Source organism: Bombina bombina, chromosome 3 (genome assembly GCF_027579735.1).
Source record: "Bombina bombina isolate aBomBom1 chromosome 3, aBomBom1.pri, whole genome shotgun sequence".
Classification (NCBI taxonomy): Eukaryota; Metazoa; Chordata; class Amphibia; order Anura; family Bombinatoridae; genus Bombina; species Bombina bombina.
This window is the reverse complement of record NC_069501.1, coordinates 622,784,878-623,061,290: the sequence shown is the minus strand read 5'-3', so window position 1 is coordinate 623,061,290 and position 276,413 is coordinate 622,784,878. Positions and strand designations below refer to the sequence as shown.

Here is a 276,413-nt window from a genome sequence, read left to right as displayed (position 1 = left end):
TCCTACCTTCTATGGTCTTTCCAGTGGGAGGAGGTTATCCCATACCTAGGTGTAAAGTTAAAGTGACACTCAAGTCAAAATTAAACTTTCATGATTCAGATAGAGCAGGCAATTTTAAACAACTTTCCAACTTGCTTCCATTAACAAAATGTGCATAGTCTTTTTATATTTACACTTTTTGATTCACCAGCTCCTATGAGTGTTGTACAAAGGTTCACAGAATATGCATTTGTGATTGGCTGATGACTGTCACATGGTACAGGGGGAGTGGAAATAGACATAATTTGAAATTTGTTAGAAAAAAATCTACTACTCATTTGAAGTTCGGACAAAGTGCTTTTGCATTGTCTTTTTGTTGTGTATTTGTTGGTTATTTAAATCTACTTTATTTACTGCTCCTTTATAATCTGGCTTTTCTGATCACTTTGGAGGACGTCTTCCTCACGCAGTAATATACACTGTCCTTTGGCACATTTTTAGCATTTACGGTTTACTGGCCACAGCAACATGTATATTCATAAAGGTCTTTGTCACCCTTATATTTATATATTTCTTTCTCTCTCTGTCTGTCTCTCTCACACACACATGATTTAGAAAGAGTGCAATTTTAAACAACTTTCCAATTTACTTTTATCATCTAATTTGCTTCAATCTCTTGATATCCTTTGTTGAAACGCATATCTTTCTAGGCTCAGTAGCTGCTGATTGATGGTTGCACATAGATGCCTTGTGTGATTGGCTCACCCATGTGCAATGCTATTTCTTCAATAAAGATATCTAAAGAATGAAGCAAAATAGATAATAGAAATACATTGGAATGATGTTTAAAATTATATTCACTATCTGAATCATGAAAGAACAATGTTAGGTTTCATGTCCCTTTAAAGAAACAATAAACACCGGGACATTTTACAATACAATGTTTAATTATGCATAGCAAAACAACTCTGCTATATACTTTAATGATTTATTTTGCCCCTTTATATGTAATTTCGTTTTGATAATTGTGGCTTTTATCATTCTAAAACCTGGAAATGCACCCAGCTAACTTCCCAAGGCTAACTCTGCAACATATATTTTCCTAACTATCTTTAGCAGATAACAACTGTTGCCAACATTTTTTGAAGAAAATAAGAGATTAAGGAATCAACAAATTTCACATTAGTTACTGAAAAAAAACTCTTTATTTTACAATTTGATACAGTTTGGTACAAAGACTTAATACATTTAACAACTTTCTGCAAATTTGTGAATTCTATGTCTCATTTAAAGGGACAATAAACACCATGAAATTTGTATATACAGGGCCACATTATGAGTGGAGTGCAAAATATCGCTTACGCGAGCGCGATATTTGCTCTCCACTAAGTAATACCAGCGAACACAAATATGCGCTGTTATTACAAGTTGAGCACAATGTGAAGCATATACATATATATGTATAGAGAACACACAGTTCCCCATAGACTGCAATGTAAAGGCACTTTTCAGTGCTGGTTTTTTTCTAACACCCCAGACTCGCTCACATTAACCACTAAAAACTGCTTTGTGCAGGGTTTTTTTGTTTTTTTTAAAAAAACAAAAGATGCTCATATTTTTTAGTTTGAAAAAGGCACACTACAATGTATTTTGGGGCAATTGGGGGACATTTTAAAAAATAACCAAAGGTCTGACCTCTTGTTAATTTTTTGAGCACTAATTGCTACCGCAAGCTTGCAGTAGCAAAAACCAGCCACTTGTAATGGCTGGTTATTTATCGTGCGCCCAGGTGAATTTGTCCATTTGCGGGCACGCAATAAATTAGCGCTCCACTTGTAATCTAGCCCATAATGGGGTTTTTAATGTATAATATACCTAGTAAAAGATGAAGTTTCCAAACGTCTCCACACAAAAAGTTGAGTAAAAATCCACGTTTATTCAAACATAATTAAAAAGTCAATACAGATGAGGGAATTAGCAATCCAGCCAAAAACACGTCTATAATATACCTACTTTACAATATATTTGCATTATTTTTTTTTTCCTTTTTGTGTAATTGAGCAATTTCTAATTCTCAGAACCAAAACGGTACTCTGCTGACTTTTAAAGAAGACTAACCCTGCTAGATATATGTCTCTAACTGCCTTTAACTGAAAGCAACTGCAAAATAAATGCATTTATACAAACTTTATGATCATGACTAGTCTGGTAGTCTGCTGACTAAAGCCCTGATTGGCAAATCAAAATGAAACAAATGGTAAGTGTAGTTTGGCTATTGAAAAATAATTGCAGTAAAAAGGATGTTCATTTTTTTAAACTCATTAAGATGTCCGATATGTTATTATATAGTAGCACAACAGAAATGACTTGTAATTACAAGGTGTTTACCATCCATTTAAGGCACAGATATGTCAGGAAAGACATCACAATTCTTAACTAAATAAGAGTACGATAGCACAATATTAAATGTCTAAAGTAAAGATGTTGTAAAAGATAAGGGAGAAAAATGTTCTAAGGACTGATGACTAAGGGTTTGTACAAATAAGGGAGATCCCCTAGTGAAAAGCCTTGTTGTCTGCAGACTATATCACATATTGGCCCATCCAACACTTTAAAACTGGATTGTAATTAGAAGGTGTTTACTATCCCTTTCATTTTCACCCAGTTGTCTAGAATATCCTTTCATGGGCCATATGCACATGTGCACTAGCTGTAAAACCGATATGAGTATGCTTAGGCACAGGCATGACAGCCCCTATACTTTCCTTCACATGGTGCTTTACTCAGGCCTATTTTGTGAAAAATGTATTGAAGCACTGCATTGGTATACACAACACATTAAATATAAAAGTATAACCTTGCTATTATTGTGTTTTATGTCCATTTAATAGTAAAAACAAAAAGTATCACAACTTCAAGATTTAAAAGTAATTGCTAAATAGAGCTAAACATTTCATAACATAAACAATATATAAAGCCATAAAGGTAACAATTTACATATAGTGTGAGTTTTTCAGTCATTTTATGCTGTTTGTCAGTGTTACACAGAAATTAACAGTCAGATTATTTGATCTTTTAGGTATCAGAGGTCACAGCAGTCACTGGAGTTCGTAGAGCTATACACTGATTGAAAAAAGTGTTAGCATAGAGAGAAGCGTCGGGAGTTGATGTTCATGCGCGTGACCCCAATGTGCTTAAGAGGGGTGGATAGGGAGAAAGCAGCACGAGGGGGTATGTTGCAGAGCAGATCTGAGTCCTCATCACAGCCTTCCAGGTCATAGGTAGCATCATCCAGCATTTCCTTGTGTCGATCACAGGCCTGTTCCACCTTTAACTGTGAGATCTGAGCCCTCAGCCGCATGAGCTGTCTGGCAAGTGCATGGTCAGAGGCTTGCATTTCACTCTGGGGAGAGAACAATAGACAATATGTTCTAGTCACTTTAAGGTAAGTAGTGCATGAGGCTATATTACAAGGATACGTGTGCGCCCCCTAGACGTTACAATGTGCTGCACTCCATTAATTCATGCATATTTACTACTTATTTGTGGTGTTAAGAAGAGCAAGGCAGTAGCATAGCTTGTGCAGACTTAGACACTGGTAAATCTTCTGCAGAACCGTCAACTCCCAGCAAATTTATATTTATATTTGTTTCATATATTTCTTACAACCAGAAGCCAGGGAAATATGCAGGGGTCATGCACCCTGACTAGACAAACAGTGATCTCTGATCTGTAATACATTTAATACATAAATCATTTGAAGAGCATAGGAGTGGTAAAGTATCATGTGAAAGCAGTTCCTCTTAAAAGCTGCTGCCCCTCCCCCCCAAATACTGCTGCCCTAGGCACCGGGCTAGTTGACCTAAGCCAAAATTACATGATACTATAACATACTGAGTGGGGAGTAGAGGATTACATGACACTATAACATACTGAGTGGGGAATAGAGGATTACATGATACTATAACTAAGTGAGTGGGGAATAGAGGATTACATGATACTATAACTAAGTGAGTGGGGAGTAGAGGATTGCATTGTACTATAACTTACTGAGTGGGGAGTAGAGGATGACATGATACTATAACATACTGAGTGGGGAGTAGAGGATTACATGATACTATAACATACTGAGTGGGGAGTAGAGGATTATATGATACTATAACATACTGAGTGGGGAGTAGAGGATTACATGATACTATAACTTACTGTGTGGGGAGTAGAGGATTACATGATACTATAAAATATTGAGTGGGGAGTTGAGGATTACATGATACTATAACATACTGAGTGGGGAGTAGAGGATTACATAATACTATAACATACTGAGTGGGGAGTAGAGGATAACATGATACTATAACATACTGAGTGGGGAGTAGAGGATTGCATGACACTATAACATATTGAGTGGGGAGTAGAGGATTACATGATACTATAACATACTGAGTGGGGAGTAGAGGATTACATGATACTATAACATACTGAGTGGGGAGTAGAAGATTACATGATACTATAACATACTGAGTGGGGAGTAGAAGATTACATGATACTTTAACATACTGAGTGGGGAGTAGAAGATTACATGATACTATAACATACTGAGTGGGGAGTAGAGGATTATATGACACTATAACATACTGAGTGGGGAATAGAGGATTACATGATACTATAACTAAGTGAGTGGGGAGTAGAGGATTACATGATACTATAACATACTGAGTGGGGAGTAGAGGATTACATTGTACTATAACATACTTAGTGGGGAATAGAGGATTACATGATACTATAACATACTAAGTGGGGAGTAGAGGATTACATGATACTATAACATACTGAGTGGGGAGTAGAGGATTACATGATACTATAACATACTGACTGGGGAGTAGAGGATTACATGACACTATAACATACTGAGTGGGGAATAGAGGATTACATGATACTATAACTAAGTGAGTGGGGAATAGAGGATTACATGATACTATAACTAAGTGAGTGGGGAGTAGAGGATTACATTGTACTATAACATACTGAGTGGGGAGTAGAGGATTACATGATACTATAACTAAGTGAGTGGGGAGTAGAGGATTACATGATACTATAACATACTGAGTGGGGAGTAGAGGATTACATGATACTATAACATACTGAGTGGGGAGTAGAGGATTACATGATACTATAACATACTGAGTGGAGAGTAGAGGATTACATGATACTATAACATACTGACTGGGGAGTAGAGGATTATATGATACTATAACTAAGTGAGTGGGGAGTAGAGGATTACATGATACTATAACATACTGAGTGGGAAGTAGAGGATTACATGATACTATAACATACTGAGTGGGGAGTAGAGGATTACATGATAATATAACATACTGAGTGGGGAGTAGAGGAATACATGATACTATAACTAAGTGAGTGGGAAATAGAGGATTACATGATACTATAACATACTGAGTGGGGAGTAGAGGATTACATGATACTATAACATACTGAGTGGGGGGTAGAGGATTATATGATACTATATAACATACTGAGTGGGGAGTAGAGGATTACATGATACTATAACTTACTGAGTGGGGAGTAGAGGATTACATGATACTATAACATACTGAGTGGGGAATAGAGGATTACATGATACTATAACTAAGTGAGTGGGGAGTAGAGGATTACATGATACTATAAAATACTGAGTGGGGAGTAGAGGATTACATGATACTATAACATACTGAGTGGGGAGTAGAGGATTACATGATACTATAACATACTGAGTGGGGAGTAGAGGATTACATGATACTATGACATACTGAGTGGGGAGTAGAGGATTACATGATACTATAACATACTGAGTGTGGAGTAGAGGATTACATGATACTATAACATACTGAGTGGGGAGTAGAGGATTACATGATACTATAACATACTGAGTGGGGAGTAGAGGATTACATGATACTATAACTTACTGAGTGGGGAGTAGAGGATTACATGATACTATAACTTACTGAGTGGGGAGTAGAGGATTACATGATACTATAACATACTGAGTGGGGAGTAGAGGATTACATGATACTATAACTTACTGAGTGGGGAGTAGAGGATTACATGACACTATAACATACTGAGTGGGGTGTAGACAATTTAGTGACACAGTAAAGGGAGCAGGAGACACAGTAACTCATTGAATGGAGCGTGGAAGATAGCATTATACAAGAAGTGCAGAAGATAAAATGGCACGAAACATGAGGAGTAGAGTGTGCAGGACTGTGACACATTGCAAGTTGAACAAATAATGTAGTTACACAGGGCATGGCTGGTGTAGGATACAGTGATGCTGTAAGAGGAGCAAATTACACACAGAGGTCACATGGTACAGCCGCATATAATATAAATAACAACACACTAAGTCTAAATAAACACTGCACGCAGAGCATAGGAAGAAGGGAGAAAAATAGACATAGTTTTAGGGCACACTTAAAAAACAATTGGAACTAAACCCAGAGTATATGAAAAATAACAAGTCATTGAAGGCAAGACATAAGGTACATGGGCATCTGCACATTAGTAAACACAGTCATACTGCAAGGAAAAAGGAGGACAGATGAGCATAATGTTAGGCTATTACATACCACTGACATATTATAATTGTAGCTCTGATAGAAAAGGGCACAGGAATGTATTACAGTAATTGCAGGTAACAAAGACAAATAATGCAAATCAGGCAGATAACACAAGAGAATGCTAAAAAATAGGACGCAGGGACAAACTGCTACCAGAGAAAGAGCAGAGCTATCATGAGCACAATGTACTGAGAGCCGGGGACAAAGAATCCTACTCTAAATCGAGAATCTGGCAAAAAAAATCACAGTAATGTGAACCACTGACAAGCGACTTTGTAGTATTAGGGATATATTCTTTATAATAGAGGTTATTACACAGGGGTGGAAAAATACCAGTCAAGTTCAGGTAGAGGGAAAATGTTACTAGTAAGGAGAAAATAAAATAGTCTACTCAATGTTGATATTGTAAAAAGGCCAATTTCTTACCTGTCTTCTGTAGATTCTTACTGATCCAATATATTACACTAGAGGAAATTGTCATCACTGTCAATATACAATTCATGGGGGTTTAAGCTTGTGTTTCTTGCTTGCATAATTGGCTTTATGCAAAACAATATATTTTATACTAAATTATGACAGTAACTAGCCTTGTTGTCTGCAGGCTAAAGCTAAAGGCAAAAGGTAGGTTGAGTTTGGATATTGAAAATCCATTGCAGTACAAAAGATGTTTATTTTAAAAAGGATGTTAATTTGTTTTTAAAAATGTTTAGACTTAGCTTGACAGGTTATTCTATAGCAAGGCAACAGAAATGTATTCTAATTACAAGATGCTCACTGTCCCTTTATAACTTTGCCTTTGGTTTTCCGTCTATAGCTGTCTTTGCCCTAGCAATACCCAAATTATAAAACAAGGCTCAATTTGTATGTTCCAAATAGCTGACAAGGCCTTCTCTAATCAAGACACAGGGAAACATAAATGTTGCATAATAATTTGAAGAATATGAAGACAAAAACAGGTATATCTGTGTAAACTGACCAGTGAGAGCAGTAACACTCCTTTTGAGTTGCCCAAACACTCTGTATAAAAAGAGGGGACATTTACTGCTAGCATGAAACCCAATGAGGATGACAATCTCACTCAACTGAGTGACATAAGTTTTAGAAGAACACAACTGACTTCTTAGAACTCACCAGTTCCTTCCTCAGCCATTTCAGTGCATCATCCATGGACCTGAATCCACATACACCATTTATGGGAAAGTCTTGCTCCTGTTTTGGGGGGGCACTTCCATTGGTGGCTGGTTCTTGATTTTTCATCCATGGCCGCCCTTCCACTCTCAATGCCCATTCTTGGTAAGAGGGTCGGCGCGTTTGTAGGTTTAATCGGGCTGTTAGTGCCTTTACCGACTCCATGTTAGGGCTTTCCTCACCATCTTCTTCCTCCTCACCCAACTCACGGAATCTTACAGAGGTTAATGACATAGAATAGAGAGAGGATAAAATAATGACAGAAGTTCAGTGCTATAAAGTGCAGACTTTAGGAGGGGAGCTGTGAATGTGTATAAATTCCTTAGATAGCTGAAAGCATAACTATCTGAGCAAATGATTTACAGTTACGTGAGTGTGAGCAGAAGTGATAAATGTTTTAGGTGTAAGGAGAGGAGAGTTGTATCAAGGATGATGCTCTGTGTGTTCTCAAGATCCACATAGAATGTTGTGCTATGTCTCATGTTCCATAATTATAATTCAAGGAACCTCCCAGTTGTAGAGGAAGTTGTGTACTGCAAATAACACAATCTGTTGTACTTACAACCTTTAAGAGAATAACAGCTCCCCTTCTGTGCATGCCCTTGAGGGGAAAGGTTAATAACAAGCATTAACTTTCTATCTATTTAAAGCTCACTCTGTGCTACAAGAAGTAGAGAGCAGGAAATTGAAGGGTGTGGGCAGGATAAGGAGGAAGAGAGGTCTGGAAAAGAACAATCAGTTTGGGTCACAGTGAGCTTCATAGTTTGAACCTGATTCACCTACATATTTATGCATGCAAGTATTTTGAGAGCATTGCTTTTTCCTGTATATAAATATAACACTTTATACCAATGTTCTGTTTTCCTATATAAATACTGCTAAAAGAAGTTTTAAGCTAGATCTATGTTGTTATAATTCATATCACAGTATGTATGTGAGGTCATAGGGCAATGAGCAATATAAATTAGATTGCTAATTATAATAAAATCATATTCTTATGAACCACTGGAGCTACAAGTGGGGGTCTGTGTGGCCAGCTCCTAAGGCATTATGTACAGTTGTGCTCATAAGTTTACATACCCTGGCAGAATTTATGATTTATTGGCCATTTTTCAGAGAATATGAATGATAACACAAAAAAACTTTTCTTTCACTCATGGTTAGTGTTTGGCTGAAGCCATTTATTATCAATCAACTGTGTTTACTCTTTTTAAATCATAATGACATCAGAAACTACCCAAATGACCCTGATAAAAAGTTTACATACCCTGGTGATTTTGGCCTGATAACATGCACACAAGTTGACACAAATGGCTATTAAAGGTAACCATCCTCACCTGTGATATGTTTGCTTGTAATTAGTGTGTGTGTGTATAAAAGGTCAATGAGTTTCTGGACTCCTGACAGACCCTTGCATCTTTCATCCAGTGCTGCTCTGACGATTCTGGATTCTGAGTCATGGGGAAAGCAAAATAATTGTCAAAGGATCTGCGGGAAAAGGTAGTTGAACGGTATGAAACAGGAAAGGGATATAAAAAGATATCAATTGATAATGTAAATCATCAGTGTTCAAACTCTAATCAAGAAGTGGAAAATGAGGGGTTCTGTTGAAACCAAACCACGGTCAGGTAGACCAACTAAAATTGCCAGAAAAATTGTTCGGGATGCAAAGTCAAACCCACAAAGAACTTCAGATGAAATACAGGACTCACTGAAAACATGTGGTGTGGCTGTTTCAAGATGCACAATAAGGAGGCACTTGAAGAAAGATGGGCTGCATGGTCGAGACGCCAGAAGAAAGCCATTACTATGCAAATGCCACAAAGTATCCCGCTTACAATACCCCAAACATCACAGAGACAAGCCTCAAACCTTCTGGCACAAAGTCATTTGGAGTGATGAGACCAAAATTGAGCTTTTTGGCTACAACCATAAATGCTACATTTGGAGAGGAGTCAACAAGGCCTATGATAAAAGGTACACCATTCCTACTGTGAAACACGGATTTGGATCGCTGATGTTTTGGGGATGTGTGAGCTACAAAGGCATAGGAAATTTGGTCAGAATTGATGGCAAGATGAATGCAGTATGTAATCAAACAGAATGCCTCATTTTCCCCTTTTTGGTTATAGTTTGAACACTGATGATTTGCATTCTCAATTCCTTGAATATCTTTTTATATCCCTTTCCTGTTTTATACAGTTCAACTACCTTTTCCTGCAGATCCTTTGACAATTCTTTTGCTTTCCCCATGACTCAGAATCCAGAATCGTCAGTGCAGCACTCGATGAAAGATGCAAGGGTCTGTCAGGAGTCCAGAAACTCATTGACCTTTTATACACACACACTAATTACAAGCAAACATATCACAGGTGAGGATGGTTACCTTTAATAGCCATTCAAACTCCTTTGTGTCAACTTGTGTGCATGTTATCAGGCCAAAATCACCAGGGTATGTAAACTTTTGATCAGGGTCATTTGGGTAATTTCTGTTGTCATTATGATTTAAAAAGAGTAAACACAGTTGATTGATAATAAATGGCTTCAGCCAAACACTAACCATGAGTGAAAGAAAAGTTTTTGTGTTATCATTCATATTCTCTGAAAAATGGCCAAGAAATCATAAATTCTGCCAGGGTATGTAAACTTATGAGCACAACTGTATAAGCATACAGCTGTATACAGGTTAGTTGGCTATTATGCACATGCTCCTGAAAAACATCTTGATTTAAAAAAATATATATATTTGAAATAATATATTGAATTTTTACATGTAAATTGCAGAACAAATGTAAGCCTTAACATTTGTATTGCCATGCAAATCTTTCTATAGAACAAATTGTAATATTAGAATATAAAATTTGCATTTAAATATTTTAATCTAGCAATTGCACATCAGTTTTAAAGATTAAAGCCTATAAAAATCAGTTGCCAAATACTACAATTTGAATATTCTAAAGTATCATTTAATAGCATCCATTCTAAGCCATTATGTGCTAGATTACACTGGGAAGTTATTTACCTCATTTGAGTACTTTATGTAGGGAATATATATTATTTGACTCAGAAACAGGGATAGGCAAGGTGTCCGTATACGGACACTGGTGTCCGTGACTAGCCCTTGCAGTGTCCGCCACAACCTAAGTATATCTTTTCTTTCTGATTAAATAATAGGAATAAAAAAAAAATATGTAGTGTGAATAAAGTTAGTGGCTTGTCAAGAGACTGCTAGTGATTTTGGGGTGATAAGTTATGGAATAAATAAAGCCTGAGTGAAATACTGGATGTGTATCTGCATCTGTATAATAACACCCATCTATACATAGACACAGTAGTGACACTGGCACATGCATATAGCCAGACAAGGGCTGGTTATAGAATCAGTGGTATCTGCATCAGAATAATAACACCTAGCACTATATAATGACACAGAACAGTAGTGACACTGGCTCATGGGTATAGCCAGACAAGGGCTGGTAATAGAATCAGTGGCATCTGCATCAGTATAATAACACCCAGCACTATATAATGACACAGTAGTGACACTGGCACATGGGTATAGCCAGACAAGGGCTGGTTATAGGGTCAGTGATATCTGCATCAGAATAATAACACCCAGCACTATATAATGACACAGTAGTGACACTGGCACATGGGTATAGCCAGAGGATGGCTGGTTATAGGATCAGTGGTATCTGTATCAGTATAATAACACCCAGCACTATATAATGACACAGTAGTGACACTGGCACATGGGTATAGCCAGAGGAGAGCTGGTTATAGGATCAGTGGTATCTGCATCAGTATAATAACACCCAGCGCTATATAATGACACAGTAGTGACACTGGCTCATGGGTATAGCCAGAGGAGGGCTGGTTATAGGATCAGTGGTATCTGGATCAGTATAACACAAAGCACTATATAATGACACAGTAGTGACACTGGCACATGGGTATAGCCAGAGGAGGGCTGGTTATAGGATCAGTGGTATCTGTATCAGTATAATAACACCAAGCACTATATAATGACACAGTAGTGACGCTGGCTCATGGGTATAGCCAGAGGAGGGCTGGTTATAGGATCAGTGGTATCTGAATCAGTATAATAACACCCAGCACTATATAATGACACAGTAGTGACACTGGCTCATGGGTATAGCCAGAGGAGGGCTGGTTATAGGATCAGTGGTATCTGCATCAGTATAATAACACCCAGCAGTATATAATGACATAGTAGTGACACTGGCTCATGGGTATAGCCAGAGGAGGGCTGGTTATAGGATCAGTGGTATCTGCATCAGTATAATAACACCCAGCACTATATAATGACACAGTAGTGACACTGGCACATGGGTATAGCCAGAGGAGGGCTGGTTATAGGATCAGTGGTATCTGCATCAGTATAATAACACCCAGCACTATATAATGACACAGTAGTGACACTGGCACATGGGTATAGCCAGAGGAGGGCTGGTTATAGGGTCAGTGGTATCTGCATCAGTATAATAACACCCAGCAGTATATAATGACACAGTAGTGACACTGGGGCATGGGTATAGCCAGAGGAGGGCTGGTTATAGGATCAGTGGTATCTGCATCAGTATAATAACACCCAGCACTATATAATGATACAGTAGTGACACTGGCACATGGGTATAGCAAGAGGAGGGCTGGTTATAGGATCAGTGGTATCTGCATCAGTATAATAACATCCAGCGCTATATAATGACACAGTAGTGACACTGGCTCATGGGTATAGCCAGAGGAGGGCTGGTTATAGGATCAGTGGTATCTACATCAGTATAATAACACCCAGCACTATATAATGACACAGTAGTGACATTGGCTCATGAGTATAGCCAGAGGAGGGCTGGTTACAGGATCAGTGGTATCTGCATCAGTATAATAACACCAAGCAATATACAAAGACACAGTAGTGACACTGGCTCATGGGTATAGCCAGAGGAGGTCTGGTTATAGGATCAGTGGTATCTGCATCAGTATAATAACACCAAGCACTATATAATGACACAGTAGTGACACTGGCACATGGGTATAGCCAGAGGAGGGCTGGTTATAGGATCAGTGGTATCTGCATCAGTATAATAACACCAAGCAATATACAAAGACACAGTAGTGACACTGGCTCATGGATATAGCCAGAGGAGGGCTGGTTATAGGATCAGTAGTATCTGCAACAGTATAATAACACCCAGCACTATATAATGACACAGTAGTGACACTGGCTCATGGGTATAGCCAGAGGAGGGCTGGTTATAGGATCAGTGGTATCTGCATCAGTATAACACCCAGCACTATATAATGACACAGTAGTGACACTGGCACATGGGTATAGCCAGAGGAGGGCTGGTTATAGGATCAGTGGTATCTGCATCAGTATAATAACACCCAGCACTATATAATGACACAGTAGTGACACTGGCACATGGGTATAGCCAGAGGAGGGCTGGTTATAGAATCAGTGGTATCTGCATCAGTATAATAACACCAAGCACTATAAAATAATGTTTATAATATCAAATGTACCTTAGTGTCCTTCACTAAGGTCTGTACTTTGGAAAATGTCCGCCACAGCCTTTGTCTGTGCCTATCCCTGCTCAGAAATATAAAGAAGTATTGGGATGTCCATCACAAGAAGTATTGATTTGAGACAGAATACTATTATATATTTAAGCTGAATAGTTAGTAAATAGTCATTAATAAATATAGAATTTATTTAGCTTTGATTTATGTCTTCTATTTGATGGCAAGCTCCTGTATATATAATCAGAATTATTAGGAATTAATGTAATACTCATATTTAATTTATGTACATGAGAAATGCTCTTTTGAATTAAAGGGATAAGATAACCTGTTACGTATTATTATTATTAATGGAATGTTATGTATAGCAAGTTCCTGTTTATATAATAAGAATTATTAGGAACAAAAGTAATACTCATATTTAATTTATGCACATGAGAAATGCTCTTTTGAATTGATAGGATACAAATACTTGTTACTTATTATTAATGGAATGTTATGTGTATAGTCTGGATACGTCTATGTAATATTTTATCATAAACACAATGTATTTTTGCATCTACATGTACCCGTTAGCATTGTTTGTATCAAGCTAACTGTTTTATTGTGATAAGATAGCAAGTTGATCTATGTGAAACAGAACAATATTCAAGTGTTTACCTTTAATCTTACAAGTTGTGATAGCATTGGCATACTCACCTACGTATTAAGCATAGCGATGTGTTATTTGGTGGTTCAGTTTTGCTACCTGGTATAAAATAGGGAGTAGCCTATGTATGACTACCTATGATTACGGGAAACCCAAAATGAGTCAGTGATGTCATACGGCCCCATGGTCATAGAAATTGTTTGTTGTATTGGATAGCGGTGAGCACTAGTTTGCAAGTATTGATTTGAGACAGAATACTATTATATATTTAAGCTGAATAGTTAGTAAATAGTTATTAATAAATATAGAATTTATTTAGCTTAGATTTATGTCTTCTATTTGATGGCAACCTCCTGTATATATAATCAGAATTATTAGGAATGAATGTAATACTCATATTAAATTTATGTACATGAGAAATGCTCTTTTGAATTAAAGGGATAAGATAACCTGTTACGTATTATTATTATTAATGGAATGTTATGTATAGCAAGTTCCTGTTTATATAATAAGAATTATTAGGAACAAAAGTAATACTCATATTTAATTTATGCACATGAGAAATGCTCTTTTGAATTGATAGGATACAAATACTTGTTACTTATTATTAATGGAATGTTATGTGTATAGTCTGGATACGTCTATGTAATATTTTATCATAAACACAATGTATTTTTGCATCTACATGTACCCGTTAGCATTGTTTGTATCAAGCTAACTGTTTTATTGTGATAAGATAGCAAGTTGATCTATGTGAAACAGAACAATATTCAAGTGTTTACCTTTAATCTTACAAGTTGTGATAGCATTGGCATACTCACCTACATATTAAGCATAGCGATGTGTTATTTGGTGGTTCAGTTTTGCTACCTGGTATAAAATAGGGAGTAGCCTATGTATGACTACCTATGATTACGGGAAACCCAAAATGAGTCAGTGATGTCATACGGCCCCATGGTCATAGCAATTGTTTGTTGTATTGGATAGCGGTGAGCACTAGTTTGCAAGTATTGATTTGAGACAGAATACTATTATATATTTAAGCTGAATAGTTAGTAAATAGTTATTAATAAATATAGAATTTATTTAGCTTAGATTTATGTCTTCTATTTGATGGCAACCTCCTGTATATATAATCAGAATTATTAGGAATGAATGTAATACTCATATTAAATTTATGTACATGAGAAATGCTCTTTTGAATTAAAGGGATAAGATAACCTGTTACGTATTATTATTATTAATGGAATGTTATGTATAGCAAGTTCCTGTTTATATAATAAGAATTATTAGGAACAAATGTAATACTCATATTTAATTTATGCACATGAGAAATGCTCTTTTGAATTGATAGGATACAAATACTTGTTACTTATTATTAATGGAATGTTATGTGTATAGTCTGGATACGTCTATGTAATATTTTATCATAAACACATTGTATTTTTGCATCTACATGTACCCGTTAGCATTGTTTGTATCAAGCTAACTGTTTTATTGTGATAAGATAGCAAGTTGATCTATGTGAAACAGAACAATATTCAAGTGTTTACCTTTAATCTTACAAGTTGTGATAGCATTGGCATACTCACCTACGTATTAAGCATAGCGATGTGTTATTTGGTGGTTCAGTTTTGCTACCTGGTATAAAATAGGGAGTAGCCTATGTATGACTACCTATGATTACGGGAAACCCAAATTGAGTCAGTGATGTCATACGGCCCCATGGTCATAGCAATTGTTTGTTGTATTGGATAGCGGTGAGCACTAGTTTGCAAGTCTTCACGCTATGGTGTGTTTTTTGGATGTATTTTTAATCGACTTAATAAAGTTTCCCTCTCTCTCTCTCTCTCTCTCTCTCTCTCTCTCTCTCTCTCTCTCTCTCTCCATAAATACACGTATAAATACATATGTACACATATAAACACATATGTACACATATAAACACATATGTACACATATAAATACATATGTACACATATATACACATAAATAGATATGTACACATAAATACATATGTACACATATATACACATAAATGCATATGTACACATATATAGTGCATTGGAGCCCTTCGCAGTCAAGCAGATGAAAACATAAAAATTTATATTTATGCAATATTCATGTTTAATAAAGTGTTTAACTATATTTGTACTGTAAATATTTCACATTCCAATGTTCTTAACATAGGGGAATATGTTCTTTGTATTTTTAAAAAGATATTCCTATATAAATATCTATATATAACTATACCTACCTACATATAATCATCTATATATAGGTATAGATATATAGAGGCCTACTTATCAAGCCGTCAACTTACTTGCATTCAACGGCACCAATACGCTCGCCTGACATCGCCTAACATCGCTTTCCATAGTTACCAAAAAAGCTGTCAAAAAGCCGCGCACCAAGTACAGGGCGATGAGCAGCGGACTGTTGTTAACTAACAGTCATCAATCTCGCTGCTCTTTGGCTTTTTCACAGCTTTATTTGTATACTGTCACTAAGCACTGCCACTATACTAAACTGTTTAACTCCTATTCCACTGCTCCCGGAGCCCACCGCAATTCTAATAAAGCTATTAACCCCTATTACTCCGCTCCCGGAGCCCACCGCCACCTACATTATACTTATTAACCCCTAATCTACCACCCCCTATACCGCCGCCACCTACATAAAGATATTAACCTCTATCCTGCCACTCCCGGAGCCCACCGCAACTAAATAAATGTATTAACCCCTAAATCGCCAGCCCCCCACATCGCCATAAACTAAATTAAACTATTAACCCCTAAACCTAACAACGCTAACTTTACATTAAATATTAACTCATCCCTATCTTATAATAAATTTAAACTTACCTTTAGATTTAAATTAGACTATATTAAACTATTAATTAACTTACCCTAACTATTATACTAAAATTACATTAAACTATATTAAATTAATAATTAAGTTGCGGTGGGCTCCGGGAGCGGCAGGATAGGGGTTAATGACTTTATGTAGGTGTTGGCGGTATTGGGAGCGGCAGATTAGGGGTTAATAAGTATAATGTAGGTGGCAGCAGTGTCAGGGCAGCAGATTAGGGGTGTTTAGACTCGGGGCTTATGTTAGGGTGTTAACTTTTATTCTCCCATAGGAATCAATGGGATATCGGGCAGCAGCGAACATAAGCTTTCCCTGCTTTCAGACTCCCATTGATTCCTATGGCATCTGCCGCCTCCAGGGTGGCGGATTGAAAACCAGGTACGCTGGGCCGGAATAGTGCCGAGCGTACCTGGTAGGAATTTGTTAACTAGCAAAAGTAGTCAGATAGTGCCGAATTTGCATTCGGAACTTCTGTAGTGTCTTAAGCATCGATCTGTGTCGGACTGAGACCGGCAGATCGAATGTTACGTCACAAATTTCTACTTTTGCCGGTCTGTAGGGTTTAATAAATGAGGCAAATCAAGCTCTCCACAATTATGCTGCGGAATTCCAGCGTATTTGCAGTTGACAGTTTGATAAATAGGCCTCATAGTGTACCAAAAAAACATCATATATAGGTAGAAATATGAATTTATGTATAAATAGAGCATATTCTTCTATGAGAAAACCATTTGAATGTGAAATATTAATATTTCATGTCAGGTTAGCGCTTGCGATTGGATTTACGCGTGAGTAAGGGAGTTGGGTTCCCCCCCACCACCACTTTTCGTCCTTCACGGTCGCAGTATTCTAACTTTGGCTTTTTGCGTGAATCAGGTTAGTCCTTGTGCAAAAATGTTTTACTTTTTTTTTTTTTTTTTTTTTTTTTTAAATAGTTTTTTATTGAGGTAAGATGGCAAACAAATACAAAATTTCAGAAAGAAGCATCATGGCAACATGCCCATTAGTCATACATCAGGATTTACATAATAAATCAAACAAGCATGTCTTCACAGCTGTAGGATCGAAGCATATCTTAACCCAAAGGTACATTTTCCAGCCATGGGTATTACCTCATTTTACAAAAGTACATGAACAAAAGGACATATAACACAAAACAAACACCTAGCTTACTATAAGCCTAAATGCAATAACGAATTTGTAACCTATGCAGGCTTGTACGTGTCCTTGATATCTTCAGCAGAACACATATTACATACAATTTCAGTACTAAAACATTTCAACATGAATATTAACACTATAGGTGTTCATTGGTAGGGGGGGCGGAAACTAATATAATATGTGGCCTGCTCCGTCTATATAGTGATATTCTCTGTGCATACTATAATAAATATCAAACTTTATACATAGAAACAAGTATAGATAAATAACCAGGTATAAGTCAAAAATAGGGTGCAAAAAGTCTGAATTTCAGAGTTAGACACATACCCAAGTAACACAAGTAGAGGGAAATACACTCACACCTCCCTACAGGCCTCACTAACCTCACTATTAATAACAGACATAAGCATACAGGGGCTCAAGCATTGCTCACATTTAATGTCAAATATAACTTTATATTCTTGAAACCCCTACACCCTGGTTAGAACAAACATAGGAGGCAGTGCCCAAATTTTTAAATTACAAGCTACTTATAGTTATAGCACATGCCATCTGCAATATATTATCAAAAGGGTAAGACTAGGCAGCCTCTATGGCTCCATCATCCCGGCCGCAGATGACAGAGAGGCAATTGGATATACAAGATATTGTAAGAAAATAGCTGCTGCTTAATACCTAAGCCCTATGAAATACTTAAGTTAGACCCAGTGTTAAATAAATAGCAGAGAATATGTATCTAACAGGGTATACCCCATATTTTATGAAAGGCTGATCCTGAAAATATATCTGCCTAAAACTAACCCTGATGCTGCAAAACAATTGGTCAGGCAAATGGCAAGTGTCAAAAAAATAAAAAATAAATAGATAATGTGAGTATACACAATGCATTTCTTAAGGGAAAAGCAGGCCACTTTCATAAATCACAAAACAAATATATCAGGCTTGGAGGCCGTCATTAAACTAATACATTTTGTGTTCTCAGTGAAAAGTCACATCGATGGGGGGATCTTTACCCTATGCCAGATCTATAGGTGCAGTTCCACTGTAGGTTGAGTAAACTCTGCCAAAAGGGTGCAGAGAGAGGGGGAATCATCCCCAACCGCACAGAAGTAATGAGGGGGAGGGGAAGGGGAAGGAGGAGGGGAGGAGGAGGGAAGGAGAAAAAAGGGGGGGGGGGAGAAGGAGGGGAGGAGGGGGGGAGAGGAGGAGGTGAGAGGGAAGAGGAGGAGGTGGGGGAAGGAAGGGGGAGGAGGGGGGAGGAGGAGGAGGGGGAAGGGGGGGGAGGAGGAGGAGGGGGAAGGAGGAGGGGGGAGGAGGAGGAGGGGGAAGGGAGGAGGAGGGAAGGGGGAAAGGAGGGAAGGGGGGGGAAGGAGGAGGGAAGGGGGGGAGAAGGGGGGAGAAGGGGGGAGAAAAAGGGGGAGGGGGGAGGAGGGGGGGAGGAGGGGGGGAGGAGGGGGGGAGGAGGGGGGGAGGAGGGGGGGAGGAGGGGGAGGGGGGGGAGGAGGGGGAGGAGGGGGAGGGGGGGAGGAGGGGGAGGGGGGAGGGAGGCTAGGGAGAGGGGGGGAGGAGGGAGGGGAGGAAAAGGGAGGAGAGGAAGGGGGGGCGGGCGGAGGAAAGCCAAAAATGACAGATCTTACTATTGTTAACTTACACTCATAACATAGGGCCCAGAGATATTGATAGAGGAACTTAACATTATGTCTGTCTGAATAAGGACAACTAAGCATGTGGACAGCCTTGACTAGAATGTACATTTCAGAAAAAGCTCTAAGTTGATCATACATGGCAATATAATGATAGAGTATGTAGGCTATCTTCCTGTCTATCCAAAAAACATTGATACTAAGCATTAATAAGTAATGATGTAATATAAAATAAAACATTGCATGGCAGTCAGTATCATAGCTCAAGCAGTTTATAAGATTTAAGTCCCCAGGCTTCAACAATAGGATAACTTTTATGTCCTGCGAGTATAAATCCACTTCTAATGTTCTCTTTTGGTGAACAATAAAACAGCATTGACACATATCAGCATATAAATGGAAGGTAAATAATTCCCAATAAGTTTTCTGTCATCCGGTAAATTAGGTGCATCAAGTTACATTTTAGGATCAAGACACATAGTTAGCAGAGAAACTTGTATTGCCAGACCTAAACATCCAGCATAATATTAACATTGAGTCCAGTTCTACTTGCTTGCAGATTTAGGAATTGCGGCCTTTCAACCCTGCAGCGACCGAACAGGCAGGGACATCCCCCTCCCAAGTCCCACCAAATATACATGCCTTTAACCTATGCCAGTTCTCCAGCGTATTATGTCTACCCACTTCAGCCCCAGACAACTCTCCACCGTGTCACAATAGTAGGAGCTCCCGCTCTCTCCAAGAGGCATATGGGCTGAGAGAGCTCTCGTGCATAGGGCCGCAGGCGATCCGCAATCCTCCCATTTGCACAATGAAGTGTGTGTAGGTAAGTTAAGGAGAGACGCCAGTGGTGCCTGTTCCCCCATCGCCATTCCTTCTGATCTAGTCCCCGACTGGGATCTTGGTGGTATTAGGGTAGGAGTACAGGCTACAGACAAGCGTTGATTGTTATGGGCAATTACATTTTCTTGTTCAGGTGCCGTGTCTAGGCCATGTGATGGACTTCCTCCCTGCCATGTAAGTGCGAGAAACTTATCCATCCTCTCGCAGAAATGCCTGTCAAAATCTGCCAATAGGGTCCTAATTAAACTGCAGAGCTCCGTCATGGCCAAAATACAACCCGGAGCCTCTTAGGTCTCCTCCAACACAAGATTATATTTAGGGCATACGATTGTACTGATTTCTATCGGCATCTGCATTCAAAGATGGCCGTTCCACTGCCGTGTTCTGTGGTGAGTGCCGCAAAGTGAAATGTCCCCGATCAGTCGATCCCAGACCTTCTCACACTTCTGAACTCCCTGGCTCAATTGTCTGGTACGTTAGCCACCTTTAAATTGTAATCAGGGCAATATTGAGCGGTCTATTTATTAGGTAAAGTTAAACTATAGCCGGAGCCATCTAAACATGCGACCGCTCAAATGCCCGGCTCGCTCCGCCCCCCATGTTTTACTTTTAACATGTAATGCGTGTTACCTTACATGTGTAGAAATCTTACTTCTAGCGGATTTAACGTGCGATCGGGCACAAAAAATAACGCTCCACTCGTAATCTAGCCCTATAGTTGATAATTAGAAATAATTGTATGGCAGCTTGGATCATTTTTGGTTTCATTTGTGTGCATTAGTTGTATTTTCACAGGTTTTTCATTGATCTTTATCTTTTTTTTTTTTCTTCAGGTTTTTGCCGCACTTCATGGGAGAAAGGTCTACCCAAACAATGGCAAATAAAATCATCATATAATTGACACATTTTGAAAGTTCATCTTAAAAGTCAGATTGAACTAATACTAAAATTCATCTGAGAGGCACAAATAAGCTCATGGAAACATTTGAGGCTCTGATTATATAAGGCTAGATTACAAGTGAAGCACTAATTTATTGCTTGCCCACAAACGTGCAGATTTTCCCCTTTGCGGGCACCTGATAAATAACCAGCCATTACAAAACTGAGACAACTGCCTGAAGAACCTTTCTACCAAAGTATGCAAAGAAGACCAAGTTGCTACTTAGCAAATTTGATCAACTGAGGCCTCATTCTTAAAAGCCCAAAAACTGGCAACTGATCTAGTAGAATGAGCTGTAATTCTCTGAGGCGGAGACTGCCCCGCCTCCAAATAAGCTTTGTGCTCAAAAGTTTCAACCAAGATGCCAAATAAATGGCAGAGGCTTTCTGACCGTTCCAGGAACCAGAAAAAATAACAAATAGACTAGAAGTCTTTCTGAAATCTTTAGTAGCCTCAACATAATATTTCAAAGCTCTTACCACATCCAAAGAATGTAGAGACCTTTCAAGAGTATTCTTATGATTAGGACACAAAGAAGAAACAATAATTTCCCTAATGATGTTTTTAGAATTCACAACCTTAGGTAAAAATTGAAATTAAGTCCGCAGAACAGCTTTATCTTGATGGAAAATCAGATAAGGAGACTCACAAGAGAGAGCAGACAATTCCAAAACTCTTCTAGCAGAAGAGATAGCCAAAAGAAATAACACTTACCAAGAAAGTAGTTTAATATCCAAAGAATGCAAAGGCTCAAAAGGAGGAGCCTGCAAAATCCTTAAAGCCAAATTGAGACTCCAAGGAGGAGAAATAGATTTAACAACAGGTTTGATACGAATCAAAGCCTGAACAAAACAGTGAGTGTCAGGAAGTTTAGCAATCTTTCTATGACAAACAGAAAGAGCAGAAATGTGTCTTTTCAAAGTATTTGCAGACAAACCCTTATCCAAACCATCCTGAAGAAACTGTAAAATCCTAAGAATTCCTAAAGAATGCCAGGAATAATTATGAGTGGAACACCATGAAATATAGGTTTTCCAAACCCAATAATAAATTTTCCTTGAAACAGACTTACGAGCCTGTATCATAGTGCTAATCACTGAGTCGGAGAAACCTCTATGACTAAGCACTAAGCATTCAATTTCCATGCCTTCAAATTTAGAGATTTGAGATCCTGATGGAAAAACGGCCCTTGAGACAGTAGGTCTGACCTTAAAGGAAGTGGCCAAGGTTGGCAACTGGACATCCGGACAAGATCTGCATAACAAAACCTGTGAGGCTATGCTAGTGCTATTAGAAAAACATGAGATTGTTTCATTATGATCTTCGAGATCACCCTTGAAAGAAGAACCAGATGCGGAAAAATATAAGCAGGTTGGTAAAACCAAGGAACTGCTAAGGCATCCACCATCTCTGCCTGAGAATCCCTGGACCTGGAAAGGTATCTGGGAAGATTCTTGTTTAGACGAGAGGCCATCAGATCCATTTCTGGAAGACCCCACATCTGTACAAGATGAAAAAAACACATCTGGATGGAGAGACCACTCCCCCGGATGTAAAGTCTGAGGGCTGAGATAATCTGCTTCCCAATTGTCTACACCTGGGATATGAACTGCAGATATTTGACAAGAGTTGGATTCTGCCCAAGAAAGTATCAGAGATACTTCTTACATTGCGCTCAAAAAATACTTGCTGAACACACAATGGGGTATATGTATCAAGCTCCGAAACACCAGTTATGACGCAGCGGTCACAAAGACCGCTGCTCCATAACCTGTCCGCCTGCTCTGAGCAGGCAGACAGTCATCGCCGGAAATCAACTCTATCGAGTACGATCGGGTTGATTGACACCCCCTGCTGGCGGCCTATTGGCTGCGAGTCTGCAGAGGGCAGTGTTGCACCAGCAGCTCTTGTGAGCTGCTGGTGCAATGCTGAATACGGCAAGCGTATTGCTCGCCGTATTCAGCAATGTCTGTCGGGCCTGATCCGCACTGTCGGATCAGGTCCGACAGACATTGATAACTAGGGCCCTAGGTTTTGAGTACGATCGGGTTGATTGACACCCCCACTGCTGCTGGCCTATTGGCCGTGAGTCTGCAGGGGGCGGCGTTGCACCAGCAGCTCTTGTGAGCTGCTGGTGCAATGCTGAATACGGCGAGTGTATTGCTCGCCGTATTCAGCGATGTCTGTTGGACCTGATCCGCACTGTCAGATCAAGTCCAACAGACATTCATAACTAGGGGTCTAGGTGTCAACTCTAGGGGGTGCAGTGAAAATAACCATGGATATATTAAATAATATATAATATAATATAATATAATATATAGTGATTAGTAAAAAATATGGGTTTCTTATAATTGATCCTACTAACCAATAACCAAACACTATACACTGTTGGCTATAAAATACAGATAATATTGCTCATATAGCATGTATTATAAAACAATATTGTGGTATATATCAGCACAGATGATACTGTTGTCTCTTATCTGTTCACAATGTCAGTCTTTGGATAGTTCCAAGGGTATATATGTCCTCTTGATATTGATATTCCTCCTGTGTTGTTCAAATAGTAGATCTTGTGTTAATCACACCCAATCTGGAGTCAGCTCTTTGCCAGGCAAACGGTCAGGATACAAATTTGAACAAAATCACAAAACAAGAAGAAGCCTGATGAAACAGACAGCTGTCTGAGAAACGCGTAGTATTCTGTACTTTTATATGTCAGAGTCATATGGTTAACATCTGATTTTTATATACCATTAAATTGTGGATATTTTATTTTTTTACTGAGAGTCTGTGCCTTGTTTTTAATCCACTGAGGACACTGAGGATACCGGTACAAGTGCTGCTACAGTGAGCTGGGACACTGCGAGTTCCCAGTCTGCCCCATTTAGCACAATTGGGTGCTGCTCCATTTGTGAGTATTTATTTGGCATATATACCATCCATTTATCACCTACTGTATCACACTAGGAGGCGCCTTTGTTTTGTGATTTTGTTCCCAGAAAATTTCTTTCATTGCTGAAGGACTGCGAGTCCCTCCTTGATAATTGACATATGTAACTGTTGTGATATTGTCTGTTTGAAAATGAATGTAAAATTCTCTCTTCAATAGAGGCCATGCCTGAAGAGCTCTGAAAATAGCACAGAGTTCTAAAATATTGATTGGTAATCTTGCCTCTTGAGGTTTCCAAATCCCTTGTGAGACCCCCAACCTGTAAGACTTGCATTTGTTGTGATCACAGTCCAGGTAGGATGAAAAAATGAGGCCCCTTGAATAATAAGGTGATGGTCCAACCACCAAGTCAGAAAGAGTTGAGTGCTGGGATTTAAGTATATCAGATGTGATACCTGAGTATATTTCCTGCACCATTGGTGCAACATGCAAAGCTGTAGAGAGGTCTCATATGAAAACAAGCAAAGGAGATTGCATCCAATGCTGCAGTCATGAGATGTAAAACTTCCATGCATGTACGGGGTACTTGTAAAGCACAGCTAATCACCTGTAAGGGTCTCAAGGCGCTGCTCATTTTATCAACCTCAGAAGGATGAAAATCTGAGTGGACCTTGCTGGGGATTGAACCTGCAACCCTTGGGTTGCTACAGAGCTCAACCACAGTACCTTAGCTATCGGAGCTATCTGTTCATGCACATAACTACTGAAGGGAATGATAGACACTGAAGGTTTAGACAAGCTAAAATTAACTTAATTTGTCTCTTGTCTGTCAGAGAAAGGGTCATGGACACTGAATCTACAGAGCTCATGGACACTGCTACAGAGCTCAGCCACAGTGCCTTAGCTATCTGAGCTATCTGTTCATGCACATAACCACTGAAGTGAATGATAGAGACTGAAGGTTTAGACAAGCTAAAATTAACTTAATTTGTCTCTTGTCTGTCAGAGAAAGAGTCATGGACACTGAATCTATCTGGAAACCTAAACAGGTGACCCTTGTCTCAGGAATCAAGAAACTCTTTTGTAAATTGATCCTCCAACCATGTCTTTGAATAAACCACACTAGTTGTTTCATGTGAGATTCTGCTAAATGAAAAGATTGAGCTAGTACCAAGATATCGTCTAAATAAGGAAACACTGCAATACCCTGCTCTCTGATTACAGATAGAAGGGCACCAAGAACTTTTGAAAAGATTCTCTGAGCTGTCGCTTGGACAAACGGAAGAGCGACAAATTGGTAATGCTTGTCTAGAGAAGAGAATCTCAGAAAACGATAGTGGTCTGGATGAATCAGAATATGAGGATAAGCGTCCTGTAAATCTATTGTGGACATGAAATGACCTTGCTGAACAAAAGGCAGAATAGTCCTTATAGTCACCATCTTGGAAGTTGGGACTCTTACAAAATGATTTAGAAATTTCGGATCCAGAATTGGTCTGAACGAACCTTCTTTCTTTGGGACAATGAATAGATTTGAATAAAAACCCAAACCTCGTTCCTACAGAGGAACTGAAACAATCACCCCTGAAAGCTCCAGGTCTGAAACGCATTTGCGAAAAGTTTGAGCCTTCACAGGGTTTGTTGGAACATGAGAAAGAAAGAATCTTCATATGGGAGTTCTTATTCTGAAGCCTATTCGAAACCACTGAGAAACAATATTCTGAATCCACTTGTTTTGAACAGAGACTGTCCAAATGTGTTGAAATAATTTCAATCTGTCCCCCACCAGTTGAACTGGAATGAGGGCTGCACCTTCATGCAGTCTTAAGGGCTGGATTAGGTTTTTTGAAAGGCTTGGATTTATTTCAATTCGGAGGTTGGTCTCCAATTAGAGCCAGAGGCCTTAGGGGAAGGAGAGTTTTTTTGTTCTCTCTTCTGAGGAAAGGAACGAAAACGATTGGGAGCTTTAAATTTACCCTTAGATTTCTTATCTTGGGGCAGAATAACTGCCTTTCCCCCGGTGATAGTGGAGATAAAAGAATCCAATTGAGAACCAAATAAATTATTACCCTGGAACGATAAAGATAGTAATCTAGATTTAGACACAATATCAACATTCCAAGATTTACGCCATAAAGCTCTTCTAGTAAGAATTGCTAAAGACATATGCCTCTAGTTATCGCCTAAGATCGCCTAACATCGTTGCCGCGGACCTGAATACGTTCTCCAAAATTATCAAGAAAGCTGTCAAAAAGCAGCGCACCAAGTACAGTGCGATGAGCAGCGGACTGTTGTTAACTAACAGTCATCGATCTCGCTGCTCTTCGGCTTATTCGCAGATTTCTTGCTACCCTGTCACTAAACACCCACACTATACTATACTGTTTAACCCCCTATACCGCCACTCCCGGACCCCGCTGCACCTAAATAAAGTTATTAAACCCTAAACCGCCGCTCCCGGAGCCCACCGCAACTCTATTAAAGTGTTTAACCCTTAAGTCGCCGCTCCCGGACCCCGCCGCAACTCTAATAAATGTATTAACCCCTAAACCGCCACTCACACAGCCCACCGCCACCTACATTATACCTATTAACCCCTAATCTGCCACCCCCTATACCGCCGCCACCTACATAAAGTTATTAACCCCTATCCTGCCGATCCCGGACCCCGCCACAACTAAATAAATTGTATAACCCCTAAACTGCTGCTCCCGGAGCCCACCGCCACTTACATTATATTTATTAACCCCTAATCTGCCCCCCCATACACCGCCGCCACTATAATAAACATATTAACTCCTAAACCTAAGTCTAACCCTAAGCCTAACACCCACTAACTTAAATATAATTTAAATAAATTGAAATAAATTATTCCTATAATTAACTAAATTATTCCTATTTTAAACTAAATACTTACCCGTAAAATAAACCATAAGATAGCTACAATATAACTAATAGTTACATTGTAGCTAGCTTAGGGTTTATTTTTATTTTACAGGCAACTTTGTATTTATTTTAACTAGGTACAATAATTATTGAATAGATATTAACTATTTAATAGCTACCTAGTTAAAATAAATACAAATTTACCTGTAAAATAAATCTGAACCTAAGTTACAATTACACCTAACACTACACTATAATTAAATTAATTAAATAAATTAACTACAATTAAATTAACTAAAGTACAAAAAAACACTAAATTACAGAAAATAAAAAAATAATTACAAGATTTTTAAACTAATTACACCTAATCTAATCCCCCTAATAAAATAAAAAAGCCCCCCAAAATAATAAAAATCCCTACCCTATACTAAATTACAGCAACAAAGTCAAAGATATGTATCCAGCACAAGATTCCCCAAGGTGTGCACACAGCTGTGTGGTGTAAACTGCAAAACACCAAAGTTAATATCCAATATACAAAATCACAGCAGCACCACTGTAGTATTTCCAATCTTGTTCTTTATTCCATGTCACAAGGATAGCAAACAGCAATCGAACAGAACGACATTTCGGGTTATATACCCTTATTCATGTTCATACAAAATGAATCATTATACACAAACTTAAATACCTACAAACAGGTGTGACCACACCTCTTAAGTTAACACCTTCAAGTATACCTTACAATTCTTTATTCCTAAACACTGACACCCAGTGGTCAACACCTGTAAATATTACAAATAAAAAAATATTTTATAATTTAAAACATAATTTTAATACAGAAGTGGAGAAGGCAGTTCTAATATATAGATTACATCAAAGACAATGCTTAACTTATCACTTCAAATTCTCCTTAAAACTGCCCTTTATTAAAATACACTCAAATCCATTTCCCTATTCATCCCTTTGGGAATTAGTGATTCTAATTTATTAATCCAAAGTGCTTCTCTCCATTTAAGGAGAAGTTCCCTATTACCTCCTCTCCTTGGGATAGGTATATAATCAATAATCTGGAATCTTAATTGTGAGACTGTATGACCCTTCTCTACAAAGTGATATGCTACAGGGGCATTAAGGTCACCATTTATGATATTCGATTTGTGTTGAAGGATTCTGTCCCTGACCCTTTGGGTCGTCTCGCCAATATAAATTATACCACATGGGCATTTAATTAAATAAATCACATAAGTGGCATTACAATTATAATACCCTTTGATTCCAAATTTCGGACCCGTTAGGGGGTGGGTAAAAAAAAATCTCCTTTTATCAAATTATTACAATTGGAACAATTAAGGCAGGGATAACAACCATTATTATTAGAAGTAATAAAGCTCTGTTTACTCTTCTTTGCACTACCTATATCTGCCCTGATTAACTTATCTCTTAGGCTAGGAAGCCTAGTATAGGCAGGCATAGGGGGTTGTCTAAATGCTTTCACCTCAGGATTACACTCAGTCAGAATATGCCAATGTTTACGAATAATCCTTTGTATTTAAGGACTACAGGCATTATATTCTGTAATGAACACCATTCTATCAGGGTCTTTTTTCTGTCTATTATTCTCTATATTAACTCTTCCTTTCGGTGTTAGCAGTACTCTTTTAGTAACCTCATCTATCATTTTCTGTGGATATCCACACTCTACAAATCTATCCCCCATTTCCTTAAGCCTCACCTGGGCCAGAGTGTCATCACCCACAATTCTTTTCACTCTAAGCATGTGACTGAATGGTAGTGACTTAATTAATGCAGGGGCATGAGAACTAGTATAATGTAAGAGACTGTTTTTGTCTGTTTGTTTCCTGTATAGGTCAGTTTTTAATGTCATACCATCCTTATGTACTTTAGTATCCAAAAAATGTATAAATTGCTCACTCCAGGATAGTGTGAACTTTATATTCCTTGTTGCAGAGTTTAACTCTGAAACAAACCTTTGTAGGGATCCAACGTCGCCTCACTAAATGCCGAAAATATCATCTATGTATCGCCACCAGGTGGCGCCACATAGCTGAAACAATGTATTCTCATATACAAACTTCTCTTCAAAAATACTCATGAAGATATTTGCATAGGTAGGGGCGACGTTGGACCCCATAGCTGTTCCGTATTTTTGTACATTAGCATATTCTGACTGAGTGTAATCCTGAGGTGAAAGCATTTAGACAACCCCCTATGCCTGCCTATACTAGGCTTCCTAGCCAATAGAATGCCAATAGAATGCGAGCTCAATTGAATCAGCCAATAGGATTTTTCCTACCTTAATTCCGATTGGCTGATAGAATTCTATCAGCCAATCGGAATTCAAGGGACGCCATCTTGGATGACATCATTTAAAGGAACCATCATTCGTCGGATAGTCGTCGGTCTGGATGGATGCTCCGCGTCGGATGTTTTCAAGATGGAGCCGCTCCTCGTCGGATGGATGAAGATAGAAGATGCAGCCTGGATAAAGACTTCTGCCCGACAGGAGGACCTATTCTGCCCGGTTGGATGAAGACTTTGCCCGGCTTTGTTGAGGACTTAGGCCCGGTTTGGTGAAGACTTCTCACGGTAGGGTGATCTTCAAGGGGTTAGTGTTAGGTTTTATTAAGGGGGGATTGGGTGGGTTGTAGAGTAGGGTTGGGTGTGTGGGGGGGTATTGTAATTTTTTTTACAGTTAAAAGAGCTGATTACTTTGGGGCAATGTCCCACAAAAAGCCCTTTTAAGGGCTATTTGTAATTTAGTATAGGGTAGGGATTTTTATTATTTTGGGGGGCTTTTTTATTTTATTAGGGAGATTAGATTAGGTGTAATTAGTTTAAAAATCTTGTAATTATTTTTTTATTTTCTGTAATTTAGTGGGGGGGTTTTGTACTTTAGTTAATTTTAGTTAATTTTAATTAATTGCATTTCATTGTAGTTAATTTATTTAATTAATTTAATTGTAGTGTAGAGTTAGGTGTAATTGTAACTTAGATTAGGATTTATTTTACCGGTAAATTTGTATTTATTTTAGCTAGGTAGTTAGTAAATAGTTAATAACTATTTACTAACTAGTCTACCTAGTTAAAATAAATACAAACTTGTTTGTAAAATAAAAATAAACCCTAAGTTAGATACAATCTAACTATTAGTTATATTGTAGCTATCTTAGGGTTTATTTTATAGGTAAGTATTTAGTTTTAAATAGGAATTATTTAGTTAATTATAGGAATTTTATTTAGATTTATTTAAATTATATTTAAGTTAGGGGGTGTTAGGGTTAGACTTAGATTTAGATTTAGGGGTTAATAAGTATAATGTAGGTGGTGGCGGTGTAGGGGGGCAGATTAGGGGTTAATAAATATAATGTACGTGGCGGTGGGCTCTGGGAGCGGCGGTTTAGGGGTTAAACAATTTATTTAGTTGTGGCAGGGTCCGGGAGCGGTGGTTTAGGGGTTAAACATTTTATTTAGTTGCGGCAGGCTCCGGGAGCGGCGGTTTAGGGATTAATAAGTATAATATAGGTGGCGGCGGTGTAGGGGGGGCAGATTAGGGGTGTTTAGACTCGGGGTACATGTTAGGGTGATAGGTGTAGACATTTCCCATAGGAATCAATGGGATATCGGGCAGCAGCGAACATGAACTTTCGCTGCTGTCAGACTCCCATTGATTCCTATGGCATCCGCCGCCTCCAGGGCCGGAATAGTGCCGAGCATACCTGTTAGTTTTTTGATAACTAACAAAAGTAGTCAGATTATGCTGAACTTGCGTTCAGAACATCTGTAGTGACGTAACCATCGATCTGTGTCGGACTGAGTCCGGCGGATCGTATGTTACGTCACTATATTCTACTTTTGCCGGTTTGTAGGGTTTGATAACTACGGCGAATCAGGCTCGCCACAAATACGCTGCGGAATTCCAGCGTATTTGCGATTGACAGCTTGATAAATAGAGGCCATAGATTTAATATCAATCTTAATGACATCAAATATAGCATCATAAATAAAATGATTAGCATGTTGAAGTAAAACAACAATGCTAGACAATTCAGGATCTATTAACTGTTGAGCTAAACTGTCCAACCAAAAAGTTGAAGCAGCAGCAACATCAGCTATAGAAATGTCATGTCTAAGACTATAGCCAGTATGTAAATATGCTTTTCTAATATAAGATTCAATATTTCTATCTAAAGGATCCTTAAAAGAAGTACTATCTTCCATAGGAATAGTAGTACATTTGGTCAAAGTAGAAATATAGCCCCATCAACCTTAGGGACTTTTTCACAAAACTCTGACGCCTAGATTTAGAGTTCTGCAGCCAAAGGGGTGCGTTAGCTACGCGTGCTTTTTTTCCCCCGCACCTTTTAAACAACGCTGGTATTGAGAGTTCGCAGAAGGGCTGCGTTAGGCTCCAAAAAGGGAGCGTACAGGCATATTTACCGCCACTGCAACTCTCAATACCAGCGGTGCTTACGGACGCGGCCAGCTTAAAAAACGTGCTTGTGCACGATTCCCCCATAGGAAACAATGGGGCAGTTTGAGCTGAAAAAACCTAACACCTGCAAAAAAGCAGCGTTCAGCTCCTAATGCAGCCCAATTGTTTCCTATGGGGAAACACTTCCTAAATCTGCATCTAACACCCTAACATGTACCCCGAGTCTAAACACCCCTAACCTTACACTTATTAACCCCTAATCTGCCGCCCCCCGCTATCGCTGACCCCTGCATATTATTTTTAACCCCTAATCTGCCGCTCCGTACACCGCCGCAACCTACGTTATCCCTATGTACCCCTAATCTGCTGCCCCTAACACCGCCGACCCCTATATTATATTTATTAACCCCTAATCTGCCACCCCCAACGTCGCCGCCACCTACCTACAATTATTAACCCCTAATCTGCCGACCAGACTTCACCGCTACTCTAATAAATGTATTAACCCCTAAAGCTAAGTCTAACCCTAACACTAACACCCCCCTAACTTAAATATAATTTAAATCTAACGAAATAAAATAAATCTTATTAAATAAATTATTCCTATTTAAATCTAAATACTTACCTGTAAAATAAACCCTAAAATAAACCCTAATATAGCTACAATATAAATAATAATTATATTGTAGCTATTTTAGGATTAATATTTATTTTACAGGCAACTTTGTATTTATTTTAACCAGGTACAATAGCTATTAAATAGTTAAGAACTATTTAATAGCTACCTCGTTAAAATAATTACAAAATTACCTGTAAAATAAATCCTAACCTAAGTTACAATTAAACCTAACACTACACTATCAATAAATTAATTAAATAAACTATCTACAATTATCTACAATTAAATCAAATAAACTAAATTACAAAAATAAAAAACAAACAAACACTAAATTACAAAAAATAAAAAAGATTACATGAATTTTAAACTAATTACACCTATTCTAAGCCCCCTAAAAAAATAACAAAGCCCCCCAAAATAAAAAATGCCCTACCCTATTCTAAAATAAAAAGTTTACAGCTCTTTTACCTTACCAGACCTTAAAAGGGCCTTTTGCAGGGCATGCCCCAAAGAAAACAGCTCTTTTGCATTTAAATAAACATACAAACCCCCCCAACATTACAACCCACCACCCACATACCACTAATCTAACCTAAACCCCCCTTAAAAAACCTAACACTAAGCCCCTGATCGGAACAGCCAATAGAATGCGAGCTCAATCTGATTGGCTGATTGGATCAGCCAATCCGATTGAACTTGAATCTGATTGGCTGATTCAATCGGCCAATCAGATTTTTCCTACCTTAATTCTGATTGGCTGATAGAATCCTATCAGCCAATCGGAAATTGAGGGACGACATCTTGGATGACGTCATTTAAAGGAACCTTCATTCGGACTTAGGACGTCGTTAGAAGAGGATGGATCCGCGTCGGCTGCTTCAAGATGGTCCCACTCCACGCCGGATGGAAGAAGATAGAAGATGTCGCTTGAATGAAGATGTTTGCCGGTCCGGGTCTCCTCTTCTTGCCGGATAGGATGAAGACTTCGGACCCTCTTCTGGACCTCTTCTTCCCGGATAGGAGGAAGACTTTGGACCCTCTTCTGGACGGATTGGTGATACCCGGCGTGGTGAAGACAAGGTAGGAAGATCTTCAGGGGCTTAGTGTTAGGTTTTTTAAGGGGGGTTTGGGTTAGATTAGGGGTATGTGGGTGGTGGGTTGTAATGTTGGGGGGGGTATTGTATGTTTATTTAAATGCAAAAGAGCTGTTTTCTTTGGGGCATGCCCCGCAAAAGGCCCTTTTAAGGGCTGGTAAGGTAAAAGAGCTGTAAACTTTTTATTTTAGAATAGGGTAGGGCATTTTTTTATTTTGGGGGGCTTTGTTATTTTTTAGAGGGCTTAGAGTAGGTGTAATTAGTTTAAAATTCATGTAATCTTTTTTATTTTTTGTAATTTAGTGTTTGTTTGTTTTTTAATTTAGTGTTTGTTTGTTTTTGTAATTTAGTTTAGTTGATTTAATTATAGATAATTGTAGATAGTTTATTTAATTAATTTATTGATAGTGTAGTGTTAGGTTTAATTGTAACTTAGGTTAGGATTTATTTTACAGGTAATTTTGTAATTATTTTAACTAGGTAGCTATTAAATAGTTCTTAACTATTTAATAGCTATTGTACCTGGTTAAAATAAATACAAAGTTGCCTGTAAAATAAATATTAATCCTAAAATAGCTACAATGTAATTATTATTTATATTGTAGCTATATTAGGGTTTATTTTACAGGTAAGTATTTAGTTTTAAATAGGATTAATTTATTTAATAAGATTTATTTTATTTTGTTAGATTTAAATTATATTTAATTTAGGGGGGTGTTAGGGTTAGGGTTAGACTTAGCTTTAGGGGTTAATACATTTATTAGAGTAGCGGCGAGGTCCAGTCGGCAGATTAGAGGTTAATACTTGAAGTTAGGTGTCGGCGATGTTAGGGAGGGCAGATTAGGGGTCAATACTATTTATTATAGGGTTTTTGAGGCGGCAGTGAGGTGGTTTAGGAGTTAATACATTTATTATAGTAGCAGTGAGGTCCGGTCGGCAGATTAGGGGTTAATAAGTAGAATACAGATTTTAGGTATGTGTAAAACACACACCAAAGCAGCGCAATGATCTGGAAATAACAGATAGAATACTCTATATTAAAAATAAATAGCAATATCTGACAATTATATATATATATAGTTGTGCAAGATTATAAAGCAACAACACAAAGTCCAAAGAATTGTTTTAGGTATAAGGACAGTCCTCGATATTTATTCCAAAAATATATTGATAAATGAAATGAAGCAAAGGATCCAGCAGCTCCTCTGGAACAGGTGATTCCACAGACCTTGGTTGCAAACACGTTTTTCTCTAAAAATAGAGAAGAGAAGAGCGCAGACTCAAATGCAGAGTAACATCAATTTAATAATACACACGACAAATGGCCACTTACAAAATAAAAATATAAAATCAGCATATATATGAAATAAAACCATAGACTTATCGTCTCATGCCAGCATTCATCTGTGTTGATGAGATGTCAGAGTAAGCTTGTCCCTTTGTATCCTCTTTAGTATTGCCGGATTCAGGTATGTCAGAGTGGGTCCTTGAGGAGTTACCTCCAAACAAAGTTCATAAAGCCACAATCATAAAGCCAATTGTGGACCAAAGTTCTGAATCGATATTACAAGAGGTGACAAGTGAAATGGCAAGCTAAGTGTGCGTTATAGCTAAAAATACAAACCGTTCCTCGGCTCTTTTAACCTCCAAGCTCGTAGCTGCAGACTTAGAGCTGGGGCGGCTTCACAGGAACGATTAGCTCAAAGGGTGGGCGGGCAGTGGGCGGTTCTCTACGCGTTTCGTCACGTCTCGGCGTGACTTTCTCAAGAGTGCTGTGTGAGGGGGGCGGGGAGGCTCTTATGAAGAGGAGTGTGACTGCACACACCCTCTTTTTTGACCAATCATATACGGTAAAACACGAAAATATTTGATAATAGAAAACTGCATAGTGTTATAACGAACAAGAATTGATTGATATACAATATCATAATAATACATTCATAATACATTATCATATCGACTATTATATAAAACAAATATATACATGGTACCAAACGATAAAAACATGACAAATTTTAAGTTCATACTAAAGTACTAAAAATAACTGAACAATCAGGTACTAAAAAGCTATATAAATATATATATAAAACAAAATAACTTACGCATCCACACATAATAAATGCATCTAATATATATATATGTATATCAAAGATAAAAACACACAATTGATATTAAAAAATAGTGTATGAATTTATAAAAAAGCCTGCAAGTCAATTTCTATATTAAGTCCATTAGGCTCCAAACAATTGAGACTTTTAATCCAATATGTTTCCTGTTGTCTGAGTTTTAAAAGCCTATTGGTATCCCATGCATTAGGTTTTATCCACTCTATAATTTTAACTGAGAGATCTTGGGGATTTTGATTATGGTGGGTTTTGAAATGGCGAGACACACTATGATTATCAAAGCCAGATATGATATTGTTTACATGTTCTCTAATTCTATATTTTATTTTCCTTTTCGTGCGCCCTACATAGATATGGCCACATTTGCAGACTAATTGATAAACCACATATGTGGTGTGACATGTGTATCTGTCTTTGCAAGCATAATGTTTACTGTTGTTGTAGTTGGAAAAATTGGTGCTGTCTTGGTCTATTAAGGGGCATAAGACACAATCCATCTTTTTGCATGGATATAGACCATTTTTCCCCCCACACCATTTGTTAAGAGAAATCGAATGTTTTTTATTATTTCTTAATTTAGTGGGAGCAATATAGTTTTTGATGTCTTTACTTTTCTTAAAAATAACCTGTGGTTTATCTTCCAAAATGTGATTAAGAACGGGGTCTAGTTTTAATACATTCCAATGTTTTCTCAAAATATTCTTTATTTTGAAATGCTGATTATTGTATTGTGTTACAAATTTAGGTTGATTACTTTTAATTGTATTTTTGTATTTGGGTACACTGGTCTTATTCAAAAGAGAATTCCTATCCATCATATCTACTTTCGCTTTACTTTCCTTAAGAAGGTCCATACTGTAACCCTTTTCTCTGAATTTATCTATTAGGATGTCTGATTCTTTATGATAATCTTCTGAAGTAGTGCAATTGCGTCTTATTCTTTGGAATTGACCCAAAGGAATATTGTTTTTTCCACTGTCTCAAATGGCTACTTTTAATGTTTAGTAGACTATTTCTCTCAGTAGGTTTCCGGTAGTTTCTAACGGCTACTTTTTTAGTGGATGCATCGTGATAGAGAATAAGATCCAGAAAAGAAAGAGAGACAGGTGATTGTTCCAATGTGAAATTGAGATTATATGTGTTGGTATTTATATAATTTAAAAAATCATCTATCCTATTTTGAGGACCTTGCCAGATGATGATAATATCATCTATGTACCGATGATATTTGGCAATGTCATCTTTAAATGGATTATTATTCCAAATAAGATGATCCTCAAAATGAGATACATATAAATTGGCATAGGATGGGGCGAAGGTATGTTTCAAATATAAGAGACAATTTAACAAAGGCAGAAAGAGCGGCCTTAAATAATCTTAGTAAATGCACAGACGTCGTCTTTAGGGCGGCGGACAAAGGGGGAGGCATTGTCGTACAAAATAGGTGCGACTACCTAAAAGAGGCTAACACCCTACTCTCTGATTCTAAAACTTATCAGAAGTTAACCTTTAACCCAACGGAAAAATACAAAAAAGAATTGTTTGAATTCTTATCCTTGGCTAAATTAGAGGGAATTTTAAACACCAATGAATATAATTATTTATATGAAGTTGCACCTAAAATTGCATGCTTTTACCATCTGCCAAAAATCCATAAGGATTCACTGAATCCCCCTGGTAGACCTATAGTCTCTGGGATAGGCTCTCTGTGTGATAATCTATCCAAATTTATTGATAACTATTTACAACCCATAGTCAAATCCACCAGAGCCTATCTCAGAGACACCATTGACGTGATAAATAAATATGAAGACACCCTTTGGGCCGATAATTACATATGGATCACGTGTGATATATCCTCCCTTTATACAAGCATACCCCATACTAAAGGATTGGCAGCGATCAAAGATGTGTTGGGAAAGAATAAATTTGCAGAAAAACAGATAGAATTTTTATTGGAAGGAATATCATTTATTTTAAATCATAATTATTTTTTATTTGAGGGCATCTACTATCGTCAACATCAAGGCACAGCGATGGGGACAACCTTCGCCCCATCCTATGCCAATTTATATGTATCTCATTTTGAGGATCATCTTATTTGGAATAATAATCCATTTAAAGATGACATTGCCAAATATCATCGGTACATAGATGATATTATCATCATCTGGCAAGGTCCTCAAAATAGGATAGATGATTTTTTAAATTATATAAATACCAACACATATAATCTCAATTTCACATTGGAACAATCACCTGTCTCTCTTTCTTTTCTGGATCTTATTCTCTATCACGATGCATCCACTAAAAAAGTAGCCGTTAGAAACTACCGGAAACCTACTGAGAGAAATAGTCTACTAAACATTAAAAGTAGCCATTTGAGACAGTGGAAAAACAATATTCCTTTGGGTCAATTCCAAAGAATAAGACGCAATTGCACTACTTCAGAAGATTATCATAAAGAATCAGACATCCTAATAGATAAATTCAGAGAAAAGGGTTACAGTATGGACCTTCTTAAGGAAAGTAAAGCGAAAGTAGATATGATGGATAGGAATTCTCTTTTGAATAAGACCAGTGTACCCAAATACAAAAATACAATTAAAAGTAATCAACCTAAATTTGTAACACAATACAATAATCAGCATTTCAAAATAAAGAATATTTTGAGAAAACATTGGAATGTATTAAAACTAGACCCCGTTCTTAATCACATTTTGGAAGATAAACCACAGGTTATTTTTAAGAAAAGTAAAGACATCAAAAACTATATTGCTCCCACTAAATTAAGAAATAATAAAAAACATTCGATTTCTCTTAACAAATGGTGTGGGGGGAAAAATGGTCTATATCCATGCAAAAAGATGGATTGTGTCTTATGCCCCTTAATAGACCAAGACAGCACCAATTTTTCCAACTACAACAACAGTAAACATTATGCTTGCAAAGACAGATACACATGTCACACCACATATGTGGTTTATCAATTAGTCTGCAAATGTGGCCATATCTATGTAGGGCGCACGAAAAGGAAAATAAAATATAGAATTAGAGAACATGTAAACAATATCATATCTGGCTTTGATAATCATAGTGTGTCTCGCCATTTCAAAACCCACCATAATCAAAATCCCCAAGATCTCTCAGTTAAAATTATAGAGTGGATAAAACCTAATGCATGGGATACCAATAGGCTTTTAAAACTCAGACAACAGGAAACATATTGGATTAAAAGTCTCAATTGTTTGGAGCCTAATGGACTTAATATAGAAATTGACTTGCAGGCTTTTTTATAAATTCATACACTATTTTTTAATATCAATTGTGTGTTTTTATCTTTGATATACATATATATATATTAGATGCATTTATTATGTGTGGATGCGTAAGTTATTTTGTTTTATATATATATTTATATAGCTTTTTAGTACCTGATTGTTCAGTTATTTTTAGTACTTTAGTATGAACTTAAAATTTGTCATGTTTTTATCGTTTGGTACCATGTATATATTTGTTTTATATAATAGTCGATATGATAATGTATTATGAATGTATTATTATGATATTGTATATCAATCAATTCTTGTTCGTTATAACACTATGCAGTTTTCTATTATCAAATATTTTCGTGTTTTACCGTATATGATTGGTCAAAAAAGAGGGTGTGTGCAGTCACACTCCTCTTCATAAGAGCCTCCCCGCCCCCCTCACACAGCACTCTTGAGAAAGTCACGCCGAGACGTGACGAAACGCGTAGAGAACCGCCCACTGCCCGCCCACCCTTTGAGCTAATCGTTCCTGTGAAGCCGCCCCAGCTCTAAGTCTGCAGCTACGAGCTTGGAGGTTAAAAGAGCCGAGGAACGGTTTGTATTTTTAGCTATAACGCACACTTAGCTTGCCATTTCACTTGTCACCTCTTGTAATATCGATTCAGAACTTTGGTCCACAATTGGCTTTATGATTGTGGCTTTATGAACTTTGTTTGGAGGTAACTCCTCAAGGACCCACTCTGACATACCTGAATCCGGCAATACTAAAGAGGATACAAAGGGACAAGCTTACTCTGACATCTCATCAACACAGATGAATGCTGGCATGAGACGATAAGTCTATGGTTTTATTTCATATATATGCTGATTTTATATTTTTATTTTGTAAGTGGCCATTTGTCGTGTGTATTATTAAATTGATGTTACTCTGCATTTGAGTCTGCGCTCTTCTCTTCTCTATTTTTAGAGAAAAACGTGTTTGCAACCAAGGTCTGTGGAATCACCTGTTCCAGAGGAGCTGCTGGATCCTTTGCTTCATTTCATTTATCAATATATTTTTGGAATAAATATCGAGGACTGTCCTTATACCTAAAACAATTCTTTGGACTTTGTGTTGTTGCTTTATAATCTTGCACAACTATATATATATATAATTGTCAGATATTGCTATTTATTTTTAATATAGAGTATTCTATCTGTTATTTCCAGATCATTGCGCTGCTTTGGTGTGTGTTTTACACATACCTAAAATCTGTATTCTATTTTTATCTCATCCTAATCAAGTAGCTGCATTATCTGTAAACTTACATTATATTTAATTGCTAGATATAGCAGTCACTGTTTATTATTGTGCTGCATAATGGAAACGACTGCCCCTTCATTCACTACCTTTGGCATCAGTGAAAATAGATCCAAACGCCAACGTGCACATAATTTACTTACTAGTTCTGATACAATTGTAACTACTGAAGACCCTATACATATCTTCAGAGAATTAGAAAAAGTTTTATTAAAAGATGCCAAGGAGTGGCAAGACTTAGTCTTGTTAGACAATTACATCCTACACAATGTAATACCCAGAGGCCTCAGAATTTTCAAGTTCCCGGCATTTAATTTAGACGAAGTTGAGTACCAGACGGAGTGGGAACAGATTTTACACAACTGTTCTATAGCACTTATCAAACTCCTTATTAAATATAGGGAATCTAAGCTTGAAAAACTAAAAATTGATATAGACAATTTAGTAATTAAAATTAAACCGTATGAACACATACAGAAATGGCAAGACATGAACACCAATATCCAAAATAGAGTTGACACTTTTTCAAAGGAATTAGAGACATCTAAGGCCAAAAAATTACAAAGGGATCTAGAAGACTTCAGGACTGATAAGGTGTATTCATACAAAAAGAATATAGGAACTTATCAGGGCCCAAACAAAAGACAAGCCCTAGGGGATGAGCCTACCCCCAATTCTGATCTTACAGGTATCAAACCTCCAGTACATTATACTAATAAGAATAAAAACATAGGTCCAGTTTATAATAAAACAGTGAATGGAACTAATAACAGTGATAGAAACCACATACAAGGTCACAATTATAACAGTTACCCACAAGAGAGAAATACTTATAAAGAAAAACAACACATGAGGACTGGCTCAACAAACAATTCCTACCAAAACTTTCAGTCAGAAAACAGGTACATTGCATTAGATACACAGCCACAATCCCCTCATTGGCATAAACAAGGGGCCAAACCTAGATGGAATAGTCCCCACTATAAAAGTAATCCTTCCCCTAGAAACACTTTCCATAATCGTCCACATTATAGTAATAACCACAATAAAGTTCAACAGAACTTTAATCATCCCCCATCTACAAATAATCCATCTTTTTTAGGGGTTCCTCCCTGGAGACAACAGGAGGGAGGGGGAGAGATAGTACCATTATTATCTATCCCTCCACCCCTAAATCAGAGAAACCCAAAGAGACCATACGAAGAGGAAAATATAGAGGGAGCAGAGGGGGACACAAACAGAGAAAAAAGAAACAAAGAAGTATGGAACTAGAACAAGGGGCTAAAATGATATTCAATTTATCTGATAAAAAGTTCGATGAGTCTGAATTGAATCTGCTAGCTAAAGGCATGAATTTTGCACCCTCAAATAGTCCTAACCAGTTTGATTTATATATAGATGTTCAGAGATTCATTAGGAATCTCACATTAAAAAGGTATTTTTACAAACAAATAGATACTGATGCATATTCATCTGGATCTACATTAGACCAGAATGATTTACAGATATTGGATACCATAATGAGCTTAGATAATAATATTAATATCCAAAGTAATGATATTTCAAGTGATAACTCAGACTGGGCAGACTTCTCTATGTATGAAGATGATGAAGATTTTCCCATAAAACACTGTGATTTGAAAAGAAAATCGATTTTTTATCCCCAACACACACAATCTGAGTATATCAAAATATTCAATAAACTAGTTTGTAAAGATTTAGAATCGCTTTCACACAAATCAGTACCATATGTTTCAAATATAAGAGACAATTTAACAAAGGCAGAAAGAGCGGCCTTAAATAATCTTAGTAAATGCACAGACGTCGTCTTTAGGGCGGCGGACAAAGGGGGAGGCATTGTCGTACAAAATAGGTGCGACTACCTAAAAGAGGCTAACACCCTACTCTCTGATTCTAAAACTTATCAGAAGTTAACCTTTAACCCAACGGAAAAATACAAAAAAGAATTGTTTGAATTCTTATCCTTGGCTAAATTAGAGGGAATTTTAAACACCAATGAATATAATTATTTATATGAAGTTGCACCTAAAATTGCATGCTTTTACCATCTGCCAAAAATCCATAAGGATTCACTGAATCCCCCTGGTAGACCTATAGTCTCTGGGATAGGCTCTCTGTGTGATAATCTATCCAAATTTATTGATAACTATTTACAACCCATAGTCAAATCCACCAGAGCCTATCTCAGAGACACCATTGACGTGATAAATAAATATGAAGACACCCTTTGGGCCGATAATTACATATGGATCACGTGTGATATATCCTCCCTTTATACAAGCATACCCCATACTAAAGGATTGGCAGCGATCAAAGATGTGTTGGGAAAGAATAAATTTGCAGAAAAACAGATAGAATTTTTATTGGAAGGAATATCATTTATTTTAAATCATAATTATTTTTTATTTGAGGGCATCTACTATCGTCAACATCAAGGCACAGCGATGGGGACAACCTTCGCCCCATCCTATGCCAATTTATATGTATCTCATTTTGAGGATCATCTTATTTGGAATAATAATCCATTTAAAGATGACATTGCCAAATATCATCGGTACATAGATGATATTATCATCATCTGGCAAGGTCCTCAAAATAGGATAGATGATTTTTTAGATTATATAAATACCAACACATATAATCTCAATTTCACATTGGAACAATCACCTGTCTCTCTTTCTTTTCTGGATCTTATTCTCTATCACGATGCATCCACTAAAAAAGTAGCCGTTAGAAACTACCGGAAACCTACTGAGAGAAATAGTCTACTAAACATTAAAAGTAGCCATTTGAGACAGTGGAAAAACAATATTCCTTTGGGTCAATTCCAAAGAATAAGACGCAATTGCACTACTTCAGAAGATTATCATAAAGAATCAGACATCCTAATAGATAAATTCAGAGAAAAGGGTTACAGTATGGACCTTCTTAAGGAAAGTAAAGCGAAAGTAGATATGATGGATAGGAATTCTCTTTTGAATAAGACCAGTGTACCCAAATACAAAAATACAATTAAAAGTAATCAACCTAAATTTGTAACACAATACAATAATCAGCATTTCAAAATAAAGAATATTTTGAGAAAACATTGGAATGTATTAAAACTAGACCCCGTTCTTAATCACATTTTGGAAGATAAACCACAGGTTATTTTTAAGAAAAGTAAAGACATCAAAAACTATATTGCTCCCACTAAATTAAGAAATAATAAAAAACATTCGATTTCTCTTAACAAATGGTGTGGGGGGAAAAATGGTCTATATCCATGCAAAAAGATGGATTGTGTCTTATGCCCCTTAATAGACCAAGACAGCACCAATTTTTCCAACTACAACAACAGTAAACATTATGCTTGCAAAGACAGATACACATGTCACACCACATATGTGGTTTATCAATTAGTCTGCAAATGTGGCCATATCTATGTAGGGCGCACGAAAAGGAAAATAAAATATAGAATTAGAGAACATGTAAACAATATCATATCTGGCTTTGATAATCATAGTGTGTCTCGCCATTTCAAAACCCACCATAATCAAAATCCCCAAGATCTCTCAGTTAAAATTATAGAGTGGATAAAACCTAATGCATGGGATACCAATAGGCTTTTAAAACTCAGACAACAGGAAACATATTGGATTAAAAGTCTCAATTGTTTGGAGCCTAATGGACTTAATATAGAAATTGACTTGCAGGCTTTTTTATAAATTCATACACTATTTTTTAATATCAATTGTGTGTTTTTATCTTTGATATACATATATATATATTAGATGCATTTATTATGTGTGGATGCGTAAGTTATTTTGTTTTATATATATATTTATATAGCTTTTTAGTACCTGATTGTTCAGTTATTTTTAGTACTTTAGTATGAACTTAAAATTTGTCATGTTTTTATCGTTTGGTACCATGTATATATTTGTTTTATATAATAGTCGATATGATAATGTATTATGAATGTATTATTATGATATTGTATATCAATCAATTCTTGTTCGTTATAACACTATGCAGTTTTCTATTATCAAATATTTTCGTGTTTTACCGTATATGATTGGTCAAAAAAGAGGGTGTGTGCAGTCACACTCCTCTTCATAAGAGCCTCCCCGCCCCCCTCACACAGCACTCTTGAGAAAGTCACGCCGAGACGTGACGAAACGCGTAGAGAACCGCCCACTGCCCGCCCACCCGTTGAGCTAATCGTTCCTGTGAAGCCGCCCCAGCTCTAAGTCTGCAGCTACGAGCTTGGAGGTTAAAAGAGCCGAGGAACGGTTTGTATTTTTAGCTATAACGCACACTTAGCTTGCCATTTCACTTGTCACCTCTTGTAATATCGATTCAGAACTTTGGTCCACAATTGGCTTTATGATTGTGGCTTTATGAACTTTGTTTGGAGGTAACTCCTCAAGGACCCACTCTGACATACCTGAATCCGGCAATACTAAAGAGGATACAAAGGGACAAGCTTACTCTGACATCTCATCAACACAGATGAATGCTGGCATGAGACGATAAGTCTATGGTTTTATTTCATATATATGCTGATTTTATATTTTTATTTTGTAAGTGGCCATTTGTCGTGTGTATTATTAAATTGATGTTACTCTGCATTTGAGTCTGCGCTCTTCTCTTCTCTATTTTTAGAGAAAAAGGGGTTAATAAGTGTAGGTAAGGTAGCGGCAACATTGGGGGGGGCAGATTAGGGGTTAATAAATATTATGTAGGTGTCGGCGATGTTAGGGGCAGCAGATTAGGGGTACATAGGGATAATGTAGGTGGCGACGGTGTCCAGTCGGCAGATTAGGGGTTAAAAAATTTTAATAGAGTGGCGGCGATGTGGAGGGGCCTCGGTTTAGGGGTACATAGGTAGTTTATGGGTGTTAGTGTACTTTAGAGCATAGTAGTTAAGAGCTTTATGAACCGGCGTTAGCCCAGAAAGCTCTTAACTCCTGGCTTTTTGCTGCGGCTGGAGTCCTGTCGTTAGATTTCTAACACTCACTTCAGCCAAGACTCTAAATACCGGTGTTAGAAAGATCCCATTGAAAAGATAGGATACGCAATTGACGTAAGGGTATCTGCGGTATGGAAAAGTTGCGGCTGTAAAGTGAGCGTTAGACCCTTTCCTGAATGACTCTAAATACCAGCGGGCGGCCAAAACCAGCGTTAGGACCCCCTAACGCTGGTTTTGACGGCTTACGCAGAACTCTAGGCGTGAATTAGCCACAGGTAAAGGATATAACTTTTTAAACCTAGAAGAAGCACCAAGTCTAGACCATTCCTTAGTAATCATATAAGAGATAGCATCTGAAATAGGAAAACCTTCAGGAGCAACCTCAGAAGTTTTAAAAACAGAATTCAAACGTTTGCTATTCTTGTTATCAAGAGGACTAAATTCCTCAGTACCCAAAGTAAACAAAACTTCCTTTAATAAAGAACGAATATATTCAATCTTAAAAAGAAAGGTTGATTTACCAATCTCAGACTCTGAAGTAGGATCCTCTGAGTCAGAGAAATCCTCATCAGCAGAAGATACTTCAGTATGCTGATGATCACTACAGGCTTCATCAGATTTATAAGAAGGAGAGACCTTTTACGTTTATTTAAAGGCAGAATAGCAGTCATAGCCTTCTCTATGGCTGCAGCAATATAATCTTTAATATCTAATGGAATATCATGTACATTAGACTGTGAAGGTTTAGCAGTAAATGCATTTGTACTTATAGAAACATTATCAGCATGTAATAGTCTTTCATAACAAGTGCCACATATTTGAGCTGATCAGCTAATTTACAACATAGACACTTAGCTTTGGTAGAATTGTGTTCAGGCAGCTTAAATCCTACAGTAACATAAGAAGCAGGATCAATCTGTGACATCTTGCAAAATGTAACAAAAAAGAAAAAATGACATTTAAACAAAATATCAATTTCCTTAAATAGCAGTTTCCGGAATGGGAAAAAATGCTTATGATAATTTTTTTTTATACAAAAGTACAATCAAAAGCAAGCAACCTAGCTCTTTAAGATCAAATGGGAGCAGAGAGCAAAAAGAGGGAGAGACTTATATAACAAATTTAAGGCACCAAAAATGGCGCAAATGCAGAGCAGAAAACTTTTGGCGACAAAGATAAATGATTCGACTTGCCTCATGAAAAAGCCCCAAGTGAGGGGAGAAACGCGTTGATTGTGTCTCAAGTGAATTCGGATATCTGTCTATAGATATCATTTGCAACCATTTGGCTTCTACACAGCCTTATGAAGTAACACTTCTACATATCGGCCAGTCCCACCTAACAACTATCATCGAAATATCAGAACTGACAGCTTAACTAAACTACTCCGGAAAGAAGGATAGTACAGATATCAGCTGTGCATATCGGATATCATCAAAAGCTCCTAACGCAGGTGGATGCCACCACATTAGTAAGAGCTCAGAGCAACAAGAAAAACTGTGGGAATACAGATCCATAATATCGGAACTACCGGAACTCCTGATGACAAAGATCAGTTGGACTGACGTACGTCTGACATCACGGAAGCTGCAGATGCAGGTAGATGGTAACCCGAAAACACACGCTCACAGTACCTACACAGCCATCGGATAGAAAGGACATCAATAGAAGAACTACTTGAAAGATATACTTCTATTATTGGATATCTTCTGATTTTACACGGACATAAGGTACCGCTCTTGTATGATATTATAGTTTGATCCTATACTATTAAAGCACGATAATCTACATACGAGAGTTTTCTGCTAGTGCACTTCAAGACTCTGCTATTTATATTTTACCACTAGAGTTTTTTACAGCTAACTTTAGCAATATTTAATTTAATCTTATTTGTATATTATATTTCTTGTTTAAACCAGTAGTGCCATTGGACATCCACATTCCCGTTTTATATTGTGTATACACCCACAGTGCAGTGATTTTGGTTTATGTAATTTACATTTAACTCTTTTGTAATCTGCTTTTATTCAAGCTAAACCTAAGAGCTTAAGGCCTAGATTTAGAGTTCGGCGGTAGCCATCAAAACCAGCGTTAGAGGCTCCTAACGCTGGTTTTGGGCGCCCGCTGGTATTTGGAGTCAGTGATTAAAGGGTCTAACGCTCACTTTTCAGCCGCGACTTTTCCATACCGCAGATCCCCCTACGCCATTTGCGTAGCCTATCTTTTCAATGGGATCTTTCTAACGCTGGTATTTAGAGTCGTTTCTGCAGTGAGCGTTAGAGCTCTAACGACAAGATTCCAGCCGCCTGAAAATAGCAGGAGTTAAGAGCTTTCTGGCTAACGCCGGTTTATAAAGCTCTTAACTACTGTACCCTAAAGTACACTAACACCCATAAACTACCTATGTACCCCTAAACCGAGGTCCCCCCACACCGCCGCCACTCGATTAAAATTTTTAACCCCTAATCTGCCGACCGCCACCTACGTTATATTTATGTACCCCTAATCTGCTGCCCCTAACCCCGCCGACCCCTGTATTATATTTATTAACCCCTAACCTGCCCCCCACAACGTCGCCGCCAGCTACTTACAATAATTAACCCCTAATCTTCCGACCGCAAATCGCCGCCACCTACGTTATCCCTATGTACCCCTAATCTGCTGCCCCTAACATCGCCGACCCCTATATTATATTTATTAACCCCTAATCTGCCCCCCTCAACGTCGCCGACACCTGCCTACACTTATTAACCCCTAATCTGCCGAGCGGACCTGAGCGCTACTATAATAAAGTTATTAACCCCTAATCCGCCTCACTAACCCTATCATAAATAGTATTAACCCCTAATCTGCCCTCCCTAACATCGCCGACACCTACCTTCAATTATTAACCCCTAATCTGCCGACCGGAGCTCACCGCTATTCTAATAAATGTATTAACCCCTAAAGCTAAGTCTAACCCTAACACTAACACCCCCCTAAGTTAAATATAATTTTTATCTAACGAAATAAATTAACTCTTATTAAATAACTTATTCCTATTTAAAGCTAAATACTTACCTGTAAAATAAACCCTAATATAGCTACAATATAAATTATAATTATATTATAGCTATTTTAGGATTAATATTTATTTTACAGGCAACTTTGTAATTATTTTAACCAGGTACAATAGCTATTAAATAGTTAAGAACTATTTAATAGTTACCTAGTTAAAATAATAACAAATTTACCTGTAAAATAAATCCTAACCTAAGTTATAATTAAACCTAACACTACCCTATCAATAAAATAATTAAATAAACTACCTACAATTACCTACAATTAACCTAACACTACACTATCAATAAATTAATTAAACACAATTGCTACAAATAAATACAATTAAATAAACTAGCTAAAGTACAAAAAATAAAAAAGAACTAAGTTACAGAAAATAAAAAAATATTTACAAACATAAGAAAAATATTACAACAATTTTAAACTAATTACACCTACTCTAAGCCCCCTAATAAAATAACAAAGACCCCCAAAATAAAAAATTCCCTACCCTATTCTAAATTAAAAAAGTTACAAGCTCTTTTACCTTACCAGCCCTGAACAGGGCCCTTTGCGGGGCATGCCCCAAGAATTTCAGCTCTTTTGCCTGTAAAAAAAAACATACAATACCCCCCCCCCCAACATTACAACCCACCACCCACATACCCCTAATCTAACCCAAACCCCCCTTAAATAAACCTAACACTAAGCCCCTGAAGATCTTCCTACCTTGTCTTCACCATCCAGGTATCACCGATCCGTCCTGGCTCCAAGATCTTCATCCAACCCAAGCGGGGGTTGGCGATCCATAATCCGGTCCAGAAGAGGCTCCAAAGTCTTCCTCCTATCCGGCAAGAAGAGGACATCCGGACCGGCAAACATCTTCTCCAAGCGGCATCTTCGATCTTCTTCCATCCGGTGCGGAGCGGGTCCATCTTGAAGCAGGCGACGCGGATCCATCCTCTTCTTCCGATGTCTCCCGACTAATGACGGTTCCTTTAAGGGACGTCATCCAAGATGGCGTCCCTCGAATTCCGATTGGCTGATAGGATTCTATCAGCCAATCGGAATTAAGGTAGGAATTTTCTGATTGGCTGATGGAATCAGCCAATCAGAATCAAGTTCAATCCGATTGGCTGATCCAATCAGCCAATCAGATTGAGCTCGCATTCTATTGGCTGATCGGAACAGCCAATAGAATGCGAGCTCAATCTGATTGGCTGATTGGATCAGCCAATCGGATTGAACTTGATTCTGATTGGCTGATTCCATCAGCCAATCAGAAAATTCCTACCTTAATTCCGATTGGCTGATAGAATCCTATCAGCCAATCGGAATTCGAGGGACGCCATCTTGGATGACGTCCCTTAAAGGAACCGTCATTAGTCGGGAGACATCGGAAGAAGAGGATGGATCCGCGTCGCCTGCTTCAAGATGGACCCGCTCCGCACCGGATGGAAGAAGATCGAAGATGCCGCTTGGAGAAGATGTTTGCCGGTCCGGATGTCCTCTTCTTGCCGGATAGGAGGAAGACTTTGGAGCCTCTTCTGGACCGGATTATGGATCGCCAACCCCCGCTTGGGTTGGATGAAGATCTTGGAGCCAGGACAGATCGGTGAACCTGGTATGGTGAAGACAAGGTAGGAAGATCTTCAGGGGCTTAGTGTTAGGTTTATTTAAGGGGGGTTTGGGTTAGATTAGGGGTATGTGGGTGGTGGGTTGTAATGTTGGGGGGGGTATTGTATGTTTTTTTTTACAGGCAAAAGAGCTGAAATCCTTGGGGCATGCCCCGCAAAGGGCCCTGTTCAGGGCTGGTAAGGTAAAAGAGCTTGTAACTTTTTTAATTTAGAATAGGGTAGGGAATTTTTTATTTTGGGGGTCTTTGTTATTTTATTAGGGGGCTTAGAGTAGGTGTAATTAGTTTAAAATTGTTGTAATATTTTTCTTATGTTTGTAAATATTTTTTTATTTTCTGTAACTTAGTTCTTTTTTATTTTTTGTACTTTAGCTAGTTTATTTAATTGTATTTATTTGTAGCAATTGTGTTTAATTAATTTATTGATAGTGTAGTGTTAGGTTAATTGTAGGTAATTGTAGGTAGTTTATTTAATTATTTTATTGATAGGGTAGTGTTAGGTTTAATTATAACTTAGGTTAGGATTTATTTTACAGGTAATTTTGTTATTATTTTAACTAGGTAACTATTAAATAGTTCTTAACTATTTAATAGCTATTGTACCTGGTTAAAATAAATACAAAGTTACCTGTAAAATAAATATTAATCCTAAAATAGCTATAATATAATTATAATTTATATTGTAGCTATATTAGGATTTATTTTACAGGTAAGTATTTAGCTTTAAATAGGAATAAGTTATTTAATAAGAGTTAATTAATTTCGTTAGATAAAAATTATATTTAACTTAGGGGGGTGTTAGTGTTAGGGTTAGACTTAGCTTTAGGGGTTAATACATTTATTAGAATAGCGGTGAGCTCCGGTCGGCAGATTAGGGGTTAATAATTGAAGGTAGGTGTCGGCGATGTTAGGGAGGGCAGATTAGGGGTTAATACTATTTATGATAGGGTTAGTGAGGCGGATTAGGGGTTAATAACTTTATTATAGTAGCGCTCAGGTCCGCTCGGCAGATTAGGGGTTAATAAGTGTAGGCAGGTGTCGGCGACGTTGTGGGGGGCAGATTAGGGGTTAATAAATATAACATAGGGGTCGGCGATGTTAGGGCAGCAGATTAGGGGTACATAGGGATAACGTAGGTTGCGGCGGTTTACGGAGCGGCAGATTAGGGGTTTAAAAAAATATGCAGGGGTCAGCGATAGCGTGGGTGGCAGATTAGGGGTTAATAAGTGTAAGGGTAGGGGTGTTTAGACTCGGGGTACATGTTAGAGTGTTAGGTGCAGACGTAGGAAGTGTTTCCCCATAGGAAACAATGGGGCTGCGTTAGGAGCTGAACGCTGCTTTTTTGCAGGTGTTAGGTTTTTTTTCAGCTCAAACAGCCCCATTGTTTCCTATGGGAGAATCGTGCACGAGCACGTTTTTGATGCCGGCCGCGTCCGTAAGCAGCTCTGGTATCGAGAGTTGCATTTGCGGTAAAAATGCTCTACGCTCCTTTTTTGGACCCTAACGCAGCATTTGTTTGAACTCTCGATACCAGAGTTAAATTTATGGTGCGGCCAGAAAAAAACCCGCGGAGCATTAACAGCCCTTTTACCGCCGAACTCCAAATCTAGGCCTAAGTAATTACAATAACTTTGTATTTTATTACCACTATTTTTTACCATCAGATTGGTACCATTTTTTTCGTGTTTTTTCCTGTATATTCTTTATTAAACTCTGATCCTACTTAGCTATTTGTTGTATTAATCAGCTAATGATTTTTTAGCCTGTATTATCTATTTTTTCTTTTTTATGGCGGACTGAGTGATATTTCCTCACACCCTTATATTTTGGTTTTAACCCTAGCTTTAGCACCAGTAGTACTCCTATATTCTTATAAAAAACTTGCAACAAGAAAGTTGCAAAAAATAACGTGACTCGCGTCATGGCAAATGCGACTTTGCGCCAAAAATCTTCTCAGTAAAAATGTTGCAATAAAAAGTAACATTCTGCGTCATCGTGAGCCTAAGCCCGCGACATTAATTAACTGGAACCCCAGGTAAGCCTAAAACTCCCATGAACATAATTCCCAAACTAAAACTCTCTAGACTGCAAAGGGAAATACACAGATCTGGCTCATGGCAAATATATACAATATACATATTATAAGATAAAGTGCCAAAAATAGCTGAGAGTGTCTTAAAAAATGATATATACTTACCTGAAGACACCCATCCACATATAGCAGACAGCCAAACCAGTACTGAAACATATCAGCAGAGGTAATGGTAGAGGAGTATAATGTCAATCTGCAAAGGGAGGCAACAGATGAATCTCTGCGACCAATTACAAAGAGCCTTAGAATAGATTTCCCATAGGTGAAAAGATGGCATCATTAGGCAACACTCCCTTCACATACCTCAGACAAACACTGTACTTTGAGAGGAACTGGGCTTCAATATGCTTAGAAGCGCCTATCACAGAAGAAAATCAAGCACAACTTAATGAGAGGCAAAGTTTGTAAAAATAAGGTATGAGTGAGGTGAGGGGTGTATTTATAGGCATTTTGAGGTTTGGGAAACTTTGCCTCCTCCTGGTAGGAATGTATAGCCCATACATCACTAGCTTACATGAAAGAAATAGAGGGTATTATAGAGTATAGAGAGAGATGGATAGAGACAGAGAGATGGATAGAGAGAGGGAGAGAGAGAAACACACAAGGAGGGGGAGAGGGACCACTGAAAGGGGGGAGGCACCACTGAATTTTTAAGTAATATTTTAAGTGACTATCAAATGCTAATAGTCTACAATCTATTTTAAATATCTGAAACAGAATAGCACATATGATTGGAAGCATTAATAAATTATTGTTTGTTGTCCAACATACACCTAAGGAATCACTGTTTTAAATGAAATACTATAGCTATATGAGACAGAGGGGAGAGAGAGAGAGACCCAGAGGGAGAGAGACAGAGGGGGGAGAGAGAGAGACAGAGGGGAGAGAGAGACAGAGGGGAGAGAGAGAGACAGAGGGGAGAGAGAGAGAGACAGAGGGGAGAGAGAGAGACAGAGAGAGAGAGACAGAAGGGAGAGAGAGAGAGAGACAGAGGGAGAGAGACAGAGGGGGGAGAGAGAGAGACAGAGGGGAGAGAGAGAGAGACAGAGGGGAGAGAGAGAGACAGGGGAAAGAGAGAGACAGAGGGGAGAGAGAGAGAGAGACAGGGGAGAGAGAGATTTAGAGGGGAGAGAGATAGACAGAGGGGAGAGAGAGACAGGTGAGAGAGACAGAGGGGAGAGAGACAGAGAGAGAGAGAAACACACAAGGGGGGAGAGGGACCACTGAAAGGGGGGAGACACCACTGAATTTTTAAGTAATATTTTAACTGACTATCAAATGCTAATAGTCTACAATCTATTTTAAATATCTGAAACAGAGCAGCACATATGAATGGAAGCATTAATAAATTATTATTTTTTTGTCCAACATACACCTAAGGAATCACTGTTTTAAATTAAATACTATAGCTATATGAGACAGAGGGGAGAGAGAGAGACCCAGAGGGAGAGAGACAGAGGGGGGAGAGAGAGACAGAGGGGAGAGATAGAGAGACAGAGGTGAGAGAGAGAGACAGAGGGGAGAGAGAGAGACAGAGGGGAGAGAGAGAGAGACAGAGGGGAGAGAGAGAGACAGAGAGAGAGACAGAAGGGAGAGAGAGAGACAGAGAGAGAGACAGAAGGGAAAGAGAGAGACAGAGGGGAGAGAGAGAGAAAGAGAGACAGAGGGGAGAGAGAGAGAGAGAGAGAGACAGAAGGGAGAGAGAGAGAGACAGAAGGGAGAGAGAGAGCTAGAGAGAGAGAGAGAGAGGAGAGAGAGACAGAGGGGAGAGATAGAGAGACAGGGGAGAGAGAAAGACAGGGGAGAGAGAGACAGAGGGGAGAGAGAGACATGGGGGAGAGAAGGACAGGGGAGAGAGAGAGACAGGGGGGAGAGAGAGAGAGACAGAGAGAGAGAGAGACCCAGAGGGGACAGAGAGAGAGAGAGAGAGAGAGAGAGAGAGGAGAGAGAGATACAGAGGGGAGAGAGAGAGAAAGAGGGGCAGAGGGGAGAGAGAGAGAGGCAGAGGGGAGAGAGAGACAGGGGAGAGAGAGAAAGACAGAGGGGAGAGAGACAGACAGAGAGAGAAACAGAGGGGGGAGATACACTGAGAGAGAGAGACAGAGGAGAGAGAGACAGAGGAGAGAGAGAGAGAGAGAGAGAGAGAGAAGGGAGAGAGAGACAGAGGGGAGAGAGAGAGAGACAGAGGGGAGAGAGAGAGACAGACAGAGGGGGGAGAGAGAGAGAGAGAGACAGAGGGGGGAGAGAGAGGGAGAGACAGAGGGGGAGAGAGAGACAGATGGGGTAGAGAGAGAGACAGAGGGGAGAGAGAGAGACAGAGGGAAGAGAGAGAGAGAGAGAGACAGACAGACAGAGGGGAGAGAGAGAGACAGACAGAGGGGAGAGAGAGAGACAGATGGGAGAGAGAGACAGACAGAGGGGAGAGAGAGAGAGACAGAGAGGGGACAGAGAGACACAGAGGGGAGAGAGAGAGACAGACAGAGGGGGAGAGAGAGAGAGAGACAGACAGAGGGGAGAGAGAGAGAGACAGACAAAGGGGAGAGAGAGACAGAGGGGAGAGAGAGACAGAGGGGAGAGAGAGACAGAGGAGAGAGAGGGAGACATAGGGGGGAGAGAGAGAGAAACAGAGAGGAGAGAGAGATACACAGAGGGGAGAGAGAGAGAGAGAGAGAGAGAGAGAGAGAGAGAGAGAGACAGACAGAGGGGGGAGAGGGGAGAGAGAGAGACAGACAGAGGGGAGAGAGAGAGAGACAGAGGGGAGAGAGAGAGACAGAGGGGAGAGAGAGAGAGTAAAGGGGAGAGAGAGACACACACAGAGGGGAGAGCGAGAGAGACACAGAGGGGAAAGAGAAAGAGAGGAGAGAGAGAGGAGAGAGAGAGAGACAGAGAGGAGAGAGAGAGACACACACACAGAGGGGGAGAGAGAGAGACACAGAGGGGAGAGAGAGAGACACAGAGGGGAGAGAGAGAGACAAAGAGGGGAGAGAGAGAGACAGAGGGGACAGAGAGAGACAGAGGGGAGAGAGAGACAGACAATGGGGAGAGAGAGACAGAGAGGAGAGAGAGAGAGACAGAGGGGAGAGAGAGAGACATAGGGGAGAGAGAGACACACACAGAGGGGAGAGCGAGAGAGACACAGAGGGGAGAGAGAAAGAGAGGAGAGAGAGAGGAGAGAGAGAGAGACAGACAGAGGGGAGAGAGAGAGAGACAGAGGGGAGAGAGAGAGACAGAGGGGAGAGAGAGAGAGTAAAGGGGAGAGAGAGACACACACAGAGGGGAGAGCGAGAGAGACACAGAGGGGAAAGAGAAAGAGAGGAGAGAGAGAGGATAGAGAGAGAGACAGAGAGGAGAGAGAGAGACACACACACAGAGGGGGAGAGAGAGAGACACAGAGGGGAGAGAGAGAGACACAGAGGGGAGATAGAGAGACAAAGAGGGGAGAGAGAGAGAGACAGAGGGGACAGAGAGAGACAGAGGGGAGAGAGAGACAGACAATGGGGAGAGAGAGACAGAGAGGAGAGAGAGAGAGACAGAGGGGAGAGAGAGAGACATAGGGGAGAGAGAGACACAGAGGGGAGAGAGATACACAGAGGGGAGAGAGAGAGAGAGACAGACAGACAGAGGGGGGAGAGGGGGAGAAAGAGAGAGACAGACAGAGGGGAGAGAGAGAGACAGAGGATAGAGAGAGAGAGAGACAGAGGGAAGAGAGAGAGTATAGGGGACAGAGAGACACAGAGGGGAGAGAGAGACACACAGAGGGGAGAGAGAGAGGGGGGAGAGAGAGAGACAGAGGGGAGAGAGAGAGACAGAGGGGAGAGAGAGAGCAACAGAGGGGAGAGAGACAGAAGGGGGAGAGAGACACATAAGTGGGGAGAGAGGGAACACTGAAATATGGGAGGCACCACTGAATGTTTAAAGGGACAGTCTAGGCCAAAATAAACTTTCATGATTCAGATAGAGCATGTAATTTTAAACAATTTTCCAATTTACTTTTATCACCAATTTTGCTTTGTTCTCTTGGTATTCTTAGTTGAAAGCTTAACCTAGGAGGTTCATATGCTAATTTCTTAGACCTTGAAGCCCTCCTCTTTCAGATTGCATTTTAACAGTTTTTCACCACTAGAGGGTGTTAGTTCACATATTTCATATAGATAACAATGTGCTCGTGCACGTGAAGTAATCTGGGAGCAGGCACTGATTGGCTAGACTGCAAGTCTGTCAAAAGAACTGAAAAAAGGGGCAGTTTGCAGAGGCTTAGATACAAGATATTCACAGAGGTTAAAAGTATATTATTATAACTGTGCTGGTTATGCAAAACTGGGAAATGGGTAATAAAGGGATTATCTATCTTTTAAAACAATAAAAATTCTAGTGTAGACTGTCCCTTTAAGTAATATTTTAAGTTACTATCAAATGCTAATCTTCTACAATGTATTTTAAATATCTAAAACAGAACAGCACATATGAATAGGAGCATTAATAAAGTATTATTTGTTGTCTACATTAGGGTTGTCCAACATACACCTAAGGAATCACTGGTTTAAATGTAATACTATAGCTACAGGAGCCATGGAGAATATTTGCTATAACTCATTCTAAACTGATTGGTTTCATTTTACATTACCATGCTTTTGGTCTAGCTTACTCTTGTCAAATAGCAACTCATCCATACAAACAACATAATAGTAAGATATTGTTGTGAGAAAACACAGTTGCAGAGCTACAGAGAGTTCAGAAGTTCAGAAAGAGAGTGAAACTATAAACTAGTGTGCAGTACAGAGGCAAGCTGCTAAAGTAACATTAATAAGTCAGTAAGAGAGTGAAACTATAAACTAGTGTGCCGTACAGAGGCAAGCTGCTAAGGTAACATTAATAAGTCAGTAAGAGAGTGAGACTATATATCAGTGTGCAGTACAGAGGCAAGCTGCTAAGTTAACATTAATAAGTCAGTAAGAGAGTGAGACTATATACTAGTGTGCAGTACAGAGGCAAGCTGCTAAGGTAACATTAATAAGTCAGTAAGAGAGTGAGACTATATAGTAGTGTGCAGTACAGAGGCAAGCTGTTAAGGTAATATTAATAAGTCAGTTAAAGAGTGAGACTATATACTAGTGTGCAGTACAGAGGCAAGCTGCTAAGGTAACATTAATAAGTCAGTAAGAGAGTGAGACTATATATTAGTGTGCAGCACTGAGGCAAGCTGCTACGGTAACATTAATAAGTCAGTAAAAGAGTGAGACTATATACTAGTGTGCAGTACAGAGGTCATATACTAGTGTGCAGTACAGTGGCAAGCTGCTAAGGTAGTGGGTGTAAAGTTTGAGTTCACAAAATACAAAAATTTTCCTTAAACTGCTGTAAAAGAGTAAAAAAACAAAAAACACTAAACCACATTCATTAAATTATAATTTTCACTAACAGAATCCCGTTCAGCAAAATCTAAGGTTGCAGCACTTTAATAAAATGTGGCTAAAACACTGCTCACTGCATCTCTTCCTGCTCTGTAAAGCAGTGACAGCAGAACATTCCACTGCACTTGGAAGGGAAGTACAGAACTCTCTTTTTCACTGAAGCAAAGCTGGCAGCTGCACAGGGCAGCAACAAAATAAATGAAAGTTGTTTTTTTCCGTTTTTGTTTTATTTTATATGATTTAACATCCAGCCCCAACCCCCCAGTTCCCCTGACTGATGCCTCTCACTGGATTGGCTCAGCTCCAAAGAGGCCTGCCTCAAATAAGCACTTATGGGCCATGCAATGATCTTAACCACTTTCAACCAGTAGGTGGCGCAGCATGTTGTGTAATGGAGGTCAGCAGACCTGCTTGTGCCTCTCTATTGCACAACATGTAGATGTGGGGAAAAAAAATTGCAATATTTTTTTTTTTTTTTTTTTAAAAGCCAATAAAAAAATATATATTTTTGCCCATATGAGAGGTGAAGCCCTGCCTCACCTGCCTCTATTGACTGCATGTCCCGAGTGGATATAAAAAGACTACACACCCCTGTTAAAATGTCAGGTTTCTGTGATGTACGTAAATAAATGAGACAAAGATAAATCCTTTTAGAAACTTTTCCACTTTTAATGTGACCTATAAACTGTACAACTCAATTGAAAAACAAACAAAAATATTCTATGAGGAGGTAAGTAAACAAAAAAACTAAAATTATGTGGTTGCATAAGTGTGCATAACTGAATATGTAGCTGTGTTCAGAATTAAGCAATCACATTCAAAATCATGTTAAAGGGACAGTCTACCATAGAATTGTTATTGTTTTAAAAGATAGATAATCCCTTTATTACCCGTTCTCCAGTTTTGCATAACCAACACAGATATATTAATATACCTTTTACCTCTGTGATTACCTTGTATCTAGGAACCTTCTTCCAGCCCCCTGATCACATGACTGTGACTGTTTATTATATATTGTCTTAAATTTAGCATTGTTTTGTGCTAAATCTTAAATAACCCCCTGTGCCTGAACACAGTGTTATCTATATGGCCCACATGTACTTTCTGTCTCTTTGTGTTGAAAAGAGATTTAAAAAGCCTGTGATAAGAGGCAGCCCTCAAAGGCTTAAAAATTAGCATATGAGCCTACCTATGTTTAGTTTAAACTAAGAATGCCAAGATAAAAAAGCAAATTTGATGATAAAAGTAAATTGGAAAGTTGATTAAAATTAAAAGTCCTATCTGAATAATGAAAGTTTAATTTATACTAGACTGTCCATTTAAATAGGAGTCAGTACACACCTGCCATCATTTAAAGTGCCTCTGATTAAGCCCAAATAAAGTTCAGCTGTTTTAGTAGGTCTTTCCTGACATTTTCTTAGTTGAATACTACAGCAAAAGCCATGGTCCGCAGAGATCTCCCAAAGCATCAGAGGGATCTCATTGTTAAAAGGTATCAGTCAGGAGAAGGGTACAAAAGAATTTCCAAGGCATTAGATATACCATGGAACACAGTGAAGACAGTCATCATCAAGTGGAGAAAATATGGCGCAACAGTGACATTACCAAGAACTGGATGTCCCTCCAAAATTGATGAAAAGATGTGAAGAAAACTGGTCTGGGAGGATGCCAATAGGTCTACAGCAATATTAAAGGAGCTGCAGGAATATCTGGCAAGTACTGGTTGTGTGGTACATGTGACAACAATCTCCCGTATTCTTCATATGTCTGAGCTATGGGGTAGAGTGGCAAGACCAAAGCCTTTTCTTACCAAGAAAAACATCTGAGCCTGGCTAAATTTTGCAAAAACACATCTAAAGTCTCCCAAAAGCATGTGTGAAAAGGTGTTATGATCCGATGAAACCAAGGTTGAACTTTTTGGCCATATTTCCAAAAGATATGTTTGGCGCAAAAACAACACTGCACATCACCAAAAGAACACCATACCCACAGTGAAGCATGGTGGTGGCAGCATCATGCTTTGGGGCTGTTTTTCGTCAGCTGGAACTGGATCCTTAGTCAAGGTAGAGGGAACAGTTCCAAATACCAGTCAATATTGGCACAAAACCTTCAGGCTTCTGCTAGAAAGCTGAACATGAAGAGGAACTTCATCTTTCATTATGACAATGACCCAAAGCATACATCCAAATCAACAAAGGAATGGCTTAAACAGAAGAAGATTAAAGTTTTGAAATGGCCCAGCCGAAGCCCAGACCTGAATCCGATTGAAACTCTGTGGGGTGATCTGAAGAAGGCTGTGCACAGGAGATGCCCTCGCAATCTGACAGATTTGGAGTGTTTTTGCAAAGAAGAGTGGGCAAATTTTGCCAAGTCAAGATGTGCCATGCTGATAGACTCATAGTTGTACAGTTTATAGGTCACATTAAAGGTGAAAAAAGTTCTGAAATTATTTATCTTTGTCTCATTTTGTTACATCACAGAAACCTGAAATTTTAACAGGGGTATGTAGACTTTTTATATCCACTGCATATGTGTGTGTGTGTGTATATATATATATATATATATATATATATATATATATATATATATATATATATATGTGTGTGTGTGTGTGTGTGTGTGTGTGTGTGTTATGTCAAAAATATTTTGCAAACATATTTACATGTCCCTAAGTTCCTTTTTTTTTGTTCTTAACAATGTTGTCTGTCATATCTCTGTGTTTATTTATACCACTATATGTATATATTGTAAATTTATTATTAGTCTGAGCAGGAATAATTACAAATATAACATGTAATCAGCGTATCATATGTATTTATTTGCAATCAATGTATATTTTAAAGTTTTCTCTCTGTACCTGTCTAACCCCTCCTGATTTCAATCTATGTTTTAAAAAAACACCCATTCACAGGTGTTAAAAAATTGGGTGACATATAAGATGACATTTCTTACTGAAAAATAAATTCAAGAGAAGGAAGAAATACACTGAAAATAGCATGACAGTAAAGAGGTAAAATATTACACTGTGTGTCCTAATGTCAGCATCAATGTTTATCTTTAATACTAATTATACATATACATACTTATAAAGTATAATACACAATGTAACAAATGGCACTTACAAGTTCTGATGAGTGATCAGTGACACAAGTATCAAGCAATTTGATTCCTTAGTGATAGTTTATAATGTATATTTGAATCAGATTGGCTGATGTTATAAATCATGTGATTATGCATATTCCAATCAAAAGTGGTGGAAAAATTCACTAGTGTGTGGGTTATTTAGGAGTTTGCGTCATAATTGGTGAGAAAAGTGTTGAGTCAAATATGGTGCGAAGTGGAGAGTGTGAGTTGTATTACATGGCTTAAACATGGTGCACATAGATTTTTCCCAAAAAATAAAAAGGAAGTTAGCTATATTATGTTGTGTATTTATTTCATTTTTCTCTCTATATATATGATTGCAACAAGTTTGGGGCAAAACTTTGCACCAAATATGTAGAAATAATATTGTCCCCTTGCTTTGTAATGAGAGACAAAGTTGTAACACGGTTTTCAACTCGCATCGGTCTGCGTTGGATTGAGATTGCGGGATCGTATTTTACGTCACAAATTTCAACATTTGCCAATCTTGATGCTTTGATAACTACGGCGGATCAATCTCTCGTCAATTACGACGCGGAATTCCAGCATATTTTAAGTTGACGCTTTGATAAATAGACCCTTTTGAGTTAACTTTTTCTTTCTTTGGTTCTCTTAGCAGTCTGCATTGGCAAGCGAATCATATCCTGGTTATTTTGTCTGTTCTTCTTCAGCCATTTTCAACATTTTATCCATTTAACATAAACTTATTATAACGTCAATTAAAATGAATTAAATAATAAAATATAAACTACTAATAAAGGCCTCTCGCAAATTCCCTCTGGAACCATATACTCGTCCATAACATTTTTTCAATAGGAGCTGGAGAAAGGAGACAATAAATCAATTTGCAAGAAAGTATTCCCGAATTCAATTGTAAAAAATGTATATTTTTCCTGTCAAGTGGAGAGTCATTTACTGTAAGTCTTTCTACTTATAAGTCCATTGTCCTGTAAGCTGTTTTTCCAAAATGTAGATTGTGTTTCTAAGTGGGTAAATGATCTGTTTCTGTATCTAGTGACAAGATGAAAGGTTCTCACTTGTTTATGAATTTCTTAGTTCTTTTATTTGGATCTCCCACAGTGTCACATTTCTCTCTTGTTAATTGGCATAGTACGGTATCCTTCAATTCACTAAGACCTAGATTTGGAGTTTGGCGTTAGCCGTGAAAACCAGCGTTAGAGGCTCCTAACGCTGGTTTTTGGCTACCGCCGGTATTTGGAGTCACTCAAAATAGGGTCTAACGCTCACTTTTCAGCCGCGACTTTTCCATACCGCAGATCCCCTTACGTCAATTGTGTATCCTATCTTTTCAATGGGATTTTTCTAACTCCGGTATTTAGAGTCGTTTCTGAAGTGAGCGTTAGACATCTAACGACAAAACTCCAGCCGCAGGAAAAAAGTCAGTAGTTAAGAGCTTACTGGGCTAACGCCGGTTTCTAAAGCTCTTAACTACTGTACTCTAACGTACACTAAAACTCATAAACTACCTATGTACCCCTAAACCGAGGTCCCCCCACATCGCCGACACTCGAATAAATTTTTTTAACCCCTAATCTGCCGACCGCCACCTACGTTATCCTTATGTACCCCTAATCTGCTCCCCCTAACACCGCCGACCCCTGTATTATATTTATTAACCCCTAATCTGCCCCCCTCAACATCGCCTCCATCTGCCTACACTTATTAACCCCTAATCTGCCGACCGCAAAGCGCCGCCACCTACGTTATCCTTATGTACCCCTAATCTTCTGCCCCTAACACCGCCGACCCCTATATTATATTTATTAACCCCTAATCTGCCCCCCTCAACGTCGCCTCCACCTGCCTACACTTATTAACCCCTAATCTGCCGAGCGGACCTGAGCGCTACTATAATAAAGTTATTAACCCCTAATCCGCATCACTAACCCTATAATAAATAGTATTAACCCCTAATCTGCCCTCCCTAACATCGCCGACACCTAACTTCAATTATTAACCCCTAATCTGCCGACTGGAGCTCACCGCTACTCTAATAAATGTATTAACCCCTAAAGCTAAGTCTAACCCTAACACTAACACCCCCCTAAGTTAAATATAATTTACATCTAACGAAATTAATTAACTCTTATTAAATAAATTATTCCTATTTAAAGATAAATACTTACCTGTAAAATAATTCCTAATATAGCTACAATATAAATTATAATTATATTATAGCTATTTTAGGATTTATATTTATTTTACAGGTAACTTTGTATTTATTTTAACCAGGTACAATAGCTATTAAATAGTTAAGAACTATTTAATAGCTAAAATAGTTAAAATAATTACAAAATTACCTGTAAAATAAATACTAACCTAAGTTACAATTAAACCTAACACTACACTATCAATAAATTAATTAAATAAACTACCTACAATTACCTACAATTAACCTAACACTACACTATCAATAAATTAATTAAATACAATTCCTACAAATAAATACAATTAAATAAACTAGCTAAAGTACAAAAAATAAAAAAGAACTAAGTTACAAAAAATAAAAAAATATTTACAAACATAAGAAAAATATTACAACAATTTTAAACTAATTATACCTACTCTAAGCCCCCTAATAAAATAACAAAGACCCCCAAAATAAAAAATGCCCTACCCTATTCTAAATTACTAAAGTTCAAAGCTCTTTTACCTTACCAGCCCTGAACAGGGCCCTTTGCGGGGCATGCCCCAAGAAGTTCAGCTCTTTTGCCTGTAAAAAAAAACATACAATACCCCCCCCCCAACATTACAACCCACCACCCACATACCCCTAATCTAACCCAAACCCCCCTTAAATAAACCTAACACTAAGCCCCTGAAGATCATCCTACCTTGTCTTCACCTCACCGGGTATCACCGATCCGTCCTGGCTCCGTTATCTTCATCCAACCCAAGCGGGGGCTAGACATCCACTGAAGAAGTCCAGAAGAGGGTCCAAAGTCTTCATCCTATCCGGGAAGAAGAGGCGATCCGGACCGGCAACCATCTTGATCCAAGCGGCATCTTCTATCTTCATCCGATGACGACCGGCTCCATCCTGAAGACCTCCACCGCGGACCCATCTTCTTCATCCTATCCGGGAAGAAGAGGCGATCCGGACCGGCAACCATCTTGATCCAAGCGGCATCTTCTATCTTCATCCGATGACGACCGGCTCCATCCTGAAGACCTCCACCGCGGACCCATCTTCTTCCGGCGACGTCCAACTGAAGAATGACGGTTCCTTTAAGGGACGTCATCCAAGATGGCGTCCCTCGAATTCCGATTGGCTGATAGGATTCTATCAGCCAATGGGAATTAAGGTAGGAATATTCTGATTGGCTGATGGAATCAGCCAATCAGAATCAAGTTCAATCCGATTGGCTGATCCAATCAGCCAATCAGATTGAGCTCGCATTCTATTGGCTGATCGGAACAGCCAATAGAATGCAAGCTCAATCTGATTGGCTGATTGGATCAGCCAATCGGATTGAACTTGATTCTGATTGGCTGATTCCATCAGCCAATCAGAATATTCCTACCTTAATTCCGATTGGCTGATAGAATCCTATCAGCCAATCGGAATTCGAGGGACGCCATCTTGGATGACGTCCCTTAAAGGAACCGTCATTCTTCAGTTGGACGTCGCCGGAAGAAGATGGGTCCGCGGTGGAGGTCTTCAGGATGGAGCCGGTCGTCATTGGATGAAGATAGAAGATGCCGCTTGGATCAAGACGGTTGCCGGTCCGGATCGCCTCTTCTTCCCGGATAGGATGAAGACTTTGGACCCTCTTCTGGACTTCTTCAGTGGATGTCTAGCCCCCGCTTGGGTTGGATGAAGATATCGGAGCCAGGACGGATCGGTGATACCCGGTGAGGTGAAGACAAGGTAGGATGATCTTCAGGGGCTTAGTGTTAGGTTTATTTAAGGGGGGTTTGGGTTAGATTAGGGGTATGTGGGTGGTGGGTTGTAATGTTGGGGGGGGGTATTGTATGTTTTTTTTTATAGGCAAAAGAGCTGAACTTCTTGGGGCATGCCCCGCAAAGGGCCCTGTTCAGGGCTGGTAAGGTAAAAGAGCTTTGAACTTTAGTAATTTAGAATAGGGTAGGGCATTTTTTATTTTGGGGGTCTTTGTTATTTTATTAGGGGGCTTAGAGTAGGTGTAATTAGTTTAAAATTGTTGTAATATTTTTCTTATGTTTGTAAATATTTTTTTATTTTTTGTAACTTAGTTCTTTTTTATTTTTTGTACTTTAGTTATTTTATTTCATTGTAGTTATTTGTAGGAATTGTATTTAATTAATTTATTGATAGTGTAGTGTTAGGTTTAATTGTAGGTAACTGTAGGTATTTTATTTAATTAATTTAATGATAGTATAGTGTTAGGTTTAATTGTAACTTAGGTTAGGATTTATTTTACAGGTAATTTTGTAATTATTTTAACTAGGTAACTATTAAATAGTTCTTAACTATTTAATAGCTATTGTACCTGGTTAAAATAATTTCAAAGTTGCCTGTAAAATAAATATTAATCCTAAAATAGCTACAATGTAATTATTATTTATATTGTAGCTATATTAGGGTTTATTTTACAGGTAAGTATTTAGCTTTAAATAGGAATAATTTATTTAATAAGAGTTAATTAATTTCGTTAGATTAAAATTATATTTAATTTAGGGGGGTGTTAGTGTTAGGGTTAGACTTAGCTTTAGGGGTTAATCCATTTATTAGAATAGCGGTGAGCTCCGGTCGGCAGATTAGGGGTTAATAATTGAAGTTAGGTGTCGGCGATGTTAGGGAGGGCAGATTAGGGGTTAATACTATTTATTATAGGGTTAGTGAGGCGGATTAGGGGTTAATAACTTTATTATAATAGCGGTGCGGTCCGCTCGGCAGATTAGGGGTTAATAAGTGTAGACAGGTGGAGGCGACGTTGAGGGGGGCAGATTAGGGTTAATAAATATAATATAGGGGTCGGCGGTGTTAGGGGCAGCAGATTAGGGGTACATAGGGATAATGTAAGTAGCGGAGGTTTACGGAGCGGCAGATTAGGGGTTAAAAATAAAATGCAGGTGTCAGCGATAGCGGGGGCGGCAGATTTGGGGTTAATAAGTGTAAGGTTAGGGGTGTTTAGACTCAGGGTACATGTTAGAGTGTTAGGTGCAGACGTAGGAAGTGTTTCCCCATAGCAAACAATGGGGCTGCGTTAAGAGCTGAACGCAGCTTTTTTGCAGGTGTTAGTTTTTTTTTCAGCTCAAACAGCCCCATTGTTTCCTATGGGGGAATCGTGCACGAGCACGTTTTTGAGGCTGGCCGCTTGCGTAAGCAACTCTGGTATTGAGAGTTGAAGCTGCGTTAAAAATGCTCTACGCTCCTTTTTTGGAGCCTAACGCAGCCTTTATGTGGACTCTCAATACCAGAGTTATTTTTATGGTGCGGCCAGAAAAAAGCCGGCGTTAGTTTTTCGGGTCGTTACCGACAAAACTCCAAATCTAGCCGTAAGCTTTTGTATTTTACGGGTGGGCCAATATTTAAAAATAAAATTCCTTGCCAGGAGTATCACATGGATTATAAATGTTTTAAACTGTCTTGGTGTATTAGGTAGATTAAGAAAAAAGATTTCTCCTTCATTTAGGGGCGTATAGTGTTGGGCTATTGTTTTAAGCCAGTATGCAATCCGTGCCCAATACTTTTTAATTTGTGGACAATTTCTATCTAACACTAAGATTACAAGTTTTGTGTTATGGTGCGGTACGGCTATACCGCTGACAAATTAGCCATTGTGCGTGGAATGGCAGGTAATGCATATTACAAGTTGCTGCAGTATAGCTATACTGCAAGCATTTTAGCCTTTACGCAACCCTCCATTCCGCACTCAAAAAATGGCGTGCAGGATTTTCAAATCAGCCGATAGGATGAGAGCTACTGAAATCCTATTGGCTGTTCAAACTGTTCAAATCAGTCAATAGGATTTCAGTAGCTCTCATCCTATTGGCTGATTTTAAAATGTCAGCCAATAGGAATGCAAGGTGCCCTTTATTTAAACGGGTACCTTGCATTCAAGCTTTAGTATAGGGCAGTGACCGTATGAAGAGGATCCTCCACTCCTCCACGCTGGATGTCCGCGCTGCCGGCAAAAATGCTCCACGCCTCCTCAGGTTCAACACTGGTATGAAGAAAGAAGATGCTCCCGCAATAGATCAAGATGTCACCAGCTGGGTGAAGACTTCTCTCCGCCTGGATGAAGATAGATGTCTGGACTTCAGTAACCGTGAGTAGATTTTCTGGGGTTAGTATTAGGTTTTTTATTAATTTTTTGGGGGTGTTTTTTTAGATTAAGGTTTTGAAGGGCAGTAAAAGCTAAAAGGCCTTTTAAGGGCAGTAAAAGAGCTGAATGCCCTTTTAAGGGCAATGCAAATACAAATGCCCCTTTAGGGGCAATGGGTAGCTTAGGTTTTATTTAGACTTAGTTTTTTTTATTTTGGGGGTTGGTTTGGTGGGGGTTTTTACTGTTGGGGGGACTTTGTAATTTATTGGAGGTAAAAGAGCTGTTTAACTTAGGGCAATGCCCTACAAAATGCCCTTTTAAGGGCTATTGGTAGTTTATTGTTAGGTTAGGGGGTGTTTTGATTTTGGGGGGCTTTTTTATTTTTATAGGGCTATTAGATTAGCAGTACATTTTATAATTTTGGATAATATCGTTTATTATTTTTTGTAATCAAGTTTTTTATTTTTCTTAGTTTTAGTGTTTATTATTTTTTGTAATGTTAGTTTTTTTTTATTTTATTGGTAGTGTTAGGATTATTTAAAGGATCATAAAACCCAAAATTTTTCTTTTATGATTTAGAAAGAGCATATAATTTTAAACAACTTTCTAATTTACTTCTATTATCTAATATGCTTTATTCTCTTGATATCCTATGGTGAAAAGCCTATCTAGATAGGCTCAGTAGCTGCTAATTGGTGGCTGCACACAGATGCCTCGTGTGATTGGCTAACCCATGTGCATTGCTATTTCTTCAACAAAGGATACCTAAAGAATTAAGCAAATTAGATAATAGAAGTAAATTGGAATATTGCTTAAAATTGTATTCTCTACCTGAATCATGAAAGAAAATGTCTGGGTTTAGTGTCCCTTTAATATTGTAATGTTAGGGGGGGTTTTATTCGTAGTGTTAGGATTATTTAATACTGTGATGTTAGTTTTTTTTTATTTTTCGTTTATTTTATTTATTTAAAATAGTAATGTTAGTTTATAGATAGTTTTTTTATTTTACAGGTAAGTTTTTATTTATTTAAAGATAGTTATATTGTAAGTTTAATTTAAAGTTAGGGGGTGTTAGGTTTAGGGGTTAATATTTTAATTTAATGTGTTTATGTGGTTAATATGTTTAGTTTAGTCTTTGCGATGTGGGGGGCCGGCGGTTTAGGGGTTAATAGATTTAGTTTATTAGTACCGATGTAGCAATTAACCCCAAAACAAGCCTCGGTGCAAGGCCCACAGGGAAAATTACAAAACAAAATTATCAACATAACACATATAAAGTCTTGCACTGTCTTGCGTGCACACAGCTAGATTACAAGCAAAATGGAAGAGTTAGTTACTGCATTTGGCCAAATGGTGATGGGCCCAGGACCACATCAAGGTCTCTTCCTCCCTGGGTCCTTATCTACAGCCACACAACCAAACACACAGATATAAAGAAGGGTGACACAGGCCCATTGTAATTTCCCTAGACACATACAAAACACGGAAATAGACTGTTCTCTTAACCCCTTAATGACCACAGCACTTTTCCATGTTCTGTCCGTTTGGGACCAAGGCTATTTTTACATTTTTGCGGTGTTTGTGTTTAGCTGTAATTTTCCTCTTACTCATTTACTGTACCCACACATATTATATACCGTTTTTCTCGCCATTAAATGGACTTTCAAAATATACCATTATTTTCATCATATCTTATAATTTACTATAAAAAATATTATAAAATATGAGGAAAAAATGGAAAAAAACACACTTTTTCTAACTTTGACCCCCAAAATCTGTTACACATCTACAACCACCAAAAAACACCCATGCTAAATAGTTTCTAAATTTTGTCCTGAGTTTAGAAATACCCAATGTTTACATGTTCTTTACTTTTTTTGCAAGTTATAGGGCTATAAGTACAAGTAGCACTTTGCCATTTCCAAACCACTTTTTTTCAAAATTAGCGCTAGTTACATTGGGATACTAATATCTTTCAGGAATCTCTGAATATCCATTGACATGTATATATTTTTTTTTAGAAGACATCCCAAAGTATTGATCTAGGCCCATTTTGGTATATTTCATGGCACCATTTCACCGCCGAATGCGATCAAATAAAAAAATTATTTTACTTTTTCACAAATTTTTTCACAAACTTTAGGTTTCTCACTGAAATTATTTACAAACAACTCATGAAATTATGGAATAAATGGTTGTAAATGCTTCTCTGGGATCCCCTTTGTTCATAAATAGCAGACATATATGGCTTTGGCTTTGCTTTTTGGTAATTAGAAGGCTGCTAAATGCCACTGCGCACCAACCGTGTATTATGCCCAGCAGTGAATGGGTTAATTAGGGAGCATGTAGGGAGCTTCTAGGGTTAATTTTAGCTCTAGTGTAGTGTAGTAGACAACCCCAAGTATTGATCTAGGCCCATTTTGGTATATTTCATGCCACCATTTCACCGCCAAAAGCAATCAAATAAAAAAAAATTGTTCACTTTTTCAAACTTTAGGTTTTTCACTAAAATTATTTACAAACAGCTTGTGCAATTATGGCACAAATGGTTTTAAATGCTTCTCTGGGATCCCCTTTGTTCATAAATAGCAGACATATATGGCTTTGGCGTTGCTTTTTGGTAATTATAAGGCCGCTAAATGCTGCTGCGCATCACATGTGTATTATGGCCAGCAGTGAAGGGGTTAATTAGGTAGTTTGTAGGGAGCTTGCAGGGTTAATTTTAGCTTTAGTGTAGAGATCAGACTCCCACCTGACACATCCCACCCCCTGATCCCTCCCAAACAGCACTCTTCCCTCCCCCACCCCACAATTGTCCCCGCCATCTTAAGTACTGGCAGAAAGTCTGCCAGTACTAAAATAAAAGGTATAAAAAAAAATAAAAAAATTTTAAGCATATTTACATATGCTGCTATGTAGGGTCCCCCCTTAGCCCCCAACCTCCCTGATCCCCCCAAAATAGCTCCCTAACCCTCCCCCTCTGCCTTATTGGGGCCATCTTGGGTACTGGCAGCTGTCTGCCAGTACCCAGTTTGCAAATAAAAATGTTTTTTTTTTAATGTTTAACTATTAGTTTCTGTAGTGTAGCTTCCCCCCCACAGTCCAATACCCCACCAGCCAAACCGATCACCAAAATAACCATATTAACCCCTTTGATCCCCACTTCTAACAAAAACATTTTCTGTAGCGTAGTGGTTCCCACCCGCTCCCTCCCCGTGCACGCGCCCGCCCGGGCCTCCCCGTGCACGCGCGCGTGTCCGTGCGCGTCCCCCCGGTCGTCCCCGCCCCCGATCCCGCCCCCCTCCGCATCACAAAGGCCATCGATGGCCGCCACCCACCTCCCACACCGGCTCCCACCCACCAACGAACGTAGCCGTTAATGTCCGGTGCAGAGAGGGCCACAGAGTGGCTCTCTCTGCACCGGATGGCTACAAATGGTTATTGCAGGATGCCTCAATATCGAGGCATCACTGCAATAACCGGAAAGCAGCTGGAAGCGAGCAGGATCGCTTCCAACTGCTTTCCAAACCGAGGACGTGCAGGGTACGTTCTCAGGCATTAACTGCCTTTTTTTTGAGGACGTACCCTGCACGTCCTCGGTCATTAAGGGGTTAAACAGGACTGGGTACACATTGCATGGCCGTGCACAATTCATAGCCCTGGGTGCTCACCAGCACTCACAGCTACCAGCACAACTTTCAGTGACTCAGGCAAAGCCCATAGGGAAATTTACAAAACAAAATTATCAACACAACACATAAAAAGTGTGGCCCTCTCTTGCAAGCACACAGCTAGATTACAAGCTAAAATGGAAGAGTTAGTTACAGCATTAGGCCAAATATATATATTTATTATAAGGGTCTCTATTTAGAGCGCTATTTTACATTTCTTCATTATTATTTGTCTCTTATTAAGAATACCACATTATGGTCTAAGGGGATTCTTGTAGATAAACCATTAGATATGTTTTCTAAAAGACTGTACTCATCGATCCCACATGCCAAAGGCATAGAAGCAATACGTTTTTTTTCTAGAGCACTTTACACAGTATACCACAGTATACCACTGAATACCACATTGTCAGGGTTACATATTTTCTTCTGACGCATTACTTTTTCAGGTTTAAGGATGATTTCTATCTCCAGAGATGTGGAATGGCTATGTGGCCAAGTTTGCCCCTTCCTATGCCAACTTATATATTGGATGGTGGGAGCTAATGCACATTTTTGGAGATAGAAACCCTTATAGACCATCTCTTGCTTGTACGGTTGGGGCCAGCTGAACAAATAAAATCCTTTGTGCACTATGTCAATACAAATGATTTGGGTCTTGGGTTTACTTTTAAAATCAATATGACACAAATTAACTTTTTTGACCTCACCCTTATGGGTGGCATAGATGGCAAGGTTGTGTCTAAAATATATTGAGAACCCATTTCAGGAATCACGTTGCTTTATGCCTCTAGTTGTCTTCCTAAACATGTAGCCTTTTCTGTGGCCAAGGGTCAGTTCACTAGGAATAGATGAAATTGTAGTGATCAAAAAGATTTCCTGGTTGAGGCTGATGATCTGGAACAGAAACTTTGGGCCAGATGTTATCCCCATAGAGATATACAACGGGCTAGAAGTAGTGTGCAGCCACATCGGAGAGAGGTTCTTTTGGAAGACAGATTAATCCACAAAAAAAGATACTTATTTTGATGGGGTACATTTTGTAACAGGCTATAGTGCCCAATATCAGGAAATTTGTGGTATTATTAAAAAAACATTTTTCTATTCTAGCTGCATTTTTCTATTCTAGCTATGGCCTAACAGCTGTAGTGAGAAAGGGCATTAGATGCTCATAGGAAGTGTCGAACTCTGGGGTCTGTCTTATCTCTTGCACAACTCAAACCTGTGGCTGAACCTTCCAGATCATGGCTCAGGTACCTGAGTATGTTCAGATGTGGACATACCAGGTGTAAACCCTGTGATTACGTGAGCGTAACAAAATTTTACATCTGCTGTTAATGGGGCAACTTTTGATATTTAATCATGCATGAATTGTACCTCTACAGGAGTAATATATCTCATTAATTGCATTCAATGTAATATTCAGTATATTGGTCTCACTAGTAGGGATATAAAATCCAGAATAAGGGAACAATTCTCTACCATTACCATTGGCAAGTCATCTACACCACTAGTGCAGCATTTTTGCAACTAAACACAATAGCAAGCTCAATACTTTTAGGGGGTTTGCAATAGAAAAGGTTAGAGATATGGAACTACTTTTAGCCAAACAGGAGATGTTTTGGATATTTAAGCTGGGTACTAGGGTCCCTGATGGACTAAACTCCAGGAATGATCTGATCAACTTTTGGGAGTAATAGGAGATATCATTGTCCCCTTAATGTTGATGTTATTACTATTATGTATTCCATTTTCACTTTGATGACATAATGTATAATATCTTGTACATATGTGTTTTATTATCCTAATCTACGCTTCAGATACCCTTTATTCCTATTTATCTTGTATATGCCACAATTTGGGATTAAGCAGGCATACTTTATGTGTACTTTATATTTTCTGCAATTTTATATCAATCCTTTTTTGATATTGGCATTTCAGGTTTACCATTATACAGTATTCAAGTACAATATGACAGTCTGCCCCTGTAATATAATTCTGTTTTGCACTTTCTAATATCATCAAGGTCCTTATGTATGTAAAGCAGCGTCACTTCTGACCTTTTTAAATCAATATAATATGAATATCAAATGAGATTGTTTTTCTAAATGTCATATTTTGTGATGTTATTATCAGTTGTTGGGACTTTTATATGCACTTTATTAATGCTCCATCACTTGACATGATCTATAGTTTGCACTGTTAGTATGCATTTAATTATAGCTATGTGTGTATGTGTACAAACTTGTTATATGTATTAGCATTTATTACTTTAGATCAACATATTGTTTAATAATAATCAGTATAAAAGATCTGTTATATGATGTATTTGTCATTTTTCAGCTACACTGTATCGAGCTATTGATATGGAACAAGGTTGGTGTATAGATTTTTGGATAGTTTGTATCCTTCAATCAATACTGTTGTATCAGACTAATGACATACGCATGCTCTGTTCTATTGTTCACTGTGCCGTTCTCTGGCTAAGAGCTTGTTGGGCGTTTCTTATTTTATCCTATAGGGTTGTACTACCCTCTTTTTAAATGGTGTGTTCAGCATAGCACCTCAGTCTATGAATACGGCATCCAGCCGAAACGCGTAAGCCATTGGTGCTACGCTCACTTGCTCTCAATGTGTTCCTCCATGGACATTTTTAACCTTTTGGAATAAAGTATAAAAACTTTTATCAAGCATATCCTCCTCTCCTTTTGTACATTTTGACTCACCAGTTGGATTGCTTGCATTACACAGACCTACACTGTAAGCCTGTACCTGCTCCACTCCTCCTCTCTCTTCACGGACCGTTACGTCATTGACTACAGGATTTCCACTCTGCCAGCTGATCAGAACGCATGCCGAGAGGGTTATAGACGCCGAAAGTATTAACCATTGATTCAAATGAATGTTAATATAAGTATCTACATCCTGGTTTGGCGGGCCTGGTATATATATGTGTACTATATAAATCAGTTGGTCCTACACAGCGGCATTGCTTTATAGAGAAGTTGTTGGAGGCGATGTGTTCGCAATAGGAGCTAATATATGTGGTTTGGGGGGCTCTTTGATACAGTGTCCTTTTGGAACTACGTTTACTGTTTGGGAATTTTAGACACACTTCTATCCCCTCTCTCTTTTCTGACTATATGGTAAATACATATATACACATATAAATACTGTATATTTCTACATACATATACATCTTTAGAAATGTATATGTATGTATCTCTATGTTAAGCCCCTTTCAGACTTTTTTTTCTTCTAACACCTGAGACTTAATATCTTTGAGCCCTAGTAATGTTTTGTGCAATATTTTTTATTAGAAGGTGTTATTATGAGTGTAAATTTACTTTGTGTTTTGTGATACTTTTTTGTTTCACAAAACAGTCAACCAGAACTCTGAGGACGCAGTAATCATTCAAGCATAAATCGCAAATATGTGCAAGCGATCGCGTTTACTTTCAACTTGTAATACAAGGGAAAAACCCAATGCACGCAATCCCCCATGATAATACCCATTAACGCTCACACGTAACTGTGAGTTACGCCACTCTTAATCTGGCCCTTAGTGTGTAACAATAGTGAGTGCAAAGCTTTCAGATAATTTCTATGAGAGTTTAGAAATAGCATATAATGTATAATATGGGTGTGTGCAATGCTCTTAAGTTCAACACAGATGTGCTATTAGGTGGTGACTAAGGAAGCTGAAAATGGGCACTTAAAGTGATTGTAAAGTTTAAAGAATTAGCGCTGGTATCTAAAAATACTCTTAATAACAGCGGGCACATTAATTCATTAAACTTTACAAACACGCTTCATTTTTAAAATACTTACCATTTTGTTATGGTAAACAGACCACGACAAGGCCGGATTGGCCTAAAAGGATACCAAGATAGTTCCCGGTGGGCTGCAGCACCTGGGGCTGGAAAACTACAATTTAAAGGGGTGATTAATGGATGCAATTGGGTTGTAGGGTGCCTACTGTATATAACAACTTTATGGTACTTATTTTTACTACAAACTAATACAAAATAGTTCTGTAAAAACAATATTGGGGGAAGGAGTATCCCAGTAATCATGTTTTAAAAAAAATGGGGCATGTGCATTCTACTGACTCAATGGAAAATAGGGCTGGTTTCAAAATTTTCCAGGGCTGCTTTTTATTCCTATTCCAGCCCTGACCCACGATCCTCCGCCCACATCTCCGCATGTATAGAGCAGATCGATGATGAATCTGGCTTCCTCCAATCGTTGCATGCCCCCTTTGGCATCCAGCTTGTGGGGCATACAACGATTGAAGAACCCGGATTCATCATCGATCTGCTAAATACAGTAGGAGATGCGGGTGGAGGATCGACGGTCTGTTTACCATAACAAAAAGGTAAGTATTTTATAAAAGAAGCGTGTTTGTAAAGTTTAATCAATTAAAGTGCCCCTGTTTTTAAGAGTATTTTTAGCTGCCGGGCACTAATTCCTTAGACTTTACAATCACTTTAAACATCTGTAGACCAGAGAGCTGACAATCTTTTTTAAAATATATTCATTCCCTTCTTCACTTCTCCTCTCGGAATTGCAATTGTTCAGCATTTATTTAAGCATTCGTGTCTGCTGCCTGCGATAGGTCATCCCCGATAACCTGAAGGTGACAACATCCCATTTTGACAAAAGGAAAGATCTGCAACAAAAACTGCATGTTTTTAATGCCCCTGGTGAGTTATCTCATATATCTATCATTTCAACCCTTATTTACTTCTATCAGTCAGAAAGTATCTTTTTATGGAATTAGTTCTGTTGCAATCACCAGTGATAAGAATAAGCTGTTGCGCCGTCTTTGCAAAATGTGTAATAGTGTCCTTGCATAATGTTTGATTAATCCTTTCTAGGAGAGTGAATGTGCTTCATGTACCTAACTGTAACTGTGATATTATCATCATACATATAATTCAAAGAAAAAAATATTTCATCAAAAGGGACATTCCAGCCAAAATTTAAAGAGACATGAAACCTAATTATTTTCTTTCATGATTCAGAAATGCAATTTTAAACAACTTTCCAATTTACCTCTATGATCTAATTTGCTTCATTCCTTTGATATCCTTTGTTGAAAAGCATATCTAAATAGCTCCAGGAGCTGCTGATTGGTAGCTGTACATAAGATGCCTCCTTGGCTCACCCATAGCATTGCTATTTCCTCAACAAAGCAAATGAAGCAAATTAGACAATAGAAGTAAATAGGAATGTTGTTTAAAAATTGTATTCTCTATCTAAACCTTGAAAGAAAAATATGTCCCTTTAAATGCACAGAAAGCTTGCAGTGACTTCTATCACATGAACTGAGTTGTTGTTAACACAATACAAGGCAACACCGACTCTCTAATCAGACACAATCAGCTACCCACATACTATCCCTCCCTTTTCCTGCCTGTCTATTCTTTCCTTTCACCTTAACACCTCAACCTTTAAAAAAATAATTTTTTTAAAAAAAAACGATTAAATGCAGACACAAGGGAATTTTTCAACTGTATTGTTAAAAAGCTGTGTTGTAAAGAAGCATGGGCTTTTTAAATAAAGATTTTAAATTATGTGTGTGTGAGGGGTATGTACGGGTGTGGTTATATACAGTCTGTATGGCTGATTTTTTATATGAGACAACTTGCCAGATGAATTACTTAGTATACGGGTTCATGTCTATATACCTGTTTGTTTTTTAAACTCCATATTACTACATTCTGCAACTTACTGTCTAAAAATCTGATCTTTTTGGGCTGTTAAAGTCTGTATACTTGTTCTCTGCTAAATTACAGATCCCTTTATGTGGCATGAAAAGTTATATAGAATGAGACAATAGATTGTGAAATATTCTGGGAAGGAATAGGTTAATATGGCATTAGATTGAAAGCAAAAGCTTGGTAGAGAGGGTTACTTTTTCCGGACTTCATAACATTATTTTGACAGAAACCACAGCTTCCTCCCTGATACAGTTAGACATGTGGCCTTCCCCCGTTACTCAGTCACTCCCTTTTCAAATCCCTCCACCTCCACTCTCAGTTGTAGGGGGTAGCAGGTCCAAACTCTGCGCTAAGGTGGCTGTCACTGGGCCCAGGTGATAACTCAGGAGAGGTACTCATGAAAATCAGAGGTTATGATGTGAGTCTGTAAAGCTGTTTCTATGTGTAATGTCGGTCCTCCCCTGTATAGCGCAATCTGTACATCTGCCTCAGTATCTCTCTGTATGGGTTTTGTCTAATTTACTGTTGTTCTCTTTATGCCTGTGCGCCTTATTGTCTTCCTTTCTGACTAATTATCTGCACGTCTTTGCTTGCATTTCTCTTGACATAAAGGAAAAGGTACAAAAATAAAATGTTCTAATAATGTGTTAGAGAATTGTGTTATTTCAATAGAGCATGTAATTGTAAGGGACTTGTATTATCATATCATATGTGCTTTGTTTTCTTGTTGAAAAGCATATTTATATAGGCTCAGGAGGAACAATGCACTTTTAGGTGCTAGCTGGTGATTGGTGGCTGCAAACCTTTATCCTCTTGTCATTTGTTCACCATATGTGTTCATCTAGCTCCCAGTAGTGCATTGCTGCGCTGGAGCTGACTTTTCAACAAAGTATACAAAGAGAAATGATAGAAGTAAATAGGTGCATTTTTTAAAATATATGCTCTATCTTAATCATGAAGTATTAATTTTAACTTGTCCCTTTAACTATGTATTGAATGGAGTTAAATGCATAGTTAAAGTCAGCTCCATAGCACCAATGTACTAATGGGACCTAGCTGAACACATCTGTTAAGGCAATGAGAAGATGCATATCCACCAATCACCAACTAGCTCCGTCTCCCAGTAAAGCTTTGCTGCTCCTGAGAATATTGTTTTTCAACAAAGGATACCAAAAAGAACTAAGTGAACTTGATACTAGAAGCAAATAAAAAAAAATAGCATGTTCTGTCTGAATCATGAAAGCTTAAGTTTGATTTTCGTTCATCTTTAAGTGAAAATGTTAAGATGCAAGTTCATTACAGGAGCAAACAGATTCAACTCTGAGGGGTCGATTTATCAAGCAGCAGCAGCAGACAGGGGCGCAAATACGCGCCCCTGTCCGCCGCAGCTCACCTCTGGCAGGCTGAATTCCGCTGCCAGAATTCAGCATTGCTCACGAGCGCTATTTTGTGTTTGCGTGCAATCCCGTCCCCTGCCCGCGCACAGCCAATCACGCACGGGCAGGAGCTGTCATTCTTCCTGGTTGGACGAAACTGGGGAGACTAAAATTCGCCACCTAAGAGGTGGCAAAAGGTTAGGGAAGCAGCGGTCTGATGACCGCTGCTTGTTAAATATGGACTGGATATAAAGATAGTGTACAGCCCAGCTTCATTCTAAGCAGCAGATGCTATAATGCAGTGAATAAAATATTGTTTTAGATGTGTGTTTTTTAACGCCATTAAGGATGGGGCAAATGGACAAAATCTGAAAAAAGTTCAGATGAAAACAAACTGGAGAAACAGGAAGTCACATGAACTTCGCTGCGATCACGTGACTCCAACGCCCCCGATTGGATCTGGGGGATTGCCTACGATGCTAGGCACGTCCCCCAGCCGGACATTCCTGTTTCTTCCACACGAAAGGGAGCAGGACACTTCAAATGTTTAGACGTTCAATGCCATGCTAATGGCGTTAAAGGCCAGTGCTGTTAGGACAGCATGAAACGTCCTAACAACGTCAACAGGTTAAGTTATAGGCCTCTATTTATCAAGCTGTCTACTTACCGGCATTCGACGGCCCCAATACGCTCGCCTAAGATCGCCGAACATCGCCACCGCGGACCTGAATGAGTTCACCAAATTTATCAAGAAAGCTGTCAAAAAGCTGCGCACCAAGTACGGGGCGATGAGCAGCAGACTGTTGTTAACTAACAGTCATCAATCTTGCTGCTCTTCGGCTTATTCACAGCTTTCTTGCTACCCTGTCACTAAGCACCCACACTATACTATACAGTTTTACCCCCTAAACCGCCGCTCCCGGAGCCCCCCGCAACTAAATAAAGTTATTAACCCCGAAACCGCCGCTCCCGGACCCCGCCGCTAATAAATGTATTAACCCCCTAAACCGCCGCTCCCGGTACCCACCGCCACCTACATTATACTTATTAACCCCTAATCTGCCGCCCCCTATACCGCCGCCACCTACATAAAGTTATTAACCCTTATCCTGCCGCTCCCGGACCCGTCGCAACTAAATAAAATGTTTAACCCCTAAACCGCCACTCCCGGAGCCCACCGCCACCTACATTACATTTATTAACCCCTAATCTGCCCCCCTACACCGCCGCCACTATAATAAACATATTAACCCCTAAACCTAAGTCTAACCCTAACCCTTACACCCCCCTAACTTAAATATTATTTTAATAAATCTAAATAAATTTACTATTATTACTAAATTATTCCTATTTAAAACTAAATACTTACCTATAAAATAAACCCTAAGCTAGCTACAATATAACTAATAGTTACATTGTAGCTAGCTTAGGGTTTATTTTATTTTACAGGCAACTTTGTATTTATTTTAACTAGGTAGAATAGTTATTAAATAGTTATTAACTATTTACTAACTACCTAGCTCCGGTGTTTGGAGGATTGTCCTGGTGAGTTTGCCTGTAGCTACGCCTCCTCCCCTTCATGTGGATTAACTATTTAATAACTACCTAGCTAAAATAAATACAAATTTACCTGTAAAATAAATCCTAACCTAAGTTACATTTACACCTAACACTACACTATCATTAAATGAATTCCCTAAACTAACTACAATTATTTAAAATTAAATTGAATAAACTAAAGTACAAAAAACAACAAACACTAAATTACAGAAAATTAAAAAAAAAATTACAAGAAGTTTAAACTAATTACACCTAATCTAAGCCCCCTAATAAAATAAAAAAGCCCCCCAAAATAATAAAAATCCCTACCCTACACTAAATTACAAATAGCCCTTAAAAGGGCCTTTTGCTGGGCATTGCCCCAAAGTAATCAGCTCTTTTACCTGTAAAAAAAGAAATACAACCCCCCCAACATTAAAACCCACCACCCACACACCCAACCCTACTCTAAAACCCACCCAAAACCCCCTTAAAAAAATCTAACATTAACCCCCTGAAGATCACCCTACCTTGAGCCGTCTTCACCCAGCCGGACACAAGTGGTCCTCCAGAGGGTCCGAAGTCTTCATCCTATCCGGGCAGAAGAGGACCTCCAGACCGGCAGAAGTCTTCATCCAGGCGGCATCTTCTATCTTCATCCTTCCGGAGCGGAGCGGGTCCATCTTCAAGACATTCGACGCGGAGCATCCTCTTCATCCGACAGCTGACGACTGAATGACTGGTCCTTTAAATTACGTCACCCAAGATGGGGTCCCTTGAATTCCGATTGGCTGATAGAATTCTATCAGCCAATCGGAATTAAGGTAGGAAAAATCCTATTGGCTGATGCAATCAGCCAATACGATTGACCTCACATTCTATTGGCTGTTCCAATCAGCCAATAGAATGCAAGCTCAATTCTATTGGCTGATTGCATCAGCCAATAGGATTTTTCCTACCTTAATTCCGATTGGCTGGTAGGATTCTATCAGCCAATCGGAATTGAAGGGACGCCATCTTGGATGACGTCATTTAAAGGACCAGTCATTCAGTCGTCGGCCGTCGGATGAAGAGGATGCTCCGCATCGGATGTCTTTAAGATGGACCCGCTCCAGAAGGATGAAGATAGAAGATGCCGCCTGGATGAAGACTTCTGACGGTCTGGAGGTCCTTTTCTGCCCGGATAGGATGAAGACTTCGGACCCTCTGGAGGACCACTTGTGCCCGGCTGGGCGAAGACGGCACAAGGTAGGGTGATCTTCAGGGGGTTAGTGTTAGTTTTTTTTAAGGGGGTTTGGGTGGGTTTTAGAGTAGGGTTGGGTGTGTGGGTGGTGGGTTTTAATGTTGGGGGGGTTGTATTTTTTTTTTTACAGGTAAAAGAGCTAATTACTTTGGGGCAATACCCCGCAAAAGGCCCTTTTAAGGGCTATTTGTAATTTAGTGTAGGGTAGAAATTTTTATTATTTTGGGGGCTTTTTTATTTTATTAGGGGGCTTAGATTAGGTGTAATTAGTTTAAACTTCTTGTAATTTTTTTTTAATTTTCTGTAATTTAGTGTTTGTTGTTTTTTGTACTTTAGTTTATTCAATTTAATTGTAAATAATTGTAGTTAGTTTAGGGAATTCATTTAATGATAGTGTAGTGTTATGTGTAAATGTAACTTAGGTTAGGATTTATTTTACAGGTAAATTTGTATTTATTTTAGCTAGGTAGTTATTAAATAGTTAATCCACATGAAGGGGAGGAGGCGTAGCTACAGGCAAACTCACCAGGACAATCCTCCAAACACCGGGCGGAAGGCACCGGACCTGCAAACTCTCAGAATAGTAGCGATGGAACACATATAGAGACTGGAGCGAACGGAAAGGTGCAGGCACAGGAGTTGGGGCCAAGCAACCCCAGAAATAGCAACTGGAAGAAAAGGCAGCACTCTCTGTATTGCAAAAAAATGGATGTTTAATCCGTCAGAGCTTATATCAATACAGAAACACACACAGGTAGTGGAGGTGAGAAAGGGGCGTGTCCTTACGCGTTTCGTGCCGTACGGCACTTAGTCATAGGATACCAGATTGTTAAACATTACTAGAATATATACCACTATGCACCAATCACGTAATCGACAAGATTGGAAACAATAGGGAACATATATGAATTGTTAAAAACTTTTCTCAAAAGGATTTCACCTCTTCCTAACGAAGAAAAATAGATACAAAAATAGATACAAACAATGACAATGGAATGCTGAGAAATAGACACCATTACATTTTTTGTTGATACATTTGCGGCATTAGTGGAAGTAGTAGCGATTGCTGTGGGGACTTATGGAATATAATTGTACTTCATGTGACAGGACACTAATATAGATTACAGTCTTGCAAATTTGTTGACTATGGTACATGCAAAGCAAAAAACACAAAGTAAAACGTGCGTGTAAACACATAAGTACATTTATAAAGTTTAACCCAAACCTTAGACATCGATCAACGCATCAAGGATACATCTACTTGCCAATACCGTAATAAACCCGTACAAATGTACATATCAATTTTGATGTCATAGACAATATGAAAAATATTTAATGTTAATGTACAAATAAATGAATACCCGATACAATTGATGCAAAAACCAAGGTATAATTAATAAAAAAATAATTCTTTAGTAAAGTCAATTCGTTCATAATTAATTACCTAAAAGTTAATTATTAAATTTTCAAAGAATTATCTGAAATAATTAAGCAAAAACTAAATTTCACACCTAAAATTCATGTTTTCAAATAATAGAAGGAAAAAACAAAAACTAAAACTGAATATTACACCCAAAATTCATAATTTCAAATGATAAGTGAAAAAAGCAGAGGGTCATATGACTATACTATGCAAATCTTTTTTAGAAGGACATAAATATCCATATAATAAGTCACATACATTTAATCTATAAAGAAGCTTATATCCCACTCTTTATTTAAACAAAAAGGTTCTCTTGTGCTAATGTAAAGATCCAAAATAATTCCTTTTTTGTTAGGATCTTAAATTTGTTACCACCCCTGGGTGGCAACCGTACACAGTCAATTACCTTGATACTAAAATTAGGGACATTTATAAAATGAAGCAAATTAAAATGATTGGCTACACTTGATGTCTTTACATAATTTTTAATATCTCTCCTATGTTCTCCTACTCTTGTTCTAAGAGTGCGGGAGGTTTGACCAACATATTGGGCCCCACAAAAGTTGCACTCCAACATGTAGACTACAAAAGTAGAAGAACAATTTGCATAGTGGTTTATCTTGTAATTCAATCCTGTTGAAGTATTCTTAAATGACTCCCCTTTGGAAATAACTTCACAAGACCCACAATTGTATGACAAACATGGAAAAGTTCTTTTTCGATTCAAACAATTGGACTTCTTCTTATTTGTGCAATTTACAACTAAACTTGGGGCTAACTTATTCCCTAAGGTTGGTGCCTTTTTTTAGACAAATTTAATTCTTTCTATGAAGGGAGATAGAACCTCATCACCCCTCAGAAAGAGCAAATTTCGTTTTAGAATATTACAAACTTTGTTGTATTGTAATGAATATTCAGTTGAAAACACAATTGATTGAGAGAAACCATCTATTTCTTTCCTAGATTTTTTCTTTACATTAGCTGAATGTTCTTCCCTGACTTCTTTTAGGCTCCTCTCTAATGATGTTATGTCATAACCCCTAACCTGAAGTCTTTCTTTTAGGTGTTCAGCTTGTTGTTCAAAAAGTGAATCATTTGACGCATTCCTGTGTAAATGCAGGAATTTACTCTTCGGAATGGCCTTTATGAGATGTTTGGGGTGACACGAATTTGCATGCAGAATTGTGTTGCCCGCAGTTGGCTTCCTATATGTGTCAGTGATAACAGAACCACTATGGACACAACCAGTTAATTTCAAATTTAAATATTGGGCATCAATCAAATGCATGCCTCCCGTGAACTCCAAAGCAAGTTCATTCTCATTAATGTAATGTAAAAAATCATCAAAGACGAAATCTCCCTTAACTATGAAAATGAGATCATCTATGTATCTCATATATAATTGTATGTTGTCTTTAAAAGGATTGTCTGGACTATACAGTGTGCCAAGTTCCCACCATCCCATAAACAGATTCGCAAATGAGGGGGCAAATTTAGCAAATCTGTAAAAAATACTCATCATTGAACATGAAAATATTATGGGACAGCAGGAACTCGACACACTCACAAATATATGCGCTGAATACATCAGAGTAGTTCGTTCTCTGCTTAAGGAAAAATTCAATAGCCTTAATCCCTAATGCATGTGGGATATTAGAATAAAGTGATACCACATCTATCACCACCCACCCAAAGCCCTCACACCACTCCACATTTTCAAGAAGTGAGATAAGGTGGCCTGAGTCTCTAAGATAGCTACTCAGGCCTTTGACTAAAGGTTGTAGGATAGAATCCACCCATTCCGATAATGGCTCAAAAAGTAAACCAATTCCCGAAATGATCAGACGTCCAGGTGGATTAGCTAAATCCTTGTGGGTTTTTTCTTTGAAATTTTATTTTCAACTGGCAGTGACAATGTAAGCAGAGATTTAAAGAGTCTATTTAATGAATTAGAGCGGCTGTTGTTAACAGACCTGTGTCTAATGTGGGATACAGTGGCATTTGAGCACTACATTGGTGCTAATAGGATTCCTAGGGGATTACGAATAAAAAAGTTTCCCTCCTATGATCTGGAGGATGAATCCCTTATTAAGGAATGGAAGGATGCAAAAGGTTGTAGGATAGAATCCACCCATTCCAATAATGGCTCAAAAAGTGAGCCAATTCCCGAAATGATCGGACGTCCGGGTGGATTAGCTAAATCCTTGTGGGTTTTGGGTAGGTGGTGAAAGATGGGCACCACTGGATAAGCAGGGATCAAAGAGGTCCTATCATCTGCTCCAAATATTCCAATTTGTATACCCTCATCTATTAGCCTTTCAAGTTTCTTCTTGAAGACTGCTGTGGGGTTTGAGGATAAGGGCCTGTATGTGACCCCATCAGTCAATTGTCTAGTTGCCTCCTTCATATAGTCACATTTATTCATAACCACGACATTGCCACCCTTATTCCTGGTTTCCCTTTTAGTGTTGTCTAATGTTAAACTATTACTATATTCAATAATCTCCTGTTCAACTTTCTTTTGAAATAAATTCAAGTGTGTTCCCCTGGATTGTATAGGGTAAAAATCTGTAGCAACTTAATGGTATAGTCATTAAGATCCCTATCTCCAGAATCTAGGTCCTTCAAAATCTCTATAGCCATTCTATCACTAAAGTCCAAGTTAGTAGTACATATTGCAGACCTATTAACCTGATCATTATAGGGTTCAGATACATCCACATGAGAGACATCACTAGGGACATCAGTTTCTAGCTCACAAAAATATATTTTTAATGCTAGTTTGCGTACAAACCTATTGATGTCAATTAAAGTGGAAAAAACAGAAAAATCATGTGAAGGTGCAAACCCCAAACCCTTGGTTAATACACTTATATGATCTGCATTAAGATCAAAATTTGATAAATTGAGAACAGTCAATTTTAATTCTTCTTCTTTTCCCTTTTGGAACTTCTCCTTTCTTCTCCTATGGCCTGCTCGTCTGGTTTTTTTCCTTTCTTGCCTAAAGGGACCTCATTACTTCTAACTTTTGGACGCATCACTGGCTGTTCTTTCTCAATATCTTTATCCTTTGGTATCTGAAAAGACAAAGAGGGTTGGGGAGAGAGAGAGGAGGAAGAAGAGGAGTCCACATCACTGCTGTCAGTACTAGAAGAATTGGGTTCTGATGTCTCTGGTTCAGTAGATGAAAAATTCCCTCTAGGGTCTGTCTGGCCTTTCTTCAATATTGATTTAGGCTCTAATATTGGTGAGGAGGTCTTCATCCAATGTCCCTTCTTTTTATCTTTATCTTTTTTTGAAGATTGTGCCTTAGCGCTGTCATTATCTCTATCCACTTGTTTATCCTCCTTTGGGGAATCTTGCGCTCAGATTTTCTTGTTGTTAAATCTTTTATGTCCACCAGGAGTAACGCGCTTCTGCCTCATAGCAAACCTAGACCAATCATAAACTTTATTATTATTGTAGTCATCTTGATCTCGAATGAACTTGCGTCCTTTCACTGTTGCTAAGTCATCATCTGATATTTTAATCTTTGTTTTCATCAAAAGCTTCAATTCGGGATATCTCTCATCAGATTTGTGTGTTTTTAATTCATTCTTCAGTGTTAAGATACGTCCCTTTAAAGCTGTTCTCTTCATATTCTTGCTTTTAACCAATATGTTAAGCAATGTAATCGAGCATAATGTCAATGCATCCTTCCATTCCTTAATAAGGGATTCATCCTCCAGATCATAGGAGGGAAACTTTTTTATTCTTAATCCCCTAGGAATCCTATTAGCACCAATGTAGTGCTCAAATGCCACTGTATCCCACATTAGACGCAGGTCTGTTAACAACAGCCATTCTAATTGATTAAATAGACTCTTTAAATCTCTGCTTACATTGTCACTGCCAGTTGAAAAAAAAAAATTCAAAGAAAAAACCCAGAGGATTTAGCTAATCCACCCGGACGTCCGATCATTTCGGGAATTGGCTCACTTTTTGAGCCATTATCGGAATGGGTGGATTCTATCCTACAACCTTTAGTCAAAGGCCTGAGTAGCTATCTTAGAGACTCAGGCCACCTTATCTCACTTCTTGAAAATGTGGAGTGGTGTGAGGGCTTTGGGTGGGTGGTGATAGATGTGGTATCACTTTATTCTAATATCCCACATGCATTAGGGATTAAGGCTATTGAATTTTTCCTTAAGCAGAGAACGAACTACTCTGATGTATTCAGCACATATATTTGTGAGTGTATCGAGTTCCTGCTGTCCCATAATTTTTTCATGTTCAATGATGAATATTTTTTACAGATTTGTGGAACAGCGATGGGGGCTACATTTGCCCCCTCATTTGCGAATCTGTTTATGGGATGGAGGGAACTCGGCACACTGTATAGTCCAGACAATCCTTTTAAAGACAACATACAATTATATATGAGATACATAGATGATCTAATTTTTATAGTTAAGGGAGATTTCGTCTTTGATGATTTTTTACATTACATTAATGAGAATGAACTTGCTTTGGGGTTCACGGGAGGCATGCATTTGATTGATGCCCAATATTTGGATTTGAAATTAACTGGTTGTGTCCATAGTGGTTCTGTTATCACTGACACATATAGGAAGCCAACTGCGGGCAACACAATTCTGCATGCAAATTCGTGTCACCCCAAACATCTCATAAGAGCCATTCCGAAGAGTAAATTCCTGCATTTACACAGGAATGCGTCAAATGATTCACTTTTGGAACAACAAGCTGAACACCTAAAAGAAAGACTTCAGGTTAGGGGTTATGACCTAACATCATTAGAGAGGAGCCTAAAAGAAGTCAGGGAAGAACATTCAGCTAATGTAAAGAAAAAATCTAGGAAAGAAATAGATGGTTTCTCTCAATCAATTGTGTTTTCAACTGAATATTCATTACAATACAACGAAGTTTGTAATATTCTAAAACGAAATTTGCTCTTTCTGAGGGGTGATGAGGTTCTATCTCCCTTCATAGAAAGAATTAAATTTGTCTCAAAAAAGGCACCAACCTTAGGGAATAAGTTAGCCCCAAGTTTAGTTGTAAATTGCACAAATAAGAAGAAGTCCAATTGGTTGAATCGAAAAGGAACTTTTCCATGTTTGTCATACAATTGTGGGTCTTGTGAAGTTATTTCCAAAGGGGAGTCGTTTAAGAGTACTTCAACAGGATTGAATTACAAGATAAACCACTATGCAAATTGTTCTTCTACTTTTGTAGTCTACATGTTGGAGTGCAACTTTTGTGGGGCCCAATATGTTGGTCAAACCTCCCGCACTCTTAGAACAAGAGTAGGAGAACATAGGAGAGATATTAAAAATTATGTAAAGACATCAAGTGTAGCCAATCATTTTAATTTGCTTCATTTTATAAATGTCCCTAATTTTAGTATCAAGGTAATTGACTGTATACGGTTGCCACCCAGGGGTGGTAACAAGTTTAAGATCCTAACAAAAAAGGAATTATTTTGGATCTTTACATTAGGCACAAGAGAACCTTTTGGTTTAAATAAAGAGTGGGATATAAGCTTCTTTATAGATTAAATGTATGTGACTGTTATTTTATGGAGATTTATATCCTTCTAAAAAAGATTTGCATAGTATAGTCATATGACCCTCTGCTTTTTTCACTTATCATTTGAAATTATGAATTTTGGGTGTAATATTCAGTTTTAGTTTTTGTTTTTTCCTTCTATTATTTGAAAACATTAATTTTAGGTGTGAAATTTAGTTTTTGCTTAATTATTTCAGATAATTCTTTGAAAATTTAATAATTTACTTTTAGGTAATTAATTATGAACGAATTGACTTTACTAAAGAATTAATTTTTTATTAATTATACCTTGGTTTTTGCATAAATTGTATCGGGTATTCATTTATTTGTACATTAACATTAAATATTTTTCATATTGTCTATGACATCAAAATTGATATGTACATTTGTACGGGTTTATTATGGTATTGGCAAGTAGATGTATCCTTGATGTGGTTGATCCTTGTCTAAGGTTTGGGTTAAACTTTATAAATGTACTTATGTGTTTACACGCACGTTTTACTTTGTGTTTTTTTGCTTTGCATGTACCATAGTCAACAAATTTGCAAGACTGTAATCTATATTAGTGTCCTGTCACATGAAGTACAATTATATTCCATAAGTCCCCACAGCAATCGCTACTACTTCCACTAATGCCGCAAATGTACAATCCATTGTCATTGTTTGTATCTATTTTTGTATCTATTTTTCTTCGTTAGGAAGAGGTGAAATCCTTTTGAGAAAAGTTTTTAACAATTCATATATGTTCCCTATTGTTTCCAATCTTGTCACTTACGTGATTGGTGCATAGTGGTATATATTCTAGTAATGTTTAACAATCTGGTATCCTATGACTAAGTGCCATACGGCACGAAGCGCGTAAGGACACGCCCCTTTCTCACCTCCACTACCTGTGTGTTTTTCTGTATTGATGTAAGCTCTGACGGATTAAACATCCATTTTTTTGCAATACCGAGAGTGCTGCCTTTTCTTCCAGTTATTAAATAGTTAATAACTATTTAATAACTATTGTACCTAGTTAAAATAAATACAAAGTTGCCTGTAAAATAAAAATAAACGATAAGCTAGCTACAATGTAACTATTAGTTATATTGTAGCTAGCTTAGGGTTTATTTTATAGGTAAGTACTTAGTTTTAAATATGAATAATTTAGTTAATAATAGTAAATTTATTTAGATTTATTAAAATAATATTTAAGTTAGGGGGGTGTTAGGGTTAGACTTAGGTTTAGGGGTTAATATGTTTATTATAGTGGCGGCGGTGTGGGGGGGCAGATTAGGGGTTAATAAATATAATGTAGGTGGCGGCTGGGTCCAGGAGCGGCGGTTTAGGGGTTAATACATTTATTAGAGTTGCTGCGGGGTCCGGGAGCGGCTGTTTAGGGGTTAATAAGTATAAAGTAGGTGGCGGCGGTGTAGGGGGGGCAGATTAGGGGTTTTTAGACTCGGGGTACATGTTAGGGTGTTAGGTGTAGGCATTTCCCATAGGAATCAATGGGATATTGGGCAGCAGCGAACATGAACTTTTGCTGCTGTCAGACTCCCATTGATTCCTATGGCATCCGCCGCCTCCAGGTACACTGGGCCGGAAAAGTGCCGAGTGTACCTGGTAGGATCTTGATAACTAGCAAAAGTAGTCAGATTGTGCCGAACTTGCGTTCGGAACATCTGTAGTGACGTAACCATCGATCTGTGTCGGAGTCCGGCGGTTCGTTTGTTACGTCACTATCTGGTTACGTCACATCTGTAGTGACGTAACCATCGATCTGTGTCGGAGTCCGGCGGATCGTATGTTACGTCACTATATTCTACTTTTGCCGGTCTCTAGCCTTTGATAACTAAGGCGAATCAGGCTCGCCACAAATACGCTGGGGAATTCCAGCAAATTTGCGGGTGACAGCTTGATAAATAGAGGCCTATATGCGCACCACGCTAAGACAGGGCTAAAATACAAGTGGAGCACTACCATTAGTGCGAGAGTGATATAGAAATATCGCAGTTGCGTTAATATGCAAAAGTATTACAAGTTGAAAGCAAATGCATTTGTTCGAGCGCAATCAAATTTAAGGCACGTCGGGTTAGGGCGACTGAAGACTTTGCGTAAAGAGTTAGAGATAAAATAAAAGTTGCACCAAGCACAACATAAATACATTAAGATAAACTATTACACTCATATATACACTATCTAATAAAAAATATTCATATGAATATAAATACAATTTTTTTATAAGGATTCAAAGTTAAAGGGACATTATACACTCATTTTTTCTTTGCATAAATGTTTTGTAGATGATCTATTTATATAGCCCATAAAGTTTTTTTTTTAAAAAAAATGTATAGTTTTGCTTATTTTTAAATAACATTGCTCTGATTTTCAGATTCCTAACCAAGCCCCAAAGTTTTATGTGAATACCGTCAGCTACCTTCTCCAGCTTGCTCCTGTTTGTGTAAAGGGTCTTTTCATATGCAAAAGAAGGGGGAGGGGGGAGTGTCTTATTTCCCACTTGCAGTGGACTTTCCAACTACCTTTTCAACAGAGCTAAACTGAGAGCTTCTAATTGAGTTTTGAAACAGTTTTATACTGGATTTTTAGATCAGTATCTGTGCATCTTATTCTTTATAGTAGTGTCTATTACATGCAGTTATATGAAAATTAGTGTATACTGTCCCTTTAATGGTATATGGCCATGTATTTGACTGCAAATAGCTATTATATATATATATATATATATATATATGTATATATGTGTGTAAATAATAATTATATAATAATATTTAATAATGTGCTGGTGGTTTACTGTAAATATTTCACATTCCAATGTTCTTCACATACAGGAAAATGTTATTTTTATTTTAAATAAATGTTTGTGTATATATCTATCTATTTATATATCGACTAGAATAGCACACTCCCACCCGCTAGAAATCTCCAGACCAGGGTGCATAAACCATAAATAAAGTCCAATAATATGCACTCACTGGATTTAAACACAGCACACTTTATTCAGTTGTGACGTTTCGGGGCATTCACCCCTTCCTCAGGAAAATGTTATTTTTATTTTAAATAAATGTTTGTGTATATATCTATCTATTTATATAGATATATAGGTATAGATATATATTTGACATTAACATTATCAGATATCTACAGTATATATAAATATATATTTAATAGTAAAAATTACATTTCTTTCTACGTGAAGAACATTTAAATGCAAAACGCATAACGCACTTCGGGTTGCATAATTAGAGTTTAATGTCGGAAACAGTGTTAGTTCATGTGGGTCATTTAGATAACATTGTGCTAGTAGACTGTCCCTTTAAGTAACCGGCTCAGATGACTCTTGGGTATACGTTCATACTGCCATCAATTTCCAATCAGATGTTGTACCGTTCTGTCACTCAAATAAGGAAAACACTGATGCTGGCAGCTGTGTAGAAGTTAATATAGTTAATATCAGGTGTTCAAAGCTTTAAAAGGTAAAGCAGTGTTTCAGATCGGTAACTCAAAAATACACAAAACATGCACAGTGCTACTGCTTTGCTCTTTCCATTGAAAGTACAGGGCATGATTCATACGTAGCTCATGCCTAAAAATGCTTTGGTAACAACCACTTGTAATCCAAACTGAGTGCAACCGATTCAGCAAGACTTGTAACTGGACTCTAAATCTAGCAAACTTAAAATTAAACGTTCATGACTCAGGAAGGCTCAGGAGCAGCATTGTAAAAACATGTGAGCCTATGAGAAGAGGCATATATGCATAGCAACCAATCACCATCTATCTCACAGTAGTGAGTGATACTGAGCTTACCTAGATCTGCTCTTATTTAACAAATGATACCAAGAAAACAAAGCAAATGTGATAATAGAAGTAAATTGGAAAGTCTTTCAAAATTTCATGGTCTGTCTGAATAAAAAGTTTAGTTTTGTCTTTACTGTTTCTTTAACCCCCTTAAAGGGACAGTATACACTCATTTTCATATAGCTGCATGTAATAGACACTACTATAAAGAATAAGATGCACAGATACTGATATAAAAATCCAGTATAAAACTGTTTCAAAACGTACTTAGAAGCTGTCAGTTTGGCTCTGTTGAAAAGGCAGTTGGAAAGCCCACTTCAAGTGGGAAATAAGACACTCCCCCCTCCCCCTTCTTTTGCATATGAAAAGACCCTTTACACAAACAGGAGCAAGCTGGTGAAGGTAGCTGACGGTATTCACATAAAACTTTGGGGCTTGATTAGGAGTCTAAAAATCAGAGCAATGTTATTTAAAAATAAGCAAAACTATTCATTTATTTAAAAAAAAACTTTATGGGCTATATAAATAGATAATCTACAAGACATTTATGCAAAGAAAAAATGAGTGTATAATGTCCCTTTAACCACATGTGACAACTCATGGTCGTCATTCACACAAGCAGTTAAGTGCTGATGACAACTACGTGACGTCACTCAGGGAGGCTTTAGGAGCTCATCATGCCCCAAATCCCCAGTGGACCAGCATCTCCAGGCAAATCCTGGGATGCCATTGACGGCCCCATGCCCAGCCCCTGTGAAACAGGAAGTAAAAGGCAGCTCTATAGGACTTAAAGGAGCTGGATGTGTGGTAAGTATTTTAAACCCCTCAATCTCAGCTTGTAGAAACTCCGAAGACTACCCATACATACTAAATAATAAAGTAAAAATCACCCACACTGTTTGCAATGGCCCCTTGTTTTAACACCCTAAAGCCCCTCTTTAACTCCTTCCCGTCCCGTCGTTAGGCTGTTCCATTCTGTCTTAACTGCGCTGGGCTTTATCCCTGGTAGGACGGCATGGAACGTCCTAGCCGTTTGGCTGTCCCGAAGCCATAGCCGCTTCCTAAATGGGATCATGTACTGGAGGGTATGCCTAGCGTCATAGGCACTCCCCCCTGACCCGATCCCATCATTGAAATAATGCGATCGCTTCATGATTGCGTGACTTCAATTTTTACTTATTTGTTTAGATCGGAATAGAAAATCCTATTTAATCAGATTTAAAAAAAAAAAATCATTGATTTTTATCCACCTTGATTTGCGGTGATATTGGTTTCAGTGACATACATTACTATTGGGGCGCCCCCTTTCTCATTTTTTTTTATATACAGGTCAATAAAAATGTTTATTTTTTAACTTATATATTCCTTTATGTGGGGATCAAGAAAAGGGTGTGTGAGATGGGGACATGGTTTGACCCTGAATGCTAGTGCATAAGAAAATGTCAATTACACTGAGAACCTTGTCCCTCATATTATAAGATGATTTAAAGGGACATTGTACACTAGATTTTTCTTTGCATTTGTAGATGATCCATTTATATAGCCCATCTGGGAGTGTTTTTATAAAAATGTATAGTTTTGCTTATTTTTTTAATAACATTGTGATGATTTTTAGACTCCTAACCAAGCCCCACACTGTCAGATGTATACACGCGTTTACAGACTCCTGCTGGCTCCAGTTTATGTTATCTGTCTTTTCATATGCAGGGAAAGGGGGTCTGCTCTTTTTGCTTTCCAGCCCATTTCATAGGGTGTTCCAGTTCTAAGTAAGTGTTTAAAAGGTTTTATACTGGATTTTTAGAGCAGCATCTGTGCATATCCTTCTTTATAGTAGTGTCTATTACATGCAGTTAAATGAAAATTGGTGTATACTGTCCCTTTAACTACAGTGTAATGTCCATTCAAGGACTACTAAACACAGTAGAATAGCATCATCAGTAAATGCATAATAAAAATACAATGAAAAAGCATTTAGTTTGAATTTCAAATGAGTAATAGATTTCTTGCTGACACATTTTAAACTTTGTTCTATTTTCCCTCCCACACACTGCATCATGTGATAACCATAAGCCAACCACAAAATGCATATATATATATATATATATAATATGTAAATCTGGCACATGCTCAGCAGGAGCTGGTGTCTCAGAAAGTGTTCATATAAAAAAACTGTGCATATTTAGATAGTGAAAGACAAGTGAATTGGAAAGTTGTTTAAAAGTTTAATTTTGACATGAGTGTCCCTTTAAAGAAAGTATGAAAGTATTTGGTTCTTTTCTTTTGAACCTGTAATACATGATCTAGCACCCTCAACTAAACCTATAGGTTTTAATAAGTGCGAGGGTAAACCTTGCATGTAACAATTTACTAATTTTAGATGCAGCCAAAAACATATATAATTATATATTTATTAAGCCACTCACATATAGACAGGCAAAGATTTTAAACAATCTATTTAGCTGGACATTCTCCTACTCCCACTTGCCTCACACTCATCATTTGTATTTTTCTTCTTCTTGTAGAAGGCTACGTTTTACTGAGCTCTGTTTCTTTCCATACATTCTATGCAACATGAATGCCTAGCGCTGACACCTGTCTGTTCCATACATATAAACGGCAAGGGTCATATCATGCCTCTTCATGTAAAGGTTTTCTGGCTATCCATATGGCTGGGATAATAGAACAAGGCAAGAGAACTACTGTTAAAAGAGAACAATGACTACCTTTATTGAGATGTAATGTTCATAAACATTAATGTTCCAGACTCTTTCAAGCCCTTAAAGGGACAGTAAACCTCAAAAATAATGTTATATAATTCTGCACATAGTGCAGAATTATGTAACATTATATTAGCCTTATCTGTATAAAACATAATATTCCCTTTTAATATTTAAAACCCCCCGGCTGTTTTACAGACCCGCTCTCTGCTGAGCGGGTCTGTTTTATTCACACAGCGCATCGGGCCAGCTGTATAGTCACAGCCCGGCCCGACCGTGCCATTATACACAGTGCAGCTCGCTCCTGCTCTGTCTGACAGCAGGAGCGAGCTGCACTGTGTATAATGGCACGGTCGGGCCGGGCTGTGACTATACAGCTGGCCCAATGCGCTGTGTGAATAAAACAGACCCGCTCAGCAGAGAGCGGGTCTGTAAAACAGCCGGGGGTTTTTAAAATTAAAAGGGAATATTACGTTTTATACAGATAAGGCTAATATAATGTTATATAATTCTGCACTATGTGCAGAATAATATAACATTATTTTTAAGGTTTACTGTCCCTTTAATCAAATTAAGAGCTGGATAGAGCCTGAAACAATGATGTTTATGAATATTATCCCTCATTAAAGGTACTCTTTGTTCTCTTTTAACAGTAGTGCTGTTGCTTTATTCTTCTTTATTATGTTGATTGAAGTGAGCAACGAGCACACTGGAAATGTGTTTTGAAAAAGAGTGCTGTGCTCAAATATTGTATTTATCTATATGGTTTTAATAGTCCAAACCCACCTCACTACTCTAGTAGGCAGATCATTGTTGTTTCTATGGCTACCAAGAGGTACATGAGACTACTCATTTTTAAAAGGGCAATCCCTTCTTTCATATTAGTATTTTGTGTATGTGTTGCATGGTGTGGGATAATGTGGTGCTACTACCCTCCATACAATAAAAACATTAAAGGGACAGTCTACTCCAAAATTGTTATTGTTTAAAAAGATACAGTTAGGTCCGTAAATAATTGGAAACTGATACAATTTTCCTAATTCTGGCTCTGTACACCACCACAATGGATTTGAAATGAAACAACTGAGATGCAATTGAAGTGCAGACTTTCATCTTTAATTTAAGGGGTTAAACAAAACATATCGTATGAAACATTTAGGAATTGCAACCATTTACATACACAGTCCCCTTATCTCAGGGGGGTTCACAATCATAAATAAAATGCTCATTTTTAATACTTTGTTGAGAATCCTTTGCATGCAATGACTGTTTGAAGTCTGGAACACATGAACATCACCAAACGCTGGGTTTACTTCTTTGTGATGCTTCTTCAATTGTTGTTTGTTCATGGTTCTTTCTGCCCTAAGTTTAGTCTTCAGCAAGTGAAATGCATGCTCGATCAGGTTGAAATCAGGTGATTGACTGGGCACAGAATATTCCACTTCTTTGCCTTAAAAAACTCCTGAGTTGCATTTACATTAGGTTTTGGGTCATTGTCTATCTGTAAAGTGAAGCGCCATCCAATCAACTTCACTGAATTTGTCTGAATCTGAGAAGACAATATATCCCTATACACTTCAGAATTCATCAGGCTGCTTCTGTCTTCTGTCACATCATCAATAAACACTAGTGACCCAGTGCCATTGGAAGCCATGCATGCCTATGCCATCACACTGCTTCCGCCATATTTTACAGATGATGTGGTATGCTTCGGATCATGAGCCGTTCCATACTTTTTTCTTCCCATCATTCTGGAACAGGTTGATCTTAGTTTCATCTGTCCCAATAATGCTGTTCCAGAACTGGGATGACTTTTTTAGATGTTTTTTTGGCAAAGTCTAATCTGGCCTTTCTATTCTTGAGGTTTATGAATGGTTTGCACCTTGTGGTGAACCCTCTGTATTTGCTCTTGTGAAGCCTTCTCTTTATGGTAGCCTTGGATAATGATGTGCCTACCTCCTGGATAGTGTTCTTCACTTGGCTGGATGTTGTGAAAGGATTTTTCTTTACCATGGAAAGGATCCTACAATCATCAACCACTGTTATCTTCCGTGGACATCCTGGCCTTTTTGTGTTGCCTTCTTTTTTTCTCAGAATGTACCAAACTGTTGATTTGGCCATTCCTATTGTTCCTGCTATCTCTCTGATGGATTTCTTTTTTCTTTTTCTTTGCAGCCTAAGGATGGCCTGTTTCACTTGCATTGAGAGCTCCTTTGAAAGCATGTTGTGGGTTCACAGCAACAACTTCCAAATGTGAATGCCACACCTGGAATCAACTCCAGACCTTATACCTGCATAATCGATGATGAAATAATGAATGAATAGCCCACACCTGTACATAAAACAGCTTTTAAGTCAATTGTACAATTACTTTTGGTCCATTGAAAAAGAGGGTGCTTCCTATTGAAGAGCTGTAATTCCTAAACCCTTCCTCTAATTTGGATGTGAATACCCTCAAATTGAAGCTGAGTGCAATTTAAGCCCATATTCATTATTTAATTTTAACTTGAATTTATTTTGGCAAACAGCTAAAATAAAAAGACTTGTGCCAGTGTCCTATTATTTACAGACCTACTTGTAGATAAGATAATCCCTTTATTACCCATTCCCCAGTTTTGCATAGCCAACATGGATATATTAATATATTTTTTTCCTCTGTGATCACCTTGTAGCTAAGCCTCTTCTGACAGCTCCCTTATCACATGGCTTTTTATTTATTATCTATTGACTTGCATTTTAGCCAGTTATTGCTGTGTCCTGCACAACTCCATGGGAGAGAGCACAATGTTATCTATTTGACACACATGAATTAGCAGTCTCTTGTTGTGAAAAGCTAATAAAAAATCATGTGATAAGAGGCTGCCTGTAGTGACTTAGAAACAGGCAGACATTTAGAGGTTTAAATGTTATAAAGTATATAATATAACAAATGTTGGTTGTGCAAAGCTGGGGAATGGGTAGTAAAGGCGTTATTTATATTTTTAAAAAATAACAATTTTGATGTAGGCCATCTCTTTAAGGGATTGTAGATTTATGGTGATCACCTACTAGGGGCAGGAGTATGATCCCCCTCATTGGAAATAGGTGGCTCCCCTCTTTCTAAAATGGGCTCTTATTCACCTCTGTATGGCTTATGGTGGGTGGCAGGAAATCTAAAATACCCCCACTCTCTCTTAAAAAAGTACCATAGGACTTAGTGGGGCTTGTTATAACCAATAACATATGAATCACCTGCAAATTAGAGGGGATATGACACTCACTAAAAAAAGGAAATCCACCTCTCATCCCATTCTAAGTAATACAGAGGTTGAGAAAATTGTTGCACAACATTTTCCCTGGTCCTCCAGAAAATATCTCACTAGTATTCAATTGGGTAGGTGATAACCAACTGTTTTTCACACTGATTACCTGTATCTGGGAGAAAGTACCCGTTACCTAAGTACTTATTTGAAAGATAAGTTTCCCTATGAGCCATGCAGGCTGAAAAATAGGCCCATCCAGCCAATACTACTTTTTGGCTGGTACTGCAGTTGACTGACACTTTTATGGTGATCACCTGAATCTTAGAAGGTATTGACCTCCTCAGTGACAAGGGCAAATTACACTCTTTTCAATGAAAGACTGAATTCCTACTATGTGCTGGAAAGGCTATTATACTAACAACTTTTTTTTAGTTTAAAGGAATGATAAATTTTCATCCTCTGAAATCTATGAGAATATGTATATTCAAAAATATGGAGTAAAATGCTAAAGTAGATGTGAAACGTGTTATTAGATGGACTGGAATACTGATGGTCATAGGTCTCACTCTGTATGTATCTGGCAAATTTAACAAAGTACATTTGATTGGTTGGAATAAACCTCACTGAGTTCTGTGTTTATAACTGATGAAGAAAGCCATGTGTCTTTGGAATATTTATAGGCTTCTATATGTGTTGAACCTAAATAAATGTGACATGTATTTTCGTTATAAAGTGTCCATATCCTGTTTTGTTTAAAGATCACTTAAATAGGGATTTTGAAACCCTCAGGAATACAGCATCTGGGTTTAGTGGTTGTGCATTGTCCCCATCTCACATTTCCTCTTTATGCCTATCTATATCTCTATCACTGTTGAACAAGGTACACAAATAAATCATGCTTGTCTCAATAGTTAATGATACATTTGTGTTCACAAACCAATGTTTTCATATTTTGCTCTTCAATCTCTCAGTATGTCTTTATTATTGTCTATTATTATTAATTATTATATTATTATTATTATTTAATCCTCATTGTGTTTGGAATGTTCTGAATCTTTCTCTTCTTTCTGTTTTATCTTGCCCCGATAGAGATAGCTATATGTATACATGAGTTGTTTGTCTGCATCTGTGCTTTGTCATTTGCAGTGATGCTTTATGTCACTTTCACCAATGACACTTCCACTCACTGGCCCTCAAATGGAGCTGTCTGATCATATCCAGACTTCCCAAGTGGAGAATGTCCGTGTAACCTGCCCCTTAATGCCCCCCATAACTGGAACTCTGTGTGTGAGCAGCCATCATCTCTTGTTGTCAGCCCTTCCTGAGGGGGATGAAGATCATGATGGAGAAAGACTTGAGTTATGGCTCCTGCATCGTGCTGTGGACTCAGTGGAGAAGAGGTCAATATTAATAATTGTATTAACCACCTTTGCAAGTAATATTGGTGTACGACTTAAGTTATTCTTTAATCTGTTACCCCCTGTAGTGTTCAGAACATTGTCCGCTTCCGGAGCAAGGAGATTGTAGAGGGTTCTGAGGGAAAGACAGGCTCGGGGTCAATAACACTGAAGTGTAAAGATCTTCGAGTTATTCAACTGGAAATCCCAAGCATGGAGGCAACACTGAACATTGCCCGCTCTGTGCAGGTTAGTGACAAGTGTAACTAAAAACATGAGATATGTTTGCATGCTGTGCTTCATATGATTTAGCAGCAGGCTATCTGGTCAGAAACTCTACTGCCCCTGCATCTTTCTTCACCATTAACCAGGTGGTGATATGTGTTACTGTAATGTATTCAGCTTTCTTTTTAGATAGGTTACTTTTATAATATATTACAACGGACATTCATAAAAGAGGGCTCCTAGTAACAAGATGTGACATTATGCCCAGTAGGGAAAATATATACTATTACAGTATTGATATTGTTCATGTATTGTACATGCTGTAAAAAGGAGCCACATTAGAATAGCTTTTGAAACTAGACATGTTACAATTCAAAGCCACTCCAATTCATCAGGGAAAAAAACCCAGCTTTTCTATTCAAATCCACACTTACTTTGGGCATATTCCAATCCATCTGAATTTACTTTTCAGTCCAGTGTTCTGTAAAGAGATCTAATACTCAAGAATAGTTTACGCATTGACAATGGCTACATTTATAGCAAGCACATAAACATCAATTAATAAAAAGTCATAATTACATTTTCATAGTTCAGATAGAGCTAAAATTCTATCAAATTTACTTTATTAATTTGATATCCTTTGTCGAAAAGCATACCTAGTTAGGCTCAGGAGCAGCAATGCACTACTGGGAGCTAGCTGGTGACTGGTGGATATGCACATATGCATCATGTCATTCACTAACCAGGTGTGTTCAACTACTAGGTCTTAGTATGCATTGCTGCTCCTGAGTTTCAGTGCAGAAAGTCTAGTCAAAAATAAACGTTCATGATTCAGATAGGGCATGTAGTTTTAAACAACTTTCCAATTTACTTGTATCATCAAATTTGCTTTGTTTTCTTAGTATTCTTTGTTGAAAGCTAAACCTAGGTAAACTCATATATTAAATTCTAAGCCCTTGAAGGCCGCCTCTTATCTCAGTGCATTTTGATAACATTGTGCTCACTCCTGTGGATTTACCTATGAGTCAGCACTGATTGGCTAAAATGCAGGTCTGTCAAAAGAACTGAAATATGGAAGCAGTCTGCAGAGACTTAGATACAAGGTATTCACAGAGCTAAAACATATTTTAATATAACTGTGTATAAATATTACAGTGTTGGTTATGCAAAACTGGGGAATAGATAATAAAGGGATTATCTATCTTTTTAAACAATAACAATTCATGAGTAACCTGTCCCTTTAAACTATTTGCTTAAGGTGTTAAAAGCATGGCTATGTGCAAGCAATAATACAATACTAAAAATACTTTAACACATTATTTTCTTTTTGCTTGTTTATATCCCTTTAAAAAATATAATTAGTTTAAAAAATAACCTCTTATTTTCAACAACAGAAAAACACCTTAATATAAAGACAGACAAGCTCAGATCACTTTTTTGAGATGTTAATGTTATGCGGACATGAAAATATTAATATTTCACATTCCAATGTTCTTTACATAGCAGGATATGTTCTATTTATTCATTAATACATATTTGTACATATATCTGCTGTGTTTTGTGCTAAAATATATATCTATTCCTATATATCTATTTAAAAATATATAGAGCATACTCTGCTATGTGCCGAACATTGGAATGTGAAATATTTCCAGTAAATGCACAGTATAACATTTTATTAAATATAAATATTGCATACATATAATTTTACATGTTTTCATCTACTTAACCGCAAAGGGCTCCAAAACTTGTTTATATATATACAGGGGTGCCAATATTTCTGGCCATGACTGTATATATATATATATATATATATATACAGTCATGGCCAGAAATATTGGCACCCCTGTCATTTAATGCATCACTTCGCCCAGAAATGGTTGCAACTACAAATGTTTAGGCATTCTCATGTTTATTTATTTTGTTTGTATTGGTATGACACAAAAAAGTGGAGGAAAAGAAACCAAAGCTGACACATTCCACGCAGAACTCCAAAAATGGACTGGACAAAATTATTGGCACCATCTTAAAATTGTAAGAAATAATTGCATTCCAAGTTTGTGATGCTCATGTAATTTGCAAGTAAACTCACCTGTATCAATTAACAGGTGCTGACAATATAGAAATCACACTGGCACAGTTAAAATGGATGGTGAAAAATCTACTTAACCTTTCTGTTGTGTCTCTCTGTGTGCCACACTGAGCATGGAGAAGAGAAAGAGCAGCGAAGAATTGTCTGAGGATTTGAAAACAAAATTTGTGGAAAAGCATAGACAATCTCAAGGTAACAAGTCCATCTCCAGAGATCTTAATGTTCCTGGGTCCACTGTGCGCATTATTGTCAAGAAGTTTACAGCCTATGGCACTGTAGCTAATCTCCCTGGGCGTGGACGAAAGAGAAAAATTGATCAAAGATTGCAACAAAGAATTGTTTGAATGGTGGATAAGAAACTCTATCAACTTCCAGACAAATTCAAGCTGACCTTCAGGCACAGGGTACAAATGTGTCAGCTTGCTCTAAACGTCACCATCTGAATGAAAACGGACGCTATGGTAGGAGACCCAGGAGGACCCCACTGCTGACACAGAAACATAAAAAAAGCCAGATTGGAGTTTGCCAAAACTTACCTGAAGAAGCCAAAATCCTTTTTGGAGAATGTGCTGTGGACAGACGAAACAAACAGCTTTTTGGTAAAGCCCATCATTCTACTGTTTTCAGAAAAAGAAATGAGGCTTTTAAAGAAAAGAATACAGTCCCTACAGTCAAACATGGTGGAGGTTCACTGATGTTTTGGGCTTGCTTTGCTGCTTCAGGCACTGGATGTCTTGACTGTGGGCATGGCATTATGAAATCTGAAGACTACCAAAGAATTATGTTGAAAAGGAAAAACACAGAGGTGCCACAATGGCCTAGTACCACCAAACCAAGAGATTATGATGAAACAGATATGTACTCACAAACGTGATGCACCCAATGGTGCTAGTGGGGTAGGCTGAAACTTCGCAGTAGTCCAGCTCACTGTGCAAGGATAAACTCTACACCCAAGCAGGAGGATTCCAAGAAATTAACCACCGGCACCTGGATAGGGGTATAGAGCAAAACTACCATAGCCAAGTACAGTCTAGTAAGGCAGAGTGGTGAGAAGTGATAACACTTACAAGATAGAAAGCACCTCCAAGTGCAATACAGATGAATTGAGACCTCTCAGCCGCCCAGTAGACTGAATTCCCCTGCAAGCTGGATGCACTCCAAGTTCCAAACAATGAGGTGATGAAACTCTAAAAAGCAGCAAGTGTATACTAAAATCAATTCTTTATTTTAAAAGCAAAACGTTTCTCAGCCTCTATAGGGCTCTTTCCTCAGGCTATTATATAAAACATTAAAACATACACTTGCTATTTAAAGGGTATCCAATCCTCTGATTGGTTAATTAATTTATGGGTTACATCTGTATATGGGGCTTCATTTTGCTGGTCACCAGGGTAACAAAGCATAAATAACAAAAGGTGTATAATTAATTGAATAATTACAGCTGTGTATGAGCCTCCATTTCATTTAAGACTTGCAGCATATTATTGTGTAATTCTATGCACATCCTTATATTCGCACACAGATGTATTCCTATAATGTTATTATATGGAGTTTACCAAAGATAGGCTTTTCATGTTATGTTTTAATTATTTGTATATATCCATATGTCTGTTTTATAAATAGACATTTTATGTTGATGTTTTGTTACCCTGGTGATCAAATGAAATGGAGGCTCACACACAGCTGTAATCCTTTAATTAATTATACACCTTTTGTTGCTAATGCTTTGTTACCATGGTGACCAGCAAAATGAAGCCCCATATACAGATGTAACCCATAAATTAATTAACCAATCAGAGGATTGGATACCCTTTAAATAGCAAGTGTATGTTTTAATGTTTTATTTAATAGCCTGAGGAAAGATCCTATATATGTGTGTGTGTGTTAAAGCTCTTTGCTTGCCTTTTCTCTTACACCTGAGACATCTTTGTAACTGTTAGCGATCCACTCATAATCTAGCCCTAAATCAATTATAATTTCCCTCTTCAAGAAGTACCAGAGTTATGTTACATAGTGTCATTGCAGTAAGTAGCAATCAGTAAATTTAGCAGTTAATATAAAAGTAACAATTTGGCAAATAGCCCAGATTCTTAATTAATGGGACAGGAAACCCCAAATTTTTCATTCCTGATTTGGATAGAACTTACAATTTTAAACAACTTTCCAATTTACTTCTATTATGAAAGTTACTTCATTCTCTTGTTATCTTTTACTGAAGGAGCAGCAATGCACTACTGGCAGCTAGATGAACTCATAGTCACCTAGATTACAAGTTTTGCGTTAAGGTGCAGTAAGGCTATGCCGTTGAAAAATTGGCCATTGGGCGTGGAATGGCAGGTCTACCGTATTACAAGTCGCTGAGGTATAGCTATACGGCAAGCGTTTAATCCATTACGCACTCAAAAAATGACATTAAAGTGCAGTATTTCCATAGCACCATATTACAGGTTGTGGGGTCCGGCTAAAATGCTTGCGTTATAGCCTATACCGCCATGATCCATTCCGCGATCTGAAACCAGTAGCTATGGATTTTGCGAAACAAAAATGTTTCACAAAACTCATAACTAAAATGTTACAAAGTGCACTTACACCCAAAAACTACCTATTAACACCTAAACCGCCACCCTCCCGCATCGCAAATACTATATTAAATTTATTAACCCCTAATCCACCACCCACCCACATAGCCAACACTAAATAAACCTAATAACCCCTAAACCGCCAGCCCCCCACATCGCAACTACTATAATAAACCTATTAACCCATAAACCGCCGGCCTCCAACATCACTACTACTATAATAAACCTATTAACCCCTAAACCGCCAGCCCCCACATCGCAACTACTATAATAAACCTATTAAGCCCTAAACGGCTGCCCCCCACATCGTAACTACTATAATAAACCTATTAACCCCTTAACTGCCGCCCCCCACATTACAGCTACTAAACTAAACCTATTAACCCCAAAAACGCCGGGCCCCCGACATCGCAACACACTAAATTAGACTATTAACCCCTAAACCTAATACCACCCTAATTTTAAATTAAATTTAGAATATAGCTATCTTTAAATAAATAAAAACTTACCTGTGAAATAGAAAAAAAACTAAGTTTAAACTATAAAGTAACCTAACATTACTATTTTAAAACAATAAAACTAACGAAAAAAAAAAAATACAAATTTAAAAAATCCTAACACTAAGAAAATTTTGAAAAAAAATTACATTACAAAAAATAAAAACTCTAAAATTATGAAAAATAAAAAACTCTAAGATTACAAAAAATAATAAACGAAATTATCCAAAATAATAAAAATTACACCTAATCTAATACCCCTATAAAAACAAAAAAAGCCCTAACCTAACAATAAACTACCAATAGCCCTTAAAAGGGCCTTTTGTAGGGCATTGCCCTAAGGTAAACAGCTCTTTTACCTAAAAATTAGTCCCCCTAACATTAAACCCCCCTACCCAACCAACCCCCCAAAATAAAAAACCAAAGTCTAAAAAAACCTAAGCTACCCATTGCCCCTAAAGGGGCATTTGTATGGCCATTGCCCTTAAGGCATTCAGCTCTTTTACTGCCCATCCCTAATCTAAAAAAAAGACCTAACACTAACCCCAGAAAATCTACTCACAGTTCCTGAAGTCTGGACATCCGTCTTCATCCAGGCGACGAGAAGTCTTCATCCAGGTGGCGACTTCTTCATCCGTCGCCGGGGCATCTCCTATCTTCATCCCGGTAGAGCGGAGCTGTGGAGGCGTGGAGCTGTGGAGGCACGGAGCATCATCGCCGGCAGCTTGGACATCCAGCATGGAGGATCCTCTTCATACGATCACCACTGTACACTGAAGCTTGCATGCAAGGTACCAGTTTAAACATGGGGTACCTTGCATTCCTATTGGCTGACATTTTCAAATCAACCAATAGCTACTGAAATTTTTTAAACAGGTACCTTGCATTCAAGCTTCAGTGTATGGCGGTGATCGCATGAAGAGGATCCTTCACGCTGGATGTCCATGCCGCCGGCGACTATACTCCGCACAACTACATCTCCGCGCCTTCACAGCTCCTCGCCAACTGGATGAAGATAGGAGATGCCCCCACAATGGATGAAGATGTCGCCGCCTGGATAAAGACTTCTCGTCGCCTGGATGAAGATGGATGTCCGGACTTCAGGAAATGTGAGTAGATTTTCTGGGGTTAGTGTCAGGTCTTTTTTTTTGGGGGGGGGTTAGATTAGGTATGGGTATAGAGCTGTTTAACTTAGGGCAATGCCCTGCAAAAGGCCCTTTTAATTTTATTGTTTTGTTAGGGGGTGTTTTTATTTTTATTCTTAGAGTTTTTTATTTTTCGTAATTTTAGAGTTTTTGTTTTTTGTAATATAATTTTTTTTTTTTTTCTTAACGTTAGGATTTTTAAAATTTGTACTTTATTTTTTTTTATTTTTCGTTGATAGTAATATTAGGTTACTTTATAGTTTAAACTTAGTTTTTTTTATTTCACAGGTAAGTTTTTATTTATTTAAAGATAGTTATATTGTAAATTTATAAAATGTATATAGTAAATATAGTGTGTTGCGATGTGGGGGGGGGTGGCGGTTTAGGGGTTAATAGGTTTAGTTTAGTAGTTGTGATGTGGGGGCCGGAAGTTTAGGGGTTAATAGGTTTATTATAGTAGTTGCAATATGGGAGGCTGGTGGTTTAGGGGTTAATAGGTTTAGTTTAGTAGTTGCGATGTGGGGGGGAAGCGGTTTAGGGGTTAATAGGTTTATTATAGCAGTAGCGATGTGGGGGGCCGATGGTTTAGGGGTTAATAGGTTTATTTTATTAGTAATGATGTGGGGGGCCGGCAGGTTTAGGGGTTAATAGTTTTATTTAGTGTTGGCGATGTCATTGGTGGCGAATTAGGGGTTAATAATTTTATTTAGTGTCAGCGATGTCAGGGAGCGGCAGATTAGGGGTGTTTAGACTAGGGGTTTATGTTAGGGTGTTAGGTTTTAACATAACTTTCTTTTCCTTATCGCACCATACTGCACAACAAAAGAAGGTTTTTCAGTACCTTGTAATGGCAGCGCTATGGAAAGTGCGATAACGCTATTTTTTTTTTGCTTTATTTACGCACCCGGTATAGCTCAAAACTTGTAATCTTGGTGAAAGTTACAAATGTGTGCAGGCACCAAACAGCAGCTAGCTCCCATTAGTGAAGGATATGTGCATATTCTTTTTCAACAAGGGATACCGACAGAATTAAGCACATTTAAAAATAGAAGTGAATTTAAAAGTGTCTTAAAATTACGTGATCTATCTGAATTATGCAAGTTTCATTTTGACTTTCCTTTAACCCCTTAGTGACCAGAGCACTTTTCCATTGTCTGTCCGTTTGGGACCAAGGCTATTTTTACATTTCTGCGGTGTTTGTGTTTAGCTGAAATTTTCCTCTTACTCATTTACTGTACCCACACATATTATATACCGTTTTCTCGCCATTAAATGGACTTTCTAAAAATACCATTATTTTCATCATATCTTATCATTTACTATAAAAAAAATATAAAATATGAGGAAAAATGGAAAAAAACACACTTTTTCTAACTTTGACCCCAAAATCTGTTACATATCTACAACCACCAAAAAACACCCATGCTAAATAGTTTCTAAATTTTGTCCTGAGTTTAGAAATACCCAATGTTTACATCTTCTTTGCTTTTTTTGTAACTTATAGGGCCATAAATACAAGTAGCACTTTGCTATTTTCAAACCTTTTTTTTCAAAATTAGCGCTAGTTACATTGGGACACTGATATCTTTCAGGAATCCCTGAATATCCATTGACATATATATATATTTTTTTAGAAGACATCCCAAAGTATTGATCTAGGCCCATTTTGGTATATTTCATGCCACCATTTCACCGCCAAATGCGATCAAATACAAAAAATCGTTCACTTTTTCACAAATTTATTTACAAACTTTCAGTTTCTCACTGAAATTATTTACAAACTGCTTGTGCAATTATGGCATAAATGGTTGTAAATTCTTCTCTGGGATCCCCTTTGTTCAGAAATAGCAGACATATATGGCTTTGGCATTGATTTTTGGTAATTAGAAGGCCGCTAAATGCCACTGCGCACCACACGTGTATTATGCCCAGCAGTGAAGGGGTTAATTAGGGAGCATGTAAGGAGCTTTTTGGGGTATTTTTAGCTTTAGTGTAGTGTAGTAGACAACCCCAAGTATTGATCTAGGCCCATTTTGGTATATTTCATGCCACCATTTCACCGCCAAATGCGATCAAATTAAAAAAAACGTAAAATTTTTCACAATTTTAGGTTTCTCACTGAAATCATTTACAAACAGCTTGTGCAATTATGGCACAAATGGTTGTAAATGCTTCTCTGGGATCCCCTTTGTGCTGAAATAGCAGACATATATGACTTTGGTGTTGCTTTTTGGTAATTAGAATGCTGCTAAATGGCGCTGCGCATCACACATGTATTATGGCTAGCAGTGAAGGGGTTAATTAGGTAGCTTGTAGGGAGCTTGCAGGGTTAATTTTAGCTTTAGTGTAGAGATCAGCCTCCCACCTGAAACATCAGACCCCCTGATCCCTCCCAAACATCTCTCTTCCCTCCCCTACCCCACAAATGTCCCCGCCATCTTAAGTACTGGCAGAAACTCTGCCAGTACTAAAATAAAAGGAAAAACATAATTTATGCTTACCTGATAAATTCCTTTCTTCTGTAGTGTGATCAGTCCACGGGTCATCATTACTTCTGGGATATTACTCCTCCCCAACAGGAAGTGCAAGAGGATTCACCCAGCAGAGCTGCATATAGCTCCTCCCCTCTACGTCACTCCCAGTCATTCGACCAAGGACCAACGAGAAAGGAAAAGCCAAGGGTGAAGTGGTGACTGGAGTATAAATCAAAAAATATTTACCTGCCTTAAAAACAGGGCGGGCCGTGGACTGATCACACTACAGAAGAAAGGAATTTATCAGGTAAGCATAAATTATGTTTTCTTCTGTTAAGTGTGATCAGTCCACGGGTCATCATTACTTCTGGGATACCAATACCAAAGCAAAAGTACACGGATGACGGGAGGGATAGGCAGGCTCTTTATACAGAAGGAACCACTGCCTGAAGAACCTTTCTCCCAAAAATAGCCTCCGATGAAGCAAAAGTGTCAAATTTGTAAAATTTGGAAAAAGTATGAAGCGAAGACCAAGTTGCAGCCTTGCAAATCTGTTCAACAGAGGCCTCATTCTTGAAGGCCCAAGTGGAAGCCACAGCTCTAGTAGAATGAGCTGTAATTCTTTCAGGAGGCTGCTGTCCAGCAGTCTCATAAGCTAAACGAATTATGCTACGAAGCCAAAAAGAAAGAGAGGTAGCGGAAGCTTTTTGACCTCTCCTCTGCCCAGAGTAAATGACAAACAGAGAAGACGTTTGTCGAAATTCCTTAGTTGCCTGTAAGTAAAATTTTAGAGCACGGACTACATCCAGGTTGTGCAGTAGACGTTCCTTCTTTGAAGAAGGATTTGGGCATAAGGAAGGAACAACAATCTCTTGATTGATATTCCTGTTAGTAACTACCTTAGGTAAGAACCCAGGTTTAGTACGCAGGACTACCTTATCCGAATGAAAAATCAAATAAGGAGAATCACAATGTAAGGCTGATAATTCAGAGACTCTTCGAGCCGAGGAAATAGCCATTAAAAATAGAACTTTCCAAGATAACAACTTTATATCAATGGAATGAAGGGGTTCAAACGGAACGCCCTGTAAAACATTAAGAACAAGGTTTAAACTCCATGGTGGAGCAACAGTTTTAAACACAGGCTTAATTCTGGCCAAAGCCTGACAAAAAGCCTGGACGTCAGGAACTTCTGACAGACGTTTGTGTAACAGAATGGACAGAGCTGAGATCTGTCCCTTTAATGAACTAGCAGATAAACCCTTTTCTAAACCTTCTTGTAGAAAAGACAATATCCTAGGAATCCTAACCTTACTCCAAGAGTAACCTTTGGATTCACACCAATATAGGTATTTACGCCATATCTTATGGTAAATCTTTCTGGTAACAGGTTTCCTAGCCTGTATTAAGGTATCAATAACTGACTCAGAAAATCCACGTCTTGATAAAATCAAGCGTTCAATTTCCAAGCAGTCAGCTTCAGAGAAGTTAGATTTTGATGTTTGAAGGGACCCTGTATCAGAAGGTCCTGTTTCAGAGGTAGAGACCAAGGTGGACAGGATGACATGTCCACCAGGTCTGCATACCAAGTCCTGCGTGGCCACGCAGGTGCTATTAGAATCACTGATGCTCTCTCTTGTTTGATTCTGGCAATCAATCGAGGAAGCAACGGGAAGGGTGGAAACACGTAAGCCATCCTGAAGTCCCAAGGTGCTGTCAGAGCATCTATCAGGACTGCTCCTGGATCCCTGGATCTGGACCCGTAACGAGGAAGCTTGGCGTTCTGTCGAGACGCCATGAGATCTATCTCTGGTTTGCCCCAACGTCGAAGTATTTGGGCAAAGACCTCCGGATGAAGTTCCCACTCCCCCGGATGAAAAGTCTGACGACTTAAGAAATCCGCCTCCCAGTTCTCCACTCCCGGGATGTGGATTGCTGACAGGTGGCAAGAGTGAGACTCTGCCCAGCAAATTATCTTTGATACTTCCATCATAGCTAGGGAGCTTCTTGTCCCTCCCTGATGGTTGATGTAAGCTACAGTCGTGATGTTGTCCGACTGAAACCTGATGAACCCCCGAGTTGTCAACTGGGGCCAAGCCAGGAGGGCATTGAGAACTGCTCTCAATTCCAGAATGTTTATTGGCAGGAGACTCTCCTCCTGACTCCATTGTCCCTGAGCCTTCAGAGAATTCCAGACGGCACCCCAACCTAGAAGGCTGGCGTCTGTTGTTACAATTGTCCAGTCTGGTCTGCTGAATGGCATCCCCCTGGACAGATGTGGCCGAGAAAGCCACCATAGAAGAGAATTTCTGGTCTCTTGATCCAGATTCAGAGAAGGGGATAAGTCTGAGTAATCCCCATTCCACTGACTTAGCATGCACAGTTGCAGTGGTCTGAGGTGTAAGCGTGCAAAGGGTACTATGTCCATTGCCGCTACCATTAAGCCGATTACCTCCATGCATTGAGCCACTGACGGGTGTTGAATGGAATGAAGGGTGCGGCAAGCACTTTGAAGTCTTGTTAGCCTGTCCTCTGTCAGGTAAATCTTCATTTCTACAGAATCTATAAGAGTCCCCAGGAAGGGAACTCTTGTGAGTGGAACGAGTGAACTTTTCTTTTCGTTCACCTTCCATCCATGTGACCTTAGAAATGCCAGCACTAACTCTGTATGAGACTTGGCAGTTTGAAAGCTTGAAGCTTGTATCAGAATGTCGTCTAGGTATGGAGCTACCGAGATTCCCCGCGGTCTTAGTACCGCCAGAAGAGCACCCAGAACCTTTGTGAAGATTCTTGGAGCTGTAGCCAATCCGAATGGAAGAGCCACAAACTGGTAATGCCTGTCTAGGAAGGCAAACCTTAGGTACCGATAATGATCTTTGTGAATCGGTATGTGAAGGTAAGCATCTTTTAAATCTACAGTGGTCATGTATTGACCCTCTTGGATCATAGGTAAAATTGTCCGAATAGTCTCCATCTTGAACGATGGAACTCTTAGGAATTTGTTTAGGATCTTTAAGTCCAGGATTGGTCTGAAAGTTCCCTCTTTTTTGGGAACCACAAACAGATTTGAGTAAAACCCCTGTCCCTGTTCCGATCGTGGAACTGGATGGATTACTCCCATTAACAAGAGCTCTTGTACGCAGCGTAGAAACGCCTCTTTCTTTGTCTGGATTGTTGACTATCTTGACAGATGAAATCTCTCTCTTGGAGGAGAGTATTTGAAGTCCAGAAGGTATCCCTGAGATATTATCTCTAGCGCCCAGGGATCCTGAACATCTCTTGCCCAAGCCTGGGCGAAGAGAGAAAGTCTGCCCCCCACTAGATCCGATCCCGGATCGGGGGCCCTCAATTCATGCTGTTTTAGGGGCAGCAGCAGGTTTCCTAGTCTGCTTGCCCTTGTTCCAGGACTGGTTAGGTTTCCAGCCTTGTCTGTAGCGAGCAACAGCTCCTTCCTGTTTTGGTGCAGAGGAAGTTGATGCTGCTCCTGCTTTGAAATTACGAAAGGAACGAAAATTAGACTGTCTAGTCTTGGCTTTGGCTTTGTCCTGAGGCAGGGCATGGCCTTTACCTCCTGTAATGTCAGCGATAATCTCTTTCAACCCGGGCCCGAATAAGGTCTGCCCTTTGAAAGGTATATTAAGCAATTTAGACTTAGAAGTAACATCAGCTGACCAGGATTTTAGCCACAGCGCCCTGCGTGCCTGAATGGCGAATCCTGAATTTTTCGCCGTAAGTTTAGTAAGATGTACTACGGCCTCCGAAATGAATGAATTAGCTAGTTTAAGGACTCTAAGCCTGTCCGTAATGTCGTCCAGAGTAGCTGAACCAATGTTCTCTTCCAGAGACTCAATCCAGAATGCCGCTGCAGCCGTGATCGGCGCAATGCATGCAAGGGGTTGCAATATAAAACCTTGTTGAACAAACATTTTCTTAAGGTAACCCTCTAACTTTTTATCCATTGGATCTGAAAAAGCACAGCTATCCTCCACCGGGATAGTGGTACGCTTAGCTAAGGTAGAAACTGCTCCCTCCACCTTAGGGACCGTTTGCCATAAGTCCCTTGTGGTGGCGTCTATTGGAAACATTTTTCTAAATATCGGAGGGGGTGAGAACGGCACACCGGGTCTATCCCACTCCTTAGTAACAATTTCAGTAAGTCTCTTAGGTATAGGAAAAACCTCAGTACTCGTCGGTACCGCAAAATATTTATCCAACCTACACATTTTCTCTGGTATTGCAACTGTGTTACAATCATTCAGAGCCGCTAACACCTCCCCTAGTAATACACGGAGGTTTTCCAGTTTAAATTTAAAATTTGAAATATCTGAATCCAGTCTGTTTGGATCAGAACCGTCACCCACAGAATGAAGTTCTCCGTCCTCATGTTCTGCCACCTGTGACGCAGTGTCTGACATGGCCCTAATATTATCAGCGCACTCTGTTCTCACCCCAGAGTGATCACGCTTACCTCTTAGTTCTGGTAATTTAGCCAAAACCTCAGTCATAACAGTAGCCATATCCTGTAATGTGATTTGTAATGGCCGCCCAGATGTACTCGGCGCTACAATATCACGCACCTCCCTCTGAGCGGGAGATGTAGGTACTGACACGTGAGGCGAGTTAGTCGGCATAACTCTCCCCTCGTTGTTTGGTGAAATTTGTTCAATTTGTACAGATTGACTTTTATTTAAAGTAGCATCAATACAGTTAGTACATAAATTTCTATTGGGCTCCACTTTGGCATTGCAACAAATGACACAGGTATCATCCTCTGAATCAGACATGTTTAACACACTAGCAAATAAACTTGCAACTTGGAAATACAATTCAATTAGAATAATATTAAAATGTACTGTGCCTTTAAGAAGCACAGAAGATCTATGACAGTTGAAAATTAATAAATTGAAACAGTTATAGCCTCAATCCTTGTAAACAACACAACTTTAGCAAAGGTTTAATCCCATTAGCAAAGATAACAAATTCTGAAAGCAGGAAACAAATTACAGAATAAACGTTTTTTATCTCAGTCAAACTATAATTCTCACAGCTCTGCTGAGAGAAATTACCTCCCTCAAAATAAGTTTTGAAGACCCCTGAGCTCTATAGAGATGAACCGGATCATGCAGGGAATACAATGAGTTGCTGACTGAAATATTTGATGCATAGAAAAAGCGCCAAAAAACGGCCCCTCCCCCTCACACACAGCAGTGAGGGAGAACAGAAACTGTCAGAAAAACAGATTAAGCAACTGCCAAGTGGAAAAATAGTGCCCAAACATTTATTCACACAGTACCTCAGCAAATGAAAACGATTTTACATTCCAGCAAAAACGTTAAACATAATCTCTAGTTATTAAACAGCTTTATGTATTTCTTACAGTGTAATTCTAGTGAAGTACCATTCCCCAGAATACTGAAGTGTAAAGTATACATACATGACATTATATCGGTATGGCAGGATTTTCTCATCAATTCCATTGTCAGAAAATAAAAACTGCTACATACCTCTATGCAGATTCATCTGCCCGCTGTCCCCTGATCTGAAGTTTACCTCACTCCTCAGATGGCCGAGAACAGCAATATGATCTTAACTACTCCGGCTAAAATCATAGCAAAACTCTGGTAGATTCTTCTTCAAACTCTGCCAGAGAGGTAATAACACACTCCGGTGCTATTTTAAAATAACAAACTTTTGATTGAAGATATAAAACTAAGTATAATCACCATAGTCCTCTCACACATCCTATCTAGTCGTTGGGTGCAAGAGAATGACTGGGAGTGACGTAGAGGGGAGGAGCTATATGCAGCTCTGCTGGGTGAATCCTCTTGCACTTCCTGTTGGGGAGGAGTAATATCCCAGAAGTAATGATGACCCGTGGACTGATCACACTTAACAGAAGAAATTTGAGCTTTTTTGTGCATTTTTTTTTAGCATATTTACATATGCTTCTGTGTAGGATCCCCCTTAGCCCCCAACCTCACTGATCCCCCACCAAACAGCTCTCTAACCCTCCCCCTCTGACTTAATGTGCGCCATCTTGGGTACTGGCAGCTGTCTGCCAGTACCCATTTTAGTGAAAAATATGTGTTTTATAAAAAAAATGTCCCTTTTCTGTAGTGTAGCTTCCCCCCCCCCATACCAACCCCCCACCCCTTCCAGATCCCTTAGATGCTTTTAAAAAAAAATGTTTATTTAATTTTTTTCTTACACTTTATTTCTAACTTTTTTTCTGTAGTGTAGCGGTTCCCACCCGCTCCCGCCCCGTGCACGCGCCCGCCCGCCACCCCCCGTGCGCGCCCCCGAAGGCTCCGCCCCCGATCCCGCCCCCCTCCACCTTACAGAGCTCACCGATGGCCGCCCACCCGCCTCCCAAGTCGGCTCCCACCCACCAACGATACCGGCCATCAATGTCCGGTGCAGAGAGGGCCACAGAGTGGCTCTCTCTGCATCGGATGGCCAGAAAGTGTTATTGCAGGATGCCTCGATGTCGAGGCATCACTGCAATAACCGGAAAGCGGCTGGAAGCGAGCAGGATCGCTTCCAGCTGCTTTCCAGACTGAGGACGTGCAGGGTACGTCCTTGGTCGTTAACTGACATTTTTTAGAGGACGTACCCTGCACGTCCTCGGTCGTTAAGGGGTTAATCACGCTTGGATAACAAGTACACAAACACTTTTGCTGGTGTTCTGTCGAAAATAGCTGCCTTGTCGAGATTTGCTACCCCGACCTGCGCAGGTTTACAATTACGTAACTGTACTCCACATATGTTTGAAAGGAATGTGTGGAATTTGATTTTGTAATAAATAGCATGCGCAGATGCAGGCATTAAACCTCTATGAGGGAACTGATCTGCTGCTTCCACTGTTAATGCTGGCCACGGACATGCGCAGTTTAAGTTGTTATCTGTAATTTCCTCATGTTCACTATCTTTTTTTATGAGTAAAAAAGCAGCGTTAAGGCTCATAACGCTGCTTTTTCACTCCCGTTGGTATTACGAGCCTTGCAGGTTTAGGGGCACCGCCATTTCAGGGCAATGGGGAGCTTAGGTTTTTTAGTTAGGATTTTATTTGGGGGGTTGGTTGTGTGGGTGGTGGGTTTTACTGTTGGGGGTTGTTTGTATTTTTTTTACAGGTAAAAGAGCTGATTTCTTTGGGGCAATGCCCAACAAAAGGCCCTTTTAAGGGCTATTGGTAGTTTAGTTTAGGCTAGGGTTTTTTTTTATTTTGGGGGGGCTTTTTTATTTTGATAGGGCTATTAGATTAGGTGTAATTAGTTTAAATATCTGATCATTTCTTTTTTTATTTTGTGTAATTTAGTGGGGGTTTTTGTTGTAATTTAGGTAATTGTATTGAATTTAGTTAATTGTATTTAATTTAGGGAATCTATTTAATTGTAGGGCTAGGTTAGGTTTTATTGTAAGGCAGGTTAGGTTTTATTTTACAGGTAAACTTGTATTTATTTTAACTAGGTAGTTAGTAAATAGTTAATAACTATTTAATAACTATTCTACCTAGTTAAAATAAATACAAACTTGCCTGTAAAATAAAAAATAAACCCTAAGCTAGCTATAATGTAACTATTAGTTATATTGTAGCTAGCTTAGGGTTTATTTTACAGGTAAGTATTTAGTTTTAAAAAGGAATTATTTAGTTATTAATAGTAGGTTTTATTTAGATTTATTTTAATTATATTTAAGTAAGGGGGTGTTAGGGTTAGACTTAGGTTTAGGGGTTAATAAATTTAGTATAGTGGCAGCGACATTGGGTGCGGCAGATTAGGGGTTAATAAATGTAGATAGGTGGCAGCGATGTTAGGAGCAGCAGATTAGGGGTTAATAATATTTAACTAGTGTTTGCGAGGCGGGAGTGCGTCGGTTTAGGTGTTAATATGTTTATTATAGTGGCGGCGATGTCCGGAGCAGCAGATTAGGGGTTAATAAGTGTAAGGTTAGGGGTGTTTAGACTGTTAGGGTGTTAGTCGTAAACATAAATTTTCTTTCCCCATAGGAATCAATGGGGCTGCATTACGGAGCTTTACGCTGCTTTATTGCAGGTGTTAGGCTTTTTTTTCTGCCGGCTCTCCCCATTGATGTCTATGAGGAAATCGTGCACAAGCATGTTAAACCAGCTCACCGCTGACTTAATCTGCGCTGGTATTGAAGTGCAGTATGGAGCACAATTTTGCTCTACGTTCACTTCTTGCCTGTTAACGCCGGGTTTATGAAAACCTGTAATACCAGCGCTGTAGGAAAGTGCGCGTTGACAATAACGTGCCCGTTAGTACTGCACCCCTCATACAGCAAAACTCGTAATCTAGCTGTATGTGTTTATATGTGTATATATACACATAGTAACACATAAATATATATGTATATAAGCATAAGAATAAATATTTACAGGAAACACACCGTTTCCCATAGACTGCAATGTAAAGGCACTTTTCAGTGCCGTTTTTTTTTTAACACCCCACACCCGCCAACTTTAACCCCTAAAAACTGTTTTGCGCAGTTTTTTTAATAAAAAAAAATGCTGCAGTTTTTTTTTATATAAAAAAAATGCTACATTTTTTTAAATAAAAAACTAAAATATACTTTATTTTGGGGTCAATTGAGGCACTTTTGGAAAATTAACCAGAGATCTGTGGTTAATTTGTGGAATGTTAATTGCTACCGCAAGCTTGATAAAACCCAATTCTAAGATATATATATCCCTAAAACATACATACAAAATACATATTTGCACAAAGTGATAGTCACACTTAAAGCAAGTGTGAGATAAATTTAAAAGTCCAAAATGTAAAATCAATATGATCCCAATAGATGATGTTTGCTTGGGAAAGCTCCTGAAAGGAGGAGTCCCTCTGAAACGCGTTGCTCAATTAACTTTAAATCTCAGAAGCACTTGTAACAGCAGGGCCAGCCCGGAAACTTTTGGGCAGACTGTTTTGCAGTGGCGCAATGCCGGATGAAGCTGCGGTCTCTAATTTAAAGCTACATTATCCATTAGGACACACGCACCAATCAACTGTGTGGAAATATCCAGAAGTTGTCTGTATTGCCTAAGAGGGGCGGCTGCACTTGCAACCAAATACTGCAAGTCATGGTGTAATAAGACACCTTATTTGAAACAATATTTCCACCTGTGAAAAGGTTTTTTCTCTTTTGTTTCTAGAATTGCAGCCTCCAATATTACTATTTCCCAAGCGAATATCATCTATTGAGATCATATTGATTTTAAGTTTTGGACTTTTAAACTTATCTCACGCTTGCTTTAAGTGTGACTATCGCTTTGTGCAAATATGTATTTTTTTTGTAGGGATATATATCTTATGATTGGAGAACATATTCTGCTATGTGAAAAACATTGGATTGTAAAATATTCATATTTTCAATTCGCATTAGCACCCTTTAGAAAATATGCAATTGGGTTTGTGTGCGAGATAGGTGTTTATTTCCATTTTTTTTTTGTTCCATGGGGGAATATGTTAACACATTCACGATATTCTAAGTTCGACTTTTTGCTCGCATCAGGTTAGTACGAAAACATGCAAACAGCTTACTTCTAGCAGAGATAGCGCGCTAGCAGGAGCATTAAACAACTTTTTTGCTCTGTTTATTGCCCCTTTATTTAAAGGAATATGAAACCCAAATGTTTTCTTTCATGATTCAGATAGAATATGCAATTTTAAGCAACTTTCTAATTACTTCTTTTATCACCAATCAGCAAGCGCTACCCAGTGTGCTGAACCAAAAATGAGCCGGCTCTATGCTTACATTCCTGTTTCCTTCAAATAAAGATGCCAAGAGAACGAAGAAAAATTGATCATACGAATAAATTAGAAAGTTGCTTAAAATTGTATGCTGTATCTGAATCAGGAAATAAAAAATTGTGTTTCATATCCCTTTGATATCTGCTATTTCATGTGCAGTATAGTTTTGAGTTTTTTTTTTTAATATTTGCTTTGTTTAACACCCCTTAGTGGGCTTTGTGTGAGCTGATTTTGTCATTGTAGGTGTGACATGGATCTGTTTTCTCAGGCTCTATCCTCACTGGATTCCATTTCCCTGGCGTACCCATTCTTCTTCCGGCCACAGAGACACAGGTTAGGGGAGGGATGGCCACGAGATACCACAGAAAACTTCTTCCTCAAGATAAAAGCTGAGGTAAAATCTCTGCGAATGTGTGACTCAGTACTGGTATTGCTATGATTATGATATTATTTTGAGTTTAAATTATGTTAATACTTCCAGTTTTTACACATAACCTCACTGAAGATGAAAATTATTAGCTTCCTCAGAATTTCTTCATATCTCCCTATGAAATGAGCAGCTTGTAGTGGGCTCACATAGACCTTACTGCAATACAACACAATAGTTCTAGGCAGGGGCAGAACTACTATTGGTGCAGATCACCAGGCCCAAGAGTTGGAGGGGGCCCATAAAATCCAGTCTATGGGCAAAATTTATTAAAGTGAGAATAAGAAAATTCTCACGTTTAACATAAAAAAAAAACCTCACAAATGATATCACCATATTTATGAAAGGTTATGCGCCAATAAATTTGCAACTTTTCATATGTGAGAACAAATTGACTCGTGACCATTCGCAAGTCTTAAATATATGTGAATAAGTTGTCTGGAAATGCCTATTTCTTGTATTAATCTCTATTAGCATTTTAAAATGCCCGTATATATTCGCAGTTCTCATATATTTATGAAAAGTGGTGCATGCAATATTCACTGTTTTTAATCTTGCTAATTTGTAGGTTGTGAGGAGTGAAAAATAAAGAGCGATATTGTTGTTTGTCTGGAGGGAAAATGGAACTATGTATTTTTCTTGCTGTATCTAGGGTTAGAAATTGCCCACAACAAGGTGCAAAACCTGAATAATAATAATTAAATAACAAAAAGGTATACACAAATTTATAAAAAAGTAAAATAATTTAAGTGCAATTGAAATAAGTGTATTAAAAAAAACAAAGATAAGCTCCAAAAAACAGGCAACCTTCCTCATTTAAAGAAAACCAAAGAAGGGGCAAAATAAAAATGACTTTAATATATAAGAAATAACGTTCTTACAAACGATCACTTGATTAAAACAATAAACCATTTACCGGTGTCTAAAGTGAAAATGATATTTTCCCAAAAAAACTAGGATCAGCCATTCGCTTGAAATTGCAAAAAAAATTGCCTCACAAATGTCTCTAGAATTTTGATAAATACATTTTTGACTTTACACATTGCGAACTATTAATAATAATCGCAACTTTTTAGGCGCATTTTTTCGGGCCTTGATAAATTTTGCCCTATACATAGGCGTATGCTGAATTTGTACAATCCTAATGCAGGGAAGCCTTTTGTTACTGCAAGTTGCAGGTCCATCTGTCTATCCTCACAATCATTATATTGAGCAGAACTCTATTTTACTACGTTTGGTTTTTATTGAGTTACCTTTGGGGGAGCCTCAAAAAATCTTGCACCAGGGCCCTCTGATAAGCAGCACTATTGCTCAGGCTATGGGGTCCATTTATTAATGTGCGGACGGACATGATCCGATATAGCAGATCATGTCCCCCGCACATTGATAAATGTCGACAGCATACGCTGTCGGCATTTATCATTGCACCAGCAGATCTCATGAACTGCTGGTGCAATACCACCCCCTGCAGATTCGCTGCCTGTCGGCCGCTAGCAACAGGTGTCATTCAGCTCAATCGTATTCGATAGGGCGGATTGCTGTCCGCCACCTCAGATGTGGCGGACGAGTTAAGGAGCAGCGGTCTTAATAAAAGTAAAATTAAATGCAATAAGGCAATGCTAGAAAACATTTACACTCCTAAAAAAAGAAACTTCAGACATTCAGTAGAATGAGGAAAAGGCCCTACCTGCCTCAGAGAATCACACAAGAGTTGCTGCTCTGCAATACAGTGAAGGTTTATGGATCTTAGGCAGCTTCCCATAGAGAGTGTGCTGTAGTTTCTATAAATAATGTTTTACAGTTGGAGTCAGGCAAATAGAGAGCAAAAAAAATTGAACAACAAGGAAAAAAAAAAAACATTCCAAACTATGATTAAGGGGCATATTTATGAAAGGCCTGTCGGACATGATCTGACATTGCGGATTATGTCCGACAAACCTCGCTGAATGCGGAGAGCAATACGCTCTCCGCATTCAGCATTGCACCAGCAGCACTTGTGAACTTCTGGTGCAACGTTGCCCCCTGCTAGCATGGGGGTGTCAATCAACCCGATCGTATTCGATCGGGTTGAATTGTGGCGATGTCTGTCCGCCTCCTCAGAGCAGGTGGACAAGTTATGGAGCAGCGGTCTTTAGACCGCTGCTTCATAACTGGTGTTTCTGGCGAGCGTGAAGGCTCGAAAGAAACATGGGGCTTCAAACTTGATAGATAGGCCCCTAAATATGGAAAAAGAAGATTTTATTAAAGAACATGGTCCATTTTGTATAAAAATAGTAGACTAAATGCCCAGTTATGGGCCAGATTAGAAGTGGGACGCTAACGAGCGCATGACTTTGATACTACAAGTTCATAGTAAATCACGTTAACCAGAGAAGGGCTAGAGTGGCTGACTTTGCTTGAGTGCAGCCTATACTTTTAATGGATATTGTGACCATGCTAAATTGTGCTGGTATTACAGGTTGAAAGTTTGCACTTGAGTGAAAGGCGAAACTCCGCTAGAATATTTAGCTTCAGACCTGATTACAGTACTGTACTATCTGAGGGTAGGATGTAAACAAAAGTATTGAAAAATGATATTATATATATATAAATGTAGAGAAGACAAGCACTCCAGATAACAAGTCACAAGTGCCTGGGGTGCAACAGACAAAATTGTAGAAGCAAAAGAAGAGTGCACTCACCAGGACTTTTTAAAGATTTAATTCCTAATATGTGAACGTTTTCGGGGGTTTAGTCCCTTCCTCAGACATACTTTTGTATTTTGTATGTCTGAGGAAGGGGCTAAACCCCCGAAAATGTTCACATATTAGGAATTAAATCTTTGAAAAGTCCTGGTGAGTGCACTCTTCTTTTGCTTTATATATATATATATATATGTCTAAATATGTGTATATGTATGTATGTATGTATATATATATATATATATATATATATATATATATATATACATATATATGTATGTGTATACATTTGTATTTATGTGTGTGTGTAAATATGTATTTGCACATATACATAAATATATATACCTATGTAAAGATAAACACACGTATAGACTTATAGGGGCCTATCTATCAAGCTCCGAACAGAGCTTGAGGGCCCGTGTTTCTGGCGAGCCTGCAGGCTTGCCAGAAACAGCAGTTATGAAGCAGCGGTCTAAAGACAGCTGCTCCATAACCCTGTCCGTCTGCTCTGAGCAGGCGGATAGACATCGCTGGAATTCAACCCAATCGAGTACGATCGGGTTCCCAGCACTCCCTGATATGGTGAAATGCCTGGGTGCTCTCTATCGGCTAGATTACGAGTTTTGTTGGTAAAAACTTGCAGGGCTAACGCTCCTTTTTTCCAGCGCTTACTTTAAACAACGCTGGTATTACGAGTTTTCTGAATGGCTGCATTAGCCTCAGAAAAGTGAGCGTTGAGCAAAATTTAGCTCCACTTCTCACCTCAATACCAGCGTTGCTTATGGTAGTGGTAAGCTGGAAAAACGTTCTCATGCACGATTTCCCCATAGGATACAATGGGGCTGAGCTGGCTGAAAAAAACCTAACGCCTGCAAAAAAGCAGCGTTTAGCTCCTAACGCAGCCCCATTGTTTCCTATGGGAAAACACTTTCTAAGTCTACACCTAACACCCTAACATGAACCCCGAGTCTAAACACCCCTAACCTTACACTTATTAACCTCTAATCTGCCGCCCCACAACATCGTCACCACCTGCATTATACTATTAACCCCTAATCTGCCGCTCCGGACACCGCCGCCACCTACATTATCCCTATGAACCCGTAATCTGCTGCCCCTAACATCGCTGACACCTATATTATATTTATTAACCCCTAATGTGATGCCCCCAACGTCACCGCCACCTACCTACAATTATTAACCCCTAATCTGCCGACCGGACATCGCCTCCACTATAATAAATGTATTAACCCCTAAACCGCTGCACCCCCGCCTCACAAACACTATAATAAATTGTATTAACCCCTAATCTGCCCCCCCAACGTCGCCACCACCTACCTACAATTATTAACCCCTAATCTCCTAATAGTTACATTGTAGCTATTTTAGGATTTATATTTATTTTACAGGCAACTTTGTATTTATTTTAACTAGGTACAATAGCTATTAAATAGTTAATAACTATTGAATAGCTACCTAGTTAAAATAATTGCAAAATTACCTGTAAAATAAATCCTAACCTAAGTTACAAATACACCTAACACTACATTATCAATAAATTAATTAAATAAATTACCTACAATTATGTAAACTAAAATAAATTAAATAAACTAAACTATAGTCCAAACCCCCCCCCCCCCACTAAATTACAAAAAATAAAAAAATATTACAAGAATTTTAATCTAATTACACCTAATCTAAGCCCCCTAATAAAATAAAAAGTCCCCCAAAATAATAAAATGCCCTACCCTATACTAAATTACAAAAGTAATCAGCTCTTTTACCAGCCCTTAAAAGGGCTTTTTGCGGGGCATTGCCCCAAAGTAATCAGCTCTTTTACCTGTAAAATAAAAACAAAGTTGCCTGTAAAATAAATATAAATCCTAAAATAGCTACAATGTAACTATTAGTTATATTGTAGCTATATTAGGGTTTATTTTATAGGTAAGTATTTAGTTTTAAATAGAATTAATTTATTTAATTATAGTAATTGTATTTCGTTTTATTTAAATTATATTTAACTTAGGGGGGTGTTAGGGTTAGACTTAGGTTTAAGGGTTAATAACTTTCTAATAGTAGCGGTGACGTTGGGGGCGGGGGATTAGGGGTTAATAAATATAATGTAGGTGTCGGCGATGTTAGGGGCAGCAGATTAGGGGTTCATAGGGATAATGTAGGTGGCGGCGATGTCCGGTCGGCAGATTAGGGGTTAAATAATTTTATTATAGTGTTTGCGATGTGGGGGGGCCTCGGTTTAGGGGTAGATAGGTAGTTTATGGGTGTTAGTGTACTTTGTAGCACTGTAGTTAAGAGCTTTATGTTCTGGCGTTAGCCCATAAAACTCTTAATTACTGACTTTTTTATGCGGTAGGAGTCTTGGAGGTAGAGGCTGTACCGCTCACTTCTTCCAAGACTCTTAATACCAGCGTTAGGCAAATCCCATAGAAAAGATAGGATACGCAATTGACGTAAGGGGATTTGCGGTATGGAAAATTCGCAGAAGAAAAGTGAGCGGTACACCTGTACCTGCCATACTCGTAATACCAGCGGGCGTTAAAAAGCAGCGTTAGGAGTAAGACCCCTTAATGCTGCTTTTTAAGGCTAACGCAGAACTCGTAATCTAGCCGTATGGTAGGTAGATAGAAACTTCAAAATGAGAAGAGACACACTCAGGTGTTAATAAACATAATTTTATTTCTTCTTAAGCAAATTTTCAGTCAACGTTTCGGTCCTCACAGAGACCTTTTTCAAGACTGTTTTCATGTAGACATTCAAAGGACACCGCTGAGCATATCCTTTGAATGTCTACATGAAAACAGTCTTGAAAAAGGTCTCTGTGACTGAAAATTTGCTTCAGAAGAAATAAAATCATGTTTATTAAAACCTGAGTGTGCCTCTTCTCATTTTGAAGTTTATATATATAAATAGCAACTGGAGAGCACTCTCACTTCATGGTCAGCTTGCCAGGGTGCATGCAGAAAAATAGCATAAATAATCAATGGCTTGCACTCACTGGGCTTTTCAAAATACGTGCCTTTATTGTCACGTTTCGGGGACCGTATCCCTTTCCTCAGGGTCTGAGGAAGGGGATACGGTCCCCGAAACGTCACAATAAAGGCACGTATTTTGAAAAGCCCAGTGAGTGCAAGCCATTGATTATATATATATATATATATATATATATATATATATATATATATACATACATACATACATAGAAATATTTATTTAAAAATAAAAAATATATTTTCTTTAATTCAAAGTATTCCCAAATCACTTTGGGTTTTGCGCAGTTGGTTTAATCCAGTGTTGGGTTAATATGAGTGCAGTTAGCGCAAGAGCGAAAAAGTAATTGAGCAAGCTACTTGTAATCTGGCCATAAGTCTACAATACATTTAACAGAGCATGTGTTAAATATTTTTACATGAAAAAATTAGTGATTTACGCTTGCACTCATACAAGTGAATAGTGCCTTCTGGAAAGTCTTGGTCAAAATATATTATTACCATCATATGTTTGCCCAGACAGAGGAAAACAGTCCCATTAAAGATTTAAAAGAACAGGGCTGGGGAATGGGTGGTGGGGACCGTGGGGGCACTGTCTATCTTTTTGGAAAACAAAACAGATTAAATAGATATGCTGTGCCCAGTATGCATGCCAAATTATAGTTCACCATACATAAATATAAATATGTTATAGTTAGCTTTGTTATAATTTATGTTACAATCAAATTTAGTATAGCTCATGAAAATATTTTGGAATATTTGTATATTTGCATCTGTAATATGAGACAGCTCGGAGAGGTGATGGGACAATTTAGGAAATATTTACATCTCATACATAATACAACTTATACATGCAACCTAAAGGAAGCTTTTCCTCATTTTAATACTTTTGTATACATAGTACTATGAGAAACATACACCTTGATTACTTTAGATTAGTTTTGCGTTACGCTTTTAACGCTGAAAAAATGGCAGTTTCATCGTAAAAGCAGTAACGCAGCTATTGCAAGTCGTGTCGGTATTGCTATACTGCAATTATTATTTTAGCCTGTAACGCAACATCCATTCCACACTCAGAAAAATTAAGTTTTTGCGTGGGATTTTCATAGCGCCGGTATTACAGGTTGTGCGGTGAGGCTAAAAAGCTTTTGCGTTACAGCCTATGCCAACATGATCCATACCGCCATCTGAGAGCAGTAGTTATGAGATTTGCGCCACAAAAATGTTTCACAAAACTCATAACTAAAGTGTTACAAAGTACACTAACACCCATAAACTACCTATTAACCTCTAAACCGCCGCCCTCCCGCATCGCAAACACTATATTAAACCTATTAACCCCTAATCTGCCGCCCACCCACATCGCAACTATTAAATATATGTATTAACCCCTATTCCTCTGCTCCCCGACATCACTGCCACTATAATAAAGTTATTAACCCCTATTCCGCCGCTCCCCGACATCACCGCCACTATAATAAAGTTATTAACCCCTAAACCTCCGACCTCCCACATCTCCACAACCAAATAAACCTATTAACCCCTAAACCGTCGGCCTCCCACATCTCCGCAACTAAATAAACCTATTAACCCCTAAACTGCCAGGCCCCCACAAGGCAAAACACTAAATTAAACTATTAACCCCTAAACCTAACACCCCCCCTAACTTTACTACCAATTAAAATATCTAAATTACAAATTTAAAAAACCTAACACTACGAGAAAAATAAAAAAATCAAATCAGCCAATAGGAATGCAAGGTATGCCATTTTGAAACGGCTACCTTGCATTAAAGCTTCAGTGTACGGCGGGGACCGTATGAAGAGGATGCTCTGCGCTGGATATCTTCGCGCTACGCGCTGCCGGGATGAAGATAGAAGGCGCCCCGAGATGGATGAAGATGTTGCCGTCTGGATGAAGACTTCTCGCCGCCTGGATGGAGATAGATGTCCGGACTTCAGCAACCGTGAGTAGGTATTCTGGGGTTAGTATAAGGTTTTTTTTTTTCATTTTTTGGGGTGGATTTTTTTTTCAGATTAGGGTTTAGGCTTTTAAAAAGAGGTAAATGCCCTTTTAAGGGCAATGAAAAAGTGCTGAATGTCCTTTTAAGGGCAATGCCCATACAAATGCTCCTTTAGGGACAATGGGTAGCTTAGTTTTTTTGAGAGTTAGGTTTTTTTATTTCGGGGGGTTGGTTGGGTGGTGGGTTTTACTGTTGGGGGGACTTTGTATTTTTTTTACAGGTAAAAGAGCTGTTTAACTAGGGCAATGCCCTACAAAAGGCCATTTTAAGGGCTATTGGTAGTTTATTGTAGGCTTGGGGGTGTTTTTATTTTGGGGGCTTTTTTATTTTAATAGGGCTATTAGATTAGGTGTAATTGTTTTTAATTTTGATAATTTGTTTATTATTTTTGTAAGCTTAGTGTTTTTTATTTTTCGTAATTTAGTGTTTATTATTTTTTGTAATTTTAGATTTTTTAATTTTTCTCGTAGTGTTAGTTTTTTTTTATTTAGATATTTTAATTGGTAGTTTTTTTATTTTATTCAAATGGTAAGGTTAGGTTAATTTATAGTTTAATGTTAGGTTTATTTTTAATTCACAGGTAAGTTTTTAATTAAATATAGTTATATTGTAATTTTAATTTAAAGTTAGGGGGTGTTAGGTTTAGGGGTTAATAGCTTAATTTAGTCTTTTGCATTGTGGGGGCAGGCAGTTTAGTGGTTAATAGGTTTATTTAGTTGCAGAGATGTGGGAGGCCGGAGGTTTAGGGGTTAACAAATTTATTATAGTGGCAGTGATGTCGGGGAGCGGCGGAATATGGGTTAATAACTTTATTATAGTGTCAGCAATGTCGGGGAGTGGCGGAATAGGGGCATCAGGGGCTGTTCGGCCCTTGATAAATCAGCCCCTTGGTAGCTAAATTGATATAAAAATGATATTCTATCATTATATACAATTGTGACAAAATGTAAATTAGGTAATTATAGTGTTCTTCAGCTGAGAGAATTAATTAATCTCAGATAGAAAGGTAGGGAGGAAAGATGTAAAGGAATAAAAAAATACATGTAGCTTCATGTAACACAGTGACTCTTTAAGGATAAAAGTAGAAAACTACACTCACAGAGCAATACATGCTTGGTAGGAATCCAGTGCGTTATCCAAATTCTAATGCATCTCTCAGGTCAAGTTATGACACATGCTGGTGTATTTTGTTTTGTTCATCATAAATAGGTAAATACAAAATAGAGGAACAGTGTGTGTGTTACTGCAACAATAATAGGAATGTTTGAGAGTTTTTACATAGGATGTGGTTAGCGCAAGCTCTCACAGTAAAACTATTTTTTCTTGCAGCCCTTTACAGTAGTATGTGTCTGGTGGGTGCCTATAGGAAAAAAACTGCTAATACTACAGCTCCATGTGTAGCAGCCTGGCAATGGACATGAACTACATGGTGTTTTATTGATCATTGTTTGTTTATTTCAAGATATAGTACACTGTGGAGTGATAACAGTTACTCACAAATGAAAAGGGGTTTATCATGGCGCACGTAGGATGCAGTGCTCGTATTACAAGTTGAAAGTAAACATGATCACTTAAGCGCAATTGAAGTTAACACGTCGAGATAGCTCTGCCTTAAAGCTATTGGTAACTGTTTCGCAAAACAAAAAAGTGTCACAAAACAAATCAAAAATACATTTGCATTTTGCTAATATATATATATATATATATATATATATATTAGCAAAATGCAACAATATTCATATTTTCATGTCTGGTTAGTGCACTTGAATATGTGATTGGGTTTGCGTGCAAGTAGGGACGGGTGTTAGTTTTTCCCCCACTTTTTTTTGCTCCATTGACTTCTATGGGGTAATAACATAATTTATGTAAGAACTTACCTGATAAATTCATTTCTTTCATATTGGCAAGAGTCCATGAGCTAGTGACATATGGGATATACAATCCTACCAGGAGGGGCAAAGTTTCCCAAACCTCAAAATGCCTATAAATACACCCCTCACCACACCCACAATTCAGTTTAACGAATAGCCAAGCAGTGGGGTGATAAAGAAAGGAGTAGAAAGCATCAACAAAGGAAATTTGGAAATAATTGAGCTTTATACAAAAAATCATAACCACCATAAAAAGGGTGGGCCTCATGGACTCTTGCCAATGTGAAAGAAATGAATTTATCAGGTAAGTTCTTACATAAATTATGTTTTCTTTCATGTAATTGGCAAGAGTCCATGAGCTAGTGACATATGGGATATCAATACCCAATATGTGGAGTCTTCCACTCAAGAGTCACTAGAAAGGGAGGGAATAAAATAAAAACAGCCATATACCGCTGAAAAAAATAATCCACAACCCAAAAAAATAGTTTATTTTCAATTTTGAAAGAAAAAAACAAATCAAAAGCAGAAGAATCAAACTGAAACAGCTGCCTGAAGAACTTTTCTACCAAAAACTGCTTCCGAAGAAGCAAATATATAAAAACGGTAGAATTTAGTAAATGTATGCAAAGAGGACCAAGTCGCTGCTTTGCAAATCTGATCAACTGAAGCTTAATTCTTAAAAGCCAAGAAGTGAAGACTGATCTAGTAGAATGAGCTAAAATTCTCTGAGGCGGGGCTCGACCCGACTCCAAATAAGCTTGATGAATCAAAAAAGCTTTAACCAAGAGGCCAAGGAAATAGCAGAGGCCTTCTGACCTTTCCTAGGACCAGAAAATAAAATAAATAGACTAGAAGTCTTCTTGAAATCTTTAGTAGCTTCAACATAATATTTCAAAGCTCTCACCACATCCAAAGAATGTAAGGATCTTTCCAAAGGATTCTTAGTATTAGGACACAAGGAAGGGACAACAATCTCTCTACTAATGTTGTTAGAATTCACAACCTTAGGTAAAAATTCAAATGAAGTCCACAAAACCGCCTTATCCTGATGAAAAATCAGAAAGATTCACAAGAAAGAGCATATAGCTCAGAAACTCTTCTAGCAGAAGAGATAGCCAAAAAGAACAACACTTTCCAAGAAAGTGGTTAAATGTCCAAAGAATGCATAGGCCTGTAAAGCCTTCAGAACCAAATTAAGACTCCAAGGAGGAGAAATTGATTTAATGACAGGCTTAACAGTGTATATCAGGAAGTATAGCAATCTTTCTGTGAAATAAAACAGAAAGAGCGGAGATTTGTCCTTTCAAGGAACTTGCAGACAAAACCTTATCCAAACCATCCTGAAGAAACTGAAAAAATTCTAGGAATTCTAAAAGAATGCCAGGAGAATTTATGAGAAGAACACCATGAAATGTAAGTCTTCCAAACTCTATAATAAATCTTCCTAGAGACTGATTTACGAGCTTGAAACAAAGGGGGGTAGTTATCATCGTGTCTATTTTATCTGCCTTCTCCGGCCCAATACGCCCGCCTAAGCTCGCCTCACATCGCCGCCGCGGACCTGCAAAAATTCGCCTAAGTTATCAATAAATCTGTCAAAAAGCCGCGCACCAAGTACGGGGCGATGAGCAGCGGACTGTGAGAGTTATCACTCATCCGATCTCGCTCCTCTTCGGCTTTTTCACAGCTTTATTGCTAGCCTGTCACTAAGCACTCACACTATACTATACTGTTCTACCCCCTATACTGGCGCCCCCGGAGCCCCCCGCAACTAAATAAAGTTACTAACCCCTAAACTGCCACTCCTAGACCCCACCGCAACTCTTATAAATGTATTAACCCCTAAACCGCCGCTCCTAGACCCGGCCGCAACTCTTATAAATGTATTAACCCCTAAACCGCCGCTCCTGGACACCGCTGCCACCTACATTATACCTAGTAACCCCTATCCTGCCTCCCTATACCGTCGCCCTCTATAATAAAGTTATTAACCCCTATCCTGCTGATCCCGCACCTCGCCACAACTAAATAAATAGTTTAACCCCTAAACCGCCGCTCCCTGACCCGCCGCAACCTATATTAAATTTATTAACCCCTATCCTGCCCCCCTACACCGTCGCCACCTATAATACATTTATTAACCCCTATCCTGCCCCCCACTACACCGCCACCACTGTAATAAATTTATTAACCCCTAAACCTAAGTCTAACACTAAACCTAACACCCCCCCTAACTTAAATATTAATTAAATAAATCTAAATAATATTTCTATTATGAACTAAATGAATCCTATTTAAAACTAAATACTTACCTTTAAAATAAACCCTAATATAGCTACAATATAAATAATAATTATATTGTAGCTATCTTAGGATTTATTTTTATTTTACAGGCACAATCTGACTACTTTTGCTAGTTATCAAAAAACTAGCAGGTACGCTCGGCACTTTTCCGGCCCAGCGTACCTGGTTTTCAAACCGCCACCCTGGAGGGGGCGGATCCCATAGGAATCAATGGGAGTCTGACCATAGCGAAAGTACAAGTTCGCTGCTGCCAGATATCCCATTGATTCCTATGGGAGCTGTCTACACCTAACACCCTAACATGTACCCCGAGTCTAAACACCACTAATCTGTCCCCCCCTACACCGGCGCAACTAAATAAAGTTATTACCCCCTAAACTGCCTCTCCCGGAGCCCACCACAAGCTACTCTATACATATTAACCCCTAAACCGCCACTCCCGGAGCCCACCGCAACCAATCAGATTCAAGTTCAATCCGATTGGCTGATCCAATCAGCCAATCAGATTGAGCTCGCTTTCTATTGGCTGTTCCGATCAGCCAATAGATTGCGAGCTCAATCTGATTGGCTGATTGGATCAACCAATCGGATTGAACTTGAATCTGATTGGCTGATCAGATTTTTCCTACCTTAATTCCGATTGGCTGATAGAATCCTATAAGCCAATCGGAATTGAAGGGATGCCATCTTGGATGACGTCCCTTAAAGGAGCCTTCATTCGTCGGTAGTCCGTCGGTAAAGAAGGATGTTCCGCGTCGGCGGGATGAAGATGGAAGATGACATCGCCCGGATAGAAGATTTCTTCAGCGCCTCTTGGAAGATGACATTGCATGGATAGAAGACTTCTTCAGCGCCTCTTGGAAGATGACATCGCCCGGATAGAAGACTTCTTCAGCGCCCCTTGGAGGATAACTTCTGCCGCTCCGGATGTCCTCTTCGGTTCCATCGCTGCTCGGCTGAGTGAAGACGACTCAAGGTAGGATGATCTTCAGGGGATTAGTGTTAGGTTATTTTAAGGGGGGTTTGGATTAGATTAGGGGTATGTAGGTGGTGGGTTTTAATGTTGGGGGGGGTTTGTATTTTTCTTTTACAGGCAAAAGAGCTGAATTCTTTGGGGCATGCCCCACAAAAGGCCCTTTTAAGGGCTGGTAAGGTAAAAGAGCTTTGAACTTTTTTAATTTAGAATAGGGTAGGGCATTTTTTTATTTTGGGGGGGGGGTTTGTTATTTTATTAGGGGGCTTAGATTAGGTGTAATTAGCTTAAAATTGTTGTAATATTTTTTAAATGTTTGTAACCCTTTTTTTTTTTTTTAACTTAGCTTTTTTTATTTTTTGTACTTTAGTTAGTTTATGTAATTGTATTTAATTGTAGTTATTTGTAGTTAATTTATTTAATTGATTTAATGATAGTGTAGTGTTAGGTTTAATTGTAACTTAGGTTAGGATTTATTTTACAGGTAATTTTGTATTTCTTTTAGCTAGGTAGTTATTAAATAGTTAATAACTATTTAATAACTATTCTAACTAGCTAAAATAAATACAAAGTTACCTGTAAAATAAATATAAACCCTAAGATAGCTACAATGTAATTATTAATTACATTGTAGCTATCTTAGGGTTTATTTTACAGGTAAGTATTTAGTTTTAAATAGGAATAATTTATTTAAGTATAGTGTAGTGTTAGGTGTAATTGTAACTTAGGTTAGTTTTTATTTTACAGGTAAATTTCTCTTTATTTTACCTAGGTAAGCTATTAAATAGTTAATAACTATTTAATAGCTATTGTACCTAGTTAAAATAAACTGATATTTGCCTGTAAAATAAAAATAAATCCTAACATAGCTACAATGTAACTATTATTTATATTGTAGCTATATTAGGGTTTATTTTATAGGTAAGTATTTAGTTTTAAATAGGATTAATTTAGTTCATAACAGACGGTATAGGGGGGCAGGATAGGGGTTACTAGGTATAATGTAGGTGGCGTTGGTCTCCGGGAGCGGCGGTTTAGGGGTTAAAACATATATTATAGTTGTGGTGGGCTCCGGGAGCGGCGGTTTAGGGGTTAATATGTATAGAGTAGCTTGCGGTGGGCTCCGGGAGCGGCGGTTTAGGGGGTAATAACTTTATTTAGTTGCGGCGGTGTAGGGGGGGACAGATTAGTGGTGTGTAGACTCGGGGTACATGTTAGGGTGTTAGGTGTAGACAGCTCCCATAGGAATCAATGGGATATCTGGCAGCAGCGAACTTGTACTTTCGCTATGGTCAGACTCCCATTGATTCCTATGGGATCCGCCGCCTCCAGGGTGGCGGTTTGAAAACCAGGTCCGCTGGGCCGGAAAAGTGCCGAGCGTACCTGCTAGTTTTTTGATAACTAGCAAAAGTAGTCAGATTGTGTGCGGAACATCTGGAGTGACGTAAGAATCGATCTGTGTCGGACTGAGTCCGGCGGATCGAAGTTTACGTCACAAAATTCTACTTTTGACGGTCTTTAGCCTTTGATAACTAAGGCGAATCAGCCTCGCCACAAATACACTGCGGAATTCCAGCATATTTGAGGTTGACGGCTTGATAACTACCCCCCAAAGTATCAATCACTGAGTCAGAGAAACCTCTATGACTTAGTACTAAGCGTTCAATTTCCATACCTTCAAATTTAATGATTTGAGATCCTGATGGAAAAACGGACCTTGAGATAGTAGGTCTGGCCGTAACGGAAGTGGCCAAGGCGGGCAACTGGACATCCGAACCAGTTCCGCATACCAAAACCTGTGTGGCCATGCTGGCGCTACCAGCAACACAAATGATTGTTCCATGATGATTTTGGAAATCACTCTTGGAAGGAGAACTAGAGGCGGAAAGATATAAGCAGGATGAAAACACCAAGAAAGTATCAGCGCATCCACTGCTTCCGCCTGAACATCCCTGGACCTGGATAGGTATGTGGGAAGTTTCTTGTTTAGATGAGAGGCCATGAGATCTATCTCTGGAAGACCCCATATCTGAACAATCTGAGAAAAAACATCTGGACGGAGAGACCACTCCCCTGGATGTAAAGTCTGGTGGCTGAGATAATCCGCTTCCCAATTGTCTACACCTGGGATATGCACCACAGAGATTAGACAGGAGCTGGATTCCACCCAAACAAGTATTCGAGATACTTCTTCATAGCTTGGAGACTGTGAGTCCCACCCCGATGATTGACATATGCCACTGTTGTGAAATGTCTGTCTGAAAACAAATGAACGGTTCTCTCTTTAACAGAGGCCAAAACTGAAGAGCTCTGAAAATTGCACAGAGTTCTAAAATATTTATTGGAAATCTCGCCTCTTGAAATTTCCAAACCCCTTGTGCTGTCAGAGATCCTCAAACAGCTCCCCAACCTGAAAGACTCGCATCTGTTGTGATCACAGTCCAGGTTGGCCGAACAAAAGAAGCCCCTTGAACTAAATGATGGTGATCTATCCACCATGTCAGAGAATGTCGTACATTGGGATTTAAGGATATTAATTGTGATATCTTTGTATAATCCCTGCACATAGCCACTGAAGGGAATGACTGAGACAGAAGGTGCCGGCAGGCTGCAACCAATTTTAAACGTCTCTTGTCTGTTAGAGACAGAGTCATGGACACTGAATCTATCTGGAAGCCTAAAAAGGTGACCCTTGTGTGAGGAATCAAGAAACTATTTGGTAAATTGATCCTCCAACCATGTTTCCGAAGAAACAACACTAGTTGATCCGTGTGAGATTCTGCAGTACGTAAAGACTGAGCTAGTACCAAGATAACATCCAAATAAGGAAACACCGCAATACCCTGTTCTCTGACTACAGAGAGTAGGACACCCAGAACCTTTGAAAAGATTCTTGGAGTGGTTGCTAGGCCAAATGGAAGAGCAACAAATTGGTAATGCTTGTCTAGAAAAGAGAATCTCAGAAACTGATAATGTTCTGGATGAATCGGAATATGAAGGTATGCATCCTGCAAGTCTATTGTGGACATATAATGTCCTCGCTGAACAAAAGGCAGAATAGTCCTTATAGTCACCATCTTGAAAGTTGGTACTCTTACATAACTATTCAAAATTTTCAGATCCAAAACTGGTCTGAATAAATTTTCCTTCTTTGGGACAATGAATAGATTTGAATAAAACCCCAAACCTTGTTCCAGAAGAGGAACTGGCATGATTACCCCTGAAGACTCCAGGTCTGAAACACACTTCAGGAAAGCCTTAGCTTTTACTGGATTTACTGGGATACGTGAGAGAAAAAAATCTTCTCACAGGAGGTCTTACTCTGAATCCTATTCGATACCCTAGAGAGACAATGCTCTGAATCCATTGATTTTGAACAGAATTTATCCAAATATCCTTGAAAAAAACCTTAATCTGCCCCCTACCAGCTGAGTTGGAATGAGGACCGCACCTTCATGCGGACTTAGGGGCTGACTTTGGTTTCCTAAAAGGCTTGGATTTATTCCAATTTGAGGAAGGCTTCCAATTGGAGGCAGATTCCTTGGGGGGAGGGTTAAGTTTTTGTTCCTTATTCTGACAAAAGGAACGAAAACAGTTAGAAGCTTTAGATTTACCCTTAGGTTTTTTATCCTGAGGCAGAAAAAAACTCCCTTTCCCCCAGTAACAGTTGAAATAATAGAATCCAACTGAGAACCAAATAAATTATTACCTTGGAAAGAAGAGATAGTAATCTAGATTTAGATGTCATATCAGCATTCCAAGAGTTAAGGCACAAAGCTCTTCTAGCTAATATAGCTAAAGACATGGATCTAACATCACAAATAAAATGATTAGCATGTTGCAATAAGCGAATAATGCTAGATATGTCAGAATCCAATTCTTGTTGCGCTAAATTCTCCAACCATAAAGTTAATGCCACCGCAACATCAGCCAAAGAAATTGCAGGTCTGAGAAGATGACCTGAATATAAATAGGCCTTCCTTAGATAAGATTCAAGCTTCCTATCTAAAGGATCCTTAAAGGAAGTACTATCTTCCATAGGAATAGTGGTACGTTTAGAGTAGAAATAGCCCCATCAACTTTGGGGATCTTTTCCCAAAACTCTATAGATTTTGCTGGCAAAGGATACAATTTTTAAACCTTGAAGAAGGAATAAAAAGAAGTACCTGTCTTATTCCATTCCTTAAAAATCATTTCAGAAATAGCCTCAGGAATAGGAAAACCCCTGGAGAAACCACATGAGGTTTAAAAACAGCATTAAAACGTTTATTAGACTGAACGTCAAGAGGACTGGTTACCTCAATATCCAAAAGTAATTAACACTTCATTTAATAAAGAACGCATGCACTCAATTTTAAATAAATAAGTAGATTTGTCAGTGTCAATGTCTGAGGAGGATCTTCTGAATTAGATAGATCCTTATCAGAAGAGGATAAATTATCATATTGTTGGTCATGAAATTTCATCAACTAAATGAGAAGTTTTAAAAAGACCTATTACATTTATTTGAAGGTGGAGGTGCAGACAAAGCCTTCAGAATAGAATCAGAAATATATTCTTTAAAATTTACAGGTATATTATGCACATTAGAAGTAGAAGGAACTGCAACTGGCAATGTACTATTACTGATGGACACATTATCTGCAAGTAAAAGTTTATCAAAACAACTATTACAAATGACATTCGGCGAAATAATTTCTACAATTTTATAACTAATGACTTAGCTTTGGTAGAACCAATGTCAGGCAGTGATGTTCCAGCAGAAGCTTCTGAGGCAGGATCAAAGTGAGACATCTTGCAAAATGTAAGAGAAAAAACAACATATAAAGCAAAATGATCTATTTCCTTATATGACAGTTTCAGGAATGGGAAAAAATGCAAATAACATAGCCCTCTGATATTGAAAAAAACAAGAGGCAAACATCAATGGGGTATTGAAATAATGAAAAAGGTTTGGCGCCAAGTATGACGCACAACGTAACTAAACTTTTTTGGCGCCAAAAAATAACCAGAAATGACACACTCGCGTCACTAATGACGCAACCGTGTGAAAGGTCTCGGCGTCAAGTATGACGCCGGAAATGACGAACTTGCGTCATAGACATACTCTTTCGCGCCAACAAAATCTTCGTGCCAAAAATGACGCAATAAAGTTTAGCATTTGTCGCACCCGCAGGCCTAATACTGCCCGCAATTTGTAAGAAGTAGTCAATTGAAAAAAAGACTAAACCCCAGGTAAGAAATAAATTTCATTTTTTAAAAGATGTTTATATTCCCCAAATATGAAACTGACAGTCTGCAGAAGGAAATACATGAACCTGACTCATGGCAAATATAAGTACAATACATATATTTAGAACTTTATATAAATGCATAAAGTGCCAAACCATAGCTGAGGTGTCTTAAGTAATAAAAAACATACTTACCAAAAGACACCCATCCACATATAGCAGATAGCCAAACCAGTACTAAAACAGTTATTAGTAGAGGTAATGGTAAATTGAGAGTATATCGTCGATCTGAAAAGGGAGGTAGGAGATGAATCTCTACGACCGATAACAGAGAACCCATGAAATAGACCCCCGTTAGGGAAATCATCGTATTCAATAAGTGATACTCCCTTCACGTCCCTCTGACATTCGCTGTACTCTGAGAGGAATCGGGCTTCAACAATGCTGAGAAGCGCATATCAACGTAGAAATCTTAGCACAAACTTACTTCACCACCTCCATAGGAGGCAAAGTTTGTAAAACTGAATTGTGGGTGTGGTGAGGGGTGTATTTATAGGCATTTTGAGGTTTGGGAAACTTTGCCCCTCCTGGTAGGATTGTATATCCCATATGTCACTAGCTCATGGACTCTTGCCAATTACATGAAAGAAATGTTAACGCATCCGCGATATTCTAAGTTCAGCCTTTTGCACACATTGGATTAGCACAGGAGTGAAAACTTTTTACATTCAACTTGTAATACGAGCGCTTCCCGACGCACGCAAAATGCTGAACTCCTAGCGGAGTTTGCATGTGAGTGGGAGTTTAAATATCCCTACACTTGTAATCTGGCCCTATATTTTATTATTTGATTTTTTTTGTGGTTACATGTGAAACCCATGTTGGTACATTTTACATCTGATATTAATAATCTATGGTAAAACAGAATTACTAGAGAACATTGTTCATATTACCAAGGTAGTGCAAGTGCTACATATAACAGCACTAAAACATTTAGCACAAATTTAAACCTGAAGTAAACATTAAAGCATTACTTAAACACAGACACACATATATAAATGTAGCCACCAATCAGCAAGTGCTATCCAGGGTTCTGAATCAAAAATGGGCCAGCTCCTAAGCTTTCATTCCTGCTTTTTCAAATAAAGATACCAAGAGAAAGAAGAAAATTTGATAAAAGGAGTAAATTAGAAAGATGCGTAAAATTGCCTGCTCTATCTAAATCATGAAAGATTTATGGGCAAATCAGTTGTGGATAGCGGTATAAGGTACTTAGGTTTCAGGTTTATTGTACCTGTGAATGTGAGTACAGCTGCATAGGCTATTACTGGGCCCAAATAGTTAAGATTATTTTGTTTGAACTTTTTGCCGCTCACCTCTATTTTGCTGTGGGGTACACTCTCCACTCTATAGGCTGATCTATCCAGATTCCAGGGTTATGATAAGTAGGGGAGGTGATCCTGTTGCTCTTGCAGCGCAGTGTCCTTGCCAGGGGCTGCCGCGATGTAGAGCCTTGTATGTTAAGGCTATTCCACGGCTATCAGCAGTGTTTAAATGCCGGGAGTTGTGTGCACAAGATACAATCGACCCGTGGGTGTAGAAGCACTGTAGCGTGTCATCAGCGGTAATGAGGCTGATCCGCGATGACTGCTCAACTCTTAGACATCAGTGTTTATAAAGCAGTATAAATCTCAAGCATTGTAATAGCATTTACACTAACATTTCTTATTGTGAGAGTGAGACAAACTACACTTAGGGCTTCATGATCAAAAACTCACCAGTATGGACAGGGCCGGATTTCCCATTAGGCACAGTAGGCATGTGCCTACAGGTGCCTTGCAGTGAGGGGCGCCTGCCTGTCAGTAATAAAAAAATAATATTTTTTTTTTTGTGAGGGCATTAATTTTATTAAGAATTGTGCTGCCAGGTGCTTACAGAGTCCAGTGTTTCATTGGGAATATGTTACAGCAGTTGAGGGAGCCATGAAGGAGAGAGGGGCAAATATTGAAACTAAACCCCTCCCATTTTCTCCAGGCATGTTTAGTTTCACTTTTATTTTATGTACTTCTGTTGCCTCACACAGCCAAGCTCCATGCTGATGTGTAGCAGACACTTTTTGTTGAAGGAATGAAAGCTTCAGAACAACAGGTTAGGACTGTACAAGGCTTCTAATGCTGCTTAGAATGACAACATAACAAGCAGAGCACTTTAACCTCTTGGCTACCAGAGAGGGTTGCAGTGTATTCATTTGTTATGTGCTGTAGTGCATTTTGATAGCCAGGGGGTTAAATTCTGCTTCAGGATGAATGTTTTTGTTCTATAAAGGTCTTGGAGGTGAGGAGGTTATGTGGGACTAGCTGCTCTGCTCTTTATTACAAGTTGCCAATTGTGATTTACAGCCTTTAGGGCACTTTGACAACAAAGTTTGTAGACTGTAAGGCTGTAAAATGTGTATGTGTGTAAACCACTCACATGGCATAGTTTGTATGTATATATATATATATATATATATATATATATATATACATACACATCACATTAAAAATTGTTAATCTGTTCTTTTATCAAGTAAGTGTGGTATGTTTGTGTTTTGTGGTAAATTGAATTTCTAATTTCTAATTTTAAACACATTTGTTGACCCCTGGATTACATATAATCTACAACATTCCATTTTTGCCTTTAAGAGCAACATCATATTATATTTATATTTCAGAACAAAATAAATGTTACATCTGTGTGTATTTGTACCAAAAATATCAGAGTTCACTAGATTTTTTTCATGTAGGGGAAAAAAGACCTACATTTTATATTTTCTTCCACTGGCTGCAAAGGTTGTTGATGAGCTTGCATGCTGCTAGTTTTAATATTGCTATTGTTAACACAAAAATGTGTTTAACTCCAACAAAATGTTAAGCACATAGTCAAAGTCATCTCCAGAAAAGTAATACACTAATGACTTGTAAGTAAACATGTCATATGAGCCCATCTGGGTCTGCACAGATGTGTATTGCTGTCTCAGAACTGACATTGACTGTGTTTAATTATTTTGCCAGAGGCTAACACACTTTTGTGCAAGCACTAGTGCAATAATAAAATTCACTAGCAAACTGTCACATTTTATGTCCCTTTAAATAGGGTTTTCTTCACAATATTTTGCATTAAAAGTTTAACATGATTTGTTTATGTTATACATAATAGAAATTGTATGGCCATGTGAGTCAAGTGAATATTGATTTTTGGTGTAGCTTCCATTACAACAAATTTTGCAATTGGTGTGTGTATTTGTGTATTTGTGTATCTCCATAAAAGGGAAACATGTAATTTTACATTTATATATTTATTTTTAGTTGTCCTAAATAATAATAAAAAAAAGTCCTCATTTTTTTCCACTTTTTTTTTGGGGGGGGGGAGGGGGGTGCTTCAGGTTTTTGTGCCTACAGGCACCTGAGATGTAAATCCGGCCCTGGCAGTATGATGACTGTATACATAGGATTTCCATATTTCCGCTTTAAAGGAGGACAATTATGAAAAATATATATGCCTGGGGCTGTTTAAATAACTGTTTAAATATTGTTCCATTATAAAAACCCTGACATATGTATTTTTCATATGTGTCCCTCCTTAAAGCGGTAATATTACAACCCTATGCATACAGTACTATAGATACATAAAACAATGACCAGGCAGGACAACACTGGTTACTTATTCTATAATTCATGTTTTTAATCTCAGACAGATTCCTGGAGGATAAGCCATATAAATTTAGATTTCAAGGTTTGCCCCAGCTACCCACCGACAGTCATAGTGCCCAGATCCTGCACTGATGACACCTTGCTGATGTCAGCCTCCTTCAGGCGCGGCGGTAGATTTCCAATACTGAGCTACTACCACAAAAGTAACGGGACGGTATGTAACTCATGGTAGTCTGCTGCTAAATCTTCCCTTCACTCCCTTATTTTCAGCCCTTTCTAATAGTACTCATTAGCTTCTTCAAATAAACTAATTTGGTTGCATTTTTTTCTCTTTCTTAAAGACAATGGGCTAGCTGCCTGGAAAGTTACTAGCAGTTAAAGGGACACTATACGCAAACATTTTCTTTCATGATTAAGGTAGAGAATATAATTTTAAACAACATTTCAATTTTAGATATACTTTAATGAAGAAATAGCGATGCACACGGTGAACCAATCACAGGAGGCATCTATGTGCAGCTACCAATCAGCAGCTACTAAGCATATCTAGATATGCTTTTCAGCAAAGAACATTAAGAGAATGAAGCAAAATAGATAATAGAAGTAAATTAGAAAGTTGTTTATAATTGTATGCTCTTTCTAAATCATGAAAGAAAAAAAATTGGGTTTCATGTTCCTTTAATTGTATATCTTTCAAATCAGTGTTTCTCAAGCCAAAACCCTAATGTACCCCCAACAGGCCAGGTTTTCATGATAGCTCAACCAGTGCACAGGTGAAGTAATCAGCTGACCAGTAAACATGATTACTAACCTGCTCTAACCCATCAGCTGATTATTTCACCCGTGCAATGTTTCAACTACAATGAAAACTGGCCTGTTGGGGGTACTTGAGTACTGCGGTCTTAATAACTCGTAAAGCATAGCATTCAGCCTCTTTAAAAGAGCCACATCATTAACACTATACCTACTCTGTCTGCCAGGCTTTGCTTCACTGTTCTAAGTCTCAGGCTGGTTCTGCTCGTCACCGATGTGAAAAAGATGAGGCTCTGCTGGATGCAGCGCTGCTGGGACAATTACCTGGATTTATAATACACACCGGGCCTTCTAATAATGCCAAGCAGGTTACTAGTGAGGAAGAGGGAGCTGAGCGTCAAGCTGGGTACTGGAGAGTGCTACACCGGCCATTAGAGAGGTGAGAGCACGTCTGTCAGATGTAGTAGATGAATCGATCCAATCTAGCATTAAAGGAACATTAAATCTCTCAGTAATTTTTTAATTTAAGACAATAAAAGAACATAGAATAAATATACTTTAATCATTTTGTCTGTTTTTGCTGTAAAATACATTTTAAAAAATATGATTGCTCCCCTTTCTCTCAAAGAGGCTGGAAAGTCTCCATCATATTTGAAAGGACACTTTACACAAAAATGACCTATCTACTATATAAAAGAGCAGCGTTTACAAATACATATTTACACATGTTGACACTTGTATTTCCGGAGGAAATATAAAGTAAATGTTAAAATGTAAATCTACATACTAGAATTAGCTATGCACTTCCTGCTAATGTTACTTGACTTATAGGTACTAAAGCTCAGTCAGCATTTGCAAGAACAACCTATCATCCAATAAGCATTTAAAGGAAGCACATTTCAGCCAGTGAGCACTAGCAGGAAGTACCAATTGGCCAATAGACATAACTACGAAGTACACAACTGATACTACTGTTGTATTAGTTTTAACTTAAAGAGCTTTTACTTCATTTTTTTCACACAGAAACAAAAAAACATAATTTATGTAAGAACTTACCTGATAAATTAATTTCTTTCATAGTGGCAAGAGTCCATGAGCTAGTGACGTATGAGATATAATACCCAAGATGTGGAAGTCCACGTGTCGCTAGAGAGGAAGGGAAAAAATAAAAACAGCTATTTCCGCTGAGATATTAAATCCCAAAAATAATTAAGTTTTCTTAAGAATTTAAAAAAAACAAATCAAAGGCATTAGAATCAAGCTGAAACAACTGCCTGAAAAACATTTCCACCAAAGGCTGCTTCCGAAGAAGCAAACTCATAAAAAAGGTAAAATTAGAAAAAGTATGCAAAGAAGACCAAGTTGCTGCTTTGCAAATTTGATCAACTGCAGCTTCATTCTTGAGAACCCAAGAAGTGGCAACTGATCTAGTAGAATGAGCTGTAATTCTCTAAGCTTTGTGAATTAAAAATCTTAATAAAAAAAAAGAACAGAGAAATAACAGAGGCTTTCTGACCTTTCCTGAAGTCAGAAAAAATAACAAATAGACTAGAAGTCTTTCTGAAATCTTAAGTAGCCTCAACATAATATTTCAAAGCTTTTACAACATCCAAAGAATGTAAAGACCCTTCAAGAGTATTCTTAAAATTAGGACACAAAAAAAGAACAATTTCCTTATTGACTTTGTTAAAATTCACAACTTTAGGCAAAAATTTAAATGAAGTCTGCAAAACAGCTTTATCTTGATGGAAAATGAGATAAAGAGACTCAAAAGAGTGAGCAGACTATACAGAAACTATTCAAGCAGAAGAGATAGCCAAAAGAAATAACACTTTGCAAGAAAGTAATTAAAAGGGACAGTCTAGCCCAAAATACATTTTCATGATTCAGATAGGGCATGTAATTTTAAACAATTTTCCAATTTAATTTTATCACCAATTTTGCTTAGTTCTCTTGGCATTCTTAGTTGAAAGCTTAACCTAGGAGGTTCATATGCTATTTTCTTAGACCTTGAAGGCCACCTCTTTTCAGAATGCATTTTAACAGTTTTTCACCACTAGAGGGTGTTAGTTCATGTGTTTCATATAGATAACACTGTGCTCATGCACGTGAAGTTACCTGGGAGCCAGCACTGATTGGCAAAACTGCAAGTCTGTCAAAAGAACTGAAATAAAGGGGCAGTTTGCAGAGGCTTAGATACAATATAATCACAGAGGTAAAAAGTATATAAATATAACTGTGTTGGTTATGCAAAACTAGGGAATGGGTAATAAAGGGATTATCTATCTTTTAAAACAATAAAAATTCTGGTGTAGACTGTCCCTTTAATGTCCGTAAAATGCATAGGGGTATATTTATCGTCAACTAAAAATATGCGGATTTCCGCATCGTAATTGTCGTGAGATTGATCCGCCGTAGTTTTCAAAGCGTCAAGATCGGCAAATGTTGAAATTTGTGATGTAAAATACGATCCTGCAATCTGAATCCGACGCAGATCGATGCAAGTTGAAAACCCGTAGTATTCGAGCGGAATTTTGTTCATTCACCCTCCTTTTCGACACTATTTGAATCTCTCACTAAGTTATAAAAAATTCTACATTTATGCTTGCGTCTTTTCCGACTCAGCGTACCTAGTTTTCAATCCGCCACCCTTGAGGTCGCGGATGCCATAGAACTCAATGGGAGTCTGAAAACACAGAAAGCTTATTTCCGATGCTGCAAGAGAATAAAGTATATTACATAATAAAAGTAAATTAGAAACTTTATTAAAATGATATACCCTTTCTAAATAAAACAATATTATTGCTCCACATTTGGTGCACTAGTAGATATAGGGATAATAATGAAAAATAAATTACTACTCATGGATTACAACTTTGTCTCTTATTACAAAGCAAGGGGACAATATTACTTCTACATATTTGGTGCAAAGTTTTGCCCCAAACTTGTCGCACTAATAGATATAGAGATAAAAATTTAATAAATACACAACATAATAATATAGCTAACTTCCTTTTTATTTGTTGGAAAAATCTATGTGCACCATGTTTAAGCCATGTAATACAACTCACACTCTCCACTTATTTGACTCAACACTTTTTGCACCAATTATGACGCAAACTCCTAAATAACCCACACACTAGTGAATTTTTCAACCACTTTTGATTGGAATATGCATAATCACATGATTTATGGCATCTGCCAATCTGATTCAAAAACACATTATAAACTATCACTAAGGAATCAAATTGCTTGATACTTGTGTCATTGATCACTCATCAGAACTTGTAAGTGCCATTGTGTATTATACTTTGAAAGTATGTATATGTGAAATTAGTATTAAAGATAAACATTAATGCTGACATTAGGACACACAGTGTAATGTTTTAGACAATGATTTTAAAATTCCAATTGATGTTTGATATATACTTTAAACTGTCATGATTCAGATACAGCAGAAATTATAATCACCTCTTTACTGTCATGCTATTTTCAGTGTATTTCTTCCTTCTCTTGAATTTCTTTTTTAGTAAGAAATGTCATCTTATATGCCAGCCCATTTTATAACACCTGTGAAGGGGTGGTTTTTAAAAATAGATTGCAATCAGGAGGGGTTAGACAGGTGCAGAGAGAAAACTGGCCCAGCTTTTAAAGGGACAGGAAACCCCAAAATATTCTTTCATGATGGATAGAATATACAATTTTAAACAACTTTCCAATTTACTTCTATTGTATTTCATGTTTTTATTGTTTGAAGTTCACAAGACATATACAAAGTAAGCATGTTGTTTCCACATGAACATAATAAATTACAAGACATTAACATAATAAATTACAAGACATATACAAAGTAAGCATGTTGTTTCCACCTGAACATAATAAATTACAAGATATTATCATCCATATCTCTTATTATATAGTTAACTTAGCAGTACATTATTTCTACTACTGTACATGATATTGGTTTTATTCATGTATAACACAGACCTAATAAAAAAGAGATGAACCTCAACATTTTCTAATTATTGAATTCAGAAGATACTGAAAAAAATATAAATTCTTATATATTTAAACTAAAGTTACTACCAAAGATTACTTTAACGTTTCACTAGTCCTACCTGTATTTTACCATATTCTATGAACCATCCTTAATAAGACCGAGGGGGGAGGGGTTAGGACAGGTTGTTCGTGTGGAGGAAGGTAAAGGGAGAGAAAAAAGAAAAAAAAAAAAAAAAGGGGAGAGAGGAGAGGCAGTATACAGCAGCGGGTTTCGATTATGGTTATATATTGTTTCTATATCTCCTGATAAAATCTAACCATTTATGTTCGAATCTATCTTGATGATTAATTCCCTGACTAAGGCTATCAATATGTTCTATTTGATATTGCGCATGAAGTAGGAAAGTTAAGTTGTTAATTGTAGGTTCTCTAGTGGCTTTCCAATTTTTTGAAATAAGGTATCTGCCTCCTAGAATTGTTGTATTAATAAAATCGATATTAGGGACATATTCCCCAAGATCTCTCAAATTAACCAAAAACATAATTTATGTAAGAACTTACCTGATAAATTCATTTCTTTCATATTAGCAAGAGTCCATGAGCTAGTGACGTATGGGATATACATTCCTACCAGGAGGGGCAAAGTTTCCCAAACCTTAAAATGCCTATAAATACACCCCTCACCACACCCACAATTCAGTTTAACGAATAGCCAAGAAGTGGGGTGATAAGAAAAAAGTGCGAAAGCATATAAAATAAGGAATTGGAATAATTGTGCTTTATACAAAAAAATCATAACCACCACAAAAAAGGGCGGGCCTCATGGACTCTTGCTAATATGAAAGAAATGAATTTATCAGGTAAGTTCTTACATAAATTATGTTTTCTTTCATGTAATTAGCAAGAGTCCATGAGCTAGTGACGTATGGGATAATGACTACCCAAGATGTGGATCTTTCCACACAAGAGTCACTAGAGAGGGAGGGATAAAATAAAGACAGCCAATTCCTGCTGAAAATAATCCACACCCAAAATAAAGTTTAATGAAAAACATAAGCAGAAGATTCAAACTGAAACCGCTGCCTGAAGTACTTTTCTACCAAAAACTGCTTCAGAAGAAGAAAATACATCAAAATGGTAGAATTTGGTAAAAGTATGCAAAGAGGACCAAGTTGCCGCTTTGCAAATCTGATCAACCGAAGCTTCATTCCTAAACGCCCAGGAAGTAGAAACTGACCTAGTAGAATGAGCTGTAATCCTCTGAGGCGGAGTTTTACCCGACTCAACATAGGCAAGATGAATTAAAGATTTCAACCAAGATGCCAAAGAAATGGCAGAAGTTTTCTGGCCTTTCTAGAACCGGAAAAGATAACAAATAAACTAGAAGTCTTTCGGAAAGACTTAGTAGCTTCAACATAATATTTCAAAGCTCTAACAATATCCAAAGAATGCAACGATTAGGATAAAGACATAATGAAGGAACCACAATGTCTCTACTAATGTTGTTGGAATTCACAACTTAGGTAAAAATTCAAAAGAAGTTCGCAACACCGCCTTATCCTGATGAAAAATCAGAAAAGGAGACTCACAAGAAAGAGCAGATAATTCAGAAACTCTTCTGGCAGAAGAGATGGCCAAAAGGAACAAAACTTTCCAAGAAAGTAATTTAATGTCCAATGAATGCATAGGTTCAAATGGAGGAGCTTGAAGAGCCCCCAGAACCAAATTCAAACTCCAAGGAGGAGAAATTGACTTAATGACAGGCTTTATATGAACCAAAGCTTGTACAAAACAATGAATATCAGGAAGAATAGCAATCTTTCTGTGAAAAAGAACAGAAAGAGCAGAGATTTGTCCTTTCAAGGAACTTGCGGACAAACCCTTATCTAAACCATCCTGAAGAAACTGTAATATTCTCGGTATTCTAAAAGAATGCCAAGAAAAATGATGAGAAAGACACCAAGAAATATAAGTCTTCCAGACTCTATAATATATCTCTCTGGATACAGATTTACGAGCCTGAAACATAGTATTAATCACAGAGTCAGAGAAACCTCTTTGGCCAAGAATCAAGCGTTCAATCTCCATACCTTTAAATTTAAGGATTTCAGATCCTGATGGAAAAAAGGACCTTGAGACAGAAGGTCTGGTCTTAACGGAAGAGTCCACGGTTGGCAAGAGGCCATCCGGACAAGATCCGCATACCAAAACCTGTGAGGCCATGCCGGAGCTACCAGCAGAACAAACGAGCATTCCTTCAGAATCTTGGAGATTACTCTTGGAAGAAGAACTAGAGGCGGAAAGATATAGGCAGGATGATACTTCCAAGGAAGTGATAATGCATCCACTGCCTCCGCCTGAGGATCCCGGGATCTGGACAGATACCTGGGAAGTTTCTTGTTTAGATGAGAAGCCATCAGATCTATTTCTGGAAGTTCCCACATTTGAATAATCTGAAGAAATACCTCTGGGTGAAGAGACCATTCGCCCGGATGCAACGTTTGGCGACTGAGATAATCCGCTTTCCAATTGTCCATACCTGGGATATGAACCGCAGAGATTAGACAGGAGCTGGATTCCGCCCAAACCAAAATTCGAGATACTTCTTTCATAGCCAGAGGACTGTGAGTCCCTCCTTGATGATTGATGTATGCCACAGTTGTGACATTGTCTATCTGAAAACAAATGAACAACTCTCTCTTCAGAAGAGGCCAAGACTGAAGAGCTCTGAAAATTGCACAGAGTTCCAAAATATTGATCGGAAATCTCACCTCCTGAGATTCCCAAACCCCTTGTGCCGTCAGATACCCCCACACAGCTCCCCAACCTGTAAGACTTGCACCTGTTGAGATTATAGTCCAGGTCGGAAGAACAAGAAGCCCCCTGAACTAAACGATGGTGATCTGTCCACCATGTCAGAGAGTGTCGTAAAATCGGTTTAAAGATATTAATTGAGATATCTTTGAGTAATCCCTGCACCATTGGTTCAGCATACAGAGCTGAAGAGGTCGCATGTGAAAACGAGCAAAGGAGATTGCATCTGATGCGGCAGTCCTAAGACCCAACATTTCCATGCATAAGGCTACCAAAGGGAATGATTGTGACTGAAGGTTTTGACAAGCTGATATCAATGTTAAACTTCTCTTGTCTGACAAGGACAGAGTCATAGACACTGAATCTATCTAGAAACCTAAAAAGGTTACCCTTGTCTGAGGAATCAATGAATTGATTGGTAAATTGATCCTCCAACCATGAACTTGAAGAAACAACACAAGTCGATTCGTATGAGATTCTTCGAAAATGAGAAGACTGAGCAAGTACCAAGATATTGTCCAAATAAGGAAATACCAAAACCCTGTTCTCTGATTACAGAAAGAAGGGCACCGAGAACCTTTGAAAAAAATTCTTGGAACTGAGGCTAGGCCAAACGGTAGAGCCAAAAAACTGGTAATGCTTGTCTAAAAAGAGAATCTCAGACACTAAAAGTGATCTGGATGAATCGGAATATGCAGATACACATCCTGTAAATCTATTGTAGACATATAATGCCCTTGCTAAACAAAATGCAGGATAGTCCTACAGTAACCATCTTGAATGTTGGTATCCTAACATAACGATTCAATAATGATAGATCCGGAACTGGTCTGAAGGAATTGACCTTCTTTGGTACAATGAAGAGATAAAATAAAACCCCAGCCCCTGTTCCAGAACTGGAACTGGCATAAATACTCCAGCCAACTCTAGATCTGAAACACATTTCAGAAATGCTGAGCCTTTGCTGTGTTAGCTGGGACACGGGAAAGAAAAAAATCTCTTAGCAGGAGGCCTTAACTTGAAGCCAATTCTGTACCTTTCTGAAACAATGTTCTGAAACCAGAGATTGAGAACGGAATTGATCCAAATTTCTTTGAAGAAAACGTAATCTGCCCCATACCAGCTGAGCTGGAATAAGGGCCGCACCTTCATAGGTACTTAGGAGCTGGCTATAGGTTTCTATAAGGCTTGGATATATTCCAAACTGGAAATAGTTTCCAAACTGATACCGCTCCTGAGGATGAAGGATCAGGCTTTTGTTCCTTGTTGTGAGGAAAGGAACGAAAATGATTATTTACCCTGGAAAGAAAGGGAAAGCAAAGTTGACTTAGAAGACATATCAGCATTCCAAGTTTAATCCATAAAGCTTTTCTAGCTAAAATAGCTAGAGACATATACCTGACATCAACTCTAATGATATCAAAAGATGGTATCACCAATAAAATTATTAGCATGTTATAGAATAATAATAATGCTATAAAATTATGATCTGTTACTTGTTGCGCTAAAGCTTCTAACCAAAAAGTTGAAGCTGCAGCAACATCCGCTAAAAATATAGCAGGTCTAAGAAGATTACCTGAACATAAGTAAGCTTTTCTTAGAAAGGATTCAATTTTCCTATCTAAAGGATCCTTAAATGAAGTACTATCTGCCGTAGGAATAGTAGTACATTAGCAGGAGTAGAGACAGCCCCATAACCTTAGGGATTTTTGTCCCAAAAAACTCTAATCTGTCAGATGGCACAGGATATAATTGCTTAAACGTCTAGAAGGAGTAAATAAATTACCCAAATTAATCCATTCCCTGGAAATTACTTCAGAAATAGCATCAGGGAGATAAAACACTTCTGGAATAACTACAGGAGATTTAAAAACCTTATTTAAACGTTTACATTTAGTATCAAGAGGACCAGAATCCTCTATTTCTAATGCAAATAATACTTCTTTAAGTAAAGAACGAATAAATTCCATCTTGAACAAATACAAAGATTTATCAGCATCAACCTCTGAGACAGAAACCTCTGAACCAGAAGAACCATTATCAGTATCAGAATGATGATGTTCATTTAAAAATTCATCTGAAAAAAGAGAAGTTTTAAAAGACTTTTATGTATACTAGAAGGAGAAATAACAGACATAGCCTTCTTAATGGATTTAAAAAATAAAATCTCTTATGTTATCAGGAACACTCTGAAAATTAGATGTTGACGGAACAGCAACAGGTAATGTAACAGTACTAAAGGAAATTTTATCTGCATTAATAAGTTTGACATGACATGCAATACAAACAACAGCTGGAGAAACAGATACCAAAAGTTTATAGCAGATACACTTAGCTTGGTAGCTCCAGCACTGGGCAGTGATTTTCCTGAAGTATCTTCTGACTCAGTTGCAACATGGAACATCTTGCAATATGTAAAAGAAAAAAAACAACATATAAAGCAAAATTGATCAAATTCCTTAAATGACAGTTTCAGGAATGGGAAAAAAATGCCAGTGAACAAGCTTCTAGCAACCAGAAGCAATAAATAATGTGACTTAAATAATGTGGAGACAAAAGTGACGCCCATATTTTTTAGCGCCAAAAAAGACGCCCACATTATTTGGCGCCTAAATGCTTTTGGCGCCAAAAATGACGCCACATCCGGAACGCCGACATTTTTGAAGCAAAAAAACGTCAAAAAATGACGCAACTTCCGGCGACACGTATGACGCCGGAAACAGAAAAAAAAATTTGCGCCAAAAAAGTCCGCGCCAAGAATGACGCAATAAAATGAAGCATTTTCTGCCCCCGCGAGCCTAACAGCCCACAGGGAAAAAGTCAAATTTTTTAAGGTAAGAAAAAATGATTGAAACAAATGCATTTATCCCAAATATGAAACTGACTGTCTGAAATAAGGAATGTTGAACATCCTGAGTCAAGGCAAATAAATGTTTGAATACATATATTTAGAACTTTATAAACAAAGTGCCCAACCATAGCTTAGAGTGTCACAGAAAATAAGATTTACTTACCCCAGGACACTCATCTACATGTTTGTAGAAAGCCAAACCAGTACTGAAACGAGAATCAGCAGAGGTAATGGTATATATAAGAGTATATCGTCGATCTGAAAAGGGAGGTAAGAGATGAATCTCTACGACCAATAACAGAGAACCTATGAAATAGACCCCGTAGAAGGAGATCACTGCATTCAAATAGGCAATACTCTCCTCACATCCCTCTGACATTCACTGCACGCTGAGAGGAAAACCGGGCTCCAACTTGCTGCGGAGCGCATATCAACGTAGAATCTAGCACAAACTTACTTCACCACCTCCATCGGAGGCAAAGTTTGTAAAACTGAATTGTGGGTGTGGTGAGGGGTGTATTTATAGGCATTTTAAGGTTTGGGAAACTTTGCCCCTCCTGGTAGGAATGTATATCCCATACGTCACTAGCTCATGGACTCTTGCTAATTACATGAAAGAAAAGAAAATATGCTGTATCTCTATACGTATCTGTATATTCAATAGTCTATTCATCCAGAACTGTACTCGCTGCCAGAATTGTTGAATCTTGGGGCAGTTCCAGAACATGTGAACCAGGTCAGCCCTGATGGAACTACATCGAGGACACACATGTACGACATTCCCATACCATCTATTTAAGCTAGCCGGTGGTATATACATGCGATTCAAGATTTTAAACTGTGATTCTCGCCATGCTGCAGAAAGAGTTGCATGTTCTACCGCAATTATACTCTGTTTTACTTTATATGGATCCATGCTTTGAATATCCTTAACCCACTTTGCTGATATCTCTAATACATTTATTTCGCCGCTTTCCGTTTGTATCATCCGATACCAGTAGCTAATTGACCGTTTACCTGCTTTAAAGAGAGCAAGGCCCATTTTAATACCCGGGTGTACCCACTCCTTAGTACAATTTTTGATAGTTTCATTATACCAATGACGGACTTGTAAATAGGCATAGAATTCTGTGTTGTTAAGTTGGAACTGATCTCTAAGCGCTATAAATGTGTACACCCGGGTAGTCTCTGGGTCTCTAAACTGAGATAAATATTTAAGTCCTAGTATAGCCCACTTATTAAACATTTGGTTCTTAATACCCGATGGGAAGCAAGGGTTTCCAGAAATAGGAACTAAGTTCGAAATCAGCGGGTTATCATTCATACTGGTCTTAATATCCTGCCAGGCTTTAATAATATGAAACAGAGTGGGCTTATTTTTGACCATAGATGGTAGTTTCTTAATCGGGCAGTGTAATAGTGCCTGTAGGTCATATGGCCGAACTAACTTTTGTTCTATTTCTAGTGACGCCACATAGTTCCCCCCAGTAAGCCAGTCCATCGCTACCTTTGCCAAACATATTCTATTATAGTTGCCGAAATTTGGTAACGCGAGACCCCCATATTGTCTTGACTGTGACAGCTTTTGTAAAGCTATACGCTTTTTGCCACTACCCCAAATAAACAGTCTGATGGAGCTATTTAAACGCTTGAGATCAAATTTTGTTATTGGGATTGGGATATTTTGCATTAAATACATCAGTTTGGGTAGGGTGATCATTTTTATCAAATTAATTTTTGCCGTCATTGACAGAGGAAATTTTGCCCAGTTTCCAAGCTCTATCTGTATTTTATTTAGCAGAGGGATAAAATTCAAAGGGTACCATTCTGCCGGATCGATACTAATCTTAATACCCAAATACGTAATATATGAATCCGCTATTTTAAAGGGTGGCGTGTATCCATTACTTGCTGGTTTTGTTATCCATAATAAATCTGATTTTGCTGCGTTTATTTTATATCCCGAAAATGTTCCGAATATATTAATTATTTCTAATAAAATCGGGATCTCGTGTTTAGGGTTGTTAAGAAATAATAATAAGTCATCTGCATACAGTAGTAATTTAAGGTATTCGTCTCCTAACAAAACTCCTTCTAGGTGCTTTTTTAACATAGTTGCCAATGGTTCAATTGCAAGGTTAAAAAGAAGAGGTGAAATCGGACAGCCTTGTCTGGTACCTGTCAAAATATGGAAAGTTTCTGTAGGAATGCCATTTACCAACAATACTGCAGAAGCATTAATGTATAGAGCTTTAATGCAATTTAAATAATTACCGCTAAAACCAAATTGTTGCATAGTGAAAAAAAGATGGTCCCAAGTAATCGAGTCGAATGCCTTCTGGGCATCTAGTGAAAGAATCGCTGGTTTTATTCGCCCATTTGTACATTCTGATCGAAAAAAATCTAAGAGGAGTAAGATTTTACGAATATTAGCCGATGGATTTCGATGTAACATAAAGCCGACCTGGTCCACATGTATCAAAGAGCCAAGGATCCCCTTAAGTCTATTTGCTAAGATTGCTGTATAAATTTTATAGTCTGCATTAAGCAGTGATATGGGACGATATGAATCCAACGCTTCTGGATCTTTCTCTTTTTTTGGAACGAGTACAATTCTGGATGCAACAAAATAAGAGGAGGGGACCCCACCATTACAGAAATATTGATTAAATAGCTTTACCAATGGGGCATTTATCTCTTCCCTAAGAATTTTATAGAATTCGGCTGGTAGCATATCCAGGCCAGCAGCTTTATCCAGTTTTAATCTATCTACTGCTTGACAAATTTCTGTCGAAGTAATGGGTAGATTTAAGTTAGCAGCCTCATCTGTATTTAATTTTGGGAGAGAGATGTTTCTCCAGAACCGCTCTTTATTTTGACTATCTATCTGTGGGGCAGAGTACAGTTTTTTAAAGAAGCTAACAAAACCTTTTTTAATTGCTTCTGTTTCAGTAACTCGGATACCATCTACTATAGCAGACTTGATGGTTTTCTGAGCCTTGCAAACTTTGACGCAGTTAGCTAGAAGCTTGCCAATTTTGCTGCCATATCTATGATAGATAGTTCTTTGATTTAAATCTTGACGGGTCGCTTTCTGCAAGCTAACTGAGTCCCACTCTTGTTTCGCTTTGATATATTTCTGCCAATTAGTCGATGTGGGAGTCGCTATGTAGGCATTATATGCATTTCTAAGCCAATTAGAGATTTCTATTTCCCTTAGACGTGTTCTTGCCCTAAGTTTAGACATATAGTTTTTTATTTCTCCTCTTATCACCGCTTTGGCTGTTTCCCAAAAAATCTCGGGTTTACAACTATATGCAGCATTTTGTATTGCATATTCATGCCACCTATCTGTAATGTATTTCCTAAATTTGGCGTCGTTATATAAATATCTTGGGAAAGAATAACCTCTAGTTGTTTGATATGCGTTATTTTCTGGTCCACATTCCAAAAATATAGGGGCATGGTCTGAAATGGTGAAGTCCCCTATTTGCGTTTTTAACCCTGTTCTAAACAAACTGTCTGAACCCAAAAAAAAATCAATACGAGAATATGACCTGTATTGTTTGGACTCATATGTATACGCTCTACAGTTAGGGTATAAGTGTCTCCAAATATCCCTTATCTTCAGGACTCTACAGATTGATTTAAGAATCTTGGCTGCTTTTTGAGAGACCCTGGGGATTCTTTGTTTTGTAGTCTGAAGTCTATCAATATTATTAAAGACCATGTTAAAATCTCCTGCTACCACCATATTCGTATCAACATATTCAAACAATTGCAGCTTCAAGGCCTCCCAGAAAGATATATCCACTTTATTAGGTCCGTACACATTACAAACGGTATATATGAGAGATTCAACTTTAATTTTAATGATAATAAAACGTTCTTCTAAATCTATCTGCTTGGAGATAATCTGATAATTTAACCCTTTTCTGATAAGAATTGCTACTCCTCTTTTTCTAGAGCTACAGGGTGTGAAGATCACTTCCTGAATCCAATTAGCTTGTAGTTTCTTGTGTTCTATTGCTGTAAGGTGTGTTTCTTGCAACAGAATAATATCCGCTTTAAATTTTTTAAGATATGTTAAGATTCTTTTCCTTTTCATTGGACTAGAAACACCCCCTACATTCCATGATATGAATTTTAGTTGTGGCATTTTAGTTTAGGGGATAAAATATAAGAAAAGAAAAAAGAGAGGAAAAAAAATAAATAAAAAAAAAATTCCCCCCCCCCGCCACTCGTTACCCCCTTACCCCAATATTCTACCTGCCACCAGGGACGACAGATGTTACCGACCCAGGCCTTAGATATATTGTGCCTAAATTTGTGCATATATTTTTCATATGATGTGTAAATCAGGAGACCTATGCTATATTGCAATACATTTTCATATATACAAGACACTTTCCCAACTTTATCCCTAGCCTTAAACATATTATGCCGGGGATTATATATAGAATTTTGGAATATAATACACCACAAAAAAATAATGTGAACCCACAGTAGAAAAAAACATATTTTTGACTTGGTCCTGTTATACCAATATCGATAGGTGCATTTTTCATATACTATATAGATAACAAAATAACAACACCTATATATTAGAAAATACTCATATGTATAAAACAGCGTCAGAGCCTTACCCCTCATTTTAAACATTTTAAAAAGAAAAAAACACATAATTAAATAAAATAGCATCTCTAGCTTGTATATGATAGTGACATATATTCCCAAAGATTCCTTTCTCCATTACCCTCTTATCTGCTTAATGGTCTCCTTTATATTTATCTATATAGCTCTTAGCTTCTTGGGGAGTTCTTAATACAATTAACTCGTTGTCAATATATAATTTGATTGTGGCTGGGTAAACTAATCTAGCTGGCAGGCCCAAGTTGATTAAGGTGGTGCAATATGGTGAAATAGCTTTTCGCTTGCTTGCTGTCTGAAATGAAAAATCCTGGAATAACAGAATTCTATGTTGGTCTATTAGTAGTGTTTGCATCTTTCTGTAGGCTCTGAGAATACTGATCTTGTCTTGGAAATTCAAATATTTCACTATAATAGGACGCTTCTGTACTGAATTTTCTGTTGTGTTCCTAGGATTACCTGTACGATGTGCTCTTTCTACTGCTATGTTCTGTTGCTGGATCCCAAGTAATTGTGGAAGTGTGTTAGCAGCAAAGGAGATTAAATCCTGATAACAGTCACTTTCCGGCAGTCCAATAATCCTTAGATTATTGCGATGTGCTCTATCCTCCAACTCCTCTACTTTTTCACTGAGATCATTAATTTTGCTACTATGTTGTTGAGATATTTGTTCCGTCTTAAACACTAGATCCTCAACTTTGGATATTCTAGACTCCGCTTCTGTGAGCCTAGATGAGAAATTTTTCATTTCAGAAACAAGCGTACTAAGTTCCACCTTAATCAAATCGAATTGAGGGAGCAGCACCTGCGCTACCTGTTTCGTTATTTCTTCAATATCCATTTTACTGATATTTAAACAATTTGCTTCTACCCTTAGGTCTGTGTTGTTGTCTAAACTATTTCTAGGCCTCCTGTCTTTCACCTTAGCTGGCATAGTGTGTGTTTTAGGTGATAAAAATGTATCCATAAATTAAATTCGTGAGGGTGTGTGATTGTGTGGGGTGTTAAGGGGAGAGAGTGAGAGAAAAAAAAAGAAAAAAAAAGAAGAGAGAAAAAAAAAGGAAAAAAAGAAGGGGGGAGGGGGGTGTTGCAGTGTCAAAATAGAAAGTTTTACTGGTTGTGATAAATTATGATATCTGAAAACTTGTGACTATTGGGGTCGTGCCCTGTATAAGTGTTTCAGGGTCAGCTTAGGGGAATCAGGAGAGTTCTGTATTCACCAGCTCAAGGGTATAGCGTAATGTATTCTCAGTATATGCTAATTTATCCTGTCCAACAATTGTGTCATACGTCTGTCTAGTACTTTATAGGCAAATACACAAATAGTTATGGCTATATTCAGTATTATGCGAAGTAGTGTATTTCCAGGACCTCACAATTGTATACCAAAACCTTTTCTTTGTTCTCACCACACTAGATAGTGTGTGTCTTTTTATACAAATATTTCCAGGGCAAAATAGTAATGCCACACCATAGGTGTTAATATATGTTTGGAGATCAATTTTTAAATGTACTGTAGCTTCCTCACATTACAGTTATGTTATTAATACGGCCCCTTTTTTTTTTTAACTGTCAGCTATATCAGTTAGTTAATACACCGGTCTAGAACCACATATATTTCCTGTGGAGAGAGAGTAGTGTGTTAATCTCAGATGCCTGATATATATCCTATATATGAACCTCCAGCCTTAATACAGAGAAAAAAAAAAAAGACTCATGCATATATACATAATTCCTGAGAATATGTCCAGTTTATAGCACAGCCTTATATGCTATTTCAAATAACTTCTACTTTTGTCCTGTTCTGCAATAGTGTTATAACATAATACATTGCTGTGACATGTCCTCTCATTAGATCTTTTAGGGTTATAGGCAACTTATATAGGCCTTAGTCCATATCCAGGAAAAAAAAAAAGAGGAGAAATTTTCTTACTAGACCTTATGTACACCCAGTGATGCTATAGCCAGTGGCTTTATTAATTGTTTAATTCCAGAACAGTTCCAAAGCCCCCAGTAAAATTATAATCCCATTGATTCTATTCTGGGATTTACAGTTCACTTCTGTAGTCAAACCTTGGAAGTTATTTATCCTTTAGGAGTGGAGCTTTGTACAGTTCAACTGATTATACCAGCTTCTCTGATCTTCTAGCTTTGTTGCTAGCTGTTTTATGTATCAGGAGTCTCGGATGCCTTGGTTACAGTCTCCTGTTATGCTCTACCGGGTGTATTATATCATAGAGCTATTACACAGCCTGTGTGGGCAGGTTTTTTATTATTTTTTCCCCCTGTCGTCTGATACAGGCCCTCCTATGCTCCTTATACTCCACAAGATGTTACAAAATAAGTATAGGAGAACAACAGCTTGTAAAGTCACAGTCCTCACAGTCCTCACATATGTTCTCCCGTCTTACCTTCACCCCAAGACCAGGTCAGGAACTTACGTTCCGACGGGCCAAGCTCCAGTTTCTGTCTGTGAGTACTGCCTCAGGTGGTTGTGCGGTTCCGCACTTCTCCTACTGCTAGGCGATACCTTCCAGGGCCTCCCAGCAGCGAACAGAGGTGCACGGGGGTACGGCTCCCAGCGACCGGCTTTTCAGCGACACACCACCTTCTCCTCAGGCTGGCTAAATCCCGGTTCGTAAAGACGGTTGCAGATATGTACTCTCATTAAGCGTTCTCCCAGCTTAATGAGACTTGGTGAGACATAGTGAAGCGGTTTTGTAGTTTGTAGCGGTTTGTAGTTTGACCGCTGCTATGCGGCCACTAGCACTTCCAGAGCTTCCCCACGCCGTATCGGGTTGTATCCCTCAGGCCAGGCCAGTATCCGAGTTCACCGGCCTATGGCTGCAGGCGTGTTTGGCACGATAGTATCGCCACTTTAGGTGAGCGTGCAGCATGGAGCAGCTACACTTCCTTGCTCCTCCCACCGGAAGCCCTGAACTCAACCCAATTTACTTCTATTATCAAATTTGCTTCATTCTCTTGTTATCCTTAGCTGAAGGAACAGCATTGCACTACTGGCAGCTAGCTGAACACATCTATTATGTACCCAATCACAAGAGACAAATGTGTGCAGGCACCAATAAGCAGCTAGCTCCCACTAGTGTAGGATATGTGAATATTCTTTTCCAACAAGGGATACCAAAAGAACAAAACACATTTGAAAATATAAGTGAATTTTAAAGTGTTTTAAAATTGCATGCTCTATCTGAATCATGCAACTTAATTTTTTACTTTCCTATCCCTTTAAAATATCCATTGAATATATACATATACATATGATACTCTGATTACATTTACACTATATACATATAGTGGTATAAATAAACACAGATATATGAATGACAGACAACATAGTTTAGAAAAAAAAAAGGAACTTAGGGACATGTAAATATGTTTGCAAAAGATTTCAGACATAACACACACACACACATATATATATATATGTATGTGCAAGGATATATGTACAAATTCTAGCATTAATAATAATTTAAAAAAATAAATAAAAAATATGACTCCTAGAAATACAAATACACATTAATTTCTGTAAAAGTATCATATAACAAATCAATATAAAAATAACTTTCTATGAGATATTGTTTGTTGAGGTATAAATCAATCTATTTCTTGGACATTAACAGATGAAAAATAAAAGATTAGCTTTAGAGAAATGTGCTTGTTCATGGACAATAATAAAATGGTATAACTAAAGTTGGGAAAAACCTGAATAACCGCAACATCGATGACTGTTAGTTAACACCAGTCTGATGCTCTTCGCACCGTACTTGACGCGCATGTTTTTGATGGCTTGTTTGATAAATAAGGAGATCGTATTCAGGTCCGCGTCAGTGATGTCTGGTGAGTGTATTGACGCCGGTGAATGCAACATAGTTGACGCTTTGATAAATAGGGCCCATAGACTCAAAAGGAGGAGCCTGTAAAATTTTCAAAACCAAAATTGAGACTCCAAGGAAGAGAAATAGATTTAAAAACAGGTTTAATATGAACCAAAGCATGAACAAAACAGTGGATATCATTGTCTGCAATCTTTCTATGAAATAAGACAGAAAGAGCAGAAATGTGTCCTTTCAAAAAATTTGCAGACAAAATGTTTATCCAAACCATCCTGAAGAAACTGTAAAATCCTAGGAATTCTAAAAGAATGCCAAGACTAATCATGAGTAGAACATCATGAAATATAGGTTTTCCAAACCCGAAAATAAATATTCCTAGAAACTGACTTACGAGCCTGCATCATAGTGCTAACAACTGCGTCAGTGAAACCTCTATGACTAAACACTAAGGGGCCTATTTATCATGATGTGAGCAGACACAATCCGATATTGTGGATCATGTCCGCTGCACATCGATAAATGCAGACAGCATACACTCTTGGCATTTATCATTGCACCAGCAGTTCTGGTGAACTTCTGGTGCAATACCGTCCCCTGCAGATTCGCGGCCAATCAGCCGCTAGCAGGGAGTGTCAATCAACCCGATCGTATTGGATCGGGTTGATTTCCAGCGATGTCTGTCCGCCGCCTCAGAGTAGGCGGACAGGTTATAGAGCAGCAGTCTTTAGACCGCTGCTTCATAAATTGTGTTTCTGGCGATAAGGAGCTTGATAAATAGGCCCCTAAGCGTTCAATTTCCATGCCTTCAAAATTAGAGATTTGAGATCCTGATTGAAAAAACAGCCCCTGAAACAGAAGGTCTGGCCTTAAAGGACGTAACCAAGGCTGGCAACTGGACATCCTGACAAGGTCCACATACCAAAACCTGAAAGACTAAGCTGGTGCTATTAGAAACACATAAGATCGTTCCACTACGTTTCCACTCCTTGGAAAAAGCACCAGAGGCTGAAAAAAGTAAGCAGGTTGGTGAAAACTAAGAAACTGCTAGAGCATCCACTATTTCTGCCTGAGGATCCTTGGACCTGAAAAGGTATCTAGAAAGCTTCTTGTTTAGACGAGAGACCATCAGATCTAATAATCTAATAATGACGCAAATGCTGACGCCAAGGTTAACAGGAAATGACACAGTCCGCGTCATAACCGGCGCGACTTTGAGAAAAGAAAGATATATACTTACCTAAAGACCCCCATCCACATATAGCAGACAGCCAAACCAGTACTGAAACATATCAACAGAGGTAATGGTAGAGGAGTATAATGTCGATCTGTAAAGGGAGGTGGCAGATGAATCCCCACAACCGAATTTACAGAGAGCCTTAGAATAGATTTCCCATAGGTGAAAACATGGCATCATTAGGAAAATACTCCCTTCACATCCCTCAGACAAACACTGTACTTTGAGAGGAACTGGGCTTCAAAATGCCTTTCACAGAAGAAATCAAGCACAACTTGCTTCACCATCCTCCAACGAAGACAACGTTTGTAAAACTGAAGTATGAGTGAGGTGGGAGGTGTATTTATAGGCATTTTGAGGTTTGGGAAACTGCCCCCTCAAGGTAGGAATGTATATCCCATACGTCACTAGCTCATGGACTCTTGCCACTTACATGAAAGAAATACATTTAGCACATTTAAAAGCTGCTCTTTTATATAGATGACAAAAAAAATTTGAGTAAAGTGTGCTTTTAAGTTTGGGGTAATTTACCTGATCCTGCAACATTTAGTAAAGAAGCTCATTTACACAAGTATCTAACTGGCCATAGCAAAGGAAACCAGGAATATGGATTTTACCAGGCATTTCAATAGTTCTATACCTGTACTGCTTTTGATTTGAAAAACATTGCAATTGGCCTAGCAAAATGACAGTATTAAATTATTTGACACAATTTCTATTGTAATGCAGTGCTTAATTGCTAATTTATAAGTTTAATGTTTCTTTAACTTGTTTCTGTGATCATTTAGGGGTCGGGCACTGCAGGACAGTCTGGTTCGGCTTGTTAGTGCATGTTATGAGCCTGCATTGGAGATAAATCGCTGGCTTAGTAAGTTACAGGCCTCTCGTTGGATGTCTCATGTAAAGGAAGCATTGGGAGCAGCAGGACTCACTGCTGAGTGCATGGAAAGGTAGAAAAGTGTGATATAGAATACAGCAGAGTGTGTGAATATTGGAGGAAAAAAGACCATGTTGTGTGTTATTTTGATATTTTAAAACATTATTGTACTAAAATATATCAAACCCTATAAACAGTTCTAATACATACAGAAAGAAAAGCACACTACCAGAAACGAACAGCTCAGAAGCTTTTCACAGAGGAAATCATCAGGATCAGACTGATATACTTCAGGAAAGTTCTGTGTAAAAAGCCCAATTGGGCTAAAAGAGGCTGTTTCTAAGCGGTAACTTGCCATAGGACAAGCTATTGAGCTATTGTTTGTTCCTGGTAGAGCGCATCTCTTTCTATATGTTTGTTACAACCCTGGGAAAGTCTCCCTAAGAGTGATGGGGGAAACCAGATGTGGACTCCCTGTCCAATGTGCTTAGAAGCCCAAGGAAGGCTGAAATGATCATCTGGGTTTGCCATGTGTCTTGTTCAGAGGAGAATTGCCTGGTATTTTTGGGCTGGACTGACCTTACTAGGTGAGATAATACTGATATACTTCAGGAAAGTTCTCTTTCTGTGAAAAGCACAATTGGGCTAAAAAAGAAGCTGCTTCTATGTGGTAAATCACCATAGAACAAGCTATTGAGTTGTTGTTCGTTCCTGGTAGAGCGCTTCTGTTACTGTATGCCTATAAACAATTGTGACTACATTAAAAAGGTTTTATTTGGTGACCCAATCAATGATGTATATGAACATACATTTAAAACTTTAGTAAACTATATATAATGAATAACAATTCACAGTACAGCATAACTAGACAACTAATATTATATGAACCCATCATATAACCCGTAATAGCTTACTGCGTTGTTTAAACTGTTACACTCTAAATCCATTCCAAAACAGCTAAGCAAACTGTACATTGATATACTAATTATTAGTATACAGGTGGTTGACATACAGCATAAATCAAAAGAATAATATAGACTATAGACTTTGAGATATAAAGGGTGGTAACCTAACCTGTGCAGTCATGCTGCATCATTTGTGTAATGTCAGCCAATTTCTGCACCTCATAACTGTGCAATGTTCCTTATCTTGCAGGAAGGGTGGTTGTGTGCTTGTGCAAGGGAAAGAGGGCACTGACACCACTCTCCTGGTAACATCCCTCACCCAGCTCATCTTGTCTCCAGATTGTCGTACTTTTGATGGATTTCAAGATCTGATTGAGCGTGATTGGCTTCAGGTAACTGCTTGACAGAGTAATCTGTTTATACACCTCCCTGGAGCAGAACATGACATGCATTTGCTTTCTGACACTAGGGTTTGGATCTGTATTTAGCCTTTGTTTCTCTTGCTATTTGTAGGCTGGGCATCCCTTTCAGCTGCGCTGTGCACACTCAGGATGGTCTCAGAGTCGTGCTCAGCATGAAGCACCCCTTTTTCTATTATTTTTGGACTGCTGCTGGCAAGTAGCTCGCCAGTTTCCATTTGCGCTGGAATTCAGTGAGAAGTTACTGTGTATCTTGGCAGAACATGCATACAGTTCGGAATATGGAACCTTCTTGTGCAACAATGAAAAAGAAAGGTAAGAGGCAGATGGGAGGGACATACATGAAGAGGGGATTGTCTAAAGTTGGGATGGGCAAATGTTTCGCAACATTCGAAAACTGAAACAAATGTTAACACTCCTTCGTTTGTTTCGAATTTCGAATGTTTGTACAACATTCTAACGTTCGTATAATGTAATAGTATTTCTAATGCTTCCTTTAAACGTAATATTTGAATTATGCAATATTCAAAATAGAAAAAATTGAATCAATATATTTTTAATAGTATTTGTAATGCTCTCTTTAAATGTAATATTTTAATTCTGCAATATTTGAAATAGAAACATTCAAATCAATATATTTCTATAGTTTATGTATCAATTTGCTAAGTTCCCAACAACATGAACTTCTGAATAAAATTTGTTAAATTGAATGTTACATTCAAAATTTCAAATGTGGATATTTGATCTAATTATAAACATTCGAAAATGAAAGTAACAGTCGTAAACCGGAAATAACATTCATATACCGAATTGTTTTTATAATTATTATTCGTAAATGAAAAACAGTATAATAGTCATAACAATTAAATAAGCCATATACTAACACTGCTGACTATTAGGGGCCGTAAAATCAGTTGTAGAAAAAACTGCATGGTACTCAGATGCATTGATGCTCCTGTTTGTGATGTGTTTGATAGTGCTCAGCCATGCGTCCCCCAAGAAGCGAGCTGCTTGCTGTGTACATTCTCACAAGCCTATGGCTTTAACACAGGTATCCCTCGCTTTACAGCGCTTCATTTTATAGCGCTTCACTAATACAGCGCTAATATGGAGCTAAAGTTCCATTTTGTTATGCACAGTTTGATCTATTTACAACATGGCAGTACTGTCCCTGTCTCAGTGTCTTAGTCTGGCAAATTTCACTGCAGTAATTGTCACTATTTTACAGGTACTGTTCAGTTGTTATTGAATACAGGGAGTGCAGAATTATTAGGCAAATTAGTATTTTGACCACATCATCCTCTTTATGCATGTTGTCTTACTCCAAGCTGTATAGGCTCGAAAGCCTACTACCAATTAAGCATATTAGGTGATGTGCATCTCTGTAATGAGAAGGGGTGTGGTCTAATGACATCAACACCCTATATCAGGTGTGCATAATTATTAGGCAACTTCCTTTCCTTTGGCAAAATGGGTTAAAAGAAGGACTTGTATATTTCTCTAAAAGATTCCACCTAGGTTTTTCTTTTTCACCTTAAATCAATTATCTTTTAATTTCCACCTTAATTCTGATACTAAGTAGTCGTAAGAAATTTCTCAGATATTATATCGTTTCCTACTTTTGTATTGTTACTTTGTATCAGATGGAAACAATTTACATTTCATAGTCCAATAGATTGTTATTTCAGTTGTTATCTTTTTGTAGCAATGTCTTTTGGTGTATAATGTAAAAACAGAGTTGTCTGTACTCAGTAGAAATTTGATATTTTTTGATGGGGCTTACCGGTTCTTCTGACACGTCTGTGTCTGATGGTATCTCGGTCTCTCTTACCGGTTTTTTCTTTTGTGTCTCTCCTCCCTGTATACTGTAGGTATCTCCGATATCGAGAATAGAAACCTAGACCACGCTCCTGCGTGTATGGGTTTCCTTCTCTGCCGGTTTGTAGCGTGTTTGGCCTCTATGTTCAGGATCTCGTTTTTTCCCCCGGCTGCTTCTTGATACAGGTGTGCACGTCTCAGGAGCGTGGTCTAGGTTTCTATTCTCGATATCGGAGATACCTACAGTATACAGGGAGGAGAGACACAAAAGAAAAATCCGGTAAGAGAGACCGAGATACCATCAGACACAGATGTGTCAGAAGAACCGGTAAGCCCCATCAAAAAATATCAAATTTCTACTGAGTACAGACAACTCTGTTTTTACATTATACACCAAAAGACATTGCTACAAAAAGATAACAACTGAAATAACAATCTATTGGACTATGAAATGTAAATTGTTTCCATCTGATACAAAGTAACAATACAAAAGTAGGAAACGATATAATATCTGAGAAATTTCTTACGACTACTTAGTATCAGAATTAAGGTGGAAATTAAAAGATAATTGATTTAAGGTGAAAAAGAAAAACCTAGGTGGAATCTTTTAGAGAAATATACAAAAGTGTTCTTTTGATGCAGTAAATTTTACTTGTTCTTAAACTACAAAGGGAGACGTCCCACAATCTATTCTAAATGTTATATACATGTTTTATATTATCTTAATAAATATATTTTTGATAAAATATATATCAGTTTCCACAATTTTCTCATTTAGCTTTTAGCGCTCCCAAACTACTATTGATTTTTTGTTATTGTGTATTATTTAACGGTAATTATAGGGAAAATTACTTGTGAGGGAGCTTTGGGGATTAATACCTGGCGCTGCTCTTTATAAACTTATATTTAAAAGAAGGACTTGACAGGCTCAGAAAAGTAAAAAATAGTGAGATATCTTGCAGAGGGATGCAGCACTCTTAAAATTGCAAAGCTTCTGAAGCGTGATCATCGAACAATTAAGCGTTTCATTCAAAATAGTCAACAGGGTCGCAAGAAGCGTGTGGAAAAACCAAGGCGCAAAATAACTGCCCATGAACTGAGAAAAGTCAAGCGTGCAGCTGCCAAGATGCCACTTGCCACCAATTTGGCCATATTTCAGAGCTGCAACATCACTGGAGTGCCCAAAAGCACAAGGTGTGCAATACTCAGAGACATGGCCAAGGTAAGAAAGGCTGAAAGACGACCACCACTGAACAAGACACACAAGCTGAAACATCAAGACTGGGCCAAGAAATATCTCAAGACTGATTTTTCTAAGGTTTTATGGACTGATGAAATGAGAGTGAGTCTTGATGGGCCAGATGGATGGGCCTGTGGCTGGATTGGTAAAGGGCAGAGAGCTCCAGTCCGACTCAGACGCCAGCAAGGTGGAGGTGGAGTACTGGTTTGGGCTGGTATCATCAAAGATGAGCTTGTGGGGCTTTTTCGGGTTGAGGATGGAGTCAAGCTCAACTCCCAGTCCTACTGCCAGTTTCTGGAAGACACCTTCTTCAAGCAGTGGTACAGGAAGAAGTCTGCATCCTTCAAGAAAAACATGATTTTCATGCAGGACAATGCTCCATCACACGCGTCCAAGTACTCCACAGCGTGGCTGGCAAGAAAGGGTATAAAAGAAGAAAATCTAATGACATGGCCTCCTTGTTCACCTGATCTGAACCCCATTGAGAACCTGTGGTCCATCATCAAATGTGAGATTTACAAGGAGGGAAAACAGTACACCTCTCTGAACAGTGTCTGGGAGGCTGTGGTTGCTGCTGCACGCAATGTTGATGGTGAACAGATCAAAACACTGACAGAATCCATGGATGGCAGGCTTTTCAGTGTCCTTGCAAAGAAAGGTGGCTATATTGGTCACTGATTTGTTTTTGTTTTGTTTTTGAATGTCAGAAATGTATATTTGTGAATGTTGAGATGTTATATTGGTTTCACTGGTAAAAATAAATAATTGAAATGGGTATATATTTGTTTTTTGTTAAGTTGCCTAATAATTATGCACAGTAATAGTCACCTGCACACACAGATATCCCCCTAAAATAGCTATAACTAAAAACAAACTAAAAACTACTTCCAAAACTATTCAGCTTTGATATTAATGAGTTTTTTGGGTTCATTGAGAACATGGTTGTTGTTCAATAATAAAATTAATCCTCAAAAATACAACTTGCCTAATAATTCTGCACTACCTGTACTAATTGAATACTGTACTGTACTGTGCTAGTGTTAAACTAAACTTAGCGCTATTGCACACCTAATATATGTTAGTTCAAACATTAAACACATAGGCAAGTGAAAAGAAAGCTAAAACCGCCTTGTTTCACTAAGGCGGTTTTCACTTTACAGTGGGGCTCCAGCCCCTAGCCCGCTGTATGGGGTCAATTTATCAAGCTCCGTATGGCCCTTGTTTCCGGCGAGCCTTCTAAAGATTGCTGATCCATAACTTGTCCGCCTGCTCTGAGGCCGCGGACAGAAATCAACCCAATCGAATTCGATTGGGTTGATTGACACCCCCTGCTAGCAAATCTGCAGGGGGGGCATTGCACCAACAAGAACTGCTGGTGCAATGATAAATGCCGACAGCGTATGCTGTCGGCATTTATCGATGTGCGGCGGACATGATACACTACATTGTATCATATCCACTCACACATTAATAAATTTACCCCTATGAGCGAGGTATACCTGTAATACAATTTGAATATTAATTATTGCACAAAAACATGGATTTAATGGACAACATTGCTATAATATTTTCAGGTGATATTTGAAACCACTGTAATTTTGCATATTCAGTTTTATTTACTTTTTGTATAGTGTTTGATACAAAACATTAGTAAAATACTAGAATGTTTATACAAGGAAACATTGCATTTGATGAAAGTAATGCAGGCTTTGATACATTTGTGCAAAAAATTCAGAATAAGAAAAGGGACAGTTTAGTGTAAAAATTTTAAAAAAATTTTTAAATTTTTTTTAAAAAAAAAGCATTTTATTTTTCCTAAATTTTAAAAGATCTGCATAAAAATAAGGGCCAGATTACAAGTGGAGCGCAAATTATCACTTTTGCTAAAGCGATATTTGCACTCCACTGAGTAATACCAGCACATACAAATGTGTGCTGATATTACAAGTTATGTGCAATGCAAATGTGACCTCGCGTTCGCATTGCACGGTAGCATTGCGCTCTTGAGCACACTTCCATAGGCTCCAATGGGAGCCTCGTTCTCATTAGTACATAGTCAAATTTACAACAGCTGCATCTAAGGCTTACTAATGGGGACAACACAAAATGCCACTGTCCTGGCCTGAGTCTGGCCTGGACCAACCAGATGACCTCAAGTACTGAGCCAATGCTTTGGTACAGTGTTACTTTAGTAACTGCTTTAGCAGGGTGTTTGCACATTTGTGCAGAAGTGTTTCAATACAGTCTGTCAGCTTCAGTGAAGCACACTGTGTAATGCATGTAGATCACTTTACTAATGTAGAACTAATAGCAAACCCATTGTTCAAGTTATGAGTGGATGTTGCAAATAGAATTCTAATAATACAACAGAGCTCAGGATATGTATCATTTGTTCTTTGATAAATGTCACTATCTGTGTTGGTAAACGAGTCACAATTCCAATTAATCTGAATTACTGTTTAAAGTTCTTTGCATGGTTGTGATGGAATACACTGGCTGGGATTGGGGCAGATCACATTTACAGCATTGGATGAAAGGTCTGTAATGTCCTGCTATCCCTTTTGTGTGTTATACACAGAGGGTGTGGATAATTGTCATGTAAATTCAAACCTTTTTGCTTCCCCTCCCCTGTCACCAATTGGCCGCCTTAGGTAAGTACATCAAAAACATCCCCGCCACCTGGGAAGACAATATCCTTTATTGTATAGAAAAACATTTCACCTCACTCCTGTACTATTCCTTTCCAAAACAACAAAATTAGCATGACATAGCAAATCATACAAAAGCTTCCAGAGGTGACTGTTTAAATTAGCCTGTCATATAATGCCAGGGCTGAGGTATGTGGGGTAAGGCAGAATGTGACACAAATTCTTACTATTGTGATAGTAGGTGGTAACACAATAAAGCCCCCCCGGTACATATTAACACAGTTATATCTATACATATCTTAGGGTCAGATTACAAGTGGAGCACTATTTAATGATCCTGCTTGAGCATTAATTGTGCTAGAAGAAAGCTTTTTGCACAAGTCGAGTTGCACTCGTATTACAAGTTGAAAGTAAAAAATTAGCTTGCTCGCTAACTAAACACGCGTAAAAAGCCAAACTTAGAATATCATGCGCGCAATAACCTATTCCCCCATAGAAGTCAATGGAGCAAAAAAAGTTGAAAAAACCCTAACATCTTATTTGCACGCAAACACAATCGCATATTCCCAACTGCGCTAAACCGACATGAAAATGTGAATATTTCTCATTCCAGTGTTCTTCACATAGAAGAATATGTTCTATTTATTCATAAATACATATTTCTACATATATCTGATGTTTTTGTTACAATACATATATATATATATATATATATATATATATATATATATATATATATATATATATATATATAGGAATATCTATTTATAAATACATAGAGTATATTCTGCTATGTGCAGAACATTGGAATGTGAAATAAACAATAGTTGCACTCGTATTACAAGTTTAAAGTAAAAAGTTATAGCTTGCTGGCTAACTCAAAGCGTAAAAAGCCAAACTTAGAATATCATGCCCGCAATAACCTATTTCCCTATATAGGTCAATGGAGCAAAAAAAGTTGAAAAAAGCCTAACATCTTATTTGCACGCAAACACAATAGCATATTCTACATATATCTGATGTTTTTTTGTTACAATACATATCTATTCCATATATATATATATATATATATATATATATATATATATATATATATATATATATAAAAAAAATCAAAGAACAAACCGGCATGAATCCTTTGTGCTGTTAAAACGAAGCTTTATTTTACCAATTTAAAATTGCAAATTGGCTAAACTTTTAAATTGGTAAAATAAAGCTTCATTTTAACAGCACCAAGGATTCATGCCGGGTTGTTCTTTTATTATGTTTTGAAACTTATCCTCATACACCGGGCGTTTCCCTTTCCTGCTGAACTGGGCTGAAGCTTGTTTGATGCAGGTACTCAGCGGTCAGGTGAGCAGGCTGTTTTTTGAGAGAGCTGTTACTAGTCTGAACATACAGCATACTACAGTGGCTATGGATCATCATTTTTGCTGCTGAAAAGAGGAAGCATTTCAGCCTGTATAACTACCGTACTGGGGGACAAATTCAAGGCGGACATGCATAGTTCCCGGGGGACCGGCGGTGATCATCTGGACTCTGGGGAGCAAAGTGTGTTCCGTTTATTGTTCAAGGCAGTGTATGCTACACCCCATAGATGGAAGGTAGGAGCCCTGAACAGGGCAGGCTTCATGTGAGATAACACAACACATCCTAGGCAGCTAATTGGTGAAAATTTCCATTATCATTCTAAGACTGTAGATCAGAGCTTTCCAAACTTTTGATCTTGGTGACACACTTTTTAGACCTACATAATTTCGTGACACAGTAAATCAGTTGTACTAGCAAAAAGGAGGTTAAACTAACTTGTTTTAAGAGATACGGACACATACATAAATTATATAACAACTAAATGTATTTACAAGTAACAGTATGTATGTGCAAGAATTAAAAAAAAAAGTTTAGAATAACTACACCAATAACTACTTACTATTTTAATGGGATGTATGAGGTTGATGGGATGAAAACAGTTACTGAATATTTGGTGGAATATAAGATAAAGACACTCACATTTTATCAGCAAGCATTTTTAAGCTTCCACTTCCTATCCATATATCAAGAGCAGGAGCAGCAATGCACTACTGGGAGTTAGCTGCAAAAAAAACCCCACTGACTTCTGACTTCAGCTCAGCGTTTAAGCTGCCGCCCTCAGAGCTCAGTGAGTCCGATGTTGTTCCTGAAATCTTTTCTAAGCACTTACCATTACTTAGATCCCTATAATTTACCTGTCCGGTAACTATCCCTTGTATTGACTTGGGTACCGTGTACAGCCTGGGTGTAGTAATGTACTAGGTAACTTTAGATTGTATTCTTGCCAACATTGTGATTATGATGTGCACATCTTCAGGGTTTTAATTGGCCACATGTACCAAGTTGTTTGTTCAACATATTACACTTTGTGTTGCTAACATATACCTGGCCTGTATTCATTTGGCCTTTTACTACCTCTTGGACAGTTAGGATTAATTTCTTTCTGTATTATTAATAAAACATTTATTGTTCACTGTGGTTGTACTGGTCAGATATTTATTTCATATATCTGATTTAGCTATACATTTTAGAGAAATTTTTAAGAGCGCTTGATTCCCTATCTGCTTAGGGCCATAAGCAATTTTTGTTGGTCCTTGTTCTCTTCTTGTAGTTTGTTGAAGAATATATATATATATATATTATGATATATAGTTGTGTGTATATATATATATATATATATATATATATATATATATATATATATATATAGGAATATCTATTTATAAATACGAACATATTCTGCTATGTGCAGAACATTGGAATGTGAAATATTTACAGTAAATAAACAATATAACACTTAAATTTAAAATGAACATTGCATAAATATGATTTACAGTATATGTTTTTATCTACTTAAAGGGACACTGAACCCAAATTTTTTCTTTCATGATTCAGATAGAGCATGGAATTTTAAGCAACTTTCTAATTTACTCCAATTATCAATTTTTCTTTGTTCTCTTGCTATCCTTAAGGAATGTAAATCTTAGCAGCCAGCCCATTTTAGGTTCAGCACCATGGATAGAGCTTGCTTATTGGAGGCTTACATTTACCCACCAATTAGAAAGCATAACCCAGGTTCTCAACCAAAAATGGGCCGGCTCCTATGCATCACATTCCTGCTTTTTAAATAAAGATAGAAAGAGAATGAAGAAAAATTGATAATCGGAGTAAATTAGAAAGTTGCTTAAAATTGCATGATCTATCTGAATCGTGAAAGAAAAAAATTTGGGTTTAGTGTCGCTTTAACTGCAAATGGTACCAATGCACTTACAGTATATATATATATGTCTAAATATGTGTACATATGTATGTATGTGTTTATATGTATCTATATGTCTGTAAATACATATATACACTTATAAATACATACATATGTACACATATATAGACATATATAGTGCATTGGAACCCTTTGCAGTTAAGTAGATGAAAACATATAAATCATATTTATGCAATGTTCATTTTTAATAAACTGTTATATTGTTTAATTACTGTAAATATTTCCTGTTTAGACATGTATATGCATGTATCTCTCTGTTAAAGCCCTTTGCCTGCTTTTTTTTCTCTAACATTTGAGACCTCATAACTTTTTTGTGCAATATTTTTTTTAATACTTGTTATTAGATGGTGTTATTATGAGTGTAACTGTACTTTGTAATGTATTTTTGATGTGTTTTGTGACACTTTTTGTTTAACGAAACAGTTCATCAAAGCTCTGAGGATGCGCTAACCAGACGCGTTAACATCAATTGCGCTCAAGCAATCGCGTTTACTTTCAACTTGTAATACGAGCGAAAAACCAGACACACAAAAACATCCGTGATAAAACCCTTATCGCTCGAGCATAACTGTTAGTGCTCCACTCGTAATCTGGCCCTTAATGAGCAGGTCACACACCCATATTGCACAATTAGGGTAGTGGGCACAACCAGATTTTTGCAGAGTTTTCCATTTTGAAGCTATAACTGCTATCCCAGTCCATGTAAAATCTCTGCTATATCACTTTTCAACTGTTTTCAAGAGCATTTGAGCATTAACACCCCCAAATCTTCCATGGGACAATTCAGCAGCCATATTCCAATCCATTAAAAATATTTGCCAGCAGTTTTTCGCATGCTTTCTGAACATATCTCATTTAAAAGCTTTGGCCTCCTAAGTTCACCTTTTGGTCTGTTTAGGATAGCATTTATTCTCTGTTTACATCCCTCTTTGCTGTTCATAGGTCTCTCTTGAGTAACATTTTTGTATGGGCTCAGTTCACATATAAGCAAATACTTTTGTTTCTTTGTTTAATAAAAAAAAACAACAACACTTTTAACATATAAAACTTGTGCACAACCTAAATACAGACAATCCTAATTGATGACTTCCATTTAAACGTTTGGATGTTTTACAAAAATGTTAATCATATATTATTTTGACACAAAATGCTGTGCACGATTTAATATGGGGTAAAATACACACCACTTATAAGTGAGATAATGGCTCCCAGCTGCACACAAGTTGCCTGATACAACAATTAACTCAATTATCAAGGAAACCAGGCAATTATTGAAAAAAATAAGCCTCCCCAGATCTCAACTACAACATAGCTACACTGATACCATTAATGCAAAACACAGACTTCTCCAACTTATCAATCTCTATGGATGAAATACACCAAACAATAACAGTCAATTTAGTCTCCTGTAGTGTAAAATACAAACTTGAGCAAAGAAGGAGGAACGTGGTTTAACCCCTCCTACAGTTGGTCCTCTTACTTACACTTAGCCTCTTTTTTTCCAAGTAAATAAAACCAGATAGGGTTGCCATATTGCCTTTTTAAGGGGGGACACATATGAAAAATGCATTTGTCAGGGTTCTTATAATGGAACATTTTTCAAACATTTCTTTAAACAGCCACTGACATTTGTATTTTTCATAAGAAATATGGCAACCCTAAAAGAGTCTTTTGCGAAAACTTAGTGCTTTTAAAAGCTCTACACCTCTATTACCAATGGATAATAATAATGGATGATAATTTATATATATATATATATATATATATATATATATATATATATATTTATATTTTATTTTTATTTATATTTATATTTATATTTTATTTTCTATGGAAAAAGACCAGTGAGTGCCTGCTTCTTGGAGGAACTGGATATTGCATTAGCAGTGCACCGTGGCATAACCTGTGGTATGATTGTGCAATCCTATCTATGACAGCATATATATATATATATATATATATATATATACACTGCTCAAAAAAATAAAGGGAACACTAAAATAACACATCCTAGATCTGAATGAATAAAATATTCTAATTAAATACTTTGTTCTTTACATAGTTGAATGTGCTGACAACAAAATCACACAAAAATTAAAAAATGGAAATCAAAATTTTCAACCCATGGAGGTCTGGATTTGGAGTCACACTCAAAATTAAAGTGGAAAAACACACTACAGGCAGATCCAACTTTGATGTAATGTCCTTAAAACAAGTCAAAATGAGGCTCAGTAGTGTGTGTGGCCTCCACGTGCCTGTATGACCTCCCTACAACGCCTGTGCATGCTCCTGATGAGGTGGCGGATGGTCTCCTGAGGGATCTCCTCCCAGACCTGGACTAAAGCATCCACCAACTCCTGGACAGTCTGTGGTGCAAAGTGAAGTTGGTGGATGGAGCGAGACATGATGTCCCAGATGTGCTCAATTGGATTCAGGTCTGGGGAACGGGAGGGCCAGTCCATAGCATCAATGCCTTCATCTTGCAGGAACTGCTGACACACTCCAGCCAAATGAGGTCTAGCATTGTCTTGCATTAGGAGGAACCCAGGGCCAACCGCACCAGCATATGGTCTCACAAGGGGTCTGAGGATCTCATCTTGATACCTAATGGCAGTCAGGCTACCTCTGGCGAGCACATGGAGGGCTGTTCGGCCCCTCAAAGAAATGCCACCCCACACCATTACTGACCCACTGCCAAACTGGCCATGCTGGAGGATGTTGCAGGCAGCAGAACGTTCTCCACGGCGTCTCCAGACTGTCACGTCTGTCAAATGTGCTCAGTGTGCCACTGCTTTCATCTGTGAAGAGCACAGGGCGCCAGTGGCGAATTTGCCAATCTTGGTGTTCTCTGGCAAATGTCAAACGTCCTGCACGGTGTTGGACTGTAAGCACAACCCCCACCTGTTGACGTTGGGTCCTCATACCACCCTCATGGAGTCTGTTTCTGACCGTTTGAGCAGACACATGCACATTTGTGGCCTGCTGGAGGTCATTTTGCAGGGCTCTGGCAGTGCTCCTCCTGTTCCTCCTTGCACAAAGGCGGAGGTAGCGGTCCTGCTGCTGGGTTGTTGCCCTCCTACGGCCTCCTCCACGTCTCCTGATGTACTGGCCTGTCTCCTGGTAGCGCCTCCATGCTCTGGACACTACGCTGACAGACACAGCAATCCTTCTTGCCACAGCTCGCACTGATGTGCCATCCTGGATGAGCTGCACTACCTGAGCCACTTGTGTGGGTTGTAGACTCCGTCTCATGCTACCACTAGAGTGCAAGTACCACCAGCATTCAAAAGTGACCATAACATCAGCCAGAAAGCATAGGAACTGAGAAGTGGTCTGTGGTCACCACCTGCAGAACCAATCCTTTATTGGGGGTGTCTTGCTAATTGCCTATAATTTCCACCTGTTGTCTTTCCCATTTGCACAACAGCATGTGAAATTGATTGTCACTCAGTGTTGCTTCCTAAGTGGACAGTTTGATTTCACAGAAGTGTGATTGACTTGGAGATACATTGTGTTGTTTAAGTGTTCCCTTTATTTTTTTGAGCAGTGTATATATGTATATATATATATATATATATATATTAGGGCTGCAACTAACGATTATTTTCATAATCGATTAGTTGGTCGATTATATATAATATATAAAAAACAACAGCAACAAAAAACACTCAGCAATATACCATTCGGTGTACTGTTTATTAACCCCTTAATGACCACAGCACTTTTCCATTTTCTGTCCGTTTGGGACCAAGGCTATTTTTAAATTTTTGCAGTGTTTGTGATTAGCTGTAATTTTCCTCTTACTCATTTACTGTACCCACACATATTATATACCGTTTTTCTCACCATTAAATGGACATTCTAAAGAAACCATTATTTTCATCATATCTTATAATTTACTATAAAAAAATAAAAAATATGAGGAAAAAATGGAAAAAAAACACTTTTTCGAACTTTGACCCCCAAAATCTAAATAGTTTCTAAATTGTGTCCTGAGTTTAGAAATACCCAATGTTTACATGTTCTTTGCTTTTTTTGCAAGTTATAGGGCAATAAATACAAGTAGCACTTTGCTATTTCCAAACCACTTTTTTTCAAAATTAGCGCTAGTTACATTGAGACACTGATATCTTTCAGGAATCCCTGAATATCCCTTGACATGTATATATTTTTTTTAGTAGACATCCCAAAGTACTGATCTAGGCCCATTTTGGTATATTTAATGCCACCATTTCACTGCCAAATGTGATCAAATAAAAAAAAATGTTCATTATATCACAAATTTTTTCACAATTTTAGTTTTTTCACTGAACTTATTTATAAACAGCTTGTGCAATTATGGCATAAATGGTTTTAAATGCTTCTCTGAGATCCCCTTTGTTCAGAAATAGCAGACATATATGGCTTTGGTGTTGCTTTTTGGTCATTAGAAGGCCGCTAAATGCCGCTGCGCATCACATGTGTATTATGGCTAGCAGTGACGGGGTTAATTAGGTAGCTTGTAGGGAGCTTGCAGGGTTAATTTTAGCTTTAGTGTAGAGATCAGCCTCCCACCTGACACATCACACCCCCTGATCCCTCCCAAACAGCTCTCTTCCCTCCCCCACAATTATCCCCGCCATCTTAAGTACTGGCAGAAAGTCTGCAAGTACTAAAATAAAAGGTATATATTTTTATAAAAAAAAAAAAAAAAAGCATATTTACATATGCTGATGTGTAGGATCCCTCTTGGCCCCCAACCTCCCTGATCCCCCCCAAACAGCTCTCTAACCCTCCCCCTCTGCCTTATTAGGAGCCAACTTGGGTACTGGCATAAATGGTTGTAAATGCTTCTCTGGGATCCCCTTTGTTCAGAAATAGCAGACATATATGGCTTTGGCTTTGCTTTTTGGTAATTAGAAGGCCGCTAAATGCCGCTGCACACCACACATGTATTATGCCCACCGATGGTTACTATCTTACTGATAGTAACCATTGATGGCCGCCCACCCGCCTCCCAGACCAGCTCCCACCCACTAACGATACCGGCCATCGATATCCGGTGCAGAGAGGGCAACAGAGTGGCTCTCTCTGCACCGGAGGGGTAAGAAAGTTTATTGCAGGATGCCTCGATATCGAGGCATCACTGCAATAACCAGAAAGCAGTTGGAAGCGATCTGGATCGCTTCCACTGCTTTCCAAGACTGACGGGGTATGCCGTACATCCTCAGGCATTAAAGGGACATTAAACACCTGCTAAAAAAACATAAATCTAACTCCTTCTGATAAAACAAATGAAAGTAAGCATTGATTTCTATGAAATCTTGCCAGCTTACCCCAAATTGTTAAAAAAAAGTGTATACAATTACAATGTTGTACCTGTGCCTGATGTTTCTATGCATGCTGCCATTTTGTAACTTACATGAGCACAGCAGTCACGTGACACGCAAAGCACATTGACTGTGATACACGCAGAGTGTGTGCTGCAGCGTTTGTAGAGGCATTTTTATTTGTAAATGAATAGTATTTTTAACATCTCCAACTCCAAAAACAAAACAAAAATGATGAGATATAGTCACCAGTATATATCACAGTCCTTAGTGAATAAGCAGGGTGTATATGAGGTGGTGAGATGTAGAATCCACAAATGAAATCCACAAATAAGGAGACAGCACTCAATCTTCACCATGATATGGTCAGCAACTCTGGAAACAAAACAAGGAGAGAGGTGCCGCATGTGTGAATCAATCAACAGCTGGGAGGGAGTACAAACAAGTGCAGGGTAGTCACATTCTGTGAAGGCACTCCAGTGTGCCAATAGATGCAGGCTGGTTTTCACAGCAGACCAGCTAGCTGTACAAGGCAGGATAAGGAATCCCAGGAGGAGCAGCGTCCCAAGGTAGCATAGAATAAAGCACTCAGCAATGAGAATGTATAGATTAAAACAGAATTTATGCTTACCTGATAAATTTCTTTCTCGTGTGATGTATCGAGTGCACGGATTCATCCATACTTGTGGGATATTCTCCTTCCTAACAGGAAGTGGCAAAGAGAGCACCCACAGCAGAGCTGTCTATATAGCTCCTCCCTTAGCTCCACCCCCCCAGTCATTCGACCGAAGGCTAGGAAGAAAAAGGAGAAACTATAGGGTGCAGAGGTGACTGAAGTTTTTAAAATAAAATTATACTACCTGCCTTAAACAGACAGGGCGGGCCGTGGACTCGATACATCACAAGAGAAAGAAATTTATCAGGTAAGCATAAATTTTGTTTTTCTCTTGTAAGATGTATTGAGTCCACGGATTCATCCATACTTGTGGGATACCAATACCAAAGCTTTAGGACACGGATGAAGGGAGGGACAAGACAGGTACCTTAAACGGAAGGCACCACTGCTTGTAGAACCATTCTCCCAAAAATAGCCTCCGAAGAAGCAAAAGTATCGAATTTGGAAAATTTGGAAAAAGTATGAAGCGAAGACCAAGTCGCCGCCTTACAAATCTGTTCAACTGAAGCCTCATTTTTAAAAGCCCATGTGGAAGCCACAGCTCTAGTAGAATGAGCAGTAATCCTTTCAGGAGGCTGCTGGCCAGCAGTCTCATAAGCCAAACGGATGATGCTTTTCAGCCAAAAAGAAAGAGAAGTAGCCATAGCTTTTTGGCCTCTCCACTTACCAGAATAAACAACAAACAATGAAGATGTTTGACGGAAATCTTTGGTTGCTTGTAAGTAGAACTTTAAAGCACGAACCACATCAAGATTGTGCAACAGGCGTTCCTTCTTTGAAGAAGGATTAGGACACAGCGAAGGAACAACAATTTCCTGATTGATATTCCTATTAGAAACAACCTTAGGAAGGAATCCAGGTTTGGTACGCAAAACCACCTTATCTGCATGGAAAACAAGATAAGGTGAGTCACACTGTAAAGCAGATAACTCAGAAACTCTTCGAGCCGAAGAGATAGCTACTAAAAACAGAACTTTCCAAGATAGGAGCTTGATATCTATGGAATGCATAGGTTCAAACGGAACCCCTTGAAGAACTTTAAGAACTAAGTTTAGGCTCCATGGCGGAGCAACAGGTTTGAATACAGGCTTGATTATGACTAAAGCCTGACTAAACACTTGAACGTCTGGGACATCTGCCAGACGCTTGTGTAAAAGAATAGACAAAGCAGAAATCTGTCCTTTTAAGGAGCTAGCTGATAACCCCTTCTCCAATCCTTCTTGGAGAAAAGACAATATTCTAGGAATCCTAATTTTACTCCATGAGTAACCCTTGGATTCACACCAATAAAGATTTTTGCGCCAAATCTTATGATAGATTTTCCTGGTGACAGGCTTTCTAGCTTGAATCAGGGTATCAATGACCGACTCAGAGAAACCACGCCTTGATAAAATCAGGCGTTCAATCTCCAAGCAGTCAGACGCAGAGAAATTAGATTTGGATGCTTGAAAGGACCTTGGATTAGAAGGTCCTGCCTCATTGGCAGAGTCCACGGTGGAACAGATGACATGTCCACTAGGTCTGCATATCAAGTCCTGCAGCTAGCTGAGGCCACGCCTGAAGCACATTGAATATCGCTCTCAGTTCTAGAATGTTTATCGGGAGGAGAGTTTCCTCCCGAGACCATAAGCCCTGTGCTTTCAGGGAGTTCCAGACTGCACCCCAGCCTAGCAGGCTGGCATCTGTCGTTACAATAATCCACTCTGGCCTGCAGAAACACATTCCCTGAGCTAGGTGGTCCTGAGACAACCACCAGAGAAGAGAATCTCTGGTGTCCTGATCCAGATGAATTTGCGGAGATAAATCTGCATAATCCCCATTCCACTGTTTGAGCATGCACAGTTGCAGTGGTCTGAGGTGTAGGCGGGCAAAAGGAACTATGTCCATTGCCGCTACCATGAGTCCGATTACCTCCATACACTGAGCCACTGATGGCCGAGGAATGGAATGAAGAGCTCGGCAAGTGGTTAAGAGTTTTGATTTTCTGACCTCCGTCAGAAATATTTTCATTTCTACCGAGTCTTTCAGAGTCCCTAGGAAGGAAACTCTTGTGAGAGGGAAGAGAGAACTCTTTTTTTATGTTCACCTTCCACCCGTGAAATCTCAGAAAAGCCAACACGATGTCCGTGTGAGACTTGGTTAACTGGAAAGTCGACGCCTGAATTAAGATGTCGTCTAGATAAGGCGCCACTGCTATGCCCCGCAGTCTTAAAACCGCCAAAAGGGACCCTAGCACCTTTGTGAAAATCCTGGGAGCCGTGGCCAACCCGACGGGAAGGGCCACAAACTGGTAATGCCTGTCCAGAGAGGCGAATCTGAGGAATTGATGATGATCTCTGTGAATAGGGATGTGTAGATACGCATCCTTTAAGTCCATGGTAGTCATATATTGACCCTCCTGGATCAGAGGTAGAATAGTCTGAATAGTCTCCATCTTGAATGATGGTACTCTGAGGAACTTTTTTAGAATTTTGAGATCCAAGATTGGTCTGAAAGTTTCCTCTTTTTTGGGAACCACAAACAGGTTTGAGTAAAAACCTAGCCCTTGTTCCGTTTTTGGAACTGGGCGGATCACTCCCATGGTATGTAGGTCTTCTACACAGCGTAAGAACGCCTCTCTCTTTGTCTGGTTTGCAGACAATTGAGAAACGTGAAATCTCCCCCTTGGGGGGGAGTCTTTGAAGTCCAGAAGATATCCCTGGGACACAATTTCTAAAGCCCAGGAATCGTGAACATCTCTTGCCCAAGCCTGAGTAAAGAGAGAGAGTCTGTCCCCTACTAGATCCGGTCCCGGATCGGGGGCTACCCCTTCATGCTGTCTTGGAGGCAGCAGCAGGCTTCTTGGCCTGTTCACCCTTGTTCCAAGCCTGGTTAGGTCTCCAGACTGACTTGGAGCGGGACCACCCTTGAAGTTCCGAAAGAAAAGAAAATTATTTTGTTTGGTCCTCATTTTATTTGTTTTATCCTGAGGGAGGGCGTGGCCTTTCCCTCCAGGGATGTCTGAAATAATCTCTTTCAGTTCAGGCCCGAATAGGGTCTTTCCTTTGAAAGGGATGTTCAAAAGTTTAGATTTTGATGACACATCAGCAGACCAGGGCTTAAGCCATAACGCCCTGCGTGCTAAAATGGCGAAACCTGTATTCTTTGCCGCTAATTTAGCCAATTGGAAAGCGGCATCTGTAATGAAAGAATAAGCCAATTTAAGAGCCTTAATTCTATCCATAATATCCTCTAATGGAGTCTGCATCTGAAGAGCCTCTTCTAGAGCCTCGAACCAGAAAGCAGCTGCAGTAATTACAGGAACAATGCACGCAATAGGTTGGGGAAGAAAACCTTGATGAACAAAAATTTTCTTTAGGAGACCCTCTAATTTTTTATCCATAGGATCTTTGAAAGCACAACTGTCTTTGATAGGTATAGTTGTATGCTTAGCAAGAGTAGAAACAGCTCCCTCCACCTTAGGAACCGTCTGCCACGAGTCCCGCATGGTGTCAGATATGGGAAACATTTGCTTAAAAACAGGAGGGGGGAGCGAACGGTATACCTGGTCTATCCCACTCCTTAGTAACAATATTCACAATCCTCTTAGAGGTTCCTGTTAAACTGATGTTTTTCCAGTCCCTAAGTATTTATCCATTTTACACAATTTCTCTGGGACCACAATAGGGTCACAATCATCCAGAGTCGCTAATACCTCCCTGAGCAACAAGCGGAGGTGTTCAAGCTTAAATTTAAATGCCGTCATATCAGAATCTGTCTGAGGGAGCGTCTTTCCTAAATCAGAAATCTCTCCCTCAGATATTAAATCCCTTACCCCTACTTCAGAACATTGTGAGGGTATATCAGATACGGCTACTAAAGCGTCAGAAGGCTCAGCAGTTGTTCTTAACCCAGAGCTGTCACGCTTTCCTTGTAAACCAGGCAGTTTAGATAAAACCGCTGTGAGGGTTGTATTCATAACTGTGACCATGTCTTGTAAAGTAAATGAAGTCGACGCACTAGAGGTACTTGGCGTAACTTGCGCGGGCGTTACTGGTTGTGACACTTGGGGAGAGCTAGATGGCAAACCCTCAATTCCTTCTGTCTGAGAATCATCTATTGCTATATTTTTTAAGTGCTATAATATGTTCTTTATAATTTATAGACATATCAGTGCAAGTGGGACACATTCTAAGAAGGGGTTCCACAATGGCTTCTAAACACATTGAACAAGGATTTTCCTTGGTGTCAGACATGTTAAACAGGCTAGTAATGAAACAAGCAAGCTTGGAAAACACTTTATTCAAAGTAAATAAAACTGTACTGTGCCTTTAAGAGAAAAAAAGATGCACAAACTCTGCAAAACAGTGTAAAAAAGCAGTAAACTTTACGACATTTTTACAGTAGATTATATGGCTGGCACAGCCAGCCATATAAACGATTAACCCCTTAATGTAAAAACCGGATTGACAAAACGTAAAAAAAACGGTATAAAACGTTCAGCACCTTGCCACAGCTCTACTGTGGCGCCTACCTGCCCTTTAGGATAGATTTGTGGTGAAAAACCTTCTTTTAGGCCCTCAAACACAGCAGGACCCTCTGGAGAAGCAGCTGGATGTCTTCAGAGTAAAAGAAACTGCGCATCTGTGGCGCGAAAATAGGCCCCTCCTACCTCACTCGATGTTAGTGGGGCCTAAAAGAAACACATCAAAGTGTTTCTAGACTAGCCATGTGGGTTAATAACCCTTAAATCAGCCACAATGACCCCTTAAAGTCCCTCAAAAAAACATTAAATTTTTCAATAAAAAAACGTTTTTTCCCATAAATGCCACCAGTAACAAATGAGCCCTCTATGCAAGCTGGGATTCTCTATTAAGTGTATGAATACAGCTTACCCTTTCCTCATGGGGATATTGTCAGCCTTTTCTAGAATTATCACAGTCTGTCTAGAAAAAAATTGACTGAACACACCTCAATGCAGCTTAGCATGCAAACTGGTCCCCCAACTGAAGTTTTCCTGTACTCCTCAGCTTCTGTGGGAACAGCAGTGGATCTTAGTTACAAAGTGCTATGATCATTATCCTCCTTGCAGAAATCTTCATCCCTTTTCTCCCAGAGAGTGAATAGTACACACTGGTACCATTTAAAATAACAAACTTTTGCTTGAGAAAATAAAAACTAAAATTGTTGTCACCACACTCACTTTACCCTTCCTAGCAGTTAAGCAGGCAAAGAGAATGACTGGGGGTGGAGCTAAGGGAGGAGCTATATAGACAGCTCTGCTGTGGGTGCTCTCTTTGCCACTTCCTGTTAGGAAGGAGAATATCCCACAAGTATGGATGAATCCGTGGACTCGATGCATCTTACAAGAGAAAATATGTTTTAATACAAAGTAAAAACAATATTAAAAGCAACAACTCATGCTATATTGTGCACAAACATATCATACAACGCTGACAAAAGAGAGAGAACAGCACTCCTGAGATAGAACATTAGCTAGAATAACTTCCATGCCTGTTCATTTTTAATGCAACTCAGGGTGCAAGTTCTTTTAGCACACTCTGCCCCTTCACAGAGAAAAAATATCCTGTAGCATATCAGTCTGACCCTGCCCAATGACAGTCCAGCGCCGAAATACCAGGCAATTCTTCTCTGAACAAGGGAAGCAACAACCCCAGACGATCGTTTCGGCCTTATATGGGCCTCGTCAGTGAGGTGCAGTTGTATCTCTCTAAGGGCATGTGTGCAAGGAGTCCACGTCTGGTTTCCCCCATTACTCTTAGGGTGACCCAAAAGTAATTTACATAAATGACAAAAGAGAGAGAACAGCACTCCTGAGATAGAACATTAGCTAGAATAACTTCCATGCCTGTTCATTTTTAATGCAACTCAGGGTGCAAGTTCTTTTAGCACACTCTGCCCCTTCACAGAGAAAAAATATCCTGTAGCATATCAGTCTGACCCTGCCCAATGACAGTCCAGCGCCGAAATACCAGGCAATTCTTCTCTGAACAAGGGAAGCAACAACCCCAGACGATCGTTTCGGCCTTATATGGGCCTCGTCAGTGAGGTGCAGTTGTATCTCTCTAAGGGCATGTGTGCAAGGAGTCCACGTCTGGTTTCCCCCATTACTCTTAGGGTGACCCAAAAGTAATTTACATAAATGACAAAAGAGAGAGAACAGCACTCCTGAGATAGAACATTAGCTAGAATAACTTCCATGCCTGTTCATTTTTAATGCAACTCAGGGTGCAAGTTCTTTTAGCACACTCTGCCCCTTCACAGAGAAAAAATATCCTGTAGCATATCAGTCTGACCCTGCCCAATGACAGTCCAGCGCCGAAATACCAGGCAATTCTTCTCTGAACAAGGGAAGCAACAACCCCAGACGATCGTTTCGGCCTTATATGGGCCTCATCAGTGAGGTGCAGTTGTATCTCTCTAAGGGCATGTGTGCAAGGAGTCCACGTCTGGTTTCCCCCATTACTCTTAGGGTGACCCAAAAGTAATTTACATAAATGACAAAAGAGAGAGAACAGCACTCCTGAGATAGAACATTAGCTAGAATAACTTCCATGCCTGTTCATTTTTAATGCAACTCAGGGTGCAAGTTCTTTTAGCACACTCTGCCCCTTCACAGAGAAAAAATATCCTGTAGCATATCAGTCTGACCCTGCCCAATGACAGTCCAGCGCCGAAATACCAGGCAATTCTTCTCTGAACAAGGGAAGCAACAACCCCAGACGATCGTTTCGGCCTTATATGGGCCTCGTCAGTGAGGTGCAGTTGTATCTCTCTAAGGGCATGTGTGCAAGGAGTCCACGTCTGGTTTCCCCCATTACTCTTAGGGTGACCCAAAAGTAATTTACATAAATGACAAAAGAGAGAGAACAGCACTCCTGAGATAGAACATTAGCTAGAATAACTTCCATGCCTGTTCATTTTTAATGCAACTCAGGGTGCAAGTTCTTTTAGCACACTCTGCCCCTTCACAGAGAAAAAATATCCTGTAGCATATCAGTCTGACCCTGCCCAATGACAGTCCAGCGCCGAAATACCAGGCAATTCTTCTCTGAACAAGGGAAGCAACAACCCCAGACGATCGTTTCGGCCTTATATGGGCCTCGTCAGTGAGGTGCAGTTGTATCTCTCTAAGGGCATGTGTGCAAGGAGTCCACGTCTGGTTTCCCCCATTACTCTTAGGGTGACCCAAAAGTAATTTACATAAATGACAAAAGAGAGAGAACAGCACTCCTGAGATAGAACATTAGCTAGAATAACTTCCATGCCTGTTCATTTTTAATGCAACTCAGGGTGCAAGTTCTTTTAGCACACTCTGCCCCTTCACAGAGAAAAAATATCCTGTAGCATATCAGTCTGACCCTGCCCAATGACAGTCCAGCGCCGAAATACCAGGCAATTCTTCTCTGAACAAGGGAAGCAACAACCCCAGACGATCGTTTCGGCCTTATATGGGCCTCGTCAGTGAGGTGCAGTTGTATCTCTCTAAGGGCATGTGTGCAAGGAGTCCACGTCTGGTTTCCCCCATTACTCTTAGGGTGACCCAAAAGTAATTTACATAAATGACAAAAGAGAGAGAACAGCACTCCTGAGATAGAACATTAGCTAGAATAACTTCCATGCCTGTTCATTTTTAATGCAACTCAGGGTGCAAGTTCTTTTAGCACACTCTGCCCCTTCACAGAGAAAAAATATCCTGTAGCATATCAGTCTGACCCTGCCCAATGACAGTCCAGCGCCGAAATACCAGGCAATTCTTCTCTGAACAAGGGAAGCAACAACCCCAGACGATCGTTTCGGCCTTATATGGGCCTCGTCAGTGAGGTGCAGTTGTATCTCTCTAAGGGCATGTGTGCAAGGAGTCCACGTCTGGTTTCCCCCCATTACTCTTAGGGTGACCCAAAAGTAATTTACATAAATGACAAAAGAGAGAGAACAGCACTCCTGAGATAGAACATTAGCTAGAATAACTTCCATGCCTGTTCATTTTTAATGCAACTCAGGGTGCAAGTATGCAAATTATTATGACCCTGGGGAAGTCTCCCTATGGGTGATGGGGGGAAACCAGACGTGGACTCCTTGCCCAGTGTGCTTAGAGGAATGTGGCTGCACCTCACTGACGAGGCCCATAGGAGGCCGAAACGATCGTCTGGGGTTGTCATGTTCCTTGTTCAGAGGAGAATTGCCTGGTATTTCGGGGCTGGACTGACCTTAATTGGCAGGATCAGACTGATATACTTCAGGAAAGTTTTCTTCTGTGAAAAGCACACTGGTCTAAAAGAGGCTGCTTCCGGGTGGTAAATCGCCATAGAACAAGCCACTGAGCTGTTGTTCGTTCCTGGTAGAGCGCTTCTCTCTTTGTATGCAAATTATTATGACCCTGGGGAAGTCTCCCTATGGGTGATGGGGGAAACCAGACGTGGACTCCTTGCCCAGTGTGCTTAGAGGAATGTGGCTGCACCTCACTGACGAGGCCCATAGGAGGCCGAAACGATCGTCTGGGGTTGTCATGTTCCTTGTTCAGAGGAGAATTGCCTGGTATTTCGGGGCTGGACTGACCTTAATTGGCAGGATCAGACTGATATACTTCAGGAAAGTTTTCTTCTGTGAAAAGCACACTGGTCTAAAAGAGGCTGCTTCCGGGTGGTAAATCGCCATAGAACAAGCCACTGAGCTGTTGTTCGTTCCTGGTAGAGCGCTTCTCTCTTTGTATGCAAATTATTATGACCCTGGGGAAGTCTCCCTATGGGTGATGGGGGAAACCAGACGTGGACTCCTTGCCCAGTGTGCTTAGAGGAATGTGGCTGCACCTCACTGACGAGGCCCATAGGAGGCCGAAACGATCGTCTGGGGTTGTCATGTTCCTTGTTCAGAGGAGAATTGCCTGGTATTTCGGGGCTGGACTGACCTTAATTGGCAGGATCAGACTGATATACTTCAGGAAAGTTTTCTTCTGTGAAAAGCACACTGGTCTAAAAGAGGCTGCTTCCGGGTGGTAAATCGCCATAGAACAAGCCACTGAGCTGTTGTTCGTTCCTGGTAGAGCGCTTCTCTCTTTGTATGCAAATTATTATGACCCTGGGGAAGTCTCCCTATGGGTGATGGGGGAAACCAGACGTGGACTCCTTGCCCAGTGTGCTTAGAGGAATGTGGCTGCACCTCACTGACGAGGCCCATAGGAGGCCGAAACGATCGTCTGGGGTTGTCATGTTCCTTGTTCAGAGGAGAATTGCCTGGTATTTCGGGGCTGGACTGACCTTAATTGGCAGGATCAGACTGATATACTTCAGGAAAGTTTTCTTCTGTGAAAAGCACACTGGTCTAAAAGAGGCTGCTTCCGGGTGGTAAATCGCCATAGAACAAGCCACTGAGCTGTTGTTCGTTCCTGGTAGAGCGCTTCTCTCTTTGTATGCAAATTATTATGACCCTGGGGAAGTCTCCCTATGGGTGATGGGGGAAACCAGACGTGGACTCCTTGCCCAGTGTGCTTAGAGGAATGTGGCTGCACCTCACTGACGAGGCCCATAGGAGGCCGAAACGATCGTCTGGGGTTGTCATGTTCCTTGTTCAGAGGAGAATTGCCTGGTATTTCGGGGCTGGACTGACCTTAATTGGCAGGATCAGACTGATATACTTCAGGAAAGTTTTCTTCTGTGAAAAGCACACTGGTCTAAAAGAGGCTGCTTCCGGGTGGTAAATCGCCATAGAACAAGCCACTGAGCTGTTGTTCGTTCCTGGTAGAGCGCTTCTCTCTTTGTATGCAAATTATTATGACCCTGGGGAAGTCTCCCTATGGGTGATGGGGGAAACCAGACGTGGACTCCTTGCCCAGTGTGCTTAGAGGAATGTGGCTGCACCTCACTGACGAGGCCCATAGGAGGCCGAAACGATCATCTGGGGTTGTCATGTTCCTTGTTCAGAGGAGAATTGCCTGGTATTTCGGGGCTGGACTGACCTTAATTGGCAGGATCAGACTGATATACTTCAGGAAAGTTTTCTTCTGTGAAAAGCACACTGGTCTAAAAGAGGCTGCTTCCGGGTGGTAAATCGCCATAGAACAAGCCACTGAGCTGTTGTTCGTTCCTGGTAGAGCGCTTCTCTCTTTGTATGCAAATTATTATGACCCTGGGGAAGTCTCCCTATGGGTGATGGGGGAAACCAGACGTGGACTCCTTGCCCAGTGTGCTTAGAGGAATGTGGCTGCACCTCACTGACGAGGCCCATAGGAGGCCGAAACGATCGTCTGGGGTTGTCATGTTCCTTGTTCAGAGGAGAATTGCCTGGTATTTCGGGGCTGGACTGACCTTAATTGGCAGGATCAGACTGATATACTTCAGGAAAGTTTTCTTCTGTGAAAAGCACACTGGTCTAAAAGAGGCTGCTTCCGGGTGGTAAATCGCCATAGAACAAGCCACTGAGCTGTTGTTCGTTCCTGGTAGAGCGCTTCTCTCTTTGTATGCAAAATATCATACAACGCGTTTCACGGTTCACACCGTTTCATCAGGCATGTATTCAGGTCCAAAATCAGCCCTTAAATAAGGCTACACTACCTATAACCACCCCCTTAAACCAACAAACAAACCAATCAGTCTGCCCTTTGTCTAATTGGTAATTGATTTGTGGCACCTGGATACCTCATGTGATTAGAGGATGTGCACTTAATGTGAATAAAAACAATCTGTGGCTCTCCCTCTAATAATAATCCTCCTCAGCACTGACTTGCTGACAGTTCATTATAACTTCCACGCTGATCATACTAGCTGATATTGTGTGATCCTATGTGTGAAGTAATGATGGAAGGGGCCATAATATAAATTGAGTTCTAATATATAAGAGAATGGTATACGGCTAACTAATTTCAGAGAATATTTGGCAACCGGTGCCGAGAAATGCGACTTCTGATTGGAGAAACGAACTTCCTAGACTTTACCAATGGAGAGTGCAATATCCATCCACACCTTTTTATGTACAGCATGGAGCTCTCTAGGCTGGTGTATATACACAGTGACAATTGTGGTCAGCTGACCCGAATATGCCACTGTCATCTGTGACAGACAAGGCCAGTTTCAGCCAATGAGTGAAATTGTAAATAAATGACCGCCTAACAGTATTATATGTGGATGGAAAATACAATATAATGACTGTCCCCCAAGTGTCATTAGGATGGCAAAACGAATGTCTGCATGCCCATAGATAAACTTAGAGTAATGTGTACAAAGTTAATAATAATGAAACTTCAATCTATGAATAACGAAGTCGAGTGAATAGTAAAGTCACAAAGATGACTGACTAATGGTGAAGAACGAAAAATAAAAGATAACACCAACTATTGACTAACAAATATGAATGAAAATACACTATACAATAAATATATACGATCTGTGAACAACTGAACTGGAACAATACACTGTAGGCAATAGAACATGTAGATAACCTCTATAGAAAGAAGCACAAAAGTATAATGCTCTGACAGGACTAATGGAAAAATGTGTTGTATATATATCTAAATAAAAGGGTGAAACACAAATAAATATAATGAGAGGAGGACCCTCCATGGCTAAACTCGCCTTATTGAGATATATATATATATATATATATATATATATATATATATATATAATAAAAATGTGACTATGTGAGAATGTGCATATTCACTAAATTAATGGTATGATAAAATGCAAAAGTATAATACACCCTGTGGTGCAATAATAGTGTAATTGAAAAATTGTGTGCCCTGATGGGAATAGGTGTAAATACAATAATATAAATGAATTAAGCCAAAATATAGTCGATATATAGTATAAATTTGTGATGACGATTAGGCGACAATATGTCGCTAATAATAATACAATCAATGTCGGAGTATATAAACCAACAATTGCAAATGATGCTTCTAATAGTAACATATACTTGTGTGTGTGTGTGTGCGTAAGCAACAAATATAACCACAACAACACACATACATACCCGTGTGTAGGTGACAATGCATGAATGCAATGATCTTAAAGTGTAAAATATAATCCATAATGCAATGTATGGGTGATAAGGGCAAAAGGCCCTAAAGATATATGTATATATATATATATATATACATATACATATATAGGCACAGGCATCAAAATATACATATATACACACAAATACATATATATATATATATGTGTGTGTGTGTACAGATACAAATATGCGTATGTGGGGTCCCATATCTATTGTGAATATGTATGGTAAATCAAATCAAATCAATATCAATATCCAGATTGCAAATCAAACCAACAGACTCCGGCTCACATTTAAAAGAGGAATGCCCAACCTAGGCTGTGCAAGATGTTACAAACTGCTGTTTGTAACTGGCCCTTTAAATGGAAAATTGCCCTGCTTCCCTGGATTTTGGAGAAGCCTATTTGCCAGCCTCCTTCCACATGACTATGGCCCCTGGAAGATTGTGCCCCTGAGGACATATTGACTTTTGTTGTGTGTGTGTGGCCCTTTAAGAACCGTCTGGGGACATATTGTGACTTTGGTGAACAATGCCCCTTTAAGACTATGTCCCCAGACCTGTGAAATGACTTGTCCCTGGCTTTCTCCCTCTTGGTTCAGTTTCATTGTGTGCCATTAAGTGTTATGTGACAGACCCTTCGGTCAGAACTACAGAGATAACTTTGTTCAGCTTCAAGAAGCATTCTAAATACAAGTTTGCTGGGATCAGCTCTAATTAAGTTTAGTGATAAACTTTCCCATTGTCTAATCAGACTTCTAGTAGTGATAAGGTGGACTGCATTGTTTTATTGTGTGTAAAATGTTATCTGCTGAAGTAATGTTGTGGCCTGTCAAAGGGAGTGTCTCTCTATCTAATATCAAATGTGTGATGGGGGATTTTATGCCTCCCCCTCAGAGTGTCCTGTTTGCATGTAACCTCAATAAAAAGCAGGCTGTGTGCTCCAGCACATCAGACCTATTTTCTGACCCTCTAACTTGCAGCTTTGACTCATGTTTGTAGGGGACAGCTTCAGCTATAATCACTACAGGGATTGCTATGCTTTTCATACTCCCTTAGCTACAGGGATTGCTATAGAAGGAAGAGGTTCACCTATTGGAGCCTGGTCGTAGGTCCAGGGCGCAGAGCAGATTGCGAGATACCAGCCCAGCAGCGGTGGTTCATAGAGTCTGCATTACTGATGGTGGCTACGCAGTAGTTAGAGTGACTACGGTGCTGCTGCTCCTTTGGTGAGCGCTAGGAGCATCCTTTTCTACGGTCCAACTTCCAGCCAGCCTGGAGGCAACCGTAACACAAGATTCTACAGTCATCACTAAATAATAAAACCTTAAACAAAACTTGCAGAATCAATAACTTCGTTTTAACCTAATGGGAACAGTGTTTTAAATCTGTAAATCCAGTAAGTTTCTTGTTGTCTAAGTCTGGAAAATCTATTGGAGAGGCGACTATAAGGAATACTTTCTAGAGGAGTTATAGTGAGGTTACACCTTCCTGGGGTGTGTTCTTGGCAAACATGTCTATAAGTAACTTTTTTAGAAATATTCAAAATATCAGTCCTATTAGGTCTCTCACTCATTTTCTTAACTATATTTTTATTTTTAGATGACGTAACCACTTTACTTTGTGCTAACCTTTGTTTGAGTGTAGGGACCCTCCTATACACTATTTTCGGACGTCCTGACAATGTTTTCTTTAGAATAGGGTCTCTCATTAACAAAGGCCAATGTTTTTCCAAAATTTTCCCTACGGCCTTATACTTAGAATTAAATTGTGTGTTGTCCATTTTGTATTATTACAGTATTTTCATTCTTATTATCAGAATGAGTCAAAAGCTCTTTTCTATCTAATTTTCTAGCCCTATCACAACTCTTTGAAATTAGTTCAGATGGATAGCCTTTTTCCAAGAATCTAGAGATCAAAGTCTTAGATTGCTCATTATATTTATCTATAGAAGAACAATTGCGCCTAATCCTGCAGAATTGGCTAAAGGGGATATTCTTTTTCCAATTCGACAAGTGATTGCTACTAAAATGTAAAAAATTATTGCAATCCACTTGTTTAAAGTAGGTGGCGGTGCAGATATTGCCAGCCATATCCCATGATAGGACTAAATCTAAAAACTCAATGACTGATTCCTGTATATTAGAAGTAAAACTTATACCCATATCATTATTATTATGGTGTGTGACAAAACTTCTTGCATCAGCTTTAGAACCCACAAAAATAAAAATAAGGTCATCGATGTACTGGCCATAGAACACCAGACTGCCCCTCCAGCTTGAGTCATAAATATATAATTTTTCAAAATGACCCATAAAGAGATTAGCAAAGCTGGGGGCAAATCTACCCTTGATCTGTAAATAAAATTCATCAGAGAAATTAAAATAATTATGATGAATGAAGAATAACATAATTTATGTAAGAACTTACCTGATAAATTCATTTCTTTCATATTAACAAGAGTCCATGAGCTAGTGACGTATGGGATATACATTCCTACCAGGAGGGGCAAAGTTTCCCAAACCTTAAAATGCCTATAAATACACCCCTCACCACACCCACAAATCAGTTTAACGAATAGCCAAGAAGTGGGGTGATAAGAAAAAAAGTGCGAAGCATATAAAATAAGGAATTGGAATAATTGTGCTTTATACAAAAAAATCATAACCACCACAAAAAAGGGTGGGCCTCATGGACTCTTGTTAATATGAAAGAAATGAATTTATCAGGTAAGTTCTTACATAAATTATGTTTTCTTTCATGTAATTAACAAGAGTCCATGAGCTAGTGACGTATGGGATAATGACTACCCAAGATGTGGATCTTTCCACACAAGAGTCACTAGAGAGGGAGGGATAAAATAAAGACAGCCAATTCCTGCTGAAAATAATCCACACCCAAAATAAAGTTTAACAAAAAACATAAGCAGAAGATTCAAACTGAAACCGCTGCCTGAAGAACTTTTCTACCAAAAACTGCTTCAGAAGAAGAAAATACATCAAAATGGTAGAATTTAGTAAAAGTATGCAAAGAGGACCAAGTTGCTGCTTTGCAGATCTGGTCAACCGAAGCTTCATTCCTAAACGCCCAGGAAGTAGATACTGACCTAGTAGAATGAGCTGTAATTCTTTGAGGCGGAATTTTACCCGACTCAACATAGGCAAGATGAATTAAAGATTTCAACCAAGATGCCAAAGAAATGGCAGAAGCTTTCTGGCCTTTCCTAGAACCGGAAAAGATAACAAATAGACTAGAAGTCTTACGGAAAGATTTCGTAGCTTCAACATAATATTTCAAAGCTCTAACAACATCCAAAGAATGCAATGATTTCTCCTTAGAATTCTTAGGATTAGGACATAATGAAGGAACCACAATTTCTCTACTAATGTTGTTGGAATTCACAACTTTAGGTAAAAATTCAAAAGAAGTTCGCAACACCGCCTTATCCTGATGAAAAATCAGAAAAGGAGACTCACACGAAAGAGCAGATAATTCAGAAACTCTTCTAGCAGAAGAGATGGCCAAAAGGAACAAAACTTTCCAAGAAAGTAATTTAATGTCCAATGAATGCATAGGTTCAAACGGAGGAGCTTGAAGAGCTCCCAGAACCAAATTCAAACTCCAAGGAGGAGAAATTGACTTAATGACAGGTTTTATACGAACCAAAGCTTGTACAAAACAATGAATATCAGGAAGAATAGCAATCTTTCTGTGAAAAAGAACAGAAAGAGCGGAGATTTGTCCTTTCAAAGAACTTGCGGACAAACCCTTATCTAAACCATCCTGAAGAAACTGTAAAATTCTCTGTATTCTAAAAGAATGCCAAGAAAAATGATGAGAAAGACACCAAGAAATATAAGTCTTCCAGACTCTATAATATATCTCTCGAGATACAGATTTACGAGCCTGTAACATAGTATTAATCACGGAGTCAGAGAAACCTCTATGACCAAGAATCAAGCGTTCAATCTCCATACCTTTAAATTTAAGGATTTCAGATCCGGATGGAAAAAAGGACCTTGTGACAGAAGGTCTGGTCTTAACGGAAGAGTCCATGGCTGGCAAGATGCCATCCGGACAATATCCGCATACCAAAACCTGTGAGGCCATGCCGGAGCTATTAGCAGAACAAACGAGCATTCCCTCAGAATCTTGGAGATTACTCTTGGAAGAAGAACTAGAGGCGGAAAGATATAGGCAGGATGATACTTCCAAGGAAGTGATAATGCATCCACTGCCTCCGCCTGAGGATCCCGGGATCTGGACAGATACCTGGGAAGTTTCTTGTTTAGATGAGAGGCCATCAGATCTATCTCTGGAAGCCCCCACAATTGAACAATCTGAAGAAATACCTCTGGGTGAAGAGACCATTCGCCCGGATGCAACGTTTGGCGACTGAGATAATCCGCTTCCCAATTGTCTACACCTGGGATATGAACCGCAGAGATTAGACAGGAGCTGGATTCCGCCCAAACCAAAATTCGAGATACTTCTTTCATAGCCAGAGGACTGTGAGTCCCTCCTTGATGATTGATGTATGCCACAGTTGTGACATTGTCTGTCTGAAAACAAATGAACGATTCTCTCTTCAGAAGAGGCCAAAACTGAAGAGCTCTGAAAACTGCACGGAGTTCCAAGATATTGATCGGTAATCTCACCTCCTGAGATTCCCAAACTCCTTGTGCCGCCAGAGATCCCCACACAGCTCCCCAACCTGTGAGACTTGCATCTGTTGAAATTACAGTCCAGGTCGGAAGAACAAAAGAAGCCCCCCTGAATTAAACGATGGTGATCTGTCCACCACGTTAGAGAGTGCCGAACAATCGGTTTTAAAGATATTAATTGATATATCTTCGTGTAATCCCTGCACCATTGGTTCAGCATACAGAGCTGAAGAGGTCGCATGTGAAAACGAGCAAAGGGGATCGCGTCCGATGCAGCAGTCATAAGACCTAGAATTTCCATGCATAAGGCTACCGAAGGGAATGATTGAGACTGAAGGTTTCGACAGGCTGTAATCAATTTTAGACGTCTCTTGTCTGTTAAAGACAAAGTCATGGACACTGAATCTATCTGGAAACCCAGAAAGGTTACCCTTGTTTGAGGAATCAAAGAACTTTTTGGTAAATTGATCCTCCAACCATGATCTTGAAGAAACAACACAAGTCGATTCGTATGAGACTCTGCTAAATGTAAAGACGGAGCAAGTACCAAGATATCGTTCAAATAAGGAAATACCACAATACCCTGTTCTCTGATTACAGACAGAAGGGCACCGAGAATCTTTGTGAAAATTCTTGGAGCTGTAGCAAGGCCAAACGGTAGAGCCACAAATTGGTAATGCTTGTCTAGAAAAGAGAATCTCAGGAACTGATAATGATCTGGATGAATTGGAATATGCAGATATGCATCCTGTAAATCTATTGTGGACATATAATTCCCTTGCTGAACAAAAGGCAATATAGTCCTTACAGTTACCATCTTGAACGTTGGTATCCTTACATAACGATTCAATAATTTTAGATCCAGAACTGGTCTGAAGGAATTCTCCTTCTTTGGTACAATGAAGAGATTTGAATAAAACCCCATCCCCTGTTCCGGAACTGGAACTGGCATAATTACTCCAGCCAACTCTAGATCTGAAACACAATTCAGAAATGCTTGAGCTTTCACTGGATTTACTGGGACATGGGAAAGAAAAAATCTCTTTGCAGGAGGTCTCATCTTGAAACCAATTCTGTACCCTTCTGAAACAATGTTCTGAATCCAAAGATTGTGAACAGAATTGATCCAAATTTCTTTGAAAAAACGTAACCTGCCCCCTACCAGCTGAACTGGAATGAGGGCCGTACCTTCATGTGAACTTAGAAGCAGGCTTTGCCTTTCTAGCAGGCTTGGATTTATTCCAGACTGGAGATGGTTTCCAAACTGAAACTGCTCCTGAGGACGAAGGATCAGGCTTTTGTTCTTTGTTGAAACGAAAGGAACGAAAACGATTGTTAGCCCTGTTTTTACCTTTAGACTTTTTATCCTGTGGTAAAAAAGTTCCTTTCCCACCAGTAACAGTTGAAATAATAGAATCCAACTGAGAACCAAATAATTTGTTTCCCTGGAAAGAAATGGAAAGTAGAGTTGATTTAGAAGCCATATCAGCATTCAAGTCTTAAGCCATAAAGCTCTTCTGGCTAAGATAGCCAGAGACATAAATCTAACATCAACTCTAATAATATCAAAAATGGCATCACAGATGAAATTATTAGCATGCTGGAGAAGAATAATAATATCATGAGAATCACGATTTGTTACTTGTTGCGCTAGAGTTTCCAACCAAAAAGTTGAAGCTGCAGCAACATCAGCCAATGATATAGCAGGTCTAAGAAGATTACCTGAACATAGATAAGCTTTTCTTAGAAAAGATTCAATTTTTCTATCTAAAGGATCTTTAAACGAGGTACCATCTGACGTAGGAATGGTAGTACGTTTAGCAAGGGTAGAAATAGCCCCATCAACTTTAGGGATTTTGTCCCAAAATTCTAACCTGTCAGGCGGAACAGGATATAATTGCTTAAAACGTTTAGAAGGAGTAAATGAATTACCCAATTTATCCCATTCCTTAGCAATTACTGCAGAAATAGCATTAGGAACAGGAAAGACTTCTGGAATAACCGCAGGAGCTTTAAAAACCTTATCCAAACGTATAGAATTAGTATCAAGAGGACTAGAATCCTCTATTTCTAAAGCAATTAGTACTTCTTTAAGTAAAGAGCGAATAAATTCCATCTTAAATAAATATGAAGATTTATCAGCATCAATCTCTGAGACAGAATCCTCTGAACCAGAAGAGTCCAAAGAATCAGAATGATGGTGTTCATTTAAAAATTCATCTGTAGAGAGAGAAGATTTAAAAGACTTTTTACGTTTACTAGAAGGAGAAATAACAGACAAAGCCTTCTTTATGATTCAGAAACAAAATCTCTTATGTTATCAGGAACATTCTGCACCTTAGATGTTGAGGGAACTGCAACAGGCAATGGTACATCACTAAAGGAAATATTATCTGCTTTAACAAGTTTGTCATGACAATTATTACAAACAACAGCTGGAGGAATAGCTACCAAAAGTTTACAGCAGATACACTTAGCTTTGGTAGATCCAGCAGGCAGTGGTTTTCCTGTAGTATCTTCTGGCTCAGATGCAACGTGAGACATCTTGCAATATGTAAGAGAAAAAACAACATATAAAGCAAAATAGATCAAATTCCTTATAAGACAGTTTCAGGAATGGGAAAAAAATGCCAAACATCAAGCTTCTAGCAACCAGAAGCAAATGAAAAATGAGACTGAAATAATGTGGAGACAAAAGCGACGCCCATATTTTTTGGCGCCAAATAAGACGCCCACATTATTTGGCGCCTAAATGCTTTTGGCGCCAAAAATGACGCCACCTCCGGAACGCCGACATTTTTGGCGCAAAATAACGTCAAAAATGACGCAACTTCCGGCGACACGTATGACGCCGGAAACGGAAAAGAATTTTTGCGCCAAAAAAGTCCGCGCCAAGAATGACACAATAAAATGAAGCATTTTCAGCCCCCGCGAGCCTAACAGCCCACAGGGAAAAAAGTCAAATTTTTGAGGTAAGAAAAAATATGATAATTTAAAGCATAATCCCAAATATGAAACTGACTGTCTGGAAATAAGGAAAGTTGAACATTCTGAGTCAAGGCAAATAAATGTTTGAATACATATATTTAGAACTTTATAAATAAAGTGCCCAACCATAGCTTAGAGTGTCACAGAAAATAAGACTTACTTACCCCAGGACACTCATCTACATGTTTGTAGAAAGCCAAACCAGTACTGAAACGAGAATCAGTAGAGGAAATGGTAAATATAAGAGTATATCGTCGATCTGAAAAGGGAGGTAAGAGATGAATCTCTACGACCGATAACAGAGAACCTTATGAAATAGACCCCGTAGAAGGAGATCACTGCATTCAATAGGCAATACTCTCCTCACATCCCTCTGACATTCACTGCACGCTGAGAGGAAAACCGGGCTCCAACTTGCTGCGGAGCACATATCAACGTAGAATCTAGCACAAACTTACTTCACCACCTCCCTTGGAGGCAAAGTTTGTAAAACTGATTTGTGGGTGTGGTGAGGGGTGTATTTATAGGCATTTTAAGGTTTGGGAAACTTTGCCCCTCCTGGTAGGAATGTATATCCCATACGTCACTAGCTCATGGACTCTTGTTAATTACATGAAAGAAATAATCAATTAAGGTAAGCATTACACTTTTATGCTTCTTTCTATAGAGGTTGTCTACATGTTGTATTGCCTACAGTGTAATGTTCCAGTTCGGTTGTTCACAGATTGAATATATTTATTGTATAGTGTATTTTCATTCATATTTGTTAGTCAATAGTTGGTATTATCTTTTATTTTTAGTTCTTCACCATTAGTCAGTCATCTTTGTGATTTTACTATTCACTCGACTGTTATTCATAGATTGAAGTTTCATTATTATTAACTTTGTACACATTACCCTAAGTTTATCTATGGGCATGCAGACATTCTTTTTGCCATCCTAATGACACTTGGGGGACAGTCATTATATTGTATTTTCCATCCACATATAATACTGTTAGGCAGTCATTTATTTACAATTTCACCCATTGGCAGAAACCGGCCTTGTCTGTCACAGATGACAGTGGCGTATTCGGGTCAGCTGACCACAATTGTCACTGTGTATATACACCAGCCTAGCGAGCTCCATGCTGTACGTAAAAAGGTGTGGATGGATACGGCACTCTCCATTGGTAAAGTCTAGGAAGTTCGTTCCTCCAATCAGAAGTCCCATTTCTCGGCACCGGTTGCCAAATATTCTCTGAAATTAGTTAGCCGTATACCATTCTCTTATATATTAGCACTCGATTTATATTATGGCCCCTTCCATCATTACTTCACACATAGGATCACACAATATCAGCTAGTATGATCAGCGTGGAAGTTATAATGAACTGTCAGCAAGTCAGTGCTGAAGAGGATTATTATTAGAGGGAGAGCCACAGATTGTTTTTATTCGCATTAAGTGCATGACTCACGCATTTTTAATAGAAAGTTTATTTACATTATATCTAATCGTTTTTTATACATATTGATCTAAATATGTACTACATATGTACTTAGTTTTTTTTATATTTATATATTTTATTTTACACATCCTCTAATCACATGAGGTATCCAGGTGCCACAAATCAATTACCAATTAGACAAAGGGTAGACTGTTTGGTTTGTTTGTTGGTTTGAGGAGGTAGTTATAGGTAGCGTAGCCTTATTTAAGGTGCTGATTTTGGACCTGAATACATGCCTGATGAAAAAGTGTGAACCGTGAAACGCGTTGCATGATCTGTTTGTGCACAATATAGCATGAGTTGTTGTTTTTAATATTGTTTTTACTTTGTATTAAAACATATTTTTAACTATACATTCTCATTGCTGAGTGCTTTATTCTATGCTACCTTGGGACGCTGCTCCTCCTGGGATTCCTGATCCTGCCTTGTACAGCTAGCTGGCCTGCTGTGAAAACCAGCCTGCATCTATTGGCACATTGGAGTGCCTTCACAGAATGTGAGTACCCTGCACTTGTTTGTACTCCCTCCCAGCTGTTGATTGATTCAAACATACGGCGCCTCTCTACTTGTTTTATTTCCAAACTTACAACCATTCATGACCTGTTTATATCAAATGCTTTCACCCTTTTAGCAATTACCAAAATCTTCTTCTGACACTGTTTCCACTGCTGCTCTCACACATGGTGGTCTCCACTTTAGCCATACCCCAAGGCCAGGTGAGAAGCATGGCGGGAGTGTTGGGATACTACTCTCCCCATCCTGCACTTATCAGTACCTACATCCAATCCCATCTCTCCCCTTCTCCTCCTTTGAAGTCCACTATATTCACCTGTTCTCCCCCCTCTCCCTCAGAGTGGCAGTCATCTTTCGCCCTCCCGGACTGACCTACCAATTCCTTGACAACTTTGCCGCCTGGCTTCCTCACTTTCTCTCTACATATATACCAACTATAATTCTTGGGGACTTCAACATTCCCATTGACAACCCATCTGCCCCTGCTGTCTCTAAACTTCTTTCACTCACATCCTCCTTCGGTCTCTCACAATCCACCCTATTCCCTACTCACCGTGATGGACACTCCATCACCCTGGTATTTTCCTACCTCTGCTCTATATCTGACCTCACCTGTCGCCCTTTTCCCATTTCAGACCACCACCTGGTCACCTATAATATTAATGTAACAGCTAAACCCACTTATCCATCCCGCCCCCGCACCTAAAGAAATCTACATGCTGTGGATCCGTTCCAATTTTCTAAAATCATTCAAGATCTCCCTCACACTTCCACTATAACCTGCCCTGATCTTGCTACAGCCCACTATAACAAAACTCTCTCCTCTGCACTAGACACACTTGCCCCTCCCCGACTGCGCAAAACATCACGCCGTCAGTTACAGCCCTGGCATTCTCAGCAAACACACTATTTGGAAAAATGCTCCTGTACTGCTCAGTGTGTTGTTATGACTCCAGGTTGCCATGACACTGTTTTGATGCCAGGTTGCAACATCTTGCGTCACACTCTATGCATCGAGTCACCTGTGACTCCTCACGCAGGGTTTTCTCTGTCGCTTCATTTCCGATGCATCGCGTCACCTTTGGCGCATTTTTTGAGAAGGGTCTAGCTGCAGACTAGAGCTCCACTCTAGACAGGAAACATGTGACCTCCACTAAAAGCTTTTATTTCTTTGCTTTTTTTTTTTAATCAACTTTAATGTAACAAACAGCCTATAGACAATCATTCTGAAAAATAAACATTTTGCAGGTTTCTTGTTCTTAATGTTCATTCACAGTGGTTTATGCTGATTGTCACTTATAAGGTAACCACTGTGAATGAACATTAAGTACAAGAAAGCTGCAAAATGTACAAGGCTAAAGTTGTCTTCTTATTCAGTCAGCTTCTTATTCTGCAACTGCTTGCAATTTGCAAAATAATGATTTTATAAACAAAATATCTAGCATTATTTTTATTTTAAATAAAATAATACACTTTCCAAAAACCTAAACAAACTTACATTTTATAAAAAAAAATCATCTTATATTGCAATAAACAGATGGCAAACATGGCATCATTTTGAGTAACTGATATTTTAAATGGGTTAAAATCCTGTGGGCCACTCATTTATGTGTGGATATATACAGGGCGTGAACCCCATCATACAACAGACGTTAACAGCCTGGCCCAACGCTCTTTATGGCAAACAAATTTGTGACAACCTTGTCACTTCATATATTTTGTTATCCCCCCAAAAAAGAAAAAAGAAAAACCACTATTGGCACACACTTAAACACGTGGGTAGATCCGCAGAAAGGGAGCAAAAAAAAAACAAAAAAACAACTTTTACTGTCAAATCGTTGAGGCTCTAAGAAAGCCCAGGCGAAACGTGCATTAGGTGTTCGCCTGTCTGTGAGTTAATTTGGACATGGTTATACTTTATTTGTGTGCTCTCTGTGATTGATATACAGGTAATTCTGGTCATTCCTTAGTCACTGCAAGCCGTATCTTTTACACAATAATTGTAAGCAGCTGTCTACCAAGAGATAATCTGATAAGCTAAACCCACCTTTGTGGGTAGCACCAAATCATAGTCAGTTGATTGGGGATCTTTTTCTATCTCGGTGGACATCTTACAATGGGCCTCTGACAGTATTGGAATCTGCTTAATTTTGCAAACTTAGAGCCTCAACAAATAATGTCTTATTTTGAACATATAACAAAATAACAAAACTCTCTCCTCTGCACTAGACACACTTGCCCCTCCCCGACTGCGCAAAACATCACGCCATCAGTTACAGCCCTGGCATTCGCAGCAAACACGCTATTTGCAAAAATGCTCCTGTACTGCTCAGCTTGTTGTTATGACTCCAGGTTGCCATGACACTGTTTTGATCTCATTTATTTTTAAATTTCTGAATAAGTAACTAGCATTTTAAAAAAGGTTAAAATCCTTTGGACCACTCACTTCTTTGTGGATATATACAGGGCGTGAACCTCTCCATAGAATAAACATGTTCTCACCCTGGCCCAACGCTTTTTGAAGCAAACAAACTGGTGACAACCTTGCCACCTCATATATTTTACCTTTTTATAAAAAGGAATCAGATATTTTAAAAGGTTTAAAATCCTTTGGGCCCTCATTACTGTGTGGATATATACAAGGAGTGATCCCCTTTATATACAAGGAGTGAGCCCCTTCATAGGATAATCATGTTTTCAGCCTGGCCTAAAGCTTTTTGTAGCAAACAAACTTGTGCCAACGTGGTCATCTCATTTTACCTTTTCTGAATAAGTAACTGGTATTTTGAAAGGGTAAAAATACTTTGGGCATTTCTGTTTGAATATATACAGAACGTGAGCCCCATCATAGGAGAGACATGTTCTCAGCCTGGCCCAACGCTATTTATGGCAAATATAAACTGGGTGCCAACCTTGCCACTTTATATATTTTACCTTTTCTAAGTAAGTAAATAGTATTTTAAAATGGTTAAAATCCTTTGGGCCACTAATTTCTGTGTGGTTTATATAGGGCGTGAGCCCCTTTTATACAATCCAAGTGTTTTCAGACTGTCCCAAAGATTTATATGGCAAAGAAACCCTTTCAAAATAGCAGTAACTTATTTACAAAAGGTAAAATATGTGATATGACAAGGTCGGCACCAGTTTGTTTGTCATAAAAAGCGTTGGGCCAGGCTGAGAACATGTCTGTGCTATAAAGGGGCTCATGCCCTGTATATATCCACATAGAAATGAGTGGCCCATAGAATTTTAACCCATTTAAAATACCACTTATTTAGAAAAGGTCAAATATATGAAGTGGCAAGGTTGTCACCAATTTGTTTGCCATAAAGAGGTGTTGGGGCCAGGCAGACAACATGTCTGTCCTATGAAGGGTTCATGCATTGTATATTCCACACATAAATGAGTGTGCCCAAAGGATTTTAACCCTTTCAAAATTACCACTTATTCAGAAAAGGTAAAATATATGAGATGGCAAGTTTGGCACAAGTTTGTTTGCTATAAAAATCATTGGGCCAGGCTAAAAACATGCTTATCCTATGAAGGGATTCACGCTGTATATGTATCCACACAAAAATTAGTGGCCCAAAGGATTTTAACCCTTTTAAAATATCAGGTTACTTATTCAGAAAAGGTAAAAATGTATGAAGTGGCAAGGATAGCACCAAATTGTTTGGCTTAAAAAGCATTGGGTCAGGCTCAAAATGTGTCTATTCTATAAATGGGGTTAAAATAAATGTCATCCTGTATACCAACTATGTTTATAGTGCTGCAGAATCTGTTGGCGCTCTACAAATGCCTGTTAATAATAATAAAGCCCAGTATATATCTACACGTCACTCACCGTGACGGACACCCTCTTGATCTGGTATTCTCCTACCTCTGCTCCCCTTCTGATGTCACCTGTCGCCCATTTCCCATCTCAGACCACCATCTTGCTCACCTATAATCTCAATGTACAGGCTTAAACCTATTTCTACCCCCCGTCTCTGCACCTGTAGAAATCTGCACACTGTGGATCCTCTCCAACTTTCTAACCTTATTCAAAAACACCTTCCCCACACTTCCACGGTATCCTGTCCTGACCTTGCTACAAGCCACTATAGCAATACTCTCTCCTCTGCACTCGACACTCTTGCTCCTCCACAAATACGCAAAACCCCACGTCGTCATCTCCAGCCCTGGCACTCTCAGCAAACACGCTATCTACAAAAATGCTACCGTGCTGCTGAACGTGCCTGGAGGAAATCCCGCTCTCAACCCGATTTCCTACACTATAAGTTCATTATTTATTCTTACTCCTCTGCCCTTCACTTAGCCAAGCAAAACTACTTCTCTTCTCTCATTTCTTCTCACTCCTCAAACCCTAAACGTCTCTTCTCCACTTTCAACACTCTCCTCTAATCCACCTGCACCACCCCCTTCATCTGACTTTAGTGCTCAAGACTTGGCAGACTACTTTTTCAACCAAAACACTTACCATCAGAAGTAACATCCCACCACAAGGACTGCAACCTTCATCTCCGCCCCCGGTCACCCCCCCCCTAACACTCTTGGTACCTTTCCCCCCAACCATTGAGAATGAAGTGAGTTCCCTAATAACTTCCTCACACCTCACTACCTGCCCCCTTGACCCTATCCCTTCACATCTAATACCTTCTCTGACCTCTACCCTCACCCCCAGCTCTTACTCACATATTCAATCGATCCCTTACTACTGGTTCATTTCCATCATCCTTCAAACATGCAAAGGTCACCCCCATCCTCAAAAAAACCCTCCCTCGACCCCAATTCTCCTGCAAACTACCGCCCCATATCACTACTTCCGCCTAGCTTCTAAAGTCCTGGAAAAAATAGTTTTCATCGCCTAACACACTTCCTATCCTCCAACTCATTGCTTGACCACCCCTGCAATCTGGCTTCCATCCCCAACTACTCAACTGAGACTGCCCTCACCAAGGTTACTAACGATCTTCTTTCTGCTAAAAACAATGGCCACTATTCTATACTTATCTTACTTGACCTGTTTGCTGCCTTTGACACTGTTGACCATCCCCTCCTCCTACGGACTCTCAGCTCCCTTGGGCTTTGTGACATTGCCCTCTCCTGGATCCACTCTTATCTCTCTAATAGGTCCTTTTCTGTCTCATTTGCTGGTGACTCATCCTCTCCATTGCCTCTGTCTGTTGGAGTACCTCAAGGCTCTGTTCTAGGCCCTCTACTCTTCTCTATTTATACTTCCTCACTGGGTTAAACTTATCAGTAGCTATGGCTTCAACTATCACCTCTATGCTGATACTCAGATCTACCTATCCATCCCCTGCACTCTCTCCTTCTGTCCTTTCCCACATCAGAGACTGGTTAATCTGGCAGTTTCTTCCTGGATGGCCTCTCACCACCTAAAAATTAACATGTCCAAGGCTGAGCTTCTTCTAATCCCCCCAACTAATTCTACTCCAATTTCTAACTTTACTATCTGTCAGGGTTTTTCCCTGTTGTGTTTGCCATGTGCTGCTGGCAGCCATTTTACTCACCTCTCTTCCTGACTTGGTGCCTTGTGGGGGATGCTGCTCACTTCCTGCACTTCCTTTTATGGCCAGACTGTTATGCATCATCCATGTGAGACAGGATGCAGTCTCAGAATTGTGATGTCATCATTTATTATTTAAAGGGCCTCTGTTCAGTATGCTTTACCTTTGCGTTGTCTGAGACCTGTTTGTGAGAGTTCCTGTGTATTACCTGGCTGCCTGACGTCCTTCCTGGTTCCTGATGCCTGGCTTGTTCCTGACTCTGCTGTTCTCCTTGTTCCTGATTCCATCTTGTCTGACTATTCGCTTTGGCTCCTGACTCGACTCGTCTGACTACCAGCTCCAGTTTTGACTCCTGGCTTGTTATTTGATTTGTGGACATTTTATAATTTTTTGCTATTAATAAAAGGTGTGATAATTTTTGCACTTCTCGTCTCAGTCTGATTCCTGGCACCCTGACATTACGCAAAGGCCATGAATCCTGATGCTGCTAATTATCCACCTTTACCTGCCATCATTTCCAGGATGGATGTACAGGATCACCTCTTGGATCAATTTGCACTAGCCCTGCAAACCCCTGCTGACTCGCACTGCACATTTGGACCAAAGTGTCCCGCATGTTATGGCTGCTCCTGTTTCCGCTGTTGCACCTTTTGCCTACCAGGAGCATGTCCGGTTCTGCACCTCTACCTCAGCGATATGGAGGCGATCCTATACAGTGCAGAGGGTTTTTGAACCAGGTGGGCATTTACTTTGAGATGTTACCTCAGGCGTTTCCCTCTGACAGAGCTAAGGTGGGATTTTTCATCTCGTTACTCTCTGGCACAGCTCTTGTCTGGGCTAATCCCTTGTGGGAGACTAATAAACCTGTGATTTCAAATTACCCTGAATTTATGGCCTCCTTTTGAAGGGTATTGATGTTCCGGCTCGCTCCTCCTCTGCTGCTAAATTGACTCGATGTCCATTCAGCAAGGTACAAGATCTGTTGCTCAGTATGCTATTGAGTTCCGTACGCTTGCCGCAGAGGTAGGTTGGAACAATGAAGCCCTTGTTGCCTCCTTCTTTCATGGCTCTCTGATGCGATTAAAGATGAAGTTGCTGCCAGAGATTTACCAGATCTCGAGGCTTTGGTGTCTTTTTTGATCCTAATTGACATCAGACTCAGAGAGAGGCCCTCTTTCAAGGAGCGCTTGCGGAAGCCTCCTGTTTCCGTTGTTCTCCTACATGTTCGTTTCCCACCCATACCTCCCTCTCCTCCCATGCCTCCTGGTCCCGAGTCACCAGGTACTGCTGAGCCGGATGCAGTTGGGATTTCATGCGTCTCTCCACGGTGGAGAGGGCCTTTAGGAGGAGGGAGGGGCTCTGCCTCTATTGTGTGTTACAGGGCCACCTTTTGAAGTCTTGTCCTACACGGCCGGGAAACGCTCACACCTAAGGTCCTGTCGGGGGTTTATCAGGTTTATTCCTTGTCCCCGGAACCTCTTAAGGAGAAACCTTTGGTCACGGTTGTCCTTTCCTGGGTGGATTCCTCCATTGTCACTTAGGCTCTTGTTGACTCCGGTGCTGCTGGCTATTTCATTGACAGTGCTTTTGTATCAAAGCACTCCATTCCTGTTTTGCCTCGGTTCCCTTCCGCTTGCTATTGAGGCCATTGATGGCAGGCCCCCTTCAGCCCGCACTCGTTACTCACGAAAACTGCTCCATTGTCCATGGCTGTTGGGGCTCTCCATTTTGAAACCCTCCAGTTCCAGGTGATAAACTCCTCCAGCATTTTCCAGTTGTTCCGGGTTATCCCAGCTCAATCCCAGTCTCGACTGGCGCAGGTCCGAAATTTTGTCGTGGTCCCGCAATGTATTTCCACTTGTCTTCAGAAACCAGTCTTGTGACACTTCTTCGGTATCTCAATTGCCAGAGGAGTAACGAGAGTTCTGAGACGTGTTTGACAAGGTGCGTGCCTGGTACGTTGCCTCCTAACCGGTCTTACGATTGTGCCATAGACCTGCAACCCGGAGCCATTCCTCCTCGGGGCCGGGTGTACCCTCTGTCTGTTGCAGAGAATTGTGCTATGGAGGAGTATGTTGCTGATGCTCTGTCGCGGGGGATCATCCGCAAATCCTGCTCTCCTGCAGGGGCTGGCTTCTTCATTTGTGAAGAAAAAGGGTGGCGAGTTAAGACCATGTATCGATTATAGGGGTCTTAATCGTCTTACCATTTAGAATGATTACCCTATTCCGCTCATTACGGAACTCTTTGAACCGCCTCAAGGGAGCTACGGTCTTTATCTAAACTTGATTTGAGAGGAGCGTACAATCTCGTTAGGATTAAGGAGGGTCATGAATGGAAAACAGCATTTAACACCAGGAGCGTGGTATTATGAGTATCTTGTAATGCCCTTTGGCCTATGTAATGCTCCTGCTGTTTTTCAGGAATTTATTAATGATGTCCTACGAGATATGTTGCAACAGTGTGTGGTGGTGTACTTAGATGACATCCTCTTACACTTCACCCCACACTTGAGCTCATCGTTCTGATGTTACACGGGTTCTTCAGAGACTACGTGAGAACGGCCTGTTTTGTAAACTTGAGAAATGTGAGTTCAATCAGACTCAAGTAACCTTCCTATGTTTATGTATCTCCGTTGCAGGGTTCTCCATGGATCCTGACAAGTTATCTGCAGTTCTGCAGTGGGCCTCGCCCAGTTGGTCCTTCGGTCTATTCAACGTTTTTTGGGGTTCGCCAATTACTATAGAAAGTTTATTAAAAACTTTTCTTCCTTGGTCAAACCTGTCACAGACAATGACCCTTAAAGAGAATAGATCCACTCCATTGGTCAGCCTACTGCCATTGAGGCCTTTGATAGTCTTAAGACTGGCCTTTGCTGCCGCTCCAGTTCTGGCTCATCCTAACCCTGTCCTGCCTTTCGTTCTTTGTAGGCTCGATGGCTTCTGAGGACTGGAGTAGGTGCCCTCTTGTCTCAACGTCCTAAGCCTGACGGTTCCTTGCATCCGTGTGTTTTCTTCTCTAAGAAATTGTCTCCAGCGGAGTGCAATTATGAAATTGGCGACAGGGAATTACTGCCATAATTTTGGCACTCAAGGAATGGAGGCATCTTCTCGAGGGTACTAGCGTGCCAGTGCTCATTCTTCTGACCACAAGAATTTTAACTTATCTATCTGAAGCAAAACGTTTTGTCGCCCCCGACAGGCCAGATGGGCGCTATTTTTTGTCTCGATTTAATTTATGTGGTCTCCTACCTGCATGGTAGTAAGAATGTTAGGGCTTGATGCCCTCTCTCAACAATTTTCGCCTCTGTCCAAGGAGGAGTCTGTACCTACTCCTGTTATACCTCCTGACCATATTTTGGCTACCATACGTACTAATTTGACTTCTCCCTTGGGGGAGGAGATCCTGGCTGCACAAACCAATGCACCGCCTGAGAAACCTAGTGGTAAGTGTTTTGTTCCTGAGAATCTTCGAAACTAAACTTTTGCACACTTACCACGATCCTAAAAGCCGCAGGTCACCCAGACAAGAACCAAATGATTTGGTCTGTCATTCGACAATTCTGGTAGGCCAGGGTCTTCGTTCTGATGTTGCTGCGTATGTTGCCTCCTGCTCAGTTTGTGCACAGAATAAGACTCCTCGACATCTTCCTGTGTGTCTTCTTCAACCTATTGCTAATGGTGAGCGTCCTTGGACACATCTTTCCATGGACTTCATTGTCGAGCTCCCTGTTTCCAATGGCAATACTGTTATCCTTATGGTGGTTGACCGTTTTTCTAAAATGTCAAATTGCATTCCCTTGATGAAGCTGCCTACCGCTCAGGAGCATGCTTCAATTTTTGCCCGGGAGGTCTTCCATTTACATGGTTTACCCAAGGAGATAGTGTCGGACCGGGGTAGCCAGTTTGTCTCCAGATTTTGGCGTTCCTTTTGTGCTCAAATGGGGATCCAGCTTTCCTTCTCCTCAGCATATCACCCTCAATCCAATGGGGCTGCGGAACGGTCTAATCAAGCTCTGGAACAGTTCCTCCGTTACTATGTCTCAGATCACCACAATAATTGGTCTGAACTGTTACCTTGGGCAGAGTTTGCTCGTAATAGTGCTATTAATGCTTCCTCCAAGTTATCCCCGTTCATGGCGAATTATGGGTTTCAACCATCCTTGTTGCCCAATTCATTCATGTCTCAGGGTATTCCGGCTTTGGAGGAGCATCTCCGGCAACTCCCGTTCCACTGTGGGTGCAGATTCAGGATTGCCTTCATCGGTTCTATGCAGCGCCAAAAGTTCCAGGCTGATCGTAGGCGTCTGCCCGCACTCTTCCTACCAGGTTGGTGAGAGAGTTTGGGCTGTCCTCCCGCAACTTGAACCTTCATGTGCCTTCCAATAAATTGGCTCCCCGTTATGTTGGTCTTTTTCGAATACTCATACGGGTTAATCCTGTGGCCTACGCTCTTGACCTTCCTCCTCCTATGCGCATCTCCAATGTTTTTCATGTCTCCCTCTTGAAACCATTGTTTTGTAATTGGTTTACCACTGTGTTGCCTCGTCCCCATCCTATCTTTGGTTGACAACCATGAGGAGTATGAGGTCAGCAGCATTATTGACTCTTGTATGTCCAGGGGCCATGTGCAGTATTGGTTCACTGAGGGGCTACGGTCCGGAGGAGCAGTTCTTGGGTTCCCTCCTCTGATGTTCATAGCCGCTGCCCTCCTCCGTGCCTTCCATGCCCGTTTCCACAATAGCCTTTTGTCCTCCCGCGGGGATGGGGTCGTTGAGGGGAGGGTACTGTCAGAGTTTTTTCCCTGTTGTGTTTGCCATGTGCTGCTGGCAGCCATTTTACTCACCTCTCTTCCTGACTTGGTGCATTGGGGGGATGCTGCTCACCTTCCTGCTCCTTTTGCTGGCCAGACTGTTGTGCATCATCTATGTGAGACAGGATGCAGGCTCAGAATTGTGATGTCATCATTTATTATTTAAAGGGCCTCTGTTCAGGTATGCTTTGCCTTTGCGTTGTCTGAGACCTGTTTGTGGAGAGTTCCTGTGTATTACCTGGCTGCCTGATGTCCTTCCTGGTTCCTGATCCCTGGCTTGTTCATGACTCTGCTGTCTCCTTGTACCTGATTCCGGCTTGTCTGACTATTCGCTTTGGCTCCTGACTCGGCTCGTCTGACAACCAGCTCTGGTTTTTACTCCTGGCTTGTTATTTGACTTGTGGACATTTTATAATTTTTTGCTGTTAATAAAAGGTGTGATTATTTTTGCACTTCTCATCTCAGTCTGATTCCTGGCACCCTGACACTATCACTGTCGGTGACACCACTATCTCCCCATCACCCAATCACCCCAAGTCCGCTGCCTAGGAGTTACACTCGACTCCAATCTGTCCTTCATACCCCACATCCAATCGCTCTCTTCATCCTGTCGCAACCACCTACGCAATATCTCCAAAATTCGTCCTTTTCTGAGTGCTGAAACTACTAAACAGCTAGTCCGTTCCCTAGTAATTTCCTGGCTTGACTACTGTAACAACCTACTAACTGGCCTTCCTCTCTCCCGCCTCTCCCTTCTTCAATCCATCCTAAATGCCTCTGCTAGGCTAATCCACCTCTCCCGACGCTCTGTATCCGCCGCACCCCTGTGAGTCCCTTCACTGGCTCCCCATTCACAGCAGAATTAAATTCAAAATTCTCACTCTGACCTACAAAGCCCTTACCAATGCAGCCCCCCAATACCTGTCCTCACTCATCAACAAATATACTCCAGCCCGTCCCCTAAGATCCAACAACGATCTACTCCTTGCTTCTTCTACCATCACCTCCTCTCATGCTAGACTACAGGACTTCTCTTGTGTGGCACCAACCCTCTGGAACACACTTCCTCGAGCTGTCAGACTTTCCCCCAACCTCTCCACCTTTAAACGCTCCCTAAAGACCTTCTTGTTCAGGGAAGCCTATCCGCAAATCAGTAACTAATGAATTCCACTTGCCTAATAGTTGTCCTCATCTAACTTCACATTAACATCATTCCCACCTTTGCAGTCCCCATCTCCTGTTTCTCACCCTCCTACCCATTTAGATTGTAAGTTCCCACGGGAACAGGGCTCCCAATTACCCCTGTATTTGTTTGTTAAATTTTGTCTGGTGTCTCATATTGTACTGTCCTTTTATCTTTGTTACTTATGAACAGCGCTACGGAATCTGTTGGCCATTTATAAATAAAGAATAATAATTATAATAATAATAATAATAATAATACACAGAAATTAGTGACCCAAATAATTTTAACCCTTTTAAAATACCAATTACTTATTTAGAAAAGGTAAAATATACACAGAAAAGGCCAATACACAGATCCACAGAAACGGCCACAGTCACAGTAGTTATACCATAATGTCCCAAAAAGGATAGTGTGCGGTAAGCCCAAGGGGTAAGGCTTCTGAAAAGGAGTAGACACCCCAATGTCTACTGTGCAGTATTAGCAAATTTAAATAAAAGGTTCCAACAGACAGCCTTGAAAAGTCAAAAACAATGCTTTATTCCAGGTTAAAACAGCAGGACATGAAGTTAAAATTCAAGACAGAACATAGTCTGACCGGTTTCGGTCTCCCTGACCGTAATCATAGACTAGTCTATGATTAGTCTATGATTACGGTCAGGGAGACCGAAACCGATCAGACTATGTTCTGTCTTGAATTTTAACTGTATGTCCTGCTGTTTTAACCTGGAATAAAGCATTGTTTTTGACAATCAGCATAAACCACTGTGCGTGAACATTAAAGTGATGGTAAATCCTATCGTTTGCGAAACGCTAGGATTTACCATTGTAACAAATAAAGGGGACTTTCATTCATGAAGTATAAAATACTGCTGTATTTCCCACACGTCTATTGGCTAAGAGGTGTAAACGTCACCTCTCAGCCAAATAGCGTTCTGCTGTGGGCTGCCTTTAGCAGCTCAGTGCAGCAAACACTGCTAACAAATAAAGGGGCTTTCAGAATGAAGTATTTTATACTTTATGAATGAAGGTCCCCTTTCTTTGTTATGATAGTAAATCTTAGAGTTTCGCAAACGCTAGGATTTACCATCACTTTAAGAACAAGAAAGCTGCAAAATGTTTAGTTTTTAGAATGATTGTCTATATGTTGTTTGTTACATTAAAGATGATTTAAAAAAAAAAATAACTTTGAGTGGACGTCACACATGTTTCCTGTCTAGAGTGGAGCTCCAGTCTGCAGCTAGACTCCTTTGCATTTTTTCCTTTAAATGCCATTCAGTTTCTCTGTCTCATTGCCCTAGTATTGAGTGTATCTCGTAGGTGTGCCTTGAACTATATTTTTGGATATTGAATTCTGGCTTGTGACCTGGACCTCCTTTTGACCATTCTTCTGCTTGCTGATTCCACTCTGTTTGTTGCCCGATTGGTTCTGACCTTGGATTTCCCTTACTAATCTTTTGGACTCTGATTCTGTTTCCTGTGTCTGTTTGGTTTGATCCCTGGCTTGTCGACTCTGCTTTGACCTTCTAGGTCACTTCCTGGTATTAGCTCCTTGCTATTCTCCTGATACTGGTATCCTTCTCCTGGGTCCTTCCTCTACTGTCCCAAAGATTTTTCATTATCACTCCACTTGACGCCGGGATAACAAGACTACTGGCCAGGATTGGTTTGATAGCGAAATATCTGGATTATAACATGTGTCTGGACAAAAAAACTCACTCTGAACCTGATTTCATACACTTAAGTTTATTCTTCGTTCATACACGTCTGCCCTTCACTTAGCCAAGCAAACCTACTTCTCTTTTCTCATATCTACTCTTTCCTCAAACCCTAAATTACTCTTCTCCACTTTTAACTTTCTCCTCTACCCATCTTCTCCACCCCCCACATCCCCGTCTGCCTTTAGTGCTCAAGACCTGGCAGACTACTTTTTAAACAAAACACCTACTATCCGAAGCAACATCCAAACACAAACCTGCAATCTTCCAACAACAGGCCCAGTTACTCCCTCTGCCACCCTCTACATCTTCCATTCAGCCACTGAGAATTAAGTTTCTTCCTTACTATCTTCCTCACGCCTCACTTCCTGCTCACTCGACCCTATCCCTTCCCATCTAATACCCTCCCTGCCTTTCACCCTCATTCCTGCTCTTACTCACATCTTCAACCTACCTTTCTCTACCAGTTCATTCCCATCTTCTTTCAAACACGCAAAAGTCACTTCCATAATCAAAAAACCCTCCCTTGACCCTAATTCTCCTGAAAGCTACCGCGTCATATAACTGCTTTCACTAACATCAAAACTCCTTGAAAAACTAGTTTACAATCACCTAATCCACTTCCTGTCCACCAACTCCTTGCCTGACCCTCTGCAATCTGGATTCCACCCCAAACACTTAACTGAGACTGCCCTTACCAAGGTTACTAACAATCTTCTCTCTGCTAAAAATAATGGCCGCTACTCCATACTCATCTTACTTGACCTCTCAACTTGCTTTCGACACAGTTGAACACCCCCTCCTCCTACAAACTATTAGCTGTTTTGGTCTCAGTGACACTGCTTTTTCTTGGATTCACTCCTATCTTTCTCACAGGTATTTTTCTGTGTCATTTGCTGAGCTATGTGTCATTGACTGAGCTCCTTCTAGTCCCCCTTTTTCCTATCTTTCTCACAGGTCTTTTTCTGAGTCATTTGCTCAGCTCTGTGTCATTGACTGAGCTCCTTCTAGTACCCTCCTCAAGCTCTACGCCGACTTCTGACTTTTCTATCCCTGTCGACGGCATCACCATTTCCCTATCGCCACAAGTCCGCTGCCTCGGAGTTACACTTGACTCAAATCTATTCTTCATCCCCCACATCCAATCGCTTTCTTCATCCTGCCGCAACCACCTATGCAATATTTCCATGATTCACCCTTTTCTGAGCGGTAACACCACAAAGCAAATAATCCACTCCCTTGTTATTTCCCAACTTGATGACTGCAATAACTTTCTTACTGGCCTACCTCTTTCCCACCTCTCCCCCCTTAAATCCATCCTAAATGCCTCTGCAAGGCTAATCCACCTTTCCCATTGCTCTGTATCTGCTGCACCTTTCTGAGAGTCCCTTCATTGTCTCCCCATTCACAGCAGAATTAAATAAAAAATTCTCAACCTTACATACAAATCTCTCAATAACGCCGCTTCCCACTACCTATCCTCTCTAATAAACAAGTGTACTCCAGCCTCCCCAATAAGATCCAACAATGACCTGCTCCTTGCATCTTCGACTATCACCTCTTCCCATGCTAGACTACAGGACTGGAACATTCTTCCTCATGCTGTCAGGCCTTTTCCTTATCTTTCTTCCTTTAAATGCTCCCTGAAGACTTTTTTGTTCAGAGAAGCCTACCAGCCATTTCAATAATAAATTAATTTCACTTACCCAACATTTCCCTCATATAACTCTGCATTAACATCTTTCTCAATCTTGCAGTCCTCACCTCCTGTTTCTCAACCTCCTACCCTTCTAGATTCTAAGTTCCCACAGGAATAGGGCCCTCAATTCCTCCTGTACGTGTTTGTAAAATTTTGTCCTGTCTCTTACAAGTTTTATATCATTGTTTTATTCAAATTAATTGTACCCATGGACAAGCGCTGCAGAATATGTTGGTGCTTCATAAATAAAGTATAATAATAATAATAATAAGAGGGCACTGAAGTCTGTCAAAAAACTGAAATAAGGGGTCAGTCCACTGAGGCTTAGATACATGGTAATCACAGAGGTAAAAAGTATATTAATATAACCGTGTTAGTTATGCAAAACTGCGGAATGGGTAAAAAAGGAATTATCTATCTTTTTAAACAATATAAATTCTGGAGTAGACTGTCCCTTTAAGCATCCATTAAGGACTTGCAAGGGAGTGTGCAAGCAAAGTCACTTTAGTTTACTATCAGCTAGATTACGAGTTTTGCGTTATGAGTCAAATAGCATCGTTATGGCCCATAACGCTTCATTTTCCCTAATGCTGCTATTACAAGTCTTGTCGGTATAGGTGTACCGCACAGCTTTTAGCCAGTCACGCAACGTCAGTGCCGCACTTTTAAAAAAGTCCTTTTTCAATGGGACTCCCATAGCGCCGGTATTACGAGTTTACCTGGGAGGCCAAAAAGTGAGCGGTACACTCTATAACCACAACATCCGTACCGCCATCTAAAGTCAGTAGTTATGAGTTTTATGCTACATAGCTGTAACATAAAACTCATAACTAAAGTGTTACAAAGTACACTAACACCCATAAACTACCTATTAACCCCTAAACCGAGGCCCTCCCACATCACAAACACTATAATAACATTTATTAACCCTTAATCTGCCGACCGGACATTGCCGCCACTATTAAAATGTATTAACCCCTATGCCGCCGCTCCCCGACATCGTTGCCACTATAATAAAGTTATTAACCCCTAAACCGCCACCCCCTGCATCGCAAACACTATTTAAATATTATTAACCCCTAATCTGCCGTCCACCCACACCGCCGCTATAATAAACCTATTAATCCCTAAACCGCAAGCCCCCACAATGAGATATACTAAAATAAACAACCCCTAAACCGAAAGCCCCCCACAACGAAATATACTATAATAAACCTATTAACCCCTAAACCGAAAGCCCCCACAACAAAATATACTAAAATAAACTATTAACCCCTAAACCTAACGACCCCCTAACTTTATATTAAAATTACAATTTCCCTATCTTAAATTAAAACTTACCTGTCAAATTAAATAAATTAATTTTAAACTAACAATTAAACTATTATAATTATTAAAGGGACAGTCAAGTCCAAAAAAAATCTTTCATGTTTCAAATAGAGCATTTAATTTTAAACAACTTTCCAATTTACTTTTATCACCAATTTTGCTTTGTTCTCTTGGTATTCTTTTTTTTTTTTTATAATTATTTTTATTTAGGAATTAAGTGGGGTACAAAAAAAAAAAAGGAAGGAAAGGGGATATTTACAGATTTTTACATACTTGGGGATCAAACACATCTTAAAGGGACAGTCTAGGCCAAAATAAACTTTCATGATTCAGATAGAGCATGTAATTTTAAACAATTTTCCAATTTACTTTTATCATCAATTTTGCTTTGTTCTCTTGGTATTCTTAGTTGAAAGCTTAACCTAGGAGGTTCATATGCTAATTTCTTAGATCTTGAAGGCCATCTCTTTTCAGAATGCATTTTAACAGTTTTTCACCACTAGAGGGTGTTAGTTCACGTGTTTCATATAGATAACACTGTGCTTGTGCACGTGAAGTTATCTGGGAGCAGGCACTGATTGGCTAAACTGCAAGTCTGCCAAAAGAACTGAAATAAAGGGGCAGTTTGCAAAGGCTTAGATACAAGATAATCACAGAGGTAAAAAGTGTATTAATATAACTGTGTTGGTTATGCAAAACTGGGGAATGGGTAATAAAGGGATTATCTAACTTTTAAAATGGCCAATCTGTATCCCTTTGTTTTACAAAAGCTATATCTCTAGTATGTCAAATATCATAATATTGCACCCCCCATAAGTAATATTTTCTAATAAACCAGGAAAAAAAAAAAAAAATATATATATAAATCAGAATCAGATTCAGAGTGAGCCTTCTCCCTTTCTACACCTAATATATCTGAGGGAGTTAATTTCTTAATACAGCATTCATAACATATTCTGTAGATCTAAGAGGGTAAATGATTTTCTTTTGTAGTTCTATTGGTTTAGTGCAGATAAATATTTCCCATTTTTTAAAAAAAACTGACAACTTGATTAGTTTTGTCCTGTTCTATTGTGCATTGTTCTACTATCATTCGTTTACAGATGTAGTTATTTACTTCTGCTATGGAGGGCAGTTTTTTTGAGATCCAAGTTTTCAGAAGCAGAAACCTAACCTAGCCACACCAACAGCCATTTCAATAAATGTTTTATTTTTAAATCTTTCTTCTAATGGAAATAAAAATCAAACTATATCTCGATATACTGTTATCTCGGTTTTTAATATTCTTGATAGCCAGCAACTTAATTTATTCCAATATTGTCTGACTAGTGTACAATCCCAGAAGTAGTGCACAATATCAGCCCCTCTATTACCACATTTTACACATTTATCTATAATTTTGCTATTCCATCTTGCCATTGCCGAGGGCATAAGATAAATTTGGTTTAATAAATAGATATGTGCTTCTCTAAAATTAGTGGAGATAAAAATCTTATTTATTCTACTGATGCTATTCTGAATGTAATCTTCATTACATTCTCTTAACCCCTTCAAATACCATTTTTTAACAATCAATTTTAAGTTTAGATTGCCCTCATGCCGAGTTAACTCCTTATACCATTTTTTTTTATAGAAAAATCTCCCATTTTAATTAAGTCCAAATTGGCGATAAGTAGGGGCCAGCTCCATTCCTTATTCTGAGTTTGTAGTAACTTGTTTGCTAGATTCCTTAGTTGTAGATAAGCAAAAAAATCTTTGCTGGGTAAGTCAAATTCAGCTCTTAGATCTTCAAATGTTTTTGTCTGAGATATATCTGTATTAAAATTAATCATTTGACTAACAAATATCAGACCCTTTCTTTTCCACCTATGGAATACCGCAGATTTTAATGCTTCAGGAAATGGCGGATAGCCCATTATTGTTAAGTAATTAGAAATTGTATAATTGACTTTAATTTTCTTATAACATTGTTGCCAAGCTCTTATAATATTCATAACTGAACTAATTTTTTTAATCTCCTTTGGTATATCTTTGACTTGAGTATGCAGTAAGGCTTTTAAAGAATATGGTTTCACTGTTTCCTCTTCTAGAGATTTAGCTGTATAGTATTCATTGTCTATCAGCCATTCGGTCGCAATTTTAACAAGACATGCTAAATTATATTTCCCTAAATCTGGAAGTGCAAATCCTCCATGTTCTTTTGACAGTGAGAGTATTTTAAATGAAATTTTCCTCCTTTTCTTGCCCCATAAAAAGTCAATTAAATTTTTATTAAATAATTTAATATCTGCATTCTTAATAAATAATGGTATATTCTGCATCTTATATAGTATTTTTGGGAAAATAATCATTTTAATTATTCCGATCTTACCTGACAGAGCCAGGGGGAGATGTTTCCAGGCATTTACCTGGTCATAAATCTTTTGCAGAATTGGCTTGACGTTCAAGTCATACCAGAGCTTTGGATTCTTGCTCAGGATAATTCCTAAGTACGTAATTTGATCTACAACTTTAAATGGGCTTATCATACTAGATTCCCTATGTTTTTTTAGCCATAACAACTCTGTTTTGTTGGCGTTAACTTTATACCTTGAAAAAGAGCTGTATAGCTCTATTATTTCCATTAACTTAGGGATATTCTGCTTATTGTTTCTTAAAATTATCAATACATCATAGCATTTAGTAATATTTTTTCCTCTATATTTTTACATAAAATCCCTTGCAAAACCTGGCGGATTTTAATGGCTAGAGGCTCAATAGATAGATTAAATAAAAAAGGCGAAAGAGGACAACCTTGTCTGGTGCCTCTTTCCAGATAGATTTCTGCAGACTCCACACCATTCACTGAAATTAAAGATATCGGATTCTTGTAGATTGCTTTAATAAAATTCGAAAAGGGAGCCGAAAAACCAAACTTAGACAGAGTTGTAAAGAGATGGTCCCATTGTACAGCATCTCAGGATCCGCAGGGGCTTCGGGGGGGGTTTTCTTAACTGAGCAAGTTGCAGTTTTTTGAGAAGAGACATGTTGAGTTGCGCAACTACACAGGAAGGACGAATTCTGTGGTCAATAGGAGTTACAAAAGAATCATGGGACTAAGAAAATTGACAGGAAAGCGTGTTTTGTTCTTGGTCCCAGGGAGATTGGAGACTACGAAATTAAAATGGGAAAAGAATAAGGACCACCTGGCCTGTCGAGAATTGAGTCGATGAGCAGTTTCTAAATACGTCAGGTTCTTGTGATCAGTGAGAATATGAATGGGGTTGCCAGTGCCCTCTAGCCAATGTTGCCATTCCGTAAGGGCCATCTTAATGGCTAAGAGTTCACAATTTCCCACATCGTAATTCCTTTCTGCAGGGGGAAACCGTTTGGAGAAAAAGACTATAGGATGTAACTTGGAGGTTGAAGGGTCCCTTTGGGTCAAGACTGCACCGGCTCCTATATCAGAGGCATCGACCTCTAGGGTAAACTGCAGGTTGGGATCAGGATGGCGTTGTACAGGAGCGGTACAAAAGGCCTTTTTCAGGATAGAGAATGTGCCTACCACTACTGGAGGCCAATTCTTGCAGTTTCTGTTTCGTTTAGTCAGATCAGTGAGTGAAGCAATGATTCTGGAGAAATTCCTTATAAACGTGATAATAATTGGATATAATTGGAGAAACTCAAGAACCTCTGTAATGCCTTTAATTTGGTGGGTTGAGGCCATTCCAGGACTGCGGTAAGCTTTGTAGGGTCCATGGCAAAACCCTTCTTAGAAATAATGTAACCAAGAAATTTAATCTGGACTTCCGGTGGGAGGAGCAGGAAGCGCAGGTGTACTACGCGCTCCTCTGACTAAGGCAGCACGAACACGCCGACACACCAAGTTGCCATAGGCCGTGGTTTCATACACCACAGCCAGGACCTGGACGTTGTAACTCGCCTGAGTGTGTGGAAGTCGCGGAGCAGCCAGAGGCCGGTTTGCTACGGCCGTTTGCCAAGTCCTGTCAGCTGACGGCGGGGTGAGATCTGAGGTGAGATCTAAGGCAGAAACCCAGTAACTAGACTGAGTGACAAGAGCCGTGATTGCAGCAGAAAGATTGGGAAGCCCCCAATGAGGAAGTTATGTTCTGAGTAGCACTGGAAACATTGAAGGGGCATCGGCCTGACTCAAGACAACACCGCCACCGCTAGCTGCCTAACCTGGCATTTCTGGAAGGTAGGATCCCCCCGCATTTGACAAGTAAGAAGTCCCTGACCTGGTACAGGGTGAAGGTAAGAGGCGGGCTGGCCGGGACTGTATATTGGGGATTGAAAAATAATGGAAGTAAGTCCCTGACCTGGTACAGGGTGAAGATAGCAAGGTATAGCAAGGTGTGCAGTGGGAACATATACCTAAAGCCAGTCAGTGGATGACTTGTGACTATAAAAGTTTATGTCTGAAAGAGTTGGCGCTGTTAGCTTTTCTTTCCCCTCATACTACAGCCATTGGATTAGACTGCTTATAGGGGCGCTTTTACTAGTACTCCTGGCTCTCTAACACAAACCCATGCTTATGTGTTCCAAGGACATACCAAGAGTCTATTATTAACCGCTATATCTATGCCGCAAGGTCACTAACATTAACAAAAGAACTGAGACATAAGGAGAAATTACTTGTGTTCATGTGTGAATAACACCTAAAGCATAAATGACTAAAATTAATGAATGTGGAATTTAAAAATTATTCGGTGGCTTGCTCTGGCCAATAGCAAAATGTGACACTGCTACAGCTGATCGTTCTTTAGTGATCGAAACAGAATGGCGCACTTAGGATCTTAGTGACATTTACTGAAATTTACTGAAAAGGGGAGAGAACGGAAAGGAACTTTTTTTTTTTCCCCTGCCCTTTTGTTTTTCTTGTTTCATTTTATCTTCTCTTTTTTCTTTTTGTAGTCTTTTTATTTCCTTTTTTTTTTTTTGACCAGCAATTTAGTGGCGGGTGTTACACCCCTACATAGCTGGTGAAATATTGTGCTCTGATGGATATATAGTTCATAGCAAATGTTGAAAAAAGTTGTAAATTGTTATGGTTTGATAGATATGCAGCACATACCAAATGTTGAAAAATGTTTTTAAATTTTTTTTTTTTTTTTTTTCTCTTTTTTGCTCTGATGAATATATAGTATATATCGGTTGGTTTACTAGAATATTAGAGTGTCAGGCCTACTGATATATCTGAAAAAGTAACCTTTTGAATTTAGGGTGTAGTAGAGGAAGAAGGGAGGAGCAGTTGAGTCATAAATTTTACTGAAGTAGATGACAATTGTTGACCATTGCATATTCACAAACTCACATAGGAGAACACTCCCTAACACGTAATACAATTACCTATACTAGATACACTTATGCACTTTTCCTATCTATTTTACTTTTCTCTTCTTTTTTCTTTTCTCTCCTCTCTCTTTCTTTCTAGGTCACTATAAAACACAGGCTCGACACCTTACACACTCTGTCACTCCCACATATTCCATTTCTTATTTCTGTAATATTTTAGTTTTTTCTGACACATGGACAAATATTTTGCACCTAAATCACACGCAATGCCAGCAAAACCCAAAGATAGAAAGCCCAGACATAGTATTGAAAGTATTAGCGATATTAGACCTGAAATGACCACTGTAAATATTTCTAAAGATGATATAGAAGAAATCTCTAAACAAGTAGCACTATCTCTCTCACCCCAACTTGACCATATCAAAACAGAGCTATTTACACTCTCGGTAGAAATGAACTCTCGGTAGAAATGAAAAACTTTACATCTAGACTTACAGAAATTGAATCAAGAATTTCAGATACTGAAGACTCTGTGACTAAACAAAATCTCTCTATAGAACAACATGATATAAAAATCTCAGAAATGACTGACAAAATGGAAGACTTAGAAAACAGATCACGTAGGAACAACTTAAAAATAGTAGGCCTACCAGAAACCACAAATTTTCAGGATTTAATATATTTTGCCTCAGTGACTCTGCCACAAAGTCTAGAGATTGATACCAAACTGCATAATTTTATTGTTGAAAGAGCACATCGTGTAGGCTTTATTAGAAACACGTCAGAAAATACTATTCAGAAACGAGCTATCCTAATTAAATATTTGAACTTTCAGGACAAAGTACTAATACTTAGAGCATTCAGAAAAATGAAAAACCTAGAGATTGATAATAATAGAATTTTAATCTTCCAAGATTACTCAGCCCAGACGGCAACAAAACGTAAAGGTATGGCCCCATTTTGTACAAGCATGATAAACATGGGCCTAGCCGCACACTTAATTTATCCCGCTAAAATTAAGATCTATATGGATAATGAGACAACTACACTAGAAACAATCGCAGAGGCCAAGGCATTTTTGAATAAGTTCCAACCTAGGTAATCATTAAAAAACAAGGAAAGTTCTTTTTTTTTCTTTTTTTTTCTTGTCTTTTGTGCTTTCTGCCTATTGGTGCATGGGCAGCTACTAGTATGGCAAGCTGGATAACTTTATTTTACCTTCATATAATAAACAAGATAATTAAGGTTAAGAATTGTATAAAAATGAAAGAATGGTTGAAAACAAGGGCAGTCTATTTTTCCTTAAATATTTTAAATACTTATGTTCTATTAAAGATAAAGGTTCAGGTCAGAGGGAGGGGCAAGGAGGTTAGAATTTATTTTGATCCCCTTTCCTTTTTCTTTTTTTTTGTCTCTCTCCATTTGTTCGGTTGTTGGTTTGTTATTTCAAAATAAAGCATAAATGGCAACCCTAAAACTAATTTCTTGGAATGTGGGAGGGGTCACTAACCCAATTAAAAGAAAGAGGATTCTGACATACCTTAGAAACAAAAGAGTGGACATTTGACTGAAATAGAACACAAAAAACTTAAAGTTAACTGGGTTAGTGAAGTTGTCTATACCCCATGTGCTACACGTAAAAGGGGGGTTGCAGTTTTAATCAGCAAAAATTTAGACTATCGAATTATAGGGCAAGAGATAGACCCAGGGGAACGATTTATTATTTTGAAAATTATTATAAATTCACGTATGTTCACGTTATGTAATGTCTATGGCCCAAATGTGCCAGATGTAAAATTTTGGGAAAAATTAAAATTAAAATTACATGATTCTATAAATACGAATCTTATAGTTGCAGGTGACTTCAACATGGTTTTTAACAACATTGATAGATCACAGGCAACCGGAAATAAAACTAAACAGATCCCAAAAAAATCCTCCAGGATTCTTAAAGTATTTGCTAGCGCATTAAACATCAAAGACATCTGGAGATTGCTATATCCTAATAGTAGAGATTTTACTTGTGAATCTAAAAAGTACCGGACATTCTCACGGATAGACTTTTTTCTAGGGTCAGACAAAATTATTAACAAAGATATAAAAGCACAAATAGATATCTTCACTATTTCAGACCATGCCCCGATATCATTAGAGACACGGTGGGAAACAGATAGATACGATCCAGTTAAGAGTTACGGCTTCCCACGCTACTTAGCAAACAATTTAGAATTTAGAAACCGACTCATTGCTATATGGCACGAATATGTTCAACAGAACAAAGACTATATACATAAGAAAGAGATCTTCTGGGAAACTGCTAAGGCAGTAGCCAGAGGAGAAATTAAAAAATTTACTATTAGGTTTAAGAAAAAGCTATATTTAAGAGAGACTGAAATTTCAAATTATCTAAAAAACAAATATAACGCATATATTGCATCCCATACACAGACTAACTGGCAAAGTTACATGAAGGCTAAGCAAGAATGGGAAGTTTTCTCATCACAAAAATTTGCTATCCAAGAACTGAAGAACAAAAGTAGATTTTACAGATTTGGAAATAAAATAGGGAAGTTGCTAGCGAGATCTGTAAAAGACAGGAAACCGATGCATCACATTAAGTCACTAAATATTGACGGCAAAAAAACACTGAATCTTGACACAATCAAAGCAGAATTTTACAAATACTTCAGGGACCTATACTCAGTAGCGGATATTAACGTAAAAAATAAACAGGATTTTTGGGAAAAAATTACATTACCTAAGCTTTCGGCGGAAGACTTAGAAAAACTTAATGCACCAATTAAAGATTCGGAAGTCTTAAACGCAATAAATAATCTTAAGTTGGACAAAGCCACCGGACCTGACCTTCTACCAGCAGAATTTTATAAAATTCTTAAAAACGAAGTAATAGGTGTACTTACGGAATTATTTAATGACTATTTAATTAACTATAAGATTCCATCTCCTAACTTTGCAGTCTCAAAAATAATATTACTCCTAAAAAAAGGGAAAGACCCTGAATCAATAGACTCCTATCGTCCAATTTCATTATTAAACTCCGATTACAAACTATTCACTGCAATTTTGGCAGATAGACTGAAGTTAATTATGAGTCCGTTAATACATCAAGATCAGGTTGGCTTTATGTCTAAGAGAAATATGTCAGCAAACATACGCAAAATCTTTCTATTAATAGACTTCCTTGCAGATGTTAAAAATAAAAGTGAACAAAACTCCGCCATTCTTGCAGTTGATGCCCATAAAGCATTTGACTCTATTATCTGGGACCATTTATTCTGCTCTATGAAGAATTTTGGGTTCAAAGATCAGTTTCTTGAATGTATTCGTGCCTTATATTCCAATGCAACCTCCATTTTGATGGTTAATGGCTCAAACACTACATCCTTCCCTATTTTGTCTGGAACACGACAGGGATGTCCAATTTCACCACTTTTATTTAATTTAGCAATTGAACCTCTTGCAGTTACTTTAAGGGATAATTTAGGGGGGATCAAGATGGCAAAATTCCTGTCAAACTCTTACTTTACGCAGACGACTTGATTTTACTCTTAAAGGATGCCCAGACTGAAATTCCTAAAATTTTGGAAATTATAAAATATTTTGGCTCTTTTTCAGATTACACAATTAATATATCCAAATCAGAACTTCTCTGGCTGAGTAAACATCACCAAAACCAATACACACCCCCTTTTAAAGTAGCCTCGCAATATATCACATATTTAGGAATCCAGATTAGTGTCAATCCAGAAGATTGGTTTAGTTTGAATTACCTACCTCTATTTGCGAAAATTAGATTTGAGATGATGAAATGGGACAATCTTCCACTTTCAATTACCGCAAGAATCAATGTAGTCAAGATGATTGTCTTACCTAAAATATTATACTTAATGCAAAATATCCCTTTAATCATACCAAAAAAGTATCTCAGTAGGTTAGACCAACTAATGAGACGATTTATATGGGGGAGGGGTGCGAATCGAATATCATTATATAAACTGTCACAACTAAGGCAATATGGCGGATTGGCACTACCCAACTTTGCTATTTATAATAGTGTAAGTCTTGCAAAAATCGCAATGGACTGGATTACGGGCGGGAACTATATTGCATTTACAGAAGCAGAACAAAATTTAGTATACCCCCTCTCATTAAATGCGCTTCTGCATTGCCCTAAAAAAGTAATTCCAAAGAGTATTAAAAATAAACAATCATTATACCATATTATAATTGCATGGCAAGACATACGACGCAGAGTAGATAGTGACCCCCATTTTTCAGATCTACTCCCTATTAGAGGTGACCCACGTTTTCCGCCCGGTATTAGCAGTCAAGTATTTAGGAAATGGGCCACAGTAGGACTTATTTATATAACACAACTTAGAGAACCTAATCTACAGAGTATAATGCCATTTGAGAGTCTTAAAGAGTCTTATAATGTACAGAATGTGGACTTTTTTGCATACCTCCAAGTGAGACATTGGTTCTTTAAAGCTATGGAAGATAATAAGCTTCCATGGACCCATCCAGGAGTGAAAATGGGGTTAGCATTATTTAAGGCAGGTAAACGCTCCATTAAATATTGGTATAATATGATCATTACTAAGACAGGGGAACTAAATATTGCCCAGATTTGTTCAAAATGGCAAACAACGATTGTAGATCTAAAAAGGGAACAAGTAAAACAAAGCATAACTCTCTTGGACGAGGCCGCACTCGCGGCAAGCTGGCGAGAAATGCATATAAAACTTCTACATAGAATATACTTTACGCCTGCTAAAATAAATAAATGGTCGACACAAGGTCTAAGGGTATGTCCACGTTGCTCTTTAGCTGATGCTGACTTAACCCATATGTTTTGGAGCTGCCCAAAAATTAACCAGTTTTGGAAACGGGTACAATTTGGGTTAAATAAGATGACAGCCACAAATCACATATTAGAATTACAACACATAATTTTCCTACTGGATACATCAGATAGATTGGTAAATAGAGCTTTCTGTAATACGGTAATTCTGGGTGGAAGATATCTCATCCTTAAAAATTGGCACCAAAAAAATTCACCGACTATAAACAATTTAACATTTTTATTACAAAGGCAATATACAATAGAACAATTTGATAATGCAATTAACTCTGAACAGCAGCAAAATAGATTTAATTTAAAGTGGTTAGATTTTGTTAAACACTATAAAAACACCAATATACAGAATCAGTTATTATCACCATTAGAGAATATAAGTTAAGATGCAAACCCCCTTTCTTTTTTTTTTTTCTTTTTTTTTTTCTTTCTTCTTTTTCTCTCTTCCTCCCTCCTTTGCCCCCCCTAGAAAAATTTAAAAGCTAAAAACCTTTCCTTGAAGCCGGTCAGGAATTTGACAATTAATTTGTAGGTGGCTCCACCTTTCTCAATAATTTAAAGGTTGAAATTACTTAAAATTTACACTGGACTACTCGAATTTATCATTTATTACTGTAAAGATTTGTCTTTTTTTTAGGCTTACAACAATGAGTTAGGGTAAATCTCGTGTTAATGACTATTGTGATAAAGGAAGAAAAGTTAAATATCTAATATTTGAAAAGGTTATGATTTTGTTTTCATGTATATTTTATCTGTATGTCTGCTTCATGTTTTCTGGTTCCAAATGACATAAGTGTACCATTGATTATGTAACTTTTTGTTTTTCCCTTTTCTTTCTTATTTCTGTATATTCTTTTTTTGACCTTTAATAACAATAAAAAACATTATATTAAAAGCTTTTTCTGCATCTATAGCTATTAGAGCTGCATCCTCATTTAGATCATGCAGATTATCAGATTGGTTTTTGAAATATTCAATGATGATGCATGCTTTTTGTATATTTACAACAGAGCTTCGGCCATTCATAAAACCCACCTGATTGGGATGTATAATATTACCAAAGATTCTTTTTAATCTTTCCACCACTTTTATTGCTAGAATTTTATAGTCTACATTTAGTAGGGAGATTGGTCTATAAGCGTCTAGCCTTTCGGGGTCCTTACCTTTTTTGAATATCATAATTGTAATTGCTTTAGTAAACCTCCTTGACATTAGACTATTATCTATATAATAAAAGTTATATAATTTTGTTAGGTGTGGTACAATTTCTTTCTTTAATATTTTGTAAAATTCAGCGGACAGTTGGTCCGGCCCAGGTGCTTTGTTTAAGTTAATCTTATTGATAGTTATTTCTACTTCCTCTTCTGTGATAGGTTGATTGATATTTTCAGATTCTTCTAATGATATTTTAGGAGTAACTATAGAATCCCAAAACAATTTCTTATTAGAATTATGTATCTCACGAGCACTATAAAATTTACGGAATGTTTGATAAAAGATCTCATTAATTTCTATTGAATCATGTGTGTAGGTGTCCCCTACTCTTATTGTAGATATTGTATTCAGGTTTTTTTCAGACTTAACTAATCTCGCTAAATAACTACCTGTTTTATTCCCAAATTTCATATACTTTGCTTTAATTTTAAGATCCTCTCTAATAGATTCTTGTGTATAGAATACATCTCTTTCTTGTTTTGCCTGAATATATCTGGACCAGTTACTCTTGGAAGAACACTGAAGATATCTATTATACATATTAGTCAATTGATTGGTCAATTGTTTCTCCTTTCTCTTTCTTTTTTTTTCTTTAAATGTGGCCATGTAACTTATTATTTCTCCCCTTAATACAGCTTTGGCTGTTTCCCATAAGATTTCAGCCCTGTCCCTATACTCTCTATTCAAATTAAGGAAAATATTCCATTTTTTTTTTCAACATAGCTACAAAGGATGCATTTTTCAGCATGTATTTAGGAAAATAAAAAGAATTCCTCTTAAGACCTCTTGTTTTTGTGCCATCCGGAATAATTTCTAGAGTAATAGGGGCATGGTCAGAGACTAAAAAATCCTTTATATCTGCCTTAAGATCTTCTTTTAGGAGGGAATCAGCTACCAAAAAATAATAAATCCTAGAGAGTGATAATAGAGATTTAGACAAACATGTACATTTTTTATAATCCGGATATTGTAGTCTCCAGATATCGAAAACTTTAAGGCCTAGATTACGAGTTGTGCGTTAGCCTTAAAAAGCAGCATTAAGAGGTCCTAATGCTGCTTTTTAACGCCTGCTGGTATTACGAGTCTTGCAGGTACAGGTGTACCGCTCACTTTTTTGGCCAGACTCGGAAATACCGTAAATTCTCTTACATCAATTGCATATCCTATATATTTTCAATGGGACTTGCATAGTGCCGGTATTACAAGTCTGACCAAAAGTGAGCGTTAAACCCTCTCCTGTCAAGCCTGGTACCGCATTGAAAAGTCAGTAGTTAAGAGTTTTACACTACAAGGCCGTAGCATAAAACTCTTAACTAAAGTGCTAAAAAGTACACTAACACCCATAAACTACCTATTAACCCCTAAACCGAGGCCCCCCCACATTGCAAACTTTAAAATAAATATTTTAACCCCTAATCTGCCGAACCGGACATCGCCGCCACTATAATAAATATATTAACCCCTAAATCTCTGCACTCCTGCATCACAAACACTATTTAAATATTATTAACCCCTAATCTGCCGGCCCTAACATCGCTGTCACCTACCTACATTTATTAACCCCTTATCTGCCGCTCCCTACGTCGCCACCACTATACTAAAGTTAATAACCCCTAAAGCTAAGTCTAACCCTAACACCCCCTAACTAAAATATAATTAAAATAAATCTAAATAAAACCTACTATTAATAACTAAATAATTCCTATTTAAAACTAAATACTTACCTATAAAATAAACCCTAAGCTAGCTACAATATAACTAATAGTTACATTGTAGCTATCTTAGGGTTTAGTTTTATTTTACAGGGAACTTTGTATTCATACAATAGTTATTAAATAGTTATTAACTATTTAATAACTACCTTGTTAAAATAAAGACAAATTTACCTGTAAAATAAAACCTAACCTAAGTTACAATTACACCTAACACTACACTACAATTAAATTAATGACCTTAATTAAATACAATTCATTACAATTAAATAAAATTATCTAAAGTACAAAAAAACACACTAAATTACAGAAGATAATAAACAAATTACAAGATTTTTTAAACTAATTACACCTAATGTAATCCCCCTAACAAAATAAAAAAGCCCCCCCCCCCAAATAAAAAGCCCTACTCTACACTAAATTACAAATAGCCCTTAAAAGAGCCTTTTGCGGGGCATTGCCCCAAAGTAATCAGCTCTTTTACCTGAAAAAAATTACAATTCCCCCCAACATTAAAACCCACCACCCACACAACCAACCCTACTCTAAAACCCACCCAATACCCCCTTAAAAAAACCTAACACTAACCCCCTGAAGATCACCTTACCGGGAGACGTCTTCACCCAACTGGGCCGAAGTCCTCAACGAAACCGGGAGAAGTCTCCATCCAAGCCGGGCGAAGTGGTCCTCCAGACGGGCAGAAGTCTTCATCCAGACGGCATCTTCTATCTTCATCCATCTGGCGCAGAGCGGGTCCATCTTCAAGACATCAGACGCGGAGCATCCTCTTCAAACGATGGCTAAACACAGAATGAAGGTTCCTTTAAATGACGTCATCCAAGATGGCGTCCCTTCAATTCCGATTGGCTGATAGAATTCTATCAGCCAATCGGAATTAAGGTAGAAAAAATCCTATTGGCTGATGCAATCAGCCAATAGGATTGAAGTTCAATCCTATTGGCTGATCCAATCAGCCAATAGGATTGAGCTGGCATTCTATTGGCTGTTCCAATCATCAGCAACATATCAGCGCTGGTATTGAGGTGAGAAGTTGAGCAAAATTTTGCTCTTCGCTCACTCTTTTGCGTTTAACGCCGGGTTTGTAAAAACCCGTAATACCAGCGCTGTCTGTAAGTGAGCAGTGAGCATAAACTGCTCGTTAGCACCACACAGCTTCTAACGCAAAATCTTAATCTCGGCGTAAGTGTTTTTTTAAATATGTTTGTTCTCTTGGTATTCTTAGTTGAAAGCTAAACCTAGGAGGTTCATATGGTAATTTCTTAGACCTTGAAGGCTTTCTAAATGCATTTTGATAGTTTTTCACCTCTAGAGGGCATTAGTTCACGTGTTTCATATCATATATAATGTCACTTGCATTGAAGTTCCATTTTAGGGCGGCGACCATATGAAGAGGATGCTCCACGTCGGATGGATGAAGATAGAAAATGCCGTCTTGATGAAGACTTCTTGCCGTCTGGATGAGGACTTCTCCGGATGGATTAAGATCAAAGAGGCCGCCTGGATGAAGACTTCTTGCCGGCTGGATGGATCCTTCAAACGGGACTTCAATTACTGCAAGTGGATCATCGTGGGTTAGTGTTACGTTTATTTAAGGGTTTTTTGGGTGGGTTTCATTTTTAGATTAGGGTCTGTGCATATAAAAGAGCTAAATGCCCTTTTAAGGGCAATACCCATACTCATACAAATGCCCTTTTCAGGGCAATGGGGATCTTAGGTTATTTTTCAGGGCAATGGGGATCTTAGATTATTTTTATTTGGGGGGGTTGGTTGGTTGGTGGGTTTTACTGTTGGGAGGTGTTTGTATTTACAGGTAAAAGAGCTGATTTCTTTGGGGCAATGCCCCACAAAAGGCCCTTTGGTAGTTTATTGTAGGCTAGGGTTTTTTTTATTTTGGGGGGCTTTTTTTTGATAGGGCTATTAGATTAGGTGTAATTCTTTTTTATTTTTGATAATTTGTTTCTTATTTTTGGTAATTTAGTGTTTAGTTTAGCTGTATTTTATTTTTGTTAAAGTTAGGGAAGGTTAGGTTTAGGGTTAGGTTTAGGGGTTAATATAGTTTAATTTAGCTTGTTGCGATGTGGGGGGCTGGCGGTTTAATGGTTAATAGGTTTATTTTGTTAATAATTGTAAATTTAATTTAGCTATATTTTTATTATGTTAAAGTTAGTGGGTGTCAGGGTTAGGTTTAGGGATAGGGTTACGTTAGGGTAAGGGTTACGTTAGGGATAGGTTTAGGGGTTAATGGATTTATTTAGTGGTAGTGATGTGGGAGGCCAGAGGTTTAGGAGTTAATAACTTTAGTATAGTGGCGGCGACATCAGGAGTGGCAGATTAGGGGTTAATAACATTATTTAGGTGGCGGCGATGTTGGAGGCAGCAGATTAGGGGTTAATAACTGTAGGCAGGCATCAGTGATGTTGGGGGCAGCAGATTAGGGGTGTTTATGTGTTCATTGATGTCTATGGGGAAATAGTGCACGAGCACGTCAAAGCAGCGCTTGTATTTGGGTGCGGTATGGAGCTCAACACAACCATATCACCCGCACAAGCCTGCTTTTTTAAAACCTGTAATACCAGCACTATAGGGAGGTGAAATAACGGCTCTTTTGTGGCGGTCATTAAAATCCCTATTGCGCTCAAAACTCGTAATCTAGCTGTATGACATCTAAAAAGATTATGGTGAAATTACACAAGATATTAAAGCAAAGCAAAGAGAAAAAAGAAAAAAAGAAAAAGCTTTGCATGTGTCTGGATGTGTAGGAGAGACACATACATTGCAATAAATGCTAAAAAAAAACAGAATTTATGCTTACCTGATAAATTACTTTCTCCAACGGTGTGTCCGGTCCACGGCGTCATCCTTACTTGTGGGATATCTCTTCCCCAACAGGAAATGGCAAAGAGTCCCAGCAAAGCTGGCCATATAGTCCCTCCTAGGCTCCGCCCACCCCAGTCATTCGACCGACGGACAGGAGGAAATATATAGGAGAAACCATATGGTACCGTGGTGACTGTAGTTAGAGAAAATAATTCATCAGACCTGATTAAAAAACCAGGGCGGGCCGTGGACCGGACACACCGTTGGAGAAAGTAATTTATCAGGTAAGCATAAATTCTGTTTTCTCCAACATTGGTGTGTCCGGTCCACGGCGTCATCCTTACTTGTGGGAACCAATACCAAAGCTTTAGGACACGGATGAAGGGAGGGAGCAAATCAGGTTACCTAAACAGAAGGCACCACGGCTTGCAAAACCTTTCTCCCAAAAATAGCCTCCGAAGAAGCAAAAGTATCAAATTTGTAAAATTTGGCAAAAGTGTGCAGAGAAGACCAAGTCGCTGCCTTACATATCTGGTCAACAGAAGCCTCGTTCTTGAAGGCCCATGTGGAAGCCACAGCCCTAGTGGAGTGAGCTGTGATTCTTTCAGGAGGCTGCCGTCCGGCAGTCTCATAAGCCAATCGGATGATGCTTTTAAGCCAAAAGGAAAGAGAGGTAGAAGTCGCTTTTTGACCTCTCCTTTTACCAGAATAAACAACAAACAAAGAAGATGTTTGTCTGAAATCTTTTGTAGCCTCTAAATAGAATTTTAGAGCACGGACTACGTCCAAAATGTGTAACAAACGTTCCTTCTTTGAAACTGGATTCGGACATAAAGAAGGTACAACTATTTCCTGGTTAATATTTTTGTTAGAAACAACCTTTGGAAGAAAACCAGGCTTAGTACGCAAAACCACCTTATCTGCATGGAACACCAGATAGGGCGGAGAACACTGCAGAGCAGATAACTCTGAAACTCTTCTAGCAGAAGAAATTGCAACCAAAAACAAAACTTTCCAAGATAGTAACTTAATATCTATGGAATGTAAAGGTTCAAACGGAACCCCTTGAAGAACTGAAAGAACTAGATTTAGACTCCAGGGAGGAGTCAAAGGTCTGTAAACAGGCTTGATCCTAACCAGAGCCTGAACAAATGCTTGAACATCTGGCACAGCTGCCAGTCTTTTGTGTAGTAAGACAGATATACAGAGATCTGTCCCTTTAGAGAACTTGCAGATAATCCTTTCTCCAAACCTTCTTGTAGAAAGGAGAGAATCTTAGGAATTTTTATCTTATTCCATGGGAATCCTTTGGATTCACACCAACAGATATATCTTTTCCATATTTTATGGTAAATTTTTCTAGTTACCGGTTTTCTGGCCTGAACCAGAGTATCTATCACAGAATCTGAAAACCCACGCTTCGATATTTAAACACCAAAAAACTCTTAACCATCTCCGTGGAGATGTTGCCTGTGCAACGGCAAAGAGAATGACTGGGGTGGGCGGAGCCTAGGAGGGACTATATGGCCAGCTTTGCTGGGACTCTTTGCCATTTCCTGTTGGGGAAGAGATATCCCACAAGTAAGGATGACGCTGTGGACCGGACACACCAATGTTGGAGAAATAGTCCTCACTGATTTAGAGAGCGTCTTAGCTCATCCATCAGGGATCAGGCCCTTATTCATCATGTTTTATTTGCATATATTGTGTGATGATCTTTGAAACCTGCAATATGTTTATTTCTCTTGTTATATCCTGTACATATAATGCAAGCAGTTTTATCTATTCAGATGGAAGCATTTCTAATGGAAAGGAGCAAAAACAGTTTTTTCAATTTACAATTAAAAAACAAATAGAATAAGCTTATGTGACAAGGTAAAGTACTGATAAAAAAGAATTTATTGTGCTGGCACATGATAATGATATGCAGTAAGCGCTACATTAGAGCCAGATAGAGATGACTATGGGAGAACGATTAGATGGGATAAGTGTTAGTACAGGAAAAACTAACATCAATGGAAATAAAAGTATGGAGAGAGAGAGCAGGAACTGGAAGAATGTGAAAAAAAAGAGCACGGAAGGAAGTGAATGTGTGTAAAAGAATGCAAATAGTGAGTAATACAGAGAGCAAATAGTAAGTGATACAGAGAGCAAATAGTAAGTAATACAGAGAGCAAATAGTAAGTGATACAGAGAGCAAATAGTAAGTAATACAGAGAGCAAAGAGAATGAGATGGGGTGAAATATAACAGGTAAATAAAAAGAGCAAGAACAGGTAGATAAAGATATGAAGAGCAAGATGAAAGACATAAATAAGTGCAATATCAAAGTAAGGTGTATAGAACAGGGGCAGTAATAAAAGGACTGACAAAAAAGTGTTTCCACTGCAGTGGTTGTTCTCATATTAAAGGGATGGTAAACACCATGAGATTTTAAAGTGAAGGTCAATTCTGATGAAGCGGTGCCCAGTTTTTAATAATCTTATTAAAAACAAGGGCACTTTAATTCATCAAAATTGACATTTCACTCGTTTTCTTTAAATACTTACCTTTTAATCCTGACAGCCGCGGCAGCGCTTCCTCTACTCATCGCAAGCCGTCTTCGCAGGTCCAAAATGACGAATCCGGCTTCCTCCAATCACGGCGTGCCTCAGGCCAAGATTCCCCGGGGGGAGCCGTGATTGGAGGAAGCCGGATTCGTCACTTCTGAAGTATGAAGAGGCTTCTGACGGCCGGGGGAATCGCTGGAGCGGCTGTGAAGATTAAAGGGTAAGTATTTAAAGAAAACAAGTGAAATGTCAATTTTGATTAATTAAAGTGCCCTTGTTTTTAATAGGATTATTAAAAACCAGGCACCAATTCATCAGAATTGACCTTTACTTTAATATAAAATGTTTAGTTATGTATGATAACAACTTTGCAATATACGAATATACCATCATTATTTATTTTGCCACCTTTTCCTGTAATTCAATTTTCTGGACATGCACCTTGCAAACTTCTCAAGGATAACTTTGCTACATATATTTCCCTAACTAGCTTTAGCAGATAACAATAGCAACAACAAAAAATGCACTAACAATATGACAGTGACTAGCCTTATACTGTCTGCAGACTCAAGCCTGGATTGAGTCCACCAAATAAGGAAGGAGGTGGCTATGGAAAAAACTATTGCAGCAAACAAGATGTTAAGTTGTTTTAAAAATGTTTAGACTTGGCTGATAATTTATTCTATAGCAACACTACATAAATGTCTTGTAATTACAAAGTGTATTTTGTCCCTTTAATTCACATTTGACCATTCAGTTCTGAATAGTTGTGATACAAAATAAGGTATAAGAGGGTAAACTAGGCCAGGGCTGGACTGGGAATAAAAAGCAGCCCTGGAAAAATATGAAGACCAGCCCTATTTTCCGTTGAGTCGATAGAATGCACAAGCCCCATTTTCCTCAAAGGGGATTACTGGTACACTGCTTCCCCAATATTTTTTCAGACTTAAATTATATTACTTTGCTCCTATCCAGAGATGAGGGCTATCTGTAGTTCTGATGCATGTCTTCAGTTAGGCCCAGTAATCAGATCCTATGAGAGGATCTCTATTCCATGGAAGACGCTAGCGCCTTAATCATTAAAATTAGAGGCATTGAGGAAGGGTAACACTCTGCCTTGGTAACACCCCACTTACTGATATATTATTGTATATGTCTTTGGACTTGTACTATTGTTTTGGAGATGTTATCCTTCATGTTGTGATTGCTGTATCTGTTAACTGCCTCAATAAAAATATTTAATAAAAAAAAAAAAATTATATTACTTTGTATTAAATACAAATGTCAGATTGATGTTATATAGCAGCCCTACAACCCAATTGCATCCATTAATCACCCCTTTCAATTGTAGCTTTCCAGCCCCAGCTGCTGCAGCCCACCGGGAAATCTCCTGGTATCCTGGTAGGCCAATCCGGCCCTGAACTAGGCATTGTAGGGAAGAAAAATGTTTGAGCACCACCATGATCAGTTTGTCCATGTGTTATCTTCTCCTCAGATGTCTGTATGAAGTGCAGGACAGGACTCACTCCCTTTGGGTTTTTTTGAATGATAACAAGAAGCAACTGAAGCTACTAAACCCAATGTATGAACAGAACCCACTGGTCATCTGGCCATCCGTAGAACCACAGAGCTTGCAGCTGTGGGCAGGTGAGAATATGAGTAGCACATAGACTAGTGACAAACGTGACCATGAATGAAAAATGCATATTTAACAGGTTGTGAGAATATAAGGCCAAGGGTTGTTTTGCTGATAATGGAGTACATGTTCTCAGCTCTGTTTGTCTGCTGTTCTCCACAGGTTTCTTTCTCCAATACCTTCTACCCCATGAGCATACAATACTTGCCAGGAAGAGGATGGTTGAGATAATAAAAACGTCACAGGAGCCCCTTGATAACTCCCAGATAAGTCAGTCTTGATCTTGAAATAAGTTCATTCTATATGATGAATACAGTCTACAACAATTATGATGACCACTACAAATGTTTTGGGAAACTGTATTTAGGCTACAGATTCTAACATGTCACAGATTCTGGACCAATGCACAACTCATTCTAAAAAGGACAAATTAAAAGGGCATAAGAAATATATTCTGAATATTTGACAATACCAAATATTAAATCCAGTAAAACATCTTAAAATATTAATGGCATCTTATGTTGATTTGTTAGCACCCGACAAGCCAAGGTTTTGGGATAGGTCACAATGAGAGACGCTCTCTGTACAAACAGGGCTACTATTCTATCTTTCCAACCTAAAACACCCTGATGTATTCCAGAGCTATAAAGCATTTTAGAAGAAACTCAACTGGCATGGAAAAAAGGTGGGTCATAATAAAAAGTCTAAAGATTCTATACGAAAAAGTTTTGACAAAGTGAGGACATCTAGTCCTTTGATCTGATTGAAACAGAATATAAGTTTATCCATAGGGGCCGATTTATCAAGGGCCAAATGGCCCCTGATGCCCCTGTTTCTGAAGACCACTGCTCCATAACTTGTCCGCTGCCTCTGAGGCTGCGGTCTGCAATCCGCCCGATCCTATACAATCGGGTTGATTGAATCTGCAGGGGGTGGCATTGCCCAATTGGTTCACCAGAACTGCTTGTGCAGTGTTAAATGCTGACAGCGTATGCTGTTGGCATTTAGTGATGTCTGTTGGACATGATATGCTACAGCATATCATGTCGGACAGACAATGATAAATTGGCCCCATAGTATCTATATAATGCCATATCTGCCATCTAAGTGGTGGGAGATAACACTGGATCGGTGTGCAAAATGCCCTTTTGTCATGATCCGGTGTACATGTGCTCAGGACACAGACCCTCGGGACAGTGGTAGGGATTTGAAGACACCGACCCCTGACCCGGGGAAAAGTATCCTGGACGTGGATAGATGATATTCTGTGATTCATAGTTGCTAGAAGTTATTGTAGAATAAATGGAGAGTGCAACATTTGTATACAATATAATCTGGCTTCACTGTGACTTATAGTTAGTTAATAGGAGTAGCTGCAGGATTCAATGAGTGAAAAATATAGTAATGTGGAATGTTCATGCTTCAGTGTAAACTGGTAAAAGATTGACACTTAGATGCAAACTAAGGTTTGTTGCAGGTTCACAGTACATAATATTATATAAAGCTGTATGTCAGTATTAAGCACAGGTGATAAATAAGCTGCAAGTTTAGGCATTAATTACTGTTTGTGCATATATTGGAGAATCACATGAAAGATTTTAACTGAACACATAGATGCAGAGTTCTGAATATTTTAACATATTTGCAGCAGGATATTTCAGCAATGACAACTTGTAGCAGAGAAATAGTTATAAAGTTCTGAGTAAGATGCTGTTGTTGTAATTAGAGAGTGATGATAGCCAAAAGCATACTTGTGATTTATAATAAAGTTCAGAGTTTGTTAAGTAGCAGAGTCCAGGAAACAGAATGAAATTATTTGGATACTTGCGATTTGATGATTTTAAGCATTGGTAATAGAAAATGCTGTAACTTGAAATAGTTGGTAGTATTCATGCAGGAAACAGTCACAGACCTCTGTTGTTCAGGATCACAATTTCAAAGTTAATGCAAAGAACATTAGACCTGAGAAGGCTTAAAAAGAGGCTGAGGGAATCAGGTGCATGAATGATTAATCAGGCAGGCAGGCAAGCTGAATGTAAATACTGCCCAAAACCAGCAGTCAGGGAAGGAAGTCTTAAAGGGATAGTGACATTAGGCTGAGATATGTTACAGATCCCCCTCCTTAAAGGCGACCTCCAACAATTCCGGACTTCTACTAGCCTCTCTGGCTAATTTCACCTACCAGATCTCTTTCACCTCTCATAGGGGTTTTCCCCATCCAGGTACTTGATTTGCTTTTAACAACCTGCAGGATTGATTTGTAACTTAAAACAGTGTGCACTTGCTATGATATTGACATATTCAGTTCCTTATAACAAGCTTGTCCTAGAGATCAAACTATAACTTATGATCACTTACTATTATAATTGTTTGTACAACTAAACTCAATCTATAGTATATCTGACATGTCTGATAGTATAACGAAGGGTTACTGCATGAAATACACTGCTACATATATTCAGTGTTTCTAAAACACATGTGGTAGCAATAGTGTTTACTCACAATTTAACCTCACATAAATAATAGCTACCTGATTTATCTGTTGCTTGACACTATCTCTGTTGGTAGTTCATGTTATGCAACAGTAACTCAATTTTTGCTACAACCACTCATAACTTTAGTACATAGTTAAAGTCTCAGCAGCTGAGGTCCTAGACTCATTATATGATTTCTTATCTAACCACTTAGCAAACGTGACAGAACCTGACACCTTTATCCACCCTGACCCTTGTACATCATTTTTGTGGATGCTCTAAGATTAGGCAGTAATGGAAGAAATAGTTCTACTTAAACTCTAGTTGAATAAATTATGTAGGCCCTCTGTGACTCTTTATAGAGACTCTGTGTTGTTCTTGGTAGAAGGAAAGGACAGGGGGATACCACAAAAATCTATTAATATGGTTATTTTATTAGCTAGCAAATAGATGCTTTCTAGATGGCTAGATAAGAAACCTCCATCTAAGGGGCCGATTTATCAAGGACCGAATGGCCCCTGATGCCCTTGTAGCACATAGACTAGTGCCAAAAGTGACCATGGCCTCTAGTTATGAAAGTCTGGTGGACCTGCCAGACTTCGCTGAATACGGCAAGCAATACGCTCGCCGTATTCAGCAATGCACCAGCAGCTCACAAGAGCTGCTGGTGCAACGCCGCCCCTTGCTGACTCGCGGCCAATCGGCCGCCAGCAGGGGGGTGTCAATCAACCCGATCGTACTAGATCGGGTTGATTTGCGGCGATGTCTGATTTGCGGCGATGTCTGTCCGCCTGCTCGGAGCAGGCGGACAGGTTATGGAGCAGAGGTCTTTGTGACCGCTGCTTCATAACTGCTGTTTCTGGTGAGCCTGCAGGCTCGCCAGAAACATGGGACATCAAGCTCCATACGGAGCTTGATACATATGCCCCTATGAATCAGGCTTGCCAGAAACAGCAGTTATGAAGCAGTGGTCTTAATTGGGCTGATTGATACCCCCTGCTAGCAGCCGATTGGCCGCGAATCTGCAGGGAGCAGCATTGCACAAGCATTTCACTAGAACTGCTTGTGCAATGTCTGGCGGACATGATACGCTACAGCTTATTATGTCCGCCAGACAATGATAATTCGGCCCCTAAGTCTGAATTTACCCAGTCTAAGAAATAAACTAGTGCTCACTCCTGGATAAATATAGAAAATGAAGTAGCAAAGGTCAGGAAAAAAATAAAAATAAAAAATACATGAAAAAATATATAAAATATACAAGAGAAGAATCAATGCAAAACACGCACACACAAAATCTCATACAATATCAAAGAGTGTATAATCACCAGGATGTCAGAGAAGTTCCTTAATAGTCCAGTCAAAGGGGTAGATTTACCAATGTCTGTCTGACATGATACGCTGTAGTGTATCATGTCCGACAGACATCGCTGAATGCCGACAGTGTACGCTGTTGGTATTTATCATTACACAAGCAGTTCACCCCCTGAAGATTGGCCGCTAGCAGGGGGTGTCAATCATCCGGATCGTATAGGATCTGGCAGATTGAAGACCGCAGCCTCAGAGGTAGTGGACAAGTTATGGAGCAGCGGTCTCTAGACCGCTGCTTCATAACTGCTGTTTCCGGCAATCCTGAAGGCTCGTGCAGGAACAAGGGCCAATTGGCCCTTGTTAAATCTACCCCCAAGTCTCAAATAGCGTTTCATAAACTCTGAAATCCTATAATCAGCTGCGGCTTCTCTTCTACTTGAAGCTCTCCTCTCCAGTATATCAAATAATACATAACCTAAAACAGGGTAAAGGCTGTTGAGCTTTCCCCCCTATTTCAACATTGCCCTTTCTGGCTGTTTCCAACCAGCAGAAGCTGAGCCGGCACAACATAGGAGAAAAAGGAGCCACATCTCTATAATTGTGAGTTATCCTTGCCCTTAGTTAGTCTGCTCCTGAGGATATGTGCAGCCTTTTTTCTCAAATATGGTGGCAAGTTTTTCTGTGTAGCAACATTGTGGTGAACATCTTGGAAACCCTGACACCGTATTGTAAGGCAAATCCATACAATTTCCTTACACACGCCTAGATTACAAGTTTTGCGCTATAGAGGGTGCGAAATGAACGCAACAAAAGTTGCGTTATTTCACCCTCTATAGCGCTGCCATTACGAGTTACTGAAAAGCCTCCTTGTGCGTGCGATATGGTGGTGATAAGCTCTATACCACACAAAATCCAAGGGCTGCTTTGGCGTGCTTGTGCACGCTTTCCCCATAGATATCAATGGGGAGAGAGTGTTGCGAAAAAAACTAACACCTGAAGTGCGGAATGGCGATCGCCGTAACGCAACCCCATTGATGTCTATGGGGGAAAAAAAGTTACGTTTAAACCTAACACCCTGACATAAACCCCACGTCTAAACACCCCTAATCTGCCGCCCCCGACATCACTGACACAGAAATAAACCGCTCCCGTCACCACTAATAAAAGTAATTAACCCCTATTCCGCCATTCCCCGACATCGCTGCCACTATAATAAAGTTATTAACCCCTATTCCCCCGCACCCCAACATTGCAGACACTATAATAAAGCTATTAACCCCTATTCCATTGCTCCCCGACATCGCCGCCACTAATCAAAGTAATTAACCCCTAAACCTCTGGCCTCCCAAATCACCGCCACTAAATAAACCTATCACCCCCTAAACCGCCAGCCCCCCACATCGCAAAAAAATAAATTCAACTATAAACCCCTAAACCTAACAACTCCCTAACTTTAAATTACAATATCCCTGTCTTAAAAAAAATAAAAACTTACCTGTGAAATTAAAAAATCCTAAATTGAAACTAACAATTAGCCTAACATAACTATTATACTAAAATTAAAATAACTACCAATTAAATAAACTAAATTACACATAAAAAACCTAACACTACTAAAAAAGTTTGTCTAAAATTTAAAAAAATAAAAAATTCTAAATTACAAAAAATAACACACTAAATTACGAAAAATAACAAACTAAATTATCCAAAATAAAAACAATTACACCTAATCTAACAGCCCTATAAAAATAAAAAAGCCCCCCTAAAATAAAAAACCCTAGCCTTCAATAAACTACCAATAGCCCTTAAAAGGGCCTTTTGTAGGGCATTGCCCTAAAGAAATCAGCACTTTTACTTGTAAAAAAATACAAAGACCCCCCCAACAGTAAAATCCGTCACCCAACCAACCCCCCAAAATAAAAAACCTAACTCTAACAAAAACCTAAGCTACCCATTGCCCTGAAAAGGGCATTTGTATAGGCATTGCCCTTAAAATGGCATTTAGCTCTTTTAAAAAAGCCCAAACCCGAATCTAAAAAAAAACACACCCCAAAAAAGTTAAAAAAAAACTAACACTAACCCCCGATGATCCACTTACAGTTTCTGAAGTCCGGACATCCAGGCGGCGAAGTCTTCATCCAGGCGGCAAGGTCTTCATCCATCCAGGCAATGTCTTCTATCTTCATCCAGGCGGCATCTTCTATCTTCATCCCAGCGGTGCGGAGCTGGTCCATCCTTGAAGAGAGCTACTGAAATTCTATTGGCTATTCAAATCAGCCAATAGAATTTCAGTAGCTCTCATCCTATTGGCTAATATGAACAGGATTTCAGTTTCAGGGGTTTTTTTTTTTACTTTTTTGGGTGTTTATTTTTTAGATTAGGGTTTGGGCTTTTTTTAAAAGAGCTAAATGCCCTTTTAAGGGCAATGCAAAAGAGCTAAATGCCCTTTTAAGGGCAATGGGTAGCTGAGGTTTTTGTTAGTTATGTTTTTATTTGGGGTGGTTGGTTGGGTGGTGGGTTTACTGTTGGGGATCTTTGTATTTTTTTATAAGTAACAGTGCTGATTTATTTAGGGCAATGCCCTACAAAAGGCCCTTTTAAGGGCTATTGGTAGTTTATTGTAGGATAGGGTTTTTTATTTTATTTTGGGGGGGCTTTTTATTTTTATAGGGCTATTAGATTATGTGCAATTGTTTTTATTTTGGATAATTTCATTTGTTATTTTTTGTAATTTAGTGTTTGTTAATTTTTGTAATTTTAGACTTAAGCTTTTTTAGTAGTGTTAGGTTTCTTTTAATGTTTAATTTAGTTTATTTAATTGGTAGTTATTTTAATTTTAGTATAATAGTTATGTTAGGTTAATTTATAGTTTAAACTTAGGTTTTTTTAATTTCACATGTAAGTTTTTATTTATTTTAAGATAGGGATATTGTAATATTAATTTAAAGTTAGGGGGTTGTTAGGTTTAGGGGTTAATATTTTTATTTTTTTCAAAAATATTTTTTTATTAAGACATATGCATTACAGTCATAATGAGAAACATTATATATAAACATTGTACGAACAAAGATAATATCAAATGGAGCTTTTACAATGATAAGATGGTCTTGATATAGTCCTGGTTGTATGATGTGGGAGCTCAAACCTCACTAGTCCCATCAAAGTCCAGTGTCTTTTTAGTACAAGCAGGAAGACAACAATCAAACTCAACAGTAATACGTAATTATGACATAGTAACAATCAAAAGAAATAACATGTGGTTGGCATATATTAAGATTAACTTCTTTTGAGGAAATATGAAATAATAGATAAGATCAACTCAGTAATTGGTACATATTTAGAGATCTTCACGAGTATTAAATCTCTGAGTAAAGATAAGAAGAGAGGAGAGGTGAAGTATAGAAGTAGAAAAAAGAGAGGGAAAGGGAAGAGCGGGACAACAAAAAAAAAGGGAACGGGGGGAGGAAACATCAAAGGGAGAAGGGGAGGGGTTTACTAGTAGATAATGTATAAATACAATGCACAGTGACCAAGGGTTTTAACCATACTACCATAGGTCACCGTAGTTCAGTAACTGAATCAGCCGAGGAAAGGACCACTGAGTCTAGAGAGAACTATATAGGGCTGTAGTCCCAAACCAAAATATGAAGGTCTTCAGAGCTATGTATATGAGAGACATATGCTTCCATTGATTTGAGATATCTTAGGGTGTCCATGATTTGTTCCCAGAGTGGAGAGGTTGACTGCAACGACATCCTTGCAATGGATAACTTGATCGCTAGAAACAAATAGACACAGGACAGTTTCTGCGAAAGGGGTAGCTTTGTGGGGAAGATGTGGAACAGGCCCACACTGGGTGTAGTTAGGATTAGGATACCCTTCGAATTGCAATGATGAATTGCCTTTTGCCATAACGGTGAGATAACCAGACAGAACCACCAAATGTGGGCTGGGGAGCCCAGAGCATCGCAACCTCTCCAGCATTTAGGGGAATTAGCGTGCAATATTTTAAATAAGCGGACCGGTGTCATGTGCCACTGCAGAAATACTTTAAGGAAAAGATCATAGAGAGTGACACAGTGTACCGCTTTTTTAGTCAGTCGGATTTTTTTAGTCAGTCGGATTGCTAGATGCCAAGCTAGTGGTTCATGGGTTATAGTCAAGGAAGATTCCCATTGCTTTATCGGTGAAGATTTATAAAAGATTCGAGAGTGGAGAATATCCTGATACGAGGACGATAGCAATTTTTTGAATGGTATTTTTAAATCCCATTTCATCTCCCATTTAGTTTTAGATTGCAGGGGATCTTTGTCGAAACCCCATGTTTTGAGGAAGCTCCTCAATCTCCAGAATTCAAAGTGTAGGAGAAGGGGCGGGTTATATTTCTTAAGAAAAGCCTGATATGAGAGTAGTTGGGTTCCTTCATATAGGTCAGATACAGTGGTAATATCTAGGTCCAACCACAGAGATGGATGAGTATCCGGTAGTGCCAAAAGAAGCCCCTTTATCTTGTGAGATGGGGACGGATGGGGTGCCACTGTAGGTAGGTTGTGGATTTTGTCCCAGAATTTCAAGTTGGAAACTATGATGGGATTAACTAGATTAATCTGCGGTCTAGCATGTTTAGGAAGCCAAATTAGATCTTCGAGAAAAATCCCTGGCGGAAGGGAGGCTTGTTCTAGCTCTGCCCATTTACTGTCAGCTGACATGCCCCATTGTGTCACATGGGCAAGGCGAGCAGCTTCGTGGTAATAATGGATATTGGGGGCAGCCGCCCCTCCGGCTCATACAGGCTGCTGCAGGGTACTCATAGCAATTCTGGGAATTTTATTACGCCAGATAAATTTATTACATTGTTGTTGGAATTTGCGAATCAAGGACTTGGATATTTGGATGGGCAAAGATCTGAATAAATAGGTCAGCTTAGGTAGAAGGCTCATCTTGAATGCAGCAATGCGGCCCAACCATGATAATGATGGTACATTCCAGGCCTCTGTAGATGCTTCTATTTCAGAGAGCAGAGGGGTGAAGTTCATGGAAAGAATAGTAGGAATGCTATGTGATAAGACTACACCAAGGTGTTTGATAAACGAAGTAGACCAGCGAAATTTATAACGCCTCTTCAGTTCAGTTAAGGTGTCCTCAGGTATATGGATAACATAAGCCTCCATTTTCGAGATGTTAAGCTTATAGTAGCTAACCAAAGTGAACTCCTCTAATAGAGAAAAAAGATGTGGTAGAGACTTGACTGGGTCCGAAAGTAGCACCGTCAAATCATCTGCGAACAAAGCTGTAGTCTGGGTTGTGTGGTGTATGTCCACTCCCATTATCTGTGGGGATGACGCTAACGGTTCCATAACAAGTGTAAATATGAGTGGTGATAGTGGACAACCTTGTCTCATTCCGTTTGTGATCCCGAAGGGATCAGAACAAAATCCAAGCCCTCTAACCATAGCCGATGGAGTAGAATATAAGGCTGCTATAGATGTTATAAATGAAGTGGGTAGACCAAACCTTCGTAAGACCGCGAACATATAGTCCCAGTTCACCCTGTCGAAGGCCTTTTCTGCGTCCAACGACAGGGTGACACAGGGCAGATGCAACCTGTCCGCTTCAAAATATATATTTAACAGTCTTCTGGTGTTGTCAGGCCCTTGACGACCTTTGACGAAACCAACCTGGTCACAGTTGATTAGGGATGGCAATAGGAGATTGAGGCATGCGGCCAAAATTTTCGCATATATCTTGACGTCTAAGTTCAATAACGAAATGGGTCTATAGCTTGAGCATTCAGTAGGATCTTTCCCTTGTTTAGGGAGCATAATGATAGTGGCCTGCAAAAACTCAGTAGGAAACGCGCCGCTGGAGCTTGCCTTAGTGAAAAACCGTAGTAGAGGGGGGATAAGCTGTAATTGGATTTTTTTGTAAAAGATATCCGAGAAGCCGTCTGGCCCCGGCGATTTAAAGGTCTTGAGAGAAACGATAGCAGTCTTAATCTCGGCACTGGAAATAGGAGCTTGCAGTGCCTCCACCTGTGTTTCATGAGTAATGGGGAGATCAAGTGTGGAGAGGAAGTCATTTGCAAAAGTTGTACCTATTTCCCTCGGGTGGGTTACATGTTGGCCTTCCGTTTTTAAAGAGTGGATACGAGCCGCCGCCGTGCGTTGACGCAAGCGATTCGCTAAGAGCCTGTCGGCTTTATTGCCTTTATACTAGAAGATTTCTTTAAGTCTAAGAAGCCTATGTGCTGACCTCTCAGTTTCTAATTGAACTATTTTCGTCTTGATGTTGACGAGTTGTTCACGTAAGTGTGGAGTAGGGTCTTTTTTATGTTCGGCTGATAGCTTGCGGAGAGATACCATTAACTGAGCCAATGTCTTTTGTGCCACTGCAATTTTAATGAAAGATCCCCTCACATATGCTTTCAAAGAGGCCCACAATGTGAAATCGTCAACTTCCCCATTATCATTAATTTGAAGAAACTCAGTGATGTCTCTGGTGATACAAGCTACTGTATTAGGATCTGAAAAAACATTCGGCGGGAGCCGCCACACTGGTACACATTGTAATTCCAGTGGTGATTTAAGAGTAACGTGTACTGGGTCGTGGTCAGACCACGGGCATTGAGAGATCCATGATCTAGAAATACAATCTAAAAGTCTTGGTTCACAGAAGAGAAAATCTATTCGCGAATAGGAGTGGTGAACCAACGAGAAGAAGGTGTAATCCCGTGTAGACATATTAAGATTTTTGAATTTATATGAAAGGTCAACTAAGGCTTTATCGCATTTACAGGATTTGTCTGACTTTTTATCAAGTGAAGGATCCCACACTATATTGAAATCCCCCGCAATGAGAAGAAAACCCTGGCGCAGACTATCTAGTTTAGTCAAAAATTTGCGCAACATAGTTATATGTTGTTTGTTGGGGCCATAGTAAGAAGCCAACGTATAGACCACACCATCTAGTTTGCAGATAAGAATTATATATCTGCCCTGTAAGTCTGCTTCAACGTGGATTGATTCATATGCTATGTCCTTGTGAACAAGAATAGCGACCCCTCTCGATTTTTGGGAGAAGCTCGCTGTCTCCACCATCGGGAACAACCTGGACAGTAGAGGAACTTTCATATCTCGTAACCAATGGGTCTCTTGTAAAAATATCAATTGAGCCTTACTCTTAAATAAAGACCTCAGTAATATACTCTGTTTAGTCGGGGAGTTTAGTCCCCTAATATTTTGGGTAACGCAATTATATGGCATTATGTTAGGTATCTCCTGGGGGGGAGGAGGGGAGGTGAAAGGGGGAGGGAAAGAGAGAGAGAGAGAGAGAGAGAGAGAGAGAGAGAGAGAGAGAGAGAGAGGAAAAAAAAAAAAGGGGGGAGGAGAAGATGGTAGTAAAGAAGAGGTCAAGAAGAAGTCGAGAAAGAAAGGATGATCAAAGATCACTGGGTGAAAATCTTATACAAAGTCTTAACCTGATAATATATGACAGGATTGTGCAGTATTTAAAAAGATAAACCGCTTTGGTAGCCTCTGAAATCAATATTCAGAGTTCTTTAAGGAGGAGGGGATAACTGGAGCCAACATAGGGTGGCAGTCAATTGAGAGTGAGTAACAGGGAGCGCAGGATGGAGTGAAGGGGGGGGGGACCACATTCGGAGGGAAACATACACGTTCAGAGGAGTGGAGTAAAAAGATAGAGGAAAAAAAATTAAAAAGGGGGGGAGGGGAGAAAGGGGTGGTGAAAGTTATTCCATACGGACAGCTGACAGACATACGGAACAATGCATTAAGTGGTAACTTAGAAGAAAGAGCAGCATGACAATAATTTGTATAACCTTGAGTACCATTACTGTCACACCTAACTAAACAGATCTAGAACATGCTTATATAACATACAGACAAAGTATGGCACACAGATATAAGTCTTTAACTGTACTTCTCTGCCCTAAAAACAAAAGGCACTAAAAACAAAACATTCATCTGTATTACCATAGGTAGTGATATTGCTATATCTAACTAGACATGTCTAGAGCAAACTCTTATAACATACAAACAAATGATGACACAGAGGGATATATATTTAGCTAAATTCTTCTGTACCAGGAGTAGGGTATAGTGCTTCAGTAACATAATATAGGATGGTAAAAATCAGATTAAGCAGACCTTTACTTAGCAATGAGCATTAATATATCTGCGTGTTACCAGAGGTACCTGTAAAGGTATATATTTACACTAACATTACAGGTACCAGAGGTACCTGTAATGGTGTATATTTGCACTAACAACGTGCATCCCGTAATAGAAAGTAAAAATCAGTATGTATACACACAATGAGAGAAGGAGAGAAAAAAAACAAAAAAAACCCACAACAACACATTTGGGTTTACATTTCAACTTAGCAATAGCCAGGAGTAGTTAGAAAGAAACACATTTAAGACATTAACTCATGTCCATTACTCTCTGTATCTCTTCACCCTTAGTTCCCCTAAGGGCACCTAAAATGTAAAAAAAAAGGTTAGCAGATATATTACCCATACGAACAGTCTATGTTCAGTCGCCACTGACTTCTTGTGCAGAACCAGAAGGGTTTGGACCAACAGAATCCCCCTGTAAAGAGGAAGCCCAGGATGGGGCTGATGGATTTAATGGGTTCCTTGAAGAGCCATCTGCTGGAATTTGAGTATCCCAAAGTTTCATTAGTCTCTGGCTTTGGTCTAAGGTGGTAATGGTGTGTTGTTCATTGTCTCTGTGGACTATAAGTCTGGTGGGATGTCCCCATCTATATTTGATGTTATGGGACCGCAAGAACTTAGTAAAGTCTCTATACATTTTCCTCTGCTGGAGTGTGTGAAAGGAGAGATCCGCAAACACGTTGACATCTTAAAATTGAGCTGGGAGAGTAAACCTGGCAAGAGAAGCTTGCACTAGTGTTTCTTTATACGTATAAAAGTGCAGTCTTACAATAACATCCCTAGGTTTTTCAGATGATAAGCTTCTAGGCCTTAAAGCTCTATGAGCTCTATCGATAAGGCCCTCAGTTGTGTCAGCCGGACGGGCTAGATACCCAAAATCCTCCGGAATGGGATGAGATCTCCAGGGGCTACATTTTCTGGAATGCCTCTTAGCCGCAAATTGTTTCGCCGAGAGTGGTCCTCCATGTCTGCTAGCTTATCTTCCAAGTTAGTTAGTTGTTCTGCCAGACTTTGATCATAGGTTAAGATATTGGCTTGATCTACAACAATGTCCTCCTGTTTCCTCTCCATTGTATCAACTCGCTCTGAAGTGGAGGTGAGATCCCTCCATAGATCAGCCAGAGATGCTGTGATTTGAGATTGAAAGGCAGAGTGATGGGCTGCCAGCAAGGATTTGAGAGAATCTAAAATGAAATTAAGAGTCACTGTAGCTGGGGCCGCCTCTTGAAGTGCTTGGAAAGTAGAAGCAACAGCATCCGATTCAATCTGAGACATAGGCTGGTTCTGTTGTTGCTCTTCTGGAGACAGAGGAGATATAGCATGGAAATGGTCCGCCACAGTCCTTTTTGGCCCAGCAGCTGGAGTTTTGGGTTTCCTTTTGTTTCGATGCGCCATAATTATAAAATCCCTTTGTATAGCAGAGGTCACAATAGAGGCCCCACCACAGAAATTAGAGACTCTTTATTGGAGCTGGCCTCTTTGAGAGAAAAAAAGAGAACCAAAATAAACAGAAGAGGAGGATGTATGCTCAGTGGTTCATGTCGCCCCCCCTTAATAGTAGTGTATTAGCACCCCATATTCCGATGGTATATAGTCCAACAATTAGAAACTAACTAGTTTTTCCACTAACTTTAATTTGTAAATCTCTCTGTTATAGAGAGAGCCAAGGCTTCTATCCTGGGGAGGTGTTTCATTCTGAACCATTTAAGGAAAAAAGGAGAGTGGTACTGACCTGCGGGCAAGTGGGGTCCAGCAGGGGAAAGGGAGAAGAGAGACCTGGTTTCTTCAACAATTACCAGGAGGTTCCCTTTTTAGAGTAAACTTGATTGAGGGTTTTTCTTCAATACAGAGCCTGTGTGGTCTGCGCTGTATCCTCGATGTGGTTATAATAACAGAGATTATTGCAGTTTAAATACACAAAGCAGATTTTTTTATTATAAGTGGATTGGTCATGGGAATTAGTATAAATTGCAAAGTGGTGTGGATCTTCCGTTCTTGTCCACTTTTCTTCTCCTCCTCTCACTTTATTTTTAGTGACCAGTCTTACAGTTTTAAGGCTCACACTCAGGTCTATAGAAGGCAAATAAGCTTTGCAGCGGATACTTCCTCAGCCTGCTTACACTCTCTACTCCTCAGTGTTTTATCTGGCTAATAAAATTATACACTGTTGATCTTACTTAGTGCTCAGTCTCTTACAAACCACAGGGTATTGAGGCCTTAAATTGTACAGTAATATTAAATTCAGACCCCTCTCATTAGCTTGATAGAAAAAGCATCCTCCGCTAGTCACTAATATGTTTTAAAGGCCGATGAGAGGACACATTGAGTTCAGCAGGAGGATTGGTGTTATAACTAGAAAAAGCGTTTATGCACAGGTCTTACCCTGCGTATGGTGTTAAGGATATCGAGTGATTGCCCTGAAGCGGCACCAATTATGTGCTTCTCCGTAAGCTGTGTAGGGCCCGGAAGATGGTGGGTGTTCGCGCCAAATCTGCTATGGCGCACTTACAAATTGTTGGGTTTCTCCTTGCGACTAGGTTATGTCGCCACTTATAAGGTTGTTTAGGTCAGGTCACCAATCTATGACTGTCGCTAGTATTCGTAGTGTGGTCCAGAAGTCGCAGCCAAATCCACAAATGAGGATATAAGTATTTAGCACCTGGATCGTCCTCAGTCTCAGCTGTCACGGTATCGGGTGTTAAAAGAAATTATCCTGGCACTCCGGAGCGGAGCCCCGACCCTCCGGAGTGTGCTTGAGCCACAAGGTTAGCCCTCAAGTGTGTAGGGAGTATGTCCAGGTCCACCGCTCCTCTCGGTAATAATAAAATGCGTCACTCACCTGATCTGCTCACCAGCCAGCCAAAGATGCACAAAGAAACTTTAGTTTGATCTCACTGAGGTCTTAGATTGTCCAGTTTAGGAAATGACTATTACCAAAGTCGTAAATATGGGTATTTTCTCAAAATTAAAGCACTTTTAAACAAAAATATGCAGGGGCTCCCATGCAACACATCCTCTCAGTCTGGCAGTTAACTCCGCCCCCCCAGGGGTTAATATTTTAATTTAGTTTTTTGCGATGTGGGGGGCTGGCGGTTTAGGGGTTAATAGGTGTATTTAGTTGCAGCTATGTCGGGGTGCGTCGGAATAAGGGTTAATAGCTTTATTATAGTGTCGGCGATGTTGGGGTGCCAGGGAATAGGGGCTAATAACTTTATTATAGTGGCAGCGATATCGGGGAGCGGTGGAATAGGGGTTAATAACTTTTATTAGTGGCGGGGAGCGGCAGATTAGGGGCTAATAAATTTTAAATAGTGTTTGCGATGCGGGAGAGGGGCAGAATAGTGGTTAATAGGTAGTTTATGGGTGTTAGTGTACTTTGTAACATTTTAGTTATGAGTTTTGTGAAACATTTTTGTTGCGCAAAACTCATAACTACTGGTCTTAGATAGCGGAACAGATTGTGTCGGTATAGGCTGGAAAGCTAGCATTTTAGCCTCACCGCACAACCTGTAATACCGGCGCTATGGAAATCCCACACAAAAAAATAATTTTTTGAGTGAGGGATTGACATTGCGTTACAGGCTAAAATGCTTGCGGTACAGCTATACCGACAAAACTCATAATGGCTGTGTTAACGTTTTTACACTGAAATTTACATTTTTTCAGCGTTAAAACCGTAACGCACAACTCGTAATCTAGCCGAGGGGCACACAGAGGGGGCAGACATGTTGTAGGTGGAATGATGAAACTACTCATTACAGGGTCCAGATGGGTCCTTCTAGAGTCGTGGGCCCAGCTTCAATTGAGATGTCTGAGACCCCTGTAGTTACAACTATGGTGCATGTAAGAGAGGGTAGATGAGCAACACAGGCTGTGATTTTAAACAACTTTCCAGTTTACTTCTGCTATCTACTTTGTTTTCTTCTCTTGATTGTTTTAATTGAAAGGAATACCTAGGTACACTCAGGAGCTGCTGATTGGTGGCTGCACATAAATGTCTCATGTTATGGGCTCTCCCAATGCTTCCAGTAATGCATTGCTGCTTCTTCAACAAAGGCTACCAAGAGAATGAAGATAGTTTATAGAAGTAAATTGGACAGTAGTTTAAAACATGTGCAAACAGTACATGTTGGCACCCGTGACTAGAGGGAGGTGGGGAATAACCTCAGTACTACGCTTATAAAATAGATTTAGTTTTAATGTCACTTTAAGATGACTCTTTAAGAGCAGTTTGCTTCACAAGGTGTTTACCTAAATATCTTGAAATGCACCAATCATTGATAGCAATACAATTGCAAAACATTTAGACTGCTGGATAACTTTTATATATTTTATATTCAAGTGAAAAACTGAAGACTTTATTAGTGTAGTACAATTACAGTACTGTGAACTAATGATTAAATATAGCCAATATCATGCAAGCCAGCACTAAAATTACTCAAGATTGAGTGTTAAATTGAGTCAAATAACAACATAGAGCTAGATTACGAGTGGTGCGTTGTTGTGCGCAAGTGATAAGGGGTATATCGCAGGTCTTATGAGTGAGTTGAAAGTAAATGTGTTTGCTTGAGTGCAATTGAATTTAACGTGCATCTCGATAGCGCAACTTCAGAGCTCTGGTTAACTGTTACGTGAGATAAAAAAGGTGCACAAAATACATCAAAAATACATTTAAAAGTACAGTTACACTCATAATAACACTGATAAAAATTATTTAAAAAAATATTGCATAAAAAAGTTATAAGGGCTATGAGCTCTCAGGTGTTAGAGAAAAAAGGAATGCAAAGGGCTTTAACATAGAGATACATACATACACATGTCTAAATACGGATACTGAATCTATGCATGTATGTATGTATAGAAAGTGGAACTTATGAAGGCCATTGACATTGGTGTCAAGACTTCACCCTGTGGGATTGCGGTGAATTTACTTGGCGGATGACCTTGGTTCCTGTACACCTGCATGTATACCTTTTAGTCTTAAGAGGGCATAGCTCCCTTTATCCCTCTGGTGGTGGAAAACAATTCAACTGACTGAAATATTTCAGTATCTGCCAGGATGTGTGTCCCTGATCCCTTACTACATATTCAATATGTTTCTCAAGATGGTCTTGAAGTACATGCAGCTTGGTCAATTCATCTCAACTATTAACCATAAAAATACCTAACTACATATTCACTTTCTTTCTTACCATTATCAATATCGCCTCTTTGGTCTGGGACATTAACATTTTCAGCTTTACCTTCTAAACTGCTATCGTTACAGTCCTTACCCTTATTCATAGCACCCTTTTAGCTACATTGAAGTCGCCAATGTTATTTATCTCCTTCTATCAATGTTTTCATTATATTCATGAGGCTGGAGGAAAGGAAATTTAGGGGCCGATTTATCAAAGCGTTAATCTTGGTGCATTTGCTGGAGTCAATACGCTCACCAGACATTGCCAAATAAATTAATGTGTATTTGTATTTCTAGAAATCATGATATGACTATCTCATGTTTTTTTCTTTTTTTTAAATGATTATTAATGCTAGAATTTGTACATATATATGTGCACATACTTGTATATATATATATATGTGTGTGTGTGTTATGTCCGAAATCTTTTCCAAACATATTTACATGTCCCTAAATTTTATTTTGTTCTAAACAATGTTGTCTTTCATCTATCTGTGTTTATTTATACCATTATATGTATATAATGTAAATATATTATTATTCTGAGGAAGAATAATTGCGAATATAACATGTAATCAGGGTATCATAGGTATTTATTCGCAAACAATGGATATTTTAAGAGCTGGGCCAGTTTTCTCTCTGCACCTGTGTAACCCTTCCTGATTGCAGTGTAGTTTTAAACATCACCCCTACACAGGTGATATAAAATAGGCTGGAATATAAGATGAACATTCTTAATGGAAAATGAAATTCAAGAGAAGAAAAACACAGAAAATATCATGACAATAAAAAGGTGATTTTAATTTCTGCTGTATCTGATTCATGACAGTTTCAAGTGTAGGTGGACTATCCTTTGATCTTATAATTTTAAGATTATATTGAATGCAAACTTCATTCAATTTTTAAAATCGATTGTAAAAAATATTTACACTGTGTGTCCTAAATGTCATTATCAATGTTTAACTTTAATACTAATTTCACATATTACATACTTTCTAAGTATAATACAGGACAATGTAACAAATGGCACTGTACAAGTTCGATGAGTGATCAATGACACAAGTATCGAGCAATTTGATTAGTTAAGTGATAGTATAAAAGTATATTTAAATCAGATTTGGCTGATGTCATAAATCATGTGATTATGCTATTCCCAATCAAAAAGGGGTTGAAAATTTCACTATTTTGTGGTTGTTTAGGAGTTCAAGTATTGCGTCCAATTTGGTGCGAAGTATTGCATCAAATTTGCTGCAAAATGCAGTGGGACTTGCATTACATGCGTTAAACATGGTGAAATTAGATTGATCAAAAAAAGGAAGTTAGCTATAGTATGTAATGTATTTATTTCATTGTATCCCTATATCTACTAGTCCTGCTGCCAGACAGACATTACTTGTCAATAAAACTACTTTTGAAATGAATCTGTCCCTTGAAATTACATGTGATTATAATATTATTATTTAACATATTATTTAGATACTGAACATGCGTCTTTGTTATTTCTGTGATTTAGAAAGAGTATACAATTGTAATCAACTTTCTAATTTACATAAATATGTAATAAGTTTTATTCTCTTGCAGCATCTAACATAACCTTTCTGGGTTTTCAGACTCCCATTGATTTCTATGGCATTCGCGGCCTCAAGGGTGGCGGTTTGAACGATAGGTACGATGCAGCGGAAAAGACGCGAGCGTACCAGTTGAATGTTTGATAAATTGGGAAGAGGGACAAATAGAGTCAAATGCGAATTCAAAACATCTGGATAACGCAAGCATCTATCTGCGATCGGATTGAGATCGGGGGCGGGTAAGGGGCATATATTAAGTCACACATTTCAACATTTGACGATGTTCGATTGCTTTGTTAATTTACGGCGGATTCAGATTTGCGTTGAATATGACGCAAGATTCAAGTGGATTCCATCGGTATTATCAATTGAAAGCTTTGATAAATCGGCCCCTTTAATATCCTGCAACATAAAAAAAAATGTCACTCGTAAGAGCAATTCAAATTGTGGAGACTCATTACCTAAGAGGGTAGTAAATGCCAATACCTTGGATACATTTCGGCTAGAAACAGAATTCAGGGTTATGATGTTTGTTTTTAATGGGTCACCCTTATATGGGATTTAATTTAAGCTCAACTATAGCTTTTATTGTAAGGTATATTAAGATTTGTATAGGGTGAAACTCATGGACTTCTTTTTTTTCAACGTCATCTACTATGTTACCTCTTCCCGATATCTTTGATTCCATACTTTTACCATCCTGCTGCCATTTTTTCATCTTATGTTTATTTGGTCCATGTCTTTTGCCCTGACTTAGCACCGCTAGTCATAAAGTGCTTGCCGGGATATATAATAAAGTTGTGTTTGGCATCATTTGGTCTCTGTGTTTCTTTTCCCTTGTTTTTCATTCTTCTATCATGTTCTCATCCCAAAAACAAGAACTAATATTATACTCATCTGAATAAATCATTAATGGGCACTTTTATTTCCCTATTCAATCATCCTTAGTATGATTTGCAGTCATTTGGTAAGGACACAATAATTACGAATCATCTCCTGTTTCATGTGTTGTCACTATGAATGTGAAAGGAAACAGGATTTTTTTATAGCATTAAATTCCCTTTGTTCACATTCTGATGTACAGTATATTCAGGGCCCGATAATCTAAAGCTACCCTCTCTGGCGAGATTAGATAAGAAATCTTGTCACTGTAAATCCCTCAAATTATTTTAGGAAAGGCAAATTTTAGTGGGAGAGACACATACATTACAAAATAATGCTAAAAGAAAAAAAAAATATTATTTATGTGATTAGGGTTTTTTTTTTTGGTCTGGCTCTTTTTTGCCTTCCTTTTCCTGCATAAGGGAGTAAACCGTTAAGAGGGTCCTTCCAGATAAAGAGGGGTTACCATAACCTTGTAATATAAAACAAACAACAAACAAAAACTGTATTTTGGACCAGCACTCTCTCCTGTATTCCAAAGTATATATGAGTGGGTGCTAGCCTATGGAGTTTCCCTGTCACTCCAAAAATCATCCAAAGCACAATATAGCTGCACAGTCCAGATCAATAAGTAAAAAAGTTTATTGCAAGCAACGTTTCCAGGGCTCTGCCCCTTTGTCAAGGCTAAACACCCGATTGCACACAATGAACATATAACCCATAGTCCATTAAAATTCTGACAAATCACAATTCATATAGTGGGAGGGGTTATAAAATATCACAGTTTGAATATCCTGGCTTCACTGTTAACTCCTTGTCACCCAAAATCTATTCTTATTTTCAAATTGGATCAGTCATAAAAAGCATCATCAAGGTAAGGAGCACAGCAGAAAAAATATGACAAGAGAAAATGTTTTTTTTAAATAAGAGGATTAAAAAAGATTAAAAGCTTTTTTTAGGTGATAAGATGACTCTGTTAAAATGGGAACTGATGAAACGGTGACAGCACTTTTAAAATGCAAATACAATTGAAATTACTGATAATGCTTACAAGCATCAGGTTATTAGCAAAAAAATGTCATAATGTTTTGTATTTAAAACATGCAAACAGGAGAGAGAGAGCGCCTAATAGTGTAATTACGTCTGAATAATAGGAATCAAAGCAATAGCGGCATCATAAGATGGGTACTCACAAACGAGTTGGCATTTGCAAGTAGTGCATACGGGCGGGCTGACCTTTGTACAGCAGTCAGTGCGCTGGGGGATCTGTCTTGTAAGTTGTACCCCTCGGACGGATGTTAAGCTGGTCATGGATGCTGCAAATACAAGCGTCTCCTCTACACACAGCGTGTGCGCGCTGACTTGGCGTCCGTGATACAGCTGCTCAACTTGGAAAATAGAGTAACTCCCAGATAACACCACATGTGTGGGTAGCCTCCGGGTCAGTGACAAACAGTTTGTGTGGCTTTAGATCTCTGCCAATAGAAGGGATTCCTCTACACACAGCGTGTGTGAATTGATTAGGCGTCTGCGGTCTGGTAGCACAGCTCAGCAAATAGAGTGACTCTTGGAACACACAGCGTGTGTGAGTCGTTTCTTTGTTAGTGGCAAACAGGTTAGAAATGAGTCTAAATAGTAGGAACGTGATGGGTTAATACATTGACAGCGGAATAGGATGTGTGTAGATAAAAAATAGTATTATTAAGAGCTAATACAACGCGTTTCTCGGCCGTTAAGCTCTCTGGCCATTTCTTCAGGTAAAATTGTAAGTATAGTCATGGACAGGACTTTAAAACTACCCAGAAGGGTTCAATGAATGGGGTGGAACATCGACCAATAAAAACACACAATACATCTGTACAAAAGTAAACACAATGATATGGCTGTCATGATTAAAAATGGCAAAGAGGTTTATGAAAGTGATAGAACACAATTTGCAAATACTGAACATTAATTAAAAACATAAAAAAGGAACATTCCAAACAAAAATAGGAGATAAGTATATGTGTAGCCGATACACTATGATATAAAACTCATTAGCTAAAATTGGGACTAAAAAATAATAATAAGGTAGGGAAACTTGAATAAAATCCACTAATAGTTGATGAATTGAGGATATAAATAATGAGGAATGGAAACTGAATTTCAAATCCACTAATAGTTAATGAATTGAGGATATAATATGTGAAGTATGAGATACTCACATGATCGTAATCACTATGTAAGATAAAAATGTTTCTTTTAATAGCTATAATGATATAAAAATAGTATCAATATACCTAAAAAATATTAATCGCAAAGAAGGATAAAAAAGGTTATGTTTAAAGTGTGAAGGAAATGTCCTTCTTAACACTTCTGTTATAGCACGATTGGTATAAGAGATTTTGTTTGCATTACTGAATATTCTAAGTCTATGAATAAAAAGATTTTTTACTAAGAATGCGGGTTGTGTGAGTAGGAAATCCAGTGATATATTCTGCTAGGTGTCTAAAATGAGATACAAATATGAAAAATAATAATGATAATGAATGAATAAATAATAATAATGAAAAAAATAGGAAAATATAATAATAAAAAAATGAATAAAGAATGATAATGATGGTTATAATTGGGTGTGAATTAAGAATGAAAAATGAAATGCAAAAGGATAAAGAAAAATACCTAGAAACTAAAGAGCAGCAGAATAGTTCTCTATCTGATAAGTAGAACTTAGAGTATATCTGAAATATTAGCAACATGAATTGACTAGACATGGTGTAAGAGTGTACAATAAGGGTGTGGTCTGTGGTGTCGATTGGATAGAATAGATTGGTTGTAAAGTGTATTATATAAAGCATGATGAAATAGTGCAATAATACAATGAGGTTAAATTTGTAATAAAGTGTATTTATGAAAAGCATGATGAAATAGTGCAATGGGAGGTATGTGGTGTGATCTGTAGACCAGAAGGTCTAGTAGGGGGACGTGAAATGTGGGAATGGGACTGTGAAATAATTGGCATAATAGGTTATTACACTACACTCTCCTGTTTGCATACTCTAGATCTTCCGACTCACCACCAGCCCCGGAGAGAAGCAGCCTTTCATTTTGCAGAATATATCACGCCTAGATTTAGAGTTTGGCGTTAGCCGTCAAAACCAGCGTTAGGGGCTCCTAACTCTGGTTTTGGGCTACCGCTGCTATTTAGAGTCTTGTAGGTAAGGGTCTAACGCTCACTTTGCAGCCGCGACTTTTCCATACCGCAGATCCCGCTACGCCATTTGCGTATCCTATCTTTTCAATGGGATCTTTCTAACGCCGGTATTTAGGAGTCTTGGCTGAAGGTGAGCGTTAGAAATCTAACACAGACAGACTCCAGCCGCAGGAGAAAAGCCAGGAGTTAAGAGCTTTCTGGGCTAACAGCCGGTTCATAAAGCCTTAACTACTGTGCTCTAAAGTACACTACACACCCATAAACTACCTTTGTACCCCTAAACTGAGGCCCCCCCCACATCGCCGCCACTCTATTAAATTTTTTTAACCCTTAATCTGCCGACCGCACATCCGCCGCCCACCGTACGTTATCCCTATGTACCCCTAATCTGCTGCCCCTAACACCCAGACGCCCTATAGTATATTTATTAACCCCCTAATCTGGCCGCCCTAACGTCGCCGCCACCTAACTACACTTATTAACCCCTAATCTGCCGACCGGTTCTCACCGCTACTATAATAAAGGTTTATTGAACCCCTAATCCGCCTCACTAACCCTATAATAAATAGTATTAACCCCTAATCTGCCCTCCCTAACATCACCGGACACCTAACTTCAAGTATTAACCCCTAATCTGCCAACCGGACCTCACCGCTACTCTATTAAATGTATTAACCCCTAAAGCTAAGTCTAACCCTAACACTAACACCCCTCCTAAATTTAATATAATTTTTAGTCTAACAAAATAAATTAACTCTTATTAAATAAATTAATCCTAATTAAGGCTAAATACTTACCTGTAAAATAAACCCCTAATATAGCTACAGTATAAATAATAATTATATTGTAGCTATTTTAGGATTAATATTTATTTTACAGGCAACTTTGTATTTATTTTAACCAGGTACAATAGCTATTAAATAGTTAATAACTATTTAATAGCTACCTAGTTAAAATAATTACAAAATTACCTGTAAAAGTAAATCCTAACCTAAGTTACAATTAAGCCTAACACTACACTATCAATAAATTAATTAAATAAAATACCTACAAATATCTACAATTAAACCTAACACTACACTATCAATAAATTAATTAAATAAAATACCTACAAATAAATACAATTAAATAAACTAACTAAAGTGCAAAAATAAAAAAAGAACTAAGTTACAAAAATAAAAAAATAATTTACAAATATTAGAAAAAGATTACAACAATTTTAAGCTCATTACACCTACTCTAAGCCCCCTAATAAAATAACAAAGCCCCCCCAAAATAAAAAAATGCCCTACCCTATTCTAAAATACAAATAGAAAAGCTCTTTTACCTTACCAGCCCTTAAAAGGGCCTTTTGCGGGGGCATGCCCCAAAGAATTCAGCTCTTTTGCCTGTAAAAAAAAAACATACAATACCCCCCAACATTACAACCCACCACCCACATACCCCTAATCTAACCCAAACCCCCCTTAAATAAACCTAACACTAGCCCCTGAAGATCTCCCTACCTTATCTTCACCACGCCGGGTATCACCGATCCGTCCAGAGGAGCCTCCGAAGTCTTCATCCAAGCCCAAGCGGGGGCTGAATAAGTCCATCATCGGACTGAAGAGGTCCATCATCGGGCTGAAGTCTTGATCCAAGCGGGCACTGAAGAGGTCCATCATCGGGCTGAAGTCTTCTATCAAGCGGCATCTTCAATCTTCATCCATCCGGAGCGGAGCCATCTTCTTCCAGCCGACGTGGATCCATCCTCTTCTAACGACGCCTACTCGCTGAATGACGGTTCCTTTAAATGACGTCATCAAGATGGCGTCCCTCAAATTCCGATTGGCTGATAGGATTCTATCAGCCAATCGGAATTAAGGTAGGAAAATTCTGATTGGCTGATGGAATCAGCCAATCAGATTCAAGTTCAATCCGATTGGCTGATCCAATCAGCCAATCAGATTGAGCTAGCATTCTATTGGCTGTTCCAATCAGCCAATAGAATGCGAGCTCAATCTGATTGGCTGATTGGATCAGCCAATCGATTGAACTTGAATCTGATTGGCTGATTCCATCAGCCAATCAGAATTTTCCTACCTTAATTCCGATTGGCTGATAGAATCCTATTAGCCAATCGGAATTCGAGGGACGCCATCTTGGATGACGTCATTTAAAGGAACCGTCATTTCAGCGAGTAGGCGTCGTTAGAAGAGGATGGATCCGCGTCCGGCTGGAAGAAGATGGCTCCGCTCCGGATGGATGAAGATTGAAGATGCCGCTTGATAGAAGACTTCAGCCTGATGATGGACCTCTTCAGCGCCCGCTTGGATCAAGACTTCAGCCCCGATGATGGACCTCTTCAGCGGGCCCCGCTTGGATCAAGACTTCAGCCGGATGATGGACCTTTCTCTTCAGCCCGATGATGGGACTTCTTCAGCCCCCCGCTTGGGCTTGGATGAAGACTTCGAGGCTCCTCTGGACGGATCGGTGATACCCGGCATGGTGAAGATAAGGTAAGGAGATCTTCAGGGGCTTAGTGTTAGGGGTTTATTTAAGGGGGTGGTTTGGGTTAGATTAGGGGTATGTGGGTGGTGGGTTGTAATGTTGTGGGGGGTATTTGTATGTTTTTTTTACAGGCAAAAGAGCTGAATTCTTTTGGGCATGCCCCGCAAAATGCCCTTTTAAGGGCTGATAAGGTAAAAGAGCTTTTCTATTTGTATTTTAGAATAGGGTAGGGCATTTTTTTATTTTGGGGGGCTTAGTTATTTTCTTAGGGGGCTTATAGTAGGTGTAATTATCTTAAAATTGTTGTAATCTTTTTCTAATGTTTGTAAATTATTTTTTTATTTTTTGTAACTTAGTTCTTTTTTTATTTTTTGTACTTTAGTTAGTTATTTAATTGTATTTATTTGTAGGTATTTTATTTAATTAATTTATTGATAGTGTAGTGTTAGGTTTAATTGTAGATATTTGTAGGTTTTTTATTTAATTAATTTATTGATAGTGTAGTGTTATTAACTATTTAATAGCTATTGTACTTGGTTAAAATAAATACAAAGTTGCCTGTAAAATAAATATTAATCCTAAAATAGCTACAATATAATTATTATTTATATTGTAGCTATATTAGGGTTTATTTTACAGGTAAGTATTTAGCTTTAATTAGGATTAATTTATTTAATAAGAGTTAATTTATTTCGTTAGATAAAAATTATATTTAAATTAGGGGGGTGTTAGTGTTAGCGTTAGACTTAGCTTTAGGGGTTAATGCATTTAATAGAGTAGCGGTGAGGTCCGGTCGGCAGATTAGGGGTTAATACTTGAATTAGGTGTCGGTGAATGTTAGGGAGGGCAGATTAGGGGGTTAATTACTATTTATTATAGGGTTAGTGAGGCGGATTATGGGTTAATAACTTTATTATAGTAGCGGTGAGGTCCCGGTCGGCAGATTAGGGGTTAATAAGTGTAGGTACGGTGGCGGGGCACACGTTGGGGAGTGGCAGATTAGGGGGTTAATAAATATAATATAGGGGTCGGCGGTGTTAGGGGCAGCAGATTAGGGGTACATAGGATAACGGTAGGTGGCGGCGGTGTTACGGAGCGGCAGATTTAGGGGTTAATAATAATATGCAGGGGTCAGCGATAGCGGGGGGGTCGGCAGATTAGGGGTTAATAAGTGTAAGGTTAGGGGTGTTTAGACTCGGGGTACATGTTAGGGTGTTAGGTGCAGACGTAGGAAGTGTTTCCCCATAGGTAAACAATGGGGCTGCGTTAGGAGCTGACGCTGCTTTTTTTGCAGGTGTTAAGGTTTTTTTTTCAGCTCAAACGGCCCCATTGTTTCCTATGGGGGATCGTGCACAAGCACGTTTTTGAAGTTGGCCGCGTCCGTAAGCACCACTGGTATTGAGAGTTGCATTGGCGGTAAATTATGCTATAACGCTCCCTTTTGGAGCCTAACGCAGCCCTTCTGTGAACTCTAAATACCAGCGGTATTTAAAAGGTGCGGGAGAAAAAAAGCACGCGTAGCTAAACCGCACCCCCTTTGGGCCGCAGAACTCTAAATCTAGCGGTCAGTGACTATATCACTTTTAAAGATTATTTTGAGATTGTCTTTTTGGGGAGATGCTCCACAGATTTACCAGACTTTTCACATTCATCTGTTTTTTCCATTATATTTCCACTTTTTTGAATTTATTATATTGTATGTTCTTTCATATGGTATTTATTTATTTTATAGCATAAGTATTTCACATTGCATTGAGAGAGAATTTCGGCTAGATTTAGAGTTTGGCGGTAGCCGTCAAAACCAGCGTTAGAGGCTCCTAACGCTGGTTTTAGGCTACCGCTGGTATTTAGAGTCAGTCAGGAAAGGGTCTAACGCTCACTTTGCAGCCGCGACTTTTCCATACCGCAGATCCCCCTACGCCATTTGCGTATCCTATCTTTTCAATGGGATCTTTCTAACGCTGGTATTTAGAGTCTTGGCTGAAGTGAGCGTTCGAAATCTAACGACAAGGACTCAGCCGCAGAAAAAAGTCAGTAGTTAAGAGCTTTCCTGGGCTAACCGCCGGTTTATAAAACTCTTAACTACTGTGCTCTAAAGTACACTAACACCCATAAACTACCTATGTACCCCTAAACCGAGGTCCCCCCACATCGCCGCCCACTCTATTAAAATTTTTAACCCCTAATCTGCCGACCGCACACCGCCGCCACCTACGTTATCCCCTATGTACCCCTAATCTGCTGCCCCTAATTACGCCGACCACCTACATAATATTTATTAACCCCTAATCTGCCGCCCCCGCTATCGCTGACCCCTGCATATTATTATTAACCCCTAATCTGCCCTCCGTACACCGCCGCAACCTACGTTATCCCTATGTACCCCTAATCTGCTGCCCCTAACTCCCCCAACCCCTATATTATATTTATTAACCCCTAAACTGCGCGCCCCCAACGTCGCCTCCACCTACCTACAATAATTAACCCCTAATCTGCTGACCGGAAGCTCACCGCTACTCTAATAAATGTATTAACCCCTAAAGCTAAGTCTAACCCTAACACTAACACCCCCCTAAATTAAATATAATTTAAATCTAACGAAATAAATTAACTCTTATTAAATAAATTATTCCTATTTAAATCTAAATACTTACCTGTAAAATAAAACCCTAATATAGCTACAATATAAATTATAATTATTTTAACCAGGTACAATAGCTATTAAATAGTTAATAACTATTTAATAGCTACCTATGTTAAAATAATTACAAAATTACCTGTAAAATAAATCCTAACCTAAGTTACAATTAAACCTAACACTACATTATCAATAAATTAATTAAATACAATACCTACAATTAAATACAAATAAATAAACTAACTAAAGTACAAAAAATAAAAAAGAACTAAGTTACAAAAAATAAAAAAATATTTACAAACATTAGAAAAATATTACAATTTTAAACTAATTACACCTACTCTAAGCCCCCTAATAAAATAACAAAGCCCCCCAAAATAAAAAAAATGCCCTACCCTATTCTAAAATACAAATTGAAAAGCTCTTTTACCTTACCAGCCCTTAAAAGGGCCATTTGCGGGGCATGCCCCAAAGAATTCAGCTCTTTTGCCTGGAAAAAAAACATACAATCCCCCCCCCAACATTACAACCCACCACCCACATACCCCTAATCTAACCCAACCCCCCCTTAAATAAACCTAACACTAAGCCCCTGAAGATCTTCCTACCTTATCTTCACCACACCAGGTATCACACCGATCCGTCCTGCTCGATGGTCTTGATCCAAGCCCAAGCAGGGGGCTGAAGACATCCATCCTCCGGCTGAAGTCTTGATCCAAGCGGGCAGAAGAGGACATCCGGACCGGCAAACATCTGCATCCAAGCCGCATCTTCTATGTTCTTCCATCCGATGACGACCGGCTGATCTTCAAGACCTCCACCGCGGATCCATCCTCTTCTTCCGACGACTAGACGATGAATGAAGGTTCCTTTAAGGGACGTCATCCAAGATGGCGTCCCTCGAATTCCGATTGGCTGATAGGATTCTATCAGCCAATCGGAATTAAGGTAGGAAAATTCTGATTGGCTGATGGAATCAGCCAATCAGATTCAAGTTCAATCCGATTGGCTAATCCAATCAGCCAATCAGATTGAGATCGCATTCTATTGGCTGTTCCTATCAGCCAATCGGAATCTTGGATGACGTCCCTTTAAAGGAACCTTCATTGGTCGTCTAGTCGTCGGTAGAAGAGGATGGATCCGCGGTGGAGGGTCTTGAAGATCAGCCGGTCGTCATCGGATGGAAGAACATAGAAGATGCGGGCTTGGATGCAGATGTTTGCCGGTCCGGAAGTCCTCTTCTGCCTGCTTGGATCAAGACTTCAGCCGGAGGATGGATGTCTTCAGCCCTCTGCTTGGGCTTGGATCAAGACATCGGAGCCAGGACGGATCGGTGTGATACCCGGTGTGGTGAAGATAAGGTAGGAAGATCTTCAGGGGCTTAGTGTTAGGTTTATTTAAGGGGGGTTTGGGTTAGATTAGGGGTATGTGGGTGGTGGGTTGTAATGTTGGGGGGGGGGTATTGTATGTTTTTTTTCACCAGGCAAAAGAGCTGAATTCTTTGGGGCATGCCCCCGCAAATGGCCCTTTTAAGGGCTGGTAAGGTAAAAGAGCTTTTCTATTTTAATTTTAGAATAGGGTAGGGCATTTTTTTATTTTGGGGGCCTTTGTTATTTTATTAGGGGGCTTAGAGTAGGTGTAATTAGTTTAAAATTGTTGTAATATTTTTCTAATGTTTGTAAATATTTTTTTTATTTTTTGTAACTTAGTTCTTTTTATTTTTTGTACTTTAGTTAGTTTATTTAATGGTATTTATTTGTAGGTATTTTATTTAATTTATTTTATTGATAGTGTAGTGTTAGGTTTAATTGTAGATAATTGTAGGTAGTTTATTTAATTTATTTATTGATAGTGTAGTGTTAGGTTTAATTGTAACTTAGGTTAGGATTTATTTTACAGGTAATTTTGCAATTATTTTAACTAGGTAACTATTAAATAGTTATTAACTATTTAATAGCTATTGTACCTGGTTAAAATAATTACAAAGTTGCCTGTAAAATAAATATTAATCCTAAAATAGCTACAATATAATTATAATTTATATTGTAGCTATATTAGGGTTTATTTTATAGGTAAGTATTTAGCTTTAAATAGGATTAATTTATTTAATAAGAGTTAATTTTATTTCGTTAGATTTAAATTATATTTAACTTAGCGGCGAGCTACGGTCAGGCAGATTAGGGGTTAATAAGTGTAGGTAGGTGGAGGCGACGTTGGGGGCGGCAGATTAGGGGTTAATAAATATAATATAGGGGTCGGCGGTGTTAGGGGCAGCAGATTAGGGGTACATAGGTATAATGTAGGTTGCGGCGGTGTACGGAGCGGCAGATTAGGGGTTAATAATAATATGCAGGGGTCAGCGATAGCGGGGGCGGCAGATTAGGGGTTAATAAGTGTAAGGCTAGGGGTGTTTAGACTCGGGGTACATGTTAGGGTGTTAGCGTGCAGACTTAGGAAGTGTTTCCCATAGGATACAATGGGGCTGCGTTAGGAGCTTAACACTGCTTTTTTGTAGGTGTTTTTTCAGCTCAAACAGCCCCATTGTTTCCTATGGGGGAATTGTGCACGAGCACGTTTTTGAAGCTGGCCGTGTCCGTAAGAACCGCTGGTATCGAGAGTTGAAGTGGCGGTAAATATGCTCTACGCTCCCTTTTTTGGAGCCTAACGCAGCCCTTCTGTGAACTCTAAATACCAGCGGTATTTAAAAGGTGCGGGAGAAAAAAAGCACGCGTAGCTAACGCACCCCTTTGGCCGCAGAACTCTAAATCTAGCCGGTTTATTTTTTACTTCTCTGGACTAGTTTGATACAGTTCAGTCTTTACAGTTATTAGATATATTAGTTCATTCAGCACCAACACGTATTATTGCACTGTTATATTAGCTTATTTACATTATTTTATTATCTCTTCTTTTATTGTGCATACATTTTATATATATATTCACTCTTATAGGAATTGTCCAACACCAACACACCCACCATAGTGTTTACACCTGTAACACGTCAATACTCATTATATTAGTCTTTCATAATATATTATTTACTTTCACTTTTTTGAGCACCCTATTGTATGCTTTTTTGCATACTCTTTTAATATTTTATTGGTTGGTTTACCCATAGGAGTGCAGCATTTAGTTTTTTTTTTCTCTTTGCGCTCACCAGCAATATGCAGTCCAAAGAGGATAGAAATAAAATAAGGTCTTCCTATAGTCTATTAGGCAAACCTGCTACTATTTCCCCATACCCTGATTCAGATACTACTAAATCTATGAAAAGTCTATTTTATTCCCTAGAAGAGGAAATCTTAAAAGAACATAGGCATTGGTGGGATCTCACCACCTTGGAGAAATATATTGAACTCAAACAGATCCCTAGAGGATTACGTATTTTAAAACACTGTTCTTTTAAAGACAATCCAGTCCTTTTAGAAAAGTGGTATCAGATACTCAATGATTGTTCTATAGAATTGATGAAAGCATTGATCGAACACAGACGAGTTCTGTCAGATCAGTGTAGTGAAAACGTCCCCTTCATCAGAACAACAAAACATGTGAAAACATAGCATATAAAGCATACACTTAAATTTTTCTTTCATGATTTAGATAGAGAATACAATTTTAAACAACTTTCTAATTTACTTCTATTATCTAATCTGTTTCATATTCTTATTATCATTTGTTGAAGGAGCAGCTATGCACTGATGCTTTCTAACTTAACACATGGTTGAGCCAATCACAATCGATATATATATGCAGCCACCAATCAACAGGTAGAACATAGGTTATCTGCTGCTCCTGAGCTTGACTAGATAAACCTTTCAGTAAAGGATAACAAGAGAAGGAAGCAAAGTAAATAATAGAAGTAAATTGGAAAGTTGTTTAAAATTGTATTCTCTATCTGAATCATGAAAAAAATTTGTTTGGGGTTTCATGTCCCGTTAAGTTACATACACAGCCCCTCCTGTTCTTGTGGTGCCAAACAGACAGTGTTTGGAAGGCAATCTTGCATTCCACCATATCATGAGACCGAAAGTGACAATCCACAACTTCCGGTCCGGGATTTGTTAGGTGAAGATCTATTTTCGTTTGAACAACAATTTTATCTGCAGATAGCAGGTACGGCCATGGGCTTGAACATGGCCCCCTGCATATGCAAACATATTCATATCTCAATTTGAAAATAACTTCCTGTTGGGGTAATAATGATGAGAACATCACCTTCTATTGAAGGTATATTGATGATATCTTCCTTGGTTTGGAGAGGTGAAGAGAAACTAAAGGCATGGTTTGATATAATTAATACCACTCCTACGACTTTAAGATGACAGCAGACAAACAACAGAGACACTTTTAGATCTCAATATCTATATTTCTGGTGAAACACTAGGTACAACACTATATAGCAAGCCTACACATAGAAACTCTAACTATAGTGCCGACAGCTGCCACCCCCGCCCCCTCATTATTAAAAGGGATTGTAAAATCTCAGATGATTCGTACCATCCGTAATACTCTTACAAAAACAAACAGGGGTCTCCCAGTAGGCAGGGATTGCAAGAAAAAATTCTTTCAGAGAGGCTATAAAGCATAGGTTGTTAATACAACCGTACAAGAGATACAGGACCTTACATAAGAGGACTTGATCAACAGAAGGACAACCATACTAAAATGGAAGAGAACAGATTGATGTTTGTTACAATTTTCTCTCCCAACACTACTAACACCAGCAGAATTTTGAAAACAACACTGGCCACTAATGACATTGGATTAAAAATTGGGCTTCACGTAAAACCTCAACCCGATGGTAGGATACAAACGAGGAACCAATTTGAGGGACCTTTTGGTCAAAACTGACCTGAAGAAAAGTTACCTTACCAAACCTAAAGAAAATATCAAATGGTGTTACAGATGCTTAGAGTGCACTACCTGCAATGGTCTTATTGCTACAAGGTATTTCACCACCCACATAGTAATAAAAATATATTCAATTCAACATTATTTATCTTGTACTACAACATATGTAGTTTACATGCTGTTTTGTCCGTGTGCAAGGGAGTATATTGGCAAAACGCAAGGAACTTTACGAGAATGGATGGCTAATCACAGGTTGGCTATACACCAGGTCCTTAAAGAACAGAAAAGTCAGACCAACAGGTCGCTGGACACTGAGCAGAGAACGGACACTCAGTTTCATCTATAAGATACACCTTAATTGATCATGTACCAAGACTGGAACGGGGCGGTGACAGGAACAAGGCTTCCCTCGTCTGTGAAGCCCAATGGATATATAGATTGGGCACTATACACCCTGGGGGCTTAAATTCGGCACCAAGATTTTAAGATTCTAATCTAGTCCTAACATGTGTCACTACCAGGAGTGCATTTAACTGTGTATAATTCCTTAAAATACCCAACTAGCAGGTAAGGGGCTTTTAGTGGGGTTGAGAGACCACACATATGCCACCTTTAAGCCTGTAGGCTATGTGGGATGGACGAGGAAAATCCCCCCCCCCCCATCTCACGGGGTACAGGGATCAGTTGAGGTCACTCATATATGTATACACAAGCTGTGGACATTGTAGATTAGATCAGGTACTATCAGATATGGGATACAAGTGCCATAATGATTGGGGTGATACACTAGGTAATACATACCAGGGGTAGTACTATAGCCGTGCAATTTGAAGTGGTATACATTAGGTGTGGTACCGACTGTCTGTTTCACTAGGTTAACACTATGCTCAATACTATGACACATGGAACCGGCCGAGTGTACATGTACCCATAGTCACTCAATTCTATACATAAGTGTAAATTATCATGGTGCACTGGAAACAGATGAGACAGAAGATGATATACCACAAAATAGAGGAGCCAGATGAGGATATATCACAAATATTCAACAATATGTGATGTCAGGACTATGACATTGTTTGTAGCCAGTATTATGTGAATACGGATCATCTGTATACACTTAGATAAAAATTAATATATTTTGTCCTGAGGATTATGTATTAAACAGTTTATATAGCCTAACATATACTCTAGTCAAAAAGAAAGGGGCAGTAACAGGGAGTAGATTGAGATTATAAATGTATGCCTGCAGGAAATACATTTAGGTGTTTGATTTTATGTTTATCTTTTATTTAGTGTGTATTTATGTAAATAATTCTAATTGTAGTACTGAGATATGGGTTAAACACTTTAGTTGTAGCAATCTTACACAGAGATTAAATAAGACGATTAAGCAAATATCACTTTTATGGTGTATGTGAGATTTGGTACCTAATGAATATGGCGTTATTTTGATGTTGACTGCTGCCATGACAACAGTACACATAAGCCGCCAATATATAAGTTTAAATATGATCGTCTCTCCAAAACATATTTAGGTTTACAGATAAAGGAAAACGCATTAATGTGAGAGATAATGATATCTTACATAAGTGATCATAGAACTAATGTTGACATGTATTCCGGTAGTTTGGCTGGTAACCATGACAACACAAGGTAGTGATACAAGTACCGTTCATAGTAATAACGAGACTAACTACTAATATATGTGCTAAGATTACACATTGTCACACTTATTGCTGTAGTGATTTATAACATAACCGGCTTTAAGTTAGAATGTTGAAACTTTGTTCACTTTAATTGTTTCTTTTCACCTAACAAATCCCCGGAAGTTGTGGATTGTCACTTCGGTCTTGCTATATGCTGGAACCAGGATTGCATTCCAAACACTGTCTGTTTGGTGCCACAAGAACAGGAGAGGGGGTGTATGTCACTTATAGGGACAGTCAAGTAAAAAAAAATCTTTCATGATATAAATAGGGCATGTAATTTTAAACAACTTTTCCAATTTACTTTTATTACCCAATTTTGCTTTGTTCTCTTGGTATTCTTAGTTGAAAGCTAAATCTAGGAGGTTCATATGCTAATTTCTTACGGCCTAGATTACGAGTTTTGCAGTAAGAGGGGTGCGTTGCTAACTTGCACTTTATTCTCACCGCTAACTTTCCTACAGTGCTGGTATTACAGGTTTTTATAAACCCGGCTTTAACAGGCAAGAAGTGAGCGTAGAGCAAAATTGTGCTCCATACCGCACTCTAATACCAGTGCTGCTTAAGTCAGCGGTGAGCCTGGATGTACATGTTTGTGCACGATTTTCCCCAAAGACATCAATGGGGAGAGCCAGCTGAGAAAAAGTCTAACACCTGCAATAAAAGCAGCGCCCAGCTCAGTAAACGCAGCCCCACTGATTTCTATGGGGAAACTAAAGTTATGTTTACACCCTAACACCCTAACATGAACCCGAGTCTAAAACACCCCTAATCTTACACTTATTAACCCCTAATCTGCCCGCCCCCAACATCGCCGCCCCCTACATTATATTTATTAACCCCTAATCTGCCGCTCCGGACATCGCTGCCACTATAATAAACATATTAACCCCTAAACCGCCGCACTCCCGCATCGTAAACACTAGTTAAATATTATTAACCCCTAATCTGCCCGCCCCTAAACATCGCCGCCACCTACCTTACATTTATTAACCCCTAATCTGCCGCCCCCAATGTCGCCGCCACTATACTAAATTTATTAACCCCTAAATCTAAGTCTAACCCTAAGACACCCTAATTTAAATATAATTAAAATAAATCTAAATAAAACCTACTATTAATAACTAAATAATTCCTATTTAAAACTAAATACTTACCTGCAAAATAAACCCTAAACTAGCTACAATATAACTAATAGTTACATTGTAGCTAGCTTAGGGTTTATTTTTATTTTACAGGCAAGTTTGTATTTATTTTAACTAGGTAGAATAGTTACTAAATAGTTATTAACTATTTACTAACTACCTAGCTAAAATAAATACAAATTTACCTGTAAAATAAAACCTAACCTAAGTTACACTAACACCACACTACAATTAAATAAATTACCTAAATTAAATACAATTAAATAAATTCAATACAATTACCTAAATTTAAAAAAAAACACACTAAATTACACAAAATAAAAAAACAAATGACAAGATATTTAAACTAATTACACCTTATCTAATAGCCCTATCAAAATAAAAAAGCCCCCCCAAAAATTAAAAAAACCCTAGCCTAAACTAAACTACCAATAGCCCTTAAAAGGGCCTTTTGCGGGGCATTGCCCCAAAGAAATCAGCTCTTTTACCTGTGAAAAAAATACAAACAACCGCCCAAAAGTAAAACCCACCACCCACACAACCAAACCCCCCAAATAAAACCCTAACTAAAAAAAATTAAGCTCCCCATTGCCCTGAAAAGGGCATTTGGATGGGCATTGCCCTTAAAAGGGCATTTGCCTCTATTGCGGCCCAAAGCCCTAACCTAAAAATAAACCCACCCAATAAACCCTTAAAAAAACTAACACTAACCCCTAAAGATCCACTTACAGTTTTGAAGATCCAACATCCATCCTCAACGAAGCCGGGAGAAGTCCTCATCGAAGTGGCAAGAATTCCTCAACGAAGCCGGGAGAAGTCTTCTTCCAAGCCGGGAGAAGTGGTCCTCCAGACGGGCTGAAGTATTCATCCAGACGGCATCTTCTATCTTCATCCATCCGGCGCGGAGCGGGTCCATCTTCAAGACATCCGGCGCAGAGCATCCTCTTCCAACAAAGTCTTCTTCCAGAATGAATGTCTCTTTATGTGACGTCATCCAAGATGGCGTCCCTTAGATTCTGATTGGCTGATAAAATAAAGCAGTGCTTTATAGTTTTAGATTAAACAAGGATATGTGAAATATAGCCTCTGCTACTGCCCCAATCAGCTACTCTGTAGTTACACAACTCAGCTTTTTAACCCCTGCTAGTGTTTATAATATATGCTTTAATGAATTAGCACATCTTTTTTTTTCATTATTGTGGCCCCTTAATTTTTGCTCTCACCCAGACCTATAGATTAATTCAAGCCTAACTATACACAAAAGAAAGCCTTTTTCTTTAGAGATCCTGTATGTTCCACTGTGGGATAAATATTAAAAAAGGGTATTGAGGGGGGGGCGTGTCGAAGCAGTGGCCAAGATGGCTGCTTCTTTTTAAAGGCTGACCATAGGAGCAGATAAAACCGCTATTTCCTGCTCTAAAAATCTACAATCTGAGGAACTTTTCAAAATATTTTACAGCTCAAGACTGCACAGGAAAAGCTACCTTTATATACAGATTTCAGCCCGGAAGATCTAGATTGATGTGGTGCGTAGCGGAGGCTTGCTTGCGGCCTGAGCCCTCATCTAGCCCTCCCCATTATCCTGCAGACACAGGACGAACAGCTGTATAGGCTGCATACTTCCCAACCTCAATAACCAATACGTGTTATTTTTCCTTCCCTTTGATGCACAAAATGCAACTTGCAGAAAAATCCCTGGTGACTACTTTGGACAAGTGGCTGTCGGATCGTCTTGACCTCATGGTGACTCAACTGAAATTAGCCTGGGGAAATACAGATACAACTGAGGAGTGTAACTGCCTACAGAGAAACCCTATGCAGCCTCAAGTGGGGATGAATCCCAACGAATATGTGCCTCTGGCGGCAATAAACCCACCCGCTTTGGTCGACAACACACTTTTGCAGGAAGCCGCTGGTGAAGTGGTTGCGACGGAGGGCAGTCTGAGACCTTCGGTGAGACAGAGTGAAATTATGTGTGACCAGTCTTGTGGAGAATCGTTATCTACTGCCCTTACTGTAGGGGCCATGGGTGAGAGCGGAGTAGGGGAAATGTTATCAGAGTCGCAGCACTTATTCACAGCCTACATATCAGAAATCTGTGCTGTGCAGCAGTGTGAAAGTAGCCTGCCTGGGACACATATATCGCAACCTACAGCAGCCCACAGGGCTGGAGTGGGTTAAGGCTGCAAACTTTATTTGTCCCGGAACGGTCCTCAAAATCATTCTAACGAGACTTTTGAATATGCTGTTCTTCAATGTGGAACTGTTTATGACGACTTGGCGGTCTGAAGTTCACAGACGAGTTCAAGCCCTGAAGCTGCAGAACTTTTCTATCTATATTCAGCATTTTAACGTTTGTTCTATACAAAGTCACTGCCTAGGGAAGTACTGCTACCTTTATGTTTGATAAGTTGATTTGCACCAGCTCATTTGGATTGTGCATATAGGAATGGTTATCTAAAGATAGCACTATAACCTGCCCATAAGCATAGAACACTAGATTTGGTCTAAACATGTATTGACTACCTGACACAACACTGTTAATTAGCACTCGTCCTTTGGTATATTGTACATTAATTTGTTTACCTCAGGCAGTTTCTGTTTATATGTTTGCATAGTGCAGGAGGTTTTATACGCTTACTAGTCCTGATTAGAGTAGTTTAATATATGGGTATGAACAGCTTGATAACCTTGTCCAATACTGTATGTTTCATTATTTTTGTCTAGGAGAGCTTTTCTGACATATACCTCTGCTTACATTAGCATTACTTAATAAGTAGTCTAGACTGAGCTACTAAGTTCCATAGTTTTATAACAAGCACATTAACTAGAACAGAAACTTCTAAGCCTGTAATAGATATGTTTGCTATGAAGTATTTAACTTGGAGGAGTGATGGTGACCTGAAGAGAGCTGTGCTGTGCAATGTTCTTTTATTCTTTTTACTCTTATTTCTCTTACTAGATGGTAATACAGATGTGTTAATTGTTCATAAGTACATTTTGTGGCCCATTAGATCAGTCAGTAAAGTGGAACTTTGCTTGGTATAAGTTTTCCTAGCCCTAAATTCTATAATGTGAGGTTTCATACTGTATATATTTTCAAGTAAGAGTTCTGACCACACTTATGTAATCTTAATTTTTCAATACTCTATGCAATGATCTATACTCTCATTACTTATGACATACAATATTGTTGTACATATTGCTGTTCTTGAATATAATTTCATGTGACACAACTCGTCATAAGATATTAACTTAATTTCAAGGTCCAAAAGTGACCGTATGTAACTTTAGAGCTCCTCTTCCTATTCATTTAAAGTACTTAGGCCCATGAGTGGCCTGCAGGTCTTGTTGAGGTGCTTTCATTTCCTACAAAAAAAAAATAGAAAATGAGGTTCCCATATGCATGTTCAGTGTTTTGTTCAAAAGTACTGTTCTGTCTTTCTAATTATGCGCTGGCATGCACATGGTAATTCAATTCTTTCTATATGAATGTAAAAGCTAAATAATTATTACTGTACCTAATGTATACATGCTACTGAACTTTTGTCTATTGTTTGTTATCTACATGACCTCAATAAAAATCTTTAAAAAAAAAAAAAAAAAGGTATTGAAGTCTAATTCTAAACACTGTGTAACATAGTAAGTAAACTGCAGCATATTTCTATATGCAGTATGCAATCCAACCTCTCGCCGGGGATGGAGTTAAATAATAAGGTACATTCTTTTTATTGGAATAATTCCTATTTTTGTTCTTATGCTTTTTGCTGCTTACATGACCAGTGGTCTCTAGCACCTAGCGACCATATATAAATTGTGCAAAAACATGCATTTCCTGCATTTTAAAAACAAACCGTTTTTACATTTTATAAAAGTAATCATTGATCCATATGCATCTCATAAGATATTTTTAGTAAATATTTTAAAAGGTCTTTGATCAATCTGTATCACACTAACTATTCACACAAATTACAAACAAAAATAACCAATACATTTACAAACTGCTGTCAGATATTTATTACTTAACTGCTTTTTCTTTGTAAGCATAAAAAAACCTTACAGTTTAACAGAAAACATTGGGTTTTTTTATGAAAAGAAAATATCCACTTCATGTTTTCTGAAATAATGTGCAACTTCTACCAAAATCCCATTTGTCCTATACTTCTAAAGAAGGACTTCCTGCTGAATGTAAAATATAGGGCATGGTGAAACATAACATTCAAAGGGACAGTCTTATCCAAAATTTGTATTGTTTAAAAAAAAGATTGATTGGGGCATGTCCGGTCGCATTTTCTGCAGCTTCTAGAGAGAAAGCGATAATCCGCCAATTATCTTATACTCACAATATGATCCTCTCTCGGAAATACTAGATATGACACCTCTATACTCTGCTGACTCAATTGATATCAAGGTTGACAAATCTGTTACAACTGGGGTCTGTTCCGGACCGTTGAGGCCTTAGACAGCGGCCTATCCATAAGACCTTGGCCCCTCCTGTCTATCAGGGGTGAACAGCTATTAGCCTGTTATCATTTTAAGCTTCCTGATGTAGACAACAAACTATTTTTTTTATTTTTTTTTAAATATATTTTATTGAAAAACTCAAAACATTGTGTACAACATGTAAGATTTCACATATATGTTTTCCTTTCTTTTTTTTTTTTTTTTCCAAGTGTTCAGTGTTGTCCCAGGCAACTTGTGCCATGTTTGAGGATACTGCTAAGTTTCGCAGCACCTTTATAGAGTCTGAGTACATGTAGGCCCTTCAGCCAAACAAACATAAACAGAGATGCGTAACAATGATGATTGCTTATATTCAAATATACATTAAATCTCAAGCAAAAGATAATACCTTATGTAACTTCGAGGTGATCTCGTTAGAGCTAAAAGAGTCATAGGTTCATCTATGAAAAAAAAAATTTCTACAGGTAATTGGTTATACATAGTTTGTGGTCCCTCACTTCCCATATTTGTTATTGCAGTCTTCGCGCCTTTCTGTCTTGCCCCTACTTAGCCAGGGGGTGCATTTGGTGTGTCAGTGGTCACGTCTTTTACCCTGAGGTGTAGTGTTTCTACGTGGACTGATGTCAGTGGTCAGTGTTGTTCTGCTCCCACTGCTGTAGCATTAGATCATGTATGTCTGCCGTGCCCTGCTGTATGTGGTGGTACCTCTCTAACTGTAGCAGGGTGTCCACTTGTCTCCTCCATTCCTCTATGGATGGTATCATCTGTGTTTTCCAGTATTTTGGGATAAGCATTTTGGCACTATTCAACATAACCAAGAGTAATGCTTTGCTCTGTTTGGTCTCTAGTTTAGGTAGTGACAGGAATAGGATCGTTTTGGGGCTGTTTTGTAATGGTTTCCCTATTATGTGTGTTATGTGGAGGAAGACATCCACCCAATACTGGTCAAGTTTGGGGCAGAACCACCAAATGTGTGCTGGTGTACCCTCTTCCCCGCAGTCTCTCCAGCACTTTCCCGAAGCTGTCTTGTAAATGCAGTGTAACCTACTAGGTGTGAGGTACCATCTTGATAAAAACTTATAGCTTGCCTCCTGAACTCGTACTGAAACTGAGGCTTTTTTGGTGATTTGGAACGCAGTGTGCCACTCTGTATTTTCTATCTCCATTTGTAGTTCTTTTTCCCACACCCTTACATATGTGGGGAGTTTATTGGTATCCTCCATTATTAGTAATTTATATGTCAGTGACATAGCATGGGCCGTGGGGGTGTCTCGTGTGCACAAGTTTTCAAAGGCCGTTTTCTGTCTCGTAAATGAACCCTTAGAACGGTGCATTGTGAAGAAGTGGTTAATCTGTGAGTGTGCTAACCAGTTCATATGCGCCCCCTGCACTGTCTCTTGAATGTCTGCTAGTGGTGCAAGTTTGTCCCCTTCTAAGAGGGATGAGAGTGTCATATCACTGAAGGAAGACCCTGAGTCTACATCCCTTGGTTTGCAGTTCCAAGGCATTTCAGGGTTCTGATACATCGGGGTTAATGGTGTGTGAGTGGAAGAAATATTTGTGGAGGTG

The 276,413-nt window shown here is 38.8% G+C and overlaps 2 protein-coding genes across 5 annotated transcripts; one reads left to right on the top strand and one right to left on the bottom strand.

The window, feature by feature from the left end:
- Positions 1–1,165: 1,165 nt before the first annotated feature.
- Positions 1,166–8,339, bottom strand: FAM167B (family with sequence similarity 167 member B). Its single transcript, XM_053704823.1, has 2 exons — positions 7,728–8,339; positions 1,166–3,382 (listed from the first exon to the last, which is right to left on the bottom strand). Exons 1-2 carry the CDS (start codon positions 8,016–8,018, stop codon positions 3,119–3,121), a joined length of 555 nt encoding a protein of 184 aa, XP_053560798.1. The 5' UTR covers positions 8,019–8,339; the 3' UTR covers positions 1,166–3,118.
- A 68,011-nt stretch (positions 8,340–76,350) lies between these two features.
- LOC128651839 (myotubularin-related protein 9-like) lies at positions 76,351–235,252 on the top strand. 4 transcript variants are annotated; one of them, XM_053704820.1, is made up of 11 exons: positions 76,351–76,441; positions 98,106–98,359; positions 98,446–98,605; positions 117,404–117,529; positions 139,386–139,559; positions 140,326–140,537; positions 160,289–160,450; positions 161,533–161,674; positions 161,796–162,016; positions 234,603–234,754; positions 234,906–235,252. In XM_053704820.1, exons 2-11 carry the CDS (start codon positions 98,115–98,117, stop codon positions 235,022–235,024), a joined length of 1,713 nt encoding a protein of 570 aa, XP_053560795.1. In that variant the 5' UTR covers positions 76,351–76,441; positions 98,106–98,114; the 3' UTR covers positions 235,025–235,252. The 4 variants fall into 4 exon arrangements, with proteins under 4 accessions (XP_053560795.1, XP_053560794.1, XP_053560796.1 ...); XM_053704819.1 differs by having other exon boundaries at positions 76,359–76,468; XM_053704821.1 differs by lacking the exon at positions 139,386–139,559 and having other exon boundaries at positions 76,359–76,468.
- The last annotated feature ends 41,161 nt before the right edge of the window (positions 235,253–276,413 follow it).

Bases quoted from the DNA above. Each gene is read 5' to 3' on its own strand.
- FAM167B (XM_053704823.1), bottom strand. From the start codon at position 8,018: ATGTCATTAACCTCTGTAAGATTCCGTGAGTTGGGTGAGGAGGAAGAA. The intron at 3,383-7,727 runs GTGAGTTCTAAG...TTCTCTCCCCAG, and splicing joins AATGGCTGAGGAAGGAACTG to AGTGAAATGCAAGCCTCTGA.
- LOC128651839 (XM_053704820.1), top strand. From the start codon at position 98,115: ATGTCACTTTCACCAATGACACTTCCACTCACTGGCCCTCAAATGGAG. The intron at 98,360-98,445 runs GTCAATATTAAT...TACCCCCTGTAG, and splicing joins GTGGACTCAGTGGAGAAGAG to TGTTCAGAACATTGTCCGCT. The intron at 160,451-161,532 runs GTAGAAAAGTGT...CTTATCTTGCAG, and splicing joins ACTGCTGAGTGCATGGAAAG to GAAGGGTGGTTGTGTGCTTG.